The sequence below is a fragment of the Scomber japonicus genome, chromosome 11 (genome assembly GCF_027409825.1).
Source record: "Scomber japonicus isolate fScoJap1 chromosome 11, fScoJap1.pri, whole genome shotgun sequence".
Taxonomy (NCBI): domain Eukaryota; kingdom Metazoa; phylum Chordata; class Actinopteri; order Scombriformes; family Scombridae; genus Scomber; species Scomber japonicus.
Window position 1 is genome coordinate 12,299,178 of NC_070588.1, and position 288,358 is coordinate 12,587,535.

Sequence of the window (288,358 nt, forward strand, 5' to 3'; positions counted from 1 at the left end):
ACTAGGATGAAAACTGATGTAAGGAATGTTGGCATACGATCAAACACACATTAAGGTGCTCAGAAGGTTAAGGTGCTTAAAATCTTCATTTAAGTGTTGCTTTAGTCCGACGCACCTGCCACATATTCAGGTGTGCAGATAGTTTTTTAGTTTTTTTTGGGTAATAGCTTTTTTCTCTGCATTGAAAATAAAAAGTGGAATTATAATCAGCTCTCTAAACAGTGGAAGAAACAGCGTCAGAGGGTCTATGTGTGTGTGTGTGTGTGTGTGTGTGTGTGTGTGTGTGTGTGTGTCTGTGTGTGTATGTGTGTAACCTTGGTGTGCCAAGTGCTGACCCAGTTTCTCTGCTGTGGGTTGGCATCACCTGCGAGCAGCAACCGAGTGCACAGAGAGTCATTCACACCACTGCAAACACACTCAAACCAAAACCAACATGATTGTGTTTGAATCTGCACATCCATGAGAGTCAGCTACCATAGAAACCTGTTGTGAGCATTTTTGTGTGTGTGTGTTTGTGTGTTGACTCTGGCTGTCTGAAAGAGAGACTCGGAGATCTTTAAACCGTTTTGGATTATTTTGTGGCAGTCCTGGGTCGCCATGAAAAGGCCATTTTCCAGCCTGTTTATCCAAAACACACACACACATATAAAAATTCAATTTCTTGTGATTAAAAATAAGCAGAAATCGGTGCACTTTAGTCTTTGATGATGAGCAGTTTGACTCGCTCATGTATGTTTTCTGACACACATTTGCAAAAACACATGCAGTGAGAAATATGAGCTTTATTTGAACAAATGCGCACAAAGTCACTTAAAAGAAAAACATTGTTATTCCTAAATACACATTGTGTGTTTGTGCGTGTGTGTGTGTCTGCCAAGCTTTTGCATAGTCATTGTGGAATTCGTGGAGGAGGAATATTTAAATGGCGGAGGAAGATCAAGTAACAAAATATGTTTTTATTCAACACTGAAATGTAAAATCAAGCTTTCACAGAGGGCTCTAATCAGGGAGCAGATTTACATGAAAGAGAAATTTAATTTTCATTAATCAAGTGAAATATAATTAAATGTTTAGTTGCAGTAAAATCTGCTCAGTTTACACACTGCACAGTTGAACAGCAAACATCAAACCTATTAAACCTATTTCTGTCTATTCCTATTGAAGTCATCTTGTTTTCAAGCTTATGTGCAGCTACATAGCTTTTCCCTCCTACGAATGCCCTTTTTAGCTTTAAAAATGCATCAAATTAAATTGACATCAAATTAAATGACTCCCAGTATTTGAAGATATTGCTGCTACTACTGACAATCTCACTAAGATCCACGCAGCTTTCATTTCATTTCAGCTCAGTCAGTATGCATACAGTACGTCTCTGGTGGGCGCCCAATTGGCCCAGGTGTTAAGCTGCCAACTGTGAACTGGCATGTCGTCGGTTCAGATCAGCCAGAGGACTTTAGTTGCACCCTCTATCACCATGTCTCTCTCTCTTCGTCAGCTCTCTACTGTCGCCAAGAACCCCAACAATCCCAGCATGTATCTTTTTTAACATTTTTATTCATTTTTCTGAAGTGACAGCATCCTCAACATTTGTATCTGTGAGCTTTGGCAGTCAGAAGTCATTTGTTACTGTAACTGTCGAAGAAAGAAAGATGGCTAACACCAGCTACAGGAGCTCCACTGTGGCTCTCAGCAGGTGTTGAAACAACATGAATGTAAAGTAACATCTATCTGGAATGTGTGCTAACACAACACAGCAGCTTCCACTTTCTGAGTGAAATACCAACTTTACAGCGTGACGGGTCCTCCCAGATATTTAAAGTTAAAGCTGCAGACATCTTACATAGCTTACAGGTGTTATCCAACTCTATGTTACAACAAGTCTTTCTAATTGAATTGCCTCCAGATCCACAAATTACCACTTTGTTAAGGTTAGGGGGTCTTTGTCATCATGGTTACAATAGCCAAATTTGGGGAATGACTTTGGTCATAATTAAAAGAAACCAGTCGTGACTTTCAGTTTTAAGTCCTTTTCTCTGGAAGTACAAAAGTCATAATTCCCATGGCTGATGGAGGGTTTCTTCACTTTAATGTAAACTAATGTTTTCAGATGTTTGCTAAAACATCTGATGCTGTTATTTTTTGTAGGAGGATGAACTCCTACGTATATTAGACTTGTCTCCTTGTCTCTAAAATGTCAGCTGCTGCCATGAGAAACACCTACAAGGTGTTAAAAGCTTAAAGCTTAGACAATGTTTCCTGAAATATCTCCAAAAACTGTTTCATCCTCTTTTGAATAATGAAAAAAGAAAAGAAAAAAACCCTGCAGAATCATTATAGTTTATGGTATAGAAATGAAATTTTACTTTAAATTATTCACAGAAACTATAGGCCTTTAAAATTTAATATAAATCTATACATAATTTCAGGCTGTATTCCAGCATCATGAAGCCCGTCACTGTGAACACCTGAATGATGCTCACGTGCCTCAGAAACTGTGTGCACCTGAAGGGGGTGAACACCAAGACAAAATACACCCCTAACTTTCAGTTTGTGTGTCATGATAATTGTAGAGTGTAGAGAGAAAAAAGACAGTTAACAAAACTTAACGTGACATGACACAAAGATTATAAAGCAGAGAGACAAAACAGTAACAACAAGAAACAGGTGGATGGGAAATAATACAGGTAAAACCAGAAAAAGAGGAAAAGATGGACGGAAAGAAAGGTCATTAAAAAAAAAAGACTAAATACCGTGAGATTAACAAGGGATTGCCGCAGGCAGGAGAGAAGAGGAAGGAGAGATACTTTATCAGCGAGGAATGTTGTTGTTATGGAAAAGAAAGCTTGGCCTCGAGCCCTTCATCAAAGCAGTTTCTGCCTCACACACAAACACACACATTCATCTTATAATCCTGAGTGTTTTCACTGTCTGCATTCATTCACTAAACAATGTGCAGACAGAAATACACACACACAAACACACACACGCATTTCAGAAGAGTGGAAAGTGTGTTGCATGACTTTCTGTTTTGCTGATCTGAAACTGTGCATGTTTGCTGGCCTCTGCATGTACACTTGGGTTTGTCCCCACATGTCAGTTCATGTGCATGTGAGATGTATGTGTCTTTACCTTCACACACTACAGTAAGTATGTATATGTGCGTGTTTGCCCTTTGCCCCGTGTTCTTGTGTTCTCTCGGGTTTTCAGGCTTGTCGTCATTGTGCTTCTTTTGTCTGCAGCTGCTTTGTTCCCCTAATGGTTGTTCAGTAAAACAGCAGCAGGTTTTGTGTCTCAACACTGCTGGACAATATGAACCAGGCTAGAGCTACATAACCGTCAGAAGACCCAAACAAAGAAGTGCATGGAGCACTAATCGTCAGGACAAAGAGGGAGCATCACCCACTCAACCATAACCACTCTCACCAAAACCCGAACCCATCTCCCGGGCCTCTGCAGCCCCCAGCCCACCTGTTCTCCACACCTATTCAAAGGACACATCATTTACCCTTTATGATTATGATTATTATTAGTAGTATTAGTTTTATACTGTTATGCTGTTGGAAATGTATACTAAACATGGTCAAAGCTCCACATCTTGAGGTGAATGAAAAAATGCTCCCTGCAAGATAAAAGCTCTGGTTTCAACCTGCTCTGAACCATTTGTTTGCAGTGTTTTTTTCCTCTTTCCAGATGAGATGACATCACCCTGTGCATTTACATAAATAGCTGTCCGTTCTGTAACCTTTATTGCTGAGGTTGTCCATGATGTCCACTTACATCATTCGAATCAGGCTCAAACATGTACAGATGTAGTTTAGTAGTTGGCAGAACAGTTGGAGGTGATATCTCATAATAACTCTCTCACAGACCTTGTTTTAAAATTTGTCTTGGGTGATTGGATGAGCAGCCATACCGTATCTTTGTTTCGTGTCTTGGGCTGAAGAATCGTCTATTTGTAAATTGAGTAAAAGTTCATTCTTAACTCTGGAAACATTAGTTTAATAAAATAATCTTAACTCCAAATCCGCGCTGAGCTTTCAAACTTTGGTCACATGATAACAGGTGTTCACACGTGGGGAGAAAATGTAACCTCTGTTTCTGTCCATCACCATGACAACTAAAAGGACTCTGATGTAAGGTGTAGTTGAAAGCCCTGCGGAACAAGCTAGTCAATCCACATTGAGTTCAGATGAGGTAAGACTCTTTGGATGTGTGTCATGGTCAGGGTTCACAAACATCAGAGGTTTGTCTTCCTGTTGTCCGTCGTTAGGAGAATTTAGCACACACACATTTCTGCACCTTCAACGGATGAGCAGCTGTTGAAAGATTGATTAGTGAGACAAAGTGAGTTATCTCATTGGTTAGTTTATGTGTAATTTCACTGTGAGAGAAGATCGACATCTTTCAGAGCGAGCCAGCGATGTCAGATTGAAGTCGTGTTTATAAAGCCGAGTTCAAATCGAGGACACTGACGATTTGGTGGGTGGATGCAGAAGATGACTCTGCTCTCAGGCATGAGCAGGTCGGTCAGTGATCATCCATGTGAGGAGGGGTGTGGGTGTATGTTTGTATATCCGCCCAGTTTCAGATGATCCTTTTACACCAAAGGAACTTCCAGGAATTTGACTTTTTAGAAACTTAGAGTCTGGTTTCAGTTTCTGATGTCTCTGTGACATTTTCTTGCCATGTGGTTGTAGAACTCAGTTCAGATCCTTCACCTTTAAACATATTGCCTGTCTAGCATTTTCAGTTTCCTGTTTATCAGTCTAATTTGTCTAAAAATCATGGTAATTCAGACAGGTTGGAAAAGAAAACAGGAAAGGTTTTTTTTAGTTCCTGGAATTTTTTTTTTTTGGTTTAAAAAATAGGGAACAGATGGGATTCCCTTTTCTTTCTTTTTCTTGCCAGGATTTTACATTTGTAAACTGGAGCTTCCTATTATCTGACCCTTTGAGAACTTTCTTGGCAAAAGGGACGTTGGCATTTGCCCAAAATGGTTTACTGATATGTTGTTGTACCTGGAGTTTGATTTTGTACCACCTCATAAAGGATGCTGAAATGTAATACTTGTCTCCAAAAAGGGCGGAGGACAGTGGAAACAAAGCAGAGCCCAGGACAGCTGCTGTAAGTTAAGTTATGGGTTCTAGTAATGGAAAAAAACACAGCAAATGTCAGTTTTGAAGAACCAGTCTAACTTTTCAGGAAGTAAGATTGCTCATTTATTTCAAAAACCCACAGCTAGATGAAAAGATCCTCATTTCATGGACTGGCAACAGGGATGAACTGAAAAATCAACACACTCTAACAACTCTACAGCCGTCTTATTTCTACATTGTAAGTTAAAGTCGTACATGACAAAATCTAAAAGTCAGGTACGCTCTGTGCAGAGGTGAATTAAGTATGTTTTTGGCTAAGTATGTTTTTGTAGATTTATATCCTACCATTCAGCCACTAAACAACCATATCACTTCACCCAGCAGTTATTTGTCAGGGAAGAGTGTCATCTCCATCTTTTCTCATATTTAGAGCTCTTAACATTAGCCCCCACATGTTTTTTGAAACATTGGTTCAATTTTTGGTGATTTTGTCATTTGCTCTGTTTTTGTGGCGTGTGTGTCGGTATTGTCCACAGTTAAGGTTCCTTTTTAAATTATACATTCATTAACTGCAGGGGGTAGGGAGACTGCAGACACCCAAACACACTCACATATACATCTATAAGTGTATTTGAGTATGTTGATCCCTTTGTGGAGCGGAACCTTCACATTGACCTATTTTCATTTAATAAACTAGCGCTCTTTTCTATTTTGCTTCATATTTCCACCCCCTCTTCATGCTGTATGACTCACTGTTCAGTCTTCACTGCTTCCTCTGACACACCATAAAATTCTCCTTTTTAAGAGCCATATATTAATCGACTTTGTAATACATCAGGTGTGTCTACAAAATCCTGACAATCATTAACAGGTAATAAGTGACTCAGTTCACTAAAAGAACACCATGACCTTCATTTCACTGAATTAACCACTTCTCTGTTTGTCCTCAGCTCACTCTCTAGGGAGGAGGACGTTTTTATATCTCTTACTTATATAAAAGTATCATTATTTTTTCAGAATCGGATTGTGACAGGAAACTGTCAATTATTTTATGATTTTACTTTAAGATTGTATGATGATGAAGAGGAGGAGGAAAATTTGATCAAAAAGCACATTTTATGTATTGCAAAAAAGTAATGACGGAAAATGATGGACATGATTTTACAAATTATGATTAAAGATAATTTAAAATCTTGAAAATATGAAATTTTTGTTTTCTAATATGTTTATCTTATTGTCAACAAACCTTGTGTAGATCCAAACCAACAATGAATTGATAATGATATATTGTAGATCTCCGTTGTTGTCCAAAAACTATTTAAAACACATCAATTAGCCACACCTCTACACTGGGTGATACGTTCCTTCACCGCGAAGATTACGGTCATGTTAGTTTAATAACAATGATAGTTTCCAGAAGTGTAAGGCAGCTAGTAGTAGTAGTGGGCTAAGGTCTAGCATTACTCAACATATATATTCATAACATTGGCATATCTCTTAATACATGCAATTTACATTTTTATGCAGATGATACTCTTTTATACAGTTCAGTAAACTCTATTCAGTCACACTCATTTAATACCCTACAGCAGTAGTCACCAACCCTGCTCCTGCAGAGCTACTGCCCTGCATAGATATCTCCCCACTCTAACACACCTGATTGTAATAATTAACTTATTATCAAGCCCCCTTGACAAGCTGGGTTGGTGACCATTACCCTACAGTGTACCTTTTCTGACCTTAAACTTGTTTTAAATGCGTATAAAATAAATGATGATGTTTTTCTCAAGAGCTACGGAAGTTGACATTAGTCTTCAGATGATATGCCCCTTCATCACGAAGATTACAGCCCCATTTGTTTGTTTAATGGCTCCAAACACAGATAACAAAATCCACATTTTCCCCCAGAGAGTAACTCAGCGCACGAGCAGGAATGCAGACTGTTTACAGAGCGTTTCTACTTTGTTGTGTTGAAAAAAACAACCTTTTGAGTTTGTACTTGGCCATAAATCGTTCAAAACATAAAGTCAAGAGATTCTGATGAATGCTAAATAATGTCTAACTGGGTTTATTCAGTGTTTTTTCAGGTAATAAAATTATGCGTGTCAATCATCTTTATGTCACTCTTTATGTTATTTTAATGGTAAGTCTGTTTCTTATAATTAATGAGAGCTGCTGTGTGTTTTGGATCTCACAGTAGTTGCAGCTAATAGAAAATATATTCACTGGCCAGTTTCCTTCTTTGACTTCTTTGGGGATAGTCCCTCAAGCTGCACGTGTATTTGAAATAAATTTACAGCTGGAATGTTTTTGGCTTTCCGGTGCTCGTGTGGCAGGAAAGGTGTCGGTGTTATTCCTCCGTTCATAAGGACTCAGAGAGAGAGAGCAGCTCCTCTTAGGCTGACAGCAATGAGATTGAACATCACTGTTTGTTGACGTGAATAAGACTGACTATGACAGAGCTGCTAGTTTGGATAGATTATGCATGTAGAGGCTTGGACGTCTGAGAGTTACTGTATATGAAATCACAGATGAAGCTCTGTTTGGCCCCAGCAGCTACCGCAACATCAAGGCCAGCAGGGAGCGAGGCCAGCAAATGAGTTTGGCCATCAAAAGGAAAGAGGGGGGGCTTGTTTGGAGGGTAATGAGTTTCAACCCAGCGACCCACCTAGGCTATATGTTTTCATACAGAGCTTATTTTGTTCATGTCACACCCTCACATGCAGGCATCAAACATTTCCGCCCCCTGCCCCCCGCCCCATTCCTGCACCACTCCACCCATCGTCTTTCTTTACCTGAATTCATCTCTCACGTTTCAGGTTTATTTTGCTAGCTTTAACTGCTGTTTACCCTCCTCTCCTGCGGTGGTTGAAGTGCATGTTTCTGCTCTACAGGGAGCGTTTGGACTGTGATTAGGGGAGGAAGGTTTGAGGTAAACAAGCCAGAATTCAGGTCAAATATTCTCCAAGTTGCACTCTGAAAATAGATTCAAAACAGAGCTACAGTACTGTGGGTGGAGTTTTCTTACAATGAAGATGCTTTCATCTGACAGTCGACAATGAATAGCTTTGCACAACAGGAGTAGCTTCACTTTTCCTGCATGTCCATCTGTGTGTTTTTATATGCCCTGTGGGTATTTATGCATTTCATCTGTCATAATCTTTTAACGGGCTTTCCTCAGAATGAGATCTCAGGTATTTCCTCTGTAAAAGTCAGCTGCAGCTGCTGTGTCACACATGCACGTGCGTTGGTGTTAACATGTCTGCATGCCAGCCTGCAGACTTTTTTTTGCATAATTATCGCCTACAGGAGCTATAAACAGCCGCCACACGCCAGGTCTGCATTTTGTTTGGTCTAACAAACAGAATATGTAGGTCAGTCTGTACTTACATCAGTGTTATTACTCACACGTTCTGTTATCTTCAACTCTAAATGTAAAACACAGTATTTAAACAGGTGGATGATGTGAAAAATGCACTCTTGCACATCTGGTGTGTATATTTGACCTTCTGCAGACTAAAACACAGTGTTTTTCCTCACGTTCCTGTCATATTCTTGTTTTTGACTTATGACTTGTTTATGCATTTATTTATTTAAATGCTTTGCGTAATCTCCGTCCATTCTGTTTCTTTTCTTAACCAGTGTTTTTCTTGCAGTGGTGTGTCTGTTTGGCTGTTTTGACTGGGATGGGTCAAACAAAAGATGGATGTGAATACTGAGAGAAAAAAAGAAATTATAACCTTCCTCCTTTAAATCACTGTTTTTTAGCCCTGATGCAAAAACATCACAAGGTCAAGGAAAGTGGAAACGGATAAAAATGAAAACCAGAGTGCTCAGATCATTTACACTAAGAAACATGAAGATGTGATGATATATATTTAAATCTTTATTCATCAAGAATTGAATGGACTAAAACTATACAATAAATAATTTACAAACCTTTACTAAGCAGCCAGATATTTACCATAGATGTTAAAATAGCCTAAATAATTTAAATCAATGAATTAAAAAGGCCCAATAAAGCAGTACAGAACACAATCAATTCAATCATTCAAATACATGAAAACAAACAGTAGGGATCAATATTATGATGTTTATACAGTCATCTCAGTTTTTGGGGTTTTGATTCCTCATTCCTGTAAGAGTAATGCTTCTCTGAATGAAAAATGAAACTAATTACCAGTGTGCACTTACAAATGATTAAACATTTTACCCCTGATACCTGTCAGATTTAGTCGTTTTCAAGCAAATATGATAATACAAGTTTTTCCACTGATGGTTGATTGTAGAAATGGTCACCGAAGACAAAATCATGTATAGATAAGACAGAAATGATTGTTTCTCAAGAGATACAAGAAGTGGTATTTTGTGTCAGTTCTAGTCTCCCTCTCTCTTTCTCTCTCGTGCACACAGACAATGGAGACCCCAGGGACGGGAAAGGGAGAAGCTTGAAAACCAGGTCACTCGACGATGTTAACTTTGAACACACGAGGACATTTGATCTGCAGCCAGCACCTCTGTTTACTTCCTCACAGCACTACTACAGTGTCTGTCACACATAACTGTAAAAACTATTTGTGGTTTTAGGGAGAGGTGCATGCTGGGACTAAATCTTGGCGAACAATAGCTGTGTGCAGGCAATTGAGCTGTCTCGTCATTGCAGTGCGGTCGCTAAGTTTGGTATCCTCGTGCTTGTTCAGCGATTGTATCTGGCAAGCTGCACTAAGGCTGGAGACTGCACAGGAGTACTGGGTGGATAAACTGAACTTAATATTTTCTTAGTTTTAGGCTAATAACTTCATCTATGATTCTCTTTTTTCCAAGGTTAAATAAACTAGATTTAACTTGTTAATAAGGTTAATAACTAAGATTGTTTAACTTTGGACAGTCTAAGTCTAAGTGTCTTTATGTTAAACAAGGATAAACATGCCCTGAGTCTTATAATCTCACTCCTGAAATAAAGCAAATAAGCACATTCCCAAAATTCTTAACCTGTTTCTTGAATGAAGCAACAGCAGTAGCGATAATGTTAGAACTAATATTTGTTATAATTATCAGTTTCCTGCAGACCTGAGACTCATGAGCCAAATCACTTCACACCTACAGCAAAACAAACTGAATGTGTTGGAAGAATGAAAAGCAAGCGAGCATTAGAGAAAGAAAGAAAGTTTGGTCAACTCTGCAGAATCATAGACTTGGTATGTTTACTGGTTTCCAAGATGTGGCTATGGATTTTTTTGCTGGTAGAAAACAACATGTTTTTAATAGTGATTTTTGTGATGTGAGCCAAATAAATAAATTAAATGTTTTACGTGTTTTTTTTTTGTCCTTGACTGTAAAATTTGAAATCCACAACCTTTACATATTTTTCAAACATGTTTGTAACGGAGGTTTGGATACACACACAGCACTCCTAAGTAGATCGATCTATTGGTTTCACTCTGCATAAGAGATTTGTTGACAATAAGAAAAATATAGAAAATATTTTCTATATATATTTAGGTATTTGTCAACCAGCTGATTATCTAACAGCATGTGGGACATCAAACAAAATCATTAAAAGCAATGTAATACACTTAATTATGAGTCAGCTGCTTAGATGTACTTGGGTCGTGTCTTCTTTTTCTCTCCATTGTTTTTTGCTTCATGTGTCCCTCCCCAAGCAAACCCTTTGATGCAGTTGCTAGGCAACCTCTGCTCTCTCTCTCTCTCTCTGCCCTTTTTTCTCTCCAAGCAGCCAGCGAGCTCGTCTTGACAGACTGAGTGAATGATGTAAGTCTGCTGTAACAGATTCAGTAACATGTGAATGTTACACTCATGTAAAGCTGAGTTGTCATTCACGTTACGCTGGTGTAATATTTTATATCAAACCCACTTGTCTTCCTGTATCTCAGCCAGAGCTATTTGAAATAAATCTTATCACACTGACCTTAAAAGACCCTGTCAGCAGGTCGTTGGTGCCCCGGTGTTTGCATCGAATTGAAAGCTATGATTTAAGATGTTTTGGAAGCGGGAGTCTCTGATATTGTGTGCAGTGTAATGAGGAACCATTTCACTGGAAAGGCTGGAGTAATCCCTTCACATTTAATCCCATTCAAATTATTTGGTCTCATTTAAAAAATATTGCAGCAAGGCAGCAATTACCTACTAAGAAACTTCTCTGTGTGTTGTAAAATGTTTCCATAAAGAATGACATTCTTCTACCGATGCTGCAGAAGATTAAGTTTTAATTGTATATCCCCAAATCACAACAGATATTATCTCAAGGCACTTTTCACAGAGCAGGTCTACACTGTACTCTTTAATTTACAGAGACCCAACATTCCCCCATGAGCAAGTATTTGGCAACAGCGGCAAGGAAAAACTCCCCTTTAACGGGAAGAAACCTCAAGCAGACCCAGCCTGTAGGTGGGTGGTCATCTGCTTGACGAGTTGGGTTGAGAGAGAAAGATAAAACGAATTTCTCAGCCTGATGGCAAAACACATGACGGCAAATACCCTCAGTTACTGGTTTATCAGGTATACCTATCTAAAAATAAAGCAGGCCTAGTAAAAAATCCTATTTTAACAAAGGTTTTTGAGATGTGTTAATTCAAGTTGGTGCTGAATATTTTAACCTCTATGAAAATGGGATTTATGGGAGGTTTGTTGTATTAGACTGTATTATTTTAACTAGGAGCATCTGATAAACTACTAACACTAGCATCTATCATTTCTACTACAATGTTTTCATCTCTTTTGCTACTTTTTCTCAATCTCTCATTTGTTTATGGGTCATTTCTCATCCACCATATGTGAAGAGATGCATCAATAAAACACATCACACCCACACACAAATCTAAATGTCCATTCAAATCCAAACCAAATACCAGGAAGAGTGAATAAATAAACACAAAGGCAGCTGAAGCTCTCAAGTTTGAGACAAAAATAAGTGTGTGTAACATCTACAGCAGCCCACATTTTTACAAAGCTCCTGAATAATTCAACAGCACTCACATCCCCATGCAAATATCTTTCAAAAAGAAAAAGAGAGGAACTAACAGCAACAACAACATATAAATAAATAAACAACTGATCTAAATTATTATATTGTGAAAGGTAAGGTCTCAATTTGATCTCTTCACAGTCGGGAAAGTCGCCATTTTCTCACTGAAGTATTTTAGTTTTTACACATTTTATTGTATTTTATTGTTTGTTTGCAACCTGTGTTTTGTTCAATGTTTGTTTTTTATTAAATATATGTAAAGTACCTTGAGCTGCATATGAAAGGTGCTATAGAAATAAAGTTGATCATCATTATTAAAAAGTAGTTGCTCTTCTGGACTCATTCATATAAAGTTTATATTTTAAATTTTATTTTTTGAATGAAAAAATATCCTCATCTGCTTTTGTATATCATAGCTTTACACTGCTCAAATTTCCCACAGGGATCAATTCAGTATTATAAATATATAAATAGATAGATGGATGGATGGATAGATAGATAGATAGATAGATAGATAGATAGATAGATAGATAGATAGATGGATAGATAGATAGATAGATAGATAGATAGATAGATAGATAGATAGATTATTTTTAGTTATAAAGCACTTTGAACTGCATTTATTGTATGAACGGTGTGATACAAATTAAGTTATTATTATTATTATTATCATTATTATCATCCTGGAAGAGACCACTCCCATCAGGATAGAAATGTTTCATCATAGGATGAAGGTGATCATTCAGAACAACTTTGTATTGATTTGCATTGACTCTTCCCTCCAAGGGGGACAAGAGGACCCAAATTATACCAGCAAAATGCCAACCGGATCCACTCATTGTAGGGATCAAGCATTGGTTTTTCATTTAATATGTCACCTGTCTGTAGAGAGAGTACTTTATTAATCTCAAAGGGAAATGAAAGCATTACAGCAGTGACTTGAATCAAATTACAAAAACAGTGATGAAAGAGAGACGAATAAAAATGAATGCTAAATTATATTCAATAATTTAATAGACTGAAATAGAGAAAAAATATAGAATAGAAACTAGCGATATAACCATAACTATGATATGCTATACAAAAGATTTACTTAGTAAGACATGTCATAATAATAATCATCAGCACCATCATCTTCAATCAGCATCATCATACTACTACTAATACTAATAATAATCATTATTATTATTCTTATCGTCATAATAATAATAATAATCTAACTTTCGCCCCCAAATGAAATCAATTAAAATCAATAATCAATCGATGACCAGGCAAAGGGGAGCAGAGTAAAGTTTTAAGACATTAACCGAGTGACTTCCTGCGAAGACCTTCAGAATAAAGGCTTTGAGCAATACTCTATATTTAACTTTTGTCAGAAACGCGACAGAATAATTAAGAAAACAGAGACTTTGATTAAGAAATACAAATCGACCATATTTCCGTCCTCCTGACAGCACACAGCGTCTCACTCACGCCTTATGCTCTCACTCTGAAAGCGGTCTTGGCTTGTTTCCGGTTCATTTCCGGCGGAGCTCTGCGTGCTTGACGCGGGGGGGTGAGCTGCTGTTGTCAGCCTGCAGCATCAGGAAAAATAAAAAAAAAATAAGATAAACAACAGGCGAGGCAGACAGCTTGTAATCGCCGGGTAAGATGGTGGCTAAACAGAGGATCCGCATGGCCAACGAGAAACACAGCAAGAACATCACGCAGAGAGGAAACGTGGCCAAGACGCTGGTGAGCATCCTCAGTCCTGACAGCATGGCATTAACCACAGAGGTGACGTTCAGCATTATGATGATGATGATGGTGTGATGGTAATGACCGTTCAATGTGTCCCCGGTTATCTCACATGTGTGTGTCCCCCCCCCCCCTCCTCCTCCTCCTCCTCCAGCTGTGTTGGTGGGAGATCTGGGTGGATCTGGGTTTATGAGGCTCCTTCCAGCTGCTGCTTGAATTAAATGTGATTTATTCAGGCTCGTTACCGCCCTGCTCACAGTAACTCAACGTTACTCTGTTGGTCAAGGATGGTGACCATAAAGTTTTTTTAGACATTATATCATACACAGGAGTTGAAGTTCTCAGGTAGGCTACTATGTCTGATTTCAGGCTTAGAGCAGTTTTAATGTAACACTTAATTCAATGTACTGTGCATATTCCCAGCTGGACAACTTTTCAGGCTCACAAATCTTCCCTAGCTTTAATCCTTGTATAAAGATTGGAATACAGCGATGGAAAGTAATTAGTACATTTACTCCGGTACTGTGCCTAAGTACAATTTTGAGCCACTTTAATTTGAGTATTTCCATTTGATAGTGCTTACTTCCACTCCGCTACACTTCAGAGGGAAATATTGTTTCTTCTACTTCACTACATTTATTCAACTTTCAGATGAAAATTTGGCACAATTGATAATATAACAATCTTTTAAAATACAACACATTGCTGAAGATGAAACCAGTGGTTTCCAACCTTTTTGGCTTTTGACGTCTTATAAAAAGCAGTGTGTAGTCAGGGTCACATTTCAGATGTCTATGAGTTAACAGCTCCATCAAATAGTGATTTTTTCCTCTAAACTTCTCACATGGTTTAATTTCAATAAATGTTCAAATGATCCAATATTTCACCTAAAATCAAAGATTTGTTTATCAGAACTTTGTTTTTTCTTCTTTCCTTTCCCATTAATCATCTCATGACACTGATGACCTTTTGGAGGGGCCCAACCCCTAGGTTGGGAACCACTAGTTCAATGTAACTGTATATAAAGTAGTGTTAACTAGCTCCACCTCCAGCAGCTACAACAGAAACATGCTGCTCTAACACTGATGCTTTAGTGCTATTGATCTAATTATGTCACAAATAATAATATATCAGTCAAAAGGACAAAACCACTACTTTAATTTTAATACTTTAACTAATACTAATTTACTTTATCATGTAGGAGTTTTACTTGTAATGGAGTATTTTTACATTGCTGTATTGGTACCGTTACATAAGTATAAGTATAATATAACAGGTATCCAGGTATGTTCAGCTGTGTCTCTGAGGCGTAACACAATATTTGAATAAAACTTTTAATCTCAACATTTCAGATATTGTGGACAAGAAGTGAAAACTGTGGATTTGAACATATAAAACTACATAAATTCCAAAAGCTCCAACAGCGAATATTTTAATATTAAATCTTTTCAGTATGAGGAGGAATATGAGACGTTTTACTTCTGAATCTGTTCCGAATATTTGCCCTTTAAAGTTTTCCCAACTAATCCTCTGCTTTAATATTTCATCAGAGCAAAGAGAGAGTATCACGTACAACTTTTTTGTGCAGTGGACTCAGTCATTGAAGTGTACACACAAAATATTTTTTAAGCTTTGTACATCATCACACACGTCTATGTTGTTATACGATGTGAATATGACTCAAAATTAGCTTTTTTGTCTGCTTAGGTTTGAAAATTTAGTTCAGCTGAATTCTCCGCTCTTCTCTGATCATGTCCCAACACTCCCAGGTCAATTTCATAAATATCAGATCACTGCTAACTGAAGCCTCAGTTTGTGCCTCTCACACACAGCTGCTGGTAGCGTTAGTCTGATAAGAGTCAACAGAGAGGTGACGTCACACTCAGAGAGCCCAAAGATTTATTCCTTTTCTGTGGCAGTGAACACAACACATGGGCCTGCTGATAACTAACCGTGCTGCACTCAGAGTTAACCGAGATATTCAGGGCTGATGACGGCAACGTTAACCACGATAAACATCAGAGTTATAACGCAGGAACCAGACAGAAACTTGTTGTTGAAAGTCGTTACCGTCTGTTCCTCTGTTGCTTTTAGTCAATATGCTGGAGGGATGGAGCTCGCAGATTTTTTGTATTGTTGCTGCTACACATCACACTACATGTCTTCAGTATATTTAGACATACTCACCATCGTTACCAGATGTGGTCTCTACTGGAGAGTATTGATTGAGAGTGACTTTAAGAGTCTCAGACAACCCAATAATCCTCATTTGAGCAAATTACTAATCAATAATTGAAAAAAAAATCAACAGAGTTATTGATAATGAAAATAATCATTAGTTTCAGGTCTCAGCAGTGCCATGAAACAAATGAATGATAGAGTTTATATCTTATATACAATATAGTATATTTATTTGAATCTTTCTCTGACATGCTGTGTGCTTGTATGATTAATATACTATAAAGGAAAAGATTACAGTGTGAATGGGAGAGTATTTTTCTAACTTTTTTTTTTTATTGGCGATAAATCTGTCACTTATTTTCTCAATGAATTGATTAGTTGTTTGATCTTTAAAATGTCAGAAAATGGTGAAAAATGACGATCAATGTCTCCCAAATATTCACATTTGAGGAGCTGGAATCAGAGAGTTTGGACATTTTTGTCATAGAAAACGACTCCAAATGATGAATTTATTATCAAAATAGTTGGCGACTAATCAGTGCAACTCTAATGTGATTGAGATTTATGCCCACAGTATTCTTTTCTCTCATTTAATTAAGAATACTATTGTAAAGACTAATAACTACATTAAACCTAATTTTTCTGGTGACTCTTGAACTCTCTAATGGGAGTTAACATGATTGTGCCACATTATGTCACCACAAACACTACAATCACCATTTTTCTGATGTGGGTTGTGGTGTACAGTAACACTGCACTGCCCTCCTGCCACTAAATGCAGGTTAAATAGTAGCTTAAAGGTTCAATATCAAAGCTCCTCAGGTTACAGCTTAGAACACAGCGTGAAGAAAGCAGCCACACTCATCGACTGTGACAGCGTCACTCACCACGGGCAGACAAACATGTTTCTTCTCCAAGTAGATGATCTCATCCTGTGGAGCTGATGTGTGCTCCTTGGATTCTGGACTGACTTCTCATGCTGCACCACTCATCTTTTCCACATGACCCACAGAGTGAGAATCTGCTTACTCTGCACCCTTCGGTTTATAATTAGACACTCCTTGTTGTTCTTAAGTGGAACCACAGAGGTGTTATTGTGGACTTTTTTGATGAGCGTCACTTCGCCTCGTTATTTCTAAAGATAACTGGTGGTTTAAGGAGAAGAAGTGGCACAGCATAAAAACAGGAGCAATAACAACCTGAGCGTTGGTGGAAACTGGAAACTTCTTTGAAAAGCAACCCACGCTCAAGCAGTTTTACCTTTGCTTTGTAGCATCTGTCACTTTTCTATTACAGCTGTAATGCTAAAATACTGTGTGTGTGTGTGTGTTTCCTTTGCTTAGCGACCACAAGAGGAGAAGTATCCTGTGGGCCCCTGGCTGCTTGCCCTCTTTGTATTTGTTGTGTGTGGATCAGGTACGTTCCTCGTGTAGAGATCCCTCGAGAGTCTTTGAGTCGATGCTTAGAGATAAGAAAACTTCAACTACACACAGAACAATGTGTATCAATGTATCAGTGTATCACAAGTCACATATGATAAAAAAAAAAAGTGAGCCCAAGAATTTTCTGCTTTTCCAGCTCTTTGGGCCAAATCTCAAATGTCATTAATAAAAAAAGTTTTAGAGACTAACTAGGTATATTTATTCAAATACAATTTTTACTAGAGTATTTCCATTTGATGAGAGAGAAATATAGTATTTTCTACTCCACTATATTTATTTGATGATTAACTTCCGCCTGACACTTCCGGCAAGGATTGGATATATGGCGGCACTCTTGTCGGCCATCTTTACTGCAGCAAGGTACTCTTGAATACTTCACCTAAAATCAAATTTTAGGGAAAAAGTCTGAAAGCTGAAAACAGATTTGTGTACTTTCTTTCCTCTCCCATTAATAATCTCACCACCTCTCAGATTTATCTACTGACCCTTTGGAGGGGCCAAACCCCTAGGTTGGGAACCACTGGACTAAACTAGTTTACAGTATTATAAAGTAGTTGAAACTAGCTCCACCTCCAGCAGCAACAACAGTAACATGCTGCTTTAACAAAAATAGTTATTTTTACAGTTTGGGGTTTGTACAATTTAAACAAACAAGATATAATGTGTTAACAATGTAGTTTTCCCTCATTTTTGGGGATCTGTGCTAAGCAAGAAAGTGATATCGATCTTCTAATGTAACTCTACATTAGAAAGCAAATAAGGTTGTTTCCCAAATTATCTATCTATTGCTTTAAAGAACCAGTGTGTAGAATTTAGTGGCATCTAGCAGTGAATTTCAAGTGTGTAGAAACTTAAAAACATGAAAGTCCCCTCTCTAGAGCCAGTATTTGGTTTGTCCATTGTGGCCTACAATAGAAACATGGCAGTACAACAAGGCAGCCTCCATGGAAGGGGACCCACTCCTTCTGTAGATATAAAGGGCTCACTCTAAGGTAATGAAAACACAACAATTATGATTTTCAGGTGATTATACAATAATACTAAAATGTACTGGCAAATATTATATTCCATTTCTGCCAGGTCTGTTCTGCTACATGCCACTAACTTCTACGTACTGCACCTTTAATCACCATTACACTTTATGTTCCTCAGTTTTCATCACTCTGTTTTACATCCCAATGAGAATATTTACTGTTCTGTTTTGTTCAGACAGCTTTATTTCTGTATTTTTGCTGTGAAATTGGTCGTCTGTGTCCTCTCAGCTATATTTCAGATCATTCAGAGCATCCGTATGGGGATGTGATCCAGAACCAGCCTCTAGACTCCCGTTCCCCTCCTCATGCCCTCACTGAGCCTGGCTAACCCACGCCTGCACATCCCCCCCCCGATCCCACTCCAGAGGCCCAGAGACTGACACCAAAGCTTCAGATCCAGCAGACCTCGGAGGCAGAAGCCCCGCTTGCCCCGTCCCCTTGATCAGCGTTTACATGTGTCGCAGTCTGTGGTGCTGACAGCTTTTCTATGGACAGTCGAAAACCACACCGGCTGGAGAACATGTGTCTCTCATGAACCACTTGGCTCTGTGTATGTATGTGTGTATGTGTGTGTGCGTGCGTGAGTGTGTGCATGTGAGACTGTTAACATGACAGTGCGCGGCCAGTGATTCTTGCTGACAATGTGCCATACTGTACCTGCCTGTTTCAGTGTTCGTCTGCGTCGTGTGAGAAGAATCTTTTTTCAAATAAATGTTGAGCATTTAGGAAGCACCTCGTTTTAGACTTTGTTAATTCGTCACACACACATTAACACACACGTTAATCTTTATATCCTTGAGAGGACACTAATTGACATAATGCATAACCATAATAACCATCAAAATGAAATGCCCAAACCAAACTTTACCCTAAACTTAACTTAATTGAAACCAAGTCTTAACACTCAAATTGCCCTTTAAAGTTGTGAAGATTGGCCAGAAATCCTCACAACACAGAAATGTCCTCACAAAGCTGGTTTTTGCCTGAAATTGGTTCCCTTAAAGATAGGACACACACATTCTGCTGTTTTAAATCAAGGTGTTAAAAAAAGTGCAAACTGTTTGTTTTTATGTACTTGTGGGGACATTATTGGATAAAATGCATGCCCTAGCCCCTAATCCTATCTTAACCATCAAATTTAAATGCCCAAACTCAACACTAAACCCAGTTCTAACCTTAAGATGGGAAACCAAGTCTTAACCCTCAAATTGCCCTTTAAAGTTGTGAGGACCAGTCAAAAATGTCCTCACAACGCTGGTTTTTGCCTGACAAAACCAGGTTCTTTTAAAGATAGAAAGACACACACACACACACACACACTGCTGTTTTGATTGATGCTGTAGAAAAAGAAAAAGAAACCCTGAGTCGTGACTTGACTCTGAAAGCACATGAAGGGCAGATGTCTGTCACATGTGTGTCAGTATGTTAACCGCTCTGCAGCAACCACATATGCACAGAAAGTATCTGCAGGATCAGAAAAGCATTTCAGTTACACTTTGTGTCTGATGTAAAGTCTCCAGACATCATTCAGGGCCTTTACAAATTGAATTCCTACAAGTATCAGTTCCTTGATTGACAGTGTTTCGTTTCCTGCGGAGTTTCAGTGTAATATTAACTGACCGTAAATTAACTGATCTTACAAATAAGTTACAACATTTATAAGTAAACTGTGAGAAACTGAGCATCCAACACACTATAACTCTCCCACTATGTAGGGGGAAACACACCAGAGAAATTAAACCTTCCTGTTGTCCTCCAGGGTCAAAATTGACCCAAGGACAACAGGTGCTAGCTCAAAAATAAGGTATACTTTCATTTAAATGAGGCTTGTTGACAATCATTTACAAGAAATATGTGTAAAACCTGTTTTAATAAGTTTAAATGAAGTTGGTCTAACACTCTTAGTCTGTTTCATTCCTCCTGTAATGCTGCAGACTTTAACTTACTAAGATTGGACCGTTCACTGGTTTCCACTTTTGATATGGAGGTTTATATCAAAGCACAGCTGCTGAAAACAAATCCAGTATTGTCTAAGATTATTGCACTAAACAATATTTACAATAACAACCAGTTTCACCCTCTTTAAGGTGTAGCTTAGCCACCAAAAACAAGACCACTTCAGTCAGGGGGAGATCATGTGTCTGAAATACTGATCTGTGTGTCTACAAACGGTCTCAAATCATTTCTGGAGTTTTAGTTTACAGATCTGTTATTTCCTAAACATTTCTCTCAAGTTTCCTGGAGAGAAAAATGTGTTTTGGAATATAGTGAAAACAAAGACAAACTTATATATTATGTTATAACTGCGCATCCTTTAAAGTTGAATTTTCAAAGCAGTTTATGTCCAGAGGAATTTCCTTAAAAGGCCAACTTAATACTTATTCATCAAGTATTTATTATTGGAAACTTTACTCTTCATATATAATGTTGAATTGATACCATAAGACTTGGTTCTGTCCAGAAACCTTTGCTGAGAAGTTATCAGGAATTTAAAGATCTGTAAAATGAAGCCTTATCAATCTTTATTGGCTCAAGCAGGGCTATACTTTGGGCTCTATGTTTATCATCGGACCCTCCATCACTAACTACCTACTACTACTAACATTAATTCAGCACTTTATTGGGAACACCTATGCAACTTAATGCAATCCAATACACCTGTTCAAGCATTAATACTACTTTTATAAAGCCTGTCAGAAAGGTGATTATTTTACTTTGTTTTATTTTTGAGGTCGTAGTGGATGCTGGAGTGCATTATGTTGGAAGATATTCCTAATATTTTAAAAATCCACAATAGTCCTTCATTGCAAAAGTGTATTTGAAGCTAATATGAAGCTTGATTTGATTTTTGATTTGAATCTGTGAAAAAAAAAACGCTCATACTGAAAACAATACTTGCATATAAAAGTAAGCATAATGCAATGCAAGATTGTCAACCACATCTGAAAAGGAGTGGGAAGTAGTGAACACTTATTCAATCCCACCCCTTCTCCATAAATCAAATTATTGCTATTACAACAGCTTCCTCATATGAATCTCAAAAATAATCATTTCCTACACTTAATAATGTAATTACTAATTAATACCATCATAAAATATACACATTTCTTACTAATATATATTATATGCAATGTCACTATATACATCTATATGAACTGTGATCAATAAATAAATCATTGATATATTTGTCTGTCAAAAATAACTATAACATGCTTCAGTCGTCCAAATGAGTCAAATCAAGAAGATATCTTTCAATGTTAGTCTGTTTAGTATCAGAGTTCCTCTTTTTGTTACTATACTACCATCCCTGCAGCTGAACAGAGAAACACAAAGTGGGAATCTGATGTGGCCAATATCCACTTGATATGACTAACTCAGACCGCTGAAGTCTCAAATAAGCTTCAGATAAACCTTTAAAATGGCTGTTGGGATACACTGTGGATTTTGTCCCCTCTCATTGACACTGAAAGCACATTTGAAGGAGATCTTTTAATACCCAGTATAAACAGGAGGAACAATTACAGCAAGGAAAAACCTCTCTCACTGTTCAACATGAAACACTGGGAACTTGTCCTTTAAACTACAAGACAATCATTAACCTCAATCCAGCGACGCCCTGAAGCTAACGGGAACTCACACAGCTGCAATACGACTCCCAACGCCCCGTCAGTGTCGGGAAGCAATGAGAAGAAGAGAAGAAGGACGAGAGCAGTCAACGGGGGTTGGTTATTCTTCCTTAAGCATGTTTATTGAAAGTTGTGAAGTGCGGCTGTCAAGTGCAATTTTTTTGTGGTAATGTATGTTACAATTTTTCATCCGGTCTTTGCGGAAAAAACATGCACAGAACATGAGCATACAACTGATACACAGAATGTAAAAGAAAAAACATCTCCAGAGTTTGTATTTGTGTTGCTTTTTTGTTGGTTTTTTTTGTTTTGTTTTTTTTTAAAGGTTGAAGATATTGTTCATCCAGAAGTACTTCACTGTCAAAAAAAAAAAAAAGTTTGTAAAAGGTGCAATACGTCAGGAAAAAAAAAAAAAGTAAAGATAGCCAAGTGGAAATGGTTTTACAGTAAGAGTTAATGTAGCAGTAAGGGGGAATTGGACAACATTGTTGGCTTGTGTGTTGTCACTTAAATAACCTAAACTCCCATCGATCCACAATCCTTGAAAATACAGCATTAAAAATAGACGACACAGACCGAGCGAGACCGGCACGACGTCCCTCGCTTTACTTCAATCTGTGTGACCTAGATAGCATCTGTTTGTCTTTTTCTCCTCCTCCTCAATCACTATTATTTTACATGTTACTTACACTATACAGAAATATACATCATCTTCTGCCCATCAAACTTTTTAGGAAAAGAAAAAAAAAAAATGCAGCTTTAGCCCAAAAATGTCTCTCAACCCTGTCAAATAAAGGTTTAAATTACATGCCACCGCAGGGCTGAGAAAACGGCAACGATGAGCTTTTTGTCACGGGCAAAAAAAAAAAAAAAAAAAAAAAAAAAAAGAAAAAAAAAAAAAACAAATTGAGGAGCTTTGAAAGTGAAATACTGAAAATATAATATCATCATTTCCATAAGAAACCACGTTTTTTTTTTTCTTTTTTTTGTTCATCCCACCAACCCACAGTTGAAGTAACGTCATCAATGCTGCCAAGTGTTGTTCAAAATACCCTCCCACCCCCTCCCTCCCCTACACCCCCCCAAAAAGACTCCCCCATTCCAGATGGGGACTTTGTCATGATAATAATTGCTCACATTCTTCATTTGTCACTCTGAGAAGGCTTTTTCTCTCTTTCTTTCTCTCTCTCTCTCTCTCTCTCAAATCTCTCCGCCTGTAACTTTAGGATCTAGCCTCGAGAGAGAGAGAACCGCGTTTTTATTTACATTACATCATTCAGCAAGAAAAAAAAAAAAAAAAAAAAGGTAACAACCTCCGCCTCCGTCCTCCTACTCCACCGTCGCCGCCATCAGTAAAATCGACATCACTTAAAATCCAGACACAGGCACAGTGATTTATTTTTTTTAAATCTATAGTTAAGTATATTATCGCCACTGATAAGCTGTTTTGTTCCTTCTTAATATGACATTCTAGTTGATATGTCCAAGGGTTATTTGGCAAATGTTCGATGATTCCTCCTCCTCTGAAACCGACACCCCCCCGCCCACCCGCCCTGACCCCAGTACAGCGTCTCAAGATTGTCACCCTCCACTGCCCCCGCTCGTCCCGCTAGCTGCATCCTTCTGAGAGATAAATATGTGCAAATTCTTGTCTTAACAGCGAAAAAAAACCTCCTGCTGTAGAAGGCAAGGTTTGACTCTGCTGCCGTGGCAGAGCTCGAAAAACAGTCAAATCAGTCTTATTCGTCTGCGCGGGCCGGGCTACGCCGAGGGTCCGGAGCTGTGCGAGGCAGGCTGGGCGAGGGTGGCGGCGTTCGGGGGCCCCGGAGTGGCAGATGTAGGGGCGGCGGGTGGTGAGCCGGTCTGAACCTGAGCCTGGAACTGGGCCATCTGCTCCGGGCTGGCCAGCGTCTTCAACAGGGTGTTCTCCTGCTCCAGCTGCGAGTTGCGCTCGATCAGCTCCTTGATCTGCTCCTTCAGGACCTCCACCTCTTCGCGCACAGCGTACATGAGGTGACTCTTCACCAGGTCCTGAGACAACACAGAGAGAACGGTTTATGAATCCATCAAAATCAGCTACAGTTAACGTCAACCTGATCTTACATGTCCCAGACTAAACTTCATTAGATTAAACAGAAGAAACGGACCAAACTCCAGTAACGAAAAGCTACAAAATGTCCTGAACTGAACATCAAGTGACCGCAATAACCCAAAAGATTGTCTGTGCTTTAATGAAGTCGAGGCAAATGTTACTTAAAAATAATGAGAACATAAAGTGTGTCACTGAAGAGGAAACTAGTCATCATTTCATACAGCAGGGAAAGTGGAAAATATAAGAATTCAAACAATTTTATTTACAGGGAATCTGCAGGGTTCACAAAAAGCTTTGAAATAACTCAAAACTCAATTTAAGATCATAATAACAGCCAAAAAATAAGAAAATATGATCAGAACCCAGTGGTATAAGAAAAATTCTTCGTGATATAATTAATTAAATGAATGCAAAATTGACCTGGATAGCATAAAAAGATGGATTAACCTACAAAAAATTATGAAATGATTTAAGATTTTGTTGACATTGACACATTGTCCATTGAGTTTATAAGCTTCCTCGCTACTTCAGCTAGCAGTCGTGACAGTGTTTGCCACAGGCCTGATGGAGATGGCTGACACTGCACAAAAACAGATTAAACTACTTCCTGCATGCACAATCTATTGTTGAAACTATCCCACATTTTGTTTATATAAGTATAATGCCTCCAACCCTAACCCTGCTACAAAAACTAACTTTCATAACTAACATCACTGCTTACAGCAGGAAGGAGAAAATATTAAGGCTTCTGTAAGTGAAATTCAAGACTTATTTACACACTCTAAGGTCTGGATAAAGTATCTGGAGACCTGCAGATACCCTGATTTATTACATGAATGATGCTTACATCTATATTGGTTTGAATTTTGAATGAGATACAAAAGAAAAAGTTGCAATCTGGACAATCTAAATCTGTGAAAAGTAATTGTAAACCAGGTATATTACATACTGGAAGCACACACTGACTGACATCAGTGCAAATAGATTTTTTAAAGTGATGCTGTTGATATCAAATCATATATATTGATAATACAATAAACAGATTTTTTTTTTTAAAGGGAGAAACGTGGGTGAGTATATTCCCAGGGTGCTACGTCATTAACTCTGCCTACATTAAAGTGTCAGCCAATCCGAGGTCGAGATATTTATAACTGGCCGTGAGAGCCTTCCAGTTTGCCTAGCAACAGCAGCGCTGACAGAAACCACAACGGGAAAGAAACAGAAAACGAAACTTAGTGTTGTTTTCTGTGCGAAAAAAAATCCCCTAAATTGCGAAACTCTTTAATACTACACATAATATTAAATTTGGTTAGTTATTATTTTTTAATTTATCGTTTTATGTTTAAAAAAATCCTCTACAACACTTCATGTTGTTGTCTCAGTCCGCATACACAACGTTAGTAGTAACGGTTACACTGAGATGATATATTCACTTATTTACCATATTTAGTGCTACTTAACGCATTAGTACCTATGTATAATTAACTTTAACCAAACTAACACATAAAGGCCACTTTCTTTGTTTTGTTCCAGTGGATTTTAAACGTTAAATGAAAACAAAGAGCAATGTTAGCGGATAAGTTAATAAACTGCTTCATAACAAAAGGTTACCTAGGTTACACGGACGGTTACTACTCAATCCTAATCAATGCCACTCATTATATTGTCTCTTTGTAAATACATTTTTTTTAAAAGAAGAGAGAAAAACAACACACAAATAACTCACCATTGCTTGTTCAATCTTGTTGTCTATGGCCACAACGCTGGCTCCTGACGAACTGCAAAAGAGAAAGAGAAATTGATGAGGCATGCTCACAGCCAATCTGTGCAGTACAGTAAATAAATAATTAAATAAATAAAAAGACCAGCCAGAGCCCCGCGGAGAAGCAGACTCTATCTCTTTATAGTAATGTGGGATTGTTACAGAGGGGGAAGCTTCTGGAAATTTCTATAAAAATCAACGGGCTTTTTTCAATGTCCCTTTTTTCCTTCCCTGGAAAGCTTTTTTTTTTTTTTTTTTTTTTAAATGGCAGCGCAGTCACTAAAGCATCCATCACATTAACTGGGCAGTGCAGGTGAAAGGCAGCCGAGCCCTTTCATCAACACACGTACTAAAAAAGGACAGTAGTCTATCTGTATTCACCTGTGCGTGTGTTTTATTTAAATGACAGTATTTACCTATTGTCAAGCTTGACGTGCGAGCTCTCTGCGCTCAGCAACGACGACAGAAAGGATATGGAGAAATTTCTCAGCTGGCAGACGCCTAGATCCATAGCCACGGTGTAGCACGGCGTATTCATGCTGTTCATGTTTTTATAGTCCGTTTAGCAAAACAGCCACTGTGTCCCGACTCACTTCACCAGCTCCGCCAGACACATCCAACACCCAGCTGTATTGGTATTTTTTTTGTCCGGTAATGTTCGTGCACCGACAGCAGCGGTACAAATACAATCCAAGGTCAGCTCATCTCGTTGCTACACACACACACAAAAAAAAAAATTCTGCAGCTCAGGGACAAACCCGCATAATTTATCCAGTGACACGCCGAGGAGCTGGCCCCTGATTGGTCGAGACGGAACCTATTTGCATAATTTTTGCAGGAACGCCCCCACCTGCCGCTCAGCTGACACGATTTTACCATAAAATATTCCAAGAGCGGAAAGGAGGTGGATGGAACCGGGGAAAACCGGATGGGAAGGGGAAGAAGAAAGAGCTGTAATGCTGAAAAACAGGGTAGGGGAAGGGCAAGATTTAGGACTGTTGAAATACAGCGACGGTGTACATTAATCAGCCCCGTGTTTGAATGTGATGTGTCAGCTGCCAGTGCTGCCTTTTGGGCTTTATTACTACTGGAATTTACATCTGCCTCTTTAACCACACAGATGTAATCTTGTTTTTATCTCTTTAAGAAAGCAAAGCGTTTGTCTGCCATGGGGACTTTCAGGGAATCCCTATGCTACTATTTCATTATTTATTACTCATGGTCAGTTATCTTCTAACTCAGAAGTGAATATAAGCAAGCCAAATAAGTCATTTTATGCTCAATTTGTATGGGTGCCACAGTGTGCATAATTGCATATTTTTACAACATTTTTACATTCTGATGATAATGGGGAATTGGGAAACATTGTTTAAAATAATTTGTCTTGAAGCAGAGTATCCAGGGATGTCCAAAAACAGTATCCAATAAATCATGTCAGGATTCACCACTGACAACAAAACACCAACATATAATAATAATATCTATACAATCAACAATGAAAGCATTATATCAAGAGGATAGTTAAAGGTAATTTTCTGAACAGATAGAAACATGCCTTTTATCTAAGGCAGGTGATGAATCAAAAATGCTTTTGAAATCCAGGAGTTACCATCATGCATATGTGCATGTTGCCCCCATGTGGCCTTATGGAGTACTGCAGATCATAGTGGCAGAGACATGGTATTAACAAGGAGCCGAGAAGCTCTCATGGATAAGTTCACAACGATTCAAGTCTTTATAAAAACAATAGCCAGGCGCCCAGATGAACACTGGAATTTGTCTCACATCACTTGCATAGTAAATGCATTATGACAGATCAGTATGAACAAGAATCATGATTACAGCAAGAAAAACCTGTTTCATTGTTCATTGTGTTGGCACCAGACTGTTATTTTAAGACTTTAAAAATGTGAACTGTTCCTATAAACAATTATTAATGATCAAATAATTGATCTAGTAAAATAGATATTCAAGCTATCAACTATGAAGATAGACACTACAACTATTGTTGAGTACATATCCATCAATGCAAACAGTGACACCTTAAAAAACGTGCTACGTGCATTTTATCAGTATTGTCTCACTGGTAACCATTAATTTCTGTCTTTGCCGATCACCTGAATTGAGAGCTTTCATTCATATTTTTGAAAGAATGATACAAAGGCTCTTTTGCACCATCATACCCGAGGCCAATAATCCTGTTCACAAAATATGGTGTTGCTATTCTTAAGCAATTTTCCTCTCATGCCTCAGTCTTTCACTGATGTGATTAGAACTTCTCGCCGAGTCCTGATGAGATTTAAAACGCATGAGAACCAAGTTAGCAAGATATTATAAGACATTCAGATGATACAGGAGATCAAAGAGGTCAACCTAACAACATTACCACACTCCCAAAATTGCCTTCACAACACTTTACAAAGGGGAGTATCTTTGTGCTGAGTAGTCACGCAGACACACCTAAAAACAAACTCCTCCACACAGTAATTCCCACTTTTAAACAAAACACACACACACACACACACACACACACACACACACAACTCCTACGCACTCTGAAAAAGGCCACTCTCACACAGTCCTTGTACACCCAAAACCCTAAAAAATATGTGTACACACTCTTGACATTCCTGCCTCAGATCACACCCACACATTATACAGACCTCTGCATTCAAGACACACATAAAAATGTGTCTTTCCGCCTCTTTTTCCCCCACATTTATCAATAAAAAGAAGGTCCAACCAATTTAGAGTTTTGGTAATGCTTTAAAATAATGAGCACAAGCTAGTGGTTAAATTCCTGACATAAAATAAGAGCAGGTGTGTCATCACAAGAACATGAAGACCAAGTCACCGGTATGGAAAGGTCCACATAAAATACTGCAAGACATCCAAGATCAATGTTAGAGTACACTAAAGTCACCGGGAACAGATAAAACTTGCATTAATATGGCTAATGGTTTTCCAGTATTTTAGGAAGATATAATTAAATTGTGTTTGATGACATTTTCACTGAATGCTGTTTTCAATAGTGGGAGAGGTGGCAAATATATCACTAATACCAGGAGTAATTGTAAAGCACCTTCCAACTGATTTAAAAGTCAGTGATCCACTCTAAACTAAGGGATAAGACTTATTTGGGTATCACATCGCAGTCAGATTGCACTACACCTGAGTCTCAGTTGATTAAAGCACCGTTACCTTGAACAGAGCTCAAACTTAGCTCCTGAGAACGTGTCCTAATGTCAGTTTCTGCTTACTTCTGATCCCAGTCAAACACTCAGGAACTTCATGCAAAGTCAAACAGCTTAATGAGACACTCTAAGCCACACTTATCTTTTCCGGTGTTTTCTTTGAATGGAAGAGGGTTCAGCCAATTATCAAGACCAAAATAGCCTGTATGACTTGCAGCTCTTGTGGATTGAAACCTGCATCTGATGCGGTCTCTCTAGCACACAAAGGTTTGATTCAAGCTACACTGGCTGCAAGAGAGAAGTTAGATGTTCTAAAAAAAATAAAGCACTTTAATGAGCTGTCTGGTCAAAACAAGATTCCCATGCTTTCAGAAACAAATCCAGAGTTCAAGTGCCGAACACCACTGGAAAACAAGTGGATCTAAAGTGTTTGTTAAGATGAATGAGATTTAATTTCTCCCAGTGCAGTTTACCAATGACAGCATACCTGTGATATTTTGAGGGGATGCTAACATCACAAAAAAAGCTGTTTTCTTAGCACGCGTACTTGATTTAATAGAAAAACACTTGAGTGTTTATCAAATGCAGAGTGTTTTATGTAGGTCAGCCAACTGATGGCCTTGCTGATTTGCTGTATAACAAATCTAGCCCACTGACCTACTGATGCAACCCGAAAGAGAGAACTGACTCAAACTGTGTTCCCCCGAAAGCTTGAAGTCCTCATACAGAGGCCTGCCTGAATAGAAAGCCTTTTTCAGTACTAATTAGTAGTTTGCAGCATTTTAAACACACAAGTACACATCTGTTTCCAAGAACAAATATGCATCTGTACAATCTGTACAAAATATTCAATATTCATATAAATTTGTTTCTTGCTACATATAATCAAGAGATCCATTTAAATCAAACAAGCTTAAATAACAAAGGGGTTACATACCACATTTACATTGACCTCTAATAGTGTCAACAAAAACAAGCATTTCACAAAAAAATGCTCTGCTGCTACATGTGTAAAAACAAACTGGTACCAGTAAACCATATTTAAAAAGGTAACATTACCTACATTGTGAGAGCAGTAGAAATCAGTCAGAATAAAATTTTAAAAAAGCTTGACTGTGTGATTTATGTTTTGCTATACTGCTGTAGAACAGAGGGTGACTTCATGTGAGACCAGATGGACTAACATGATGGAAACTGAGCTGCTACAAAACAGCCAAATATGGCGAGAAAGGAAACATGCTGTGGGTTCAATTACTCACTGTGCCCTGGAGGTATTAGGGTAGGTGACAGATATGTATAGTATATCTGTGCCACTTCCTGTTATAACACTTGAATATACCTCCCAATTTACCAACTACAGATTTAAAAAGAACAAATGCTGATCAGTACCACTCAAACCAGTTTTTAGTACAGTGCCTGTTTAAGTTTATCTCAATTTTAACGCTACCCCTGAAGCCGTGAATGACTGAATAGGAAGTTCAGAGAGGGAGACAATACAGCCAAGCAGCCTTTTGTGTGCAGCTACAGTAGTGATTGGCCCAGGCAGCGCTACGGTGCACTGCCTCCCTGGGGGATTCCCTGTCTTTATTTTACCTTTTGAGATGCTGCTCCAGCTCCCAGAACAAAAGCTTCATTGCCATCTCGTCATGGCCCTGCACTCGTACTCCGCGCACTCTCATGGAGCCGTCCGTCAGGAGGAACATAAATACTCCACAAAGTGACAGAGCAGTGTGTCCCGAGCGTCTTTGTTTAGTGTAACTAACACTCGTTCCTTATAAAACCTGGTGGAGAGATCGGAGTCGGCCCACTATAGATGCATTAGTGAGAGCACCTGCACAGGCAATCAAAAGGTAGCATTAGCAGGTTGGGATGACTGTGTATGTGTGTGTGCTCATTTTTCCTCTGTCATCCATTTGTGTCTGAATGGCTGACTAGTGAGTGAATGACTGAGTAGAGACGGTAGCTGGGCGAGTGGTGACGTGTGATCATGTGACACTAGGAGTTACATAAACCATCAACAGAGATTAGCATGTGGCCCAGTGATTTCCCTGCTCCGACACCACAGGCCCTCTGTAGCCTGAGACTGGATTATACAAAAGAAGTTTGAGTCTCAACTCTTCAACATCACTTCATATTTTACTAGCCAATAAACAATTATGTGTCTCTTTATAATAATCTAGTTTTATAATCACTTCTGCTTCAAATGAGACAACAGGAGTGATGTAGATGTCTCAATAAATGTCTAAACGTGTGGTCTGTATGTGCACAGGCTCAGCCTCAAAGTCACGTACGACAGGGATTACCAACAGGACCACATATTTTTCTGGTTGGGATCACTGAGTGGTCAAAGCTGTCAGGGTCTTTTTTTGTCTTTTCATAAAAACAGCAAAAGGAGCTATGACAGTTTGACTTGTTGCTTTAGTGGGCAGTTTCCAACTGAATCAAGATTTTTTTGGACCCACCCTGTAGGCCTGTATGACTGCCCTGTGCGTGATAGTCAAGAGACCCTGTGCATCAGGGTCTTATCTTGTCATTTCTCATTGAAAGGCTGCCTTAAGATGGCTTAGAGCCTTAGCGGACAGAAAACATAACATACACTCACAGAGCCTCCGGCGGCTTAGAGGCGGCTGGCCAAGAAACAACAGGTAGAGGGGATGGGCACAATGTGGGGGATTTTACTTGTCCTAACAAACTTGGTGTGCTGGGGCGAATCAGCATTACGTGACCTCTCAATAGGCCATAAAAGTCCAACAGCACTTTACTTTTGCTGAGCAACCTTTGTCAGACTAACAGACCTCAAACTACTTGAAAACTTTTGTTGTTTATCAATAAAAAATATATATAAAAGGCTCAATGTTCTCTCTGTGATGTTCTATATGGTGTAACACTGTGAGTAGACATAATGGCCACTTTTATAACAGCTCATGTCATAATGACTTGTTGCAGCCAGTCATGGGCAGCTGATATCAATTTCATCATTTTTTCATGACGTTACTTTTCCAATGAGAATCTACGAAGGAAAGAAAAGAGACGTAAGAAGAAGAAAGAAGATAAAGGAATTCAATTATTTAATCAATTGAAAAAGGGGGAATAAGAAGGAAGTAAAGAGTAAATAAATTTGCCATGGACATCTTCATTGGGGGAAGGCTATGAGGGCTTTCTATGGTGTCAAGGTAGTCCAGTGCTACAAGTGATTAAACCTGTATGATACTGGCATTTCTGATATGTGCAATGCTTCATCCTTAGTTAAAAAGGTTTCAGAATAAAATAAACTTAAAGGTCATGAACTACAGTCACCACTGTTGCCTCTGGCAGGGGCGGCTATAAATCTAGAGTTCATCCATTTTTGGAAAGTGGCTTATTTTATAGCACTTCTCAGTCTTTTTGTTTTTGATTATGATGCAAGAGGCGCTATGTTTGTCTGTTTTGTTTTGTTTCTGGTTTAATTCCTCTGTATTTACTGCAAACTGTTTCTCACAGGAAGATGAATTGCTGTCACATCTGGCAGTCTACAGATAAATAGATGTTCGTAGGCGTGAAACTTTCCTCAATGTGAGTGAGTTACTAATTACACACTTGCAAATAACTGCATAATCTGATTACTTTTATCTACCCGACCTAAATGCTGGCTGACAGAACAGTTCACGTCAATGTCTGAGTGAAGGAATAAACTGTCAGGCACTGGAGTGAACAAAAACACCACTTACTGCACAATCACTGGTCTTTGCCTCTGGAAATATTGGATTTCTTCCCAACTAACGGTGAAGTCAGTTTCTAAATAGATCCGAGGTGAAAAACAGACCCTGCAGCATCAAAAAGTTGCAGCATCAACATCTTAGTTTTGTTGTTGAAAAAGTTGAAGGGCTTTACTCACTATCTTCTTCTTCTACTACCTTCTGGATAAGCACATATCTGACCAGTCTCCAGTGATGCTCAGCATGGACTTTTGAGACTTTAATCTTGTAGCAAAGCAAAAATTTGATAAAGCTACAAAAACTCAACTATTAATGCTACATGAATGCATGAAGTAGTGTATGCATCGATTAGCAGGCCCATCTAGTGGTGCATGTACTGTATTAAATAAAGATCTAGTGTGTACGAAAAGTCAAACAATCTACTTTTGCAAATACCAGCAAATTATTAAATCATACAAAGTCAAGCCAAATAAAGCAGATAAAAAAGGCTTTCAAGTTCAGGAGCTAAACGCATGACAGGAAGTTTTATTTCTCACCTTGTGTTGAACCATGTTTGAAATAATAACACTGCAATATAACAGCTTGGTCTATATAACACCATGCAGTCTTTTTCTTTTTGATTATGATGCTAGAATCGCTCTGTATGTCTCTATTTTTTGTTTCTGTTTTAATTCCTGTGTTTTTTGCTGCAAACCGTCTCTTTCTCACAGGAAGACGAATTGCTGCCACAATCTGCTGCGTTTCTGCGGAAATGCAATCTCTAAAGTTAATAAAAGAGGCCTGGCATGTCCCAGCGATGAAAAAAGAGGCCTATTGAATTGTTGAATTGTAAAGGCTTTTGGCTGAGCTGTAGTTTGATAGTGTAGAGTGCACACAGACTTTACCAGTAAGCCCTGGCAGTGGTTTTCCATAGTCACACCCTGACTATGGAGAATGACAGAGAGCTACTGAGTGAGTCAGTCAGAGAGGCAGGGAGGAATGATGAGTGGCCACTTTGGCCTCTAAGAGAGAGAGGTGCTATTGGAGCATTTGGGCTGACAGCAGCAAGTCCTTAGTCCTCGCTCTGTACTCAGCTCATGCACACTGGGGGAGAGCCAGAGGGAGAGAAGGAGGGAGAGAGTCAGCCAGAGACACAGAGCTGGAAAGGTCTAGATCCAACATTTCAGCATTCACGCTGTCTCAAAACGTCACAGGTGGAGCGCAGAGCAGACACAAGGACTGATAAATGTTCAGAAGGTGGTTTGATTGATGAGGATTTCTTGTTTTTGTTTAATATGCTCAGACAGCAAGCAAAGTCAAATTGATTCTTAAATTTGATGATAAGTCCAATTTGTCAGCACTATTTAAAGCTCATCAGGTCAAATGCATGTGTTCACACTGCAGTCACTGCTTTTCTCCTCTAGAAATGCAGAAACGTTCAAATGTATTGAATTAAACACTGACTGGTGGTGCTTTTTTTCTTTCTTGTTTTTTACAATACTCTGCTGGTAACATGAGCTCACCACAAACATTTCTGCATGTTAGTTATAAATCACACTTTATAAATTAACTTAGCATAAAGAGACACAGACGCAGCTGTCCTCGAACGTCCTTTAGCAGTGACTCGACTCTTAAAAGTTGAAACAATGACACCACATTTCTGGAGTAAACTTCAAACAGTGACTGCAGGTGGACTTTCTGCTGATAGCTGCGATCCGTAGTACATTCCTCAGCCAATAACCTCTGCGGTGTTCATTGAGACACTTAAGCACCTGCTGGCAGGGAAAGTAACTCGTTTCAGAAAAGGGTCTAGCGCACACACACACACACAATGATGAAGATCCAGATTACATAAGAGCGTGTGTGTGTCTTTGTGTCTGTGTGTGTGTGTGTGTGTGTGTGTGTGTGTGTGTGTGAGCAGCAGGTTTGAGTAATGTGGGGTGAAACTTGGCATTAACGGGATTAGCTGCCAAAGAAAACACAGCGCTCTGAGTGCAGACAAAACAGGACAGAATACTGCAGCGAGCAGTGATAAAGATGAGGCGAAAAGGCACATTTTGGAGTTGGAGGGTGAACGTAGCGATAAATATCTACTTATAGAAACATCAATACTGAATCAACAACTGGAAGCACCTACACAGGCATCAACAGTACATATGACTTCTCCTGTAGCTATGTCAGGTTGATGTGTCAACAGGTAAAAATACAAATAAGTGCACTCAAAATGTATATTCCCAACAGGAAACTCTTAAATAATAAAAACCTTACAGCTGTGTTTATTCAATGGTGTCAGTAATGAATTTTGAAAGTCTTGTGAAGCACTGTGGAATACATTTAAACCCACACTAAAAGTTTGCTCGTCTGTCTTTGCCTTCGGCTTTTCAGAGAAGCATTTATCAAATCAGCTGTGATCTCCTCTCAGCTTTGTGTCAACAAGCTCACTTTGTATGCAAGTATAGTAAATAAAGACTAATCCTCCAGCTCTTCCAGGTCAGGAGCCTGTGCTTTCATGGCTTTCAGTGCAGTTATTTTGGTTTGTTGATAGAGAAATATCGTAAAGGAGAAGCAGTTTAGATTTCATTACACAGAAATACATATTCAGGTATATTTTCAGTACTTTACTCTCTCTGTAATAAAAGTGATACGTGGCAACACACAACATGGCACAACTATGTTAATGATGCTAGCCATGCTAACTTGGAGCTAGCCACCATGCAGGATAGTAAAATGCATCGGTCACGTCTCTTTGTATCCGCAGGTTTGTGCTCCCCTCAGTAACAGAATCCGTGTGAGATGCGATATTATTTCGAGGCTACATTCACTCTCAGTCCCACAGAGTGCAGAACTTAGGCACCTACTGATCCAACATCAATCAGCACACAGTAGTACCAACATAATTAGGTCGGTACCCTTAAAGATACTTTAAAGAAGTTTGGTACTCAACCCTACCTCTACTGCATCTTATCTTTTGGGTGGAGTGTTAGTGTGTGGCAGGATTGATCTGTAGTTGATGATTCTTCTTTCATGGAAAATGTTAATGTCCATCTTAGTTTGTTTCAGCACTTTAAAGAATGTCTATCTCTGAATATTAAGAACATCTGTGCTGCCTAAAATCTATTTCATGAATCATCTGCGGCCACGAATATACCACCATACAAAAATAAGGGTCTTTAAATAACAATTTATAGATATAGATTTATAAAAAGATCAATTGATTGGGTAAAAAAATCAAAGCTAGATTGATTGATAAGAAAACATGATTACTCTCATCTTGTTTTTTTTTGGTCAATCTTCCATTAGCTGTTGAAGCAGGTCAGGAAGAGTTCATCAAATCAAATAAATGTGAAACAATCAGGCTACAGTCCCTGGCCCATTTTCTTTATACTGTGTGTGTGTGTGTGTGTGTGTTGGTGTGTACACTCATGCTAGATTACCAGTACAGGGAGGAGGACAGAGCAGTCAGTGGATTAAAATGATGTCGACTCTTCCGTCAGGGCCTAACTCTCTGACGACAGCAGAGCTATCATGAGCACAGCTTAGTCACTGACAAACCGTAGTTTCCTACACAGCTTTACGGTTGGGTCAGTACAGTCTCACCATCATGCGGCTTGCACTCAGATGATCCTGATCTGGAAACCTCTGCTGCTACATTTAACGCGCTAAAGATTTCTCATGTTAAACCCCAATAATACCTGGTAATGTATGTGGTTCAAGCCTTCATCTATCAATTATTCTCTTTATCAACTAACATACTGAACATTTTCACAATTATATCAATTAATCATTTTCTCCATAAAATATTCTTTAATGCTGAAAAATGCCCAATTAAATCATACAGCGTATTTTATTCAACCAAATGCCCCAACTGCAAAATTTCATAGAACTAATAATACACAATAGCATATGAAATGACATCAATAAAACCTAAATCCTCACTTTTTAATGTGCTGAAACAGGTATGGTTTGCTTGAAAAATGACAAAAACAATTAAATATCTTATCAGAGTAGTTGCAGATTAATTTTCTGCTTATCACAGCTCTCATCCTCACCTTCACAAACCACTGACACAGTCATTCAGGGCACTCTAATCATAATTTCCAGCCTATTTAACCCTTAAACAGGCAACTTGCAGGAAGGACATACACACTCTTTAACATCCTGTTGCATGATTAGTTCAATTGTATGTGCCTTGAATTGGTAGGACTAGATAGGTAGAATTGAAGCTTGTAGTCATTACTTTGATATAAATGATACAACTCAGTGATATTAGTGACCAGAGAAACCAAGAATGTATCACTTCTCTTTATCAAATAAAGCATTCAATTGTTCACCATTATGACCGTTTTTATACCTTAATAGGGACAATGTATCTTCAAGGAGATACTACTCATAAAAATCCAAAATATACTAAATATTTTAAAGATATATTTATGGAAATGTTTTATGTAAGTGCACATGAGAAAACTAGGATTTTATTTTTCACATCTCATTTTCCACTCTTGCCTGTTTAAAGATTAATATATGCGACTTAAAATTTGAATCTTCTGGTCACCGCTTTCTGAGCTGACCTAAAACAACCTCAATGTCAAACAGCTAAAGGGAGGAAAGGTTTGCTGCAACACGTCTAATTAAGATGCATCAAAATTAGAGTAAGAGCAGTCAGCGCTGCCATCTTCTGGTGATAAATCAGAATGAGTCAAAAGTTCACGTGACTGCTTTAAAAAAACAAAAAAAACACAGTACCTCTCTCTCTGACCTGCCTCACGTTAAATGAGTGACTGTAAAATGTGTGTTATGTAGTATCAGACCCGTTTAATACTAATTATTAGGGAGAGCAAAACAACTCCACACAGCCTCCTGTAATCTGGATTCAGCTTCACTTGCTGGATTATACTTTGGATCACAGTGAATACACAATTTAATAATTTAAAAAAGTAAAAGTCTTACCTGTTACAGCAAGAAGACGAGCCATGAGGAAACATGAAAGAAAGACAAAAGGAAAAAAAAGATTAATGACAATATTCTGGATAAGTGGGTCAGGATGTGCAGAGAAGATTTTTTTCTGCCGTCTGTCTCACAATAAGTGACTCAAATGTAAATCTGAAGAAAGCAGAGTTATAAAAATCTCAACACTGTGCCAGTTTAATTTGTATATGAAAAAAGACTATATGGCTTTGCAAATGAAAAATAAGGCAAATAAATAGTTAAACTTTTACCACAACATTACAGATAAACATACCATTACTTACACAGATGTATTTAGCTATTAAAAGACATTACCAGGTATTAGAAAAACATCTGTATTTGCATTGAATGTGTTTTACCAAATGAGTTAACAAAGCTTAGAAATATTCAGCCTGATGATTTTCACTCATGTAACACTGAAATTTTAAAGATTAGATCAATGTGGAAAGACTTCATGCACAAAACTGAATCACATGAATAAAACGGCTGACTCCATCGCAGATTAACACTGCGAGAGTTCCCAATACAGAGTTCGTATTAAACATTCAGAAAGCACACACTTCAGGCTTCAGGCTTCAAACGCACATCTTAGTGGCTGTCAGGAGATGCTCTGATACCTATGATGTATTAATTGGTGCACGGTGCCATCTGGTGGCAAATATCAGCTCTGACTACTGTCACAACAGGCCTGTGTAGACGACCTCGTGTCGGGCTTAATTCCAGTAAATTCTTTGTCACGAGGCATCAATCAAACCCAAAACACCCCCACACTATTCAGCCACTGAGCCTTGATGATCAGAGAAATGCCAGACATGCCACAAAATAATTAATACTTGACAAAATATGTTGAAAAAGTGAAGGTTGAGTCACTCATTACTTCTCTTTGAACACAAAGCCTCGAAGTCTGGAGGCTTTTCATCTTCTGTCTTGGTGCTCTCTGTGGCACACGGAGAATTAAAGAGCCTCAGTCAGGAGCGAGCTCAAAGAAGGAAAGCTAGTTTAAAAAGTGGCTTTCAAGCACAGTAACGACACAAAAGGAGTCACACTTTCATGTCGCAGTTGCACAATTTGTGCTTTAAGAGAAACTGATTTACCAATAGATACCACTAAATATTTTAAAAAGAAAGCTAAAAACGTACCTCTTCACTTCAGCCTTTGACTAGCTTTTCTATCAGCCGTCTTTACAATAATGCACTTGTTTTAAAATGTTTATTTTACTTGATTGTATATATTCTCTTTATTCTATGCTTTAGCTACTTTCACTATGCACTATTTTTACTATGTTTTACTATTTCTATTTTCCATCTTATATGATGATGATTATAATAAAAACAATTATAATCATGATGAATGTTATTTAAAGAGCACTTTTAAAAACTGCAAGTTACAAAATGCTTCACAAGGCAGCAAAATACACAAATCATAAACTTGTGTTATAAAAGAGAATAAATAAAAACAAATTGATGTGTAAAAACATTTAAATGTAGAAAAAAGCAAGAATATACATTTATTACATTAATGTTGTTTTTTTACCATTTTCTGTTTAGTTTTTTAAATTGTTATAATTGCTTTATGCCCGTTTAAGGCCCTTTGAATGTGAAGCACTTGGTGTTGTTGTGACGGACTTTGAGCTGCACTTATTGCATGAAAAGTTATTATTCATTAAGATGAGTGTCACAGTTTTGTTATAGCATGTATCTTATGATGTCTCGTGACTTAATGTAATTAAATCGCCTAAAAGGAGCCTTTTGATACTAATGATGCAGTATTTTGGCTTAATTTGTATTGAGGTAAAAGTATATTGTGTACTTAGAAATGCTGATTAGTTGTAAAACAAACTGAGGAGGCTTAAAATGAAGGTTTCTGCTGTGGGAAAGACTTTAAAATATGTCATGCAGGGTTCATTTTTAGCCACTAGAGGGAGCGTGGCACTTTGATGCTCCTCACAGAGACTTCAGACTAGATGCTTCCAATCATGTCTGAATTTGAAGTACTAACAGCTCTCAGTCCTGACCTCGATCCAGTCTGCACTAATTAACACGACGCCAAGAGAGGTTTAACCTGCAGCTGTAGGTTCGCTGTAACAACTGTAAAAAGTCTATTTAGAGTGCAGATATTCAAATTACATCAACATTTCAGCCCTGTCAGAGTGTATGGGTATAAATTCCTATTAAGCAGGTGAGTCTATGAAGGGCACATTGGCAAAAACAACTTTTCATTAGCACATAAAACGCCCTCGTTACCATCTTTAATGCTGTAAATCAACAAGGCAATAAAGATGTCCAATTACCAAGTATCAGTACTTTCTGTGCAGGTCATTTGAGGGTATAACATTTCACCACTCACTGTCCTGTCCACACCTTGGACAGGATTTAGGGGTCACAGCTGAGTCTCACTTTAAAGCTGCAATTGGATGCTGTACAGATTGCTCAAAAGGTATGGACCTCTGGGATAACCCACTCAGTCGCTTAAAGTGGCTAATTATTTCTTTCCCTGCTTTCTTTACATCCCAGGTACAGTTTGGTTTGAGATTCTTTTTACTTATTTTTTAACTCTTATTAACTACATCGACACTGTTTAAGAGCTCCTTTCATCCTAAACATCTCTATTTATGTGGCTTCAACAACTCTCATTGTGACTCATGAAACTCAAACACGACGGCTTCTCAAGTCTCAGATGTTGAAACCTTGCTGATTGAATAGTTATTCTGATTTGATCAACAGAACCCAGATGACCAATTAACTGTCATCCATTTCTGGTTCAAACTTTTTTTTTTTTACAATGTCGATTATGTTCTGAATTTACTGATTAGTTTTTTAGTCCATAAAATGTTTATCACTGTTTCCCAAAGCTCACAGTGACTCTTCAAATGTCCATAAGCCAAAGACATGCAGTTTACCATCACAGAAAACCAAAGAAACCAGAAAATATTCAAATTTAAATTCAAACCTTTACACAGTGCACTGTTTGGTCACAACTCAACTATTTTGGATACGTAAAGACAGAAGTTTGCAACATCATCATCCTCCCAGCATCAAGGTTACTGCTTCACAGCAGTAGCACTCTCCCCAAGATCATCTGACCAGTAACTTTAAGACAAACATGCTACTATTAAGCCTCCAAACAGCTTTCAGACCATCATGTCATAAACACACATACAGTACCAATCAAAAGTTTGGAAACAGACTCATTCAAGGGTTTTTCTTAATTTTTACTTTTTTCTACATAGTAGAACAATACTGAAGACATAAACACGATGAAACAACACGTATGAAATCATATGATAGACAAAAAAGTTGTTAACAAGGCAAAATATGTTACATATTTTAAGTTTCTTTACACTACTGGCAAGATCTTAACCAGCTAGTCAAAATTAAGAGGCGTGGCCAGAGTTATTTGAGCTATTTGACTAATGTAATAATCCATATTGTAGCCGCTACTAAGAACCACTCATCTAAGTAAAGAGAAAAGATAGTCCATCATCACTTTAAAGACGGGAAGAGCAGTCAATCCAGAAAGCTTTGAAAGTTTCTTCAAGTGTAGTCACAAAAACCTTAAAATCTTCAAACACTGCGATGAAACCGGCTCTCATGAAGACCGCATCATGATACGAAGACTAAGACTCATCTCTGCAGCAGAGGATAAGTTCATTAGAGTTAGAAATGACCAATTAACGGCACCTCAGATTAGAGCCGACATAAATGCTTCCCAGAGTTCAAGTAGAGGACGCATCTCAACAACATCAAGTGTTGGGATTAGACTGGGTGAATCACATCTTTAATGGTGGACAACGAAACTACTGCTGTGGGAGACCGCGTCGAAGAAGAGAACTGTTTGGATGGACATTAGACCAGCAGAAATCTGTACTTTGATCTGATGAGTCCATGTTTAAGGTTTTTGGTTCCAACTTCTGTATCTGTATATGGTATCTGCATGTGTTTTTCCCACCATGAAGCATGAAGAAAGAAAAGGAAAAGGAGGTGTGATGCTTTTCTGGTGACACTGTTGGTGATTTATTGGGAACTCAAGGGACACTAAGCCAACCACAATATTCTGCAGCAAGACGCCATCTCATCTAGTTTGTGCTTAGTGGAACCATCATTTATTTTCCAACAGGACAAATGGGACCAAAAACACACCGCTAGACTACGCAAAGGCTATTTGACGAAGAAGGAGACTGATGGAGTGCTGCATCAGACAACCCAGCCTCCACAATGAAATGACCTGAACCCAACAGAGATGGTTTCAGAGAAGTTGTTACTATATATTGCACTAGATTTACCCTCTACTATTATATTTGAGTGTCCGAATGCTGAGTGTTTAAATATCTCCACTGTATAGAGCCCTCATATATTCCACAACCGAACGAAAAAGTGGTGTACATAGCATAGCACTACTTTCTAACAAAACCACAATGCTCCACGTTTTAAATATGTGAAAACAATTACACTACAACTACTACAGCTGATGGTGATGAAACAAAATTATGGGGATAAGTTAGTGTACGTAAAGGCAAAAGTAAGTCTGTACATTGTAGCTCCCAATGCAGGTATGGGTATAGTTTAAGGGGATCTCAAGAATGACGTTTTGAGCCTCTTGCTCTTCTTCAGACTCTGAAATGTCACTCTTGATATCCCATTAAACTATACTTGCATTGGGAGCTACAATGTGCTGACTTTTTTTTCTGCCTTCACAGATTTAGTTCTTTGGTCCAGCACCTGTTTTTTGTTTTGTTTTGTTCCAGATGTGTGAGTCTACCACACAACTTTTTCAGATTAGCTAGTGTCTGAAATTTTGATTTTCTGCTATCTACTAAGTGAACTATTGATGGTTTATTATACAGTGATTGGGTGAATAAGGGTGTGATGTCTTTGTAGAAATGTAGAAAATAGTAAAAATAAAGAAAAACACCCTGACTGTGTTGGTGTGTCCAAACTTTTGAGTGTACATATAATGAGCCTGGTGTATATGGGTAGTTCACAGCTTGCTAACCAGCAGGGGGCGGTGCAGGACCATTTACAGAGCTTTTTAAAAAAGGGGGTTTTCAGGAAGACCACAACTGGCATTATAATGCTACAGTGACAGTGCTAAATAGCAACCCAAGGAAATGTACGGAGCAGGTTATGCTGGGAGCAACAAATTTAAACGTGCTAATCTGTAGTTTGAAGAGATTTTAAGTAGAGAGATGAATAGATGATGGTTTTCAAGTTCAGGATGTATTTTAGATCCTCGTGGAGGTGTGGAAGTCAGGGGGTTAGGGTTGGGCTGCAAATAGCACTGGAAAAAGACAGACTGCTGCTAAACTAATGTATTCAAAAGCTATTAACTGATTATATATCTACTCTGGTGTGCATCTTAATAAATAAATATCATATATGGGAAACTATGATTATAGTACATGGACATTAAACTACCAGACAGACATAAGCAGCAGCCAAAATGTCTCTGAGCTCTATTCATTACAATAAGAAAGCAGCTGACTAGACTACCGAGGGAGGGGGGAAAAAAAAGATAGAAAACTTCATCCCCTCCCTCCAGCAGCCTTCTTCATTTAGCAGCAGAGCATTGAGAAGGGGGATTAGCTCACACAAAGCGAGACTGAATGAATATCAAACCCTATGGGGAAAAGACACTCACTGGCCAGAGCTCTTACGTCACCGCAGCCGAACAGAAAGGCTGAAACTCAACCAGACTTCCATCAACCTGAGCAAAAGCCGCCACGTTACACTTACAAGACGATGAGATTCACGCTGACTGAGTTTTTAATATTTGAGCACAAAATCTCAATTTTAAAAAGGTGTATTTTTGAGCTTTGGATTGAGTTGCGTTAGCCATTTCCACCTGCTTACAGTATTTCACACCATCATCTCTGAAAGAAAACAAATAAAACATATTTCCCAAACTGTTCAACTATTCCTCAAAATGACTCAGCATGTTTTTCCTGAACAAAGATTTAATGAAATTCATTTTTGAAATGCTCAAGTTGAAATGTATTATTGCAATATTTGTCTTCAGCTGTCCTCTTGAGCTTCTTTACAGTGACCAGAGCAAACATCATATCATTAATATCAAGATTCATGTCAGTGTATTGTAGGGCTGGGCGATATGGCTTAAAAATAAAATCTCTATCTCTTTAATAGATTTTTTTTCCTTCTTAAAAACTCACTACAAATGACAAAGTTTTGCTTTTATTTTGTTTTGATTTTCCCTTCTGGGATTTCAACAAAATTTCCCCTCAGGGCTAAAGTGCAACAAAACTGAAGTCTTGAAACAAGCTTGTAAACAAGATGACAGGCCCTGCCATTGTAAACAGCAGCGAAAATGTAACTTTTCAGCAAGCTTTCTACTGGCTTCAAACAAGGTCCCAGATCCCAGTTGTTGATAAAATGTACAGTCAAACTCATGTAGGGCTGCATGGTTCGGCTGGACCATAGGCCTGTTGTTCCAAATTGCTGGCTTCCTTCTTTTTCTTTTGTGATAATAAACTGAAGATATCATATCTTAAGAAGTCATTTGGGGCACTGGAAGCATTTTCTTTTCACTATTTTCTGACACTTTATTGAACAATTAATGAAGAAAATACCTCATGATGAAGATAATATTACATTGCAGCCTTAGTTGATTTCTTGTCTTTTCTCATGTAGTTACAGCATCTATAGCGTGATAACAGTGAAGCTTTAAATCAAGTGAATAATGTCTAATCCTTACTGGAGGGACCTGCAGACTCGCCCACCTCTATCAGAAAAAAGCAGCTTTTTCTACAAATGATCTGTTTATTTCACACATTTTACTGTTTGAAATAGACATTTATCAATTATTTTGTGCTTATATCCACAAATGACCTTGGCATTGTTTATTCCCTTCGGGCTGAAAGAGACGAAACACAATGAACCGAACTGCCAGGATGAGGACACAGAGGAGGAGAAACAGGCAGGAACGCTTACGCCAACAGCTAAGTCATCCACTGCACTTTCTCTGTGTGTGCGTGTGTGTGTGTTTGTGTGTGTGTGTGCACTCCTGGAGCTGACTGGACAGTGTTCTGGCCACAGGAATGCCGGCCATGATTCAGCACATTGCCGGCATGTTTAGGGGAATGACAGTAGCAGCTCATTGAAGCCAAAAAATACCAACGTGTGGCTGATGATGACTTTATAGTGTCATAAATTTAGAGCTGCACGATTAATTAAAATACAAACACGATCTTTATTCAGGCGTGTACGCCGTCTCATTTATATGTGACAATGATTAGACTGTGTTTGGATTAACGGAGAGATTTATTGCATAGAAACAAATAATTTCTTCCTAAGGATCAAAAAAAGTGTGCATTATTCTAGATGACACAGCAGTCACAAGAAGGACACACAATAATTTAGGACAATGATGTTAATAAATCTCACATGTTTGAAAGACTGACGAGTAAAATGTGGTAAGAGAAAAAGCTTCTTTTTTTCCCCTTTTTCTTTAGTAGTTCAACTATACTATAAAAGTCTGTGTCTCAGGTATATTATCAATCTGACAACACCAATATTCCTCTTGTACATAATGTTACTAGTTATTTGTTTGTATTGCTTCTTTACTTACTTATTATTTATTCTTTTATTGAAGCTCTTTCTCCTCTCTCTATCCACTTTGCTGCTGTAACACTGTAAATTTACCCATCATGGGACTAATAGAGGATATCTTGTCTCATCTTATATGGAAGATGAACAAATAGAAGTACTCACCCCACAGTTCTAGGGCTGTTTATCGGTAGTCAATACCTTTAAAAAGGTATCGACTGAATTAGATCAATACCAAGTACTATCGACACATCTCCCATCAAACGATACCTGCAATCGATCCTTTTTGCACCCAGAACTAGAAAATTTGACTATTTCTGGAGGACCTGCTCACAGCCAATCATCACAAGACTTTCAAAATGCATTTGTGTAAAAGTCTAATCATTTAAGATGTGGAGGATTACTATTATCGGTTTATTATCATGGGTATCGAATGAAGTACTCAACTGGTATCGCTATCACTTGGATTGGATAATTTTTTCAACAATACCCACCCAGCCCTACCCAGATCTGATAAACATGCACAATGCTGCTAATGTGAAATCTTTGCAGTCTGTTGTGTGGAAGCGACAACGGTACAACTAAAAGTAAAACCTCACATTTTTACACCTACCTGAAACATCGCACACGTCCGACTACTTCTATCGACAGCATTATATATATTTCTATGATTCATCAGATTCCTGCAGATATGATACACCACCAACGCTCACTGATCAGTCAGTCCAGTCTAGAAACGCAGGAAATTACCCTTTTTTTTCAGCCACAGCACATTTATAGTCAAACTGATCTACTGAATCACACATGAGCCTCGACAGTTCATTTAAAAATAAATAAATAAATCACTAACGGCTCATCATGAGCAGACTGAGCCTACACACTGAGAGGACCCTCGAGGATCACACAGGCTCCTAATAACTGCTGAATAGTGGTCTCAAGTGGTTTCCCTTCATAACTGGACAAAACCTCCAAAACACATATAACACCTGACTACAGATGAGCTGCTTTGATCATCAACACATAAATAAGAGTAGACAATAGACTTAAGCTCCTTTTAAACATGCATTCTGACCCTGAAATGTTAAGGAACATTTGCAGCATGTGTGAACGGGGAGCATGGGTCGTTAATCAGGGAAATCTGCACCACCTCAAGACTTAGGACTGTGATGTGAATGAAAGCAGTGACATTACAGGAACAGGCACGCAAAGCACTGATCTCATCAAATTCAAATGTCCTCACAAGACCCACCTATTTAAATCTTTTATTGTTTGATTATTTTCTTTTATTTGTTTTGTTTTTCTATTTTTGTTTCTTTTTTCTCATCGCATTGCTTTTATTAATTGTGTTTTCAGTTATCCAGTATGCTTTTATCATTTTTATTTGTCTTTGATTCTGTAAAGCGTCTTTGAGTATTGTTGAACCAATCACAAGACATATTTGAATCCACGACTTTTAAAATTTACGGACAATACAAGTTATTCTGTTTGAAAACAAGCTTTTTCAAGACTGACTGGAAACTGGACAGATTCAGGAGTAACGGAGCTCCTATGAGTCCGTGCAGAGCATTTGGCATCCTAAAGTGTAACTGCATGTTTGAATAATAAAAATCACTAGCAGAGCCTGAAAGGTTATCCTAGTAATTTCCTGTAAACTTAGTGCGAAATGTGCTTTACTTGATTATTCTTTAAATGTAGCATTTCATGAAGTTACATATCAGCGTTCATATCATATCGGTTTTACAAAACAATTTCTAACCATATTGCCTGTACTATTTGCATAAAGACATAAAGAAGAGTGAAAATCACCATCATCAATAGCAGAGCCTGAAAGATTATTTTAGTAGTAGTTATCAAGTGTGAAACAGGCTTTAGTTTAGTTCATGGAGGTAGATATGAGCTTTTACAAAGTGACTCTGATCATAGTGCTTGTACTATATGCATAAAGATGGTTACTTAAATGGTGTTTAAAAAAAGAAAATACAAAGGTGCCTCTTACAATCATGGAAGAAAACCGTAATCTCAAATCCAAATTTAAAAATTCTGACTCATTTTGACACGTATCTTCTTGCATCTTGCACCCTTAGGATGAAATAAATATTTAGGATAAATGATACCAAACCAGCTTAAAGTTAATTAAATGGTGGTGACTTAAAGGATTCAATTGACTTATTTTGAACTACAGCCCATCTAAGTGAAAGGACAATTAATTCATTAAATAATTAAGCCTAATTTAGTTGAGGCAGTGATTTTACATCTTCTATCTATGATTTACACGTAAAAAAAAAAGTCACAAAAGCAGGAGATGCTTTTTGAACAAGGTTTGACTATTATGGCACTGCGTCTGTGTGTGTGTGTGTGTGTGTGTGTGTGTGTGTGTGTGTGTGTGTGTGTGTGCGGGGGTAGGCGGGCAATTTTCTCATAGATGAAAGGCAGTCTAAAAACACAATCCATTATCATCCATTACAAGCCATTAGTTTCCCCCCATCACACTCTAAGTGAAACAATCCTGTTTATTGATGGAAAAATAAACCAACAGAGAGAGAAGGAGGCACAGACACGTGAAATCAATGATCGGCTCAAAGCTGAGAAACAAGCGTAAGAGAGGCCAAAAAAGACATGGAGTGATTTAGAGAGAGATATGAATGTGAGTAGATAATCTCCATTTTAACAACACAGTAAAACTACTTGTAATCTCCTTGATCAGTTTCATTCATGCCATTCATGATTTCATCGCTCAGCCTTCAAAAAAAACACACGGTCTCTCTCTCCCTCTCTCTCTCTCAGCGTGTTGCTGCTCTGTTGTGTTCTGGTGCTCTCTGGCTTGCTCTATGTTGGTGGGAACTGGGGAGGCGTCAGCAGCATAACAAACAACAAATGCTGTTTACTTTTAGTGAATCACTTTTGGTGATGTGTGACTGCCGGCCAAAAAAAAACAAAAAACAGCTGAATACTGGTATACTTGATAACAAAAAATAAATAATAATAATAATAATAATAATAATAATAATACTAAACTGTGGCTGAGTGTCTGTTAAGTTATCAGTAAACTATTATCACTGCTTAAATGAGCAAGAAGATCACCTCTATCTAGATTAATCTGCTCATGTCAGAAAATGCTATAATTTAATGCTATAATTTCCCAGTCAAAGGTTATGTCTTTAAATGTCTTGTTTGTGTTGTGTTTTTTATTTTTAAAGAGATGCACTGATTCCAATTTTCTTTCTTTCTACGACTTGAATTATAATTGATACACATACGTTTTTTTCGTTTATGAAAAATTCAATTTTATGTTCCTAATAACATTGTTCACATAAAAACTGTATGAGGATCTTTTAAGAAGTCAACTCAAAGTAAAATACTGATAAGATCCTTTGCTTTAGTGTAATCAAAAAGCTCTTATATAGCAGATATCAACTCTTATGTCATTTTAATCATTTTCACTCTACTCTATTTATTTGGTCATCACATTGAGATAAATAATATTATCCACTGTATTAATTCAAATTACTATTTTATTTTTTCCTTCAGACTGAAACATGACCGGATGCATATCAGTGTGTCAGATAATGAGTCAGAGGTTAAATTAAATGTAAAATAAACAAAATCAGCAATTGTTTTAACAGCAGAGCCACACCTCAGTTGATTTCAATAAATATTAATGTGACTCTTAGTCACCTGGTTCAAAGGTAAACTGTGAGTAAACAGCTCAACACGTCCCGGCATGTAAACTGCTAATTAAACCGTCTGAGCCCTGATTATTGATGATCATGATGGATGACGGAGTGCGTCACGCTGCCGGTAAATAAAACGTTTCATTTCCTTTATAAACAAGTTCAAAACTGTAGCAGACGTGATGTAATGTTACCAGTCGATGGTGAGTCTCTGCTGCAGTTCCCATTATTGAGTTTTAGCGCGTGTGTGTGTGTATGTGTGATTGTGACATGAATTATCCAAGGCTGATTGGGGTCGGTCACTGCTCACAGTGGTTTCTGATCAAAGACCTGTGCATCTCTACTTATTTTGTCCAACAGTCCAAAACCTGAAAATATTGAGTTTACCGTCATGTATAACAAAGAAAAGCAATAATTGATCATTTCTGAGATAAAAGCAGCAAATTTAGCAAACTGAAACGTTTTTTGGATTGTAAAAACACAGTTGCTGATAAGCTTTTTGTGTATTGACTTATCAATTAAATCAGCTAATAGTGCTCTAAAAGTCTGCAGCTTAGCAGTCGAGCTCAAACAGGGTTGATAAAAAATGGATTTACAAAAAGTGTTGTTATCAGAGCCATAATTTACTCGACTGGCCTTTACAATCAGTAGAAATACTCCTTCAGTCATCATTAAGTGCTTATAATAATGTTTTCTGGGCAATTTATAGTCTTAATAATAATCAGGGGTCTTCATCCTCACACTATCTTAGTCCCATTGTAAGTCTGTGGGCTGAGATGATCTTAAGACTTAAGATTTGGTGATACAGACTTCAGGATAAACAATTTTAAAAGTACAGTGTAGTCACTGAATTTGGGCTGAACGATTATCTTCATAACCAAAATAATCTCAAATAATCACTTAGTCTGTGAATTGTTGAAAGAAAAGAAAAGAAGAATAAAGAGAGAAAAAATGCCATCCACTATTTCTCTAAGCCCACAGTGATGTCTTCAATTTTCTCAGCTTGATATTCAAATGAATGTCAGATGTGAAAGAAAAGCGGAAAAAACTTAAGTTAATTTAAGAAGCCAGACAGACAGAAAAATTTAAAAAAACTACATTTAGTATACGATTACGCGGATTTCATGATGGATTATAAGAAAAGCACTAATGATACATCACAATATCTAGGTAACCGAAGAGAAAAAGATGGATTAGGGTTCAGCATCGCCTCTAAACTCACACGAAGCCATTAAAGAACAAACCAAGATGTGTCCAGTACTTTAAATCTCTTTTTATCTAAGACAGACTGAAACAGCAGCAATTCCTGGAAATGTACAGTCTGGACCGTGTCAAAGGAATAACCTTCAACCTCCAACTCTCTACAAAGCCATCTACAGAGCAGACACTGATGAAGGAAATAGTGCAGCGACACAATGGCGGGATTTATCGGAGCTGGAACGGTGATGCACAACTCTATTCAGTCTGGTTCCATCTAGTCCAGTCTGCTGCGTCCTCAGTCGTGGTCTCTACCAGTTTCAGTCAGACCTGACAAAGTTGGGTTGGGTCAGGTTGGGTCACTTCCTCTATGTGTTGTGAATTTTGGGGATCACGTTGATCTCCACACAATGAGCAACCGGCCGAGCACACACTGGCTCCCTGCGCTGCCAGGGGAAAAGATTACATTCAAAACAGCCAGCAGCAGAGATAGCCATCACGCTGCCAGCCGGCCGGCCAGCCCACATTCCCCCCGAGCCTTCACACACACACACACACACACACAACACAACACAACACACACACACACACACACACACACACTTAGGCTGTGTTCAGACTAACAATAGCACTGTGCATTTAATTAAAAAAAAAAACAGCCTCCTCATTAATTTCAATAAGACCTTTACGTTGGCACAGAGAGGGGGACTTCAGCAAAAATTCAGCATTAACCCTTAAACAGGCAACGTGCACCTGGAGATACATACATACATACATTTCTTTATAACTCAATAAGGGGTATCGTAACGTATCCTGGTAGAGACTCATAAAATCCAAAATATTTAGGGAGGGAGGGAGAGAGGGACGGGTATCTGGCTTCAACTTTTGCCACAACGCAACATCATAGCTGGACACACATGTACAATGCAGGTGTGAATTCATGTTGGCTGAAGTAAAACGCTCCCACCAACGCAGCCAGGAAGTAAAAAATAAACATATGTTTGGCTCCAACGGTCAAATGTTTAAATGGTTACATTCTCAATCTGTAGTTATCTCCATCTATTTAATAAAAAACAGATTAACTGTCCATCTATTTGTCTCTTCATATCCAAGGAAGACTTAAAGGCAATACAATCAAATTAAAAAAATATGGTAAACTGTTGTGTTTTTAGTAGGTTTTATAAGCACTACTGCTAATCTGTGCATCTGAAATATTTGGTTTTTAATTTAGGTATTATCGTTTTACTTATTTATTACTATCTTTTCATTCTGTGTATGCAGATACTCAGCGAAATGACAATAAAGTGGATCTTAAATCTTTTTACCAACATAGCAGCAGCATTAGGACAACAACTAGAGCAAGAAATATTGCAGATTGAGATCTTTTTGCATGCTGATAGGAAGCATTAAAATTGGACCAAAAGCTCAAATCTGCAATGGCTGATCATTAAAAACACTATTTTCTTAGAAAGAACTGAAATAAAATCAACTTCAACTACATAACAAACAAAACTAATGATTAACTAGCTTTAGCATTATGTTTATAAAGTAGAATAGAAAATAAAACCATACACTTAACTAAATCCCAGCTCTCTAATCTCTATTTTACACCCTAGTTGAACCCAAGTAAGCTAATTTTGTGTTTTAACAAGCCTCTCTTCAGTCTGACGGTTTAAAATGACAACATCAAACACACACACACACACACACACACACACACACACACACACACACACACACACACACACACAGCTGCACAAAACCACATTATCAGATACAAGCACGTAAAAAAAATCATAATATACCTGCTCTAACATTTGGCCGCCGTTTCACCGTTAATGAACCACAAACCCCCAAAAAGCACACACACACACACACACACACACCTCTTAAACATACTCCATTAATGACTTGTCAGTGCAGATGGAGCACACGCACTGATGACACCCTCCCTCGTTCAAACACACTCGCTGTCACACACACACACTCTCTAAAAAGAGACCCTGGTGTTTTACAGCTGTGCCTTATGTGCCGATTTACGAGGACGGAGGTTATCCTGCACACATAAAAGCTTTAAAAATATGTTGACAGCAGAACACTGATCTGTCACCCCATCCACCCCTCACCCCCCTCAATCAGAACACGGCTGTAAATACACTAATACGAGGCCAAGAATAAATCAGGTTTTATGAGAGGGACCGGCCCCTCTGCAATTAGTAGACAAAGGAACAGGGTCCTGGATCTTAGTAAGGTCCCCAATAAAGTGACTCTAAAAAGGTGCAATCACTAATAATTTACTGCCCCTCTTTTTACACAAAATGACCGTCAATTTCAGCAGCAGCGGACTGAAAGTGTCGCTTAACAAGAGGGGTCGCTCCGCTGTAGTTGTTGCACGCAATTGCATACAAAGTTAATGGAAAGACGCCATTAGACACAAATTTTCCCCCCTAGGGCTGGCAGTAACTGATGAAAAGACTCTTCATAATAAAAAAGAAAAGATGAACTAAATCTGGTTCATGAGCACAGAAACAGAAGAAGAAGAAAAAAAAGAAAGTGGAGGAAAATGAGTTTTGATTTGAGTCACAGGCGAGTAAACACAAAGGGCGCTCTGGTTAAACTTGAGTAATAAAAATTTAATTAAAAGTGAGTGAGAAGAGATTTTTTACACAGACAAGAGACACCCTGACCTGCTACTTTTAATGGAAATGTCTGAATGTCCCAGGGCCCCTGAACTACTCACTGTACACTGGATTTGGTTTATTCTGAAGTCGTGAACATCAGAGACCTCAGAGCCTCAAAAATAGCCAAAAAAACTTCAACACCTCTCTAACAACCAATATTTTCATAGTAAATACATTTGGGATAGTTGTTTATAAATCATACATTAATTAATAGAGGAGTAGTGAGAAAAGGGCAGGAATTTATAAGTATATACTCTTTCCTACTCCTTTTCAAATACTGTTATTCTTGTTTTGTTTGTCTTCTTTTTCTGTTTTTATTCTCATATAAGAAACAACTTTATTTCAAAGCATGACAAACTTCACATTGGTAACATATGTAGCTAAATACATGTATTAAGTGTACAGTCTCACCCCATTTATCTTAAATCATGAATGTATTTCTCCAATCTGTCTCAATATACTTCTTCCTACTCATTTTTTTCTTGACTTCTTTATCTGTTTTTATGATCATGTTTCAACAACCTTAACAAACCTTAAAACATTAAAAACATTAAAAACTTCACAATGGTATTATATGTTGCTCATTTATCTTAAATCCTTCATTTATTTCCCCTTTCTGTCTCAAGAAGTTTCCTTGAAAACCAGTGTAAAATGAAGCCTGATGTACGAACGTTTTCTTATTTTTCTCTTCGTCAGCAGTAAGAGTAAAACCTAAGCCTGAACTTGTTGTAAGTCGCCTGTTTCCGCCTGATGAACACCAACTGTTTAAGAGATTGTTAACGTAATCTTCGCCACTCTAAAACTTCTGTACAAGGCTCCACGATCTGCTCCGTTTGCGGGCGAGTTTCAATTAGAAAACAAGTTCCCAAAGAACCAAAATGACAGAAACTTTAAGTCCTGCTTTTCTAAATCAAACGACAAACACATAACTAATGTAGGAGCGACAGCAGGAGACCCGAAACAATCAGAAAATATGAGTCCAGCTAACATTTTATCAACTTAGCTCTGCACTTTGACAGAAAGAGGGGATGACAGTTAGACGATAAAGTTAGACGCTAAAAAAACGTATTTTTAAAGCAGAGCCCTTCATGATGTGAGGCTGTCAAGGGATGAGACAGTCACAGAGATATTAGAGTAGAATATTATCTATAAGTCTACAGATGATTTTATACTTTTACTAAAATATAAGATGAAACTGGACAAAGAGCTTCACAGAAACACTGAGATGGACACTTATAAGTTCCCTAATGACTACTAATACGTTTTTGCACCAAATTCGATCATAAAAATCATAAAATCTACAAACCCTGGAAAATAAATTGGCCACCATGAAGACAAAAATCTGGTAAACAGAAAATGAAGCATGTTTTACTAATATTTTACATTTGTTGTGTTAATTTCGGTCTCATATTTAAATTCATTATTATAATTCAAACAAGTGTTTTTCCTCCAAGTGAGAAGAAAAGCAGAGATTATCTATTCCTCACACATACGAGGTGTTTGGATCACTCGATCACGATCACATACATCATTATGATTCAAAAACTGTTAAAGTCTGTGTAAAGTGAATTCAAACATTTTCTTCTAAACACATTAAATAGGTCATAAATGTATTTCTAAAAAAAAGGTGTAAAAAGCATTTCAACCATTTAGATTTGAATTGTGGAGCTAGATTTCTGTGTTGAGGATTTAGTGGGCGGGTCTGAAAATCAGTGATTGGCATAAACCCGCCCCTGCTGCTGTAGAGGTATAAATACATTCAGCACACACTACTACTACAGTCTACAGTTAGCCAGTTAGCTGAGTAAGCCGCCGAGCTAACCAACGAGCTAGCAGCTGAGTTAGCACCTGAGCTAGCGGCAGAAAGCTCTCAGACCTAGCGTCCATGTTTCTGGTAGAGGTGGTGACTTTGATTGACAGGTGACACTTGGTAGGGGGCGGGGACTAGCGAACTTGGCGGGCACTCCCACAGCGTTTGGGAGCAGAGAAAGAGACAGAGTTTTACACAACTTTGAAGCCTAATTTCATATATTTGACGATTTTTTTAATCATTCAAATTTGGCAGGGTGGTTAACAACACACTTTTCTGTGGTATGTCAAACTCAGAAAACATATTTATTCTTACTTTACGTATATATTAATGCATATGTTAACGCATACATACATCTGTAGGTTTCCCTGCACGCTAAATTGTTTTCTGTGTCATATTATAAGAGTAATGTGGGTCAGTGCTGCATCATCTCGTCCATCTCCAACCTCTACAATGGTTAATAATAATAAAGAAGCTCAATAATAGCTTTTAATTTATGTTTTTTCGATACAATTGCATCGAACAAGCAAACTGAGGACTATCACTTGTTGGCTTCACATAAAGTTGCCTACATACAGTATAAACCCTAAACACCTTAAGTATATGCCCCCATTTTGCCTTATTTTATGCATCACTCTCATATTTTATGCTCTTTTTTAGTTTAGCGTTTTGTTTTCTTTCTCTCTTTCCATTTATTGTTATTATAATTGGGTTCTTTTTGTAATTATTTTTTTTTAATTGTTGTTTTTATGCTACCAATACTTACTATTAAATCCTTATTGTTATGTAAAGCACACTGAGTTGCCCCTGTGTATGAAAATGTGCTATATAAATAGAGCTGCCTTGCCTTGCCAATTTCCCACATTGTACCTCATGTTTCACTCCTTTTAAATCAGTAAAATGAGCTGATGAGCTCATGCTGTCATGTTCCGAGTTCACGTCACGACCACCAATCAATAAAGGAGCCTTTAACCTTCATCCGGCTGTATGACTACAACCCTGACAGCAGGTAAACCATACAGTGAGTGAACCGTGAGCCTAATTCACAGAGACAATCTTTCTCATTTGTAACAAGGGCTTTTGCTTTGACCCAAATGCTGCTTATCATCAAAGACAATAATCCACCTGATCCCCATAGATTTCACATTCCTCAGAGTTAAACATCATGTGATAACAGTAGCCATCCTTCAGTATCCATTTAACCAGCCTATAAAGACGAGCGGACCTGACTGAAACAAAACTACAAGCATTACATACCTGAAGAGATGTTATCTTCTACATTCCCAGCAATGAAAACCATTTAAATGTCTAAAGACAAAGACAAAATAACTACTATTACTCTTCATTTCCACCTCTATACCTTCTTATTTTACTACTAAATATATTGTTAACCCTCACATACTGTTTATAATCTGACTCATAATTAAGTCTCTACACTAATTCACATTCATCAGTCATTAATAAATGTTTAATTATTCCTTAATTGAAAAGTGTATTCTAGATATTAATCAGTATTTTATGATCCAAGAGAAACTTTTTTTATATAGATTATGAAGACATGTTTGAATGCTGATTATTGAATACAAAGACAATAAATGTGTATAAGCTGCACAAACTGAACAAAATATGTATTTCATTCACATTAGGAAAATGTGTATAGGGTGTTTTTACAGCTCTTAAATGTAGAAAATGGGTCAAATCTGACCCCTGAACAGTATGTAAGGGTTAAGAGAGAAATGTGAGCAATTTCCAGCTGCTGAAAGGTGATTAAAATTCCTGTGTAAACTCAAAATGAGTCATTGAAACGTCTTATTGGAGGGACATGCCATGGGGTTTTTTTTTTTTTTTTTTTTTAAGCCATGGCATGAATCACTAGTGTAACAGTGGTGACAAAGAGAAAGAGAGAGAGGGAGACCAAAAGGAAGAGAGATGAGTGTAGAGAGAGAGAGAGAGAGAGAGAGATCTCTTAATGAAATCAATAAGCTTTTAGTGAAGGAAAAGGTTTACTGCGCTATGTTTCATGTCATCAAATCAACCTCAGTCTCCTAATGACTTCATAAAAACAAAAACAAAAAAAACAACAAAAAAGGTAGAAAGGGAAGTTTACTTTCTTGTTTTAAGGAGTTATGATTATGATCTTGGTTTTGAACTTTTACCTTAAGCTTTTATTATTCTTTTAACTCGAGGTGTGTTGTTGCTGTTTTGTTTTATTTGTTGGTTATCTTACATTTGTACTTTTGATTTGTTATTGTTAACATATTGTGCACCTGTGTTGGTATGGCATGAAAATATATACATATGAATAAAAAAAGAGGGGTAGAAAGGGATGTTTTCACCTTTCCCTAAATTAAATGTAGGCGGTAATGTTTTGTCATTTGTGGAATTTGCTCTATTTCGAGCACATCTGCAGCTATCCCCCTTATTTAATCAAATAAACCGTACAACCTCTGTGCTATGTCTCCTGTCTTTCAACTACAAAATGTGCTGAGTTGTACGGCCAGACTGTGCACCCGGCAGAAATTGTGCCCCGTAAGGCAGACAGTCTGGATTTTGAAGCAGGACAGCAGGCAAGCAGGGCCAGGCGAGGCGAGGCTAGGTAAAAATGTCGAATCACTGCGGCCACTTGATAAAGACAAGAGACATCACATCCAGCTGAGCCCTCTGCGCTGTGTCCCGCTGACAGAGGACAGACAGACCGTGGCAGCCCGGCCACTGTCTGTGAACTATCTGAGATAACAATAACACTCTTCTTCGCTCACAGCTGTGACAGCGACCAGTAAAAACCATCCCGCCTCTCTCACACACACACACACTCTCTCTGAATGCTGGTCTTGTCTACAAAATACCCGTTTAATGGCATCGCTCACTGATCCACTTTGATTTTGAAACTCCAGTGCAAATCTATTTCTTACCTGTGCCCGTGTTAAAAAACTGTAAATAAACGTAAAGTAAGGAAAATGATCTTACCCATCATCCTCTCCGTCTACGTTCTTGAGACCAGCTGATGCAGTTAAGGCACTGGCGGTGGCGGCGCTGCCCTCGGCTTCTTGACCCTGGCCAGTGTTAGATCCCGATCCGGCCTCTCCTCCGGACAGCTTTGTTATCCCCAGCAGAGCCTGGTGCTGGAGGAGCAGCCGCTGGGCGTCCTGCAGCTGAGTGGTGGTGAAGGTGGGCAGGCTAGCGTAGAGGGCGCTGGCCTGGGCGGCGTGAGCCAGGGCCTGGGCAGTGCTCTCCTGTGACAGGCTGATACACGACGGCTGGCTGTGGGGAACACCCTGCGGGGGCATCCGACCGCTATTTCCAGCGTTGTGGGCTTGCGGTTGGGCCTGGGGGTCACTTTGATGGTTGGGGGGAGGCACACTTGTTGCAGACACTTGGCTCTGGTGGATTGTAGTGGGCATCTGGGTGCCCAGACCCGGGTTTTGGATTTGTGTTGGGAGAGACTGTGGCTTCTGCTGCTGGCAATCCAGGTGGGCAGGGTGGCTCTGAGGCTGCTGGCCAAGACCTGCAACTCCAACATGAGAGGTGGTGGCCTGAAGGGAGGGGGGCTGCTGGGGCTGTGAGTGGAGGAGCGCCTGTGACTGTTGCGGGCCACCCATCATCTGACATGCTCCATTAGCTGGCCCGGTGGGAACCGATCCAGCTTGGTTCATCAGAGGTTGAGAGGCCGCAGTCGACTGGGGGATACCTTGGTGCTGCTGGCTGTACTCAGGTGGCCTCACCTGCACCGGGGCTCCTTGTGGGTTAGTGGGTTGCTGCTGTGGGAGGGAGGTATACCCTATCTTGTGCTGCTGCACACCAACTAGGCCCTGTGTGGAGCCTGTGGACTGATTGGCAACTGCCTGGGCATAGGTGAGCTGCTGCTGGGATACAGCAGAGAGGGTCTGGTGCCCTGGCATGGGTGTAGGCGGTTGAATGTTTGTGGGGGTCGAGGGGGCCCCAGTAGTCTTGACATGTGAATGGGTAAAATCCTGGGTGTGCATGTGGGGTTGGGTTTGCGACACACCCATGTTTAAGCCACTCGGGAGGATTGTTTGAAAGCCCTGAGGAGGGGAAGCGTAATCCTGGGCATGCTGGGGTACTGGGGGTCCCCCGGCCTCTCCGCTGCACACACTCTCAGTATAATGGCTCAATGTACTTATCGTGCTACTCACAGAGCTACCACTTGTGCTTTCCCTCTCTGAGCCCCCAGCAAAGCTCTCAGAGACAAACTGACGCATGCTGAGAGACCCAGCTTCAGATGTAGAGGAGCTGGAAGCCGAGGCTGGAGTGTCCTTGTCGTAAAATTCAGTGCAAGTCCATCGGCCCTTCTTGAAGGGCTCAGAGCTAGAGTCCAGCTTCACCACCCTGAAGCGAGAGCTGGTGGTAGCAATTGCAGGTGCTGGAGCTGAAGCAGATGGTACAGGCGGTGTAGCCACAGCTGTGACAGGGGCACTCGCGGGCTGCAGCACAGCGGATCCAACTCTGCCCTGCACCGCACCGGAGAGTCCCACTCCTCCAGAGGCACTGGCAGCAGCAGCAACAGTAGCAGCAGCTGGGGTTGTAGTAGTCATGGTGATGTTCGAGTTGATGTTTTGGTGTTGCTGAATCATGCCGACATTTGTGGTGGCCATGAGGTTACCCCCACCTGCAACAGCACCACCTGCACCTCCGCTCCCCCCACTGCTGCTTATCACATTGAGAGGAAAGCCACCACTGCTACTGCTAGCACTCGTGCTGATCCTCACAGGCACGTTGGCAGAGCTCAACATATTCACATTACTAACACTGCTGGTCTGGGGATTAACTATGCTAACTGTAGTGCCCGTAGCAGAGCTGTGCATTCCTGGGACAGATCCCGGGGCCACAACCCCCACAGGCTGCGCAACGCCACTTGGAGGGGCAGCCTGGGAAACATTCTCCCCCATGTTAGAAGGCATTTTCTGGGTGACACAAGGTAAAGCTCCAGACGTGAGGGCAGATGGGTTGCTCCCAGCCCCGGAGGACAGAGAGTAGGCCTGGACATGGTTAGGATGATGAGGGTGTTGGTGGTGATGGTGCACAGTCCCGTTCACCATGTTCAGGGTATGGGGGTGCGAAGGCTGGTTAGGGGAGACAGCTCCAGGGGTCTCCGCCTCATGGAAATTATTCAGCGTCTCCTCTGAGGAGCTCCTCTCGGCTCCGACAATGTCATTTGCACGGGAGAGAGACACATCCAGAATTTCAGAAGAAGACAGATCCTCCGTGTGGGACTCATCCAGGTCGTCATAACTCTCCGTGTCCTCTGCAATACTGTTGTTGGTACTCACAGATATCTGCGCAGGAGTCACACTCGTGATCTGGAAACCGCTCTTCTTTTTCATCTGAGCCCCGGCAGACTGCGCGGGCTGGGGCTGGGGATGTAGATTCAGGCTGTGGGGAGGAGGAGGAGGTGGTTGGTGATGGTGATGATGATGATGAAGGGGGGGACCCGGGGAGGATGAACCAGCAGGAGGTTGGCACTGAATCAACAGGGAGGGTTGATAATCATCGGCGGGGACGTGGCTGTTATTGACCACCGTGGTCGCCGGTGTTGACAGAGCCGAGCCGCCCGTGTTGCTACCCCTCCTGTGAAAGACAGCCGACATCTTTCTGACACTGCCAGAGTCTCCTGCGGGGTCCGGATGATGCATTTCGAGAGGATCCGGGGGGTAGTTGGTCTCTGACAGTAGGCTATAATAAGGGTGCAGTTCGTTAACGGCGCCGTTTTGACAAAACTACGGGCCAACAAAATATATATATAAATAAATAAATAAATATTCAAAAGCCAACCAACAACAACAACAACAAAAAAGGAAGGAAAAAGAAAGCGTCGTGGCAGGGGTGGCTTCTCTTAAAAAATATCAAGCAAAGTTGTGCCAGTATTTCCAGCCTCTCATACACGATCCGGTGATCCTCGATGATCTTCGGTGATCTCCGGTGACAGCTAGCGCGAGCCCGAACGATGTGTAACGTTAGCAACAGCAGGGCTAGCGACAGCCGGTATCCGTTTCTACGTCAATTAAACATAAACTAACATCTTGAAGGTTTTAATAATAAGTAGTTGCAGTGAACACAAAAAGGAGAATAGCTGCCAGCTCTGTGTGTATGTGTGTGTGTGTGTGTGTGTGTATGTATGTATGTATGTATGTATGTGTATGTGTGTGTGTGTGTGTGTGTGTGTGTATGGTGTGTTGATGCTAGCTAGCTGCCAGTCTCCATCACCGGCTAGCTAAACACAGACTACACTGACTCGTTTTTAGCTCAACGAGAAGAAAAAACAACGAAACAAAAGCGACCTTTTCATCCGGTGCACAGCGATGTAAAAAAAAACCCGATCACGATGGCTATAAACTGCGGCGTGTATAAAAGGTTTAATCCATTCCGCTGAATCCTCGGTTTTTTTCTCTTTTTTTTCTTTTTTTTTTTTTTTTTTTTTTTTTTTTTAGAGGGGGGCTGGTTTTGCTGTCTCACTGGTGCTTCTCTCTGTGTGTGTTGTCTCCTGCTCTGCTGCTGGGACGGGACTGACCGGAGGGGAGGGCTGCTCGGTAATATGGCGACCGCGCATGGTCTGTGCTGCTCCTGCTGCCAGACATAAAGCAGTCTGGGAGAGGAGAGGCGGGGACGAGCATGACGTCAGCTGACACGAAGTCTGACGGAAAGTGCCGAGGAGGGCGCGCCCTCTACAACCAGTTCTATATAGATAGATAGATAGATAGATAGATAGATAGATAGATAGATAGATAGATAGATAGCAGGGTTGGAAAGGTTATTTGGGAAATGTAATTTGGTACAGATTACTAGTTTCCCTATTTAAAAATGTAATAAGTAATGTAATTATTTCAATTACTTAATCAAAGTAATGTACATTTGATAGATTTTATATAGAATTTATATATATACACACACACATTTATATATACATATATTGATTTCAAATAATTAAAAACAGCAATATATGTATTCGTTAACATGTTAAATATTACAAAAAATGAGGACCCAATCCTCCTCCCGAGATGGACTGTGGGAGATGATTCAGAGGTCTGAAACCAGGCTCAGACATTAGTGGCTGAAAGTAGGCCTAACAAAGTGCATTTACTTTGGTACTGTAGTTTATGTACTTTACTTCAGTCTTTCCATTTGATGCTACTTAATTCCACTCTACTACATTTCAAATAGAAAAATTTCTAATTTCTAAGTAATTTCTACTTCTACATTATTTTACAGCTTCTGTTAATTTTCAGATGAAGATTTGACACAAGGGATAATATGACAAGCTTTTAAATACAACACACGATGAAACCAGTGGTTTCCAACCTTTTTGTCTTTTGACATCTTACAAAAAGCAGTATGTAGTCAGAGTCAGATTTCAGATGTCTTTGAGTTGTTAACAGCACCACCAAATAGTGATTTTCCCTCTAAACTTCTCACATGGTTTCATTTCAATAAATGTTCAAATGATCCAATATTTCACCAAAAATCAAAGATTAGAGAAAAGTTCAAAAAATGAAAACAGATTTGTGCACAAGAACTTTCTTCTTTCCTCTCCCATTAATCATCTCACAACCCCTCAGATTTATCTGTTGACCCTTTAGAGGGGTCCGATCCCTAGGTTTTACTTACCTTCACTATTAATAATCTAATCTTGTCATATATAGAAATATATCAGTCAGAGGGACAAAACACAATTTTTACTACAATACTTTAAGTATAATCTGCTGCTAATACTTCTGTACTTTTACTGAAGTAGAATTGTTCATGCAGGACTCTTGCTTGTAATGGGGTGTTTTAACATTGCTGTATTGATATTTTTGACTTTAACAAAGGATCTGTGTATGACCAAGTACATTTACCAATACAGTCCCCCACAACTCCACCCTGCTGTTTCCTACACCCATAACTCCTATTTACAGTCTTTTTAGCATCAAATTCCCTCTTTGTGTTTCCCTTTTGAGCTGTGGTAGAAGTATAAAACCAAAAAGAGTGACTTTGGCACTAAAATAACTGTAACATTGAAAGCAATCTACTTGATTTGACCCTTTAAGTGCAGGTTTAACTACCGAGTTACATAATAAACAGATTAATTAGCTCCATCTTGACCAAACTGCAACAGCAATTCAATGATATAACATACACAGTAATATAATTCTCTGTACCCATTCTTCACAATAAATACTTTTTACACTTTTTTAAACTATAGTCTGTACTTGACTGATTTGATTTTTACATTGTGATGTTTCTACTTTTACATAAGTGAATGCTTCTTCCACCTCTGCCACCTTACAGCAAGAGTGCTCAGTTACACTGTACCTCAGTAGTGTTTAATTGCTGCCCAATGAAAAGCCAAATCATATAGGCTGTAAATACACAATCAGGCTCCTGTTGTGGTTTGAGCAAAACATCAACATCACAACAGTGTCACTGAAACAAAGGTAGACAGAGAGGTGCTAGATCTCTCTGCAGACACAGGTGGTAACTACACTGAAGGATTATTCTACACACAGGTACTGTTTGGGGCCTCTCTCTCTCTCTCTCTCTCTCTCTCTCTCTCTCTCTCTCTCTCTCTCTCTCTCTCTCTCTCTCTCTCTCTCTCTCTCTCTCTCTCTCTCTCCTCTCTCTCTCTCTCTATCTCTCTGCTGTGTTTCTATGTACGATAGAGAGAGGTAGAGAGGCTGAGAGAGAATGTACACATTTGTTGGCCTGTAATGTTGCCCCACTGTGGGTCAATGAACTCCAGCATTAAAATAGCATCTCCATTTTATGTGTTCTGGTGTTTTCTGTTCATCTCTACTCTAATAACAATTATTTTCTCTTCTCTTCCGGTATGGAAAGGTATCCAGAGAGTTCAAGTTCAGACGAGAGAAAATATTCATAACAAAATAGTTTAGATATGTAAATAAATTCAACTAAATAGCCTCTCAGTAGCAGGAGGAATGACTGAACTCTATTGGTGCTTCAGACATGAGAAACCACAATGAAAATGTACAGTCAAGTCTAAAATGCATTGCTATAGGCCTTGTTTAGGGTTTTGTGGGTGCAGTATATATCCAGCAAGCTCATTAATATTTACAAATGTATAGTCATTGTTGTTTAAGGAAGTAAAAGCTCACAAGACTCATTCACATACTAATAGGTATTAGAGGAAATATGCAGATGCTTTAATGCACCTTGAGCTCTCTATGTTGTGTCTATTAGAGCTTTGCATATTTTATGACTGTATGTACCCAAGATTTATGTCTGTAAAGATGTTTTGTTCAGTTTTACCAACTGAGAAAAAACTGTAAATCATTTGATTATCTGTGAAAGTGTTGCACAGATGAGAGTCAGGGAAGGAAATGACTGAAACAGAGAGAGAGAGGAGGAGTTGAAGTTACTAATACAGAGAACAGCGGTTGGTGAAGGAGGCGGAGTAACAAGAAGAGAGAGAAGAGAGAGGTGGGGATGGACTGTCAGGCAAGCAGACAGGCTATATCCATCGATACAAATGATAGAGGACGAGAGACAGCAGGAGCCGAGTGCAGTGTAAGCGTCTGGTGCTGTCAGCAGCTTTAAATCACACTGGCACCCCGCAACAAAAAAACACACAGCACTATTGTGCCGCTGCCCTAACAATAATGCTCAATTTATACTCTGGACCCTGCATTCATTTTGTAAACACTCTGTTCTGTTCTGAGTGAAAGTGATAATCCACAATGTATTCATTAAAAAATAGTTTTATGCTCGCTGAAGCTGATTAAAAGCTGTGGGATGTGTCTTGTGTTGGTAGTTTATGATTTAATTCAAGAAACAACTTGGCAGTTTGGGTTGGCTGTAGCTCAAGTGGAGGAGGGCTGGCGGTTCAGTCACCAGCTCCTCCTGTCTACATGTCCTTGAGCAACACATTGACACCCAAATCTCTCATGAATGTAAGTCACTTTGGATAAAAGTGTAATGTAATATAATGTGGTTAGCATGGCTATGTAGATGAATACAAGAGAGTCACAAAAAATGTATCATTATATCATTACTGTCCTCACACTGTCTGTGGTTACAGTAGACAGTCTTTTTTTCTTGTGAATGAAAATAAAAGTTCCCATGAAAGTTGCCAAATAAAATAATTCCAGGTTTCCTGTTCACAAGCTTTGCAGCCAACAAAGAAACCTTCCTGTCATATGTCAAGACAAAAACTCACAAATCTTTTAAACTGCTCTATCCAAATATTTCCACTGATTTCCAAAGACATTTTTCTTTTGGAATAAGGTAGTTTATTCCAGAGGAGTTATCTTTTTCTGATTATGCTCTAATCAGATCAGTATGATATTTATTGCTCAAGTATGTCCACATATCCAAGGAGTTTTGACTCTGGATGTCAGCTGTATATCTCTCAGTGTACATTCATGCATCGCCACAACAAACCTGCCATTCAGATTAAAAACCTAATAAAGGGTTTCATGTAAACAACTGTTTGATTATCAAGTGATTTCTTGGTTCGTCAGCATGTCTGTTTCTACTGTATGTGGTGTGATATAAGATGATATCTCATACCTCATTCATCATGGCTAAGTAGAGGCACAACAGAAAGCCATAAAAAGTCTAATTTGATCATTATTGTCTTACTGATTACAGCTAATCTTTTTCTTTTAAGAAAGAAAGTACCTGTGAAAGTTGCCAAATAAAACAATTCCAGGTTTCCTGTTCACAAGCTTCTCAGTCAGTATAAAGAAATGTGCCAAGACAAACATTTAAATGTGTCTTTTACATGCATTTCCACTGAATTCAAAAGAGAATAATGCAGTTTATTTTAAAGGAGTTTTTTGTGATTTTGTTAGATCAGGATCAAGCAGCGGTACAGCTGTATACTTACATGCAGCGCTAAAACAAACATACAGAAAGAAACCAACTGACATACACATATTCTACTCAATCAAGATTAATAATGTAATAAAATTGTTTTATGTAAACACAGCAAATGTTTGATTAACAATTATCATGATCATTCAATGATCAAAGTATTCTAACTGTTGTTAGCATGCAGGTTTCTATTGTATGTGTGTTACAAGATGATATCTGCCTCAGTTGCCTTGTTTAGATTACAGCTACAATTACTGTGGCCTGCTGAAGGTCAGGTAGTTGTGAGCATAAAAAGACAGATCTGTCCGAGCAGCACGGTGATGACGATGGTGAAACCAACCTAAATTCTTGAAACAACAGACGCTTTGGTCGTAGAGTGCATTGGACCATGCACAGTGATGCGGGGCAGGGTGTCTGTGCCTCTGTCTGCGGCTTGTGTCCACTGAGCCTCCCTACGCTGAATGGTGTCCAAAATAGATGCTGGCTTTATTGTTATTGGACCGCCCTCCCAGCAGAAAATCACAGTGTGTGATTTACTAGATGTTTAAATACCCAGGCCAACCACATTCGTTCATTCATGAGTTTGTCTTCCCACACATACTGCAGTCAACCCAAAACCAGCGCAACTGTCTGACACTGTAACAAAGGAAGACGAAACATTATGAATTATAAAAGCTAGTGCAAGATCTGTTAGAACAGACTAGATGCTGCAGTTAGAAAATCCTACTTTATATGTTTAGTTTAACACATTTATACCTCCCAGGCAGAGCAAAAACATAATGCATCTACTTTCCAAGTTCATATTTGTAGTTTCAACATCCAATCACAGGCTTATTTATGAATAAATTCCTCACTACAGTTTAACAAGAACACTTCAACCAAAAAGCACTAGATATTTCAGCTGTGAAAAAAGCTGCGATGTTCATTTTCTTGCACACAAGAGGACATGTTTTTTTGAAAGTGCAACAAAATATGGATGCTACAATCAGTATTGTCATCAAGTAAGTCATACCAGCTGTTTTTCTTTCCAAATGTCAAATGGAAACCCACAGAGTCAGGAATGTATAGTCTTACACATAACCTTTCTGTGTTTGTTTTTGTCTTCAAGTTGAATGGGGGTGATGGACCCGAGGACATGTTCTCTCCTCATGTACAACGACATATTAGGATTTAGGCATACCTGTGACACTCAGTCCACTGCCTTGTTAATCTCTGACTGCCTCATCAGTGAAATTTGAACACTATCAAAACAAATCAATAGAGAGTTGGCACTAATGAAGTATGTTCACACCTTGACATAGTATAGAATAGTGTCTACTTGGAATGAGGATACACAGGGAGGTTTTACTGCAGTTTAGTAGGTATTTTGTGAGGTATTTACCAGAAATGACTGTGTACATCAAACTACAACTGATTCAATAAATACATTTAAATCATTAGGCACTTTAATGTTGATTTTTTTCAAAGCAAGAATCACAAAAACAGGAAATATTGCCTTCAAGATTAAAATGCTTCACAAATATAGCTTTAATGTTAAAAAGACACAGCATTAAAAAAAAAGGTTGTGTATTCATTATGGCATTAAGAGACATAGCAGACAGTCAACACAATGAATTAATCAAAACCGTAACCTTAGATCTGCTTGCCTGACTGATGAGTGAAAGGGAAACCTGAGTAATACTGTATTTAATAATGAAGGAGAGAATCTAAGATGGTTCAGACTTCCAGCATTAAGAGCTCATGTCCAAACCAACAGAACAAACCTTTTGTAAAAACTGGTTTAAACAACAAGACCACGTTGCCACGAGGGAAGGTGACACATCTACAAAAGGAGCACAATTATTTTAGTAATCTTAATGATTATGTACACAAACCTGATTTAAGTAAAAACTAAAAATAAGTGAAGAATTACATTATTCAGTACATTTTGCATGTAAGTCTTTCTCAACAGTTTGTAGCCCTGTAATCCCCACTCAGGCTCATACTGTCAAGTTAAAAAATAGAAATTTATGTTAAATATCTTCCGCAGTGCTGACTGCTTGTGAAGTGTCTTTAAGATGTAATCACTTTCTTTCCTCACCTCCTATAAAATTATATATTCATTTAAAGAAGACCTTTGATTATAGCACCCCCATCAGGTTGACCAGTGTTTGTGTCAAATATTGAGACAGTGTTAAAATGGATCCAGTTTCAGTCTGACACACACGCACGCACACACACACACACACACACACACACACACACACACACACAAAGGTGATGAGTAATCTCTAATCTCACATATGTTGAACAAAACAGCATCTGTCTACACTGTGCAGCTGGAAACAGATGGAAGATACTTCAAAGACGCAGCTTTAGTTTTTGAATGTAAACAACATATTCACTGAGTTTTCAGGGGGAGTCTCAGTATGGTGTACAATGTGATAAAACCAATTCAATGCTAAACTGTTTTTAAAGCTTTAAGACTCCAGCTCTGGCTATGACCCTGTGAGAGCTCATGGTTCAGCTCTGAGTTATTATAACGGTGCTGTAATGATGTATCACACTGCATTGCCTTTTTCAATAGTGCCAGAACTGTCTTCTTGGACACCAGTTTCCCCTAGCTGGCCTTTGTTCGCCTCTCAGGGTTTATACCTAAAATGTAATAACACAGAAGCATGTAAGAAATGAAGTGTGGTAAGTAAAGATTACTTGCACTTAATAAAGAGCACCATTGCATTCAGCAAATAAAAACTCTAAGATGTTTTCTCATAATAGTGACCTCTGAGAAAATATGATTAAAACAGACCAGTTGTTTCCATTGAGACAGTATCTGAGTCATCCTTATTTCAATGCATTAGGAGTGTTGGTATATTTTTACTTTGGAACAGAACAGGGTTAAGCAGATTTTTAGAACAAACTTCAAGATAAAAATAGCAATTATAATACTCTCCTTGATGATTTCAGTGTCTTAAATGTTAAATAAATATCACTATAATGAATATCTTCATGGTCTAATCCAGATCCGTAATCTCCAGTTGAGCTCCTGTTCTTATACCAGATAGATGCCTAAAATTGCAACTGCAGTTTATTGTCACAAGGTTACTCCCCTACAAGTAAATTACTTGTTATCAGATTACTCCACTGACTAGTGCACAGGAGACAGTCGTGAGGGTTGGACCGGCCCCTGGACACAGCCTGTGCAAACTTATCATTTATCATCAACAGGTTTCATCTAATAAAAGTGATGGTGTGACTGTGTCTGGGGGTGTTTTCTTGGTCCCCTCATTAGAAATATGAGCACCAGCGTGAGGCTTGCTCGCTCTGTTTTGATGGACACTTCCATCAGGATAATGTGCTACATCACAAAGCGCTCATCATCTCAGCAGGAACATGATGGACAGTCTGCAGATGTCAGCACAGTAAAGGCATGAAGTGAAACAGGAGCACTTTAAAGATGTACCTTTATCCACGAGTGACCTTTTCCTGAATATTAATGAATTCATACATTCAGAACAAGAAGGTAACCCTAGAATCATTTTGGTATAGATGACAACTTCACACAAACATAATGAATTAATAGTAAATGTGTTCTGGTTGTTACCAGAACTAAACAAAGAACTAAATACTATTTAGCAGAGTAATGATTTATAATATGAGCTGAAATGAAGGAGATTTGGGAATTAGGAATAAGACATTGTGATTATCTCCATGTCATCTACTTATTTCTCTTTCTCTTTATTGACAAAATCAAGGTGAATGAAAAGACTGGAAAAGCAGACTGCATTTTGCAACATTTGTAATGCAATGCATATCATAAGAATGACATCACTTAGCTGGTACATATATATTCATTCAGGAAACCTCAAACTACAGGTTTTAAATTCATTTTCTGTGAGGAAAAAATCTGTCAGATGTCATTTTCCTTTTTGGCTTCCTGCTTTAAAGTCTGTATCTGCCAAATGGGAGCTGCCATGGCAACAGCTCTTCAACTGACTGTGAGGGACTTGTACTGCAGAAATTATAACAAAGGTTTATACTATATTAATGCAAAAACATGCCAGGTACTGCATAAATGATCCACTCAGTGAGATAACAACTTGATTAGGCAATCAGAATAATGTAGAAATGTTTTTTGTCTATGAAGATTTGATTTTGTTGATGGACACAGTCTGTGTGCTGGAATTTAATGCTGGGGTAGGTACAGTATATCACCGTGGCCTGACCCTGAAACATACCCGGACTGTGGGCAAAAAAAAAGCCTACCTCAAAGGGACGATGACCTTGAGGGGAAAACCAAAACCCTCAGCCAGTCGCTGCCAAGTTCATTTTATCCCCGATGAAAAGGGATTTCTGAATCTTTCAACCAGCAGAGAGCTGATAAAGGAGTTTCACAGATTTGTATGGGTCAAAATTGGATAATAAGAGGAAGTTCAGTGTCACACACACACGAATGCACGCACGCACGCACGCACGCACGCACGCACGCACGCACGCACGCACGCACGCACGCACACAGGCACACAGGCACACACACACACACAATCAGACCCTGGTCATTTTAGGGGACATTACATGGACTTAACCTAACCTTAACATTATTGATATATTTTTTATTTTCCTTATCGTATTTGACTTTTAATAATGGAAGATTTTACTTTTTACTTACTCTGCCCTCTTGCCCCTCATAACATACAGAGTGCTGTGTTTGAACTTAAATCTAACCTCAACCACTGACCCAAATAACTTTTTCCCAATTGGGAACACAGCTTTTGTCCCTATATGGGCAAGTCATCCCCAATTAACTGGTCTTAAGTTTGAAATGTGTCCCCAAAAGTAGCCTATGACAAACCACACACACACACACACACACACACACACACACACACACACACACACACACACACACACACACACACACACACACTTTCAACACATTCCAATGATGCTGATAAACTGCAGCCAGCAGCTGGGACACTTTGGAGGCCATGTCTCAGTGCAGATGAGGGATTTTCTCTGTAAAGCCTTATGTGAATGTGCTGATGGCCGGTCAGCTGACAGCAGAGACTCAGATTTCTCTGAGAGAAAAAAACAGGTCACACACCTGAGAGATCCATTTGGAGCACAGGAAGTCATGTTACTCTGTAGACCAGTTCCACAACTCCCTGCTACCTATTGTTATCAAAAAATGCATCATAACTGTCACATCCGCCAAGAACAATACATGTACAGGATTTTTACATGAATGCAAAGTGTTCTCTTTCAACTTAAGTGTGCAGGTTTTAACTCAAGCAGAAACTAAACTAGCTGTACACTGTCTTTTTTATCTTTGTTATGAGATGCATGGGCGGTGGGACAAGTCCCATCCACGTTAAAATTATTAGTTAATACTTTTACCATGTTGATAATCAATCCATCCACTCAGCACTGTTTTCAGAGTGCTGTGTCAGGGCTTTATTATCAAACCCACTCTGCTTGCTTGAGAGAATTTGAGACATTTCGGAGAGACATTTTCACTGCTACCTTACACCCGGGTAGACTCATATGGATATCTCACATACAGCATACACACCATGAATATGTTTTGTTATGCTGCCAACTGAATCTTCAGTAGTGTTTCCCCCTCTGGCCTCACCCGCAAGTTCCTGCTTGGCCCATACACTTTACATTGTGATGACATCACTGATTTTAAAATCACTTTTCTCGGTTTGATGAAAGTTTTACACATATAACACCACCACAGATCAAAAAGTCATAATAGAAAGAGTCATAATTGACCTTGTCCTGCTGTTAGGTGTCCTGTCTCACATATATACACATGAGTGCTTGTTGATTATGCTCAGACGTCAGGTAGCTGAGTTAAGGTGGGTTACACAAAATCTTCACCGGAAAATAAGCTTGGTATTTAACTAAATGTTCATACTTTGTTTGATCAGCTGTTGCTCATAGTCCCGACACTGACTGACAGCAGCTTCACTGTTCACTTACCTAAGTGTTACTGTAGTAATATAGAGTTCCCTGTTAGCTGATTGGTTACAGTGCACATTCTAGAATTACAGTATAATGGAGCTGGGTTAGGGTTAGGGTTAGAGTTAGGGATCGGCTACTGTGCATGTAGAATTATCATATAGCTGGTTTGAACTTGGTATTTGACCTTTAGTGTGAACATAATCTTAAAAAGGAAGCACTAAGTGGCTCGATTTTATTTGATTGTTACTGTGGAATAGACTGGTCTATCTTTTGGCTGACAGTCTCTTGGTTTGATATCATTTTATCTCCCCCAGACAACATGGACTTAAGGAGGGTTTCTTTTTCTTCTTCAAATAATCTTACTTTCAGTTAACTAAAAGCTAAATCCCTTTTGGACAGGGGCTCTCCATTTTGACAAATAATTGACTGATTCTCTCCATGTTACTCATTGATTAGATATCATTAAAAAAATTGCAATTACATTCAAGCATAAAGAGAACCTCAAGTTTAAATAAACAATGATTGGTTATGATTAGAGATGGCTCAATTTCTGTACTTTCAGATTTTCAGTGTCTTCAGATGTGTGATATGAGGCTAAACATTTCCTCTAGATGTAATTACAAAATGTTCCCCACTATTTTTCTTGTGCTAATATAGCCAGATCAAAGTATTATAACCCAAAAAAGCACCAGAATACAGGAAATGGCATCTTCTTTGTTAAAAATGTCCTTGGGGAAACCCTCAGACACCCCCCATGTAAGGTTGTCCCATGGTTAAGAGTCTTAAATCTGCATAAATGACAGCCTCCAAGTTGTTTTAGCTGTTCTTATCGCCTTGCTGTTTAGTAGTGTGTTAAACAGGATGGTGCAGGAGGACAGATCATGAGGTCATTACAGGTTTAACACCATCGGGGCATGAATTAATGTTCTCAGGAAATTTCATGACCTTCTTTCTATTACACCATTATGTGTTGCATGTAAAACAGACATTTTGGCCTGATGGTGATGCTGTTAGATTTGGAAAAGAAAGAGATCAACTTCTGGGGAGCATTTAAGTACTTTTTACATTTCATGGCAGTTTATCCATTAATTCTGGTATTCCTTTTGTTAAGATTTGAATTTAATGTAACTCAGATGATGGCAGCAGAGCAAAGGCCAGTGTGTCTGAAAAGAAGTGGGATTCATCTGTTTGGTGCCTTAAACTGCTTCAACTATAGCATGGCTCCTTTGTCATTTGAGTAAAAAATGACTTGTGCAACCTGCAGAGATAATCAACCATATGCCCTGTGTGCAGGACTGCAACTTCTGTGTCCCATGTTTAATTTTCATGTGTACATCACCTCACAGGAAACACATCATACAGACAAGAAAAGCTACTGATACTTTGCACTGTGTAGACATATTTATATGCTGTCGTTTTATTCATTCATCCATTTATCCATCCATTCATTCATTCATTCATTCATTCATTCATTCACAATAACAGCTTCATGTCCAGTTCTAATAGTCATCCACAAGGTGGCAATACGTACATATATCAGCTGCAGAGTTGAAGGGCTTACATAGGTTCTTTCCTTTAAAACAGCTCTTCATTCAGACAGTAGTTTAGACAACGCTGCAGGATTCACTGAACCAGTAAAAATATATGCTTTTGCCCATTGCAGTATTATATTTATATAAACCAAATATTTCAGGAAGATGACATCCACATCCCAACCTCAAAAACATCACATTGGTTTGTAATGTTGTGTGTCTTTCAGGGTTTCAGCAGAGTGGTCAGGCCAGTTTATTTATAATACAGAAGATGTGACTTTCTGAAGTAGTAAAACTTCACTTGATCCCTATTTTCTGAGATGTTATACTTTTATTGTACTTGTTTCTAATAAGTATGGTGAGTGGTTACTTCATAGATCCAGATGTTTCCTGCAAATCAAACAATGAGTTGATAAAACGTGTTTATCCAGCAGTATAAGCAGTCAGACCCAGTACCAGTAAATGGACTCACTACAGCAACAAAATACTGTTTTTGATACTCTCTTCTCGTCAATACTACTTACCAGGACTTTGTTTTTTACTTAAATAAGTAAATGAGAGAGGTATGGTACCGCAATAATAAAGTAATCCATCATATGTGTTTCAATGTTTATTCAAGCAGAAAAATAACAGATTTGCATTGTTATTCAGAAAGCATTTTAAATGACTGCAGTCTTAGTTTTATGATTGTATATCAAACTGTGTCGAGATGATAAGAATGAATAATTTAATGGCAAATGACTCAGATTAGCTCAAATAATAACATTAAATCTTGATTTTCTTCATCTTACAAAAATGTTAATCAGTTGTGTTGAGTACAGATAGTACACAATAGATATTTACTTCCACTGAACTTTAAGTAATGGGGGAACAATGTGTTTGTTTATATACTCATTATTGTCCTAAATATTATTATTATCACAGATGCAGTGCAGTTTGCAAATTCACTAATTACATTTCAGGCACAATCTAATAATTCATGCTAACAAGGTTGAAAGCTAATCTAGATTTACCAAATATCTGATTTGTTTGGTGAGATAATGAGAGCAGAGCTGAGCTGGATCACATCTCCATACGATTAATAACAACAGCAACTTCAAGTCATAGTGAAACGGCTTCAGACATCAACAACTCTTTAGACATCATTTGTGAAATATAATTTTTAACATCAAAGCTGCAGAATTTATTAGCAGATTAAATAAAGTGGATGAATGATGTAAACAAAAAAATATATAAGTGTGTAAAGAATTGCACCTGTGTAAGTGTGACCTTTTAGTGGAGGAAGAAACATGTCAGTGTTGAGTGTGAAGCCTCTTGGTTTTCTTTAATATTTTTATCGATACAGGTCAGTAGGTCCATAGTTGTGATTATGATCAACTTGCTCCCAAAGTCATAGGAGTCATAAGAGTTTTATACTGGCTTGGTTTAAAAAGTATTTCTTCTTGTGGGACATCAGTGAAGAAATGATCACACAGCTGAACAATAGCTGTAAAGGTTTATTTGACTGGTGGTGATGGACACTCAGAGGACAAATGCTGCCCTCTTGTGGAGATAAAACGTGGTAGAACATGAAAATGAGAAATGAAGTGTTGAATCCATCATCACTGCCACTTTTTCAGGCTCAGACATTACAGACTGACTGCAGGTCTTTTTCAACATGTCAGTGAAGAAACAGATGCTGCTACGTATTACATATACTTTTTATACTGTGAACATTTGCACATTTCTTGTCAATATGAGTTCATTATGTTGTGCCCTCCACTTCTGCCTGCTATTTTGCAGTCTGTCTGTCTGTCTGTCTGTCTGTCTCTCTCTCCCTCTCCCTCGCTCTTTCTCTCCCCCCTGCAGGAGAGGAGACAGGTGTCAAGGAGTCAGGCCACCAGCTGCATCAATCATCATTAGTCCCGCATATATATAGGCCGACCTGGTTCTGCCTACATCTCATCACTGGATCGTAGACTCTGGTAACACAGTCAGTTATTTCTCTATCCTTTTTGAATCCTGTTTGCTTGATAGCTACATTTAGTTTAGTCCTGTTTCTCTGTGTTGGCAGTTTTGCCTCCACCTGACTCTGGCCCTCTCGGTCTTCCCCATTGACTCAGTACGTCTCCCCCCTCTGCCTGGCTTCCCTCAGCTTTCCCTCAGCTTTCCCCCTGCCCTGCATGATCCAGCTTCTCAGTCCTGGGTTCCAGCTCCTGCCCCAGTCTCCCAGCTACCTCCCTGCAATAAAACCTCTCTCAAAACCAGTCACAGCCTCCTGCCTCAGTGTTCTGTGCTTGGGTTCACTCGCCTAGCCCCTTAACACTTTATTTTTAAACTTAACAATGTGAAGAGGCAACAGGTCTCTTCTCTCTTCACACAACAAAAAATTATATTGAAAGAAAAAAAACTCTCTGTAACAAGAGTTCTACATTTGATTAAAGTATTTCCACCTTTCTTTCACTGATCAGGATTTGTCTTTTGCTGTCACTTTTTTCAGTTCTTAAAAGTTCTGCCTTCTGTCATTTTTATTTAGTTTTTTTTTGCTTTCAATTCATTATTATTCGCTTTTAATGTAATCTTTGGTTCTTGGGCACATTTAATCTCATATACCACTTTTTCAGTTGTATTTTTCTTTGATTATAATGCAGCACAGCACAAAGACAAACTACCTGTATGTGCAAACGTATTGGCAATAAATCTAATTCTGATTCATATTAGGACTGTTGACGGTATCGTTGTGAAAGACTGCAGGTTTTCTGTTGATCCACTTGGTGATGCTGCCAGTCTCTGTTAAAAATGACATGAGGGGACAACAGTTTAAATGCAATAATAAAAATAAATGGAATCAATAATTCTTAATAACATTCATGAATTAAAGAAAATGGACACGAGAAAACAAGCAACATGTCTTTTAATACTACTTCTGAAATATTGGTGTATTGTTGTGACATTTTCTTATTAATTAAGGGTTTCATGAAACTGTTGATGCTACAGTTCAGTAAATCGTAAAAGTAATTGGACTTGTTGATTTGTTGCCTCAGTTGAAGTCCACTCCTTTGTTTCCCACAGTATTTGCTCTGACCTCTTCTTGGGTATTTAATTTTTTAAAGATGTTTAGTGCTGCTGAGCTGATTTTTGATTATATATGAACATTTCAAAAGGACATTTTATCCATAATTTCAGTTCAGTATTTAATCTTCTATCCCAGTGATAAGAAAAGGTAATCATTTGCAGGCCTCAACTGAGTAGGACGGCAGGTAGTTGCGTGGTTTGGTGATAAAAAGAACTTAAAGCCACTTTCATGGACGTGTTATGTATTCATTACCATAACCGATCCTGGACTTTAGTAGCCTAATCATACTGAATTGCTTTTTCGTTCCACTTCACTGAATGAGATGAACTGTGGGCGATGATTCAGAGGTCTGAAACCAGGCTCAGAGGTTAGTGGCTGAAAATGATGGAAAGTAATGAGTACATTTACTCTGGTACTGTAGTGTATATACAATTTTGAGGTACTTGTACTTTACTTGAGTATTTCCATTTGATGAACTTCCACTCCAATTTCAGAGGGAAATATTGTATCCACTACATATATTTGACAGCATTATTTACTTTTCACATGAAGATTATATAAGATGATATTCAGGGTTAGGGTTAGGGATATAACCAATGGTTTCCAACTTTTTTGGCTTTTGACATCTTACAGTGTGTAGTCAGGGTCACATTTCAGATCTCTTTGAATTGTTAACAGCTCCACCAAATAATGATTTCTCCCTCTAAACTTCTCACACGGTTTCATTTCAATGATTGTTCAAATGATCCAACATTTCACCTAAAATCAAAGATTAGGGGAAAAAAGAACTTAGTTTTTTCTTCTTTCCTCTCCCATTAATCATCTCACAACTACTTACACTTTCTGGTGACCCTTTGGAGGGGCCCCATCCCTAGGTTGGGAGCCACTGGACTAAACTAGCTAACTGTATATAAAGTAGTTGAAACTAGCTCCACCTCCAGCAGCTACAACAGTAACATGCTGCTCTAACACTAATAATCTAATGAGGTCATAATAACATATCAGTTGGGCATAAAATTAGTACTTTTACTTTAATTTGTTAAGTGCATTTTGCTGCTAATACTTCTATTATTTTACTTAAGTAGAATTGTTCATGTAGTAAAGGATCTAAATAATTTGTCCATCACTGCAAGCTGGAAGTTGTTGCAATATCATATTAGTCCTTTTTAATCCAAATTATAATACAGGTATTTTATCAGCAATCAGCAGCAGCTACAGGTTGAGACACAATAACATGATTAATTTGCAGGTCATGGCTGGATGTACCTGTGAGGATGCCTCAGGATAAAAGTGCACAGCTGGTCCCTCATTAACATCCCATTCCTCCCCCGTCTTTGCATTGTGTTCTGCACTTCCCTGCTGGAATAATACATCCCTTGGTTTTCTGTGTCATTACTCCACTTAACACAGGCTAATTTAACTGTATACACCATATAGGCACAATAGCTGAGTCTTAAAATAGATTTTGACATAAGACCTACCTCAAGGCCTTAATCGTTATTATATAACATCACAATTAACACTTACATATTCTTCATTCTCTGAGGCTTCACAGTATCACCTCAGAATTCATCTCGATACCAAATTTCCGAACCATAAATCTATTTTTCATTTATAAATACTGCGTCAGTCATTAATAATTGGGAGATTGATGACTGGTCAAGTTTACAGAGAGCAAAGAGGGCATTTGTTAGGTTATCTTTTCATTTTGTTTTGTAATTTATTATGTAAAGCATGAGCATAAGAACATGGCAGCCATTATAGTTTGAATGACAATTATTGAATATGTAGAATGCAACATTTTTGAGTAGTGATTTTTGAATACATATGGGTCAAATTTACCTCTGAACATCCTCTGTGTGTGTAAAAAAAAAAAGAAAGAAAAGTGTGTCAGCTGACTTCCCAGGAAGAAGAAGAAGAAGGAGAAGAAGGAGGAGGAGGAGGAGGAGGTGGAGGAGAAGAAGGAGAAGAAGAAGAAGAAGAGGAAGAAGAAGAAGTAGAAGAAGAAGAAGAAGAAGACGACGACGAAGAAGAAGAAGTAGAAGAAGAAGAAGAAGAAGTAGTAGAAGAAGAAGAAGAAGAAGAAGATAAATTGTCTGGTCTGGTCCACACAAAAATAGACATACATAAATAAATAAAATAAGACATAAATAAAATTAACTTTCAGACATTACAAATATTTTGTGAACCTGTTCAAATATTTTTTTGTTTGTGTCGTGTATCAGTTTTGTTGTTCGGAGTTTTATTTTTGAAAGCCGTAACAGGAAGTTTTAACAGGAAGTAATTGCTTAATTGAAAACTCCTGTCTGAGCTAAGGTGTAAAAACCTTCCAGTCTTGTTTACCTGGCTCAGTGTCTCTGTGCTGTACTGACAGCTTTTTCTGTAACATGTCAGAGAAAATGGACGTTAATCTAACTGGAGTCAAACAAAGCAAAGGCGTGTGGCTCGTAAAGGTTTGTTTACTTTTCAGAGTGGTCGCCCCAGTGCTTAACCAGACTTCATTCACATTTTGCCTTATTTATTAGTGAATATTATTAGCTGACAGGTTGAGTTAAGCAGCTTAATCATGGTCTAAATTATAAAGTGGATCAAAATGTTAAAAGTTCAAGTTTGACACCCTTTGTTGAGTGCAATCTGAATTTGTCTCTTTATTAATGTTACTGGCTTTCTTAATAAAACACTTGAATTGAATATCTCTCACCAGGTTCCCAAGTATTTAGCTCAGCAATGGGACAAAGCCACAGAAAAGGGAGAAGTGGGGAAGATCACTATTGGAAAGTAGGTACCTCATCCTGGAAATGTCTGTTAATATATAGCTATGTTTATGCTTCTATCTCCATTTGATTGTCATTATCAGTGATGCACACTTTTTAAAAACTCTTTATTCATCTTCTCATCCACCTAACAGGAAGCATGGCAAAACAGAGGTGAGATTACTTTTAGAGCTGCAAAGATGAAATGGATTAATCTGTTGTTCTCACTTCTTCAATTTGAATATTTTCTATTTTTTTAGTCCTTTCATCACAATACATGGAATATATTTGGGTAGCAGTCTGTTGGTCAGGTTGCATGGTCACCTTTTTTCCCCTGACAGTTTGCAGTCCAGGTGATGACTTTTTATAATGCACATACATTGACCGTTTAGGCCTCTTCCACTAACTTGTTTTTTTGTAAACATTTTTCTTGAATTCAGCAAGTTGCTTTGATAGTTTTCACTCATTCATACTGCACATTTTTAGTATCATAACAAGGTCATATTTATTGTTTGACATATTTTTCTGCCTTTTTTTCTTTGTCGTGTATCATCACTGTCTGCATCTGCACTGCCACAAGTGTTCATCTTGTAATATTTGACCTTACTTGAAGAATCAAAGTAGTTGTTGCTGTTCAATGACCGCTCACATTGACTCCAGCTCTGTTTCCCAGGTACATTTCAGCCTGAGTGAGGAGCTGGCTGCTGTGGGGGAGAAGGATGCATCGCTGCAGGTGCCGAGGGATCATCCCTTCACCATGCACACAGTGGGCGGACAGACCTTAGCTGTCTTCAGCCAGAGTGACAAAGGTCAGTCTCCAACTCAGCTCGTCTTTTGTGCCGGTTGCTGTCATCTGAAATACATGTTTGATGGGTGGCTGGAGGGTTCAAACCGAAATAGATCTGACAGTGAATGTGAGTCCTGTGAGTGTGCACAGAGCAGAGTGTTGTTTTATAAGCTTAACAAAATTCTGTGTCCAAGATCTGAGACTCTTTATGCAGAGTGCAGATCAGGTGGTCTGAAAATGTGGTAAACAAGTTAAACCAATAAATAAATAAATAACTGAGGCTTCACACAAAATCGTTTTTTAAAGATTAATAAGAAAACAGTGTTTGCATATGCATTGATTCAGCGTGTGGATGCTGCAGATTCTCAGACAAAATCAAAACAGTTTGAATCTATTTTAGGATCAAAGTAGAATTTACAGTTTGGATGAATTTCTTTCCATTATTTTACATATTAAAGGGACGTATTAGGCACATTTCCAGGTCAGTTTTTTTTTTCTTGGTCTCTATTGGAATAACTTTGCATGATTTACAATTCAAAAGACTCTTTATTTATCTTGTTCTGGTTCTGTATGCAGCCTCTCAGTTCAGCCTCTGTCTGAAACAGGCTGTTTTAGCTCCTGTCTCTTAAAGGCCCCCCCTCCTCGTGAGGCCACTCTGTTGGGATTGGTTGTCTCCTAAAAGCTATCCCTCAGCAGACTTCAGAGGCTACATAAGCAAACAGAAGTAGTAAGATTTCACTTCTTTTTCCCATTCTCTACTCAGAATATTAACTTAACTCAAACATATGAACATTTTAAAGCCTGAATCTGATCCAAAATACTTCAGTGGACGATATAAAGAACCCGCTGAACAACATCAGCAACAAAGGTTATGAAACAGACGGCCGTTTGTTGGTACGTGCAAATAATCTGACATCATCATAAGGAGGAAGTGGAGGTAACATTTTCGGTGTTGAGAGGAGTTTGAAATCCTGGATATTGACTTGAAGGCAACATTCTTCATTTTACACATTCACTTCAAGTTTTGAAAGCTTTGACCATGTTCAACACAAACATCAGCCATCAACAGCATATAACTGAAAATCACAAAACCCCTTTTTAATGTCCCTTTTTAAGTATTATTACCTTTTTAGAAAAATTAGTTTTATGTTACTTTCTCTGATTGAGTTTTTAAATTGAGGTTCTCAAACTAGCAAAAACAGTTCCACAAAGTCTTGTTTAGAGTTTTCTGGTGCCTGAAGATAAGAATGTATTGATTAAACTTCAAGAGACAAACCATGGAGCTGCTCTGGTGACAATAAAACGAGGAAAATAATCAGAAACCTCTTTCACACTCACAGTGAATTTAGTCAGGATTGTGGCACACTACATCAGAAATGACCTTAGGTCTTTAGTTTCTTAGGGTTTCTTGCTTTGTAAGAAAGCCAGCGCTGATAAATTCTGCATCGATTACACTGTAAAATTTATGAGAATCCTCCAGAGAGGTTTCTGATTTATGGAGGACGCTGGCTGCCAGGTTTGATGTGTCACAATGTTTTCTGAGCCAGAGGGATTTTGCAGAAATTTGCATCAGACACGGAGCATAAAAATAGCTGTTACTGTATGCATGTAGTTTGGGGTCTATGTAAAAGTGACCAGAGCTGTACTGGAGATTAGTTTGATTTTAATGAGATAGTTCATGATCGCTTTCATATATCAGAGTAATTAAAGTAAGCACAGCTGCGATAATTAGTTTATTAATTGATTAGTTGCCAACTATATTGATATTTTTTTTATTATTATTATAAAAACTTTCAAATTCTCTGATTCCAGCTTCTTAAATGTGAGTATTTTCTGGTTTATTTGTGACTAATATTTTTCACCATTTTCGGGCATCTTACAAAACAATTAATCGATTTCATAAAGAAAATAATAATCAGATCAATCGATAATGAAAATGTTTGTTTGTAGCCCTAAATGTAAGTAATGGTAAGTTGACGCTTCAAGACAATGCAAAGAAAAAATTAAAAATCGAATAGAAAATGTGATTGTAATGGAAAGCATTAAAATGAAATATATCAAATAAATATATAATATAATATATCAAAAATTTTAAGAATCTCATAATTCACCAAAAACTTCAATTTTGTGATAAGGTAAATAAATAGCAGGGTGCAGTGTGTTCAAATTAGTAAAATTTCTGCATCTCTGCGGTGCCACTGCTCGATAACAATGAAATGAGTGATTACTCACAGTATTGTTCAAACACATACCGTTCAGAAGGGCGACTGTAATTGGATGTTATTGGCATAAAATCAAAAAGCTTGTTTTGAGCAGATTAAGCAAGATGAGACTGAAATAGTATGTGTTTGTCTTTCATTGTAAATGGGACAATAGAGTCAGAGATGAGAACCTGCTGATAAAGTGGATGAGTGTGGATGAATAGAGATGGGGACAGAGTGGATGAATTACGTCACTGAAAGATGTCATCAGCACAGAAAATAGGGACTAAGTAGACATTTCCGGCATGTTTTCAATTAGAATCTGTGAGAAATGTGATTATTTAACTGCTTTTGTGTTGTTTATCAATGGTGCATTTGGGTCACAGTGACTGTAGACTTTTTCCTCCCTGTCTCTTAAGTATTTTAAGCATCGATTTGGCCGCTGTATTTGACATGAAGGGGCTGCTGGAGCCAAGCCATAATGCCTATTGATGCCAAAGGATTTAGACATCTTTCCCCAAGGGTGCTCATGTGTTTGACGTCATTTCCATTGAGTTCACTCTGATTGGAGACATTTTGTTTTATCCAACTGTTTCTCATTCAAATCTTAAGTACAGATTTGCAACGATGAATTGATCAACAATAAATAACTCAGCTGTTTTGATGATTTGAATAATCATTTTAATTAGTTTTTCAAGAACCAAGTGCCAAACATTTGCTGGTTGCAGATTCTCAGTTGTAAGGACTTGAAGTGTCTGCATGATAGAAAACATTTGATGGCATCACCTTGGACTCTAAGAAGTTTTTATGAGCTTTTTATACAGTTTTTCAACCTTTTTAAAGACAAATCCACTAATGAAAAAAACAAAATCTGCAGATTAATCAATAGTTAGTTGCAGTCATACTTCAGTAGTTGATGCAGCCAGATGTTCAAGGGGGTCACGAAATCAAGTATGTAGCCCACTGTGTGAGTAGGCTTCAATTCAGTAGCAAATCACGGGTAAGAAACAAACTCGGTATGTGAACTTTGGAAAAGGTCAAAGAATGAAATGTCTGTCATGCATCTGTACGAGACTGTGTCACGACTCAATGAGCTCATTGATTGAAATGACGGGAAACAACCAACACAAACAGGAAAGCATTTAAATAATTTCCTCATTAAGCAGCTGAGCAGGCAGTAAAACATGGTGCAGGCAAGCTAAGGAGAACACAAATTAGATTGTTTCTGTAAGCAGCAGAGGAAGCAGCAAGACAAACACCATAACACACTTGGTAGTAAAGGAAATACACTCCAACACGTCTGTTATTTTCACTAAAGCTGAGTGCAGTACTTCTAGACTGATTTTACTATGGATGTAGAGGAAATTAAAAGAAAGAAATGCAAATGTAGAGAACTGAAAATTATATCAGGACAGTTGTTAAAATGTTTGTGAATTGTCCCTAAGCAGGGATGTATCGTGCTAACGAAATAATTAGGTTATGATATGTTGAACTTGTAAACAATTTACAGATCAGCAGTTATGGAGCAACATTATTATTTTTATTCATTTGGAGTCGTGTTTCTGTCCCCCTGGTCCAATATTCACTCTGCTATAGCTGTGTTTGATCTCTAAATATATGGCTCTTCAGACAGAGTACAGTGGGCTTTTAGAGGTTTTTGTCTGGAAACAGCTGCCTGCTGCAGCCAAAAGCAATGCTTTGAGAGAGGTGAGAGCAAACCAAAAATAAATAAATTATTGTATTAAATATGGTGTTGGACTCTTTTTCAGGAAGTACTATTAAATGGTCCCCACACTTTTCAATGTCCTTTCTCTTTGATGCAAATTATAATTTTTCATAGGTAGCAGACTTGACAACCCAAGAGCCAACCAGCATTAGTGTGAGCGCTCTATTTAAAGATGCGTGAAGTTTGTTGAATATTGGCGACATTCAGATGGAATTTGTGAACATTTATGTAATACTCAAATAATCTACAAAAAGAGCATCAATGAGAAAGTGTGTGTATGTGTTTTTCTTTATCATGTCCATTTCATGGACCTGTGAGATAATCCTTTTCTAAAATAGGTTGAACATGCACACTTAGTATACATGTGTCTCCTGTATGAAAAAGATTATTCAAGTTTCAATGATCATTTTACAACACAAGATAATGAGATGTAGCCTGTAGGCCAATAAATGCCACTCACAAAACCAGCAATTATATAAATAGATTTAATAAAGAAGTCATAAAAATATGTTTTATATTGGAGTGTGGAGGCGGAGGATTTTATTTAGTCTTTTGTTGCTCTGTTAATAATCGCAACCCACCTACTGTTAAAAAAAAAGAAAAGAAAATTTGAACGTCTCATCAGAAGCATCGCTGTCATTGTCAGTAATTTGTGCCTGGAAACTGTAACCGGAAAAAACTGAAATCAAGCTTTTTCTTCATCAGGATGCGTTTTACAGCCACAAGGTTTATTCTATCATCGCCCTCATGCACTTTAGATGCACCCACGCATTGCATGTGCATTATTACCTCCTACATGTGATGATGGATTTTTCTGTTTCTCTTTCATAAGATTTTTTTTCTTCTATTGCTTTGGTCTTTTTTCTACATCTCAAAATCTATCCACTATTTTTTCTAGCAAAAATAGTTTTTATCAATTGTAAAAAAAAAAAAAAAAGATTCATTCTCATTAAAGTAATAGCATATGTTTTCAGTGTCAAAGGGGGTTCTCAGTGTTATATATTTGTGTTTGTGAATGTGGAAGCATGGCATTCAGGAGGCGTAGGAGCCTCTTGATTTTTTTTCTTAAAGGTGGCCTGATGACTGGAAACACAAAGTGGGATAATGTCCTCGGAGATGTGGTGGTGTGTAGTCTGTTTACCTGACCAACGCTTGGCTCCACCCGCACTCGCCCACAGAAAGGTGTACTGTATGACACCGGTCTCTCTCTCTCACACACACACACACACACACACACACACATAGCAGCTCTCCAGCCCCACTGTACCTGCACATGCACACTAACACTGGTTTGATCTGTACTTGCACTCTCATTCTCACTTTTTTTTTTTTGCCACACACGCCATACACCTACTCATATTTTACTGATTCTTGACAGCTTGGACCAAGTGGGTGTACTTTAAAAAAAATAATAAAATAAAAAAATGAAAAGATATACATATGAGAAATCTAGACAAACATTTATTCAGCATCATCAGTCAGCATCCACATTCTTGTTACCTTAGGCTCATAAAATATATGTTTTTATGTCATCACTTTGTGTCTAAACAAAGCAGCAGCTGTTTTTTAAAGACATATTTTTGGACATTGTTTTTCTTTTAATGGACAGCTGACAGTAAATAAACAGACAGGAAACAAGGGAAGAGAGAGAAGCATGACATGCAACAAGTGTCCCTAGAGACATGTGCTGTAACCATTCAGTTCCCAGGGTGCTCCTAATGTTTATTTTTTAAACTATTTTCTCAACTAATCTTTTGCCTGGTCTATAAAATGGCAAAAAAGAGTATTTCGTGATTTCCAAAAGCTAAATATTTAAAAATGTAGTGTCATATATGACCAATAGAAGCGACAAATCCTTCAAGATGAAACCAGATAATAGTTGACTGAAACAATGGCTTAGTTATCAAAATAGTTTCCAATTAATTTTCTGTCAATCAACTCATTGATTAATTGATTAATCATTGCAGCTCATGTCTAAGTAACCAACTATAACACAAAGCAGAGGTTGGTGGACAACTCTGTGCAATTTCATTTTCAATAACTTATTTACCCATTGATATCCTATATTACCTGTAAAACTCCATCTTCATGATTAAATGTAGACATAAATGTAGGCGTGAAATATCATGATTTAATTAGTTTATATTATAATCCTATCAGACAAATAAAAGAGACAAAGACATTACAGTTTAAAACAGACTTTAAACAGCTTGTTGTTCTCATTGTGTCAAGTGGTATAATGTCCCACCACAATATCACCAACAATCAAAAATAAAGCACAACAAAACGACACAAGTGACACAATTCTCATATCACAGTGATTCGTTTAAAGGTGCAGTGTGTAAGATTTAGTGATCTCTAGTGGTGAGGTTTCAGATTGCAACTAAATGAAGCCTCCTCACCCTCCTCTTCCAAGCACTTACAGTGACCTACTGTGGCAGTGAAACTTGCAAAAAAAGAAAAGAAAGGCTGACTCTACAGTTAAGTGTTTGTTTTGTCTTTTCTGGGCTACTGTAGAAACATGGCACTGCAACATGTCCAGCTCCTTATGTAGTTTAAAGAAAAATTCAGCATGATCAGAACACAGTAGAAAAGCGGCTGCCAGAGTATTCATTACTGCAAAGTACTAAAAGACCTGTAATGGCAATAGTACTGACGAAGTACTTCAGCGGTACTGTATTCTGTCATGGTGAGTTAAATGTGTGATATCTTTTTGACTCAGACAGTTCAGACTCCCTGTATATAATAAATCTGTGTGAGCCATGTTCATCTATGAAACATCTGACCTCAAACTTCAAACACACGAGTCATTTACAGGAGAGGATCACAACGAGTATACTTCATGTGTAAGCTTCGGCAGATTGGAGCACGCCAACAGATATGCGGCTCTCTTCCCTCGTTCAGTTGTGGAGAGTATTCCAGTTTTCTGTTTCATTACTTAGTACTCCAACTGTCTGTAATTAATGAGAACAAGCGTAATAAGATTGTTAATATAAGATTTAGATTTCAGGTCAACAACAAGACAGCAGTCAAGATGAAGGTTCATGGTGACGCCTACTCGTGCTTGGGGATCCTTCATACCTTTCAGTGCAGTGTGTAGAATTTAGTGGCATCTAGCACAACGGACTTGGCAGAAAGATAGTATAATATTCTTAAGTATGTTTTAATCCCAATAAATTAATAACTGTTGTGCTCTCATTACTTTAGAATGAGCCCTTTTTAAGATACACTGTGAGTTAAAAACATGTCACTCTTTTTTTGTAGTTTTTGAATTGCAATGCAATTCTTGAGTTGAGTTTGAACAAAATGTGAGGTTTTGTCATTTTTGGGTGCGCTGATGGTGAGAGCTACATAATGTTGTTATACATAACACACGACAATTATTGTATGTATGTCTGTCCTGGAGGAACATGCTCATGTTAGCTTGCCTGATACTGTTCATTGTGTGGTTTGTTTTACTACAGCATATTTCTAATGACTCTAGTTTTGTGTTTGTCACATTAAAATATCAAAAGATAGAAAATTGAATGGCATACGGTACAGTTCAGACGTGTTTGGCCAAACCAAATGAGCTTTGTCTGTTTGTAAAGAAGTATATAATCCAGTCTGCCTCGTGGTGTCTAATTCCTATCAACCAAACATTTTAGACTGTGTCCTGAATTCCTCCACCCCTGTAATACATGCATTCAATAAGCCAACAATAGCAAGACGTTGCTAATGGTCACCGTCAGTGATTGATACATATACAAATGGTGTCTGACATGGCTTTTGTACAGTAAGGCTGATAGCTAAATGTTCCTTCATTACTTCCCCTCTCGTTTTTCTCCTTTGTTCTGGCAAGGACCAGGTATTGATTAAGAGGTTGCTAAGCAACAGGCTTAGTTGCCACAGAAGCGTGCAGAGGAGAACAGACGGCCAGATGTAATGTTCTGCTCTGCTACTGTAGGAGATGACTTTTCTGCATCTGCGTCTTCAGGAGCTTTCATAAAAACTTTGCAGTCCTTGAAACCTTCACGTCTCTGCAGATCACAGAACAGGATGTCTGTGTCCTTCTAGTCAATGTTAGAATGTCTATAGATTATAATAGTTGCTATGGGAAGTGTTGTAACTTTGAATAACCACTTGTTGAACATGGGTGTGTAGATTTTTTTTTGTCAACACTTTATCTTTGTTGCTGAAATGGCATTCTCATCACTATACTATATAACCATACTTAGCTACTACAACTCTGGATATTTATATCCGTGGATATGTTTTTGTACCAATGCTGAATTTTGGTTCATAAGTTTATGGAGATATTTTATTCTGACAACTATACAAAACATGGTGTTTACATGTTTTGTATAACTGAAACATAGACATATGTAAAAACAGCATAAATGTTGACTTTTCTACGATATTTTCTAAATCTACCTACAGTTTTATTTGACACCAAATTTAGAGCTAAGTTTAGCCAGTTAATCAGTTTCAATTGGTTGATAGAGAGAAAAATAAATGGCAACTGTTTTGATAATTGATTAATGGGTTTAGTCATTTTTTTAAGCAAATATGTCAAAGATTTGCTGGTTTGAACTTCTCAAATGTGATGATTTAATGCTTTTCTTTGTCAAATGTAACTGTAAACGGAGAATCTTTGGTTTTATGACTATTGATCAGGCAAAACAAGACATCTGAAGATATCAGCTTTCTATAGACCAAACGATTAATCGAGAAAGAAATTGACAGATTAATTAATGATGATAGCAGTCGTTAGTTGCATTCAGACTGTAATGACGGTGTTGTGTTTTTGTCTAAAACTGCAATGATGAAGGGTTTTGAATTTTTGAATTAGTGCTAAATGCTTTGCAAAATTCTCCAAAAAAGATTCATACATTAAGGATGGGTATAACTTTCCTTTTAATTCAGCCAGTTAAGATCCTCCTCTGATTGGCATCTTCTCCATAGCATTAGGAGTGGAGGCTCATGGGTAGTATTTATATCTATCCATGATGCCAAAATGACAGGAGCAAAGTAGTAATAATTAAAACTGATGGCTTTAACACATACATTAGTGCTGCTGCATAACCTGTGTTTCTGTGTTCAGTAACATTGAGAATTTCAGTAAAATAAAACTTCAAACAGGAGAATAATACGCCCACTTCCCACTTTGAAACTCTTCTGTATAATTTTAAACATGTCCTCATCTGTCTGCCTCTGACAGCTCTGACAGCCTGATTAAATCATGAGCTGATCATTTATTCCCTCTGACGTATATGCTCCAACCAGGAAAAAGCTATTCACAAAACATCAGATCTTTTGAATTGTTCATGAAATCAGAGATGTACCCAGTGATTCAGTGGATAAATATAAAAAATGGTCAATTAGTAATGTCAAGTTGAAATTTATTATAGCCCAATAACACAAAGTGTGCGGTGTACATACAGGGTGTCCATAACATCTCAATTTAATACATTTATTACAAAAGCGAATGAATAGACACATCTGTGGAAATTTAAAGTCTGTGTAAAGTCAATTCATTGATTTACTTCTAAACATATTATACATGTTGGAAAATGGTTACAGAAAACATGTGATAGGATAGGAAGACGATTCCAAAGAACAGGGGCTTGGTGATAAAAGGTCTCCCAACAACTACTGATGATTTATTCATTTTTGGAATAGTCAGAGACTGATGTTTTGAGACCATAGAGCCCTGGCAGATGTCAGGAGTGACAAGGGATAAAACGTAGGATGGTGCAAGTCCATGCAATATTTTATAAATTAGATCTAGCACAGGAGAACAGGCATGATTTGATCAAATTTTCTAGTTTTGCTTAATATCCTAACAGCAGTATTTTGTACAAAGTAGGTGTAGTTTTCTAATAATTGAATTAGGTAAACAAGATTAAAGTGCATCACAATAATCAAGATTAAATGGAAAGAATTTCACAAATCTTGGCAATATTGTAAGTGGAAATGTGTCACCTTTTGTAATATTGTTGAAATGTTCAAAGGAGAGATTAGGATCAAATAGGACACAGAGATTCTCTAATGTATGTTCAGAGTGAGTTCACAGAATGTATTATTTTCTTGGACCAAGGATGAGCATTTACGTTTTCTCAGCATTTAAAAGAAATAAGTTAGATGACATCCATTTTTTGATTTCTGATTTACATTATTCCAGTTTCACTTGCTGATGATAGGCGTCAGGCTTTAATAGAGATGTAAAGCTGAGTATCATCTGCATAGGAATGTGAACCTAATTTGTAACTATTAATTAAAGTACCAAGTGGTAACATGTAAATAGAGAAAAGAGTAGAATCCGAGCACAGATCCCTGTGGCACACCATAACTGACCACCTTGTGGTCCAATGAACAATGAAGTGTGATCTGTCAGATAAGTGTGATCTGAACCAGGAGAGAGCAGTAGTCAACGAGACCACTGTCATTTTTAGGCAATCTAATACAGTGTGGTGATCAATCGTATTGAAAGCTGTGATGAGGTTTATGAGCATCAACATTGAAACTGAGTCAGTCTGAAGCAAGCAGTGAATCATTTTCCACTTTTGTCAGAGCAGTTTCTGTGCTGTGGAATTTTCTCAAGCCAGATTCATGAGGTTCATACAAGTTAGTATTAATGTTTTGTGTAGTTTTTATGAAAGGGATGAATTACTGGGACAGATGCATTTCATATAGACTGTGTGTATGCATATGTGTTCTTTTCATCAGATTTATAAAGCTGTGCATGCTTTTGGTTCTCTTTCATAAGTGGATGCACACATGCCCACCAGTTTTCACACCTGTCAATGAAACAAAGAGGAAAGAAGTTGCGCATTCTCACCAATTGTTTTGCGTCAGAGAGGTTCTCCAGCAGTTCTCCCTGCCAGCTGTCATTATGTGCAACCATTACGCACGGCTATGTGACTTTTTATAGCATCCGTATCATTAAATGTAACTGTAAACCATCTTCTGAAGTGCTATCTCAGTCATGATTATTAAACATCAGAAATGCAATCAGTGATTCATTTGTAGCACTCATATTAAAGACTGACTTTACAGTGTGTGTCACAATCGAGGATAACATAAAATTAGTAAAAGGGAAATAAAACTACTCCTACACTATTTTATCTCTGCATGGTTTGATATCCTGACAGTAAGGTCAAAGGCAATGTTTACCCAACTTATACAGACAACTATGAAAATCATGGAAAACTGTCCATCTCCTCGTCTTTAGGTTATTTTTCAACAATCTATAATTAAACAGGCTCAAAGAAATCATCTCAAGCCCAACTCATGTCCTCCCCTCTATCAGCTCCTATACTCAGGTGCTGCAGGATTCCCCTAAGCAGGCACCACCACCTCAAACAGTCCCATGTCCCTCCGTCCATTAAATCCCTTTAACACCACCTAGACTGAAATATGTGTGTCTCAGCGCTGCGCTTCTTTCCGTTGATCAAAATTATATATAGTACTCTGTGTGCACTTTTCCTAATGTAAATGGACAAATGATTGATGAATGGATCTGTTGTTGTTTTTATTGTTGTTGCTGTGATTTTTTTATTGCAGACAGTGTAATGTCCAAGGCAAATTTCTCTCTCTGGAACAATCAATTCCATTGTATCATAATTTATCATATCCTACGATATGTTTAAGTTTAGACTTAACAACCTGCCATATAGACTGGATAACGCTATACAATGGTTAACAACCTAGACAATTACTCTATATTTTATTTAGCATTTGCATTAAATTTCACTCCATCTCCACCTCATATCACTTGTGGACCACTCTAGAAAAACACTAATACATCTGGTCTGAAGTATACAAGAGTGGAAAACATTCTCACTCCACATTATAGTTTTATAAGCACCCTGTGGGGAAATGGGGTATGAATTTTTGTGCATACAGTGTGTTTATATATGTGGCCCCTGCTGTGTGATGATTTGAAATCCCTGAAGCATTAAAAGCGTCAAGCAGAAAACCACTGGAACTGTGCAGGTTGTTGGATCCTGGGCAGACTGTAGTAGGTGTTTTTATTGAAGCATTGTGGTCGGCTTTTGCTTTGTATGTTTATTTCTGAAGTGTGGCTCATGAATTGTTGGAGGGTTTAAAGAGGAAAATCTCTTGACTGGTACCTCCTTGAAAAAGGATGACTTTGTAGTCAGACGACACTAACAACGCTTTCAGGATTATGTTGGACTTCATTCACAGGAGTCCAGCAGGTCCACAATATGAATCGTTGGCATTCATATTCATTTCCAGGAGCTCCTATTGCGGCCCTGAAAATTGTATACTAATAGTTGTATGGCCTGACTGTTTCCATGGCTAATATCAAGCAGCAGTCTTGGTATTTTGTGAGCAGAGGCTGTGTAGAGGCTGCAGGGTTTGTGCTGTGGGAGAGCTCGAATCTCTTGGGCATATTCCCCGTCGGAGCTGGTTGTTGTCAGCTCTCCCCTATTGGGCTGCTCATCAGGAAAAAAACAAAACAAAAAACATCCTTGAAATATAAGCATCACAGGTATTGTTGAAATGAGTTTCTAGCCACTGTGACATTTGCTCTGCAGCATTTATTTATCCATTGATATTCACTTGAGATCCCTGATATTTTACAGCAATTCTCCTCATCTCATTTACAGTTTTCACACATTCACATGGCAGCTGCTCACTGAGGTGTAAAAATAGATTTTATCTTATTGTCTGTATTATGTGGGGATGAAAATCTTGTCTTGAACATATTTATTGAAATTGCTCACAAGTTTAGAAGTAATGGAAGCAACAGGGTTTCATCATGCACTCATAGCCCTTTTCCACCAAAGCAGTTCTAGTGCTGGTGCTGGTTCACACTGGTTCAACTGTGAACCAGTTGAGAACCAATTTTTGCTTTTCCACGGCTCGAGGTGGTTAGAGAGATTCATAGATTATGTCACTGTATACGTCAGTTATGTCGCTGCTTTCCCATAAAGACTGGCGCCAACTTCAAAGCAACAATAATACAAAGAAGAAGAAGAAGCAACAACGATGGCAGACTACGCGTTTGTACAGCTGTTGCTCTTGACTCGCATCTAAACACGGCAGATACAACATATTTGTGCTGCTCAACAGGATTGAGATGGTTGTTAGCCTTTGTTGTGAGCTAACGTTAGGCGGCAGAGCACAGCTAACTCACAACACAAATGTGTATGAATTTCACCACCAGTCAAATGTTCAAGGGATAATTCACTCCTTATCTATTCACCACTATGCAGTCTTGTTTGTTGTGGTTGGTCTCAATAACCCCGCCCCCTGCCCCTAACGTAAGCGTTTTTTTCTTCTAGTACAGCAAAGAACTGGTGCCACCCTGGAACCAGTTTTTCTGGACGGGAGCCGGTTCTTTGTCGGTCGAAACAGGAAAACCAGTTCCAAATTAAGAGAGTGGAACCTGGTAGAACTAAAGCGTCAGTGAGGGACAGAACCTGTGCAGGTCACCTCCATGACAGCAGGTGGCAGTCGCGTCCGTGGGCGATACAAAAACTGTGATTATATTAGGATTAGAACTAGAGGAAGTGACTGGCTGAATCAATCGCAGGGTGGTCGTCATGGATATCGAGATAGGAGAGGCACAGGCACCTCCTACACCCCTACCACCCACACACACACCTCACTCCACCCACACACACACACCTCACTCCACTCAGAGACACACACACTTGTATTAAGTTTCATGTTTGTTATGTGCTCATAAACAATGAAATATAAAATGAAATATCCCTTATTTTCAAAGCTCAAAGTTGACAGGTATGCACCAAACCAATGCAAAATGTTGAAAAAACCCTACCTTCAAGAAGGTTGTAATATTTAGTTTTTGTTGAAATTGTTTAAAAAAGATGGTGCTTTAACTTCATGGTCATTTTGGAGGCTGCAGTTGTAGCTTTGTGTGGTGCTTTTATGTTATTTCTGTTGTACTGAGAGGCAAATAATTTTCCTCAAAGATGTTTTCTGTCATTTCAGGTAGTAGTTTGTTCAAGTTTTAATTTTTCTGATACATTTTTTAAAATGAGTTATTTTTTACAATATAAAAAGGGATGTGACGTCATGGTTGACAGCTATGATTGGCAGCCACCCTCAAAACTACGTCAGACGAGCTGAGCGACCGCAGCAGTTTCTGATGGAGGACGCTTATGTACGTTCTCTGTTGTGATTCATTACCAGCCTTAGCTAATCACTACCGACTCTACTGCACAGAATCTGGTTACAAATTACGTGACACAAGCAAGATGGCAGCTCCCAGAAACTAGATATTTTGAGTTCACGTTTGGATAGTAGCAGGAAGTAAAGATGTGTCATCCTTTTTATATTTATAGTCTATGATTGTAACCATGACGTTATACTGTTCGAACAAAGTACTTATTTTAACTCGAACCATGACAAAACCTAAATTCAACCAGACCATAATCACAGTGATGGCACATTATGAAACATGATTATTCTTCAACAGTGATTTGTAACAGTTTTTGGAAGGCACGGACAAATGATGTCGTGCTACTGATTACTGCCAACAGGGGGCGGAAAACTAGAGTCTTTTACTATGTGTTAATGTAAAGAATCTTTCTCAAGGACACTTTGGTTAAAGCTGAGTAAGGGTTTATGTAGTTACTAATGTTAGCAGTATGTTGTTTTCATGTGCGATGAAAGTGTCACCTGTTGCTCAAATCTGGGAATATGCTTGCAGGGCTTTTAACTGTCTGTTTAATGAGGCAGATTCTTTTCTCTGTTTATAAACCTCCAACAAACATAAAGTCCCAGTAATTTACCAGACCAAACAGTCTAAACTTGTGCATTACTGTATGAATGCAGATCTCACATTTTTGCTCTCTATTATGTGAAGAAGAGGGCTGAGCTCACTGCGATTGAAGGCCTGCTATTCTTCTCAGAGATGAACCGTGATTGTTGTTATTGTTGTCGCCATCCAAGGTCAAAATACGAGAGTGAGCCAACAATTGTTTAGCCAGAGAAATGTCATCTACATTCTCTTTTCTGTTTTGCTTTCTGGAACAATAGTTTGTCCAACCCCTGCTGTGCTCCCACACAAGAGACATGTGACATCCAGAATAATGACACGGGGATAAAACGTGACGCTCTGTCGGCAGTAGATCTTTGCAGGTGGATACAAAGCAAGTAGGCTGAAAAAGGTTATAGTAAAGCACATTGTAAGAAAATGCGATTGAAGTAACCTCTTGTGTTGTTTTCTATAAAATATTGAGGTGCTTTCTCTCTCCTGACCCTTCTTCCTCTGTCTACAGAGCCCATTATGATAATGGTAATGTCAGGTCTCCAAGCTGCACACACAGCAGATTGAAGTTTTCACTCAAGGCTTTTCTCCAAGTTTACAGTTAATGTAATTTTGTCAGCTTGTTGAAGTATGTTTCGGGTCTTGTGGGTCCTTTACGGTCACAATGACTCAAAATGCACTCAAAGTAAATACGGTGCAGCTGGTGAACTGTTGTGGGCTTACATTTTCTTATAATTTCATCTGTAGCTTTTCACTATTTGACTAAACCTTTAAAAGCTTTTGTAATTTCAGGCAACATTAGTTTTACAGCTACTCATCTCAACTATCCACCTTTTCTGTCAGAGGGTCTGAGAGCTTGTGTTGAGTTTTATTTTCCTACCTGCATCGATTGTTTTTAGAGGCAGTTCAGAGTCGGCTGTTGAATTTCTGGGGAATTACGATCACTGACGCAGGGGGAAAAAAGCACATTATTATTAGACTGTATCTTTATTAAAATGTAATAATATCCACTCAGCGTTGTCCACTGATATGATGGAGGTTCCTCCACACTCGGGTCACATCGCCCATATGTTTGTATTACTTTTGTTTGAGATGTCTGAGCAGGAAAAATCATTTTGTGTTTTGTGTGTGTGTGTGTGTGTGGGAGGATTTCACTCAACACTAACAAAACATGGCTCACTCAGCCTTAATAGCTGCTCACCCACCATTAGTCTGGCTTTCAATGGAGAGTTTCTCTGTTTGTCCCATGACGCTTCAGATCAGGCCTGAGCCGAGCACGTTGTTCGCAGATCCAGCTCAGCTCAGCTCAGAACCAACACTTCCAAATGGAGCTGTGAAGTCTTGAAGCTAAAAAAGGGAGGCTGTATGAATAATGCTGCATAATGTAAGAGAGGAAAAACAACGTGATCAGATGTTTATGCAACTGCCCCAAAATTATATTTTACGTTTAAGTGACAGAAGCCCTCCAGTGGCCGTCAAAATTATGACTACAGCAAAGGAGGAAATCGGAAAAAACACACAAAAGCCACATTAATAAACTGTATTCTCTCTTAATCTTATTTTACTTTGTTTCATTCATGCATTCTTTCATTTTCTTTAATAAAGGCAAGGCAAGGCAGCTTTAATTATATAGTGCATTTCATTCAGGGGCAACTCAATGTGCTTCACATAAAAACAAACATTTAACAGTAAGATTTGGAAGCATAAAAACATACAATTTAAAAAAATAAAACCCAATTATAACAAAAATAAAACAAAGTACAGAAAAATGGAGAGGGAGAAAGAAAACAAAAAGCTAGACTGTTATAAGATGAATATGATATATTTTTGTTTTTACATGATAACTACACCATAATGATTTGTGAGTGAACTCTGAATAAAGTTTTCAAACATCATAAACAGATCGGTATGGATGCATGAGGCAAAAATAACCATTAACACAGCTTAATGCTGCGCAGTGTGTGTGAGAGAGAGATTTAATGTGAGATTAACAGCAGCTTCCAATTAGTCATAGTTCAGGTTTGAAAGGTGGGCGGCTTGTCTTCAAATGAAATGTAGCATTTTCCTACATATTTAAATGTAAGTCATGACAGTGAAAATACCCTCTTATCTAGATGTTTTATAGTATGTGTGCTAATGAATAGTTACTAAATCTTGTAGTATGTAAATATACAGTATAATTATATAATATACAGGCATTTATTTATTTGTTGGTTTATTTAACAAGGATAGTGCACATTAATAAACACTGCTGGAAATTCAGTAGATGGATGGACGTTGCTGAGTCAAGAATAATTGTGTCATTTCTTTCATACCTAAGCAGTGAATTTCTCTTCAATTTCTTGATATTTTTCTTGCTTCTGTTAATGCTTAAAAATGCTAAAGATTAATTTCAACAGCATCTGTACTATGGTCAGATCTGACAAATATTCCCCTTTTTTCTGAACCAGACCTTTTGCAGCTAATTGTCTTCATTTGTATTATCAGTGTTGTGTCAGAGTCCTTTGCACCCTACAAAATGGAAATTATGGATTCAAAACACGTATCAATAACAACATGGCTCTGAAGATGCTGCTATTGGCATTGATTTCTAATTGCTTAATTCACACAGGCACCCATAAGGCACACACATCTGTGTGTTGCACCTCTTACTGTCATGTTGTGTCAGAGTGTGTTGATTACCACTTTCACACATACAGTAGGAAGGTGCAGGACAGGTTGGCTCTGATTTCCTCCACCTCGTTCTGTCTTTCTGCCTCTGCTCTGCTGGAGATCTTCCCTGCGTCTTTTTCTCTCTCTGATCCTTCCTCTGTAAATCTTCTATCATCATTTTTTCCCTGTCTACTACCATTTCTTTATCTCACTTTTTATTAACTTTCTTTATCACACCACCCCTGAGACCTCAATGCACTGCAGCTTATAAAAAGACAAATAGACAGAGACAATACCAATGAAGAAAACATCTTCACCAATTTGACAGCATGGACAGTAAAGAACATCCAGAAGAAAATACTTCAAAGAAATTAAACGGGAGAAACTTGAGAAACACATTTACCTGTTGGACAGCACACATTCAGCATAACACAGCATGCTGCAAATACAGGAAGCAACCAAATATAGAAGTTACATTCCTGCAGAACAGAAAATGCAACAAAACACAGAAAAGTGCTGCAAAATAAAAAAAACACAACTATATACAGAAAAGCGCTGCAAAAACAAACCATTTAATCAAATACAGAAGCGCTGCAAGCAAACACAGAGGAACTGAGTTACAACACCACAAATTTCCAGGGGACTCTAGAAAGTGTTGAACAAGCTTAGACACACTTGCAGTTATTGCGGTGGGCTGTACCAAAATCATAAATCATGCATTCGAGTGTAGTGCTTTCAAACATTTCCAAAAATGGTGCTCGGCCATGCTAACGACCCCACAATGCCACTGTTTAGATACTAAAATTGTGATCTCAATTGCACGTCAGAGTAAACTATGGAGTCTCTTTTAGTCAGGGAGTGAGAGTGATTTTCTGTTTTCTTTATTTGCAGCATGTTTTGTATGTGATGTGTTTGTTGAAGCTGTTTTCTTCATTAGCTTGTGTCTTTTTTTCAATGTAATTTACTACTTTATTCACTCTTTCATGATCCCAATCAGGACAGTGTGATAATGTAATGAACTGATAACCTTTTAAATTGTATGATTTACATTAACATCATGCAACACTTTTAACAGATTAGAGTTGCTGTGAGATTACGCAATAATCATGTGTAATGTCTTTGATACAAGGGAACATGTGGAGTTATCTCTCTTCACTCACAGAATGGGTTCTGGAGGGTTCAATGTGAGGAGAAATAGCTCCCAGCACACAAGTTTTTTTTTTTTGTTTAAGTGTGAATGCTGTTTCAGAGGCTTTTATGCCATCAGGAGAAAAAAAATTACAGCTCATGGTGAGAGGCTCGGTTTTTTTCCCCGCCAACATTTAGTATGAAAGTGGTCAGATTTAAAAACATCTAAATATAATGCATAAATGTATCTCTGCTGTTTCATTGTGTCCCCCCCGCCGCTCTGCATGTGTTTGTCATCTCCTTTTTGTGACTATATAATGGTTACGGCTGTCTCTTTTGTCTGAGCGGAGAGTAGAAGGGGCCTGACCTTCCCTCCTCCTCCACTTCATCACTTTGTCTGCCCCCCCCCCACTCCCAACACTCCCCACCCCCCTCTTCTGCCATTGCTTCTGTTTCTGTTTTAGTAAAATTAAAATCTGAGGTATGTTAGTCATTTTCTGGCTGAGCGGCAACACACGCCTGAGGCATGATGATAGAGGTGTGTGTGTGTGTGTGTGTGTGTGTGTGTGTGTGTGTGTGTGTGTGTGTGTGTGTGTGTGTGTGTGTGTGTGTGTGTGTGTGTGTGTGTGTGTGTGTGTGTGTGTGTGTGTGTGTGTGAGTGAGAGAGGGAGAGCAGCATGTGAGCATATGATGAAGGAATTGAGTTTGCCTGGCAACAGGTGAAAAGACGGCCATTACCTCCTGCCTCCCTCATCATCCTAATCTGCCTTTTGATGAGGTGTGGATCACTCTGACCGAGCGACTAATAAGTATAGCAAGTCACTGTCATAAAATATGCATGGAGCTGATCTGCAATTCAAAAGGTTTGATGTTGTTGATAGTTAAGTGTCAGGTTTTTGACGACATCGCCTACCATGGCAAATGGTTTCAGTTGCCATGGAGGGGGGACAGAACGATGAGAGAGGCTGTTCTTTCAAAGGTGATTGCTGCTCTCCATATGGGCACACTCGGAAACTAAAAGGTGCACATTAACTTTGCATATTAATAATTCCCATGAGTCTTGAAAGACACTTTAAAAAGCAGCTTGTTTTACAGATGTTCTCCACTCTGAGAAGATTTAGCCTTGGAGGGAACGAATGTTTTTAAATGTCTGAAATGTAAGTATTTCCACTCCCACATGGCTTCCATAAATGGGTTTTGACTCATCCCTGTTTCACATTGTTTGTTTGGACATAAACCAGGCTAGACTTGTTTTGCTTTTGCACCAGCAAATCGTCAAAGTGCCAAAGCAGCTTCTGTGTTATTTAATGCAACCTCTACACACCAGTATCAGGCCTCTTTTGTGACTCAGTATAATCAACCTATTGATTTATATTTAAATGATAGACCAAATTCAGTGCACTTCTCCTACATAGCTACTACATCATGTTTTTTATTCATGCAAAGATTAAAGGAGGAGTAAAGGTAGTAGGATGATGTATTATGTATGTATTTGTAAAAGTTATCGAACATTGATGAGACTAAGACTTCAGTTGTGTCCACACACTGTGTCTGGAATAATTATTAAATCACAATGTTTTGGTCTGTCTGATATCAACCTTTTAAAGTTAGATTTTGATTGTGTATTCATTTAATTCAGTGTTATGGTTCAAGATATTCATTATTTTATAAGATGTTTCATCAAATATTTGCTTTTTTCACTGTCATATGAGTTTGCTGTTGGCACATCTTCTAGGTTTCAATTCTCATCCTTTTACTGGATAAAATCAGCTGCATGTGAAGTGATCTTGTTCACTGTTTGTTCACAATTTCACATCCAAGTGGTGGGAAAACTTTGTTCCCATTTCTTTGCTACCTGAACTAGTTCACTGAGGCTTGCAGCATTTCTGCATCACCTTATTACAATCAAAACAAATCAAGAGAGGACAATAATGTGTTTTAGTACTTTAACACATGTCAAGAGGAGGAATAATTAAAGTAATAACTTTTTTGTCAGTTATAGTACCACTGAAATTAGAATTGCGCTGCTCGTTATTAGGAAACATTGTATATTGCCACTTGATAATGGCACAGAGCCAGCAATGCAGATGGATAAAAAAGAGGTCCTCCTTGAGGGAAGAGGATGACTGGCCTACTTTTAAAATATCAGATATCTTTACTGGAACTAGGAAGGTTTGAAAAGGCTCCCTAAAGACTTCATCAGCAGTGAGCCAGTATAACTTTCTGTGTCAGTCACAGCTTTACAGCAGGTAGGATGCAGGTGAGAATGGAGCTGAGCATGTTTTAATTAAACAGTTCATTTACAGTCTGCGATAATCGTGGCATGGCAATGGGGTTTAATGGCCATTATCATAAAAAAATCTATCCATAAATATTAGCCAACTTTCACATAACACTGTCCTGCTTGTAAGTTACTTTATTAAGCCGGAAGAGATGGTCGGTCCTGCAGGATCCCTGGAAAGCAGTGGGACTACTTAAAAGCATTTTGAAGTCAAACCAAACCCTAGAAAGTGGAGTGTATGCCACATTTGTTTCAGCTTCATGTAAGAGTATATGTGTAAGATGTGTATATGAGCCAGATCAGTAGAAGTTTCATGCATCAACATCATGATTGATCAATATAATCAATATATGACAGTGTGTAATGTCAGAGGCGTTGCTCTGGTAATGAACCTATACGGAGAATTGTCACTGGACCTTTTTATAGCGAGTTTCAGCTCAATGTTTAGCTGCACAGATGCAACTTTACTGTTTTGATTTACTCTCACCACTCTCATAGCACTGTTTTTGGCAGCAGGAAGCTACCTGCTGAGCCCCACGTGGCAAGCAGACACTGTTCGTGACCAACTGGTGAATCATTTAGCAGCTAAAGAGCCACATTTTCCCTTTAGAAGTTAATGGAAACCAAAAACAGAGAACACTTACGCTGGTATGAAATTGGTGTTTAACATTTGGAAACTTTGATTTTTGTGTTTATGTTTCCTCAAGTTAAAGTCATTGGGAGAAACAATTATTTTTTCTCTGCAACCCAAAATATAGTCAGACAGGAGCGTTTCCTGGACTGTTAACCATCAGGGGTTCTTCTCCATCAAGAAACTTTTAAAACCATATTTCTAAATAAACTGTTTTCAAGCAACTTTTTTGCATGTGAGGGCTACACATGGCTTAAAATGGTACAAATTAGAGAAGGAAGGGTTTGGATTTGATTTACCATTAATCTGCAAATGAATATTCCAGCCACTCGAGTGTCTCAAACCAAAATGAGCAGAGAAACACAGAGAGAGTGTTGCACTCCATAGAGAATCTTGACTATGTTGGAATATTATAATATTGTTACATATTTTATATTTATATTCTGAAACTCTGTCAAAGCCACCAAAAATATTACCTTTAATACTTAGGATACTACCATTGGTGGATGCCTAAATTCGAAATGTTACAGAAATTGAATTCTGATAGGCTTAACCAATTTGGGGCACTTAAATGACACTACATGATATTTTGTGAAATCATAATGATGAGATGAAAAAATGCTGAAGCAGCTTTAAAGGTGAGATTCATTTTATGAAGAGGGCTGTTCATTTTGAGAGGTTTCTGCAGTTGCAAAAGCTTTTAGTGACCTCAGCCAGCTAAGGGCACTATCACAATTAGTGGTTCAAAGTGGGATTTGAACTGTAACCTTCATTCAGGCAGCAGAAACTCAGTAGCATTAAAACCTCCACTGTTCTGACAACGAATATGTGTAACATCAAACAGTATATTGTACATGGTGTTATTTCTGTCCCTTCAATTCTTGTTAGTTTTACACACCTACTACTTTGTTCCAGACAATGACAAAATTGTGTTTTTAACACATGCAGTAAAGTGTAAAATCTGACAGTGAGAGTCAGTTCAGTGTGTCTCTTACACTTAATTTATCTGAAGATTCTTTAAACTTAACAGTAATAATGCTCCTGCCTGGTTAGGTGCTTAAAAGGTACACGGTGTACAGACTGCAATTTCAGGTGGGTCAGGATTGAATAATTATTGGGTTATTATTTGGTCTGTGATGCAGAATTGGGGCTTAATTCTATCTGATGGGAGCAAGAAAGCCTTATCAGGAGTTAATGAGGCTTACTGATGATATATGTCATAGGGCTGCAGTCACTGATTATTTTCTCAGGTAATGATATATGAAAGTCTAGGAAATGTTAAACTATTGTGGAAAAATGTCATTCAGTTTCTCAGAGGCTACTTCAATGTCTTTTAATTTGCCTCTGTCTAACAGCCTAAAATATTAAGATATTCAGTTTACTGTCACATTAAAAGAAAAGAAAACAAATCATATTTGAAAAGCTGGGAAAGTGACTGAACCAATGAATAGATTATCCAAATAACTTCCGGGTAATTCTCTGTTGTATAATTTACTTATTGTTGAAGCTTTACATTCATGCAAAGTAACATAACTGTCAACATTATTACTAGATGCATTTAACAGTTACACAGACTTTTGCAGACACACGGGACACTGTAATTGAGGGTTTCAGTGTCATTTTTATTTGTAAAATATTCACACTGTTAAAGTAATAGGCATTGTTGTTGCACTGACTTCACAGAGGCTCACAGCACCAACAAACACACTGTTTATTTAGTGCACACATGCATCATGCTGGATTTAAAAGCCCTTACAATAATCACGGTCATTTGCAACTCAATGGCATGATGAGAGAGAAAGTTTGTGTTTGTCCAATTTGGACGTCAGTTCATCAATCGGTCCAAAACAACTTTAATGCGCTGTGGTTTCCCCTTCAGGCTCCAGAGAAGCTAATAAACTAAACACAAGCTATTAAACCAACTAAACATAGCACACAGTGTATAACTACACACACATACACACACGCACACACACAGACTGTAGTAAAAGCTGAGTGGCACAACAGTGCACATCACGGCTGGTTTTGGAGGCTTTGCAGCCATTGACAAAGCAGCAGAAGCAGTTCTTGTGCCGAGATAAATCCACTAATAAAGCTGCTGAATTTCACTTTGATCACGTGGCCTTCAAGTCACTTTTTTCTTCTCTTTCATATTACAAAGTGGTACTTTTTGTTTCATGCACAAAATCATGAATCAAATCTAATTAAGATATTGTAATTGCTAAGTTGGTTCACATCATTCTGAATACTGTATATACTAGTTTACAAAGCAGTGCACAGGCCAAAATGCCATTCTGCAGATAATGGTTGTAGAATCAAATTGCCCCCAACTTATCAAGTCATGCGATTTTGAGCCAACATTGTGCATTAAAGATAAAACACACCCAACCCACCTGTTCTCCTTCTCCCACCCATGACACATTACAGCTGAACACGTTACAAGACCTTCAAGTCAATACCTTACATTAGCAGGGTGGATATAGATTCAGGCACTACTCTTTTTCCCTCTCTGCCTCCCCCTCTCCTCCTCTCTCTTTCCACTGTCTCCTTTCGTCCTACTTGATAAAATGCAGTGCTTCAGCTGCCACCACGGAGCCTTTGCTGCTGTCGAGGCTGGTGGCCAGCTTGAAGCCTGATCTCAGCGCTAGCATCACCGTCTCTAGTTTCAGACAGTCAAGTGTGCACAAGAATGTGCTGTCCTCCTTCAGGACGAGCCGCGAGCCGGGCTCCGACTTGATGAAGTGTCGAAACTGGATCACATTGGACGACACCACAAATTCTTCTGGAAAGCCGTCCAGACGACTCTTGGAGATCTGCACCAGCCGCGCTTTGACTTTATCGATGAAGATGGCATCACTGCAGTACACTTTGAGACCCTGCGACCTCTCGTGGCTATCTGTCACCTCCAAAAATGCGACTTCCCGCTGGGCTGCCCTCTGACTTTCCCACTCAACTATGGCTTCTACCAGTTCACTCAGACGGTAAAAATCGGCTTCCTTTCGGAGGAGCCCTGCCTCCCGGAAGTCGTCAGGTAGCTGGAGCTCTCCAGTTCGGAGGTAGTTCAGCACATGGCGAAAAACTGGACCATCTCTGTCAATGAATGGGTTGCCCATGGAGTCGGTGTGCTGAACCGGCTTCTTACCGTTAGCAAGCTCTTCCAGAAAGGAACCCTGGTGCTTGGCAAGGGTGGTCCGGTGGGCAGTGTACAGAAAGCCCCCTACATTGAGGGTGATGGTGCCTGAAGAAGGCTTCTTGAAGCTCTTGCTGGGCACCAGGTCCGGGTTGATGTGCCTCAGTTCACTTTCCATCCTTCTGAGGTTCCATTCCATTCTCCAGTCACCGTCTCCTGCTTCTTCGACCCAGCCTCCTCGGAGCTGGTGTGTCTCGCGTGTGTGTGTAGAACAAATCAAGTCTGTTCAGTTCGTCTCTTTTGGATCAGTCCCTGTGCCGCCGAGCAAATGAAGAGGTGTTGTCAGCTGTTTGTATAGTGAGAGTGTGTGATAGTGGATGGTGAGTGCTGTCTAACAGAGGAGCTATAGTGAACTGGGAGCTCAAAACAGTCTCTGTGCTTCTCTCTCTCTCTATCGCTCTCTCTCTCTCTCTCTCTGTCTCTCTCTCTCTCTCTACCCCTTTAGGAGTGGGTGGGCAGGTGACGTCACATGCAGGGAGGAGAGAAAGGGAATATGAGAGCAAACAACAGACGAGTACGAACTCCAGGAGCTCCGTCTTTCTGCCTTGCTCTCTTTCCCTAATTATCTTTTATAAAGAGGTGCAGAGCTGAGCTCTAGCAATTAGCGCGTGCACACACACACACACACACACACACAACCTCCTGTCACCAGATGGAGGAGGGGGGTTGCCGGCATAATTTTCTGTCTCAGTTTGTGTAAGTCTGAGTATGAAACTCCTTTTATAGCCAAATCCATCTGTTTATCACAAAGTGTTACATGTGATCTGTTTGTAAAGGAATCCAGTTTATTTATTGGCTCGTTGTTTCTGTCTCATCTCTGGTTAAGACAGAGTGAAGTCGTCTGCTTGCCTCACTTATGTAAATGAAAGTAACAGTGAATGCATCAATGTAAATCAATGTTTTTTCTTTCTTCAAGGTAACAAGCAGATAGATAGCCTTTATTGTCCCATGGCGAAATTCGTTTTCACAATCTGTCAGAAACACCAGCAGTTCCCAGTCTTTGTGAATCTTGCGTGTGTGTGTGTGTGTGTGTGTGTGTGTGTGTGTGTGTGTGTGTGACAGAGAGAGAGAGAGAGAGAGAGAGAGAGAGAGAGAGTGAGATTATTTTTATGTGCCTGTGGAGGAAATTAACTAATTAGTCAATAGTTGATTATGAATTGGTTAATGCGTTGGCCTGTTTCTTCCCTCTGGAGAACAGCACTACTGGTGATTTGGTATGAATGCACACGTGTGTGTGTGTGTGTGTCAGTCACATTATTTTATCCCTGACAGTTCAACTGCAGTTCATACCAGACATGAAAACAGAACATGTAACTGTCATGTGTTTTATTATGATGTATTCGGTTTCTGACTGGTCGCAGTATGTGTGTGTGTGTGTGTGTGTGTGTGTGTTTGTGAGGCAGCTGGATTCGTCAGATCATGACGAGATTTCAAGGTGAAAATCCATCTTGTCAGGCTTCAAGTTATGCACCTGTGCCAGCGTCACGAATCCAGCTGCCTTGCAAGGTGAGGCGGTCATTGGTGGTGATAGATAAATGGTTCGGCCAAGTATTTTTGGAAAGTTCCCTCCCTTTTCCAAACAGTTTTCATGGACGATGTCTCAGATCGTTCTGTGTAACAAACCATTTGGTGTGTCTGGTTATAATAAAAACATAAAATCTTTAATATACTTTGATGATGATCTGATACTTCAGGTTACACTATGTGATAAAAACATAAAAATCTTTACGTACCCTGTGATTTGATCTGTTACTCGATGCTAACACTTTGTACACTTGACACCATCCTGTGTGACAGCAGATGATCTCAAAACTGTGAAAGTTATAATTTTGGGAAGGTAGTGATTAAATGGTTTATAATATTAAATGATATGTGGAATAGCTGTGTGTTAGATGCATCTTAAGTGTCCATTGGAAGAGTTGTGCTCAGTCATTAGAGGTTTAACAGCTAAAAATCACTGCGATAGGGAATAGTCTACGTGGTCTGCCTGCTTAAGCTACCACATGGTGAGTTAACGATTTTTTTTCTCCACATTTTAAAATCAATTTTTAGAAAGACTCGTATTCATCAATGTCCTCCTACCTCACTCTTGACTACATCCAGCTGTGCTGCAAGATGGAAATTCAGTCTCTCTGTGATAAATATTTAATATTCTGTAACCAATCTCAATCAGCTGTTAAGGATTTGTTGTTGATAAATATTCAGTTGAGGGTATGAAAGTCCTATGAGATGACATTTAAGGATTCATTAGAAACGACACTGTTTCCAATGCTCAGCTAAAGCAGTTAAAAACTCATGAAACTACTTTTTCATCTAACTTGTCAGCAGTAATGTACTTTTCCACTGATAAAGAGCATCAGTAGTTATTGGTTAAACTGGTTACACTGAACTGATAGCCTTTTTTCAACCCCACTTTCCTGTTTCTTTGCACTTTTAACTGTCAAAGGCAGAAACATGCTTAAAGAAAATGATAAAAAAAAATAACAGAATTTCTTATTCATAGAGTCAGACATGCCTGACTGTATTGCAATTTTACCATTGATCCTGAGAACTTATATTTCTATTTCTACATAGGTCTTATTGTTGATAATTCATCATATGTAAGAAGTGAGTTTGGTTTTCAGGTATTATGTCAGCAGAACAGTGATAATCTGTTGATTTCTGGGGAGCTTTTCCTTATCTGAAATGAGGGTTTATTGATAGAGGCTTATTGATAGCTGGGTGTTGTACACTGTGCAGATTGTAAAAATCCTTTCAAGCAAATGTGTTTTGTTCTTCTGTCTATCAAACAATATCAGAATACTTAAATATCATACTGTATTTCATACTGTATTAAACCCATTGGGAAATCTGAAAGGGTATGGATTTTTTGGGGGGCATTGGGGGTCATAAGTCTCAGTCCAATTTAATCTTTATTGTGATTACACAGTGCCAACCTTGTTCAGGGAAGGAAATACATTATATATATCTGATATTAACAGCCTAATCCAGACAAACATTGTATGCAGAACAACAATATATTAAATGTATATAGGGTGTCTAGCTGAAGCTAATTTTCAGCCCTCATCCCTGGTTAGACTTTAAAATTCAGGTTCAAACAGCCAAACAGGTGACGTTGATTAAACAAAATTATGTTTAAATATAACTAGGCAGATAGAACCGACATGTATGTGTCTGTGTGTGTATGTGTTGTATATGACTGTGAATATTTTTGTGTGTGTATGACTGTAAATGTGTATATGTAAGCAGAGATTTGATGAGCAAACTAATCAGTCTGATTATGATTATTTTAATTAATTTGTTCTGTTTATTTCTCTCTAATCTCATGTAACTATGGCACATGAAATAATCCCATGTCTGCACCCGAAAGAAAAACCATCCAATAAAAGTTTGGTCACCAAAAAAAGTAAAAAGTAGTAATTAGTAGAACACAAATGCCACACAAACACCTGCGGATTGCACACCAGATTTAAGTCAGTCTGATTCTGACCAAAACAACATTTCTGCTGCAGAAATATTTTAGACGCTGTGTAGCCTTCTTTAGATGTTTTGTTTTTTTACCTGGGAGGCCATGTCAGTCAATGTGCATAATTTATCCGTGCTTTCACAGCAGTCTGGCAATGATAAAATACCTGCATGGTGGCCGTATTTGTCACCGCAGGACAGCAGAGACAAAGGGTTTGCTTTGCAGGGATGCCTATATTTCAAACTAGTCAGCAGCAAAATATCGTTCATGCATTGACTTTAGTAGGAGAATAATGGTGGCTGTACTCTACACCACAAATGAGAGAAGCAAAGTCCTGGGATGATAGATTAGATCAGACGAGAACTGAATGTCAGTGGTGAAATTTGGCTGTGAGAAATGATATACAGCAAAAATGGTTTATTAAAAACACACAATGGTGAGGTTGTGTACATAAAGTCCAAAATTCAAACACTTAAAGTAGAACTGTGGAAAACAAAAGTCTGGACTCTAGCACGCACCAAGATGCAGAAAGTAATCTGTTGTACATCATAAAAAGCTCGAAAGCTGAGAAAAGAAAATGACTGTCCCTCGATCAGTACCTCGATGAACCACCTCTGACCCTGAAAACGGTTTCCAAATGTCATGACAGTGACTCAACATACCCTGCTGTTAATTCTGATCCTGCACACAGTGGAGATTTGCCTAGCTGCCAAATACTGATGGTACTGGCATCACTTTCACAGTGATGCAGAGTTTTCCCTAAATTGACTCTTTTTTTTCCCTGTTTTGTATTATTATGTTAGCCTAACCCTAGTTTCACGATACCAGACAATCGGATATCTATAAATACAAGAAAGTTGCTTGAATGGTGGAGAGGACAGCCACTAACAAACCTACACCCCTCACATTTTGTCGAGGTCACGTCATACTGGAGATGATGCTCTCTCTCCCCCCATTCAACTGTGTAGTAAGCTAAAGGCTGTGGTTTGGTTCTGCAATGCAGGTTTTTTAAGGTCACTAATTGTTTCCCAGGCTTTGTTTTTAAAACTGTGTTTTTAGTTTCTGTGAGTGAAGTATTAAGAGACTGACCTGTGAGTCTAGGTTAACCCATTGTTGTTAATTTCAGGGTCAACCCCCTTCACTTCTTTTTGAGCTGTTGGGCAAAGAGACAAGACTTTTCTTGGTCTCAAGAGCAAGAGCAGCACACTGTGGTCTGTACTGTAAATTCACCACCAGATTGACAACTTGCTGCCAAAACTTTCCTCTGCTCTGCTCAAACTCGCTCAACCACACACTTTCTATGCATACACATTACGCACTGCCCTATTCCTTAAAGGAAGCTATGATAACAGTTTCCCAGGCAACAACACACAGAGATTGATTCACGTTTTGGAGCAGCACTGCACAGAGAGGCCCCCAAACACTGTTGATTTCCAAATGAATATTTGGCCTTATTTTTGGCTTGGCAGGGGTTCTTGTTGGCCTGGCGGCCCGCCAGGCAGGTGTGAATATAGGGGGATCATTGGTGATACAACCAAGTTCATTCACAGCTCAGTAACTATTCTACCACGGTCGATTTCTTGTTATTGTATCTGTCTCATGACGCCCAGCAACACCCACATTCATCTACCAGGGGTCAGCTTCCCCTCAGAGGAGCAAACAGTTGGATTCGTTGTGTTCTGGTCCACAAATAGAGAAAAGCAACTGTACAGTCTTGGTGATGCTCAGACCCAGCCTCACATTTCTGGTGCTCTCTCAGCAGTCCGTTCATATGCAAAGTAGGTGTGGAAATAAAGGTGCTGTTGCATGCGACAGTTTCTCTGGGTTAACATTTATGAAACTTTTAAAATTACACTTAAGAATGCTCCAAAGAGCCAACTTAGAAGTGTGAAAGACCCCTGGACCTCTAGTAATATACTTTATATACATAGTGACATAAAAAATACATCTTCCTAGCTGTAATCCTGCCTCTGTGTTAAGTATTCAGTTATTTCTCATGTGTCATTTTTTGAGTGGTTTGTCTTCCCGTGTACCATTGACATATGTTTCATGACTCATCTTGAACTCAGGGGTGTATCTAGAAATGTATCCAACAGTGGATGCGGATCCAGTTTTGTGCAACAGGATAACAGCATTCATAAAAACCTGCACTTGACCACTTCTGGGTCATAGTAGCTAGCAGAGCAATATCATAGGAAGAGGTGTTTGTTTTGGATATCTGTGGACAAAAATGTTTCCATTTCCAAAAAAATGTGGCCGAGGTCTAATTTATTCCTTCCTCCTCCTCCTCCTCATATACCATCACTGGTAAGGGAGGCAAGTGTTGAGGCCAGCAGTCCTCGACAGCTCAGCTTCTCTCTACGGCTTTTGTATCGTGATGTATTTGCATCGCAGTGCATCAGGATTTGATTTACTCCTTCAGATTTATTCTGTTTTAGTAGGAAATATGTCATAGTGCAGAAGATAAAGACGCTCTAACTCCTGTTCCTCTGTGACTTCACGGTGTCTGGAGCATTTTTCAGTGAAAATTATTTTACAGCTTTTATTCTTTAGTTTGCAAGCAGGAGTGAAAGTGAATGATTTTTTACTTTTAGCACTCACTTGACAACAAAATTTCACTTTTGGCAGGTGAATGTGTCATGTATGCATGTAATGTATGAAAAGTACAATCCTGGAAGTCATCGTGGCTCTTTTCCCCTCAGCTACAAACTAACTAGAAATAAAGAAAACACTCATGTCTTTTTTTGTGCAACAGGTTATCAACTAGTTACACTTCAAAGCTGTGATTGAAAGTTCATTACATAGAGAATTATTCAAGCTTAATTTTCACTGAAACACTCAAACACTGTGACTGCAGGGCTAATTAATGTGGGTTTCTTGAATGCTGCATTTATTTCTGTGTGTGTGTTTGTGCATGATTGTGTGTGTTTATTCAGTAGCAGATCCTGGAGTGACGGCAATCTCTTTCTCTGCGCTGATTTTTTAAATCATAAGTGATTAGTGATATCATATTCAACAACACTCAACTAGAATTGCAAACGAGGCCAAGATGCAGCAGAGAGGATTGTGGGAGGTTTGACCTGCTTTCTGCCTCCTCTCTTGTTGATTACAACCGGCTCATCGAGGACGATCATTATGTTCAAAGTCAGTGAGAATCTGTTTGCTACAGCTGTTGTGTTTCTTCATTAAACTGTAAGCGAGCGCGGTTGAATTTAATTTCCCAAAATACTGTTAGCAAAGAGTCTCTTTCCCTGTTAAACATGGTGAATTATTCATGGAGCTGCTCTAAGAGCTTGTGGTGAAACATGGAGTTACTGACTGCTGTGAAGCTGGCATGGCAACCACTTAAAATAGGGCCTTGTATGAACTCAGAGCTGTCAATCTTTTTATTCATTATGGAAACCTTTAGTCTGCATGTGTGCTGGTGCTAACATGTATCTGATAGATTGGACTGATCAGATTTATGCATCATCTGGATTTTGATGGAGCTTATCAATGTCAAATGTTCTCACTGTTTTATGGACTGCTTTTTAAGAGTGACATTTTAATATGAATCTCTAATGTTATATAGAAATATCAGCAGTCAGTAGATTTAGTACAGTAATGAAATTTAAAGTCGCTCCAATTAGATTTTATTCTTGATTCTTCTGTGTTGCATTTGAAGGCACAATCACAGAGACACACTCTTTATATGCTGCATACTGGACTCATAAAACAGATTATTCATGCCTGCTTGAAGAGTGTCAGACTATTCCTCTTCTTCTGACTCTGTGGATTTGTGAGTAAACCTTCAACTCGAGATGGATGAAACATTGGTATTTTTCAACATGGATCTAATTTTCCCATTATTTTGGGTCTAAGTGACTGGTGGGGACAACAACTTTTTGAAATTGGCTCAGTATTGAGTGAAAGTGCTGCAGCCAGAAGCCATTAACAGCAGGCTGCTATATAATCTTTCGGGGCAATAGCACTGTGTCAATGTACGTCCACTAAAAGTGCTTGTTTTTGCCACTGACAGACTATGATTTTTACTATAATTTCGTTTGATCCAGTCTGTTTATTAACAGACTATTAACAATTAACGGAGTCTTTCTCTGAAATGTTGAGAGATGAGTGGTTGTTGAAATCAGCTAAATATTCAGCCATGGCAGATTTTGAAAAGAGGAGGGCCATGGGGAGTTTGTTGTGTAGCTTACTGTTATTTTAAAGATTTTCAAGGTCATGGCTGAATGTTAATCTGCTTAACAACTTAACTCTCACAAGATTTCAGAGCGAGACTTCTAATTAAGCGAGATTTGGTTAGACACACTAACAAACAGACTGGATCAAGGGTAAAGAAAGGTAAAGAAAAAAGTTTTATTTCTCTGTTTGGTTGTTTCTTTAATGTTGTCACAGACTTACACTGTCAGTGGCAAAAAACAAGCACTGTTAGCAGCCACTTTAGCAGCCTATTTCATGGCTGCTGGCTGAAGTGCTCTCGCTCAAAAATGGACCATTTAAGAAAAAAAGTTTAAAAAAAAAAGTTGTCACTTAGACACAAAACGATGGAAAAATAAGACCCACGTTGAAAACACTGAAGTTTCTCTTTAAGAAATGGAAAACCAAAAGATGCAACCAAGTAGCTCAAAGTGAAATGATAGAAATTGTACAATTTTTACAAAACATTACAATACCTTAGGGGCAGTTTCTCTCCCTTTGAACTCCGACTGAGTTCATCCCTCCAGGATTTTATTATATGCAATACAAAATTATATACAATACAACTATGGAATAAAAGAACAGTTGGTATATACTCTAGTTCACTGTATTTTTGCAATAATAGCTACCTATATTATACACTGCCTGGCCAAAAAAAAGTTGCCACCAAAAATAATTTTTCGTTGGACCGCCTTTAGCTTTCATTACGGCAGGCATTCTCTGTGGCATTGTTTCAATAAGCTTCTGCAATGTCACAAGATTTATTTCCGTCCAGTGCTGCATTCATTTGTATTGATGAATGGAGAGATGATGAGAGAGTCGGACCACTGGGCAAAGCCTTCTCCAGCACATCCCAAAGATTCTCAATGGGGTGAAGGTCTGGATTCTGTGGTGGCCAATGTGTGAAAATGATGTCTCATGCTCCCTGATCCACTCTTTCACAATTTAAGCCTGATGAATCCTGGCATTGTCATCTTGTAATATGCCCGTGCATGCCCGTATTTAACATAAATCTTGTGACATTGCAGAAGCTTATCGAAACAATGCTACAGTGAATGCGTCAAAGCTAAAGGCAGTCCAATCTTTTTTTTTCGTGGCAACTTAGTTTTTTTGGCCAGGCAGTGTATATTCTCTATTGCAGTGCTACTTTAGTTATGGGGATCTGGTGGGCATGAGTTCCTCAAACTCTACAAAGGTGGTCTTTGAAATACCCAGGCACTCTTCTATATGAATATTATGTGCCACACTGACTTGTAGTCCACCCACATCAAACATGCAAACATTTCTTCTCCTCTACCTTTTTAATTTAAAACCCATGTTGCACCCATTTTGAATAACTTTCAAACAACCAATGAGTTTTTAAAGCTGAAAAAATAAACTGTCCAGTCTGCTAGTAATCAAATTTTCCACAAGTTAATAAGTAGCGCTTTGAAGGTTATTTACTGCTTAAAATAGATGGTGGTAATCCATGTTAAAAATCATGAGTGGGCGGAATACAGATTCAGACCGAAAATCACTTCAAAGTTAATGAATGGAATCAGTAAATTTCCTTAATGAAGCAGCCTCTAGGCTTTGGAGAGATGAGCTTTAATGGAAAATTATATTTGGAGATCCAATCAGTGAGTTTGCCCCCCCCCCCCACACACACACACACTTATTGCCTTTTTGTTGTCATCATTAATACTCAAGGCACTGTGTCTGTGTTTCTGTGTGAAAAGGAGAAAGAAAGAGTTTCTGCTGTGTTTGTATACCTGATGACCTTGAGATGTGAGCGTCCACGACTAGATGCATCATTCTTTGTAGGTTCATAACGTGGATTTCACTCTGATCGTGTTTGATTTGCTTAAAACGAACTGTAGTGCGTTATCCTGTTTAATGCATTCTGTCAGGCTGGTGTGAAAGCCGTCAGTGGCACTGGGACTAAACAGCTTCCAAGGGTTTTATTTATGGTGTGAAAGCAAACGGGTCGACCACAGGATTTTATGATAGAATATATGTGATTTTAGCATAAACAGAAATAACTAATCTATCCTACAGTACTTAATCAGTATAAGCAATGTATTTATGTTAACACATTTGCCTTTGATCCAGTGAGTTTGTGTTGTGCTAGCATCATATAACGTACTTAGGTTCATTAAATCCATGAACGACCTTCCACAGTGATCTCTCCATATTACTTTGATATAAGACACCGTTTTCTTGTCCCATCTTTACCTGTTTCCCTGATTCTCGCTTGCTTAGCTGACAGATAGATGTAGATATACTTTGTTTACATATCAATACTTGTGTCAGCTCTGCCAGTCTTGACACCTGTCGATGAAAAAAAAACAGCAAAGAATTAACACAATTACAGCGATTTGCATCGACCAAGGCCGGAGCAGCTGTCACTATGTGTGACCATGGCTTTTTATAGCACCTGTATCATTAACTCATCACATGTACCTGCAAACTAAACTGTCCAGACAGAAGAAGTGGCTTCATAAAAACACCAGGAAATAAGACAATGCCTTCAGTCTTTCCAATGGATTTGCAAGAAAAACCCAGTTGATGTGATTGTTTACCAGGCTTTAATTGAATCTCATTGAAGATCTGATAGAGCGAGCTAGGGTCCTTTTTAGAGAGAGTGTGGCAATGAAATAATCCAAAAGTTTTATTGGAGAGTGATCTCAAACAACAACACAGGGTCGCCTGAAGAGCCTGAGGCGCAGTAACAGGCAGCTTTTATGCAATGGGTCATACCTCATGTTTGGAAAAAAGAAAGTTATTTTTGCAGACTCTGAATGGAGCTTTAGGTCAGTAAACCTTAAAAAGAGAAAAGGAAGAACTGTTATGAAGCTGAATACTGAAGAGCATCGTCTGCGTAGCAGGCTGCTGGAGGTCCTTGACTGACCTGTTTGTATTCATTGGACCAACTGTATTGTGTGTCGGCTCTGTCGCTTGTATATGTTGAAACACAGCTGAGGAGGGATGGTTACAGAGTTATAGAGACAGCGATGGTGGATGGAGACTTGGTGGGCGGCGAACTGTTTGTTGTGTTTAACATTAGGAAGGTCAGAGCTTTGAGGAAAGGGCCTCAAAGCAAATGGAGGTAAGAGATGAGCGTGAGGGGGCGGATGAGTGACCTCCTCACCCTCGCATCTGTCTCTCTCTTCCTCTGTCGTCTTAACTTGGCCCTTTTTCGAATTCTCTGCTCTTGCCGAAACATCAAAATGTAACACTTATAAATGTGTTTTAAATAAATGCATAAATGTATTTTTCCGCTGACCTTCTCCTTATTCTGCCTATCAGTAGTTTCTGAAGAGTACATTCATGCTGATTTAAACTGGTAAAGCCATTTATTGGGTTTTATTCAGTCTTTCCCTGATTTCATTGTACTGCACTGTTGGTTTATTTTATATCAAGAGGTGTTTCATTATAGAGGAACAATAGAGCAGTTTATTACAAAGAATTATTGCCAGAATTGCCATGAAATCACATTATTATCTCATAAAAGAGCAGATATTACAGTGTGTTGCTCTGAAAATGAAATTGAATGAAAATCCTGCTCATGACAAATATTTAGCTTGAACAAATTCTTCATAATCTTCAGTCAGACTCTTGATTAGTTTTTCAGGAGCATCATCACCTCTTTTTGTCTTGAGAAGATGTGTTTTGACGGGTGCACCGCTTTAGCCCAGACTGAAATATCTCAACAACTACTTGATGCACTGGAATTTAATTTTGAATAGACATTCGTTGTTTCCAGGAGATGAACACTACAGACTTGACTTTACTCTTGACTTTTGTGCCAGCAGCAGGTTTTCACTTTCCCTGAATATATGTCAAAGTCTACCAGATGAACTGCCATAAAAGTTTGTAGAGACATTAACCGTTAATAGAGGATGACTCTACAACAATTACTGTATCACATGGATTACTGTGAAGTTTGGTAGACATATTGATGTCCCCTTAAGATCAACTTTGTTGATCCCTTAACCTTTCACCTAGTGCCACCATCAGGTCAAAATTGTAATTTGTCCAATACTTTGATTCATGAGCATATACCTGTAAAAGCAATGACATTCCCATCAGCTGAGGCTGTACTCCGCTGTATTGCTAATTAGCAAATGTTAGCACACTAACATGTTAAACTAAGCTAACCACAGATTAAACACTAAACACCAACTCAAATAATGTTCATATAAATTTCCAGTTGAAGCACAAAAGAGAGAAAAACAAATAGAGATAAAGTTTGATAAGTATAGACAGTGCAGGTCATGTAGAGAGTCCTGTGTCATATTCAGAGTGTTTTCACGAGTTGAACTCATTGAACAGTTATGAGTGTTTTTAATATTGTGGATCATGACTCAGTAGCATCGACACTCAACACTCAGTCTGCACTCGCCTGCTATTGTTTTGACATTATTTGTGTTAAATTTAAGCCGCTGTAATTTAGAGTATGACATGATGGGTAGGCAGAGAGCAAATGTGTGTGTGCTTGTTACACAACTATGTGGGAGAAGAGTGATTACAGCTTAAAGACATACTATGCAGGGTTTGTAGGTTTTGTTTGTAAACACAACATTTAAAGTTGGACCCTCCTCCTTGCCTCAACATCAGAGAGTGTATGTTTCGTGTCTTCATGTTAAGACTTCATTGAGTTATGACATGGAAGAGTACAATTTTTGACTCAAATTCACCTCATGCAGTATCTTTGGCTCACCCTCAGCTCTCCTCTTTAATGTTCATATATCCTATAATTCTCCCATCCAGAAACTTTACTAAGGATGTTGTGGAAAATGTAACCTTGACTATCATTCTTAGAAAATATTTGAAGGCTATGTAATCAGTATGTGTGAGAATTTTATCATACATATATATGATATTTTATATATATTTGTGCGAATGCATAAAAGCCATTCCTTTGAATATTCTGCTCCAAACAGGACCCTGAACTGATCGACCTCGAAAGACACTAAGCGCAACTCCTCCAGAGGCTCATGGTCCTGAGGCTATATACAGTCCATAATTATTGTGAAAGGTGGTGTTGGTGTTATTGGACTGTGAACTTCTCCCCCTGTAATGTTTATCCTACCCAGATTGGGCTAAATAGTATTTTCTCTCTTTTCTTTGCATGACGATTTGTAAATTTCATTCCTACTTGAGAGAAAATTCTGGATGCCAGAAAATCTTAAATCCTTTTTACAAGCCACCTAAAATCTGTTTGTATGAGTGTTTACGAGGCCCATCATTTGTGCAGCACACATATTCTGCTATCATAAATGAAAGCAGAATCAGCTCAATAACTGCATTATAATGAAAACCGTAAATCCCAGCCTCCGCTCTTCTTCATCTGATGGAGGATAATACATACTTATGCAGCTCTGAATGATAGATGTGTAGGAAAATTAGGATATTGAATGTCTGCTGAATGTGTGGACCAACACATTGATCCAGCACTAAGGAGTCAAGCCAGCATGCAGGATTCTTCTATTTATTTTCCTCCTCCGCATAGAAGCCTTGAACCACACATTGCTGTGGTCAGTCCACATCCCAGGCTCGTCCTCTCGCTCTCGATCTTCAGTATTTATGTCTCTCCATGTTTAGAAAGACTTTTCTCTCCTACATACAGTCCCTCTGGATCCTGAAGAGAGGAAGCAGGAAAAGAAGAGGTCCTCATCTCCTCGTGGCCTTGACCCTGTTGGTCTGTATTGAACGCTCAACAGGGATGTTGGGGTAGCATGTTCAGTAGTCGTGCGTTATGTGCACATGTTTCTCGTGTGGGTGTGTTTTTAGACATGTTGCTGGCACAATCTCTGGCACTCACCAGCTGATAATTGCACATAATTGCATCCATTTGTGGAAAAAGCACAGATGAACATCCAAGCCATGTGACACGTGCTGACATGTAAGTGTTCGTTGCCTCAAGATTTAACAAAACGGACTCTTGTGATCGGTTGATGGAATGTTGCGTGACACGTGATGTCAGGTGGCGTGTGTTTGTTACTGTGGTAACCACGGATGTTGCATCGGCATTGTTTCAGCTTTAAGTAACACTAAATGAATCAAGGCTGTTTTTTTTAATTGAATAACAAGACTGGCAACATATAATCTTCTCTTTGTCAGCAAATCCCATTAAAGACCAAAAAGTGTCGTCTGTTTCTGAAGCTATAAAGCTCCACTGTTGCTCAACTTAAGCTAAAAACACAGAAAACTGAGCCGCACTGTTGCACTGGCTCACATGTTCCTTCATTATCATGAACATGAGTCATAGTAATTTTGAGTCCATCCCACATACCCCATTGCTGCTGTAAATACTCACTAAAGAACCAAATGTGTAATAATCAGGGGCTGAAAATAGTCTCCAACAAATGCATTTTTTATTCCTGTTTGAGTAAGATTACTTATATTACATATATTTATGTTTTTACAGATTTATGTCTGCAGAGGGAAGCAATGGGTTTTTGGTCTGAGAATCAGAAGGTTTTTTTGGTTCTGGTTTTATGTGATTTGTTCACAAAAAAATAAAAAATAAAAAGAATATCTCCAGGCCTCTCCATTTTAGTTGGGAAGGGGTAGTCAAAAGTTTACACACTCTCATTGAAGTGAATGGGAAGGTGTGTTCATCTGATTGGTACCGTTAAATAGATACAAATAGTGGATGAATAGAAACATGCTTTGGTGCCAGTAGAAATGGCTCATTTGTAATCCAAATATACTTAAAAATATAATTATGGATTGAGCTGTACATGGGATGAAAAGATGTTTGTTGTGCATGTGTGGATGCTTTTAAGGGACGACATGCAGAGACAAATTCTTTTTTTTTTTTTTGTATTAATTTTGTCATGTGGGAGGACATCAATAAAAGAGGAGCAGCAGGAGCGGTGGTGACACGCTCCCTCATTATTCTTATCTGGACTATACATCACATTATTGGTGAAAACACAAAGAGAGCAGCACCACAGAGCAGCGGCAGTGTGGAAGCCTGACTGACTGGAGATCCTGCTGTGCCACCGTCACCAGCATCTGACGTCGCTTCAGATGACGCCTGAGAGGGAAGGCACAAAGTATTTCACGGTTTTATTTTCCTTTCACACCTCTCCCATGCGTTCCAAGGGAAAAAGGAAAAGATGCGATTGAGGGAAACATGGAGATGAGGAAGGAAACTGGCATGAATCCCTGGAGGAGTTACTAATTCTGATTTTACAGGATGATACATCCGAGGATCCCCAACTGTTTGTGGCATTTGAAGAACAGCAGCCTCTCTCGCCTCTCTTGCTCCTCCGCAGGTCATGTGGACCTGTCAGTCTACTTGTTACCAGTTTACCTATCTGTTGACCTCTGCAGCTTTTTGTGGACGTCCCCTCTGTGCTTGCCCTTTAAGCTTCTATCTCTGCTGCTTTTGTGAACTGATTGCCAGTAAATGTAGTGTCTCCTCAGACCTTTTATATATGTTCAAATATAACATCGATGCCAAATCATACAACAATGCACACCAAACTGGTGCCAATTTAACACCAACGCTCACCAGCTGAACTCCACCATTTCCCTGGACAGCTGATTCATGATCATGATTACAGAGGAACAGAGGAGATATGAAATGGTTCACGTGGGTTGGACAGTTGAATAGTTGGCTAAAGCACTTCATGAAAGAGCAGCTTGAAAAATAAACCCACCAATAAGGGAAAAAAAATTCAGAGCTGAAAATATGTTATGTTAAAGTTGCAGTTTGTCTTTAAATATAAACTTAAAATATAAACACAAATTTAACATTTTTAGTCCCAACAGTCTTAATGTTTCTCCACAGATGTTCGGTCCTTGGTTTTTTCTTCTTCTTCACAGCTACTTGATTTAGTGTTTAGATTAGTCTGATGTCAGTTTTTGTGCATGTTCGCCATATTCAGGGCTTTCCCAAATCAGTTAGTGAGTAGATGAAGAAGTGGATGACTGTACAAGTGAGAAATGTGCAACTGTAATATCCCTAAACTAAGATCATATGATAGAAAGGAGCAGAAATATTGAAGATATTTGATGTTAAAATCAGCTTTATAGTCTGACCAGTAGGCTACTGGATTTTTGAGGGTGATATTTGGAAGTAAAAACAAAACTAATCCCACAACAATATTTTATTTGGGGTTTTTTTCCATAAGATTTTTGGTCAGTATCCCTTAAATTTGTTTTTATTTAAGATGTGTGAACACAATTGGTACTGTATAGGACATTTTAGCTTGATGTGATGGAGACACTGTTCCTAAATTACCTAAAAATAATCAAACCGTATATTTGGCATTTCTGTGCTGCAATTTGATTGTTACTTATCGACCAACGTTTACACCAATACCAATTTATCTGCAATAAGCAAACATTAGCTGAGCAGTCTAATCATATTAAGACAGAATACTTAATAAATCTTAGATTAAATGCTTGCCTGCTGTACTGGTTTGTGTTAGATTTAGCTAATAAACTGGCAGCACATTGTAATACTCTACTAACCCATATTCTCCAGCATAAGTTTCTGATTTAGAGGATTTTTTTTCATTTGCTTTGAAATTTCGCACAATATGATACAACACCTGTGTGGCCTGAGCGTAATCCCACAGTTTACCTGGTTATTTATACCCTCCCAGTAAGTACAGAGAGCCTCCACTGCTGAGAGTGTGACTTCATGTGGAGTGACACTCTGGTTCCTCCGCAGCAGTCCATCATGACAGTTTGGTAAATGGCCTCGAAGCTGCGACCGTCCTTCTGGCACTTAGTCCCATCTCTGCTGAGCTCTGTTAGTGATTGCTGGGCTCTCGGTCTCTTCCATGATTATCTTCGGCTCAACTTCCAGGACCACCAAGAGTCATGCTGATAAATACTCATACACTTCTCTGGATTTATTTTCAGCACAATTCTGAGTTGAGATCTGAGGAAAATGCCTGGTTAGAAATACCAGGCATTGACAACATAACACTAAAATCATTAAAGGTGCAGGGTTAGAATAGAATAGACTTTATTGTCATTTCACAAAAAGTACAACAAAATATGCTTTGCCGTGCCTGAATATAAAAAATAGAAAATACACTAATAAATACACAAACACTCACACACACACACACACACACACACATACATACACACATACACAATCATCCCAAATCAATAATATATTTAAAAAAAGCATTCAAAAGCAGCTCGAAAGCAGTATTGCACAAGTTGTCCTATTCTTGCACATTTGAGTTAGGTTGTAATAAAATTATTCTCAATACAGTTCATGACACAGTGTTTGGTTTTGTTCAGATCAATGATGGCTCTTGGATAAAAGCTGTCTTTCAGTCTGGAGGTGCAAGCTTTGAGTTTTCTGTAGCGCCTCCCAGAGGGTAACAGAGAGAACATGTAATGACAGGGGTGGGTCGCATCTTTCAGGATGTTGTTAGTCCTGCGGAGGTAGCGTGTTCTGAAGATGTCCTCCTGAGTGGGCATGGTGAGTCCAATGACTTTTTCTGTTCTTATGACTCACTGGAGACTTTTCCAGTCTGCCTCTGTACAGCTCACATACCAAGCTGTTAGACAGTATGTTTGAACACTACACAGTCTAGTGGTGATGTTGGGCTACTGTAGAAACATGGCAGTGAAACATGGTGGGCACCATGGAAGAGAACCCGCTCCCTCCATAGATATATAGGACTCATTCTAAGGCAATGAAAACACAAGGATTATTATTTTCAGGTTATTATACACAAATTAAAACATACTCTGCCAATAGATCCCGCCTAAATCTTACACACTGGTCCTTTAAATGTGTTTTTAATTACCTTAGAACAAAAGTAAAATGGACAACATTTCGATCCACATCTTGGGACCAGGTCAACATTTCACATTTTGAATGTTTTCATTGGTGCTGTTTTAGTAACTGTGTATGTGATGTGCGTATAATTGCACCCTTTCATACTTACTTTTCTTTAAGATTTTACTTTTGCTAAAGTAATGCTATATTTGTTTGCCTTCTAGTAATAATTATGACTTGGATGTCAACATGAATGATGATTTACTAGACATTTGATTTATCAATCAATCAATCTTTATTTATGTGGCACCAAATCACAACAAAAGTTATCTCAGGGCACTTTTCAGGTCTAGACTGTACTCTCTAATTTAATTCAAAGAGACCCAACATTCTCACATGAGCAGCACTTAGCGACAGCGGCAAGGGAAAAAAAACACTTTAACAGGATGAAACCTCAAGCAGAACCAGGCTCCGGGTGGCCATCTGCCTTGACCGGTTGAGGTTGAGGGAGAGAGAGGGAGTAAGGGAGAAGAGGGAGAGAAGTTTATGATGTTATTATGATTGTGCTCAATATAGTCAAACTAAGTGTTAGAGATTTTAATTATACAGCCCATACGTCAATGGAGAGAGTAGACAGGAGTCCAGGATGTCTTGCATTGAAAAGGTTTATTTCTCCTTGGTGGAGAAATGAATGAATGATCTGTACACGTTATGTTCTGATGCTCCCTTCAGTTCTGAAGTTTCTGTCCTCCAAGGATTGACTTTAAACCACACAGATAATGCCACAGGTTTGAGCCATGCCCAAATATGGGCAGATCCAACACATCTGCAATATACAGAATTTAGTCTACTGGTCTATAGACAAAACATCGCTTAGACCTTTGTCCTCCATCCAACACTATATCACACCTTTGACTCCAGTTATCTTTACCCCGTTCAGGGAAAACAGTCAAACACATATCTGACCTTGGCTGCTATAGCAATGCTATCAGAATGCCTCCTGTTTTCCCCAAAAGGAGCACACTCACTGCTCAAGGGGAGACAATGTCTAAACCCAACATTTGGTGTGGCCCAAATGGCCGCAAAGCCTAGTTTGACCCAGTGCATATTAATGATAGAAAATACCTTAACAATAATAGTTACATTAACTACCTTATGATACAAATGTGGCATAAATTACACCCACCCATTTACATCTGGTGAGCTCCAGCAGGTTTTTGGGATATCAGGTGGAACAGACGACATTTCAGATCAACTTGTTGTGAAACAATAAAACAGTCTAAACAATTATAAATTGGATACATCTACTTTTATATTGTATTTTTCTACTCAAAATTATATTGCTTTTACTTTGTCCTTTAACCAAACACACTATGAAGGTTCAGCAAACAGCTGTATATAACTATACATCAACATCAGACCACAAGCTGAACCCCTACCCTCCATCCAATCATCTAAAAACAGTTCATTGTTAATGAAAACAAGGGAAACATTGTTATATATTCAAATAAGTATAATACTACCAAATGATTCTCAATGCATAGTTAAGGTGCCAATACTGTTGTACATACTTATGAAAAACCACTCAGTGGAGTTCACATCAGTATATGTTGCTAATATAAAGAGCTTGACTCCCACAAATGCAGCACGTCTGTTTGTCTGAATCATGATTGAGGTGCTGAGTCACTGTCTTTGTTGTAGATGAAATCAGTCTGGAGGGGATGGTGGTGCACAGAGCTGAATGCAGACCAGTCGTCAATGACAACTACATGAAGCTGAAGAAGTGAGTGAACTTTGAACACTGCCACAGTTTGGAGAGACTGAGCGCTCTAAACGTGCTTCAGAGTTATGTCAGAGTAATGTAAATGTCACACTGCCTCACAGTTCACTGGGTTAGAAAGATGGGATAGAGCTAACAAAAATATGATTTAGTGGAAATATATGAATGAAAATATAGGTTAAAAAAATAAAAGCACTGAAAAACGACATAAGATTTGTGCAGTAATGTTGGTCTTTAATAGTTTTCCATTCAACTTATAAAGCTCCTCCATTAAGTTAAATAGCTGACATTTTAGATTTACACTCGATGATGATGATCTGCCATGTGTAATATTTCAGTGTTGCAAAATATGTCACAGTGTCTCCTCTACAGCGAGGGAGCAGACCTAACTACTGATTAATTATTCATACAATTGTGGTAATCATACTCACAAATGCACTTTAAATGGTTACAGCAGCAATTGATTTTTTCCAAAAATGTGCCATTGAATTAGCTTGACGAGACAAAATCTGTTTCAGTGTGGTGAATTAATTTCAACAGGAGACGTGATTATGTTTAACTGTCTGTTTGTGTACATACTGTAAACCCTTCAATCCACTCATTTGTTTTTTTTAATGCTTTTTGACATCCTCTTCTCTTCACTGGAATCCGTTATTCCAGTCAGAGTTAGTGGATGGTATTGCTATAGCAACTGCATCACTGGCAAATGCTCTTCTACAATAAAACCCAAGGCAAACACACAAACAGTTTCCTTTTAGTATGTGAGACCACTTCTGTGTCAGCCATTTAAACCAACAGAACACATCACAGGAACACACTTTTAAAGGATTTAGCTGGTGAATTTCTATCATCTATTATCTATCTAACAAATCTCATGTGCAGAGCAGAACCAACAATAAGCTCATCCTACTTAAAAGTATTGTGTCTGTATACAAAGCCTGATATATTGTATTTGTCTGTGCTGCAGAGCTCTGTTGTTGGCCTTACGTAATTTAATAACAAAATAAATGTAATTGTAATCCGTTAGTTACTGAGAAAAAATGTGTAGTTAAATTAATTACCTACTCATTTTTTAATATTGAACATGTTAGTGAATATATATATATTGCTGTTTTTAACAATATTCTATAGATTTGGTAAATAAATCATGATGTGGGCTTATTTGAAACACACATGGGCTTAAATTATGTCAAATTACTAATTAAACCCGTGCCAGACTTTTGACTTTTTTCATAAAATATTGTTATTTTATATTCCAAAATCTACATGAACTAATGGGTACATTTTCAAATGAGAGATAAATCTTGCTTTATAAGAAATGATCTCCCTTACAAATCATGTCAATCATCAATCCACAAGTAATCAAATAAGTTACATTACTTATTACATTTTAAACAGGATAACTAGTGATCTGTAACCTCTTCCATTTCCAAAGTAACCTTAGCAACCCTGGTTATTATCCCAAACTATTAAAAGCACACCACTGCTGCACTGGGTGTCATGTTTCTTCATCCATGAAGTCAGTGGTTACTGTAACTTGTTTAGAAATGGATCTTAAAAGCAAAGAATCCTTCCTAGCTTGTTGTGGTACGTGTCACAGCCTCTCGACTTTGAACTGAAGTTAACCCTAACCCTATAATATAGTACAACATCACATTTGTACAACATTTGTTGGCAATAAGAAAAAATATAGAGATTCAGCAGCCAAATCCTTTAAAGGGGGGATGGTTCATGTTCTTGGTCATCAAACTATCTTTTTCAGGTTTGTGTGCTGACCAGTGTTGTGATTCTTAGAGGTTGCAGATGGTGATATTTGAGTAAAGTACACACTGAGCTTGCATTTGTCCAATTGTATTTAATATAACACTTGACAAAGTCTTCTCTTTTCACTCCTATTTTGTAATCTCCCATTTGGATGGCAGCTGACAACTGTCCCTTCATCATGGCAGGCTACAGGACATTATGTTGTCATGGTGGCATCTGTGTGTGTTTGTTTGTGTGTGTGTGTGTGTGTGTGTGTGTGTGTGTGTGTGTGTGTGTGTCCTTGTGAGCATGATCCAAGAACAGTTTTGGTAGAAACTTCACCACAGATGCCCATAAAGTGATTTTATGTAGCACTTTACCACATTATGATGCATTTTAAAGGGTAAAAATATATTTAGAAATCACTTTAAAGGGGACATATTATGCTTTTTGTGGTTTTCTTTTTCTCTCATTTATATTCTGCCATAATCCTGCTATCTATACTAAACACGGTGAACGTTCAAAAAAAGAAATTAGTAGTGAAATCCTACTATTATAGTTTGTTGCATGATTGTTGACGTAGCCGGCCTAAAGCTAACCAAAGCAGAGCAGAGTAGGGTCATCAGGAGGGGGAGGGGGGCTTAAAGAGACAGGAGCTGAAACAGCCTGTTGTAGACAGAGGCTGAACTGAGGAGCTGCATAAAGAGTCAATATAAGGAAGTTTTTAAAAACCGTAAATCATGCAAATCTTCCAGTGGAGCCCCAGAATATAAAGACCTGGAAATGTGCATGATATGTCCTCTTTTAAGATACATAATTAAAATCATAATTATGTGTGTTTTCTTTATTGATTTGTCACTGTATTCTGTGGTATTTATTTATGATGCTATCTGTATTTATTTTATATTTATTAACATAAGTAGGATGAAATATGACTCATCTACAAATAAATGAGACAAAAAAAGAAGTATGTAGACATAGAAACCATTCAACCATTGATAGAAAACTATCAAGTTTTACGTAACTGTTTATGGTCATCAGTCATTATGAATATATTATGGCAATCATGACAGGCAGCTGCAGTGTGTTGTATTTAATGTGTCTTCCAGGCCTATAATCTTTGCTGTATTCAGCCATCAATCTTAATAAAATGTGTTCAATGACGTGTAAAGTCACGATGAATGAAAGTCAACAAAAAATAAATAGAAAGCAGAATATCTTTGAACAGAGCAGCTGCCATTACATATTTGGTTAGTTTAACCTCAAGGTGCTGACAGTTGCCTTCATGCTAACAGGCACATCTGTCAGTGGAGATCAAGTTAGATCACAGAAAACAATAAAGCAAGTTTGGAGCAGAGAGAGGCTGGGTTTAAACTGTCTGTGTGTGTGTGTGTTTTAAGGCTGCACATGCAAGAGTCTACCAAGCCTCAGCGTTTGTCTCAGCAGCTGGAGAGAGCCATCACTACTGTCTTCAAGCCTGTGGCCAACCACGATTTCAATGTGAGAACAGTTTCATTAAAAAACAGTATCGCCCATTTAATGAGGTAATATTTCTACAAAATAATTAATAGACACTAAAACACAGTAGTTGCACTGAGGTAATGTGGGTCACTGCAGGTCTGACCTGCACAATGTGCCTATAAAAAGTAATCATTAGGTCACCAAGCAGCCTCAAACACAAACTGTATATTAGAAAGTTGTAAATGACAACCATACGGTGTGTTGATTGTATTTATTTTACTATATATTATTACACTAGTGGCATGTAAGGTATTTAAAGCAGCTATAATTGATTTCTGATTTTCAAATGACTCCTAGTCATGAACCAGAAGCGACACTGCAGTTACCCTCGGCCTCACAGAGCTTTATCACGATTGTTTAACTGTCTGGCTGCAACTTTACGGTTTTGGATCACTTTCATCGTGCTCAGTGTTGTTTTCAGCCCCAGCAGCAGGCAGCTATTTTCAGAGAAAAAGGCTTTAAAAATCCATTGTGCACTACCTGCTCAGCACCAAACAGCAAACAGACAGTTAACGACTTGCTGGAAATCACAGTGGAGCTAAAGAGCCAGATATTTCCCTCAGGACTTGGTAGAGATCAAAAACAGGGGTAAAGGAGAGTGAATATTGGACCAGGTGGACTCTAAATGAATTTTAATGCTGCTCCATGTAAATGGATGCATTGTCTGTGTCTAAAACCACACCCTTGTTCACTCATTCTCTCGCCCCAATATAACAAACACTCAGTAGTTTAGTTTATACTGAGCAGCAAATGGAGATTTGGATATCGTCATTTTGCATCATCATGTGATAAAATTCAAATAGTTTAAAAAAAGATGAACATTTTAGCTTGCAGTTGATACGCCACTTCTTTCCACAGTTTTGGTTAAATGTTATAATAAAAAATAGGTTAAATGAGGCACAAAAACCACTTTGATCATTATGGTAAAATACAAAAACAAAAAAGGTCATGTAACTTTAGAACATGTAACTTTAGAAAAGTACAAATGAACATATTATCTATAGTATATACTTTAATTATGATTTAAAAAATGTAGTAGTAGTAGTAGCAGTATCTGTAGTAATAGTAGTAGCAGTAATATTCATTATCATTCTATAGGTGGAGTATGAGAAGAAGAAGAAGTCAGAGGGGAAGATGGTGCGAGCTGAGCGGCAGGTGGTGTTGGACATGCTTTTCTCTGCTTTCGAGAAACACCAGTACTACAACATTAAGGACCTGGTGGACATCACCAAGCAACCTGTGGTGAGCAACACACACACACACACACACACACACACACACACACACACACACATATATACACGCACACACACACATATATACACGCACACACACACACACACACACACACACACACACACACACACCAATATAACGGGAAGGACAAAAAAAAAAAACAATACACCTGCCCACTATCCACCTTGATTTGTTAAATTTGAACAAATCGCCCACAGCATGACGTTCATGCCTGTTCACACTTCTGTTGTGGCTGAAATTTGGGCCAACACGCACACATGCGTGCGCGCACACACACACACCCACACACACACATACACACATGCACATGCACACACACACACACACACATACACACACAAGATGAATCGATACAGCACAGTGGATTCGTTCCAGCTAGCAGAGAACAGCAATGTGTAGGTGCTGATGAGACCTGGAGGTCCTCCTCTCCCTCTGATTGCATCTGATTGCATAACCATCGGCTGAGTAGGAGTCAAATGCCGCAATACACTCCATCATTTCTCTCCTAAAGCACTTGGCTAACACTCAAATTAAATGAACTGAAGTAACCGAAATGCCCATTATGAAAAGTCTTCACACTTCGCTGTTATTCATCAGGTACAGTGATCACATCTCTACAAGCCTAACAGAGACACCCAGTGGTCGTCGGAGAATTGGCTCTTTCACACTGAATGGTCTGCTGCTCTTGTAATGACAGATTGTCTTCTAGGCTCCTGTCCAGTATTAGAAATTAGGTTTGTGTTGGATTTGTGCCTCTTCAGTTTTACCTGTTCAGATGAAAGTGTGAAGTGAAGTTGCGTGTGCGTATACGAGCAGTGCCACAGGGAACCCAGCTTTTGAATGAGTCACAAATTGGCCGTTCAGACATCTTATTCTGTGTTTTCCTGCATTCTGAAACAAGTGTTCAGATCCTTTTATTTAAGACAAAGTGCCAAGACAGCAATGTAAAAATACTCCATTACAAGAGCATGAAAAACCCTACTTCAGTAAAAGAACACAAGTATAGCAGAATGTACTTAGAGTAATAAAGTAAAAATACTGTATTGTCCCTCTGACTGATATATTATTATATCATTAGATTATTAATACTGTGTTAGAGCAGCATGTTTCTGTTGTAGCTGCTGGAGGTGGAGCTAGTTTCCACTACTTTATATACAGTTAGCTAGTTTAGTCTAGCGGTTCCCAACCTAGGGGTCAGGCCCCTTCAAAGAGTCACCAGGTGTCATAGTGATTAATGGGAGAGGAAAGAAGAAAAAACAAAGGTCTGATAACGCAAATCGGTTTTAAGTTTTGGACTTTTTCTCTAATATTTGATTTTTGGTGAAATATTGGATCATTTGAACATTTATTGAAATTAAACCATGTGAGAAGTTTGGAGGGAAAAATCACTATTTGATGGAGCTGTTAACAACTCATAGACATCTGAAATGTGACACTATACACACTGCTTTTTATAAGACGTCAAAAGCCAAAAAATGTTGATAACCACTGATTTCATCTTTAACAATGTGTTGTATTTTAGAAGCTTGTTATATATCCATTGTGTCAAACCTTCAACTGAAAAGTAACTAAAGCTGTCAACCAAATTTTCAAAATAAATCTAGTTGTCTGTAAATTTGACCCTGTCCTCTGTCTGGTTCAGACCTACCTGAAGGAGATCATGAAGGAAATCGGTTCGTACAACAGCAAGGGAGCTCACAAAAGCACCTGGGAACTGAGACCTGAGTACAGACACTACCAGTCTGGTGAGGAAGAGGAGGAGATGCAGACCACCTAGTTCCAACGAAGGACAGAGCAGAGATCCAACCTGATGATGATGATGATGATGATGATGATGTTACTTGTAAGGGATTTAATTTTTTCTGTGGCTTCCCGAATATAGATGTCAAACAGGAAAAAAGCCCCAATATGGTTTAACACACATGCAGACAGTATGTGACGTGTTGTTTTTGGTTGACATTATGATTGGGTGTGCAGTTTAATTTAAAATAAAGTCTGTGTAAAAATGACAAACGAGAAAAATGCTGTTATTGATTGAAATATTATCAGCAGTAATTTGTTGTGAAATATAATAAATCAGCATTCAACAACTAAACCATCATCATCATCAATCATAAGAAATCATTAATCATTACTGATCAATCCACACATTATTTTCTCAATTCATCGATTAATAGTTAATTAATTGTTGTAAAAAGTGACTGGAACCAATTACTTATTTGTAAAGTAACTCATTTTCTTTTGATTGACTAATTGTAAAATCGACTGTCATTCAGCTGCTCATATTTCAGTCAGTTGTTTTTTTTCATTTAACAAGTCAAACAAAAAGCTCAATTAAATTAAATTTAAAACATCAGGCCTGTTTATTTTTGTCAAAGTTTAATTTATCTATTTGTTTATTTTTTTTTATATTTCATGCCTGAAATGTTTGAAAGATAAATTATAGGTCTTAAATAAATCTAAAAAAAACCCTACTTTATTTAAAAAAAAAAAAAAAGTATGTGTTTATTAGTTAACAGCTAGAAGATGGTCTGGTTTGGTTTTTGTGTATTAAGGAAATAATGACGTCCTCCCCCAACATAAAGCAGCCAGTTAGTTTCAACAGCGGTAATGAATCGCATTTCCACTCATTGTGTACCTTTCTGGTCCTGTAACCATGGCAACTGTGGACAGCCTTGAACCATATTTTTTTCAGTAGATCTCACAGAAACCTGCTTCTGCTGTTTTTTTTTCTTTTCTTTCTAATTTTAAAGTATGTTGAAGGTCTGCACACACCCTCTGTTAAAGGGCAAAAATTAATTATGTGATTTAACCTCAGAGTTAACTTTTAAATGAAAGAGCTGCTGCTGGGTACAGTTGTCACTGAGCTCAAGACCACTTAAAGTACGGGTTCACAATATTTCAGGTCGTGCAGGTTTTTTGCTCGATGTAATCATTCCTCCTTATCAAACTGACCTTTTTAGAAGATCGCCTCCAAATGCCCTTTCAATGGAAGTGATGGGGGACAACATCTGCAGTCCTCATTTGGAGCAAAAAAATGCATTTAAAGGTTGATGTGAAGCTTCTATGTGGATATCTGCCACATCTAAAGTCTTTTGGTATTTTTGGTTTTTGTGATCAGTGATTGGCCGTTTTCTTGCTGAAATGCATCTTGAGTCATTAACTTCTACCCTCGCAATTTCATATCCACAAACCTGTACCTTTCAGTTTGTTTTTTAATTAGATTTAATGACAGTAAATGGAACTCTGCTCCATCTGTTGTGACTCTTTGGTTTGACATGACACAGTTAACAGTCTCTTTAATGAATACACATCTTTCCTGCAGTGAATACGGCCATACACAAGATAATAGTGAATAACTAGATTGTTTTAAATACACCAACTTAGACCAAAAAAAAAGGATCAATCACCGATTAATTCTGCCCTCATTTTGCAAGCTTTTCTATCAGTGTTTCTGCAGGCTTCACCAAGTTAAAAGTAAGACATAGACATTTTAAATACCATAAAAAAAGGTAATTTAATACCTGATTCAAAGTTTGAAAGGTAAATTCAAAGTGTGATGAGGCCTAGAATTATTTACATTTGTCATTAATTCCAAGCCATATAATTTCTAATTAAAGTAATTGACTAATAGAACTAATTTCTAATTTTCAGAGTGTGATTACTGTGTTCAGACTTGCTCAAAAGAATCACACCAAGGGAAGAAGAAACCAGTTCAATTCAACTGGATCAAAATAAATATTGTACACACCTGAAGACTCAAAATTAAACCCAAAAATTTGATTTCAAATTGGAATTGAAATTTTCCCAGAAACACAGCAAAACTCAAAGTGGTGGTGCTAGATTTTATTTTCAAATTAAAACTACAAGTCTTTTTCGAGGAAGATGGAATTTTATTTAATGCAACCAAAAAACCCAAACAGAGGTCTGAGGTGGTCCACCTGTCTATGGATCATTGCTAAAACACAGGCAGACGACCACTCTCACCGCCCTGCCTTCTTTTTTTTTTTTCACTTTTCAAATTACAAAAACTGGGCTAATCCTGGGACACAAATCAAACACTGCCAAACAAGCCAAAAGAAAAGAGTTTAAAAACTGTATTCAGTGACTAATCATGTTTGATTCACCCAGCCTCTGGATTGGTGCGGTGGGCCACGATGTGAATTTACAAGAATGTTTCTGTTCAGGCATGATGTAAAATAGTGCTCCTGCTGTCTGGTCTTACAGGGTGGGGAGGGGGCAGGGGGTGTTTGGGTGGGGGCAATCAGGAAGCAGCAGCCAGTTGAAAAGCAGATGTTGTTCCAGGTAGTTACTAGAAGAAAAAGAAAAGAAGGACACATCAATACTTCATCTAACATAAAAGCAGTTAGACCACTTTCACTCTGGTTTCATCATGATCTCTGATTTAATTCAGCCATACAAGTGCAACACTAGTAGCTGGCCAGCAGATGTCGCCATTTTAATTGAATCAAATGCTTCAAAACAGAACCATTTTCAAACACTTTTTTTTTTTTTTTTTTTTTTTAAATCTGTAACCACACCTGATAAACTCTTCATTTATGGTTGATGGAAAGAACTGTTGCTGCAACTACACTATTAATGGTAGTTTGCCTGTCTGGAATTGTTTAGAGCAAAAAGGGGCAAAAGTTGTTGAATTCAAACTTTTTGGTGGGGGGGGGGTATTTATGCTGGAGGATTTGGCCTGTGGGCTGCTGTACATTAAACAAGGCTCCTGGTTTTCTACAACAGCTTCATTTAAGAAAAAAAACCAAAACACTCTAGTGATGTCTTTACCCATGCAGACTCTGACAGTACTTACACATTTCTCAACCTCCAGACCATCTTTGAAGAAAAGCATGAATGGTGTGATGCCATCTTCACGGTAGTCCAGCAGTCCAACCAGGCCATCTGGGTTCATGGACTCCCCTGTGAAAAACTGCAGAGAGAAATGATGATGTGTCAGATAACAAAACAAAACAGTGCAAGTTCAGTTTCTAAAGAGATACTAGTTGCATAAACAAACTATGAAAAAAAAAGGAGGCTGGTTTTACAGTTGGGCTTGTAACCATTTCTCATCACTTAATTAGTTGGTCTCTTAAAAAATAAATAAATGAGTTTGATTAATTACGACTGGGACTGGACTGTGTCTAAGAATTTAAAAATAAGTGTTTATTCACACAGGTCAGGAACTTACTGATATAAACTGTCCTGCATATTACATATTAGCACATTATGAACACATTTAATATTTCCTATCTTAAGACTGACATGCCATTACTTTACCAAGATCCTCTGACCTCAGCTACTTTTAGATGGAATATGTGTAGTGAATGAAGTGTGGCCCTGCATAGTTACCTGGTAGTTTGCGATGTTTCCGATGATCTTCTTAACTTCTGTCTGGGCCTCTTGCATAAATGGCTTCACTCTATCTGGGGAGGACTCCTCGAGCTTACCCTTGATGCTGGACATGCAAAAAAAAAAAGTACATAAATGTAAGAAATTACAAATCTGTACAGCTACAGTTAGAGATGTGTCAATCCAACTTTGTACTGCCCCGAGTTGAAGCGTGTTACAACATGTATCTGATGTAACCATGAAATGGAAAGCTCAGTGCTGTTATCCAGTCCTAAATGTTAGACTTCTTTAACCAGTTGAGATTGCATCAACTTAACATTTCTACCACATCTGGTCTCAGGGCAGACATGATGTGCAGCAAAGCCCCGTACACATGACACGTTGCATTTTAGGATTATTGATGCTGTGTACAGATACACTGCAGTGACTGGCTTATCAACTTGCCACTGGTTATGCTGGGCTCTAGTACTGGGCTCTAGTGCTGAAACATTCCTTGGAAGCTGTTCACAGGATTTTTATTAGATCCATTATATTTTTAAGAACTCCCCGAAACATATTCAGACTTTGAAAATCTAAACATTTATTACCTGGAAACGTCAATCTGTTGCAGTATTACAGGAATTAATTACTGATATTTACACAAAAGATTATGAGTGCTGACCAGAACGTCTTACACGTCTCTACAAAGAAACATCAGCTGCACTGGGTCACAAGACCTTGTTGTGTTTTTTCTTTTTACAGATGTGAGAAGAAACCTGTGATTTCCACTTCCACCCATCACTGATACTCACGTCTTCATGTATTCCTTGATGTAGACCATGTACTGCTTCTTGTCGAAGCCTGTCTCCTGCAGTTTGTGGTTAAGGACAATGTCGACGCCTGAGACGGAGCTAGACTCATTACCCTCTACCGCTTCCTCAGCAGAGGCGTTGGCGCCTATTAAAGCATCGTCAAACCCTTCTGTCCTGGTGACGGTCTAGACACACAAATGACAAAAATATTTCAATTTCAAAAAGGTCACACTGGGAAGAGAATTGTTGTTAATAAGGATGATGTGGGTGAAGATGGATGGACGCCGGAAGTAAGTTCATTGTAGTGTACATGTTCGCTTGAATATGTGAGAACTAACTTCACTGTATCTGTCTAAATCAAGTTTGGCTTTCACAAAAACCTCTGAATAGTTAACCAAATTCAAAAGTAACACTGACATTTGGAGAGAAAAAAAGGCACAATCTATAATCTAAATGTGCAAAAATTAGATCTTTTCAAATAGAGACAGTGCAAGAGGAATATATTTTATTATATTATCACATTTTAATGCATTCTAGAAATAGTGCTCTTGAACTGAACTCAAAAAGACCCTGTTGGAACACAGTCTCCATCACAATTTTGTACATTATATTGGAAACATTCATATAGTATGTTTGTGGTCAAAGTCTGATAGGAGCTTTAAAAAAAAAAGGATATAAAAACAGCTCATGGTGAAGTCACGTAATGACACCCTCTACGTCACAAAAGGAGTGCTCATCACATGACTCAGATCTCATCTCTGATGAAACAAGTTGAGCAATGAGAACATTTGGATGATGATGATTACACCACCAACACACAACTTCTGTACAACTTGTAGGCAAAATGCTTTAGAAACAAACAACTGTACTAAACTCAGGCTGCTTGTTAGTTGAGTGGCATCTTTTGATATACTTTTATTAATTTCTCTCTTGCTCGGGTTGACTCTTCGAGGACAAGTCTGCAAGTCAAGTCTTTAATACATTTTGGCACAGGAGGACTGTGGACCTTGTCCCCAAGTACTTACATTTAAAGAGTATTATGAATTGAGCTCCTAAAAAGGTCAGTTTGAACAGGAGGAATGATTACAACAAGAAAAACCTGTTTCAAATGTTCATTTCGACACTTTTAGAGACGGACTTGAACAATTGGGAACTGTAAACTGTTTGTAGGGGGATTTAAATGTGGTGTGTTAAATGAACATGTAAGCTTTATTTAAGCTTTTGTTTTGTGGTTTATGATCACATCTGTGTGTCCGTATGAGAAAGGAAAGACATGAACCTGACAGCACATCCCTGAATGTAAAAAAACAAGCTGCTTGATGAGTTAAATGTTTAAACAATTGATTAAATCTATTCTTGTAAATGCAGTGCTGGAGTTCAAGTTGTGTTATTGTTTTATTTGAGTTCATAATAAGTTTATAGTCATTACTGTAAAAGCTGCAATAAACAGATTAACATGCTTCATAGTCTGTATGGGTCCACTGTGCTTCTGGTTTATTTTCAGTTCCTCACAGTAATTTAAGACTGATGCTGTCCTTACTGTGTAAATACCATGAACATTGCACACACGTATATAATCTCAGGAACATCTGCATATTGCACATTTAATAAATAAATATATAAATAAAAGGCTTATTTACACAGACTGCTTACTCTAAACTGCTGCGTCAATTTAAATGTATCCCAAAGGGGATCAATAAAGATATTCTTATCTTATAACTGAACCCACCCCTCCATTTCCCCCCCCCCATACATCTCACCCTATATGTGTGTTAGTAATCAAATACCACATTATTTGTGATCCAATACTTCAATATTGCAGGGATATCTATTGGTGCTTTCATAAAATATTTACATAATGAGTTAATAATGATCAATAATGTGGATATAATGACCGGGTGAGTTAAAGAGCAATAAGTTAAATAGGCTGGTAAGTTTAAAAAATGTCATAAAAGCAACCTTTAAATCCAGGCAAAAAACATATATGCCATATCATGTTATAACAATGTTCAATATTTAAAATCTAGTCTCATAACATGATATAACAATGTTCAATATCTAAGATCTAGTCTCATAACATGATATTACAATGTTCAATATCTAAGATCTAGTCTCATACATCAGAATACTGATGTTATACTGATATATTTCCCAGGCCTAGTTCGTGTTAATTTGTCCAGCCATCCTCTGACTCACCTTTCCTTCAACTTCATAGAAGATGCCGCTCTCGGATACTTTGACTTTGTAGATGTCCGAGAACATCTCATCACCTGAGGAAAGAAGACATTTTAAGCATTATTATCACAGTTATCAAATCATTTAAAAAAAAAAAGAAAAGAGAAGCCACAAAGCGTTTCCTGTGCTTGGTGCTATAAATCACAGGAAACAAAACATCCTGAGCAGCTGCCAAGTTAGGAAACAAACCAAACATCTCGATGTAAAATAACGAGTTGTACAAATAGAGAAGCTGCTTTGTGCCACGTTATCTGGTTAATGCTAATGCTAACAAGTAAGGGGAGAGAAAAAGAGAAAGAGCCGGTCAGACATTACTGCTTGATTTAAACAGCAGCGATGGTTTCATGATGCCCACAGGCCGCACTGCGATACAATATCATGACGAACATTTATACCGTCCACCACCATTATCTTTACCGCCCTACTGACTGCTGCGCACTTTAAATCAACTTGCCGGTAGTTAAACCTCGGACACAGCAACCACCCTACCCGGCCTGTAGCTCACCGACAGGGAGGCTAACTCTCTGCTAACACGAGTTAGCATTAGCCAACTCTTCACTAACATGTTTATAACACCTCAACAGTTACCCCGTAACTACAGAAACCCCATCAACACGAGAGAGGGAACGAAACGGGAATACTTACCGCTGATGAGACACCTGTAGATATGCATTTTTTAGCGGCTTCGGTGTTAAATCTTCCAGAGACTGAGAAGAGGATGGCCGCCCCAACAGCGCGGAGGAGGGAAAAGAGCGATCAGGCCTCAGAGCCGAGTATTTACATCCTACTGACGTCACCGGCCGCCCTCTGCTGCCACCCTGAGGTTAGTGGCCATGATCAGTACTACACAAAACCAACAAACCCACTCCCCACACTAAAGTCTGGCGCGTGGCTACCTAAAAATATGATTACAGCAGGAAAAACCTGTTTCAAAGTTAATTTAGACATCTGACTATTGTTTTAAGACAGACTTTAAAAAATGTGAAGCAGTCGTGGTATGATAGAGAGATAGACAGATGTGCAGTTTAGTTTATTTATTCAAACATGTTAAAGTAGAATATTTATTGAAATACATTTGATTCAACCTGTTTTGTTTGGCATTATAAACATATCACAAAAAGTAATGACATTTGTGTTACCGTTGGAAAGCCTATTTATTGTAAGGAACATGCATTTGTGGGATGAGAAGCAGAGCTGTGGGTTGCACCCATGAAAAAATTGTCAAATCTTGTGGGATAAGCTTGGTTGTGCTGTTCGTGCAAGAGTGACCAATCTACCAAACACAAATTTCCTTACTTTTTGTGCTGTTTATAATGCCAAACAAAACAGGTTGAATCAAATTTATTTCAATAAATATTCTATTTTAACATGTTCGAATAAATAAACTATACTGCACATCTGTCTATCTCTCTATTTCTCTATCATACCACGACTGCTTCAAAAGTATCAAGTAGCATCCTGTGGCAGATTTAGATAGGCAACATGGGCAGCCGTCCAGGGCAGCATCATGCCAGGGGCAGCGCGGGGCACCTTAATGTCACTGTGTGGGTCAATTTACCTTGTTACAGTGGATACCCTCGTTCCAGTTTGTGAACTAGCACCCATGATTGTATATAATTTCAGTATTTCTGGTTGTTATGTTTATGTGTGTGTGTATATGTATATATATATATATATACATATATAAATAAATATAATGTGTACACACACATACATTCCACCACTGTTAACAGAGTGGTACTGTACAACATTTCCAGTTCCTGTTTTCCTCAAATGATTTCTAGACAGGAAAAAATAATTTTGGATGTTTAAAAATCTCATTTATTCATTTAGCTTTGTAGTTATATTGTCTATAAAATATAGTTCCCCAACACAAAAGTCTAAATGCTGTGGCAAAGTCTTGTTCAGGAGGAATAAAGTCCTGATGGGGACATAATGAGTCCTTTTATCGTTTATATAAAAAGGTGCAGTGTGTAGGATTTAGTGGCATTTAGCTGAACAGACTTGGACTATAATATTCAAAAGTATGTTTTAATTAGTATATAATCACCTTAGAATGAGCCCTTTAACATCTAACAACCTCACCACTAGATGCCACTAAATCCTACACAATGGTCCTTTAATGGCTTAAAATGAGTCAAGATTAAATATAGTGTGGTAAAAATAATGCCACCCATCTGTAACTCAGATTCCTAAAAAAACCTTCAAAATGAACGATTGCAAAAGGAATTACCCTCATAACATCTTCACATACTATGACCTGTGGTGTGGGCCCAACTCGACATTTTGACTGCAAATCAACACAACAAAACAGCATGTTTCTATTATAGTCTGAAGTACTAAGCAAAGATAAACATTAGACATTCAAATAACCTCTCAATCAGCAGACATCCATTAATTGTAAAGCAACTTTATTTGTCCTTTATCAGCATATTATTTTGGTACAACACGCACCATTTCAACTTCAATTGTGATAATCTCAAACTATAATGGATCGTCTATGTAAAACCTGAAACAGATTAATGTGTCACCATCAACCCACCCTTCATCCACTGAGCAACACAGTGAGATGACATAAGTGTACGTGGGAAAAGTATGAAGTCCAATTATCTGCACATTGTGAAATTCATTTACACACACACACACAAAAAAAATAAATCAGTGGGGGACACCTACAGTAAAAAGTACACAGAGGCAGCATTTGGAGAGAAGGCAGGAGCACAGTTACAAAACAATAGTGCTTTCAAATAACCTATTTTTTCCCCCATTACTATTTAAGACTTCCTCAAGGAAAGGGAAAAACAATCCCCGAGTGGAGCAGATGAAGAGGACCAGCATGTTCAAACTGAGCACATGCAACACAAAAGAACAAAAAAAACAGACATTAAAAAAGTAGTCCATGTACAATTATACAGACAAAATAAACTTATGAGAATTTATTGACAATGATTTAGATACAAGTGCAACAGAGCAAACGTAAACTAGATTTGCTCCAAATGCCTCCTCCGACATGTTTCCCATTTGAGACTATACATTAGGATAGAGGAATAATTTCTCATCCCAGGCTGCTGGAGTCAAGTGTCTGTGATGGAAGGTCTTGACCAGCAGTCCGATGATCAGTGTTAAATTCTCAGATGCCTAATGACTATGGATTCAGCTTCACCAGGAGGGGATGCACTGCACAAGGAACACCTCATTATCCAAAGTCTTATATGTTATGACCTAAACCAAGTTGTGAATCTTTACATTTCAATGGTCTAGAGCTGTCCACAGTCTGTGATGACAAGCTTCTTCGAGGGGGCGCCTCCCTTTGTGCCCAGCGCTCCCATCTGCTGTACCACATCCATGCCATCCCGCACCCAGCCGAAAGCCACATGTTTGAAGTCCAGGTGTTCAGCCTTCTTCAGGGTGATGAAGAACTGCGAGTTGTTGGTGTCACGCCCTCGATTGGCCATGGAAAGTATGCCCGGGCCTGTGTGCCGAACGTCGAAGTTCTCATCTTCAAACTGGCTGCCGTAGATGGACTTGCCTCCTGTGCCGTCGCTTTTGGTAATGTCACCACCCTGCAGGACCAAAGGGGAAGTTAGTTAGTTAGTGGTGTTACATGCAAACCCCCCCCCCCCCCCACCACCACCACAAAAGATACAGTAGATACAGATAATTGTTTATTTAATTTGTTCAATTATTATATTTAGACCATCTATAATCAATATCATCAAGCTCTAGAGAAAAAGTTTCTTTCACCACAACTTCACACTTTTCTTTCTTTTGTTTTGTTTGAATGGGGGCAGTTCATTAAAGCAGGGTGGTTCCAATACATTTTCAGCCTTTAAATGCATTAATATGTAGATCCAACTCCACTTCCTGGGTGGTACTTAATTGTCTATGGTACATTAAACAATACGCCCCCCACCAATGCAGCCCACTGCATTGTTTTAACGCAGGGTTGATTTGGGTGTGAATATAGCTTTAAGCTGCTTAACAGGTCAGCAAAACTACCCCTGAACCAGATTAAACTCTGGCATCCTTTCTTCTACTGTTGTCCAGTGTGATCCCCAGTCCTCAGTTTGGCTGTCAGATCCACACCGCATTAGGATTTTATTACTGAGCCATGATTAGAATGTAAACTTTAATTTCTACCTGACTGAATAGGTACAACCTTTTTTCTTCTGTACTTGACTTTTTGTGTTTAGTGTAGACAAAGTACCGTAGACACAAATGCACTAAAGTTATAAACACAAACATACATGAGCAAGTGAGAGAGACTAGTTTTTAGCACCGAGCAACACTATAGTTAACAAGAAATGAAGCTCACGTGTAACTTTTTAATTATTAGTGTAAGTGAAATCTTAACAGTCTCCTAACCTGACACATAAAGTCCGGTATGACCCTGTGGAAGATGGAGTCCCGCAGCCCGAAGCCTTTCTCTCCAGTGCAGAGAACCTTGAAGTTCTCCGCTGTCTTGGGAACAATATGGGAGAAAAGCTCAATGGTGATGGTGCCCAGTAGCTCTGCATCTGCTGTCACTGTGAGGAACACTTTTGGGTTAGAGTCTCTGGAGTGCTCTTGAATTCTCGACATCTGCGGTGGGAAGACACTCGAGAGATCATCACTACTTTGGCCCATGCTGCTCTGACACTTGCAGAAAGTCTTCTTGAAGGATTCGGCTATCTCAGGGGTTTTGAACTTCGCTGCCAGTTGCTCCACAGCGCCATCACCATCTGGGAAACGGAGAAAGACGAGACCATCAGCAAGAGGACGGCTTAAAAAGCATCAACACATGTTAGCACAAAGTCATGTATTTTGGTATAAATGGCTAACAGGCTGAAAAGTGACTAAAACTGGCATGAGGAACCAAACCATCTAATTTCAGTCATACCAATATGTTTGATAAATTCAATCCTTCATAACCAAATGTGTCTAGTGAAGAAAAAATTACTACAAAAAAGGGAAATGCAACTAGAGGTGGGTGTAGAAAAATGTTTTGTCAGTCATATGGAGGCACTAACTTTATTTTGTCCTGTTGAATGACGTAAAACATAAATATAACTGGAAAACTGCAGCTTCTTTGGGAGTGTGTGATGTGAGTGTGCGGGAGAGAAAGAGAGATGGCAGGTGAGCTGGATGTCAATGCACAGTCAGGTTAGCAGTAAACTGTAAATTTAACAGTAAATGTTCAGTATAAACTAAAGTTTGTCAGAAAATAAATGCCTCAGCTCTTCATTAATCAAGTTGATTTCACTATTTTTTGTTTTCATTTTGAATATGGTGATGGGGTTAACCCTGACACGTGATCTGCAATTTAGTCATAAATCTATAAAACGGTCTCTCTGCGCATCCTGATCAAAATGGTAAGGCTGCAGCTTATTTCATGTTGTTCATCAAAATATTATTCAAATCTGTTTATTATTACCTATTGACATTTTCAAACCACGCCCTGTTTAACTTTGAATTTCCTGTTTTCAGAAAATAGCCTGATGTATTAAGATATCTGATTAATTGTTACTGAGGTAAATGTGATAATCAATTGTGATATTCAGTTGATATCGTCAAGCCCTACCAGCTGATGTTCTCCTTCAAAAAGATATCTGTTGAATTCACAGAAAATCCATTCCTGCTTTTTGTAATATTTATACAACAGTATTCATAAAGGTAAGTTATTTAAAAAAAAAAAGCAGTTATGCTTATCTTTAATTATAACAATTTGAATCACTATTTTAGACACAAATTGAGGATTGCATCTCTCTGACAACAATTGGTGCTCCGAACATGGAAATCAAAGCTGTGTAGTAACAAAAAGATTCTTCTACATCGATAGCAAGTTAATTACCATTAGACTGAAACTGAGAGCAGACAAATACACTGTGTGACAATGTACCTGAGTAGTCAGTGGCTGTCCAAAGCAGTGCGTTTGCTGAGGCGTTCATGGGTTTGAGTTCCATCGCCTCTGTGATCGTGTGGTTAGCACAAACTCTCAGCACCTGCTCTCTTCTCATCAGGATTCGGTAGAAACGCTTGGCTGGGTGGAAGAGGATCTTGAGGTCACCGATGCCACGCTCCTTCCACTGGCCAAGGTCCCGGTCCCATCGGTACAGCTTGGCACGCTCCTTGAACAGGATTTCCTCATCTTCCTCTCCAGACTTTGTCTCCACCTGAGAGAATTCAAATGCACGATGAGGAGGAGTGATCCTTTGCCCCATTCACTAAACTGTTCTGTGGGTCTTTTTGCCCCTTATTGTACCATGGTGCCATTTTTTCAATCTACAAAAAAATCATATTGAGATGATTTATCCAAACACACAAAAGACTGCATAAAATCTAGATAATAGAAAAAAAAAAGAGAAAAAGATGTGACAAGAGAGGCGAAGAAGCCACAAGGTTATACAACTCCCCTCAATTTGAAGAGGAATAGATAGATATTTGACACTATTTGCGAAGCAGATGAGTTTTAAATCTTACACAGGAATTTCTTTCACTTGGCTTGATGACGATCTGTAGTTGTTTGAAACGTCTCAAATAAAGGTAAAGGGAGCTCAGATTCAGTGTGTGGATACTCCATGTATCGTAGTTTAATTGTTTTCTGTGTGTGCAGCACCTATCTCTCTGACGCCTGTGTTCTTACTTCATTTTCAGCACACTTCTAACATGTCATCAAGGTTTAAAAATATATATATAAAATTTAAAAAAAGTGCAACACTTTTGTCTCAGCGTGTGGTGATTGGGGTCTTAAAAAGGGATCAAAATGTTGGAGCACAGCTTGATATTTGCCAGTTGTGTGTCAGCTTTAAACATAATCACACATGTAGAATGACAAAAATCAACACAGCACCTTCCAAAAGCACTGTGTCCAAAAAAGCCAATGCATCATAGACAGTTTGATCTGTATGATAACCCTGTGTGAATGACGTACCTCTGGCAGTGACACGATTGGCTCAAAGTGAATGTCTACATTATTAGGACCTTCCTCTTCATCGCTCCCCTCTACATCTCCGTCATTTTTGGGTGGCGCAGGACCTGCAAATACTGTAGCTCCTGCGTTTGCCCAAGAGAAGTTGGAGTCTACACAAGAAAGAAAACAGTAGATATGTATGAAAAAAAATAATTTTGTCATGTTTGAGAAACAGTTGTCAAAAAGAGAAAAGAAATGTCAGTGCTAAAACCTACCGTTTGCTCCAAAGGCAAATCCGTCTGTTTTATTGGCCAAGTCAGCAAAAGAAAAGCCTCCCAATGAGTTGAAACCGAAGCCAGAGGAGTCTGTGGTGGGAGACAGAAAGTTCATCATCATCAAATAATGAAAGTAAATTTCGTCTTTTATACCTCTCATTTTTATAAATAGGATTCCAGCACACAGCAGGTTGGATACAACAACATGAACACTGTACAATATAACCTGGAGGAACAGACACAAGGTGAAGCTTTAGATGAAGTCTTTTGTTAGCTTATCCACCTACTGGGTTCATAGAAACATCTAAATGAAAATGGAATCAGCCCTCAATCATACTTACTAGTGTTTAATCATATTTCATAAATCACAGACACTAAAGCATCACTAAAGTTCATTTTAAAATAGTGGAGCCAATTTGAAGCACATGTGTAAGTCTGGTTGTGGCACATTCAAGACTGGTAATGTGAAACTTATACAACAGATGAGATGAATTTAATTTAGCAGTGTTGTAAAAATTGAACCGGAGAGACATTAAAGTAGAATATACACCTTCTTCAAATAAAATAGACTATGTAAAGTAGTCCAAGTAATGTTAACTTTCAAACAGACACCTGCCCCTAATTCAACTGTGGGAAATGTTGAATTAGTTGCATCACCCTACAAACTTTGCATTTTTGACAGTATGACCATCAAACTTATCTGAGTTAGTTAATTATAATGTTAATTTTCCATGTCTTTCCTGGTCACAGTGTAGCATTCAGACAAAATACTAATTACTAATTAATAATTACTATAATAAGCAGGAGAACAGACCAAAACCCCACTCTTCCCTTGGCAAATGATTGTACTGTTTCGTAACCCACAGAGGTACATTTATCAGCTAGTGCTCTCCTGAAGATGGTGGTAAACTATCATAAAGTTGGCAAGAACTTTTGAACAGAAGGGCTGCATTTCAACTCTGAAGTACCAGCACTGACCCCTCAAACATCAGGTAGACTGTCAGAAGTCATAATTCTGCAGTAAAGAACAGGAAATGGTCTATACCTTGACTTGTTGTCGTAGCAGTTGTAGCTGCGGAAGTCTCTGTGTTAGGCTCTGGCTCTTGGCTCTTCTTAGTTGACAAGTCAATGGGAGAGCTGCTTCTAGGAGCTTCGCTCTGCGTGTCTGCTGGCTGGTCAGAGGTCTGGTCCTCTGGTGTAGATGTGCTGACTGTAGCCTCCACGCTGCTAGATGATGGGTCTGATGATGGGTCTGATGTTGTCTCTTCTGCAGGGCTGCTTGAGACCATGTCAGGTTTGTTGAACTCGGCCTCCTGAAACAATTCATGAATAAAATCCATAAATGATAATCGGTAGTTGCAGCCCTAAATACAAGGAATGCTTTTTTTGTTTTTGTTTGAGTGACTTGCTTAAATGCATTGAAAGAGGGATTCATCTTCACTCAGCTCTATTATATTTACATAAAGAACTGTCTGGTCAGTGCAAAAATCAGATCGTTTGCAAATAAGTAATTTGGACAAATGTTAGTAAGATTGCAGGATGGCTTTCTATTATAGATTTTAATTATTACATTAAATTAATTGCCTAATTCAAACGAGAATCTGCAAGAGTGATTTTAAAGTGTTGCGTCTCTTTACTAATCTGCTTACCAGGTCTTGTTGTGCCCTGCGTACTTCTGTCTCAAAGTCTTCAGACTTGTCGTGATCCGGGTCACTGTCTGTGGTGCTCAGGCCACAGAAGAAGGTGGGTGGAAGCTGAAGGCTTTTGGCCTTCTCTTCCTCCTCTGGTGTCGGTTTCTTCTCCCAGATCACCTGGCAGTCTGACTCTATATGGAGTACACACAAGAGAATGACTGGTAAGTGAGGTGAGCACAACTTTTAATAAGGTCCACATACTTTTGGTACTGTCATGTACTGTCTACAGCGTTGTCAGTGAAATTAATCTAAGCAAAATGGCGACTGACAAGTGATAAAAATCAGGTTGAGGTATTTAACATAATGTATGACAGGACATGACATACTTACCATCGCCACATGCTGCTGCCTTTCTCTCTGGAGGATCAGGATAGAGCTTTCCATTCAAGGCTTTCACTGCTGACTCATAGTCCTCATCTGATTCAAATTCAACACAAATTCAACATGTCACTTAAATTAAATTTCATCTTGCGCAAATAAGCTGTGTTTGTTCCTGTTTCCACTGGAGCCTGACTGAAAACAGATCTTTGTCAATACCGGTGAGTATCAATTTAAGACAATGTTCTATTTGTCTGCATTTCTGATTGAAGTATTCAAATTCGCTCCACAACTGCCAGCTTTACAGAGATCCACAAATATTGTTCACTGTGAGACACTTTGATACCTCATGTTTAAAAACAATACAATTTCATTGAATTATACATTTAATAGTATTGAAAGTACACAAGCTGTAAAGACAAAAAACCCAAAAACATCTAGAATCAGATTTTCAACCCAAGGCTGCACAGATGAAACGGAGTATAAAATGAACTGGTCTTCAACTTGTGGCTGTTACAGCACTCTCCAGCATAAACCCACCATGTGATTAGTGGGTCATGTGGCGCTAACTCTAGCAAGCTTGCCATGGCAAATTTCATTTAAAAAAAAAAAAAGAACAAACATCCTATTGTATGTGCCGAGGGCTTTCTTTTCTATTTGTCATGGTATCAAAAGAAGTATTGAATACTGTTTTTTTAGTACTAGTATTGTTCAAAGTTTAAAATTCTGGTATTGTGACAACCTTGGGTGAGACTCAATAGCAACTCCATATGCAAATGACACAAGGGACTTTTTCTTAGATTTGTTAAATATTGATTAACTCTACATTTGAATATAGATTTTTTGTCCATGTTATTTCAAATAAAATGTAATTTTCTCATTTGTAATGAAACCTCACTAATAAGCAAACTGTTAAGAACTGTTTTACTTAGATCTCACCATCAGTTTGATCGTCGCTGGTGTAGCCTGGTTCATTCTGGTAGCAGAAGAAGGTGAGAGGCAGCAGGAGTTTCTTGGCTAAAGCAGCCTGTTCAGCGGTGGGTTCCCTGATGTACACAATCTCCACCTCATCATCATCATCATCAGACCTAGCACCGGCTTGGCCTACAACAGACATATAAAGTAGAACAACACAGTCAGAGGGGCACAAAACTGTTTAGAAAAAGGCACAAATTAAGCGGTTTTATTCCTTTTATTACCACAGGTGTTAGTTCCACACGCAAAAAAACATGCACAGCAAAAACGAATGGCATGCATTCAATTTACCGATGTGTGAGACAAGTTAAGAGAACATGTATGTATGCATGTCTCTGTGTTTTCATTTTTATTTGATAGACACCACTTACTGTTGGAAACATGGCCCTGTAACACTGACTAGCATACATACCTGAGCATTAACTCAAATTAGCCTTTGCTGAAGTGCACATCACTGGCAGAAGCCAGACTAGACAGGGAATTGCATTTCATGCTGTTGCTACACATCCTGCACTAAAAATGGCGTGTGTGACGTTTGCATAGTGCATTCCTCTTGGAGGGAACGCTCTCTGTGGAATCTTCTCAGCTCACCTTTCAAAAGACGGAGAGCATTCACTAACCTGCTTCCTGTAGTTGTGCAACATGTTTTATTCTGTCACCATAGATTAGTAAAAGTTTTAAAATGATATTTACTCTACCTCATCCCCATGCTCATTCCAATTTCTCTTTTTCTTATGCATGTAGCATTTCTAGTTCATATACTGTAAACCCCTTTGATCTTCTGATTGTGGTGCCATCTAAAGTAAAGACTTAGACGACAGAACAAATGTCCAATTAAACATAACTGGACTTTTGGTGTTTGTTAGGAGTGGGAAATGCTGTTTGAAAAAAAAATAAGTTTGTGTTTTCACTAGGGGTGTGACGAGATCTCGTAACAGGGCGCACCAAAAAACAGAAGAAAGAAAGACAATCGGTTTTCTATCACTCATTTGCACGTCAGGTCTTCTTTTTGTAATGTCACGTGTGGATCATTAACCTTGTTACAGCTTCTACCTGCTGAGATCTCAGTCAGAAGTAGGAGATGAGGAGAGGAGCAGTGGTAGGTTGACCTCAGGTCTCTACACTGAGACTGTGGTAGGAGGAGCGGAGGAATCTAGCTGAGCTGTGGAAGGCTAATGATGTAAAAAGACAATTTATATGTTGTTCTACTTGTGTATTTCTGTGATACAGGATTTGTGCAATTTACTTTTATTTCTGTGTTTTTTTAATTAGCAATATTTTTTGATAATTGGATTCTTTATTTAATTTATACTTATATATTAGAATTTTTTTCTAGTCTTACTTTTTTGTATTTGTATTTATGGTTGTTATTTCCATAAATACCAACATTATCCATCTATAAAATATCTATATGGGGAAACCCTTTACAGTGCTGCATACTGCATGATAATTATATATTGAGAAAGTAGACCTGAAGTGATTCATTACAAGATGATTATTTAAACCTTTCAATTCAATTTAGATTTTGTGAATTTCAAATAAAAGAATAGTCATGTATTTGTGAGCTGAGTGTATCGTCACACCCCTAGTTTTCACTATAACTTTTAATTTAGACATGAAATCTGTGAACCACAACAGAATATAACACTCATGATGTAATTATAGGCAAAGATGATTAATTATACTAATATGATGCAATATCATCAAAAAGGGCTTGTTATTGGTTATTTTTAACTATACATTTCAAACGGATGAAGGATTTTAGTCATCAGTAAAGTGGCTCCCAATAAAAACACTGAAGGAATTCAAACTGGGAGAAACTGACTGCAATGACAGCAATGGTGGTTGTTAAACAATGAAGACAACTCCTCCCTACAATCCCACTCTACTTCACAACATTGCCAAACTCCTTTTGTTATTGTTTTGATTGAGAGAGTGTCGGAAAATGACATTGTGTGTTTAAAGTATGATTATAATTGCTAAAAATCTTTGTACAGTAAAAACTGCACCTCCACACACACACACACACACACACATATATATTATATATATATACACACACACACACACACACACACACACACACACACACACAGGACATGCAACACATTAGCTTCACTGTTTTTCCACTCCGTGCATCCAGGTTATTTCTGTCTAATAGTAAGGGCCAGCCAGGTGACAGCTGAGAAGTGTTAACACACACTGCAGTGATTAGAGTACCTGGGGATTCAAATTGGGTGGTTGATGTGCTGGTCCAAAAGGCCATTGGGTTATCTTTGAAAAGCCTAAAATCCAGGCCTAAAGGATGATGGGTTGTTGGGTGAAGAGAAACTAATTGTGAGGCTGGTATCATAATCAGAAAACAAGGCCAAAATTGTTAAAATGAAAATATAAATCAATTATCAAAATGTTTTGCAAATAATGTTATGAGACAAGCTCTGAGGGTATGCAACGTGTGTAGCATGTTCACTAAAACCTACTGTAGATAATTTATTGTATAAATGTAGTTAGATAATAACTTAGGTATACTGAAATAACATATGAAGTGGCTGCATGGGGAGAAGATGGAAAATAAGTGATTTTAAAAACGTAAATGTCCAAAAACTATCCTAGAAGAACTTGAAGGGTACTGGCTGGGTCAACTAAGAAGATGATGGAGCAATGAGATGCAGATGGAACAAGACAATGGAGTAAAAATCAATAAACAAAAACAGTCATGATACCCATTCAAAAAATAGAAAATCAAACAAATATTCCATAAAAATTAAGAGATTTTTACCTTTCTCTGGGATTTTGAATGCAGGTTGTGCAGGTGGCACCTTGGTAGGACGTCCAGAATCTTTGGGCTTCAAACTGCATTCACCGTCGTCAGATTTTGGACTGCCAAAAATCTTCTGAAGGCTTTGAGTCCCAAACACAAATTTAGGGGGCGACACCACTCCCTTGGAGGGGTTGCCTGGACTCTGAGACCCAGCTGTGCATGGTTGACTGTCGGTGGAAAGATCTGTACGTTCCTTTGTGGTCTCTTCCAGAACAGCAATAGCTGCTTTCCCACACACAGGTGTAGCACCCTTTTCTGATGTTGTGGGTCCACTGTCTTGAGGTGTGGCGACTCTGGGAGTCACAGGGGTCATAAGTTCCCCTTTTTCTTGTGCAACCTTGGCCTCTTCAAAGACCTGTTTAAATGCGTTTGCAGTCTCCAGCAGTTTGAATCTCACAGCCAGCTGCTCAATATTACTTTCTCCGGCTTCAGCAAAGTCCAAGGCACTCCAGACCCAGGCCTTCTCAGCGCCCTTCATGGGTTCCAGCTTCATGGCAGCTGTGATCCAGTGATTGGCACAGATCTTGAGTACCTGGTCCCTCCTCATTATCAACCTCACTCGTTTGGTGTTATAATTCTGCAAGATCTTGAGGTCTCCAATACCCCTCTCCTTCCACTGACTCAGTCCCTTGTCGTACCGATACAGTTTGGCCCTGTGACTGAAGACTATTAGTTCATCTTCTTCCCCTGTAGAAATTTCCACCAAATCAGGCAAGGGGACCACAGGTTCAAAGTACTGGCCATCTCTCTCCTCATCCTGGGTTACATCCTGCTCATCATCAGTGCCCACTGAGGCTCTACTCTGGTTTAACTTAGCAGGAGATTTGGAGGGGCTAATGCCAGGCTGGAAGCTGAAGTTGAACCCAGCAGTGGATTCTCCAAACCGGAAAAGGTTCTTTCTCAGGGGACTGCTTGCAAGAGGAGAGGCATAGACTGATGAGTCAGCAGTAGTATCTAACGCTTCGTCTCTAAGGTCATAGTTGTCCCATTCTAGGGTGGGGCCAGTGGTTTCACCGTGAGACTTCATTACAAGGCTTGAAGGCTCTTGCTGGCTTTCGTCATCTTTGATCTTTGTTTTCTCATCTGTCAGGAAGAATTTTAGGTCTTTCAAACCAGACTTCATTTCCTCTGCTTTTTGAATGAGATGGGCTGTTCTACCTGTGTCAACAAGCTTGTGCGGGGTTTGTAGAGGGATGTCTAAGAGAAGTCTCTGACACTCTTCAAACTTTTCTTTAAATTCTTCAGCGAGCTCTGGGGTTTTAAATTTGGCAGCCAACTGCTCTGGTTTAGCATCCCCGTCAGAGAAGTCATTGGCCATCCAAATCCATGCCCTGTCTGAGCCTGCCAGAGGCTTAAGATTCATGGTGGTGTTGATCCAGTGGTTGGCACAAACCTTCAGAACTTGCTCTCTTCTCATCAGCACCCTTAGCCTGCCATTACTGGTGTTTTTTAGGAATTTAAGGACTCCTACACCGCGCTCTTTCCACTGACTGGTGTTAGAGTCAAATCTGAACAATTTGAGACGCTGAGAGTAAAGAACCACCTCATCTTCCTCCCCTGTGACCAGGTCCACCTTGTCAGGCATCTGGACCACTGGTTCAAACTGGATATCATCATTTTCTTCTGTTTTATACATGCCATCTTCCTCCAGATCATTTGTGGCATCTGTCTTGGTGGGTGTTGCAGGGAAGGCCGAAAACAACTGCTCACCAGCCCCAGAGAAACCTTGGAAATCTGGGTCTGTCTGGCCAAACTGGTAGTCTCCTCCAGTGGTTTGTGCCAGGTCTGCAAAACTGAACGTATCGGTTTTTCCTGAAATTAATGGATTTTGATCTTTCCCTGTTTGATCTATTAAGGGTGTAGATACATCTTCTTTCTCCTTGTGTTTGTCAGCTATGCTTTTAAGAAAACTAGAAGCTGATGGGGCTGTCTCATTATCAGTTGAGGACGTTTCTTTTGTAGCTTCCTGAATGCCAAACTTAAAGCCATCAGATGGAATGGGCATTGAGAAAGAGAAGCCCGAAGAACTTGTGGTAGTAGATCCAGATTGAGGAACCTCAAACTTGAAAGAAGCAGCTGAGCTGGTATCTTTGTTCTGACCAAACTGAAAAGTGCTACTTGTTGCAAAAGGCATTGTAAATCCAGTACTAGCTGGCTGGCTTGATGAACTCTTGTCTCCAAAGGTAAACTTAAAGTTGGAAGCTGAGGGAGCAGCACTGGTGACACTTTTAGCATTGGGATTTGGTGTCTGACAAGCAGCACACTTATTGGCAGAGGCATCATTTCTCACCAGACACATGTCACAGTCCCATTCTCCATCCTTCTTGGCAAACATTTCTTCTAAAGAACGAGGGGTGTGGCAAGAAACACATTCAGTAGCTGATGCATCATTTCTGACCAGGCAGGAATTGCAGTCCCACTGTCCATCCTTTTTTGCAAAATCAGCTCCAAATCCTGGCATAACTAATGCTGTTGACAGGGAGGATGCAACTGGAGCACCCTCTTTTGATTTAGCAGTAGGGTTGGGAGTGTTACAGGCAACACATTTGTCAGCTGAAGCTTCATTTCTTACTTCGCATACGTCACAGTCCCACTGCCCTGGCTTCTTGCCAAACTGGGCAGCAAACCCAGTGTCAACCATATCTGAGGGTTTAACTACAGGTGCTGTTGCAGCTGGTGCCACTTGTTCTGTGGCAGTTGTTTTAGGTGACACTTTCAGAGCTTTACAAGAAACACAACTGTCTGCAGAGGCCTCATTTGCTGCAGAACATGTGCCACAATCCCACTGCCCTGGCTTCTTGCCAAACTGAACCCCAAAGCCAGAACCAAATGCACTGGTTACTGTGTCAGCAGGTTTTGAGGTGCTTGTGCCAAATGTAAATGCAGAGGATACGGAAGATCCAAAACCACCAAACCCAGTAAATGGAGAGCCAGAACTAGTGGGCTTTGATGAGTCAGTTCCAAACTTGAAAGTAAATGGACTGGCTTTGGTTTCATTTGCAGCCTGAATGTCTGGCTTTGATGAAGATGAAGAATTCGGATTGGCAGTTTGACAAGCAGCACACTTCATATCTTGGGGTTTATTTCTAACACAGCACACGTCACAGTCCCATTCCCCTTCTTTAAGTGCAAACTGTGCTGCCAATGTTGATGATGGATTGGAAGCTGGTAAGCTCTCTTTCTTCTCCTGTTGATTTTGCTTTTCTGATGATCTTAACACAATTTTCTGAGCTTCCTCAAACTTGGCTTTGAAAAGAGATGCCTCATCTACGGTTTTGAAGCGGATGGCTAGCTGCTCAGGCTTGGGCTCTTCGTCTGCATAATCAATGGCATTCCAGACCCAGGATTTGTCCGAGCCAGCATTCGGTTTCAGTAACATATCAGCATTGATATAATGATTGGCACAGATCTTAAGGACCTGTTCCCTCCTCATTAAGAGGCGAACCTTCCCTTTAGTGCTGTGTTTTAGGATTTTAACGTTTCCAATGCCCCGCTCCTTCCACTCTTTTGTCTCTGTGTCAAATCGATACAGCTTTGCCCTACTGCAAAACATCTCCTCCTCTTCTTCCTCACCCGTTTTCACATCTACTTTGTCTGGAAGGGGTACAATGGGTTCAAAGTGAGGACCATCCTCATCTTCCTCAGCATGTGTGCTGTCATTGTCGCTGTCCGCTGCCCTTTCCTCTTCTGCTGCAGACGTGGCCAGACCGAACACTGGCTTGGGGTCCCCAAATTTAAATGGATGGTCCACGTTTCCAAACCCACTTCCAGTATTTGTACTCTGTGCTGCATCAGCAAAGGAGAAGCCATTAGAATTTGCATTGCCAAAGGTGAAGATGCCCGTTTGGCTGGAGGGCTGCTCTTGACCTGTGAGCTTCTCTGGAAGAGTATCTGTTTTAGTGGGAATGTCTGACGTAAGAAGACCAAGCAAACTTTCACTATGCTTGGCCTGAGAAGCAGAGAAAGTGAAATCTCCATCGTTGGATTTAAAGTTGGAGTTAAATTTAAACGCAGCTGAGGGTGTTGACTGGGCAATTGCGCTTGATCCAAAACTAGGCACTTTGGGAACTTCAGCAGGTGCCTGCTGGCTGAAGGAGAGCTTCCCAAAATTCATAGGTTTCCCCACAATGCTCTTTTGTGGCTGAACAGGGACGACAGACGGTTTGGTGAAGTAACCAGGTTCAGGTAATGGAGGGTTTGTGGTTTGTTGGGGTACACTCTGGCCGTAATATTCTTCACTATATGGTGATAGAAGGCTAGTGGCTGGTGATTCAAATCGAAGAGGGGCACCAAAGACCTGTTCTTGAGGAGGGTAAATGCAGGCTGGGGCTGTCTGCAGTGGAGGTGTATGTGTGGGCTGCTGGTAGGCATACATATGCTGCTGAGGTGGCATACGGTTCATACCATACATTGGACCCTGTGTAAACAAAAATAAATCAAATCAAACATCATTTAATATACCCTGAAAAAGGTAATTACTGTAAACTTTATTAAACAGTGACATAATTACCTTGGTGGGGGTTACATTTGCTGCCGTGCGCAGGAGATACTGTGAGTTATATGCCGGAGATTGATTGTAGTACACAGAAGGGCCTGTGGTGGCAACTTTAAAAAAAAGATGTAAAGATTTTGTTAATTCTATATACTATTTACTCTGTTCATCAAAGCATTGACCGAAAATAATATGGAACTATACATTAAGACATGCTTTTGTTCTATGCAGTATACTGACCCGTTAGGGGGGCCCCATGGTAGGACTGGACTGGGGTGAAAGGCTCCTGTAGGCCCTCAGCTCCATAACTCTCTCCATACATCTTGTGATGAGGAGAACTTGCACTCACTGAAGAGTTGTGTCTCAGATCATGAACCTCATTCTGCAAAACAAGTAGCTTAATGAGAATTGAACAGAACATTAAACCTACACTAAAAGTAACACACAATGGTGATTAAGCCATTTAATGTAGAATAACAGTATGTACCATGCCATGTTTAAAACCATAAAACTGCCAAATGGTGGCTAGAACTAAGACAGGCAGGACGTTTGATCACATTTTACAAAGCAGCATCTGTTTTCTGATGTGCTGCCGTTTTACTTCATGTGGCTGAAAACTCAACATAAGCTCTGTTCTGTTCTCATTCATTTACTTAAAAAAAAAAAATGGCAGGTACAATCCAAGCCACAGATCAAAGAGAAGCCTTTGAGAATGAAACCACCTGACATATATGAAGCAACACATTAGGCATAGTAAATTTGGAAGAGGTAGGTCTTTAATCAAATTTGAAGACATATGTATTGTGCTGATCCAAATCAAGTTTACTCATGCCACTACCAAGAAACCACACAGGAGATGAATTTGGATTGAGTTATTCACAGTGATGGCAGGACTCGTCAATGTTCATTTGCAGATTATACTAAACAAAAAAGTGCACATTTACCATTAATGAGGAATATGTACTAAAGGGAGGTAGAATGGAAGTGACTGGAGAAGGGAAGGTTGCAGAGAAATGATTTTCATTGGATTCTTTAAATAATTTCTTACTGGTGGAATTTGTGTGAAATTAAATGAAAATGTGCTCAGTCCTTAATCCTAACCTTGAGAGCCTCAACTTGCTGACACAGCATCTGAAGGAGACTTTTCTGGTCCTCCACCCAATGAGGTGGGGTCTTCGGAGAAATCTATACAACAAGAAAAATAAATTATGTAAGTAATGTCCAACTTTTAGCAATATGTCACACACACACACACACACACACACACACACACACACACAGATTTTTAATAACCATATATAAATCTCAAATGGTCTTCTAAATGATAAAAAATAATCTGAACCTACCAGGTGTCTTTTGGAAGGAGAGACAATGCTTTTATTTGGGGAGGGAGTGGAAAATTTGACGTGGGATATGGTGGCACTGGTTTCTATGGGATGAGCAGGGCTGGAATGGGCTGGTCCTCTTCCAACCTTGTCCTCTTCCTCTCCTTCATCCATGTCCTCCCCATTCTCCCCCAGTTGTTGGTTCACATCATTCAGAAGGTCATAAACTTCCTCCATGGACACAGGCAACTGTGGACACAAAATGTAGAGAACAGTTTTATTTCAATATAATTCTAACATTTAATAGTAGTATAAGGATACTAAGATACACCATATTTCATCATTCATTGCTTTTGTTTTAAAAGTTCAGCCACAAAAAATGGATATACCTTGTCAAAGTCATCTACATTGGCATTATAGATCTTGGCCAAGTAGGTCCTGAACTTCCTCAGAAAAGTGATGCACCTGTCTTGTGTCTCCTCAACCCCATTGCTGGCCTCCTCTGACAGCCGCTGGTAGATCTGCCAAAGAAACAGCACATCATAGAAAACAAATACAAAGACAAGATAGCACAGGCTTCAGAAAGACTAACATTAAGCATCCATATGTGAATTTTGTGTATGTGTGGTATCAGAATTGGTGCCGATAGAGCTCCACAGATCTATAAAAAAAGCTTATCAATTGGCCATAGTCTTGTAAAATGTTTATTATCTATTCTAATTGAAATATACATTAATCATTATTGGCAATGAACTATTCATGCAATGAATGTAAGATGAACCTGAAACTAGTTCTTTATCTGTAAAGAAAATACATCTTTTGGTACAGGTCTATCAAAAGGCATGATTATAAATCGACAGCCATTGTTAAAGTCAGAAGGTAAAAAAGAGGAAGCCATCCCAGTAAATTACTTACCTGAGCCAGATGCCAGGCGGACGACATGTTATTGATGATTTCCAAGGCAGCGATGGCCTCCTCTGTCTTGCCTTCAATGTCAAGGAGAACTGCATATGTGATTTGGGCTTCCTCTTCATATCCCTTCACAGATGAGATCTGAGCAGGGACACGGACATGCACACACAGAAATACACATTAATTGTAAGCCATGATACAACTTAGATCTGTCAACAGGTGAATACAGGTTCTTGGATATTTGCTGTAATGGTCCCAGTAGGGATCAAACAGCTTCTCCTAGGCTTTACAATGCTCTATCATCTTACCTACAGAACTACTTCACTGCTTGAAAATGTGGAAAAATCTGTGTGGGCCATTAACAACTACTTAAGTTCTACTTAACTAAAATCAAACATCATATTCATAAACCATCTACAACCTAATAAAAGCAATATACTACAAAATACAGCGATAACTGTAAACACAGAAGGATAAAACTAATCAATGGTTGCATACCACTACTAGATTTATAAGAAAATGAAATCATGACAGCATACTACTAACCTGAATATCTTTGGAGCGAAAGTGTATGAAGAGTGGTTCGAGGGGTTCGGGTATACTGTGTCTGTTTTTGATCCTGTCCAACAGTGGAAGGACGACTTTCCAGTAGTGGACACTGCGGCTGATGTACTCCTTCTGGTCATAGTATGACTTCAGTCCATCAACCTGGGTTGTTAAACATACAAAAATACAGATGGATATCAAGGAAAGAAGATGAGCCTGTCACATGAGCTAAAAGCAGAGCTCACACACAGTACACTATTGACAAAAGTCTTCAGTTGTTACACATGGTACTATTGAAACAAGCTGACAGTGTCAGAGAAGCACAAACACGTGTGATGCACATGTGGTTGTCCAAACAAGCACGTGTGCATCGCATTTAACAGTTGTAAAGTGTGACAGAAAGGAGCAGGTGTATAGGCAAGCAAGTGCAATTTATCTGGCAGTGCTGCATGTGCACGACTACTACCCACGTAACAGACCCCTTTTTTAGCTGACTACCTTCTCATTTTAATTGAACATATAGCTTTTAAAAGTCAACTTTAAGACTACAGAGAAGGAGGAGGAGAAGGCCATGGCCAAGGGGTTAAAACACTGCAGCTTCCCCTGTTCAAGTCCATCTGGGGACCTTTGTTGTGTGTTGTTACTCATCTCATTCATTTCTTGCAATCTTTCTACTATCTATATCTAATACAGGCATAAAATACCAATAATTAACAACACAAATTACTTTAAATAGATTTTTAAAGCAATTTATTTATCCGGTATATCTAAATCAGAAATTTCCTGCAGCTTTGTCTGCATGTCAAGCAACCCCACATATGAGGTCATGACCTTAAGATCACCTTTGTTTTTCTTTCTGAGCTTGCAGAGAACAGTGTCTGTGTTTTTTTGTGTGTGTACATACCGTCTGGCTGAGACATTGAGCCCAGTGAATAGCCAGTGCTGGTTGGAGCCCATTTTTTTCTCCAGCCCTCAGAGTTTTCAGTCCATGTTGCACAGTCATTCGCAATTTTGCTGACATGCCAGGACTAAAAGGAGACACACGACAAACTCACTGAGTATTACACACACACACACAACGGTTACGCTTGTTTTGGTCTGTTCATCTCAATAATGTGAGGACAAACGGTGAAGTAGGCTGGCTGGCAAGCAGCCAGCTGTGGAAACTTTATGTTTGTACCCACTCCTGCTCACCTGAGCTGTCCTTAAATGACTAAACAGGAGTTTCAATGTGAGTTTAATACCGTCGTCAACAGTAGAAAGAGTTCAATCTAGCTTCCTGTTTTCTGTGATGAAATTTAAAATTGTTTACACTCACTGACATACTGACACGTTTTGGGGAAAATGCTAGGACAAGAGTGGGTATATCCTTAAATAACTTTGATTGGGGATTATTTGAGACATGACCTGACAGCCATACAGCTTATATTTTTGAAAATATGCATCGTGGAGTAACCGTAATTTGGCTCAAGTTTCCTCAATGACTATGTTTAGATGTACACTTATATTCAACTATTATTCTTAATATGACAATAATCTAATATGACAATAATCTGAATAGGTTATAACATATCCCGTTCGGATACTTCAAAGTAGGGCTTCTTCCAAATGTAGCATTTTTCAATTAAGACAGGTGGGATATGCTGGTCCACTTTAGTCATGTAAACAGCTTAGTAGGAATATTGCCTTTTTCAGAATAGAAACAAACAGTATTTTGTGCATGTAAACATATTCACGACCGTCTCCTGAGTGTCATATGCTGTCTAGATCCCTTCGGTTCAGATACTCACGCAGCTTGTTTGTGAATGAGGCTGTAGATGGCATCCCACCACTCCCTCTGTCTGTCGGTGGTCAGGAGGCGAAGAAGAGGAAGGGGGAGGCAGCGTGGCTCGTAGAGCTGCTGTTGCTGCTGCTGGTTCACTGCACTGCTGATCTTTGCCGTCTCCTGAAGCTGACAATGGCTACAGAACACCACACCATATATAAACACCTGGATGGAGGAAACAAGAAGAGAGACAGAGGTTCACATTTTCAAAGAAACGCAAAAAAAAAAAAGAAAAGAAAAATTCAGAACCATTAAGATCAATGAGTTGCAAGTGTGTGTTAAAGTTAAGCTTTTCTTTGTATACAGACTGTTTAATATGGGAAAATTGTGAAACATTATCTGGAGACTTCTCTTTTCTCTCCATCCTCTTTTTATACGGACCCAACATAACAACCCACACATTGGCACCCACCTCAAAGTCCAGCAGGCAGATGGACTCTGGTGCATTCGTGTCCAGTTTGGAGGTTTCCAGGGTAAGCCTCGGAAAGAGCTGCTGCAGCCAATCCCGCAGTTCTGGTCTCTGACCCAGAAGGGTCCACTGCAACCCCAACCAGCTCAAATGTTGCAAATCACCGGCGTGGAGCAGGATGGAGCCTACAGAGAAGGCACCAAGTCATTACAATATATGGGTGCTTATAATGTGCTTAAAATGGGTTTCATTAATGTTTATTTTTGTTTGAGAAGTCTGTTTCTTTGAGTTTACTAGTTTGTATTCATTTCTTTTGCCCACTCTGAAGTTAAATCAAGTCTAGTGTTAATTAACTTTTCAAAAACTAAATAAAATGTTTTGCAAATTTACAATAAAAATAAATTAATAAATAATTAAGTTAAAATAAACTTGTCAGTCTAATAATTTTGTCTTCATTGTCCCCTGTACATTTTTGGATTTTCAAGATTAATACTATTATTTATCACATCAGGGTCATCCACAAAATATAATTATCACTTATAATGATCAGCCTTTCTAGTTTCGTACCAGCATCCCACCCGGCTAGCTGAGAGATCTGTGGAGTCATTGCCTTTATGGAACGAATGTCATCATTGGCAATAAAGGAAGATGCAGAAGAGGCCTGCTGTCCAAAGAGGAGTTCAAACAGAGAGTCCTGACCGCAACGGTTCCCAAACGCCTCCACCACCTGTGTCCACACACAGAAAATCAGTTTCTAAACTTAAAAATAATTAAACATCTGTTAATTGGTGCTGTCAACATGTGATGGCTGTGATGCAGAAAATAAATGCTAGCAAGACAAAGAAAAAGTGAAGATATTTTCAGCTGTTGCAGAAAATCTCAGCTCCATGTGTTATACTTAATTAATCAAATCTCTTCATCACACAGACCTACAACAAAACTTTTTTGATTCCAGGCTCCAAGTGCTATAAACTTGAATCAAACTGATACAGAATGCACGGACAGACCTCTCTGATCAAGGTGGACGCGTCAGTGCTCAGATTGAGCAGCATGTGGCCAGCCTGACTCAGTCGGTCGTTTGCCAGCAGCTCCAGAAGCTGAGGCCCTGACTGGTCTCTTTTGGTCACTTTACTCTTTGGTCTGGGGACCTGGTCGAAGGAAAAACAGAACAAACTTTAACCAGAAACACGTCTAAGTTCAAATGTTCCTGGCCTTGGCTCCCTTATTCAATCTGTGTATGGAAACTTAGTAAATTTAACTATTATGAAAGTAAAACTTATCCTGTAAGCCTAAAAACAAAAATAAATAAATAAAAACAGTAAGTGAGAAGTTCAGCTTTCTTATGTGTATCAATGCCACAGAATTTGGCACTTGTTGATACTCATTTGGAAAACACACATGAGCCATGAGGTTTCTCCTGTATGTACAACGTAAATTAACTCTAGTAAACACAATGTAAATCACCATAAAACTGTCTATCTTAGCAGTAATATATCAAGGCTACAAACATAACAACCTTTGACTGTTCAAATAAATAAATCACAAATGAATCATGAAATGAGGGACTAATAAAGTTACATATTATAATAGGACTGGACTGGACATTATAATAGGACTGGACATATAGTGGTTATATTTGTGTTGGTACCTGGTATGCCAGCAGATAGCACAGTGCAGCCAGGTCAATGACGGCCCTCCACGTCTTTTGCTGATCCTGAGCCAGCTTCAGGACTAATGTGGCAACATGCAAATAGAGGTGACCTCGCATCTCCACAAACACCTCACAAAGATAGTCTGCATGGCGGCCTGCGATGCTACTCAGGGTCTGCATAGCTTGGTCAAAACTACACAAATAAATACAAACATATACACACATTAATTTTAATGCAAAAACATGGGTGTTGTAGGGCTAAGAAGATCAGCTTCTTTGAGTGATTGGAATTATTTTGATAAGCCATTAATAATTTTTCAAGCAGTTTTTCACTATTTTCTGTCACTATAGACCAAATAACTAATTGACTAATCAAGAAAATGAACTGCAGATTCATTAATTATGAAAATAATTATTAGTTGCAGACCTAGAAAGTCTTTTACAGGCATAGACATAGTACAGTACCAGGAAGTGTGATAACAACATGAAAATATAAAGAAATGTAGTCTTGAGTAGAATTTGCATTTGGTTTCAGAGTTGCATGTTATCCATAGAGGATGTGTGTAGACAAACACTTACTCTCTGAGTGCATCAATGCTGGGCTGCACACTGCTCCCAGACAGTGTGATTCTCAGCAGGCTGCAGTGAGCCAATAGCAGCTCTCTCTGGAGACAGCGACACATCTTCTCATCACTGGCGATGCTGGGCTGAGCCAGATACTCCTGAAGCAAAAGGTCATCCATTTATTAGAATTATTTTAAATTTAAAACACAGATTTTAACATAATACAAAATATACACCAGGCAAGTCTTTATAAATGCACACTACTCCTGTTGTACATTACTGCCCTTCTACATTAAAGTCCCTACTGACCTGCAGTGTGTGCACCACCACGGTGTACCAGTCCAGGCTGTGGCGAAGCATGCCCCTTCTCTCAACAGCCAGGCAATGCTTTACGGCCTCATCCAGCCGACCGTCCTGACAGAACAGCTGAACCAGCTTCACGTTGACATGTGTGTCAGCCGGCCGCGCTGCCAGCTCGGCCTGGAGGAGGTCAGAGAGTTGGTTCCAACCCTGCTGACCTTGACGATTCAACAGACGCTCCTGCATAGAGGGGAACAGGTTAACCAAAAAGAGTCGGTATGGGATCCTTTAAACCTTTAATTGATATGTACCTCCTTCCTGGATTGTATCTAGATATGAAAATTCCTGTTCATAAATAGTTATGACATAAAATGAAGACAGAAAGGGGACGATAGTAGGCTGGGAACTAAGCAGTAGTTTGTAAATTATGAACGTAAAGAGTGATATGAGATGACTTCAAGACACCGATAGTCACACAGACTTCTTACTGGACATTCAAAAGAAAAGGAGCCTCACCTTCAGGTTAAAGACAGCAGGGTTTCCTGGCAGCAGCTTGGCAGCCTTCTCCACCCAGAAGTCTGCCTTGCTGTCACATTCCTCCTTGTTGACCAGTAACTCTGCCACCTTCAGCACCAGGTCTTTCTGGGCCGGGTTCAAGTCCACCGATCGCTACATACAGACAAAAAGTGCAGACATACTGGCGTCAGTTTTTACAGAAGCTTGCAGACATCAGATCTGTCCAAAAAGGGAAAAACTCTGTCAAAGAAACAATAAGTGATATGTGAGAGAGGCGGGAAAGAAATATAATTTAGTTTATTTAAATTATATCTCGATGAAGTCACATATCAGAGGAGGAGGGAGCAGTCAAATGAATTACTGAATAAATAAGATAAATGTGATACGTGATGAGTGTTCAAAAATCACAACATTTGTAGCAATGTTAATACAAGTGACTTCAATGGGATTTCATCATTATTTCTTTATTTGCTTATGAAATTTGGTAATGTGTACTATGTGCTCCATTTAATGTTTACTCTCCCTGCTTTGTGTTTACAGAGAATAAAAATGTGACAGTGGACTAATCATCATACACACTTTTAACAGCACAATGGGGTCTCTTAACAGCTTATGTGCCCCGCTGGAGTGCCATGAGTTGCTGTAAAACAACTTAATCATATTATAATCATATAATATAATGAAGTTGTTAACAAGCCAAACAATTTAGAAAGGACATTTAATGGATCATCTACTGGATATCAAACCAAGTTTTAATTGTTTCACATTGTGCTTACATTAACCATAAATTGACTACACAGAATACTAGGTTAATAGGAGAGGAAAGCATACACAGTTCATGTAGACTGCTTCTAAAGAACTTACTCATCAATGAATTAACCTACATTCAGAGAGTATGTATGTATGAGAGTAATTACCACTCCCTGTGCAGGTATTAACTCCATCATCAAATACCAGTTTGTCTGGATCAACAGATAATTGCAGTGTATTCAAAACAGATACCTTGGGTGCTGTTTTAATCGCCCAACAACAAGCTTGAAGTGGCAGGTATGATGTATGTTCAGCAACATAAACTGTAAGTCACACTCCTAAAAATCAGCTGTGCCACTATCACAATAGTATAGACAACCTGCTGACAAGCTGATATGATCACATTAATCCACCATTTCACTCATGATTCAAATGTATCTAATGTTCTTAATAGTCAAATTATATATTAAACTGTGATTCATTCAGCAGCATTTGCACCATAATACTTTCAAGAATAAAACTTGAAATGTGACTGTTCTGACAAAATGAGAAGTTTCAGATTTATCAACTTATCTGTCCTGCTAACTTTAGATAGCTGCAGGGATGTAATGAACTGAAGGAGAAGCTTTTCATAGATTATAAAGCAGCTTAAGAGGCCCTATTAGATAAATACAGACTGCTTTACCTGCTTTTTTGTTCCTGCTTTAACCACATTAAAACATTAACTTTTTGACGCTGATTTAAAACAAAGACACTGATTGAAACAGTTAAAGCTGTTTCACATTTCAAACATTTTGTTGTTGCCGTTTGTTCTTGTGGATAAAAATCACTAGAATGATGTTACACCAGAAACAGACATGGTTCAGAGACATCTATTCTCAGGATGTATGAGTCGCTCTTTGGCCAAAATATCAAGAACTGACTTTGCGCCGCCTCATTTGAATGAATCTCGCACCTGAGTTTGCGACCTCCATGTAACTTTTACGTTGTGTGGCTAACAGTGTGTAGACTGAGGTGTTAATTATAAACAAGCTCATGTAAATTTGGCTCTGGATAAAATAATATCCTGAGTTTAATTATAAACTAAGTTGCTCGTAAAGTGTACCATTCATGAATTGCTCATCTAGATGAATCTCACACTGATTAAATCAAGTGTGTGTAAATGAATTGATTTAACATTTCTCATTGACATGTTCATATTTCTAAAGCTTAACGTTTGCGCTTCATCATACTTTTAGATCCTTTGTGTTGGATAGAGCTCAACTGATATATCGGTCAGCCGATACTCTCACAATATCCTGATATATTGGTATTGGTGAATATGTTGTCTGATATGTTCTGATATATAAAATAAATAAATAAATAAATAAATAAAAGTTATATAGGCAGCACTTTATGTATATTTTGTCATTTTTCTTAATTCAAGTTCAATATATGTCTGCGTTTCATAGCCAATTATAATGATTAAATCCCCAGCAGCTCTTCTACTGTTTCAGAGCGCTGATGTCATTTCATACAATAAAGTTTATTGTTAGACAGTAAAATATCATATCTTTGCCACAAGTGTTTGATAACTAGATTTTAGGGAACATTACAAAAAAAAAACTGTGTAAATGTATATATTCTGTACTTATAACATCATCAACCAATATATCGATATCGGAATGTTTTTGCTTCCTAATATCGGTATCGGCATCAGCCCCTAAAATCCAGTATCGTTCGGGCCCTAGTGTTGGAGTCCAGAACCAAGACAACCAAAAATTGAGTCACTATAGTATAAATGGAGAGATTTATGAAGTGACAGAAAACTGAGAAAACACTTATATGATACACTGCCTGGGCATTAATTAAGGCTATCCTCATCCTGATTTGACCACTTTCAATAAAATGGAAAATTGACTGCATTTTTTAAACCTGAATGCCTTTCATACACATGTCTGATCATCACAAATAATTTGGGGTCACTTGCATACACGGACAAGAGAAACCAGACACTAAAACTACCAAAGCACAGCAACACCATGTCAGGAAAAGTATCTTTGTTTTGCACTTTTTCCCACATTCCTTTTACCTTGTAACATCCTACTGCCTTGTTGATTTCTCCTTCTCTCTCGAAGAGCTGTCCGAGGAACTTGTGTGCTTTGGGGTCCCTCTCCTGGACTTTGAGATACTCTGATACATGTCTAGGAATATAAAAAAGAAAAAGAGCAGTGTTAAGATAATTTCGCTAGAGGGGCGATAACATTCAGTCAACCACAGGAAAAGGTCATGTGCCTACCTTTTTGCAAGTTCATACTCCTTTGCTTCAAAGTAGAGTTTTGCAAATAAAAATCCTTTGACTGGCTTCTGTGAAGAAGAAAAAAACATTGATACTGAAGATTAGTGAATTTTAATCATTGATTTCAGAGTGGCTGTGTTCACTATTACAGCTAATTGGCAAAGTTTATTGTGAAATAGTGAAATATCAAGCCTTCATTATATAGCTTGGTCAAGTGTTTTTAAGTGACCATATAAAATTATCAAAAAATTTAAATTATTATATTGATATTGTAATTTTTTTACTCCTTAAGTTAATATTGGTATCGGCCACAAAAATCCAGTATCAGTCGAGCCTTCCTCAGCAGTCAGTGATTATTGTACAACTACAACTCAGTGGGGTGAATACTACGTTTAAAGACGGAGCCCACGAGCTGCAGCTGAAAGGACTCATGTCCACTAGACCAGGATCTGTGCTCTCTTGAAGAGGTTTAATAACATGGACGCCTGTTTGTTCAGGTTCAGAGATGCTGTGAACTGGAATAAGTTACTTTTGGACGTTAAAACAATAAGACACCAGTAATTTCAATATATGAATTACATATTATCTGGCATTGTCAATTCATCATCCAAAGATGATGCAGGTACTTTTTTGTAGTATGATGCCACCTACACACCTGGACTCCTACATCTATACTTTAACATGAAGCTGCTTTTGTATCTGTATGTGATCCATTACCCTCCTTCTAAAAAAGTAAAATAAACTTGAAACTATGAAATTATTATTCAGGCTATATCTGCTCCTCTTCTTGTCAGTACCATAAACGTCTTTGATGCATAAAATGTTTAATGCAACAGGTGACGTACAAACGAAGCAACTCAAATCAATACCATTAGATTTCTGAATGAGCATTTGGGAGTGTGTAAACGACAAGTATTTTGCTCCAGATGAGTTAAAAAGGATAGGTTCACAATATTTAAAGTCTGTATTAGTCTGTATTAAAAACAACCTTCAGGTGTCAGTATGTACATAACAGAGGTTTCCCACATTGTAATTGTAATCACTCCTCCTGTTCATACTGGCTATTAAAAGATCCCCTTCAGATGCACTTTCAATGAAAGAAGTGGTGTCCACATAGATTTTCTGCAAAACTACAATTAAAAGTTGATGTGAAGCTTATATGAGGCTTCTTCAGACTGACTTCATCATATTAAGTGGATATCTGCCACATTTACATTTACTTTTTTAGCTTCAACTTCTCTCTTTGTCTTTCCCTAAGTACAGTAACAAATAAAGGACTTTATTGGCACTATAAATCACAATAGCAAACATCTTTATTGGCCAAGTATGTTCACAATATTAAGGACTTTGACTCCAGTTTAGTGGCCGTCAATGTGCTTACATATAAAAACACATCAATCTCCAGAAAAGACTTAAAGAAAAGCCTGAAACTTTGAAAGATATCTAATTTATTTGATTAATTTGGACAGCTGGAGCTTTATATTAGCTTCAGATAAACTTTTAAATACAGTTAGCACAGAAAGACGGATTTGACCCCAAGTACTTTAACTATAAGAGCATTATGAAGGGGTCTTCTAACCTTGATGGTGTGTATGAACGAGAAGGGATGATTACAGCACAGGGTTCCCACATTTTTATCAATGAATTTTCAAAACTTTCCCATAACTATTCCATAATATTTTACCCTATTTCCATGATTTAATTTAAGTAATTTAACAAAGGTAGTCAGGAAGATGCAATTACTTCCAGAGGAAGCGTTTGGCCCCAGATCACATACTGGAAGATATTAAAAAGCTAAATTGGTGGTATAGAGTCTACTGATTTTTGACATGGTAAAAGTGGGGGGTCCATGTTCCTGCCTTATATCCATTATCTTTCATATCAGAGCAAGTAATCCCTAATTCAAAACTTTTCCAAAACATTCACCTAATTCAAACCCATTCCCAGGCCTGGAAAACAGTTTTTCTAATTTCAGAACTTTTCCAGGAATTTCATGACCGTGGGAACCCTGACAGCAACAAAACCACGCTTCAGTGTTAATTTGGACTCTTGTTATTTTTTCATAAAGAGTTGTAAAATTGTGAACTCGTCCATTGAAATCGTTAGGAGTAATCATGAGCTGTGTGTGTGGTAGCTAAGTTGACTAGCTCGGCTGAAACAAGCCCATGCCGCGCGTTTTCAGACATGACGAGGCGTCATCGTGTCTGTTAGCGCCGCTTAGCCTTTGGATACAAACCCTCCCGGCCATTGACATATGTCACACTTAACACAAAACTAACACAGTTCAAATCTGTTCACATAAAGCTGCCACTAGTGCACGTTTTGGTGGTGCTGCCCGGGCCTGTGTCCTCACGCCGGGTTGGCTGTAAAATGATGGCAACGGGACGCTAGCGTTAGCCGCCGGTTGAACTTACCTCTTTGAGGGAGGGAGAGGAGCTCTGTACGGAGGAAACGTACCGGTCCACTTCTGTCTTACTCCGCCGCATTGCTCCCAGATAATAATAATAAAAAACACAAACTACTTACGCAGTCAAATGTGGTACATGTAATACGAGAAATTCACAAAAAATATAATAAAAAGCTGTCACAACAGTTACTCCGTAAGCGTTAACTCCCCATGATGACAATATTGCGCAGTCTCATAACGTCAAATGGCAGCGGAGAGGGGTCACGTGGGTAGTGTGCTTACTTGAATCCGGCTCCTGTCCAATGAGAGTTGAGTATTCAGTGTGACGCACGCTGACGCACATTAGTAACCCTAGATATGCGATATCGCGAGAGTAATATATTTAACTCAAACTATGATCTTTTTCCTAACAATTTATTTTTATTACCCACATTTCCCAGACCTTAGCTACAGGTCTGTAACACGAAATTATTTTGTACATTGACAGTACCCACAATACAGAAATATAAGTAAATCTCGCGAGAGTTTCTCAGAACTAGGGTTAGCTGGACCATACAGTAACTTATGTAGTCTTTGATCTTTGGGAAAGCATGTTTATAAATTATTATGCGGAGTAAAGGGAATTACTATAATCGCTCTTTTCATTATTGCTTTGCAATTAGCTTCCGCATACGTTTTAATTATTATTTTTAAACAATTATTACTTTCTTTTTATTATTGGACTACTATGATCATTGTTATGTATTTTTCTTATCACTTAAAAGTTATTGATATTGGATTTATATATGATGTTTATGTTATGGTGTTTTCTTTCTCTTGTTTTATTTATACTATGTGATGAAATTAGTTTGCATCATGGAGAACAAAGTAGGCCTACATGCATGGACGAAATGTCAAATAAAAATAAAGAACAACCATAAATTTATACTAATATAATTATTCCATATTACACTAAACAAATACCAATGATGGTATTAATTAAGAATATAAAAGTTGCAAGCAATACTTAATAATATTTTAGTATGTATTTTGGTAATATTTTCAGATTTCTTTTTCTTTAATAAATCCATGAATGTTGCCTTCATCAAGGTTTTTTTTTAAGCAGTTAAACCTTTTTTAAGGACTGTCAGTGTGTGTTAAGTGATATAAGTACAGACATTACTCCTTTATCAGTGTGATATAAGTACAGACATTACTCCTTTATCAGTGTTATATGTGTTTTGTGCCCTGTAAGAAGAGGTACAGCAGTATACTCATTTAACCCATGTTACTTTGCCAAGGAATTGCCTTTTAGCCCAAATAACTCTTGAGTATGTTACTTTCAAGTAGGCCAATCAAACAAAAGCAGCAAGAAAGCCATCTGAAAATACTAATTATGCATTAACATATATTAAATCTAGTTATTCTAGCCTAACTTTAAGTTTAATAAAATGTTCCCTTTGATTCCTATACATGCTTATGATGTCATATTACCATGTGAGAGATGCGAGAAAGTAAAAACCAGAAACATTACTACATACACAGTGATAGCATTGACATACTATACATGTTTATTCAGGTGGGTTGACAGACTTATCTTTGATATTATGATCAATAGCTTTCCATTCAAGTCTAAAACATGCACTTTGGTGTGTTTACATGAATAAATACTGTATTTTGACAAGCATTGTGAGGTTAAAATACATATCTGTGTATATCTGTGTAGAGTCACCTCAGTCACTCTAGTTGTAAGATATACAGCTTTATACTGCACTATTTTTAGTGGTGCTGAAGTTCTGCTTCACAACAGTCCAGTAGGTAGTTGCACCTCTACATGACCTGTGAGAAATGGTTTGGCATAAGTAATGAAATTCAGGACAGAAACATGTGGTTTGTGTTTCTGTGAAATTGTGGAATGTGTCTTTCTATTAAACTGCTATATAAAAGACAAGCTTTCTATGGTAAAATACTGCTCAAGCAAAACATTTTTTGAATGGGAATTATTATTTTTTTTTTACCATTTAACAATTGGCTTTCTTTCCTAAGTGGGTCTGAGCCTTGAGGAAGTCTGTATACCTCACTAAGAGGATCACTTTCCTTGGATTACAAAGAGTGGAGACTCATGTTCTAACATCTAACATTGCTCTCACATCCGGTCTCTGCACATGCCACAAGCCATCAAGTTGTAACACACAAGAGTTTCCAATTGCCCTGCAATAAATCCTGCCACAGTGAAGCTTATTATGTTCAGTATTTGTTGACACGGTGTATGAGGTGTTGATTCTGCTATAAGGTCATTTCTGACGCTGTATGAGCAGTAGTTGGTGGTGGTGTTGCACAGGATTGCTGTATTTTTATTATACTAGATTGTACAAGTGAACCTAATAAACTGGTAACAAGGTGTAAATACCAGTTTGCATAGATATCGCTCCACATATACAATTCATAGCACATAACAAGATTATCCAGCAAACTTCAGGGATGGTTGAATCCATTTCTGAAGCATTGGGGAGGATACAGTATACTGATGCAAGAAAAAAAACAACAACTTTATAATGCTAAACTTATTTTGTACAATATCAAAGAAAATAAGCATTTATAATAAATGAAATAATACATATTGGTGGAAAACAGTAAATATTAGAGACATTAAACATTCAACAAAACTGAATTCTTTTCCTCAACTTTCTTTGGGTTTTACTCTACTATTATAAGAGTATCAGTAACATAGGTCAAACAGAAATTGGCAAACAGCTTAACAATCTGTCAACAGAGGTTTTATTATTCCCATGTTTCTAAGTTTATTCTGTACATCATCATAAAATAGCGGACCCTCATCATATGTGTTTGGGTATAACATATATCTAGCAGTGAAAAAAGGCAAGCATGTGAATATATATACAGTACAGTACTGTATTTGAGCCAAAAGGCACTGAACGGGTTAAAGTTAAACCTTCTGACTGACGGCCTGTCGAACCATCTGTCAGTTTCAGACTCATGAAATGACCCTAAATGTTTTGCAGCTGTAACTAAAGCCACTAAAATAACGGATCCAAAATTTAACATACCACTGATGTGAAACACACAAATGCTATCTTAACCATGATTGTCGATTGTGTAGATGTGACTTCTCCCTCGCAAGGCCACATTAGGGTCTCATCTACCTCTCCCTCCCTCCTGGCTGCTCGACTGCGTGTTTACTTCCGTGCAACGGTTTCAGACAGCTTCTTCAGCCTCTTCTTCAGCTCCAGAGGGAATTTCTCATAGCACTTCTTACACACTGGCTTCATGTCAAACTCCACAAACTTGTTCCTGTAGAGGAGAGACAAATGGTAAATTAGGTGTTGAGGTCTGTCTAAGTTATGTTTGTAGCTCCACTGGTTATAGAAAAATCATACATCATACTGCACAGCATGTTTTCTCTTTATTTTATACTTACTAGGAAATTACCTCTTTTTAGATTACTTACATATTATTTTTGGAGTATTTTCTGATTTACTTAATTGCATTTTTTATTACAAAATCAGTACTACTGCTCAACCCACGTGACCCCCATGCTCATCATTTTTCAACTTACCTAAGACCTTGTAGCACAGCAAAATTGTATTGTAATTGCTCCTGAGTTAGATTTTTAGTCAGTTAGTTAGTTATGTAACCTCTAAACCTTTCACTTTTTTTATACTTTTTGGCCTTGTAAGCTTAACTGACTGCAGACAATACATGGGAGAGGAGGAGGGGGCCGGGGTACAAGTAAAGATCCCCTGGCAGAAAATCAGGGACATTACAATAATACAGTATGCGTCTTAACCACTGGATTAAATGGTAACCCATCCCAAAACTTGCAAGTACAAATATATATGTAATTTTTTTTTCTACATTCTTACATTTTTTTAATTAACTACTGCGCTTGCTTGAAAGAAAACATGATTGTCTATCACTACGTGTGTGATGTAGATCCACAAGCAAAAAAAAACCTCTAAACATTTGCTATGATTACATTTTGATAATTGTAAAGCCCTGAAAGTTCAATGGTCTTTAAGGTTGCTTTATAGTTGTTTTCTGTATCAAATGCCTTTAATTCCACTAACACTGGTCAGCTCTGTAAACCTCCAGCTGCCCCTGGACGGCATTTCCTCTCAAAGCAGATAATCGCTGGCAGGACTGGGGCACGTGTCAAACCTGGTGGGACCTGGGCACTACAGCCGAGGCCAGAAAGCTGCCGGAAGTGATTAAGGCTTTACCCTTTAGGCCCAGACAGACCGAGAGACCCAAGAAACAAAGCCGTCCCTTCAGCATGTGACTGATCTGATTTTCCTGTTTGCATAGGAGAGGTTACCAAAGTACCAGCCTAATCTCTACTGGCTGAGAAGTGATCATGTACCGAAACACTTCCAGTGTTAGGTCACTCAGATGTGTTTACCTAAATCTGCTTTCATCATCAACATGGCTAAATACAATAACAATAGTAAGAGGAATGAAAGTGACATGGAGCGTGTTTGAAATATGATGAAGACGAAACAGAAAAAGTTAAGCAACAGGCAGGAAGAAAGATGTAAACTGACCAAAGGAAGAAGAGTGGAAGTGTGGAGAAAGGAGAAAGATAGCATCACAGACACATGGGTATCAAAGTTTTCTTCTTCTTCTCTTTTGAGTCACGTTCACGCTTGGCCAACCGGCGTTTCATGTCGTCTGGCAGGCGTTCATAGCAGCGCTTACACATCGGCTTCAAATCCACTTCCACAAACTTATCCCTGACGGAGCAGGGAGGGAAGAGAGAAGATTGTAGGAGGGGAAAGAGAAGAGGAAGGGAAGGTGGATCAGAAGGAAAAGAGACAAAGGAAGCAAGGATAGAGGGAAGAAAGAGCAGCGAGACATGAAAGAGGAAAAGTAGGAGGAGAAGAGGTGAGTGTTAGAGAAAGGGCAAGGGAAAAGGAAAGCAAGAGAATGAAACATGAGGACGAAAATAGGGATGATAAAGGGTAAGAGAGGTGGAGAGAGAAGACCACAGAGACACAAGGTTATAAGAGAAAGGTGATAAAGTCAGGAATGAACAGGACTGAAAATCAGGCAGTTCACAGCAGATATGAAAACAGTCCCAGATGCAGCACAGTTGTGAAAGAGAAAAATTAGAAAGTCAACAGAGAGAGAGAGAGTGACCAATTCACACCTGAATTCCACCAAGTATAACTAATACAGAATGAGCACATTACCCAGGTTGAAATGTGACTCCACAGTGACACTATTTATGTTGAAGTGTGTGTCTTGGACTCGTGTGTTACTTACTTGAGGGTGAGCTTGGTGTTGCAAGTAGAGCAGGCGAAACAGTTGACACACCACGCCTTGTTGAGGGCAGACACCACTGAAAAAATAGCAGAAAGACACACCAGAGAGTCACATGAGATACAGTCCCAGATCACCATCACATGAGCTGAAGGGGTTTATTCTTGAATTCAGAATCTAATTTTCAAAGGGCTCCAGTCGACATCATAGAAAAGAAAAGCAAAAAAAGTTAAAACGGCACTTATGAGTTTGGACGCTAACAGAGCTGCACAATGAATGATATAACAACCTCTGTAACAGTTTTAACATTCATATACATATTTTTAATCAGGAAAAGCTATCTCACCATCTCCCTCAATGACACGGTTGCAGTGGTAGCAAACATCTCCAAACAGCTGAGCATGACGAGGGAAGAGAAACAGAGAGGGTTAGCAACGTAGAGTCCCATCTTATGAGTTATAAAATTATGTAACACAACGCAGCAGTCTTTGTCTTTGTCATGGTTCAAACTGAACACTTTGCGTTCAGATGTCATGCAAACAAGCACGGGCTACAAGGGTATCCCTAAAAGCAGAAGTACTGTGCTGAAAAAAACCACTAGGTGGAGACATTACATTGACTGATGGAGGTCTTTCTGACCCAGGACAGTTTTAGATTGAGAGTTCAGACTCCTCCATCAAAACTAATACAGTGCACAGCAAAACCTTTCATTTATTATTATTTTTTATAATTGAATTAAGAAAACTTTTCCTTAAGACAAGTAATGATAACTAAATATCCAGAATAAAGTGTCATTATGTAGATACAATTGTATGTTGTCTTATATCTATAAAATAATATGAATGCCTGGAAATTTCAAAAATCAAGGAAAACTGCCTTAGACACAGGTAGAATATCAAAAATTCAATTAATTTCTTTCTTATTATGACTTTTCATCCAACTGTTTTCAAGTTGTTGTGATTCAAAGTGAGGACTGACTCTAAAATTGGTCAAAATGGTGTGATAATGTGCTGTCATACTGAAAAATGACTTCTTTAATTACTAGATTAGCTTAACAAATGCATGGCTTTTTTTTGCAGCCAACTCTAAAACTTCAGATATGTTAAACTTTCCCTCAGGACCAGGACCAATTTTTAATCCTTTCATCGTCACTTCATAATTTAGCATCACTGGAGTCAAATGTGGCCACTGTTGGCTGCTAATCTTGACTTTGGTACTTGAGAGTTGGGCTCTTTTTATGAATTGCAGGCTACAAATGGATCCAGAGGAGGAGATATTTCATGACAGACAAAACAAAGCTGTGTGCTTGAGTCACTATTTCTGTGTTCAATGCGAATGTTCTGATAATTCAGTCGAGTGTTACCTGGTTGTAGTGTGTTTCGCAGTAGGCCAGGCCCTTGCGTTCGTAGTGACGGTGTCCAAGGAAGGGTTTCTCACACTTAGCACACACAAAATGCTGCAAACAAACCCATAGCCATGCACACATGGTTAGCACAGCAATCAGCCAGTTCAATAACACTTTCAAACTGTGCCGCAGAAAGCAGCACAGTCTGGTTTAGACATTATCAGGTCAGGTCAACAGCACATCAGTTCAGTCCAGCTGTTCTGTTACTGCGTCCAAACTGAACACAAAGAGAAGAGAGGATGGAGCTTCAGAGGTTTTAATCCTCCAAACAGACACGTGAGGAATTAATGGTAGGTTTTGACATAAATTCAAGTGAAATGTCCAATATTTCTGATAAAGTGCAGTCTAAGTCCTCACAAGTGATTGTACAAGGACCCCTCGTGTCTGTGAGCAAGGACAGCATGGATGAGTCACAGGGTTACACTAATATGGATTTTTAAAAGCCAAAAACAAAGTTGATTTTGATGAATGAATGTAAAAAGTCCCCTGAAAGAACATGAGATATGAGCAGATAAATAAAACCCCAGAAGCCATTATCAACTCATTTAATCCCAAATTGTTCTTGGCTATGTCAATTCATGGCTCTAACCTCCAAAGTCAACACATAGCACACATTTTATGGCTTTTGTTTTCTATTTTCAGTGACTATGGGAAACTGCAAAGTCAAAATTTGGAAAGTGTATTATTTGGATAACTAACTTGTTTGAAGTAAGTGGATTGAACAATATACAGTAATTTATATAATGGCATCAAGACAAAAGTTTGAGACAATATGGCCAGCAGTTTTCAAAATCTCATGCTCTGAACCAAAGTGATGGTCAGACAGAGAGTTAAAAAAAAGACCAATAATTAACTTCTGTATTAGTGTAACCCTTGTATAGAGTCCAGGCGGGGAGAAGCGAGACACAGGGCAGCAGTCAGCTTCACGCCAATCCTAAATTATCTCACCATATCAAAGTGTCTCTCACAATAGGCACGACCACCTCGCTCATAAAACGGGTGGCCCTGAAATGGGCGCTCACACACAGTGCATACGTGATGCTACATATGGAAAAGGCAAGATGGGAAAATGGCCATAAAATGTGAAAAGACAGATGAGAAGTGGAATGACACCAGACAGAAAAGAATAAAGAGACAGATTGCAGGTAATGGAGGAATGATGTAGGAGTGGAGATGACTGAACACAACTGTGGAGATAAAACTGGTAAAAGTATGAGTCACACACAAGACTGTGTTGAAAAGCTCTCACTGGTATGAAATGAACAGAAAATAAAGCAGAAAACAACAATTTCTATAAAAACTCTTGAATATATAACTACTTTCAGCCACTCACATACTGTATGTCTAACTCAAAGTAAAATGAGTAGGAATAAATTAAACATTGTTATAAATATTGAGATCAAATAGAACATAGACACTGTAAATACATCTGAAAGTGATCTGACAGTCAGGACGTTTTGACATTTAGTCAGTGTCTTAAATTTAAGCTGTATTAATCTCAAGGTAACTGAAGTGGTTTTCAAAAAGGTGTACAGTTTAACATCGCACCTCCACATGCCACTGCTTGCCCATGGCGTTAACCACACGGCCCTCGATGGGTCTTCTGCAGGCACCACAGATGGGGACACCCATCTTGTCATGGCAGGGCAGACAGTAGAGCTCTCCCTTCAGCTCTCGGGCATCCGCAGTCAGCTCCTTGCTGCAGAGATGGAGGGAAATTACACTTGATAAAGCTTTAATCAGGTAAGGCAAACTGATGGGTTTACAAGGCATTTCAACACATTTAAATTATGCAAATGACAAAAAAGCATTTTCACAAAAGAAGAAGAAAATAATGCAGATTTTGAACGTAAATGTAAACTCATTAGGCAGTTTATTAGGAACACCTCTGCAACCTAATGCAATCTATAGCAAAAAAAGGCTTTAATTTCCATCGAGATAAAGAAAAAAGTATTTATCTATCCATCTATCTATCTATCTGGCAAAAAAATTAAATATATGAGCTTTGTGAAAGTAGATTTGCACAGGTGTACCTAATGAAGTATTTGATGAATGTATTCATATTTAAAATAGGAATATTTGAAAAAGACACAACATCTGGTAATAATATGATGTCAGCAATGGAAAATCACCCCCAAACTTTAACTGATGGAGAAATTCTAGATTGTTTATAAATCTCATAAGAATACTGGTGCTGGCCATTTGGCCATTGATCGTGCGGCTCTTCTGGGCTTTCCAAATGTTTAACCAAATGGATCAAATTCTGATAGTGAAACAAGTCATTTCACGGGGGTTGTGTGAACTATTTATTCACCATTTTACAGCCGCAACAGTAGATTACATACTTGGACAAATCCTGGTGGGCCATTAAAAATGTTTTCGGGCCAGTGGACTCCCAAAATATATCAGTTTTTCCAGCCTTCTCTGTGTGCCAGTCATTCAGTGTGTGCATGAAAGCGTGCTGCATGCATGTATCAGGCAATGACTGAGCGCTCCCCTTTACTCTCACTGCCACAAGGGGGAGACAAAAGTTCCACACTCCAGCTTTAAGCTAGCACAAATATATGAATGATTAATGTTAAACTCAATCATATCATATTTTATCAATATCGTTAAATTGAGAATGGAGCTGAATTTATAGCTTTTTGATAATGTTTCTGCTTCTTCTGAATTAATTTTTCTAAAGCATGGGATAGAGGAGAAGAGTAAAATACGACAGATAGATTCCTCAGACTGTATTCTGTATTGATTGCAGATGATTGGTTTATGAACTGGATCAAATATACAGTGTTTGACACTAATGGATGCATTTAAGGATGTTGTATTGTTTGGATTTGTGTATTGTGATTTTTGCTTATGGGGCTGTGTTTGTATGTTTCTTATATTTCCATCTTTGGATATCCCCTGGAGCATAATTTATGTGTGGTTTATGTTTATACTTGGATTTTGATGAAAAATGCACTGTGCAGAGTTATATTACAGTACAATTACAGACCTTACCCTTCTCATACAAGAGGTGTTGCAACACTTTAGCTGAGTCAGATCACTGTAAGTGTATGACTGTGCTGTATGTAGGAGTGTGCGACCCACCCATACAGGCTTCCTGGCTGCAATATTCGTAATTTGCGTATAACAACTATGTTTTTTATTAGAGTACACCCTTTGGAGTTATTCAAAAACAGTGTTGCTATTACACACTTTATCCACCAGAGAGCACTGATAAGTCCATCATTTTGGAAGTGCTGCCTGTGCTGCATTTGATCTAATTTTTCAGACTGTGATATATTTGTAAGATCTGAGAAGTGTTTTTTTTTAAATAAAAACATTTAATCAGTGAATCAAAGTTGCAACATATACTTATAATAATAAGCCTGATAATCAGTGTGTTTCATGATTTCAGGGTTTTTATATTTGAGCATGAAAGTGTGCAACTTGGCAGCAATATGACTTCATAACACCTGAAGTGTGATCCTGATGTAGAATTAAAAGACTTCCACCTGTGAACACATAGTTTATTCAGGACTATTCACAACCTGACACAGCTTGCTTCCCCTACATATCACCCTTCCCTCCCACCTGCTCTGAATGATTTGTGAAACTTGGCACAGCTGGCCAAGTTTGTGTCTGTGCATGTTTACCCGCAGTTGTTGCAGTTGAAGTGATCAGGATGGTAGGGGTCATTCTTGAACAGAAGAGGCTGCTCGTCAATAATGGCGTGGCACTTCTGACAGATGTACTTGCCAAGGCCACGAGCTTTCTCTCGGTTATGGCACGGACGGCACAGGTGCCTGATGGGAGAGAGAGTTAGAGAGAGAGAGATAGGGACAGATGAGGGAAGGAAATGATTTTAAAAAAAACTCTCAAAGGCCAAAACGTACTTGATTTGAAACTACTGATCTTCTAAGTTGGATCAGTAAGGTATCTAACGTGTTGCATAGTGATTCAACTGAGGAATCTCCCCTGGAGCTGGAAGAGATTTGACAGGTAATGGTTGTATTTTTTCTGTGTGATACAATGAATCCACAGAGCCAGAGGGTGTATGAAACAGCAGAAAGAGAATCCACCGCAAGTCCTCGTCTCAAGTTTCACGACTTATACAAACTGCAATTCTTTACAAACAAAGTAATATAAATACTGAAGTAGTGTGACATAGAAAAAAAGCCTTTAATTAATGTGATAACTATCTCTAAAACTGACCTTCCAGCATTCTTGACAAATCCAACATCGGCGAGCACAGCCTGGCAGATATCACAGCAGAAACACTCAGGGTGCCAACTGTTGTTCATGGCCTTGATCACACGGCCGATGATGAACTCACCTGAGAGAAGAGCAGATGATTACGTGGAACTCGTTAATGAGAAAACATCTGGATATTTACTGTCCGAAAGGCATTAACTCTTTTCATTTACTGCAGTTTGTACACTTACCACACTGGTGGCAGCAGGGAGCAAACAGCATCTGGAAGTCATGCTCACAGTATTTCCTGCCTTCAAACTGTAACACAATAATACAGTTTGTACACTATTTATCACAACTGTACATTTGATTACTATAATTACAATTAAATTAATAAACATTATATTCCTAAAAGAATATACAGTGCACAATAAACCTCTTTTTCTAACATAAGACGATGGGGTGTTGATCAGAAATGGCAGCAACAATACATCTGTTATCAACACAAATACATCTCAAAGCAGAATCGGTGCATGTGGCGGCTCTATTATGTTGAGATTTGACAGATTTAGTGCAGGAAATGTTGAGAAATATGTTGGATAGGATAGTTGATACAGTTTAACGACAACAGCTGCAAAACATCTTCAGCAACAACAACTTTCAAACAGTGTTCAGTGCATCATTAATTCACTGTTCATGTACTGAGGACATCCAAAACTGTCTTTTAACAATCTCTGCATAGCAAAAAAAAAGTACATAATTATTGGTGTGCATTTTAATTGTATGTAAATACTTTATAGGCTATAGCTTTATTTATGGATTAATCCTTTTACATTGATAGTCAATGTTTCGTAATAATCATTTCAGAACCATTCTAATAGGGGTGTGACGAGACTAAAACGTGACGATATTTCGTCAAAGTGAATGTTGTCGCAAAGCTATAATTAAGGGGCGCACCAAAAAAAAAAGGAAAGACGATCGGGTTTCTATCGATCATCTGCTCGTCATGTCTTCTTTTTGTAATGTCAAGTGTGGATCATTAACCTTGTTACAGCTTCTACCTGCTGAGATCTCAGTCAATAGTAGGAGATGAGGAGAGGAGCAGTGGTAAGTTAGCCTCAGGTCTCTACACTGAGCCTGTGGTAGGAGGCGCGGAGGAATCTAGCTGAGCTATGGAAGCCTAATGATGCCAAAAAATAAAATGAGTCACACTACCAACTTGTGTATTTATGTGATACAGAATTTGTGCAATTTACTTTTATTTCTGTGTTTTTTTTTATTAGGAATAAGTTATAATTTGTGATAATTGGATTCTTTATTTAATTTATATTCATATATTAGATTTGTTTCTACTCTTTATCATTTACTTTTTGGTATTTTAGATTGTATCTAACTTTTGTATTTATGGTTGTTATTTCCATTAATACCAAAATGATCCATCTATAAAATATCTATATGGGGAAACCTTTTACAGTGCTGCATACTGCATGATAATTATATATTTAGAAAGTAGAACTAAAGTGATTCATTACAAGATGATTAGTTAAAACATTTCAAAATGCATCTGCATTATTTCCATTTTGTGAAGTTCAAATAAAAGAACAGTCATATATTTCCTCATTGAAGTTTTCTTAAAAATATAGCTAAAGTCTCGTCTCGTCTCGATCTCGTGAACCCAATATCATGTCTTGTCTCGCGAACTGAGTGTATCGTCACACCCCTACATTCTAATGTAGCTGATTTTAGTGTATAGTATTTTCAAAAGCCTCAATATTTAAAAAATTAACCAATGATCATCACCAGCATCACACATAAAACAATTAATTTACCTATAAGGCCCTATAAGCCCTATTTATTTTCCTCATGTGTTTGCGGGCTATTAGGGCTCAAACACACAGAGGGAGCAGTGATATCCTGCTGACTGACGTTTATTTATGGCAGGTAGAATTATTTACAGGGAGTCAAAGGTTAATGCACACTAACACCCTTGGCTTATATTGATCGCAGCTTTAGAGACACTTTGTCTTTGACAGACTGACAAACAGAAGAGCATCAGGTTCTCTGGGGCCGGCCGGAGAGACATCTGGCCTTGAGTCAGGGCTGGTGAGCAAACAGCTTCCTGGCAGAGGGCTCCTAATAATTCAATACTGCAATAAGGTCGTGCTCACCGTGCTTTATTTACCTCAACACGTCCAAGAGATGTGCAGGAACAAGAAACCCCCATTTACACTACACTGTGGTTAAAATGTATTTCAGGGAAGAGATCCACACACGACTCTGAATGTACCGATCTGTCTACACAGGTTTTAACTGTGTATTTGGATCAGAGTGTAAATTTAACTTTACTGCAGGGCCTGCAGCAAGTGTATATGAACAAGTGCAGATAGCAGCTGCATGCTTCAGTGTTTTCCTCTAAGGCATGTCTAAACCATTCAAAGCAATTTGTATTTTTTTATGTATGCACATAATGACTATATAAAGTCCAGATCATTTGCAATACCATAAATCATGTCCTCTGGCTGTGCTTAAATCTGTCAGTGAATGCATCATCTTTTCACTGCTGGATGATGAGAGATGAGACGTACATTAAAAAAGCAGCAGTGAGGACAAAGGTGTTACCTCATAGAAGAGTCCTTCTGGGAACTGCTGGAAACATTGGGCGCACACGAAGCACTGCTCGTGGTAAAGTTCCCCGTTACTGTTCACGATCTTCTCTGCTGGGGCAAAACCACTCTTGCAGCGCTCACACATGGCATTGGCCAGCGCGTTGGCCATGTTGCTAGGAAGAAAAAAATATCACAATCAGGATCGGTGTGGACAAAACATCTCATGAAGTATACTGTAAGAGGTTTTATGAGTAGGAATCTGACTGCTAATTTATTTAATATCCATTAATATCACAATATATTTGTATCCTTATTATTTGCTGTTAATTTAGAAACTGTTCCATGAACTTATATTACAGTGTGTGCAGCTATATGCACTGACAAGGATATTTAACTGAGAACCAAAGTTAAACTTGAGATGTTTTATGGCTTTGAAAATATATATATAACTGTAAATTCATAACATAAGACAAGATATGCTGCTATATTATAGCTTTATAATTTACTATATTTCTTAAAAGTTCATTTTATCATAAAGTATGGGATTGGATGTGACCGCACATTGGTTGTACATGTTGAAGGAATTTGTGTCATATTTCTTAAAATGATTATAATGGACTGTGAAATCCTCTGGGTCAAGCCTGGACACACCTAACACTAACACTTTAACATCTATCACATGTCTCTCCTGTTATGAAAACAGCTGGAAGATGTACTCTGCACCGGGAGAAAGGAGAGCAGAGTGGGGAAAATGTAATGCAAGAGTTTATCGACCCAGTGCACGCAGACACGCAGACACGCACGTGCGCACACACACACACACACACACACACACACACACACACACACACACACACACACACACACACACAAACAATATCTTGGTTCAGCGCTTATTTTGGCTGTACTCATAGGGGCATGGGGATAAATGATATGAGAAACCTGTATGGTTTCTTTGGAGGGTGAAGTTACCAAATGTCCATCTGCACTGAAGTCTGTATTAGCAGTGTATCTGTAATGTGTGTGCGTGTATGTGTGTGTGTGTGTGTGTGTGTGTGTACAGATGTGGGTTAATATGCTGTGACAATCTGCCAAAAACACCAGTCTGACTTATTACGCTGACTGTTTAAAGTACAAACCCTGATAACGAGATGTAGACTTCGTGTGACAGATGAATCACATATAATTATAATCAATATTGTTACTTCATCTTTGCACAAAATTACTGTAATATATCAACTGGGCTAGGCCACAGACACACACTGGTGCCAGATACTGCAACACATAATGTGACACACCCTAAAAACCTGCCACCGTGCTTCATAAAAAGATATTTATTGTCTTTCTTGTCTTTTTTCTGCTCATCATCACAACACAACAACAAAAATCTGATTCACATTACACAGACCTTCACAAACCCACCATACAAACAATTCACACCACAGGAACACATCTGTCATCTGTGTTTGCTCTTGATTGTCAGACTGACAAACATAGTAAATGATCTGGAAACTGAAAATGATCTGTGACATGCAGTTGTCAAAAACGTCAGCTTATATTTACAGCATCTAGTTTTTATAGCTGTTGACTATGTGGGAAGTCACGTCTTCTTCCTAACACTGCTCACAGCTGGCTGATTGGCATGTTTCGGACCGGCCTGAAAATAATGATCAAATAAATGTTTTTTAGACTTTGATCTCATAGGAAACTTGAGCAGTAGAGAGTTACTTCTTCTTCTATTAAAATTATGGATGTTATAAATGTAGTACATCACATCATCTCATGACATACGTTGATATCTCACCAAACCCTATTTCTATTACAAATTTATGCTTAGGCTGAACCTTGGACTAAATCCACGATGATCCTAACCTGAAAACAAAATGATCAAACTGCTCCAACCCGAGCATGAGCAGCCAGTGTACAAAACTACAGCATACTAACTAATCAATGGCAAATGTAACTAGCGGATGGACACAATTAACAACTTCATACCTGAGGCAGACTGGAAGTAAACATGTTCTACACAAAGAGAAAAAAGATGGTGGACCCATCCTGGCTTATCTGCTTTGTTTAAAAGGTCAGAATACCAAAGTGTTTCTAGGCAACACACACACACACGCGCGCACGCATACACACACCATGTAAGATTTTTATGGAGTGATGCCATCTGTTCATATTAACTTAATTGGATCAACTCAGGAATTAACAAGAATTCCAAAAACTCCCAGACACACTGCTCACCACCTCTTATTTCTTTGTCATTTTAAAAACGCACCTCTCAGTTCTGCCAAATGTCTTAGAGAATCTGTGCTATAAAAACAGGTAGCTGGCACACCCTTTTCAAATTTACCCACTACACTGAAACACAATGTAGACATAAGCACAGCTTCCTTCTCCTTCCTGCTCTTCTCAAACTTTTCAAATACAAATTGTTCGATATACATAGTCTGACCCGATATCACACACACTGACAGCCCTGCCCTGTCCAAAGGGTTTGTGGGAGGAAGTGATACATCTCTTAGGCATTTCCACCCTCCTATCTGCCTCTAGCACACTGCAAAACAAGAAACAAGCCAATAAGCAGTTGTAGGAGTAAAACAAAACAGGTTTCTTTTCTTGTCCTGAGGAGGTTGCAGATGAAGTGTAGACAGACTAATTAGTCTGGAGGAGTCTTTAGTGTTGTAACAATGGCATCAGCCTCATCAGATTTCCACCAGCTAATGATTGTGGTAAGACAGAAGTAATGCTATCAGGGTGGCAAAGTGTGTTTTTTCCCCTGCATCCAGTCATCCAGTCATCCGGGCTTCCCCAACAATGTGCTGCCATAACTAATTTTTCTATTGGTGCCTTTTGTTAAAAAGCTGAGCTGGTTTAAAAATCTTCACAGAAACTACCTTTTTTAAGTAAAATCTATTTAAAAGTAAAAAGGTAATTTGTTTTTTATTTTTTTTTATTTTTTATTTTTACTTAAAATTAAATCTATTCAAATTTTATTTTTATTTTATCTGCAGTGACAAAGAGTAGAAAAAGATAACAGTGCAAATGTAGGTCAAAAGTTTGGACACCCTTTCTCATTCAAGTGACAAGGTGTGTCTAATCGTATTACTGGTGCTGTAATAAAGGTAAAACAATAAGCACAGACCATAAAAAAACACACACACACTCAAAATTGCTTTTGTGTAAGCAATTTTGAGGACTGTTATGTACCACAGACCCTTCATTTGGGAGTGCATGATTTATGTTTACATTTTGTGTTTATGTTTATGTACTTTGTATGAAATATCCAACTTCAGATATTACTCTCCTTCCACCATGATAACCAAACCACATTGGTCTGTGACTATAAATGGAGGCTGGTTGTCAGTAAAGCGAAATGATCCAGACTATCTCTTCTGTTATGAATACAATCTGTTCCCTCCTCCCTCTCTCCCTCCCTCCCTCCCTTCCTCCTCTGGTCTCCTCTTGTCTTCTGTTCTTTCCTCAATGTTCTGTACACGCCTGTGGTCACTAACAATATAGGCAGCTAAATAATCCATCAATAACAATGACTTTCTCTACATATTTGTTTTAATTATTATTTTTCAACACTTACGGCAGTATTGTGGAAAACAGAGACTTGGATGTTACTAACAGCTGAGTCAGTGTCCTAGTCTAATTAACTACTTAAACCAGCTCAGCCACCTTAGAGTTTAGGCATAAAACAGTTATTAGCACTTACAACATTATTGTATATTTGTGTTTTTTAGTCCACAGGGCCCAAATTTGTACTGACCTAAGACATATGGAACAGTCTATAGATATATAACATACCAAATACTAAATATTGTACAATTTCAGAGTCTTGTGTAGAGTGTGTGTTGTCTGCCCCTGTCTTTCTTATATTAGCACTAGGAGACCCTAAATAACTAATTGTAATAATGTAGTCATGGCTGCCGCTTGCTTGTACCACCTGAGTTTTACACCCCTTCACCAAAATGTGGGATTTTCTGTCTCCAGCACCAGAAAAACTTCCCACCACTTCAAAACTTCCCTTCACAAACCTGTTGGTGACCCTACGTCTACGATGAAGCCAGATCAGTCAGAAATAAAGCATGTATATTTAGCCTTCCTGTCTGTCATGCGAACATACTTGGAATACCGGCTGACATATTCTACTTTGCATAACAACTCCCCCTTTAGGCACAAAAATAGCCCCCTTCCTGTGTGCTCAGAGCTATCCCTGTACAAACATGGCACCTAAGGCTGCTTAAGCAAATCAAACTACGCTGTTAAGACCCAGCTGCTGGAATATCGGAATACTTCACATTCAGTAACACCACAGTAAGCTCAGAGCATACAGACCTAGCACCGTGTCAGCATATGAGCAGACCAAATCCCTTAACACACACCTTTGCTGCCTCAAACCACTTCACCTGCGCTGTCATTAGTGTCGGTTACCAGAAATGTAGTTAATTTGTGATGGTAATTTAATGAAATCACCAAAATCACTAAACCAAGCCTGGGAATAAACTGAAAAACCTCTGTCCTGGTCTTAAGATGCGTGGTACTCTGAGTACAGAGATTCTGCCATTAGGTTTTTGTAGGATGGTGATGATTGGAAGTGGAGGTAAGAATCACCTGAAACCTAAACCATCATCTTATTATACATCTATAAATCTAAAGCCATACTAACCCTATACTTAGCAGTTCATTTAAAGAGGATGCGGCAGGTTCAACTCCAGATTTTAGTAAAGTCAAATCTTTTACATGCCATACTGGTAGGATTTTAGTTGAGACATCTCATAAATATAAAATAAAAGTACTTTTAAAGGGTTAATGAGCAACTTCTTATAATCAGACTTTTTTGCTTTTGGAGGTCTCATCATCATCATCAACTAAACACAGTGCTCCTCTAAACTGTAGACTTACAAGCGAGCATAAAAATCACAAAACTCCTTATAGACTTTGACATCACTCTTCCGCCTCTGGGACTTGGAAACCGGGAGCTCGGCCTCTCCCCCATCACCACCCTGAAGCCTCTGGTGGTAACCATTCATCCCACCCTGAGGGAAGTGGTCTGGGGCTTCCCCATCCTCAGGTATTGATGGTGGCAGAGCACGACCGTTCATCGTCTCGCTCATCTACAACAGGCCGAATGAAATGCAAAAGTCCACCTAAGACCCGTGTAAAAGTCAAAAATGCAAAATAAAAATCCTCTGTGCTGGTTTAATGTTAGTTTCCAGTGATGAGAATCCAGTAAGGAGTGGGAGCTGTAATCCAGATAGCAAGAGAGAGACCGAAACACTGATCAGACTGCACTGGGAGTACTCTCCCTCTCCTCTCTCTCGTTTTCTCTTACACATGCAAACACACACACACACCCTCTCTCTGGGATACACTCCCTCTTTCTTTTCTCATTCTCACATCCCCTCTTTCTCTTTTTTCTCTCACACACATACATGTACACACACTCTGTCTCCCCTCCTGTCACACTTGCTGTCTATTCTTGGGTACGTTACTGAAATTAAAGAGCCCACCCTGACGCCTGTCCGGGCAGAGGTCAATGTGCCATCGCATTGACACACACACACACACACCACACACACCACACACACACACACACACACACACACACACACACACACACACACACACACACACACAGATACAAACAACTTTTTAAGATTCCTTATATCAAAAGCCAACAGCAGACATTAGTTTGCGTAAGTGTGTTTGTGTTGAACAGCTGGAGCTCTCGGCTCTCTGGGAGATACAACAATGTGCTTCCAACACAGTATTGTGCAAAGTGGGAAAGTCACAAAAAGCTGAGATTTTAAACAGAGATACAAATAAAACAGGAACCGAACAGATAACAAATTACTGTTGTTTTCTCCTCGTGTTTGACATTGTGGGACAAACACACTGGAGCTAGAGGACAAGCAGCAGCTGGGTTAAGACCAGTATGTAGGGACAGATATCAGATGGATATAAAGCTGTACGTTGGATTCAACACTTACATTACTGCTTTCAATTGGCAGCATTAAGTCTCTTTTCTTTGATATGTTAGAGGGTCTTGCACCTAGGCCAGTATTTTACTCATAGACTTACACAAAATGACAAAACAAGCTAATACGGAGATTTGGCTTTCCTTAACGCAGTGTGCAGATGCTGGATAGCTGAATTAAAATCTTTGACGTTCACAATTCCCACATACATGTCCGAGCCCCCCCCCCCCCCCCCCCCCCGCCCCCCAACTGGTAAACAATTTCATCAGATTGTTTGCGGGTTGTTTATTTCTGATCGCGGCAGGAACAGAAACATGGTATGAATCCAACTGAGTCAATAGGACACCCTGAGTATCGGTTTAAAACGTCTATTTAAAGCAATGTGGAGCAACAACTATAAAATATGTTAATCGTCCTGAGAAATCTCATACTGGTCTGAGCATAGGCGTTCCTATATACCCATTTGTGGTTGCTTTTGGTAAATGACAGACTTTTTTTTAATGTGCTTTCAACTCAACTGGCATCTCAAATTAATGACCGCTTTCCAAACCAACAAAAACAACATTAAGTCAGATCTGGAAATAAACTCAAGTGAGCAGACAAACATGTTTGACGCTCTATTTGAGACCAGCAGCTGTGTTAATCTTGCACATCGAAGTAGAAGAACAATGATCATGTACATCTATGAGGTGTCAGCGGGCCACAATGTTTTAGTCCTGTATGTGTGCCAGCTGAAACACGTCTCCGAGTCCTTCAGTAAAACAGTCCTCTACATGACTCCATCATTCTACAAATAGACACCCAATGGAGCCTCAACTCCAAACTTGGTGCTGGCAGCTGCTGTTTTGTGAGTTTGTATACATAGTAGGGGCCACCTCTACCTACTCTGAGAGGGGCTTCCAAATTACACATAATCATTTTCACTTTGCTTCATTCAATGTGTACATTCAGATTGGTTTGAACACATACTGTCAGTTTGAAAGCAATTCTTTGGTTTTCAAAAGGATTTTCTTCTAATACATATTCACATGTTTTGTTTGTTTCCAGACAGCAGGACTGTGTAAACTGAACTATTTGGACTCCATCAATGGAGCGTCTGACTCCTGAAATGACATAATGAGCCAAACATTTCACCAGGCACCATCGAAACCTTACAGAGCTTTTTCCAAAACAGAACAATGACTCCAGAAAAAGTCACCTGTCCTTAGCTGGAGCTCTGCAGGGAATCTTATCTACTGGGAACCAGTGGTGAATGACTGGGGCACAATGGACAGAGGGTGGGTGTTAAACAGGAAACACATGCAATCCTTACTCCTGATTACAGTCTTGCCATGTTGTGGCGTGTCCCACCCTAAAAAATGATGGAATGTGCATTGTGCATGTTTAATACAGGCATCAATAAACTCTTGTCAAATTAATTAAGTTAACGTTTTACACACATACAGGTTATTTTAAATTAGAATATAAGTTTAGGCATAATAATCCACATCTAATACTTCAACAGTCAACTCCCTTGTGATAGCTAAGTAGCTTCCTGTCTGCAGTATTGTTGTGCCAGTGTTGGACAATCTCACAGTAACTTGACCTCAACTGGGAATTTTCTCACCACAGTGCCAACCATGGCAAAGAGAGGGTAAGATATCACATCATTTAAAAATACTGCACTGAAAACCCAGGGCTACATGACTGCGCTGGACTCTCCTCTGCTTCTGAACATTTAGCAGTCTCATCACTCAAAAGGGAGTCATGGTTTTTGGGTTGTGGCTCTACAGTGGTGACATGAACTCTGCTCCACTGAGATCAGGATGTCAGAGTTACTGCCCATCCACTGTGTCGCTGACTAGAAACACACTTTTTAAGACTTCAACTCAACCACCCTTGAAAGCACTTACTTATTTCTTTAAAAAATCTAAACACTTGTGTAGCACAGCACTGAACAAGGGATCAGATATACACAGATATGTGTATTTAACAATGGTCACACATCATATTGAAGGCAGGAGGGCCTCAATCCTATTTGTCTTTGATATTTTTAAGGTGGCCCTGTCTGTACAAATAAGCTTGTGAAACTTCTTTGTTGTTGAGTTTTATCATTTAAATATTTAGATAAAGTAATATTTAGATATTTTAGCTAAAAGAGTTGAGGTTTTCAGTGCCTAAGAGAGAGAGAGAGTGGGAGAGAGAGAGAGAGGCAGAGCGAGAATGTGAGAGCTGATATGAATGTCAACCTGAGCTTAAAAATGGCTACAGCAACTGTCCGCAGCCGACACGGTGTCTCCGGTGTGTTCCCTCTGCATGTTATGATTTTGAGTCTTCCTTGTAGGGTCATTAAAGGTCACCGGAGAGGTCATAGGTCAGGGCACCCATGCCGAAGACTTGGAGAAAGGGGTAAGAAATACAAATTGACCTCTGTTGCTATTATGCAGCCATTACTTTTCTAACAGAGGGTGATTTGTGTATTTAATCTAGTGCAGTTATCCACCACAGTCCATGTGGGCTTGGCAACCACAGTCAGAAATATTTCACCCAGTAACACACAGATATTTGTCTTTCACATAGAGAAAGACATTAGCTGTCATATCTGTTTTAGATCTAAATCAGATGCAAAATTTATGGTTTGGTTCATCCATGTTATTATTTTATAATTGAATTAAATTGAAAACATTCATTTTCTAATTGTTTTGTTTTTTCTGCATTTTTAAAATAACTTGAATGTCTTCCACCAACTCAATGCTGTGTAACATACTGTCTGACATTGTGCCAAATTGAGCCAATCTATTGTTGTTGTGGCCAAAATGATCATAGTATAAACACAACATCATTTTGATAGATATTCTGCTTAATATTTCATTTTAAGAAATGTATACCACAAAACCACTTCTTTTAAAACATGTTTTAAGATGAGCAGAATGAATGTGTGAGATGACATTGTCCAGACTCAAGAAACAGTCCAGACTGTCAGCCGGACTGGTAAAAAAATATCACACACCCTGCACACACACACCCATACGCACAAACACACAGTGTCAACAGCAGCCGTGGCAACACAGACATCAGGGTTGCTTGGGCCATTTTTTCTTTGGCAGGGCATCGGGTGCACACACAGTGACAGCAAATACACACACACACACACACACACACACACACACACACACAAACACACCACACACACACACACACACACACACACACACAAACACACACACACACACAAACACACCACACACACACACACACACACACCACACACACACACACACACGTAACACTCTGTGGCACACACTTCAGTGACTGTGCAAACATAATTCATGACTAACATTTCCTTTGTTTTGCACTTTTTGTTCCCGGTGTACATTCTGACCTGCAGTATCACAGATCCACTTAAGTCTGCAGGACAGCCTGGAACACTCAGAGCCTGAAGGATCACAGTAGGACATTATGTACTTTTTCATTACTCTCAAGAAGTATTTTGATCAGTGTGCTTTGTCAAGTTCTGACAGTAGATATATTAGTGGGGAAAAAGAGAAACCGCACTTAACGTATCCCTACAATGTTGAAAAGTAAATGCTGTGTGAAGCTACTTTTGTTTAGGTGGGAGTTTAAACTTGTATTGATAGCTTTGTCATTAGTGTAATTTGTACTGACATTTCACCCTGCGGTGGTACACCTATCCCAGAAGCCTGCACACAAAAGCATGTGCTTCTGGCTGTTATGGATGTGCCAAACCTAAAATGGTTCCAAGCAAGAGAAAATTGATTTTTGTTTTGGTACTTTTTTTTCCTTCCAATTTATAGTGACTTACTCTTACCAGCACTGGTGAAGCTTTTTTGATTCTGACTCATTTTCTTCTGGTAGTTTGTGACAATACATTTAAATATGAGACTGCACTTAGACAGCACCACTCAAGTCTTTCACCTGCTCAAAGCACTTTTACACTGCAAGTTACATTTACCCATTCATATGCTGATGGAGGGGTTCAGTGTCTCGCCCAAGAACACGTCGACATATGAATTGAAGGAACCAGGAATCACACAGCCAATCTTCCAATTGACAGATAATCTGTTCTACCACCTGAGCCACAACCGCCCTTAAACTTGTTCAAGCACCTCATTGAGTCTGCACAGTAAGATACGATCGCCTCTCTAAATGCTTTATTGTTACTGAATAATGCAAATTCTGTGCTTAGGACAGGTGCTGACAAGTTTTAAATCAACTGAATGTTCTGACCTACACAATGAACTTATTTGACAACAAACTGTTTTTTTGTTTGTTTTTGTTTGTTTTTGTTTAGGGGATAATAGAGGAGGCTACAAAAAATGTTCTGTTTGACTGGGGACACCTCTGAAGAGAGAGCTCCCTCTTTCTGCCCGCATTCCTCACATTACTACATTCCTCTAATCATTCACACACACAGACACACAGACACTCACACACACACACACACACACACACACACACACACACACACACACACACACACACAGGGAGAGAGAGAAACAGAGAAACAGAGAGACAGAGAGAAAGAGAGAGAGGGGGGTTGTGAAAGATGCAAAAAGAACATCCAAAACTGACTAATGTCAATGAATTGTGAAACCACTCTTGCAACAGTCTGCACACACTATACATGTTCAGCTGGTCATACAACAGGAATTCGACCATCAGCTGCAGTATTTACTGACCAAATAGCCCACCAAATCTCACCTTATCTATCCCTGTCAAAACACTCCACACAGACAAGTACTTCTCTTCAGAGGTTTTTCTGTAATGAGGCTGAGGCAAACAAACCTACTCCAATTTGTTACACAATAAACGACAATTTTGATAAGCCCCAAAATAACGTTAGCAGATAAGCAGATAAAAAGCCATAACAAAAGTTTGAGCCCACTTTGAACAGTCGGCCAAACCTAACCACAAAACAAACAAAAAAACAAACAAAAAAAAAGATTACTGTAAAAACTTATCATGAAAAACATTGACTGTGGAAAATGTGATGCAGATAAATAACCTGCAGTACTTCAAAGGTCATCAGAAGACTTTAGACACTGCATTTTAGCGAGGATCCAACAAAAGTGACCAAATTTTCATAGAAAGCAAACAGGGACGCTGGACAATTAGACAGATATGAAGAATTGGCCAATTTTATGATCTCAAGATGGTCAATATAAAATACATCATTCTACACTGGTTCCTTATTGCACCTTGAAGTTTCTATGTACTGTTTAGATGAGCTGCTACAGAAAACTACAAGAGGTTGCTTCTGTGCAAAACTGCATAGAGCACATTCAAAAAGTTAAAAAGCGCATACTGCCGGCTACAAATTGAGAATGATTTATGCAGAGATGGTGGGCGGAACAACACCAACGTGACAAATATATGCGGGTGATAAAGCAACAGAAATAACAGTCGTCATAAAGTTGAATCAGCACTTCCTAAATGCATCTTCATAGAAGGTTAAAAGCTTCACATAGACTCACCTGAGGCTGTCCCTGGCCAGGCTGCCATAGCTGTCTGGTCTCTCCTGTCTTCGTCTGTACAAGTCTGAGTTTGACAACTCTTTCAGCCTCAAAGAGTTCATCTCCCCTCACTTCTCTCCCTCCCTCTCTTCCTTCCTTCCTTCCTTCCTTCCTACTCCTTGCCTGCCTGAAGAACCTTCAGTCCGCAGAAGTAGGAATACTCCAAAGAAAGTGTGCGCGTTAATGTTTGATTCAAATAAAACTGATTAAAGTCTTGGGTCACCCATCTCTCTCTCTCTCTCTCACTCTCTCTCTCTCTCTCTCTCTCTCTCTCGGTTTCTTTAACACACCTCCAGGGCACACACGGTTGAGGAAGGACATCTAACAGAGGTGTGGTTTCACAGCCAGCACACCTATCAACTACTTCTTACTCCTCCCCCCCTCCTGCAGCAGGTAGAGGGGGAATACCTCGGTGTGAAAGGAGAGGGAGAGGAAGAAGGCGAGAGAGGCATTGCCCTTTCTGGCCTTTGCCTCCGCCGTCTCTATTTGCCTCCCACTTCTCAATAGCTCATTCCTTTTTCTGTTTGGAGGGAAAAACAACCCAAAGACAGACAGTAGACAGAATACAAGAAGTGAGAAAGAGGAAGAGAAGAAGAAAGGTCTTTCCACACAAAGATCGACAGTACATTTACAATATAGACTGTTTTTACCTAGTAAGTTGTTATGTAAGAAATGAACAGAGATGCAGCGCTCACTCCAAAAAGGCGACTGAGGTTAGTATTCATGAATGGTACAGGCTGGAAACAACAATAAAAAACCCTGACAATACTACTTCGGAGAATAAATCATCTTTTTTTTTTTTTGCTTATTAAACTATTGTGACAAAGATAGTACTTGGGAAGGGTATATACCCAACAGTTACCCAGTAAACTTCATACTCAATGACAGAAACAGTAAATATGTACTAAGAAATAGTGAATTCACTGACAACAAACATACACCAAACATTTATTGAGTTAAATATACTTAAAAATGCCATTTATAAAACATTTATGTGCTGTAGTTTCTTTTTGCATGTCTGTAATCCCATGTACCATTACTGATATATCTGTGATAAGCTTATATTGGCTAAAATCACCCTGCTGAAAGTGTTGTTTGTAGCAGCATTGTATAACACACGATCAGATCCAGGTCAGGAACAGTGACCAGTGTTTAGTACACAGTAAATAAGCAACGCTGCAGGTTTTTACGCTACGTGTACATGGATGAAATCAACATTTCAATCTGAACAGCTGCTTGATTACAGGTCTGGGAAAGAACAGGCTGAGTTATATGAAACAAAGTCACCTATTATTGAATAATGTGTCACTGCTGTTCAATTTGACTCATCTATGATAAACTGAGAGATTATTTCCCAGCTGAAACAACACAAGCTATTGAGAAAAAGGAAAATGTCAATCTATGAATAATTCATTACAATGTTACGTGGGAACAAGAGATCCTCTCCAACACAACAGATGCACATTTTCAGACAGGGCTGAAAGTTTGCCTCTCAGAAAAGAAAGTTTAACGAAAAACAAGAGGCTGTGACATCATCAAAGTGCTGGACGGGATGGGTCACAGGACGTGGAACCGAACAGGCAAAGAGAAAAGCAAAACAGATATAAACAGAGCTTGAGCTATAGCGCATTAAAACAGATGATAACCGAAAGCCGAGCAGACTGTAGCTGAGTGTAAAGCTATTTTGATTAATGTGATATTAATGTGGACAGACTATAGAGTGAAAAGTAGCAGCTCCCCACTACTGTTTGACTACATTTACATTAAACACTTTAAATTACTGCTAACCATTTGCAACTATCACTATAACCATATGAGTGCTACAATTCTTTCATCTTCCGTGTATCATTCAGTCTGTGCCTGACATTATAGATATTTTATACATATTTTAAAAGATATGGAAGTTTGCTGATGTTAAGTAGCTGACAGGAATCATGTCTATCCGCTACAGACCAGTAGATTTCCTGTGATCCACGTGGATTCACTTCCAGCAGCCTGCCGTGACCTGCTCAGCATTCCACATGGGTCTGACACACACATACGCACACACACACACACACACACACACACACCCACACAAGCACAGGCTGACGTGTCAGATTATGCATATTCAAATTAGTTTAGTTTTAGTTCGTCACAGTTTAATGTAAGAATTTATCACGCAATTCAAATCTATATTTGTGTGGTTCATAAAAGTAACATCTCAGTATATACATTTGACTGCAATCTTATATTTAATGCTCTATTCTATCATTTTATTTCTCTCTTTCTATTTTTCTGTACTTTGTTTTTATTATTAGTGTGGGGGGTTAATTGTATGTTTTAATGTTTCTCAAATTACATGTTTTTCTGTTTTATGTAAAGCACATTGAGTTGCCATTGTGTATGAAATGCGCTATATAAATAAAACTGCCTTGCCTTGCCTTGAGTGATGACAGGACCATGAAATAAAAAATGCTGTTTCAGACTAAAGTTATATTGAGCGAAGGTTTTGTACTGGACTAAATATGCTGAGATAATGATTTGGTTATAAGCACTCACACTAATGCATCCTCACCATCATACTCCTGTCCCGCTGAGGGGGATTCCTTATGAGCCCTAAAGACCCCGAAACAACATCTTTACCACGTGTACACACTGCCACTGTGTGGACAACAGCGGTATGACAGCTACTTTAGGATCTGTGACATCATTGAGTTAAACTTTCTTTGCCAAAGTTTAACAGTGTTATATCTAAAATATTTGTGATATTATGTTCTGTTGACTGTGGAAATTAATATTTATTGGACACCTGAAATCAGCAACTTCACTTGAATTTTCAAAATAGTCATAACAAAGTAAAGTAAGTTAAAAAGTATGTTTTATCTACTGATGTATCTTATAACTGTTGCTCTGCTGTAGTGACCCTAGTACAAAATGTAAAGGGTATATTCAACACTGTTGCAGGTCCTTGTAAAGAAATCTCGCAATCATTCACACGTACAAGAGGAAGTACACAAATAAGTATCAAACAGTCCTAATGTTGAACCACAGGAGAAAAAAAGTGCACAAAAACATCACTGACTACTAGACTCGTAGAGGAAATACAGAATAAAATATACTTTATATAATATATAAAGTACAGTGGAGTGTTCACGTACAGCTCTGTAAACCACATAATAATGTAGCTTGTACCGGAATGAAGTGAGTAACAGGGCGTAGGTGTTAATGCTACTGTGATTACAATGCTGTTAATGATAATATTAACGCTGCTTACCGATGAGTTGAGTCCAACTACTGTGAGAATATTTTGGGTGCTGCTGAAGTCGCTTTGCTGTCACTGCAAACACTCTTACTGCCGTTATCTCAGGCTGTATGGCCACATTACTTCCTGCTTGCTGTGGTGTATGTGTGTATGTGTGTGTGTGTGCGTGTGTGTATGGGTGTGAATGTTTGCGTCTACTTGTGTCTACGTGCTAATATGTGTTTGTGAGACAACCGTATGTGTGGTTTAAGTTATTAGCTGCCAGACTGTTGGGTTAGGGAAGACGGAGGGTGAGAGGATGAGAAGGGGAGGTTGATGAAGATAAAAAAGATGGTGTTTGTGGTGTGAGGAGGTGCAGGGAGCCTTCAGACTGAATGCATAATCAAGTAGTTATTCAAAAAAAAAAAAAAACTCCATTAAACTGATAAAAGGCCACTGACAACTCTGACATGTTATATTGATCAATTATAATAATGTGTGAACCTTAAAATATACAGTACAAATAAACTTTTCTGAACGGTGTTGTCTTACTTTAACAACTTATTTTAAACACTGAAATGAAGAGTGTGTATAGGTGGAGATCACGGCATTAAGAATATGGGCTAAACCAGTATTAACAAAAATATCTGCAGTATAGAAAGATTTCCTATTAATAAAAGTACATGTTGGCTTGCAAGTAAACAAATACATGTACATTAAAACTCTTCACTGTTAACTGGAAGGGTTAAGCAATGTTTGAGTAATGTTGAGTAAAATCCTCCCACAACACTACAGACACACCTCACCAGTCAAAAGCTTAGAAACTTTTCCTATTCACTTCAATGAGAAAGTGTGTTTGACTGGTCATACATCTGGATGGAAAATAATAGTAATGTTAATATGAATAGCCTTGACATATTTTATACGCACACACATGCACACACACAATTATGGAGCAACTGCTGTAAGTAAGCGCTTGGGGACCATATTGCACATCCGCTTCTTCCATACTTCCTCCTGCAGGCAGTTATCTTTAGTTAGTGTACAACACATATTAAATTATATGCCAAAAAAAAAGACAAACTCAGTGAGTATTTCTTACAGCCATCATACAAACAACACTACAAAACCTCTTTCTAGAAATAGAAACCATAATACCGATCACAGTAGTGTGGACCAGGACGAAGCGTTATTAGCTGTTTTCATCAGTTTACTGACATGAAGCTAAAGGTCTACTGTAAATTATTTTTCTGCAATAAACAGGTTATAAAATTATCTCTGACCACAATTGATACTGTAGAATAAACTATACATCAAGAGTTCAACACATACAAACTTTTCTACTAATGTTCGACACAGCAGGTCCATATTATCACTCAGTACTTCATAATTATGACCAGGTTAATTTAAACTCAGTCAAGTATTTTTAAATGATGTCTTAGTTTTTTAGAATGACTAAGAAGTAACTCTATATGAATCTATGTTTGTAGTTTTGTGATACGAAACCTATGACAGTGCTTCCTTGTGCTTAATATTGCCTGATTTTATCATTACTGTCAGCATCCTCAGTCCTATCTGCTCTACATTTGCTGCAGTGAGCTCACATTGAAACAGACTACTGATTTTATATCTGACATGCTGTGTTTGCTTTATAATAAATGTGTCTTAATGCAAAGACAGTGGTAATTCTTTAATCTGAGGACAAACAATAAAGTCCGCCTCCACCCTGTTCTTTCAAGATGGATGTTTGAGCTTCACTGTAACAGAGTTTGATACCAGAAAGCAGTTTTCACATTCTTCTGCTGAAAGTGGAAAGTTTCTCTGAGCTCAACTTAAATCTGAGTTAAGATGTGTACGTACGAGCAAGATTATAAATAGGATGGCTCCACAACTCTTTTGAAGCCAATCATGGTGGAATAGACAACTTTTACAAGTGTATTGTGGAGCTTGAAGCTTCCAGTGGTTAAACTTAGGATAATAACAATGTTCACATATTCAAAGATTATGGATTTTTCAATGAGGGAGAAGGGGGAGAGATTTTCTAAGGATTCTAATGAGGTGATTGAAGTTTTTCTGTCGAATCAAAATATCAAATAATTATAAAAGTTAAATTATAAAATTTTTTACATATCTTAACATGTGTCTGGAGGGGATCTTTAACTAAACTTTAAAAAGTTCATCTAAAGATGGATTGAGACCTTTTTAGTGGGGCTGTCATTTTTGGCAATTTTTTAAATCACATGTCTAAAATTCTATTATTTTGCATTAAACAACAGTTTTTAAGTCCACATTGACAAAATAAAGCAGTGAATCAATATCAATAATTCAATAGTACTTTTTAATAAGCGACAGTATGCATGAGTTACAATAAACATTTCACACTCCCTCACTCCACATGAATCCAGCTTGTACACGCAGAGTCGTAAACCTACATCACACAAGTTCACCACTCTTCCAAACAAGGACAAGTTCACACTGGAGACTGACGCATTCATCTGAGCTCAAGTTGTATCAACACACCGTGGAATCAGATAAAACTGTAATGCGCCGGGAATGCAGAAATCCTCAGGCCTTCGGAGCGTTTCATATAAAAGCCAGATTCATCTCCTCAGGCCATAATTAAGTCAGGAAGTGAACAGCAGTAACTTTCACACTAGTAGAAAAATATAATAAAAAAAAAATACAGCTCTGAATAGCAGTCTCAGGGGAACGGATGGTCAGGAAGTGGTCTGGGAAGCAATAACTACTGTCCAGTGTAGTTTGTGTGGACATTCCTGTGCAGGGAGGAGGTTAATCTGTAGAAAACATCCTCCTTCTTTATTTTAGATTTCTGCCCCACTGTCAACTATTTCAAGCTTTAACACAAACACACAAAGTAGTCTTCATTGATATAATAAAATGCTCCAGTATGAGTATTTGTTATATGTCAGATGTGTGGGAGGATTTTAAGCATCAGTCTCAGGTAAAATTAAACCAACTACACGACCATCTAAAGGAAAAATTAACATTGGAGGAAGTGGTCAAAGTGTGTGCACTGTTTAAGTTAAAGAAAGGTTTTTAGACTGAAGAGGCATCCTGATATTAAACCTACATCTGCATTGGGAGCTACAGACTACAAACTTCCTTCTGTCTTTTACAAGTAAAGTAAAAGAAAGGAAATATCAGCGGTAAAGATGTGAGTATTGGTTCTAAAACAATGTAGTTTTACCATCATTATAATACAACATAGGAGACAAGTAATAGAGAAGAGAAGTAGATTTATTAATGATCTGTCAGTTAACTAAAAACACTTGTATAAACATCTATTGACACAATTTATTTAAGGCAGATTTTATTTAATCCAATTTCATAATTTTATCAGAGCTGAATGTAAGACTCAGGTCTCCACACTTCTAAATTGAGCATTTATTTGAGTGATATTGTGTTGTCTGACTAATCAGACTAACTAATGAGCTCAAAAGCAACTCAAAGACATACAAACAAACACAGGAGGAAGTAGATGTGGGAAAGGGAACATCAACTAAAAAACAGCTTTAGATTTTGAGATTGAACACATCTCAACTGACTTCCATAAATAAAGGGGAATTCCAATCCAATTCAAACCACTTTATTTATATAGCACAATTTTAACAAACACAAGGTTTCCAAAGTGCTGCACAAAAAGATAAAACAGAATAAATAGATAATAGAAGCACAATAAATGAATTATACTTAATTACACAATAGAGTCTCTATTGCTCCCTAGAGATAATTCATCTGATCATTTTTGACTTTTGGAAACAACCACCTACTCTCTGAAATGTCATGTAAATGAGAAAAATCACTTCTTCAGGTGACTGATTGATGGACATCTGGCAGAAACACAAAATCTTTAGCGGTAATGTCTGAATACTAGATCCAGATCACTAATACAATAATTCAATCCCAAATCCAACTTTAACAACTTGACAGTATTAGGTCCAACTTTAACTTAAACTTAAAGTTAATCAAACTTAGAAACGGATCTACAATAGCTGCATTTCGACTGTAGGGACTGATTTGCAACTTGTGTGCGCTTCATTCATTAAACAAGGAAGTACTCTCTTATTGATTAGGGGGGAACAAAACCTATAAATAAGAGAAATTAAATGTGATTTTCTCACTGGTTTACATGAGTTATGCTCTAAAGCAGAAGTAAATGACCACCAAACGCTCAACAGTTATACTGTGGAGACAGATGTTCTCAGTTTCGTTTTCACTTTCCACCGCAGCATCTCTCCTTTCCATTCATTCATTACGTCCAACTCATGTGGCACTAAATAAACAGAACAGCACAATAAATCTGTGTTGTTGTTGTTTCCTCACACGATAACACCACATCTCTAAATGCTGCCATCATTTTTAAACTTCCTCATGGGTCTAATTTGAATAATCTACCTGGTTCCTCTGATGCAGTGGACACAGAAAAAAAGGACTGCACGACAGGGACTTTAAAGTTTCAAGTTCAGTCTCCGTGATGAGTCCCTCTGGGTCTTAAGTACCTGGAACTTTTGGTGGTAATGAGATGGCTGTTTGCAAAGTTTAAACACAGCATGGACACAGCAGGACAGCAGTTTGGTCTCTGGACCTCACAGTTAGCTGTCATTTGCATCATCATCACTGTGGAAACTTGCTTCTGCTGCCTTTTTGAATTAACCTGACCACTTAGCCCATACTTTGAGAGGTGTTGATGCTTTTTAAGCTCTGATAATAACACTTACAGTATAGGACAGTGGTGGAAAAGTAACATTAACTCAAGTACTATTTTAAAGTCATGGAACTGCAGTAGTTAGTTCACCAGTTGACGGTAGAGGGCAGTAGAGAGCAGTTTGAGTGACCAGATAGAGATTTTAGCCAGAGAGAAATTAAATGTTAAAGCCAACTAATTCATTTATAATGTAGGCTATGTGCCCTTAATGATGTAAAGTATTTTTTTGGATGCACCCAAGCTAGGTTCTAATATATATTAAAGGGAAAGCTAAACTGGAAGAGTTTTAAAGAGTTTGTTTTAAGGGTTGAACAGCTAAATGACTGTTTCCAGCTCATGAGACAGTGGAACAAACTGGTGTTACACCGTATTTGGTAAACCATCAGATTGCGTGGCCTGATCCTTTACAATAGTAGCAGCATCAATGACACAATTTAAAAACACTTCATAACAAGTAAGGTTACTGCTTTTTAAACTCGACGTAACCAATTTTACATTGTGGTATTGATACTTTTAGAATGTGAGGACTTCTTCAAACACTGCAGGTCACACTATCTGACGGGTCACCAAATAAGGTGTAACACCGGAGCAACGTTGTTTCTTTTTTTCTTCCAGCGACAAATTGTCAACTCCCGAAGTTTTCGGGCAAATGTTACGTTTAGGAAAACCCTTTTAAAAACTTCTGACTTACCCATTTGTCATTTCCGTAACGGCGAGCATGGCTCCGCTCTCCCTTTGGACCAGACTTGTGTGTTTTTTCCCCCGTACTCAGTTGCAGATGTCCAGATGTGGAGACAATCTCAGATGTAGCTTGTTGCAGTTATGGCGTAGACGGGCCTCGCCTCTGTCAGTACGAGCGCAAAGGGCCATAACACTTCCGCCCATGACTTTCAAAGTGAAACTACTTTGTTGAATTAATTCATTGTTCTAGTTTACGTTGTGCTCATGTGACGTAAAGGTCTGTTTTTAAAACAACTGTACACAGAAAATGAAGGACATGATAGTAGCCTATTACCTCTTTTAATAGTACCCTATTACCTCTTTAAATTGACCTTTCTTTTCACTTTAAATTGTTTTAGTGATTGTTTTTCTCTTGTATGTCCTCCGTTTGCCTGCGTTTTTTGCTTTTATATTTTTATGGTCTTTCATTTTTTTATTTAGTTTTTATTGCTTTATTGCCCTTTAAAAATGTTTGCATGTTTTTATGTTGTCCTTTTGTATTCTGTGAAGCACTATGTGAATTTTAGTTCTGTCAGAGGTGCTATACTAAATCAAGTTATTATTATTATTATTATTATTATTATTATTAAAGTAGTAGTAGTAGTAGTAGTAGTAGTAGAGGACTACTAAGGCTGCAACTTTCAGGCCTACTTTCCTTATCAACAGGTCTGACCATTTTCTGATTGCTCAGTGTATAAAATGTCAGAAAACATTTAAAAATGCACACATTTTTTATGAAGCCCAAGTTAACATTTGATATGTTAATGCAGGGGGTTTCAAAGTCTGACATTGTTGGCCTCCCCTCAGACAAAGCTTGGAAACATTTGAGTGACTATGTAGCCTACTTCAGACTACACTGAATACATAAAAAGTATCCAAGCAGTGTCAGGGTCAGAGGGTTTTTTTGTGTGTATTTGATGTAGTCTTCAGTATGTCAAACAGCAATGTCAGGCTATCTTGGCTCAACAATTGAGTGTTTATGGGATCATATGAATATATTCATGATCCGAAAGGTAAACTAAGGGGGGTTATTGGGTCACTTTTTTCCGAGCTTTGTGTGAGGGGAGCCCTACAGTCTCTGATCAATTAAAACCCCTGATCTAATTTATGATGTCTGATTCTGTCAGGCATCATGAATTAGATCTGAGGTCATTGGGTCCCAGTGTTGTGCATGCTGGCTCACTGTCATAGCTCAACAGGACACTTGAATATAATGCAGTCATTTTTCATACTAAAGTAGTAAAAATCAAATGTTCTTATTAGTTGTCTGCTTTAAAAAATAAAACTTATATGCAGCTCTGAACGTGTTGTTCTCATGTCTGACAGATGTTGATGCTTTTATTTTGAAGGTCAGAGCGACCATTTAATGTTATTCTGTGTATCTGTGACAACTTTCCACCACTGCACAGTTAAAATATAGGCGTTAGTGCCAAAAACAGACAGACCCGCCCTGCAAACTTTGAGCAAGATGAGTCTTTTTATCAACAGACTAAACAGGGATTTATTATTAGATTGGTTTGGGCTTCAGCTTCTGCATCCTCCTCACTGGTCTTCATGTGGAGCATCACTTCAGGATCTAAATGGAAAGTCTGAGGTTTCATTTTTCTGGCCACTGGAGACTACATTAGTTCATCATGGCGGGTGGGTGCTGTAAAGAAATCTGTCACAATCCACAAACTTGCTTTTCTTAACTGATTGTAATAGTTTTTAGTGAGCAGTGGCTCCTGTGTCCACACTGTGACCATTCACTCTTTCACTTGTGATGCTGAGATTTTTTTTTTTTTAAGTTAAGTAAAGTAAAGTTAATAAGACACATTTTCTCTACTATAATCTGCACCTTAACAATATAAAAAGGGAAAAATATCCAGCAAACTTATCAGAAAACATTAGGAAGAAATGCATCACATAACACCAGAGTGTTCATTATATTTTCCTCCTCCTCTGGGAAGTACGAGGATAATAGCATGTTTACGTTTCCTTCCAGAGGCAGACACAGAAGCTATTATTTGTTGTTTCCTCCCCTGACTGCGTCATGGTACTAGAAACCACATTTATTTCCTTAAAAGGAAAGCCCCTACAGCCCCTTCCCTCCCAAAGGAGGGATGAAGACTTCCACAGCAAGAAAAGACATTCATGGCAAGAAAGAAACTATGGATGATTAAGCACATGAGTTCATACTACAGAGAGACTGAGACCACATGTCCAGGAATAAAAATGAAGGAGGGGGGACATATGAACACTGCTTTGCTTTGATGTTTATCTTGCAACCCCTATGTTGAGTTTTAAAAAAAAATCCTGATTCAGCTTGTCATGATAAAAATCTGTGAAATTTGTATGCTTCATGTGCTTTGGCAACATACCTAAATTCTTATCCTAGAAATAAAGTTCTGCCTGGTGGCACCAATTGTGATCTGTGGGTGCAAAGTTTAATATCAAAATGCACTCTAATGACTGAATATGCCAGGTTGAATGGAAAGTAATTGGAAGTATTATCATTTATATTGAATTCATTAGTTTGTAGTTGAAAATAATCTAGAAAAAAAACAAGAATTAAGTTGTTACCTCATGATTTTTAAAAAAAGCTTTAAGTTTCACTTTACAAAAGTCAAACATGGAAGCAACTTGAATTTGTATGTTGTTATTGCTAATCCATTCTTATACAGGTAAGATTTCATAGATACCAGCAGGGCACAAAATTAGCACAAGCCACTGGTCAAAAGCTGTTAAAATATGTAAGTGGTTGTTTGATTCACTCATTAGCAAATAAAACAATGGCTTTCTATTGAGTGACTGGTAAGATTTCAACATTTAGCTGGTGGACAAAAAAGTTAAATTCATACCCTGGTTACCGTAATCGCTTATAGCTTCTGCTTATATTAACAATCATAAATATAAATCTTTTCTTTCCCCCCACCAACCTCCATAGAGAGGTCAGAGGTCACGGTCAGACACTAAAAAGCTGCATCCATTGGTCTGTTTCAATGACACTTTATCAGAGTGGATGTAGTAGCTGTCATTGGGATCGACCTTCAACAAGAAACCTGTGCAGATGAAGCAGAAACAACAACTGACAAAAAAAGTATTCCCAAAACAGATGTAGAATCAATTAAAACAATAACTTGATATTAAATAATAACAACCACAGCAAAACAGTAACAACAAATTACACAGTAACCAGAACAGAAAGAACAAATCACAAAACATTCATCTCTAGAGGATATGATAGATTACAACTCAATGAATGAAAACTGTATAACTGCTAATGATTTCAGCATGTTGAGGCATTAAAGACACTACCAAGATCAGTCAGGAAGTGTAGAAACACTCTAATATGATAATGTCCTGTCAGTCATGTTGGTCAGGTGAGTCTGAGAATGTTAGATATGAACTCCTTTGTATTTCAAGTGGAATTATGATAAGACAGACTGGACTGTACCAGTGCTTTAGTCTGTTTAAGCTGAATAACTAAATCACACATACGTGATACCACTGCTGATCTCTCTCAAAAGCATGTCGATTATTATGGATGTAATTTTTTTCTATCTTCTGGACAGCAACTGCCAAAAGAAATTAAGGCAGAAATGAGGTTTATTGTGATGTATGTTGATATCATAATGTGTAAGGGAAGCAACAGCTGCCTCTTGGGTAGTAACACCACAACCAAAAAATGAAGACATTACAGTACAGCTTTGAAACTAGTTGAAAGAAATGTAAGTATGTAAGACTTCTTTTACCAAAAGAGCTAAAACACCTGTAAAGTCTTTTAAGTGTACTGTGCTACACAGTATAAAAGCCCATTAGAAGTGCAAGAAAATGCCACTTGCAATGTAATCAAACATCGGAAAATTATATTCAAGTTAATATCATACCATTAACTACTCAGTTACCCTTTAGTTGATTCCTGCTCCCATAATTTGTGCACATTGTATATCTGATTATAACATTATATGATATGATATATATGCTCCCACAATGTTTTCAGTGTGCTAATGTCTTACAATGCCCTTGGAGGAAGTTAAACCTCATGTCCAGTAAATCTTGTTATATTATCAATACATGCGTCAATATTAAGGAAGACAGAAATGTGTAACCATTAACATTCATTGGTAAGAGACGTATGTATCTATTGCACTGCAAATTCAAATCAATGAACCTGTCAAACGTTTTGGTTTTCATTATCTCTCTCAAACACTTCCTAATTTTTCATTTATACATTCCTTGGTCCCTTCTGGTGTGCCCCTCCCCTCAATATATTAAGAATGCCCCGAGTTAATCTACAAGTTATTTGTTGGCGTATCACTGCTCAGTACAGGTTTTCACAGAAATTGGCCCAGTAACTTCATAGCACTATACTCCAAGTCTTTTTGCGCAGTTGGTTGGTCATCAAGTCTATCTGATCCCAGACCAGCTGTGGAGATAAGAGGTCCAGCCCGAGCCCCGAGACCCGGCTGCTTCTTCTTCACCTGCACAAAGTAGAGAGAAGAGAACCTGGTAAGAAACTCTGGATAAAGTATAACATCCTGTTTTCACTAGAGGACAAACCAAAATGAATAAATATCTTTTATATTTTAATGAAACAAGAGATGTGTGTGTATCATTGCAAATCATTTTACAAATCAGTCCAGCTAATGCGTAGTGTACCTTGTGCAATGGCAGCCAGTTTGCTTTTCTCCTCTGGACTGAGCTGTAGCATGGTGTGAATGACAGGAAGAAGCGCCTGCCTTTCGCTGCCAGATTGCAGAAAGATGAACTGCAGCAAGACGTTCTTCAGGTACTCCAGGTTGGCCACACTCTTTTCCCTCTCCTGGTTTCGCTCTAAACGACGTATTTCACTCTTCAACAACTAGCAGGTGAAAAGATATCGACAGCGTTAAATCACAAAATCCTAAGCTTTGCCAACTCCTTGAGTCTAAAGATTGTTACCTTGAAATATCTGCTCACTGATCCACTCAATAAATGTTTTACTCTTTCCTAAAGTTTCTAATTTTTAAAAGAGGGAATAAAAAACTGGAATAATTTCTATTGTAGTTTTTACTCCACTATAATTACTCCAAATTTGTTTGAAGATTAGGATTTTATATACAAAGGATATAATGAATTTATACAACATGATGCTTTACCATCAGTATACAAAAGGGTGGAATGAACATAAGTTCCAATATTGATTTAAATTGCAGCAAAATAACCCAATTACATATTACTGACAGTAAACATTCTGCTGCATGATGAGAACTGTTCAGCTGCCCTTTCTGTAATCTTACACCCTTCATTAGCTCACACATAACAGTAATGATCTTGATTAAATTGTTGTGTCTTTTCGGCAAACATATTCACAAAGCCACATTTCTTCAGTTTCTTCCACACAAAAACTTAATTGTTTTATGTTGAACTTCAGTCACTCTGTGATTCTGTCTGCAGGGTACCTTAAAACAAATAGCTTTAAAGACATTGCATATCTTTGGAAACACTGTGGACAACATTGCCAAATTATTGAATTTGGTTTGCAATATTACCTATTTTAAAGTTATATTTGTTTATTTTTCTTTCTGAATTTCTGTATTGTTTTTTTTTTACATTGTATAATTTTATTTCTACTTGTGTCTTTTTCACACTGTTTTTCCTGCACTGCTATTTTTGTTTCTTTTGTTTTGAGGTTTTGTTTTTTTTTTGTTTACTTTTTTTACTTATTTAGTTATCTTGTATAGTTCTGACCAAACCACACTCCAGTCCAGTAGGTGGCGGTAAATGCACCAAAAAGTTGGTTGCCAATAAAAACCAATAAAAGAAGAAGTTGTTGGAAGACAGAAAAAGCACCACCCATAATAAATATGGCGGCGCCCGCGGTCATGACATAGTTACGTGTGATGCGTTTAAACGACGTGACTGATAACGCATATTGTAGTATTAATCATTAAAATCAGATACTAAAGCCGCCCCCATTCATACACCATGGGGTTGAATCGCCTGTGCGGACAGTTTCGTCTCCTTTTGCAGCAAAGACTCTTCCATAATAGGTCCACGTCGGTGTATGTGTCACCGAGCAGCCCCGGTGTGTCCAGCGGGGGTCACCAGGTGTGTTTACCCGGGCTGTTCAGCAGGATATTTCTGCAGAAGGGAAGCCGCCTCGGTGCCGCTCATAGCCAGCTAGCAGCCCGTCGCAGCCTCTGCACCTCCACGCAGCCCTCCAGAGATGTGATCCTGTACGAGCACGACGGGACCCGCTTCACCCGCCTCCTCGCCGGTTTCTGCGGCGGACAGTTCCTCTTCTGGACATACCTGAGTCACTTCGCCTTCACCGGGCTCAGAGACGCGGGGGCCGCCTTGGAGAAAGCAAAGAGCAAAGCATCCACCACCACCACCGGGCTGGCTGGGATGTGGAGTTTCGAAATGAACCTGAGCTCCAGCGCCTGGAGGTACGGCTTCACCCTGGGGTGCCTGGCTATAGGAGGGGGGATAGGAGGGATGGGGCTTTTGTTCTGCAGGCGCTCTGTGAGCCAGGTGGTTTTACACCAAGGTGGGAGGATGGTGACAGTTTGCACACAGTCACTCATGGGACCTGGACGAGGCAGGAAAATAAAACTCCCTCTGTCCCAGGTGGCCTGTCACGCTCACAGACAGGAGACCCCCTCATTCATCCCTCTCAGGGTCAAAGGTCACAAGTTCTACTATCTTCTGGACAAAGGGGGGACAGTGACCAACGCTAAACTGTTTGATGTAACTGTTGGGGCATACCGATCACTCTGAGTGATTGAAACACTTGTCAAATAGTTTTAACAAATTTTGGAAAGGATGGGTCGAGTTTGTCAAACCGTGTAACACCTCTGATTCTCTGCTAAAATCATGAATAAGGTGACATAATTGAGTGTAAGAAGTTGGACTTTTTTCATGTCATTTGCGCCATCTCTTTTGTTAAGGATTAAATATTTACAAAAAAAAGTGTGAGGCCTTATATTTGTTGGTTCTCTACTCCTAAATAAAAAGAGGAATATCCAAATGAAAAACACTTGTCTACAGATGTGATTTTACAGTGCTTCCAAATAAATACATTTTCTTCTTTTTATTTTTTCTTCTCGCTGAAATAAAATCTACAAGATCAAATATGGACTGCTGTAAATTAATTTATGCCTACTATCAAACATGATGTTAACTCTGTCTACAGTCGAGGTGATACACTCATTCACACAAGATTAATCCAAACACCCCCCCCACCCAGCTGTGTAGTTTTGACGTGTCCTGCATACTTACAGTGATCTGCTCCATGAGAACGGCGTTGGTGGCCTCAGTTTCATGCAGGAGGGTGTTCATGTGCTCCATACTGCGTGTGGCTGTGTTGAGCTTTTGACTCAGCTCTTCCTTGGTGGGCTCCAACGTCCACACAAACGGCTCTGAAAACCAAAGTCACACAAATGAAAGATCAAAGTTGTAACTGTTTAATGCCAGTTTTTGCCTGTGTAATATATCAATATTATATCAATACTGTGATATAAGACTAGATGGTTTTAAAGGCTACATTACAGTAAAGTAATTCAATGACTGTTCCTGCTGTTGTGTTACTTGTATGTACCCACTTAATCATTACATCCACATTTTAAATGATTTATTGCAAAAACTCACTGTGTAAATATGTTGTGAAAATACCAATATTTATTCCTAAAATACTTTTTTTTTTACTCTTTCCACCTTTTAAGTGTGTGGTACTTTTATAAACTAAATAACACACCTTGTTTGGGGTCTGGGGATGTGAGAAGCTGCTCCAGAGAGGGTAAAGGTGTAAGTGCAGGGGAGGGGCTCTCGTTCTCAGTGGTCTCCATGCCCTCACCCTCCTCCCTGGCCATAGACTGGAGGTCACTGAGGTTCATTAGTCCCAGACCTGCCTGATCTGTATTTCTCCGCTGAAGGTCTGACAAGGACTTCCGGCTGGACTGGACCATGGCTGAGTCTGAAAGAGAGTAAGGTTGATGGAGGAACATCATTTTTTTACATGAATGTTAAAAACAAACAGATAACAACAGAAAATGACATGCCAAGATCAAAATTACATTCAGCTAAGAGTTGGTTACATGTTAAAATTGAATAAAATACTAGTTTATTTTACTATTTGAATGCACAAAACCTTAAACCAAAACAATATTTATTTGAACCATTTAAATCTACATTATTAACACACTGTTATGTGTTAAAACTCATTTGGTCATTTGTTGTCAGTGATCAATTTTCATCCATTATATTGGTTACAGTGCACGTTATCTTTGGTTTTATATCTATTATTTGTTCTAAATAAATGTTACCTGTAATTTTAAACTATGTAACATGTTGAATTTTTAATAGAAATCTGATGCTGTAATTTAAAACAATGATTAACTTAAACTTAGGTTTCAAAAAAGACTAATGTCATTCTTTTTCATTAAATACTGTTTCTGGCTTCATAATGTTTTTACTGTTTTTATAATCAGGCTAGATGTGCAAAAAGAAATGTCAAGGCAACTGAATCTGTTTGTGCAGTTTAAAAAGACAAGAGCTTCAGTAGAGAATATACTTGACATGATTTTATATCCATTTTGTGAAAGAACGCATCTACCACACTAACACAATTTCATTCCCACTTAATAATAAAGTTGTAAGTCAATGTCCTACTTCATTATGGCATGAGGGGGCACCAACACACTCCAGTCTCTATCAGTTTAGCTGGCATCAACAGTGACAACAAGTGTGAGGAGGCTGAGGTGTTTGAGAGGGTGGGCGGACAAAAGAGAAGATTGTAATTAATGAACCTGAACCTCAGACACCAAACCACGTCCCTGACCTCTCCACCTCCAGTCTGGCCCTCTGCTCCTTCTCCTCACGCAGCTGAGCGAGAAGAGCAAGATGAAGACATCATGCTACATGCATGTGTCAATGTTTTGTGCATGTGTGAAGGAATTAGAGCACAGCCAGCTTTGGTAGTCTGGTCAGGATTCAGCAGATATGCTTTAATGATGGCCCCGGACTGCTAGAAAGCCTCTATGGGACTTTAACTTGAAAGAGCACTGTGCCAATCTCACCAGCACTGAAACATCAACAACATATTAACCTGTAATATGTAACAGCACTGCCTCATCCTGTTCCTGATACAACACTCTTGTTATGCAGAGCTTTATGATGCACACAGATCAATGACATCTTGTTGATAATTACCACTGTGAGTCAAGATACAACAAACTGCAGAGGTGAAAGAAAGCTAGGACAAGAAAAGGACCCTGATTCATGACTTTCTGGGCATTATATGAAGACAAATACTGAGCACAGTCTCATCACAGCTATAGCATGTGTTGACCATAGCACTAAGATTAATGTACGGATTATTTCCTGATTAATTGAGGAATAATTTTATCTATAAAATGTCATACAATTGTGGAAAATACCTACTATAACTTATTTAAGCCCATGGCGATGTCTTTAAATGTCTTGTTTGGCTGAGTTTACTGTCATGTATGACACAGAATAAGTTTGAAATCCTCACATTTGAAAAGCTGTAAACATTTTCATTTTAAAAAATGAGTAAAACAATTATTTAAATTTAAAAACAGTTGCAGATTAATTTTCCACTAATCGCTCTACAGCAGAGAAATCTACTTCCTCCACCAATTTCTAACTTTCTAACCCTAACCCTTCTTTTGGAATGAACAGTTTGCATTTATACACTGATAATTGCTTGTTGGACAAATGACATATAACCAGATGAATTTTACTATTTGATTAAAAACAATATGAGGCCAGTAGAAATTGTCCAGTGGCCAGTACTTTCATTGGCCACCTGCTAAACAGAGCCAGTAAAATGTATTGATGTTGAGCCCATTTGCATCTCAACTGCCTATGAATCCAAATATAGAGGTAAAGGGGCTCAAGTATGACTCAGTAAAGGCTAATACTGGCACTGTAGGCACTGTATCGGGTTGATCCTGGCGTGCATGTGTAAACCACTAATGATGAGTCTCTCCAGATGCCACAGTGAGCTGTTTGCCACACTGACAGGCGGGAACAGAGCTGAGGAGCCTCGCCAACACCTGGGCATTAGTGACAGAGGAGAAACACACATACACACAAACACACACCCACAAACACACACTATTTGCTGTCTGACTCCACAGGGCAGCTGTGTGGGAGGTGATGAATGTGCTGCTCGATACACCAACAACCGCCCTTCCTCTCTTTGCTCTTACATCATCCTTTCATGGAAGAGTTAACAAAACTTATAGCTTATATGTTATCATTCACTTACTGCTGCATATTTCAGCTATTTCAGTTCCTGTTTTGATTGTTCTATTTAGTTATACGTGTGTCACCTCATCTATTTCAAATGTTACTTGATGTACATGTCACTTATTGGCTAATAAATTATAGTGGATCAAGTTTGTAATTCGCCCATTTCTTACTGTTCTGGCTCTGCAGGTTGAACAGCTGTTCTTCGACGCGGGTCAGCTGGCCCTGCAAGGTCTCTACAGTGGCTCGGTGCTCGTCCTGCAGCTTCCTCAGCTGCTCCCTGTAGGTCTGACGCTGGGTCTCGATCTGGGAGGACAGGTCAGTCTGAGCCTGAGACAGGTCTGACCGCAGAGTCACGTTCTCCGACTGCACTGATAACAGCCTGGTGGTGGAGACAGAGAGAGAGAGAGGAATTTGAAGGAAGGGGTTAGAGGCGTGCCAGAGAAGGGATGGCACATAACAGAAAAGTGAACAGAAGATGGAAAACTATTTGCCAATCAGGTGTTTCTAAAACCTTAAGCCAGGTCAGCTCACCTCTCGCGGAGCTCGGCCTCCTTGCTAACATTTTCCTGGAGGATCTTGTTGTGTCTTTCTAGCAGAGTGTCGTGTTCATTCTGGAGCTGCTGCAGCTCTGCTATGCTGCTCTGGAGGCTCTGCTGACTCTCTACCAGCCGAGACCTCAGCTGATCTAGCTCAGAGGTCAACTGCTCCCTGTCAAAAAAAACACACACACAGAAATTTATACTCATTCTAATATGAAGCACTGAGTTGCTGCCTTTGTGTTTGTGATTTAATTAGATCACAATTATAATTATTTCTCATATGATATTTGCTGTATTTTGCCCAACATTTGTATCAGTCAGAGATAATCAACTCAAATGGCTTTTGCTTCTTGTGTTTTGGTTAAAATACTATTAAACAGATTTTTAAAAATTAATAATGTTTTACAATGTCTGTACACTGCTAGCCATCAATCTACTTATTTTAGTGTTATTCCACCCCCTAGTGGCCAAAAATATATATTTTTGCAGCTTTAAGGGTGTCAGAGGAGTAGGAAGAGTAGTCCTACTTCTTCATGTGCATTGTCCTCACCTCTCTAGTTTACTGGAGTCTCCTTCACTCTGGGTGCTGGTTTTGTTCTTTTGCTGTTTGAGCACATTGTGAACCCGTACCTTGTAACTCTCAAACTCCTCTGTAGTTGCTGTAAGCTCAGCCTAGAAACAACACAAATAGACAACAACTATAAACATGTTGTTGTGGGACTCTGATTCATGCTAACTGCACTATAAACCTCCATTGCAGATATTCAGGGAAATGAGAATGCCCTTTCTCTGTTTTCTCAGAGTGGTCTTTATCAGTGCATGTACTTCTCTCTGGACAAATACCATTACTGTTAACATAACGACAGTCTCACTAATGCGCATGTTTCAGCTTATGTGCACAAACGCATTTATTATTAAAGCTGCCGATGTTCGCTCTTTAATATGGTTGAAGACCCAGTTATAATTTTTCATCTTTCCATCCATCTTTTCCACGTAGTGATTATCTACACGTACTTCCCCTTGCCAACGGCAGTCGGTTTGAGCCATCTAGCATGACTGCACATTCACATACTGGTTGAAAAACCATATAAATATCTCAGACAGTAGTTTTGAGCTGCTTGTAACAAGGGGATGAGAGAGAGGACAGGAAGGAGATGAGAGAAAAGTGAAAAATTGCAAAGCCAGCATAACGTAGCCTAGAGGTTAGTAACAGTAAGGCTTGTGATGACAAAAAGGAGGGTGGAAAAATAGTGGCCTTCACTCTGAGTAGCAGTAGAAATAGTAGAAGAAGAAAATAGCACTGGCTGACTTGCCTATTATTACTAATCTTGGATGTTAGTGAATAGTGAAAATTAAATCTAAACACATATAGACTATACAGCTCTTAGACTCAAAGCCTAACTGTATGGTGCAGTTTTCTCATTAAGTGGAATCCAGTTAGATAGTACTTTACGAATTGCAGTACATCAAATATTCAATCTTATTTCTCCAACCTCGATGCCCAGCAGCCAACAATGCCAGTCACATCACATTAGTGCTGAAACAATTAGTTGATTAATTGTTTGGCAGAAATTTCATCGTCAAACACAATTTCAATAACAAATTGTTCAAGTCTTTGCCAAACGAATATTGACTCGTAACAGCTTCTCAAATGTGAGGTTGTTCTGCTTTGTCTTGATAGATATCACCATAAATCAAATACCTGTGGATGCTGGATGTTGGTAGAATATTCAATTAGAGGTTGTCAGTCACCTTGAACAATTTGTATTTGAGACAAGCATTTTTTTTAGAGATCCAAACTGCAAATAGTAATTAGTTGCAGCCCTACATCACATTGCTCTCCTTTAGTGCTGAGCTTGAGCTGCAGTATCTCAGAAACTACTACTGATGTGTCCTTGAGCAATTCACTTTAACCTTTTCTCCTTCTGGTGGAGCCATTCAGTGGTCAGTTATGTACTCATATGTACAGTACATGGAGGACAATCAGTTTAAGTTAAAAAAAAAAAAAAGGAGTTGAATGTGTGTATACCTTAGCATCATCTCTCTCCTGCTGCAGGCTGTTAATGCGTTGCTGCAGAGAGTTGCTGCTTCTTTGTTGTTGTTCCAACGTAGACCTCAGCTGCTCCTGCAGACGATGGCGCTCGCCTGTCAGCTCACACACCTCAATCTCAAAACATAAAAACACATATACTTTAGGATGTCATTTTTGAAGGCAAAATGTTGATTTGCGAAATTTTATATTTTCAAAAGGAAGAGCAAGGAGAGGTTGTGCTGGGAATCACTGAGTTTCTTACCTTGGAGCTTTCTAGCTGCTGTTGATTAGCCTCCAGCTCTCCTCTCAAAGAGGCCTGCAGCACCATTAGGGAGCTCTCCTGCATACACACACACACACACACACACACGAATGAAAATTGAAATAAATACTCTCATTTTAACAAATACTGCAACACACACAAATGATTAACTACTCCCAATATCTTCAAGGCCTCCCTGAAAATCATGCCCACACATGGTTGCACAACACTATTTGCATTAATCAGGCAGAAATGTTACATGCAATAGGAAATCCTATGGGGCACACGCACACGCACACACACACACACACCCACACGCCCACACACACACACACACACACCTGTTTCTTGGCATCAGCCAAGTCCTTCTTGGTCTTCACCAGCAGCTGTTTGATCTTGGAGGTCTTGTCCTCCCCCTGGTCCAGCTGGGACTTCAAAGCCTCTGTACACAGACACAGAGACATGCACACGCACACACAAATAAAAATGGCTCAGGTGAAAGACATAATGTTTTTTTTTGTATTTTCCTTGCATTAAACAGCTAGGAAAAGGATGTTTACTGTAAGTGAATGCAGCATGGTAACCCTAAGACTGAACTAAAAGTGGACCTACAGAATATATGACTGTTCAATATATGGGACCTAAAGTACATCGTCCTATTACTAAAACTGATGTATGAGCCTGTTGGGGTCAACTGCGACATAATTGTCCTCATGCAGTTGGTTTGAACACATATACCAACAAATAAAGTATTACTCGTTCTTTAATTGTTAAGTACAAAAGAAAATAAATTATATCAATCTGTGTATTAAAGAGAAACTGTGACTGTACCGATTTCCTGTTTCAGCGTTTCCTCCTTCTGGCTCAGTGTGTTTATCTGAGACTTCAACTCCTCAGCACACTCGTCTCTCTCTGAGAGTTTAGTGTTGAGTTCTTTAACCAGACGTTCGTAGTCGGCCATCTCCATGTCTAGCAGGGAGCTCTGCTGCGCCTCCTACAGGTACAGCCAACATACAAGATTATTACAGGGAAGAAATCTATAACATTATCTTTGATTGTGTGACTGACTGGTCAAAACATTGCAAGGCTTCAGGAGGTTGTATGTACGAGTTTACATGAGAATGTTTGAACATGACCATAAAAGCAATCATTTCTTGAAATGTAAATTAATTACAAATGTAGACACGCAATGAAATATTATGTTTTATGGTAGGAAACTAGGACCAAGGCAATATTTTTACATAATTTGACCATTATTCATGGCTTCATTCAAGATTGTTACATTTTGGTTATTCAATTTCTGTGGAGGGTATGCCTAGAAATTACTAATTTCTTATACTTAGTAACACATTTTGAGGTATGCTTGCAAAAAATAACGGTTTGTGTTCGAAAATTATATAAAAAAAACACTAGCTGGAATCTGCATTGTTATTTGTTTTTCACTCTAAAATATTATTTTAAAAGTCATTATGGGCCTCAAATTCCAGTAACTGTCGGTCTCTACTAACAACATGAACATATGACAAAGTCAGGCCTTCTCACAGGTTACATGAACACTGCTGCACTGGTTAGATCTGCTAATGGAAAACCAACAGCAGTTCCTGTGCTGTGGGCTAGAATTACTCTCTTACTCTCTGAGATGTGCTGCTGTAGCTGCAGGCCGGCCATCACAGTCCAGTCGCTTGACTGGACAAGCCCTCAGAGACACTAGTACCTGAAAAGCTGTTTGTGTGAGTGAATGTGTGTACCTTGCGTAGCTGCTCTAGCTCCTGGGCAGTCTGCTGAGACTGCTGCTGCTGCTTGCGGAGCTGGGCTGTCAGCTCTTCTACCTCTGTCGTGGCAGATGACAACTCCTGAAGAAGCACACGCACAAAGACAAGTAGACAAAATGCAGACATGAAGATATTTGTAAAATATTTGGAATTTGATTTGTCTGATAAAAAGGTAAAAATCTGTCTATTCTATTATTATTAAATTAGCTAAAATGAGGACTTGGGAGCAGAGGCTGGCATTACCTCCAATTAGTACACAACAATAAAACAGAGGGTTCATCTGTTTTTATTTCTACCTTCATCTTCTGTTCTTTCATAGCTCTCTCAGCCAGCAGGTCTCTGTCCAGACTTGCTGACCGTTTTTGCAACTCCTGGTTATGGGCTTCAAGCTGCTTCAGTGTGCTGCGTGTGGTCTCCATACCGGCCAGCAGGTCCTCCTTCTCACTGGTCAGCAGCTCCGTCTGTAAAAGCATAAATGCTCCAGATTACGGTCACTGCTAGATGATAAACATCTCAGAAACAGGGTGTTTACTAATACAGAGCATGTGAACTAATGATCATTTGTGACATGAACAAGTCAAAATCCATGCAGAATCCATGCAGTGTAAGATGTTAAAGTAGAATGTTTTTTTTATATTTAGCCTCGTGGTGATTTTTATGTTTCTGTATGATTCTTTTAAATCCTACTGGAAAAGGTGGATATCACATTGAGAAAAAGGCTGTTTTACAATACCCTTATAACATTAGTATTTTTCAACGTCAAAGATTTCAGCTTGAAATTGTAAATGTAGGCAAGAACACCAAACCTGCAGAAACACGTGACACATTTGAAAGTCATTCATGCAAGTCTGACAGCAGCAGGCTCTGTGGGCTTTCTCTTTAAGTAACACCGAAAGAGGCAGCAGCAGCCACCTCCCCTCATCTGTCAATCAAACACTAAAACTATGATTGGTAAACAGAGATGTCCAGACGTGCTGAGAGATCCATGACTAGCTTCCAGTCTGCGTGCTCCCCCTGAGACCCATAAGAATAAACCTGCGTCTCAGAAAATGGTGTTGCACTCGCACAGAGCAGATGGAAGCTATACTCCGCTCCATTTACCTGCCTGTTGTTCCCTCATTGGAAAGAGACAGTTATGAGCTTGGGGAGGGGAGTACATATAAAAACAATTTCTCCCTAGCTCACCCAGTCACATCTTATGGGCTATTTGTGGGTGCTGGGCTGTCAAGCATGGCTGGCTAAAATGACTTGCTGTAAATCAGATGGAAACTGAGTTATGCGAGATGTATTGCTGGACAAAGCGGCACTTCTTAGATTTACTGGAGAGTGTGAGTGGTTTGTGTGTTTGTTAGTGGTAATGCGTGTGTGTGTGTGTGTTTGAGCGATTGAGTGTGTACTTGCGTTACCTGTGTGACAGCACTGCTGAGTCGTTTGGTCAGCTCAGCAATCTGTCTCTCTGCCGCCTCCACCTTCTCTCTCTCCTTATCCAGTTGCTCTGTTTGCCTGTCGTAATCTATCTGCAGGTTCTACGCACACACACACACACAGGCACACACACACACACACACACACACACACACACACACACACACACATACATTACTGGGAGCCGGGTTAAACAGCTCAGTGAAGGTAAACACTATGCATCTCAGATATTTACATTTGAGTAATTGACAAAACTCTCATTAGACACAACAGAGTGATTTCTTTTCTAATGGAGTCACAGTCATAAAGCAGAGTGCAGTCTGGATGGTGTTTATGGAAACCGCTGGGAGTGAGGTTCTTTCGAGGTGAGCACATTTCTGCTCGCCAATTAGCAACATATTAGGACTGTATACAATTATCCACAATCTAAAACTGCCAATCAGGGTCCAGCTCTCTAAGCTTCATGCTTATTATTACTGGATCTTTAATGGTGGTTTATTTTGGAATTTATGATAAAGATTATCAGTTTGTTTTGCAGTTCATCATTTGGTACATTCATCAAAATAACTACTTACAATAAATTATGGTTGCCTCCCTACTACAATTACTAGGCTCAGTTTTTGGTCAGCTGATATATAGCCTGTGCTACATCGCCACAGCAACCACCAAATTATTTAATTGTAAATGAACAAAACCAGTGTTGTTGCATGTTTTCATTTAAGTCCATTTTGAAAAGTTTTACGTTTGCAGCAGCTTTTACCTCGAAACCTGGACTATATTTTAACCTCACATACAGTACTAATTGTAATTTTATTTACAATTCATTTTAAAATCTCTCTTTGACTAGTCTATTTTTGAATTTTCCTATTTCTTGAATCTGTCTTTTTATGACTTGTTTTCTTTCTTTCATGTTTTGTAAAGATCATTGTATTGAATCTTTTGGTAAGAAATACGATAGAGTCACAAAGTGTAAATATCATCTACCACCTTTCATTTTTTTTTGTTTAAACCAGTCAATATGTCAACATAATACAATTTATATTGTATGGAGAAACACATGGATGAAAAACTGACATCAGTCTAAATATACAGACTGTGTGTTGAAGAAGATGTTGTCAGTGTGTTTGATCTGTCCATCAGCTGAGGATTATAACATTGCAGAGCCACAGACTCTTATTCTTTTATAGGCAGTCCTACCTTGTAGCCTTCAGCACCATGGATGATATCTTTCATTGAGCTGCTCACTTTCTCTCTCTGTGCTTTCAGTGATGCTATTTCCTCCTTGAGGGTTACAACCTGCAAAAAAAGGAAATAGGACAAAATGTTAGTATATTTACCTTCTTTCATGACAGAACTGACATGAACAGCTTTCTCATATTATAAGACTAAACATAGAGCCTGATTTGTTTTTGATTTTATTTTTGTTTTTTGAAAAATAAATTCAAATGAGGTCACCTCGGTTAATAAAGAAGTAAAACAACAAACATAGTTTAGAAATGTTAAGCCTCACTTTACCTCTTTCTTACTGTTGTCCAGCTCTTTCTTCGCTTTGACTGCAACTGCCTTGATTTTGTTCATCTTCTCATCCTTTTCTTTGATTTCTTTCTCCAGGAGACCTGGGGGGCAACAGTTACAAATATCTGAATTTTTTATCTATAATTTATAGCAGCAGGTGAATAAATCTGGTATTTGAAGGATTGTTCATTAAAAAAAACAACTTGAAGGTTGAAATTTGTTTATTTTATTCATTAAAATGGACATGTGACTGTACCTATTTTGTTTGCAATTTCCATGGCTACAGTATCCTCAGAGGAAGCAGACTGGGCAGCAGAGTCCTGACAGAGAGAATAAGAAAGAGTGAGAAAAAGAAAACAGCAGATTATGAAAAAAAAGAGATAACTAAATATTATTCTTTCACATTCTTGTTAAGCCTATCCCATTTTCCTGAGACACAAAACTATTTATAGAGCTGCAAGAAAAATAAAATCCCTCTTTTATTGATCTAGTGATTGTTTTGTCAGTTGTACAAGACGGGAGTTTGGGCTATGAAATCTGAAAAATAATGTCACTCTGAAGTTGCCAGAGCCCAAAGGGACATCTTGAAATGCTTTTTTTCTGACAGTCATAAAGAAAAACAAACATATACAGATATTTAGCAAGTATTATGATCAATACAACCATATCTGTCAAATATTCTAGTGGAGTAAAATGAATCTTAGAGCAGTGTTTCCCACACATAGACTAATTCGTGGCGGTGCGCCACAGATTCAACACCGGCCGCCACATATTGCGTTTCGTTATTATTATTATTTTTTTACGCTAATTAAAAAATACGCATCGTATTCGTTAAACTGCATTTCCTTTTTCCTTTCTCTGCTATCCCTGCGTCTCTCTGTCACTCACGCGTCTCTCACATAGCTCACACACACAGCCCCCCCCCGTCGGCCGGTTTACCGAAACCAACCCCCCCCCCCCCGTCGGTCGCCGGACTACCACCACACATTGCCTTCAGATCTGTGGGAAACACTGTAGAGGAACCATAAACATTAAAAGAAAACCAAACTGACCTGGAGAGCAGCCATCTCGCTCCTCAACTGAGATATGAGCGTGTCCTTCTCCATCAGCTGCTCTTTAAGTTCTTGCCTTTCTTTTTCCATATTGTCCATTTCCCCTTTCTCCTCCTCTTCTTTCTCTTGAGACACAAGTGAAATTTGGGCCTGTAAATTCTGGTTCTCACTACTAATCTTCTCATTGACTGACTTCATATCCTCCAGGTCTTTCTGTAGCCCTTCAGTATCCCTCACCACCTCCTCCAGGTTGTTTCTCAACATGTTCCTCTCCTGTTCCAGGTCCTTGATACGAGCCTGGAGCTCATTTTGCACTTCTTCTAATCTTACTTCTCCTTGAGCTTCTTCAAGGCTACTCCTCAACAGGTTCCTCTCCTTTTCCAGCTCATCTACGCGTATACGGAGCTCCTCCACCTCTTCCTTTGTGTTTTTTAGCTCTTCAGACTTATTTTCCTCCAGTGAGCTAATAGTGTTGCGGGCCTCCTCTGCCTCCTCTGTCAGTGAATTCAACTTTGCCTCTAGGTGCTGCTTCTCAGATGTCTCCTGCTCTATACGAGCCTCCAGTGCCGCCAGCTTGGAGCCCAAAAGCTGCCTCTCTTCCTTGGCTTGGGAAAGCCCTGAGTGTGTCTCTTCCAACTTTTGATTAAGTTCAACCTTTTCTGCAGAGATGTCTTTGATAGTCTGCTCTAAAGTGGAAACTGTCACCTGCATTCTTCCCACTTCCTCTTTGAGGCTTGCCTCTATTTTTTCTCTCTCCTCTCTTAAATGTCGCACTTCATCCTCCCTCTCTATTTTCAATCTTTCCAACTCCATGTCTTTCTCCTCTCTCAGTAAATGTGCCTCTTTCTCTTCCTGCAGCCTCTCGGTTTCCTGTGCTCTCTCATTGTTAAGCTTCTGCACTTCCTCTTCTCGAAGTTGAAGCAGGGATTGTATTTTGTCTCGCTCTTCAGTCAGCATATTAACCATCTCTCTCAGGTCTTGAGCCAAGTTTTCCTTCGCCTGCAGCTGGGAGAGGATCTCCTCATTCTGCCTGGTTAGTTCTTCCACAGACTGCTTCAGCTCACGTGCTAAAACTGTTTGCTCTTCCACACTGGCCTGGAGTTTCTGGTCCTCACCTGCGGAACCTTCAAACTTCGTCTTTAGGTCTTGCACCTCCTCCATCAGAGTGTTTTTCTCCTCTGTAATCTCTTTGACCCTCGCCAACAGTCCATCCCGCTCCTGACTAAGTTGTTCAAGCTTGTCTTGGAGGTCCTGTAAAGTATTAGCCCCCTGCTCTTTCATGGCTTTGTACTGAAGAACAAAATCTTTAGTCTTCTGACCCAATTCTGTCTCAAAACTTTGCAGTATGTCCCTCGTGTGCTGGCAATCAGCTAAGGCAGAGTCTCTCTCTTTTGTCAAGGCCTCACACTGGGCCTTCAGCTCCTGGTTCAGCTTCTGTTGCTCCTCTGGATTCAAGAGGTTTTGGTCTTGGACAGGAGTGACTGCTGACTCTTTGGATGGGACAGCATCCTCTCCATATTTGTGTGCTTCACCATCTTGTTGGAATTCTCCTTGGATCTCTTGTTGGTCAGGGTCAGTGTTCATGTGATTTTGGATTACTGTCGGGTCAGAGGAGACAATTTCCCGATTCATCTGCAACTCATTGATTTTGAACTCCATCTCCTCTCTCTCCATCTGGAACTCCTCCTTGGCCCTCTCTAGATCTGCTTCAAGCTCAATCTTCACATTACTGAGCAGGGTGAGTTCATCCTGTAACATTGTGTTCTGGGCTTGGAGATCTTCCATGGCTGCTCTCACTTTTCCAGTCTCTGTCTCTTCTCCGTCACCCTGGCTGGAGTCACCCTGACTGCATGCAGACAGCTCCAGCATTCTGGCGATCCCTGAACCACGGCCTGGTTCCTCGTCTTCCTCTTGCACATCCTGCAGGTAGCTGTCTGGAAAAATAAGTGGAAAGCAAAAGTAATTTTTTATGAATCAAATCAATTAACTCATTTACGTATTTATATCATGGACAGAGGTATGAACATACAATGTTCGTGTCAAACAGCCTAAATTACTGCTGCCACTAAGCCAGATTCTACTTAACATGACTTTAACTCCGTTTCTGTAAAGTTGTGTTCTCAAAGGAATAGTTCAAGATTTTGAAGAATTTTCTTTTTGGTGGAGAGTAAGATGATCAATACCACAACACTACTCTTAACTTCAAGTTTATAGGTTAGATTATAGATTATATATGTGTGTTTGTGGTTTGCTTGCTCTCTGCTGCATTGTGTACATTACTTACATCATTGCTGTAACAAGTGGTAAACAAAGACTGCTTAGTTTCTTTAAATTAAGCGCTGTTGTACCTTTGAGAGCGAGCTGCTCCGTCAGCTCCTCGTGCAGCAACAGGAGACGCTCCCTCTCAATCTCACAGTCCTCCTCCAGAGCCCTCATCTCCTCCTCATGCTGCAGGCCCTTCTGAGCCAGCTCCTCCTTCAGGTTCTCCACCTCCTGCTGGGCTTTGGTCAACTCCCTCTGGTGGCTCTCCTGCAGCTCAGCAGTCTCCTGAGATTTTGTTTCTTGGATCGTTTCAAGTTCAGCTCGAAGATTTTCAAGCTGAGCTTCCAAGCTATGCTGGATCCCTTCTGCACTCTCTTTGGCACTTGCATGTAGACGCTCCCTTTCTCTTTCACTCTCCCTCTCCCTGTCAATCTCCTCTCGCTCTTTCAATAGTTTCTGAAAATACACCACTTCTTCTTGATGTTTTTTGTTGGATTCCTCGATGCTGCTCTCGAGTGTCTCCATCTTTCTTTGGTGGTCTTCTTTAACACGATCAAGCTCTCCTTGCAGCACTACCACATCATCCTGTACAAAACAAGAGTTATGTACAATAGTTTAACAAACATACATGCTTCAATGAGTAGACCTTACAGAAATATACAATATACAAAAATGTAATATAGTGATATAGTGAACCATGTAGATATTGTCACCTTGGCTTGCTGCTTAGTCTTCTCTAAATCCTTACGACATAATGCAAGGCTTTGCTGAGTTTCTGCCTTTTCCAGGAGTAATGCATCCATCCTCTCAGTAAGCTCCTGTTACACACACACCCAATATAAACAAATCACGTGACGCAGTATGAAAAATAAATATTTTAACAAAGGGCTATTTATAACAGATAAAAATGTGAGATGCTGATACTAACCTGTATCAGCGTGGAGTCATCTGAACTGCTGTTACTGTTTTTGGAGTGCTGTTTAATGGATTCGACCTCTTTCTCTAAATCTGAAAAAAAGGATGAAAAAAGGATGAACATTACACTGTAGGTCCACACAGTAACATAATAAGTGAGCATTTAGTTACCTGTACATCTGCTCTTCATCTTTTGCAAAGCTGCCATTTGCTTCTTGGAAAACTTGATAAGGTCATCTTTGGACAGTGTGTCCAGCTGAGAATTGAGGACAAAGACATCAGAAAACCATGAATCTATACACATATGTTACAGTGAATTATATTACATAAGTTGACATACACAAATGATTTCAACTGTGTTTCTAGGAGAGGTTATGTAATACCTTAGACTTAGGTGTGCCAGCTGGTGATGGAGCTGCTGACTCTCCTTTTGTACCCCCAGGATCCTGTCGCAATGAATGGAAAAAGAAGAAATGAAACAGGTGCAGGTTGCAATTAAGCTGGAGAGATGTCAACTATATCAGGTGTGCTGTATTACAAACAAACATGTCTGACAACACCAACATGATTTATAACAAAAGTCTGAAATCTAAAAGTTTGGAAGAGATTTGGATTTTACAAGAAGAACAGGACACTAGTTAAAACCGTTGCAATACATAAGGAGTGTCAAACAGCACTAAAGTACGACGGTAGAACGACTAATCTCAACACCCACTAAGTGAGACAACATGGGGAAACAGGCTTACTGTTACTGTTGCCTTGCTGATGTAGAGAAATACTGCGGGGTACTGGAGCTCTAAACTTCTTCTTCTTCTTCTTCTGTGGTTATTTGTTTGTTGCTTTATTTATTGTGTTAGCTCAAGCACTTATGACATGGCAAAATGAGATCAAGGATATCTTTTGAAATCGTGGTATAATTATAATTTTCAACTTCAGTAGCATGCTTATTGTTCTCTTATCTGAGCCTACACAGACTACACAACTCTCTCCTGATGTTTTATTTCTCTCACCTCCTGTACTAGTTTCTTTGGCTCTAATTTGTGCCACTGGTGAAGGTTGAACATTAAGTTTGTTTTCATTGTCAGAGGGGATTTGCAAAGTTCTCACAGTGCAATGTATTACAGTATTAAACATAACATTATGGTTTTGAACTGATACATGTAAGCAATGCCACATTTATAGGATTGACTTATGTTAATTTATAATGTTAAATGAATGTCTACTTTAAACAAGGAGCTATATCAGACTGCACGATATTGAATCAAATCATACTGAATCGAATCAAACCGAATCATTTCATATTAAAATGTATCTCACTCCATGTGTCTAGATAGGTATTGAATGTCTTATATTGGAGAGATGCACAATCCTAGTCTCCACAGAACTTAAATTATAAATTTAATGTTACTCTGTTTGTCTGAAAAAAATACATTACTGAGAATACAATCAGTACAATATGTTCTGTATCTGTAGAATCCAGTTTTTAATTAATATAAATCAAGTTAAGAACTCTAATTAAAATTTCTGCCAGACTTTTTACACCATGTACCCAAATCCAACATTACGGAAAGGTGACTCTTTAGTGTAAAATAAGGATAGAAATAAATGCCTGTTGAGCCAAAATCATATTTTATGTTAGATCTTCCAGGTAGATGTAATACATTAATCCATATTAATACATGAATCTATATTTATCGCATTTACACATCAAAGAGTGCTCCACAAATGCAGCTCAATAGCATGAGTAACCTGCTGTAAATAGTTTCTTTATTTAAATACGTTACGGTCGCTTACATAACTACACACAGAAATGTATGTATATATTTGTGTGGTATACTTGTTAATTTAGGTTACATTACTGAGTTTTGAGAGACTGGCTAAAGCTAATCCCTCCATACATGGACATTTACCTCCATTTTAGTCGGTTAGCTGTTTTATCTTCCTCTCAGTCGTCTGACAAGCACAGGCAGACAGCAGGTAAATCCACCAGACACGGTCAAGGCACTACCGGAGTTAAATATCCGACTTCTTTTGAGGATTTGAGACGAAAACAAACCTCTGTTTTGGTTTTGAGCTAACAGGCTAAAGCGACGACGCGCTTCCGCAGTCGTCAGCCGTGTGACGTCGGTGCGATTTACGTCACGCAGCCAACAGGATTTTTAAACGTGGATCATAATCATCATCATCATGTTAAAAAAAGTGAGTATGAAAATGTCATTACCTGGGTTGGGAAGGTTACTTTGGAAATGTAATAGGTTACAGATTAGTAGTTACTCTATTTAAAATGTAATGTAATTATTTAGTTGTTGTTTTATGTTTCTTTTTTTTAAAATCTACACTCACTTTTGTATTAGTTTTGAAAAATGTATTGTTTGGATAGACCGAAGATGACAATATGACTCTGCTCACAGTTAATTAATTTGCTTGCTATTATGACCAGATATAAATTCATAAATCCAAATTCCATATCAAACAATACATTTCTTCAATGTCCGAATATAAAAACAAAAATGCTGTTGAAACATTTTGCTACTGCAAGTCTTACAAGATATTCATTCAGCTTTTTTAAAAATTGTTTTTATTACAACCTTTAGTCCCTCTGGCATGTTTCTGATTGTAGACTCAAGCTGTATACATAAGGTGCTGTAAACTTCTTGTAAACTTGTTTCAATAAAGCTGTTAAAAACATGAAAAGAGTTGTGCTGAGAAGTTGAAGTATTCAAATGATAGAAAAGTAATCATCCTCCCCTTACAACATTATTAAGATAAAGAAATGTATATAATAATAGTGTGATGGAACCACAAATGTGAACCTCATTGTGGCACTAGGGGAAAATCGGGGATTACAAAAATCATTACAATTCATCAACTTGGAAACATGAATATCTGTTGTATCAATCCATCTAGATTTTGAGATATTTCAAAAGATAGGTTTAAAAAGTCCTTTGATCAGTTGATAATGCTACAGAAAATCTCAGGGGATATCAAAGTCAGTAGTATTCATCCTCTGAGGGCCATCAATGTCTGCACAACATTTCATGGCAATCCATTAAATAGTTGTTGCCATATTTACGTCTGGACCAAAGTAGTGGACCAACCACAGAGGCATGTTGCTAGCATAGCTGAAAACCTCAAGACAGCACGTACTGTAGCTGAGAACCAAACACTAAGTGTTCTGTTATTTTACTCTGTATGCAAAAACATAGGGGACAGAAAATCATCCCGAAGCTGTCTGATGCTACCATGCTGTTGTTTTTGGGACAGCTACTGTATATAAAGGGGTGGGGGTATCTGCCCTGATGCTGACATCAGGCCTGTCACAAACTCTGCGGATGGCCTAGCTGCGCTTCTGTATTCCCATCACATAAGGTCCAGTTTTATCTGTTGAATATGGAGGGTGACTGTTTTGACACAAGTGATAGAAGCACTGACGGAGGCAGCTTAGCGAGATGCCTCTCATCCTGACAAGACTGGGATGCTCCGGGCAGAGGGGCAGAAGCTCCGCCGACTCCCTGTCTCCTGTGGAAGAGACCCAGCTTTGCCTTCCAGTCCGCCTGGGTCAAATGCACCCATCCATCACAGCCCCTCCCTTGTTTTCTCCGAGGGTATCCAGCAGTATTTTGCTGCCATTTTTCTCCCCCCACTCGTGGCCGTCAGTCAGGGATGGCTTTGCTGTAATATAACTGACACCGGCTGGTGTTCAGGGAGTAATGAATAGCCTAGCTGGGTCTATCAGGAGGAGCAAGAGACACTCTTTTGCTTCTCTCTTTTACTTTTGTTTCCTCTCTTCATTTCCATCTTTTTCTCAATTTTTCCCGCTTCTTATTTCTCAATAGTTGTCACATTTCAAATTGGAAAGAAAGACAAATTCATCTGTTTCTGTTTCTGTCTTTCATCCCATCTCATCTCTACATGTGGCAGGCAAATGTATTTTGTGCTCTTGACTGTGCCTGCATGAATGTTGCAAACCTTGTGGTAAATAAAACATCAAACTGCTAATATAATCAAACATTTATCAAAACATTAATTTATCTTCTTCCCCTGTAAAATATCTTCAGAGAGGCTGGATTTTTTTTTGCTTTTCATCAATTTATGTTATAAAGATTAATGTCAGTCTATGAAAATACATAAACTGGGTCTGCAGAGCCACTCTCTGCTGCACCCCTTAGTGTTATAAATGGCTTTTCCCTGAAAGTGAAGAGAATCTATAGCTGTGAGTTTGGGTTTGTAGTTGTTTTATCTGGTCAAAGTGACATTTTTGTGTGAAAAACAGTCTTGTATGAATGGCCCCAAAAAAAGTTGAATGCACGTTTGTCACCCTGTTTCGTGGCTTTTTGTGCTGAAGTGGTGCACAGGATGTAAAAAACAGACAACTCAACAATAAAGTAATTGCCATCTTCAGCAGTTCAGTGGTACATTTCCCCTCATTGGGTTGTGACCAGCAGCTAAAGTCCCAAACATCTTAAAAGCTTAAGACACATCAACTTTATAAGCTTGACCTCATCAGCATTAGCATACAAAAAATATACAATTTCATAGAAACAGTTACTAGAGTCTTAAACATCAGATAATAAAGCTTTAAAATCTCCCAGAGGAATGAAAGAATCTAGCTGTCAGGGAAGTGTGCAGGAATAAAAGATGCATACCTGAAACAAGTTTTGCCAGGATTAGTGTGTACAAAACAGGATCTACTGGATAATATACTGTAGTTTCCCAATTTAAATTAAGCTTTAACAGTAAATCTTTATTAATAAATAGAAATAATTCTTCTTTTTCTTGTCAGTAAAGTACTCCATCAAACCTTGTGATAAAGAGAGAAATGATGTCATCTGTACTATGATAAACAGGGCTTAGCTGCTAAAATGACAAAATATCTCCATAATGAAGTGTAGACGGAAGATGACGGAAAAAAGATATACAATTTAAAAGAGAGACAGCTATTAATCCCGTACAGGAAGTCTGGTTTGTTTATTTTCTCTTATCTGCATATAAAAACAGTCTAGTCTACGATTATGACATGATAATTGGAAATCATCAAAGGCAGAATGAAGACACATCAGAAGTGGAGATCAGAGTATATAAACTTGTCTTTATATGAAAAGTTAACTGTATAATATAATGTTTATTACCAGTAATACATGGCCAACATCAATAAGTTTTCAATTTTATGATCAGAATCAACACAAGTACAAGTATTAGAACATCCTTCATTGTATTTTATTATTTTGCAAAATTACACTGTCATCCTCTCCAGACAGACATTCCCCCCTTTCTTCCTCCTTTTGCTCCTCCACTCCACTGCACTCAACCTCCTACCCAATCAGTGAAAGGTGACTTTGGGGGTGGGTGCTGGGATGCTGTGGTTATGTCACTGACCCCCCTACAGTGTGATTGAAGTCTCTCAGTGGGACCCTCAGCGCCAATAACGATGAAATTGTTGATTATCGTCTGAATAAACAACAATTTGTCTGCAAAGACACACATTTTTATTCTAGCTCACATCTGCGTAATTATTGCGGATTATTCAATTTCAGCGTTGGTAGTATTTGCATGTGTATGAATGCGTTTCAGATAAGATTGTTACCTACAGTTTACTCAGCATTTATACATCCAGCCAGTCCTATCGGTTTTTTGTTCACTGCCTCCTGCATTTATTTTCTTCCTGACATTTTACCTCCGCAGACTGGCAGTACCATTAATAGGTCTGACATTTTAACATATAGCTTTGACATTTTAATGTATTATTGTGGGAACTGAACCTCTCTGATTGTTTTTTTCCAGCGTACACCCTGAGAGAATTTTTTTTATTTTTTTTTATAAATAACCAAAGCTTATACTCTCCAAAGATGACAGATTATATCATTATGTTCTGAGTGGCTGTTAATAATGTTGACTTTTTACATAATAGGTTAATAGTTAATAAAGTCTGTGTGTCATAATCCGCAGAGAAGGTAATCTGTCAGGGTTGGATATCATTAATCAAACAAAGATGCCGTAAATGAGAAATAAAGCCATTTTTATGCTTTTAAAGAGAATTCGTAGAGGAGTCATGTTGGTTGAAATTCTATTGTATAAATGTATAACATATGGTTGCGCCATTGTTTGCTTAAAATTAAATGAAGCATTGAAATTAGACATTATTCAGTGGTGGACAGCTGCTGAACAAGGGTCATTTTGGCCCATGTAGGCAAGAAAATGGGTCTTATTTTATCTGAGACTGGAAAAAATTGCATTGCAACAGCATTTGTGCTATAGTCAGCTTTGCGACAGCATAAAAATCATGACAAAGGTGACATATCTGTCTAGGTGTGTGTGCATGTGGAGCAGAAGCAGTGAAGGCCCCTTCCTGATGCCAATCTATTATTGATGATGGTGTTGCACCTTGTCAGCTGGGCCTCTGATCTGATGAATCCAAACTGCATAGTTGACCTTTGATCTCCATGATGATCTGTCTCTCAGGTTGATCAGACTTTTTAGAGGCTGAAGCTGAAGCTGACAGGTCCATGACAGAAAGTCTGTGATAAGAGACAATCCTTAGACGTCTTTAGACTACACACCACTGCTTCTCTTTTGTTGATGAATTATGCTGGATGTATTTAGTGTACGGTAAATATATGCTCTTGTTTCAATCTGCCAATGTGTAAGTGGGGGACAGAGGTGAGGGATAGTGAAGAAAGAACAGTAAGTGTAGCAGTTTTCTCTTCCTTGCCCATAGGCCATCAGTGTGTTGTGTATAAATAGTTTGGCGGCTCAGCAGGAGAGCAGCACTTCATCAAGAACCACGGGCACAACCTGCATCCGTCTGCAGTAGCACTCAGCCTTGATTACAACAGTCTTCCTCTGATACTCCTCTTCCTCATCCTCCCCACTCAGTTCCTTCTTTTGCCTTTTGCTTCTACATGCTTACAGCAAATTTTGCACATCCTTTACAGTTTTTGTTGACTCACATTTCCTCCAACAAAAGAGGTGGAAACAGGATTGTGTTGACACCTTAGATAACAAAAGATAACAAAAGAACTTGTGAGACAGATAATTCATGGCTCAAACACTTCTATCTGGATGTCAACCTGGCAACCATTCTCCGTGCTCCTCGGGTGACAGTGGAGTTGTGCCAAAAATCCCTACTACTCCCCATTTCTGACATATTGGACTGCAGAGTTGATAGCTGGACATCCTCTTTCAAAACTGTTGGAAAATCAAACCAAGGCAATGTGATAAATACGCATAACCTGTTCACCGATAATCAGACTGCATTTTGTTTCATTCATTCACTCAGCCTGAAATTGTGTTCATGTTAGCTAATTTGAATGCTTTTGAATGGGGGATAATTGTGTTGTTATGCCCTAACCAAACACTGGCCAGTGGGGCTGTAACTTTTTTTCCCAAAAATTAAGTTTGAATGAATTACATAGTTGTAATTAATTGGAACGCAACCCACGTAGTCTATAATACAAAGCTATTTTGTAGAAGTGATGTTCTGTTTATTCGCAGTGACTCTGCTGCAAGCTAACAGGTGATGTGAGAATTGTTGTTGTGGTAATATTACTGTACAGCTACAGCAACATTACCTTCATCCACAGTTTTTCTGTTTATTGTCAGATTACTTGTTGCCATGAAGTTCTGTTCAGTGTGACCTTTTGCGTTTATCAAAAAGAACAATACTCTAGTTTACTGATCATCACAGCAACATGGCAGCTGTACAACGAAGAACTCATACACTGTGAATTTTGAGTATGGAAGTTCATTCTTGACTGTGAGATGCTGTTAAAATTCCGAAAAAGATAGTAAGGGGACCTTTGAGCAGAGAAAATGTTGTCAAAAATGAATTATACTTACCGGTCCGTTTCATCATTGAAGCTGCAGGTAGGTTTGGTAGGACTGATAATGGTACTCATACTTGTAGGTGAGGTCTGTTTTTAAGTCTTTATCAAACTATGACCATGCACAAAAACATTAATCTCAAATTGAGAAGAGATGAGTAATACCAGATCAGTTTAGCTAATTTCCATCTGTAGTTCCTGGGCAGGTACACATAGAACAATCACCAGATACTAAAAAAATGAATTTACATACAACACCACTACATTGTCTCTATCACACTAACACACACATCAGCATATAAAAAACAGCACATTCATCGAGTACGGCTATAGAATATCAGTTTATTATGATTTAAAATACTAAAGAGAAGACATCAGTTATAATGTTAATGTTAAGGCAGCAGGAGCCACAAATGCTGATTGCTGATATTTTCTTGCCACTTTTTTAACTGGTTATCCTACCATAATATTGTCATTATAGGACTATTATGATTACTACTGATAATTCATAAATATTTAGTATTGGCCTCTAACCCTTTTTTATAAGACCATCAGTGAGTCGGATATTTTTCAGTGTCAGTGTGTTGTGTGCACATGACTCTGTTGTGCAGTCACCATGGATGCTAATGTACACATTCACTCAGCCTAGTGAAGCAGCCCTGAAGTGACAGCCCTCTTTAATACATGGTCTTTTTAAAACACACCACACACACATGCATGCACACACACAAACACAGCAGGCCAGTGTTGATTTCATTTGCAGTGGTGGAGACACAACACAGTAGCTGATGTCTGAGAGAGCGATGAGGCATTTGGATTCACCAGTGACAGCCGTTTGCTGAAATAGAAGTGTGACTGAAATACTGCCTCCTTCCTCCTTCGCTCTCTCTTTCTCATGTTTCTTTTCTCTCCATCTTTCCGCTGTCTCTCCTGCTTCTTGTTATTCATCATCAGTCTGGTGGAGCTGTGGCCTGTAACCACTGGCTTGTAGCTTGTAACTGTGTGTGTGTGTGTGTGTGTGTGTGTGTGTGTGAGTGTGCGCATGCGTTCGTGTGCGAAGAAGAGCCCTACCTTGAATGTATTTCATCTGCGCTGCCTCATTTTCAATCAGAGCTAATGGATCTGCTGGCCAAGGCTCAGTTGTGCTCTTCACCACACTCACACTCACAACCACAGCACTGCATGCACTGTATGAGAAGACAAACTCAGCATTCACAGTAAACTTACTTCCTTTACTGCCTTTCTTCTAAAAATCCCACTCAGCAAAGATGGTGATTTTCTCATCGTAGCATCTGGGTATGACTACGCTTGGACAACATTTACATTTGTGTCAAGGGACCATGAAAGCTGTAGAAGTGCTCCATTTTTCATACTTTGACAAAATTATTTGTGTTTGGAACATTTTGTCCATACAGATGGATATTATGCTGTCAGAGTTGTCGGAACGGTTTTAGGTGTGATTTGTCTGTAATATGAAAAAAGCATATGTGAAAGGAATATAAACAAATTCAGAAACTGTTTTTTGGTAGACAACAGATGATGTCTTTTTAAATGGCATTCCCAGACTCGTCTTGACTTAAGGAAAGCAGAAAATTGGATTAATGTTGCACTTAAGCTCTTTTTGTTCTGTACAGAGGGCCTGGTCTGATCTGTCCTGTGATTAGTCTGATCAGCATGATGGTGACGTTAGCTGAGCTGACACATCACATAACAAGACAAAGTTACAAAGAAAATTCTACATTTCTAACCAGTTAAATAGCCTTTTCATACTCTGTTATTCACTAACCAGTTACAATTGACACAAGCATCGTGTCTAAATGCAAGTTACTTCAACTGCTTACTGGTCTGGCCTGGTGGGTTGGTCACATGGCTGTGGGTGGGTGTTGGGTGGATGGCCTGTCAATTCATCTAACTTGATTGATGGGCTTTCATGAATGGGGAAAGTGGAGGTTATGAAATCATGTTTTTGTGAAAGTGCGGCTGTTGCAACACTCATAAGCCTCTCAATTGTGACTCGCCTAGTTGAGGGTGTGTTGTGCACTGGCTGGAGGCAGGGAGAGGACTCTGCACCACTATCTAAATCTACTGTTTAATCACACCTCATATTATGAATTTCAAAGCTATAAAAGCTGTCTTCTTGTCCCTATTTTGAATACACATGCATGTTTCTCCCAATTACTGACATGCAGACAAATTGATTGTTGCAGTTAATATCTTTATTGTTTGTATTTCATCATAGATACCTGTACACTACTGTCTGACTAAAAATGACAAAATTCAGGTTTGTATATAACCATATTACTGTATTTTTGTGTGTGTTGCTTAGTATATATTATTGTGGTTAAATCACACGTCATTCATTTCATTCAGTTGTTTTACTGAATATACTGGATACATATTGTATTGATGTACTTTAATGTTGTAGAATTAAATTGTTTTCTAAATGTACCTAGTTCCAAAGTGTGTAGCTATGCGATATAATGGTCTCTCATTTGGTTCATGAGATCTGGAAAGGCCTGCTTCAGCATAAATGTGCAAACCTATCATTTAATATTATTCCCTTGTGACACCTAACGGGATGTGCTTAAGTGTAACATGTCTGGGTATCATGATGAGAGCGCCTGCTTCTCTCTTTGACTACAGTTATGCTTAGCAAAAGCTGGCTCTATTTCTTCCAGCAATTAAGCAGCATCAGTCACTGTCTGGAAACAGTAACAGTGGTAAGCACTCCATTAGTGGAATTACAGCGGCCTCAGAGTGCTGCAAAAAGAGACGAGGAAAGCCAATGAATTCCATCCAGTAATCCTTCATTTTATGCCTCTTGCAAGAAAAACTCACTTTGTGCTCAGAAGCCGATTGTAAAAATGACTCATCCTAAAAACAAAACTTAAGACTGCAGTCTCCAATAAAGTGTACGTAATGAATTATTACCATATTCAGGTTGATAAGGGCAGAAACAGAAATTATAGACACTTGTATGGCTGAATATTTCATATGAAACGCTGACTGAGGAAAGACAGTTCCTGCTCAACAACAGTATGGTGCCTGCTTAAATTACAAATAGATATAAAGTATGGGTTCATACATGGATTTGGCAATTAAGCCTGCATTTTTTTTTTTTTACAATTGAAATTTGATATTGAGACAATGCTCAAATCCTATCTTCTACCAACAGTTAACATCAGTTTATTTTAGCCATGAAAGCGATGTTTCTCTAACATTAACCAATTACCTTTCTTTCTCTAAAGTTAACTAGACTGTAACCATAGAGATGGCTAATTAGAAAACACTCATACTCACTGTTACACTGACAAATGTCATTTTATGTTGGGGTAAGAGCACTTTCTTCAAAAATGCTCCTTAAAGTAATACATTTAAAAATCTTGGTTCTACATCATTGTGTGGATGTGTAAAATTGAGCACTTTAGTATTTGATTGTCAACCTTTCAAATGCACGTTCAAGCACTTACAGTTTAGAGAATTTATACTATTTTCAGTCAACTGTTCAAGAATAAAGTAGGAATTCAATCGAGGATCTCAATACAGCAGTCCAAGAATTCCAGTTAGCTTTACCCCCTAATACTTTGGATTTGAACCAACATGCTTGCTTGAGTGCTAATATAGAAGGTGAGGTGACTGACTAACTAATTCTTATTTTTTCCATTTACTTCTGTGCTGTTCAAAACATCCCTGATGATGCACGTGTGGTGATTGAGGTGGGAAAGTAACAGAAAGTCCTTCATATGCAGCATCCAGTTAGCAGGTTAGTGAGGTCAAAGTCGAGTGACTGGTAAGTGATAAATATCTCAGCTCAGCCTAAGGCCCTGGATAATCATTCTTACTGAACTCCATAGTCTGTACATCTTAAATCAAACACAGTAAGAAGCTGTGGTGGCTTTTTGCAATCACTCTCTGTAACCTCCTTCATTACTCACTCACATCAACACGTAATACCTTTCTGTTTTCGGCACTGTATGAGCATCATATACCCATGTCCAGGGGAATTCTTGTATTCCTCCTTTGGTGAATCTCCCTTGTGCGCGCTGATCAAGATGAACTGCTGTGTACAGCCCAAATCCAATCCAGCAAGACCCAGACATCAATAATATATTAAAGGAGCAGTTAGCAGCCTAAAGATATCAGTATTGATCTCCTACTTAGATTCAGCTTGTTTGGACTAGGAGACAAATAGCCTCTCCGCCTCTCTCAAGGAACCCATTTAATTTTACAGAAAGAGTCCCTTGCTCTGTTACAGCATCTGTGCTGATGTTCTTCACATCATCTACTGTATATAGGAGAGACATTAACAATGATTGAAAATGGGACAAGAATTATTTTTCATTAACCTCCATTCATGCCATTAATATGTATTCATTCATTATCATTTCTATCACGTGGACTGACTTGACAGGCTGAAGTGACGACTCGGAGGTGCTCGTGTTCAGACCTGTTTATAGGTGTCAAAATGTCATGATAGGAATTTTCTGTCAGATTGATGGAAAACAGTTTCTCCAGATCTATGAGAATGGCTTCTTTCCCATTTTAAGAACATGTCAATCCATGCTCTTCCATTGTATTCTTTTAACCTGCTCTTTGTCAAAAGAATCAATGCAGGAGGACATTTTAATGGACTGAAAGGGTGGAGAGCCTGCACACCCTGCTGGATCAAGGTTGCATGCTAATTGTGGCATTTATTACACATTCTGTCTGTGAATCATGTTTCCAAACTCCTACTTTCATATTGTGCAAAAACAAACAATGACACATTCTTGCAACAGTTTTGTATTGTGGCTATTCTTGGTTGTGTAGGTAATCCTCTGTCCACATTCTCTCTATGAATGACAAAAAGTCCATATTAAATATTAGCTGGCACCATGCAGATGTTTTATTAGAAGATCTAGAAGCTGTTCCACAAACATTTTCCAATTTGTTCTTTGTAGAGGATAAGGTGTTTGTGTTTATATACGATATGTCTCTATGTTGAAATAATGCGATTTCAACCCCATTTACAAAGCAACCAATGTGTTTCATCAGTTTTTCCATCAGTAATAAAATTCTGCCCAAATTTAGATCCAGGCTGAGGATTTTGTCTTAGAAAAGTCCAGCATTTTGAGGCTCCCACTTTAACAGGGAGCTTTGCCATCTTCTCAGAACAGTGTCAGCACAGCAGCAGACCATCTTGGCAGTCACATCTGAGGGTGTGTCACGAAACCTATCTAATCCAACGTACTTCGTCAGACCTAGATTTAGTCTCGAGCTAGTTGTTCACATCCCAGAAAGTCAAAATTGAAAAGTGCGATTAGTGGCTGGGTCAGAATGAGTTTGAATCATGTTCCCAGTGCAAATGAGTTGCTTTGGGGGTGGACTGAGACCATGTCCAATGGATCTCCATGTGGTTGTTTTGGTTGGCCTGAATACAATTACCTGGCCAAACGGATTTCACCAAGTGGGAAAATGAACCAGTCTGATTCATGTGCCACTGCGCCAACATCCATTTTGGGTCAGCTTTTGTATCCAGAGCAGACAGTCCTTTAGAAACTGCTCGGTTGTGTCTCAGTCACTCAGACATTTGCTGTCTATATTGTTTTTCCAGCTTTCTCACAGTCTTCAGGGCTTTTATCCATTTAGCTTTCTACTCTCACTGCCCCCAAACCAAAACCCACTTCTATAGTGACATAGATGATGCACTTTAGTTACTTAAGAAGGTCAGCATACTTCCAGAAATATGCAGAGAAAGAAGAGCTCTTCTGTGATTTGCTGGTGCAGTAAAAAACAAACAAAAAAAACTCCTGAAAACTGAAAATAATGACAGAAACAACCATCAGTGGACATAAAATGGAAATATATATATTGTTTTCCCACTTGAAAACATAAAATATAACCATCTAAATTAAAGTTTAGTTTAGGGGGACTTTACCTCCACTTCATCTCTACATAAAACTATGAATATGAACATAAGTGTAAACACAATTGTAACTCAACAATTATAGAAAAGGGGGAATAAGAATGTAATATCCATTTATTGATCTCAATGTAAAGGCCATTCCTCTGCATTTGGAAAGGGTGTTCCAACCCGGGAAATAAATTGGTAAGTGGGTTAGCTCATGTTAGATTTAATTATATTTCCCCGTTCAGAATAGGTAATCCGATTATCCTTTTGCTGCTTCCTGTATGGAGTGGAGGAAGACATGAATCGAAACTGCAAGTACAAAACTGTTGCTGTATGTGTCTGAGCTTTCCCTTTTCTTACTTTTTTCTTTTTTCTTTCAATGTCAAGGAGATTGTGGGGTTGCTCTGTCTATCATTTCAATTTAGCTCAATTCACTAGCTAGCTCAGTACACTCACTGCAGAACAATAAATAAAAATAGACCACCTCAGATTTCTAAGAGATAATTCTACATCAAAAACTGCAGCTCATTTAATTTATACATGACAACCATCCATAAATTGTGCAGCTGAAGATTCAAACTGACTCTCTTTTCTCCACATAAATAAGGATATTGTTTCCTGTTTCCTGATAGATATCTGGAGCTATTACATTACAGGAGGCATCACTTAAAGAACACATAAATATTTCCCTTTTCATTGCACCTTCTAAGGCTGAGACAATGGTGAATCAATAGTAATACATCAAATGGGAAATGGAAACTTATGTAATATACACATTCAGATGCAAAGTGAAAGGATTTTAAACAATGTGCTCAACTGTTTGACTCCTTGACAACAGTGGATGGGGATGGGGCTGAACAGTCTAATAGCTACAGGTTGTTTGATTTGATATAGATTTGTGAGACTCTTAAATGTTTTTTGAGTTAATATTACGGCCATTAATTACAGTTCAACAAAATTCAATTCAGTCAAACTGCCACGAGTCATGATTCAAACCTCTGAGTTCTTCCAACAGGTTTTAAAAAATAAAAGTTAAGCTCTAATTAGGTTGTGACATGCAGTTCACTACCGAGGAGAAAAGGGTGGGGGGTATCATTTCTGGTAAGGCAAAATGTAAGAGGCGTAGGTTTGTTCTACGCTAAGGCTGTTCTTTTAAGCAACTACTGTGCATTTAGAAATCCTCAGTATGCAGGGATCTCCGATTGATTCGCTAGACTACATGACAGGGGACAGTGTCTCCTCATGTTTTGTGGGTCTGTAGATCACATTAATCACTCAAGAAGGAAACAGGGGTGTGCCCAAAAAACAAAATTTTGATCCGTTGTTTTTTGCCAGATTTAATGAAATAATTGAATGAACAGATGACACACTGACCCCCTCTGTGCCCGTGTCACCATATAAGATGTTATAAATGTAGCAGCACAGAAAAATCCCTGTACTCAGTGCGTGACATATTTACAGCCTGAAGCTACACTCACAACAATATCAGTAAAAGGAAGAAGAAAAACATGCTTTTACTATTCATCTATACATTGATGAAAATTGTTTACTCTGTCTCTGCTGTGTGCCATAATTAGCTTCTGCTGTTTCACTGGGCTCACTTTCTCTTGTTAATAATCAATTATTAATTGATTGGTTAATAAGTAATGTGTCTGTTTAATTAGTGATCACTTATGGGACCACAAAAATTACCCAGGCTCAACATGCTGTATTCTGTTGCACTTGTGTTGTAGTCATTATGTTGCTGGTTTCCCTCAAACGCATGCACACACAAACACATGTACACACACACACACGCACACGCACGCACACACACACATAAACACACACACAGAGGAAAGATGGCCAGTATCTGGAGTCACCCGCAACCATCTCTCTTGATTCATGAGAGACGTAAAAGCGGCAAAAATAATCAAATAAATAACCAAGACTACACACCAACACACACAAACAAACACACACACACACACACACACACACAAACATGCACACACACACACGCACACACACACACACAAACACACACACACACACACACACACACACACAGAGCAGCTGCTCATCCATCTCTGCCACTTGGTCCATCTAGGGTTGCCTCCTCAGCAGCTGTGCGTGTGTGTGTGCGCATGTGTGTGTGCGTGTGTGTTTGACGAAGGGGGATATTGGCAAGCTAAATCCCGCTCCTATCATACGTCATCTTTAAATGACAGTGCCGTAAAGCATTACGGAGAGCAGAGTGGAGGAGAGGGGACCTGCCAGGGCTTTGTTAACCAGATAAATGTCTCTGCCCTGTTAGCCTGTTAGCCAGCAGTCGGTATCACTTCTACTCAGAAACACATCCTGACTGCTGCAACAGGTGCCTCGCAACTGGGGGGGGGGGGGGGGTACGGCTTTAACCAATACCAAAACTGATCATTCTGTCTCTCAGTTTCTGTTGTATTATATTGTTACATTATGCTGTATATCCCCCCAAAATATATTTGTACCTTTTTATAGAGCCACAAAGTCTGGGTGAGTGTCTGGGGGGGAAATAAGGCATGTTAAACACATTGTAGTGAATAATTATAGTGTATATAGAGTATATTATAGAATTATCCACTGAGTCAATGTAGTAAAAATCATGATAATATATTTGCTGCGATTTTAAAGGTAGAATATGTAGAATGAGCAGAACAACGCCATCTAATGTCTCGAGATCGTAGTCGCAACAACCAAAAAGTAATTCCAGCAGTCGGGTTGCCAGGTCCGGTGCTGGATTTTATTTTAGCTCTAACTCTGTAAATATACCACTTTATCCACATGTCTAACCTTTTTAGGTGAGAAAGTAGCCCTTTAGATCCACAATGTGACGCTAATTTGTCCAAATAACATCTGCTTAAAGTTTTGTTCTTGCGAATTCGGAGCCACTCAAGTTAGCCGTAGCGAGTAACGCACTTCCGGTCATTTTCACAAAATAAAACACCCGTTGCCTTTTATTATTAAGAAAACCATAACGATAGAGTTGGTGCTTTTATTTTGAAAACAGGAAGCGAACATACCCTCGGTGTAACCAGAACTGACTTGAAACCACCGAGGTACATTACATTGTAACGCCAGTGGGAGTGACACACAGCAATGTCTCTGCATGTACTGCCTAATCCTAAACACCGATTGGCTTGTGTGTGGTGTCGTCAGAAGCAGAAGAGGCTCACGGTCGTAAACATCTAGTCACGTGTAGTCTGAGATGGACGCGCAGGTCAGGAAATTACGTAAACGGACCGTATATGATTTGTTATTTGTGTTATTACATTACGTGTTGGACTAAATACATGGACATATTGAGGAAAATATTCCGGTTTTATGAAAACGGATTTCATATTTCACAAGAATGGATACTTGGCGAGCTGTACAGAAAGTCCTGAGTCATAAGATGATCGTTGTGGATAAAGGGAAGACTTTGAAGGTATGTAGGCATTATAGCTTTTCTCACTTAGCTGAGTGGCTAGCCGAGCTAATCGGTAATACTATTACGGCTGTGAGCAACCATATAAGTCGTGAGTGGTCTTGAATGAATCAGAACAATCTAAGCTTTCCAACAATGTACGGCATGAGTATATATGTTTAAGGGTTGGTGTTTAAAACATTCAGAAGACCGTGTGGCTACCTCCTAACATCCGTCCCGTCCCGTGAACGGAACAGCGTGCGTTAAGAGGTTAATGATCAAATATCAAAATCCGAATAGCGTCAGAAAGTCAACCCACTGTCCACATTTCCATTGCTACCGTTTTGATACTTCATGGTACACAAACAAATAGCATCTCATATGAAAGCTAAGACCCTGGCGAGTTCAACAGTACCACTATTATTGCGTTAAAAACTCAGTGAACCAGCAGCATACAAAGGTAAACAACCACTTATTTACAGTGACTAACAGATATTCTGTCTTACCTTCGAAGTTTTGTGATGAAAAGTTGTACTTGAGAGCAAAAAACGCTGGTTTTAGTGAGTCCAACACGGCCGTGTTTGTTTACAACTTCATTTCACCCAGTGCCAGCCTACAGTAGCTGCACCGGAACAACAGACAACCCTGGCAACCCGCAATTCCGGCCGTTAATCGGCTGGTACAATGTACACAGAACGTGTCAGAACGTCATTGTCGAACCCGTCAAAAAAATTTAAAAATATTAACTCAGACTAAATTTTTTTTTTTATGGAAAAGCAATACTTTCATTCTGTACCCCTCAAAACGCCCCGTGGCTGTATTATTTTAAAAAAATATAGCTTTTAATAAATATTCTACATATTCAACCTTTCAAGTTCTTTATTATGTTATCTGTCCTGATGAACTTAAATGTTTTCATGAATACAGAGAAACTTACTTTTCTTTCTAAAATGGCACAACCAGACATTTTGTTTTTGTTCCAAACTGGTGGAACATTTCATCTGTGCCAAGTGAATGTGCTATTAAATTATAATTGACGACTTCAATTAGAAATAAAAATGCCTTTCATATTAATGTATGAACAGTGGCATCAGTTCACTTGCCAGATTTCATCTTTTATCTCCTTCTTGGATGTTTTTTATTTATTTATTTATTTCATTTCTAGTGAAACGAGCATCTTAACTCGCTTGTTAACTGCTGCTTGAGGAAACCAGATGTGCAGCAGCACTGACGCAGAAATAAGATCTGACACACAAACACACACACACAGCCTTGTTCAGAGCAAGATACTGTATGTGGCTTCAAAGCTGTACCTCCCTCCCCCCAGTCAACATTCATCGTGAGTCCGGGCATTAACTAAATCACTCTGAAGGAGCCACTACCTCCCCATCCCCAAACTGTGGTGTAATATAATTTGCGCATCGAAGGTTGTGTGGGTTCAGCTGATTACGTTAGCTTTGCTGTGACGAGAGTCAGCTCCTGTCGGCTCTTCAACAGGGAAGAAAAGTGAGCTTTAGGCAGCTGGGGATGGAGGTATAAATTGGCTTGGATGCTGTTCGTTAGTGATGGAGGGAGACATACAGGGAACACTGGTTAATTATTGTCAATTCTGCATTAAAACTGACACTACAAACAGATAGACAGTCTTTACTACTATACCAAGGATACATTTCTTTTCGACTTTAAGATGTAATAATTGGCTGTCCGAACAGGACAGTTCAGGTAATTTCTTCCCTCTTCACTCAATATAATGATTTATTGTCAATGTAAAACCAAAAGAATTGCAGGTTAAATTGTGTCTTTTGTTGAACTTGATTCTGTTAAGATTGGCAGATGTTCCTGCTTACAGGCAATATATTGCTTCACATTTCATACAGTTTGATATAGTTACCATCTCTTCTCCCTCAGGCATATTAAGGCTTAATTGGAGCCAAGCTACTTACCACTGATGGGATCAATGGGAGAACCAACATTGGACACTCACCATTTTCATTACTTACCACAGTTCAATACATATGCAGCCACTGCAGCAATCAGTGAGTGCAGCAGTAATCTGTCAGAAGACAGAAGCTCTTTTGCAAAATGACAGCATGCTAGAGCTGAATTATATTCCATAATGTCAATTGGTGATGGTAATTTTCTTTAAGTGAACTCAATAACTAAAAATTACATTTTACTTAAAGTGCACTGCAATACATTGAAATCGATGGTAATAAATGGTAAGTGCAGATGCATGAAAGTCGTAGCACAAATGGAAAATAAAGACTTAAAAAGAGAAGATATTTGAGGTGTTTTGTTTATGAAATGTACATGAAGTGCATACCAGTAGAAATGTGTGGGTACGTACAGTACACCTTCACACACCTTCATGCACACACATACTGTAGAGGAATAAACTGCAGCTTTACGCCGGATAGGAAATCAATCAGTGTGGTGTATCTCTCAAAAATTAAACAGAAGACTGCCAATCACATCAAATGAAAAAATATGCCACTTCAGTCTTCTAACAAAACTCTGCTTCAGTGCATTTGGGTTCATTTTTTTGGTTACAATCAGAAGACAAAAAAAAAGACACATTGAAGAAAAAAAGAATAGCTTCATAAATGAAAACACCAGTGGATTGTCTGGTTGCTTTACTGAAATGACAATTTATGGAGCATATATTAAAGGAATATTTTGTTCTTTAAACAAGATTACGAAAAGAAGATTTTATTTTTAAGCTACATTATTCTTTCTGGTGTTTCACCATTATTAGGCATTTTGATGAGCAAAGGTTGTAAATGAAATGTGTCCCAGTGTGTCTGACAGCTGAAGCCTTGATGAGTAGCAGGAGGAGGAATAAGAGCAGCAACATGAACCAGGCAGCTCAGTCAATACAACTCAAATACAGTATGATAAATGACACTGCACGTTAGTATAACTGGAATTAACTCAATTTAGCTGTGTGATATTCTCCATGGCTCATTATCCAACCATACCTGTCCAAAGGTATTGTTGAGTGAGTACATCCAGACCACAGGCCAAAAGGCATAATTACATTACACTGTCGGAAAAAAACCTTTAGCCAGAGGTATATTAGATATTATCAACCATGGTAATGATGCACAGCCTAACAAAATATTTACAAATGTCCTGACATGACTGAATCTTTGAAGTTGGAGAAAATAAGATAATTTGTTAGAAAGCATCTTTAATTTTATGAGTTAATTTTATTTTTTCCTTGTGCTCGCCCAATATCAGGAAGGTAATTACCTTCCTGATATTGGGCGAGCACAAGGAATAGTGTTTAACTGTGTGTGTGTGTATGTGAATTTGCTGTGGCTAACTGTCTAAGTATAAGACCCACTTGAGACTGAGAGCAGACTGCTAATGACACAGATCTAAGCTGCTTTGAAACACAAAGAAAAAAAATGGAAATGATTTTTTTTCAATGTAGCGTCGTCTTTCACAGTCCAGGTATAATGAAAATCTAATTTGGCCATTGTGAAAACAAGGTCTACAGCAAGGAAGGAAAATGAACAGTAATATGGATAATGAGTGGAGGTCAGCACCTGCCCAGCTGTCTCACAAAGCAGGATTACTTAATCATCTGGATAATGTTAGTAAGGAAATGTGTTAAGGAATTAGTTTGACATTTTAGAAAATACACATATTTGCTTTCTGTAGTTAGGAGTATGTCTTAAACAAGATGTATTGTGTTATTTAGTAAACTTTAGAGGTCCCTGTTTTTGTCTTCATTTGAAAGGTGGCATAGAGGCTGGCAGGAAGCAGAGAGAGAGATAGAGATTGAGAGAGAGAGAGAGAGAGAGAGCGAGAGAGACAGAGACGATGTAACCACTCAGCAACCAAAGTGCTCTGACCACATATGTTTTTGACCACGACCCCCAGAACAACACATTGGAGCTGTCTCTAATCTGGTAATCCACTAACAGCAGTAACGAGCAGGACAACATCATTTATCTGTGCTTTCTAAAGCTGTTACAAATCACTGAAACTAATAATGTTTTAAGGACTGGTTAGGTTTAGGGAAAGATCATGGTCTGGGTTAAAATGATGACTTTGGTGTGGGTTAAAGTTACCAGTCCCTTAAAGTTAGGCAACCTTCGTCGTCATGGGTACAGTAATAACCATATGTTTAACGTTAGGGGACGATTGGAGTTACAATTTTTAAAAAGCTGCCCTGACTTGCTGTTAGAAACAGGAAATTAGGAAAACCCACAGTGGCAAGATCCACTGTGGTTTGATGCCTCACACCACTGCTCCTGCTCCAAATGAGGAAACCCTAACCTTAACCCTTTATGTTAAGCTTGGCTAACTGACTGCTGGTCTCATTTAACTCTAAGAAAGTGAATAAGTGTGTTTCTCAAAATGTCAAAAATCTCTTTAAGTAATCAATATCAGTACATCAAAGACAAAGATCATCACAAAGATCAACCTGTTGCATTCTTAGAGCTTGTGTCTGTTGCCATTTTATGCATGAAGCAGGAATCTTTCAGTGATAAATTACTTATAGAAATGATTTAAAATATGAACTGAATGATCAGTTCAATGAATGCATTTGAAGTCTGCATACGTAACAACAGTACAGTGGTGAATGTCTGTTTTTCCAGTTGCTGTTTGTTATGGAGATCTAATATTCTACCCATAACTCATGCTGCAATAAATTCTCCCTTAATTTATGTTCCTGTCCACAGTGTTGCCAGCATTAATAAAATGTGCTCTGGGGACTGGGAGGCAATTTGTGTGTGTGTGTTTGTGTTTGTGTTTGTGTGTGTGTGTGTGTGTGTGTGTGTCTGTGTATGTGTGTGCATATGAGGTGTGCACTACCTTATGATTACTACATATCTGTGTATATTATGAGAAATATAAATTGAACAACACAAAAAAACAGTTACATAAGAAAAGAAACATTCACTATACTGTTGTCTGGAGGGTGTTCAATCTTGAAAATTGAACAATCTCAACCTGTTTACTGGTGAGCAAAATTGACAGGAGAGCTGGTCAACTTGAGTTAGCCTTTAGCTTAGCTTGGAAGCTGGCTCGCTTGCTGAGTTTCCACTTTCTCACATATCAATTTCACCGTTCCCCTGGACGATCGTTCTCATGGGGCGATGCTAAGGTCTTGCAGCCTGGTACCTGACGCAATCCAAGGCAATGCAGATTCTCCAACGTATCACGTAGCCACTTCTATTGCTACTTTATTACTGTACATCACATTAGACCACCATATATGATGGTTGTGGTTGAAATTTTTAAAAAATATGACACAATTGGCAGAACGTGACTGCAGTATTGCAGTAATATGATTATCGCCACAATGAATCAATAAGCAAAATAAAAATCAATAACATAACAATGTGAGGCATAATGTTGGATTGCCAAGTCATCTGTGGGTACAAAACAAAACCTTATTTTGATGTTAAATTATAATTATTATAGCCTGATCATTTTTGATGGCTAAGAAATCCTGATTGTATTTGTTTCTCACAAGATCAGCTCTTAAATGGCAAAGGACAGCAGAAGGACAGAAGCTGGTGGGTAGAGACTCTCAGTCCGGCCCATCCCTCATATGAGCTAAGGGTGCCACAGTAAATGTCTGGCCTTCCCATTCATTTCTGTCTCTTTCCTTTTTTCTCCCTCTGTCATGAGAATTGGAGCACTTAGTCTTAAGTGAATAATGACGATGACTGTTTTCCAGGCTAGCCCTGATCCGCTGCCCTTATTGAAAAAGCAATAAATGGGCCAGGATTTATTGCTATAAATTACATCATCCTGCTCTTCTCTTTAGCTAGCCTTTGTTCTTCTTTTAATTGAATGTCTTATTATTCTTTTTTTTTTTGCTCACTTTCTTTTTCTAGTCTCCTATTTCTGTGTCTCAGACAAATTCACTTCATTCTGCTTCATGGGCAAAAACATTAGATTTAGATGTGTTGAATACAGCCAACACATATAATGATAATGATACAAACACATGATTCACATGTGCTACCAGGATGTGCTGTAAATGATTTCCCAAAATATCTCTTATTAATCAAGAACATTATAAATCTGTACTCAGCTTTCAGTCAGTTTCAAAATAACTTAATTATTTCTTCTTCACTCCCTTTCAACTATGCATCTTGGCTTATCGTCCTCCCAAAGGTGCCCCAAATAACATACTGTATATTACAGTCATGACAGAAGCAACAGAGGAAATTAGGTTATAATGTAGCAACGAAGTCCACGTATTGAGGAGGTTGGAGAGGATGGATGGTTAACAAAACACCAAACTTTAACATGGGACCATGATCATCCCCTGTTGTGTTATTGAATTTTGAGACTTCTACTTCTTTCATTTCAGCTTAAAATATAAGAGGCCATACTGTCTCTTGGCTCACACCACCCCATAAAAAATAACCGATATCATAAAAAATGTACTCTGCTCTCTTCCCCATATTGGAGCCAAACAAGTCAGAGTGGTGTTTATTAACCCGGGAAGCTGCTCCTGTAGCTTCATACTGCTAGCTCAGGATACTGATGCAACATCAAAGTACAACCTTTGTGCCTCACCAGCATCAGTGTTCCATTGGTCAAAGTGCAAGCTTCACATGAATTTGGGAACCATCCGTCTCCATACATCATATTCTTCCTTAATTCAGACCAAACAGTTAGTGTTTCCATACACACTACCAATCAAATGTTTGGTAACACCTTCCCATTCACTGGAATGGCTAAGTGTGTCCAAACTTTTGACTGGTACTGTTTATCACCCAAGAAGACATAGAACATACAGTAATTTGGCATTAATCATTGTAGTTGTTATAACTAGTTATTATAAGCTCAGACCTTTCAAAATGTAGAACAATACATAACCAATAAAAACTAAATAAGATTTAAGGCTTGTCCAAGACTATATATAATCTTTGTATTCATCAGCACTTCCAACTGCCCTCCTGACTTTTTGTCATTTTAGAGAGAATAAGGCATGAGTAGTGCTGCAGGGCTGTGTGTGTGTGTGTGTGTGTGTGTGTGTGTGTGTGTGTGTGTGTTTGCTTCTGTGTACATGTGTGTGAAGTACATGCGACCAATGACGTTAAGGGAATTCTCTGTTGTGTTAAACACAGAGGAAGCTTCAGAGAGGACAAAAATTGAGTCTTGAAGCCTGCGGCTTGGCTTTGGGCTTGAGAGAGATACACGGAGAGAGTGGAAATATTTCAAACACAAAAGGTTTCATTGGACCAGCGGGGAGTTCAATCAGAGGATTGTGATGATAAACACATGACGAACATACTGTGACTCTTCAGATGTTGTGTGTTTTCTGGAGGATTATGTAGGGGGCCATGATACATTAAACATAAAAAGCTCCACTCGAGAAATATAAGACCCATGATTTGTTTATTTGAACCTGAAAATTGTCAGTGGGGTATTAACATTATCATACAAAAACAATGTTTTGTGCCACACAGTGTTTTACTTTTCAGCACACTGTGCAGCTAAGCCTTAATGCTGGCTGTGACTGAATTATCAAAGTGTTAACTGAGTGGAGTATTATGACTGACAGGACATAAAAACGCTAAATCCAACAAAAAAGGTTAATAATGGATAAAGTGTGTGCAGTGATTAAGATTTTGTTGAATGTCAAGATCTTGAGATTGCTAAAATGAACACAACACTCTTTAACTGACTGGAAAAACCTACTCACCCTCTATCCACCAGTTTCCCAGTAACCAGTTAATTAATTTAGCTAATCCACCTGCTGCTTTTTGGATTAACGTGAATGTTGTTGACTCTGTAGATCAATGCAGTAAAGTGTATTGCTGTTTCAAGAGTTGTTATACTGTATAAATTAACAATACATGTATGTGTCTCTCACCATCTGCAGATACAACATATCTGAATAAATCTCTGCTCTGTAGCGTTATTACTCTGTACAAAGACGAAATGATTATAGATATTATATTTTTGTGAGGAGTGTTTTTGTGACAGATTATAACACACTTAACCTGCTTCAGCTTTTGTAGTTTTGATAACATTAGACCAATCTCATGTCTGTCACCTGCAGGCAAATCATCTGACACCGGCAGGTTTTGTTGACAGTTACACTAATAACCATTATATCTGCACCCATGCCTCACTCTCTATCTACACATAGAGTAATAGCTTTCTGTTAGCTCTTGGTCTGGAGGTGTGGAAGGTGCATACATGATTCCTACAAAATTAAACTCTGACATTAAAAGGTTTAACGTCTACAGTTATTTCTGAGACGTCTCTTTTCATCTTAGACTTAGACTTAACAGTGACTCTTAGTGGCTCTGCATGGATCTTTAATGATTAATTTTACCTAAATGTTAGTTAATGAGGAAAAAAGGTGAATCTTGTAATAACCTAGCATGAAACAGAGATTCTTTTATGTATCTTTGTGGATACAGACATCCTCATTAAAAGGCGAGAAAGGGGTGTTAATAAGGAAGGGGAAAAAAATAGATTGTACTCATGTAAGAAATAATATCTTTTGGAAAAAAATGCTGATACTTACTATGTAATACCCTAAAATTACATTAAATTAATTAGTTGAACGGAGGGTTGCTATTATAAATCCTGTTCTACAAGAGGTAAAGCAAAACAGAAAAGGCTTTTATATGAAACTTGAAACTCCCTCCTTATGCTGCAATTGTTGTGCAAATGGCCGCATTGTTAGTCTTTCATAGGCACTAGATATGAGTGATATACTATTTTACACTCCATCCCATTTACTTAACATAGTACTATGTGACCTCAAACTATTACCATTGAATGAGGATTCTTCATCTTTATTGTATTTACATATCTTTTTGTAATGCCTTATGTGTTGTCTCTGTGGTCAATAATGATAAATTTAGTTGTCAGTAAAATACCTCTACTTGGGAGGTCTGAGTGTAATATTAGAAGGAAAAACACAATTTGAAGGTTTCTTCCATTACCCAGGGGTCAGATTGATGTAGTCATGCTTGTATCTAGGAAGTATATGTGTGTGTGTGTTTCCACGTGTGTGTGCAGGGTGTAGACTGACTAGCGGAGGGTTTAATCTAGGGGTTGCTGCCTGTTTGGCTGCATCAATCAAAATGCCACCTCAGAATCTTATAACTGTCAAAACTGTCAAGGCTGTCAATCTACCATCCTCCTTCTGTCTCTCTCTGTCTCCGTCTGTCTGTCTCTCGCACACACACACACACGCACACACACACACACACACACACACACACACACACACACACACACACACACACACATATACAGAGAGAGAGAGGGTTTTATCCATCTTTACATACCTTATTAAAAAGGTAACATACCCTTTTTACAAAAAGACTTGGGAAGGTCCTGATAATTGGTCGATTGATGATAAGAACTTCTGAATAACCCTATATTGAGCTATTAGATAGTGATGAGTATCAAGAAGACAGACTTGGAGATAATACTGAATCAGTACGTAATGATTAGTTCATGGATAAATCTGTGAATTGACACACTGACCATTTTTCTTCATGAGCTGCTCCTGATTAACACTGAACCAGCTGCTCTATTGAACAAAACAGTATTTTTTGTATATAGCGCTAAATCATACCACAAGTTATCTTAGGATCTTAGCACTTTTCACATAAAGCAGGTTTAGACAGTACTCTTTAATTTACAGAAACCCAACATTCCCCTATGAGCCAGTACTGGTGACAACTCCCCTTTAACAGGAAGAAACCTCAAGCAGAAACAGGCTCTCAGTGGGCGGTCGTCTTCCTTAATGACTCATTAATTAGTAAGTTAGTTAGGAACTTTATTGTTCACGCTGTGGAAAATGATCCATGACTCATTAATTACTTGAACATTAGTTAAAGCTCTTTTTGCGCCTCTCAAATAAAACGATACATCATACTTTGTGATGCCTTACCTATACCAACCCTTCGTGTACCTCATCAAGTTAAGTGGTTCATTATACTGAGAAGTGTGATGCATCAACTTAAGAGGGAGAAATGCGTCTCACTGTTTCTCAAATCAACAATTTCTGTTAATGCCAGGTGCTCTACAGTGTGCTGTAACCATGGAAACAGCTTCTGTATATTACTAATATCCCTACCAGTACAACAGTATTTTCTAAGGCTATAGCAACATATTAAAATATATCTCCTAGAAATATTGAAAGACAAAATAACATAACTGCTAACGTTTAATCAGTTCAATTATTGAGATACATGAGACAATGTTGTCATGTGTAAAACAGAATCTATGTCATCTGAAAAGCATAAAACAAGTAATACTGTGAGTATGTGCATATATAGAGAGAAAACCAAATTGTGAGTCTGCCAAATAATATAATTTATTCAACTGACCTCACATATGTTTACAACTATACTCTTATAGACACTGCATGGATAAATAAATATCTGTTATTTCACAATTTTGTCAACAAACATTTTCAATGCTGCATTTAAAAGTAGACTCATTTGTGTCTGGATTTGTTTTGTTTTTTGTTTTTTTGGTGTACAGTAAACATTTATCACACAAAAATACAGCAGCATTGCAATTTACGACATAGAGCCACAAATGTGTCAGTCCAACACCTGACAATGATTCTTTTCTGCGTGTGTTCAGGTTTGTGAACGAGCCTAATCTACAACACTCTCATTAAGAGGCCTATCAGTTGAGGAAGAGAGTTTACATTCACATTTAAGTCCAACGAGATTGCCTGACACTTTGCATAGCATCAGGCAGACAACCCATTCAGTTTGAAGCTGATGTCATCTTTGTGGCGTACCATCAATCCAATTATTACTACGCTATTATTTATGTTTTACAGAATGGAAAACACCAGGACTGGAACAGTTTGGGGTTTAGTGTGTCTTGCTGTACCTCAGCAGATATGGCCAAATAGGGGATCCATCAACCCCCCTTTACTTTCCAACTGTGGCACTGACTACATCCTATCACCCTGACTGATGATGATTTTTGATAAATGTTGTAATTTACACATTTGTGATTGTTTCTAACCCAGACATCTTCCACCGCTGACTTATTAATTAAGGCGAGTCCATAGATTGAAAAAGACACAGACAACCAATGACAATGCTGACAGGAGATAAACACATAGAAGTCAACTGGACCATCGTAACACAGGCCTAAAATCAATGCATAATCAAACACAACCTTTACTTGACCCTCTCCATATAGAGCAGCAGTGCACCTGGTAGTCTGTAAGAGCTAAATCAGGGGAAATAGAAGGACTGTCATTGGGTTATTTATGTATTATGTAATGCTTAAGCAGTAATGACATTTCAACTTTCATCACACACCATAAAACTAACTTGTCTAAATGCTAGTTTCTAACCATTTTGCAGCATTAATCAAATGTCCTGAGGGCTAATCGACTGGGGATTGGATCAATAATGGCCGGTGCTAGTGACATGATCCTAAGAGGAACAATCATTTCCTGTCTCCACTAACCTGCTGTGGCTGTCCAGTCAATAACGCTATCTTGATATACACACACACACACACACACACACACACACACACACACACATTTCAAAATAGCTTCTGGGAGATCATTTTAAAGGACCATATCTATCCTTTTAAGTATACTTCAATTAAGTATACTATCCATCAGTGGTTCCCAACCTTGGGGTCAGGACTCCTTACAAAGGATTTCAGGATAATTCTGAGGCATTAAGGAAAATAAAAATAATACATTTCTGCTTTGTTATGTATACTTTATAGTGTATTTTTATCCTTTAAGACTTTCCTGTCTTTACATAGATACAATGTTTATGCAATTAGTATCGATTGGGAACCACTACTTTACATTAATGCCTTAATCATTTTAAAAACTTGCTGTTTTAGATGTCTGAATTGCATCTATATTATCCAGGCAGTCATTGGGTTGAATTTATTTAATAAACAGTATGAAAATCAACCTGCCAAATATTTAACATCACATCTGCTTTTGTTGATATAAATGTTTCTGTTGTGCTGTAATGCAATTGTAAATACATATACTTTAGAAATGTTTGCACTACAGTACTATGAAATCAGAGCACAGGTTTGGTAAAAAATAAAATGATTTTCATAGTGTATAAAAAATTAGTGGAAGCCAACAGCTGCCTGGAGGGTATGAAACAAAAAAATCTACAGAAAAAAAGTGGAACAGTTTATATGATGTCCAATCTCATACAAACAGCAATGACTTTTTATGTTCAATTATGACCATTATCTTTTGTTAAAGCTGCTCTTGTCAATACTTTTTACATGAACAATGGATCAAATGATTGTGAAAGGGGTTGCTTGTGATGAAGGGAAATATCACCCGACTCTGCAGTTCCCCGTAAGCTTTACAGAGCTTTTTAGCTTCTTTCAGCTCATTGTTTTGGTTTTACGTAAATGTTTGGTTCAGCCTCACTGCTCTCATCAACCTGTTTTCATCAAAATATATTGATTGCTAACATATATGCTATTCTCGCAGCACTAAACAGCAGAAAGACAAAGTTAGAAACTAGCTAGTGAAGCATTTAGTGGAGAATTTAGCAGCTAAAGAGCCAGATATGTCCCTCAGAAGATGGTGGAGGGAAAAACAGAAATAAAAGAGTGAATACTGAAAATTACATTCATCAGGTCGTCCAAATGAATGCTAATGTTGCACTGTGTCTGCTGGATGTGTAAATAAGCTACAGTTTGAGAACTTACTCGCCATTAATTATTAATTATGAGGTCAGTGTTGTGTTTGCAGTCTGTTGTGCTGCCCCCAAATGGCCAAAAATCAATTACAACAGGAGTGCGGGACTTTTGTCTCCCTCTTGTGGCAGTAAGAGTAAAGTGGGCCGATCGGATGTGATTGCTGACGTAGGCATGCAGCACACTCTCTTTTACATCCTGAATGACACAAGATTGGACCAGAAAAACAGATATGATTTAACGGTCCATCAGCTAAAAAATATATGTTTTTGACAGTCCACTGGCTCACTGGGATTTGTCCCAGTATGCCTAATGCCCAGTACACCACTGGTCGTAACCTGCTATTTTGGCTGTTAGACAGTGTCACACAAGCCCCAGTGAAATGACTCATTTCACAACCAGAATTTGGTCCATTCATGTGCTCCAATAACATTTGGAAAGTGTAGAAGAGCCACACAATTAATGAACAAACACCCAGCATGGGAATGTTGCACCCGACATGAAATTTACAGTGAGATTTAACTGATGGTAATCAGCATTGTGTCAACCTGTTAACAAGGGCTTGAATGTAATGGATGTTTATTTTTTAAAAGGTCCGCACTGCAGATTTAGTTATTTCCATAACCATACTGTACATACAACATTTGGATATTGTAGGAGCTAACATGCACTGAATGTAATTTTGGGTTTTTGCTGAAACAGCCAATGTCAACTCTGCTTGGCAAGTCAGAGTTTGTTTTTTAATTAGATATTTGCTTTCTAGACACATACAGTGTCTGGAATTACTAAAGTACGATAGGAGGAGTAAGAGCATGGTGAACACATAACATAACGTCAGCCAAAAAATACTTTTCGGTAAGTTATAAACAATGACTGTGAATTGTTTCAATCTCAGTGCGATGTAGACACCATAGATCTTAAAAATATTATTGCTCTAGTTATAATTTACTCTACGCGAACAAAAACTCAAAAATCAGGTAAAGTTTCTGGAGCATTCACTTGACGCCTCTTTGTCAGCATGTACACATATATGCATGTACATGAACACACATAGACACAATTTCTTGGTTAGATATTGCACTATTCTCATCACCCACAGGTAGATTTCCTCACACACTGTACACCTCTTGCAGTATCTCATTGATTCCCCTTGTAAGTCCTTCTGATCACTGTAACAGCACTTTACCAAAAGAAACCGGTTTGGGTGGGATTTTACCTTTACAAAGAGATTCACAGAGTCATGATAAAAAAACAAAAAAAAGTATGAAAAAATATGAGACAGAGTATGGTATGCTTGACACAGCTGATTGACAGTCAACTTCCTGGTTCTAAGCGAGGAACTCAAAAAAGAAGGAGGCATCATGTCATTAGCATAAAACAAACTTGTGGAATCACTCGGCAGCCAAATTTCTGTTGATTTGGCTTCCAGTGCGGCAGTAGCAAGTTTCCTGAAGAATGTCGATGCCTCTTTGACTATTCCTTCTTCTTCAAATTCCTTTGTTCTAGTTTTCTTTGTGCCTTTTTTGCCTAGTTTTCATTGGGAAAAGCCTCAGGACTAGACTCCTCATTATCACTGAGGACTTCTGTGTTGATGAAGGTCCCTGCAAGTGATGCACCCAGGCCCTGTTTGACAGGCGCCATCTCTGAAAGAATGATGTTATCATGGTTGTTCACCAGCGTGGCCTTGTCCATGATCTCCTTGCTGTGCTTGGACACCACGGCATCAAAGAAGTCATACTTGTGTGACAGCGTTCCGCTTTCAAATAGGTACTTTGTCAGGTAAGAAAAGGCTACATTTGCCAGGAAGGATGCCAGCATGGACACAGTTTTAAATGGGAACCTCTGCTGGACAAAGTACTCTACATCCCCTGTGAGATGATGGATCTTCTCCTGGTTCACCCACCCAGGGTAGTAGATGAAGGGAGGGAGTTTGAGGTAGGGTTCCCCTCCACCAATTCGCAACAAAAGACCAAAGATGTAGGCAGCCACAGAGCCATAGGTATTAGTACCCTTGACAAAGAGTACACTGAGAAGTTGAGGAAAAATGATGACATATACCAGGTCAGAGCTCAGGTACCACAGGCCATACACTGATCCTGTTAACAATGCCATCGCAGTGGCGAGAGCTCCAAATACAAAGATGGTGAAGCGCATCACCCAAACAATCTCACGATCTGAGGCCTAGAGGAAAGAAGAAAGGGATAGCAAAGTGAAAAAGGAGGCATAAAAATGTATAGAAGACAAGAGAGGTCAAATTAGAATAAGACATGCTAGAAGCTCTTTATTGTTACACTAAGATACTTTGGTCCTTGCTAACATGTTTGCTAACATGTTTGCTAACATCAACATGCTAACATGAGTGATATTTGTTTTGCAGGTATTTGCTCATAAACGAAAGTATAACTCACACATCTCATATCTATCATTCATTTGATTGGTGTATAGAGTTTTGGGGTTTGGTCTTGTACTGTATGATGATTGTGTATATTGACCAAGTACAATAAGTGTAGATTCAATTTGTGCTGTTGTTTTTTTGCTTTTTCTCAAGAAAATAACTGAACACATTTGAAAACCACTGAGATGAAACTAAAATAGATTTATTGATTGGGTGACTGATGCTTGCAACCACTGGCTAAAACTGTGTTAAAACTGTTTGCATTCTTACCGACTGCCGAAAGGCGAGGTTATAGATGTTCCTCGCAAACATGGAACTGGCTGAGAGAATTGATGAGTCTGCTGATGACATGACGGCAGCTGACACCGCCCCCAGACCAAAAAAGGAGATGTAGGGCGGACAGAGGTGCTGAAGCACTATGGGAAGGATCATGTCTGATTCATCCCTATCCTTCGGAGGGCGGGACCCATAAGTAGTCTGGTTCCAGTCTGAAAAAGGAAATGAGAAACACAGTTACAAAGTATCTTTATCGTTTTTAAAAATGGAAATGTGGAATTATTTTTGTATCTGTATTCATCACATGATTGTAGAGTAATTTACTTTCTTTAACTCGCTTTTACTGCAAACACATCAGAGTACACATCAGGTTTGTTATCAAAAGCAGAGCCACTACATTGTACAAATCAGAGACTTCCAAGGCTTATTCTCCCTTTATAAACTGATCAGTACTAGTCTTCATGTACAACTACATCTACCAGTATTTGTCTGAATTTTGACTGATGTGAAGCAATGTCATAACATAACCACAGCTGAACTGGCTGTGCGTTTTTATTCATAATGAGGCTTGGCACATGTTCCTATGTTGAGATTAATAAAAGCATGTTCCTGGTCAACCTTTTAAGTGGACTGATAACTACATTACAATTTTCCCACTGACCCTTCGGCTTTTCAGACAAAAGATTATGACTTTGACACCTTATTAAAATGGCCCCTATGAATACAGCTGTTTTAGTTGCTGAGAAACAAAAAGGGTGTCACATGTCTGTGTGTTGAAATATAACACGAGCAACAGTAATGATAAGAGGAATAATTGAAAGTATGCCATCTATGTAATATTAGCTATGGTTAATACACTGCCTCTGGTCCAACAAAGCATAAAATATGAATCAGTGTTGAAGAATGGATTATGTAAACTTATTGCATTTTAATTGTAAATCTGATTAATAATCATTTCATTAATAATGATTAATGTCTGTAGGAAGCCAGTGATTCTAGTGAGACATTCTGAGCTGATTAAATAGATGTGGGCACTGATGTGGCCTTTTTATTCTTCAGAGGGAAACACTTCAGGGATTAAAAAAAGCTAAATTTTAAAAAATAAATAAAGATTAAAATGCTGGCAAGTGTTTTATCCAATAATCCATGCATATTAATATATGCATATTATTAATTATTGGCTGCTGATTTCACGTATTTTGGTGCTCAAAGAGAACAGTTAGATCACAGAAACTAGCAGGTTTAACTCCATAGCGAAGGTGTTCAGTCAGTTGGTCTACGAGTCTCCCAGCTGAATTGTGAATCTGCACTTTCCTTCATTCTCCACTCCATTCCTGTCACCACCTTCCCATTCAGTGGGACACCGCTATGCCCCCATCTCTTTTTTCATCTTAAACCCCCTGACATCCCCCTTTTTTTCTTCCATTTCTTCATCCTCCAGGGGTAGAAAATCTGTGTTTCTCTCCCACTTCCCCTGGATATTCACAAGCAGCAGTTGATTAGTGTTGGTTATACATGAAACAGCTTCAGACGGACCAGATTAATTAGCTCCCCTTCAGATGTAATATTCACTAAATCTGCATGGTCTGATGGCTCTCTCCTTTGCTTGTCGTGACAGGATCCGTCTGCTGTTGTTTACCCTCCAGACACTCTATTGCATCTGCATTTACACATTTGAAAAAAGGCTACTGTGGTGTAAACAACCAAGTGAGTCATCGTCTTCCCTTTGATCACACTATCCTGTTTAAATAAAGGATCAAATTCCTGGATGTTTCGATTGTTTTATGTTTCATTAACTGCATTTATCTTAAAGCTTAGAATAACATACTGAAGAATCTTAATTTGAATAGCATGGAGTTGTATTAGAGACTGTTAGTATGTGCAACAATATTTCATTAAATAATCAAATCTGAAGTGACAGACTTGAGTTTCTGTACTTTTCAAAAATGCCCATGCAAAGCTGATTTGGTGAATTCACCAATATACAGTAAACTTAAGTCCAATGATGGCCCAGAAAATATGAGTGTGTGTTTATTTACCTGTGGAGGCCCCTATAGCTCCTATGAGGACAGAAGGGACAGCCATGACCAAGCAGCCGAAGGCGGCGATGAAGGAAAGGACCTGGGCATAGGTAGCTGAAGAGGCAGAAAGAACCCGTTGAAAATAGACCTGCCAGGGAATCCCCCCCAACATCTAGAAACAGAAACACCATAGTAAATACAGACACCAAACCAGTGCATAACAGTCAGCTAGACCACCTCTAACACAGCACTGAGAGCCTTATTCTTACAACAAATGTGATAAATGTGTTCCGAAACATTTAGAGGAAACCTGCACCTCGAAAAAAAAGGAAAGAAAAACGACAAAGAAAAATGCCCTTTGCTCTAGCCACACCATAAATGTTTCACATAAATGCCCAGCCTGCAACATTGGACAGATTAACTGGCTTTGATGTAAAATAAAAATGCGTATCCAATTTAATTAACTTTAATATACTGTCTTGTGATGAATACTCTGGTGAAAGGTCTGGCTTACCAGCAAACAGAAGTTGTCCGCCCAGAGCCATTTGTCTTCAGGTACAATCTTCCCCAGCCAGGGTGACTGGTAGATTGCCTCTTTGGCTGAGACACTGATGTCCGCCACGGCAGGATTGGACAAGGCAAAAGGCACGCTGATCCACTGATGGTGAGAAGGGCATCAGAATACAAATATTACTATATACACATTTAGTCACATTAATATGTTTCCACTCTTAAAGTTGTTGACTCATTGGATCCACGTTTGGTGCAATGTTTGTTTGATATCATTTTGATTCAATACAATAGACTACAAATCAGATAGTGCATGTTCTCTCTAATCTGGCCCACCTCTGATATGATGCATGATTATAATTAATGCATTTTAACCACCATACATTTTAATCAGATTCTCCTAGGAACCTAGGTTTTAGGTGGACCTGTGAACACCTCTTCTTGGAAGCTGCCCCTCAGCAGACTTCCACCAGCTTTCGGGGCTATGTCAATAAAAACAATTCAGGCAATGAACTATAATAGCAGGATTTTACATCTACAAGCCAAAATCCGATTGGAAATGTGAGAGTGGAGAACAACAACAGCAACAAAGGCCATGGTACAGAGAATAGTCTATAGGCAGGATAAGCTGACATCAGCTTGTCCCCAAGGGTAAGAAAAATGTCACAAATGAAACATTCACAGCTTGTTGAAGCCTGAACTTTTGACTTGCATTTCTACATAGTTTAACCTCATGTTTTGGAACTTTAACCATGTTTAGGATAGATATCCAACAAGAGGTTGTGAAAAATAGCACAACAAGCTAGTAAAGCTCCAACATGTGCAGTGATGTCTGCCCTACAAGGAACTACTCTGTGGAGACTGAAAATGTGATTGCAGTTATTAGTCTTTAAAGCCATCTCTAAACAAACTACCACGACCAAAACTCTTAATGAGGAAGTAACGTGTCACCAGGTGCAGGGATGTGGATTATTTTTATATTTTTAACAGTTTTTGGGCAACAATGATGGAGGAATAAGATATATCAGGCCTTGGATACACACACAATACTTGTAAGTGTGATTAACTCATTGTTGGTTCAGCTCTGTGCATGAGATTTGTTGACAATAACAAAAATATAGAAATTTCCCAGCCATATCCTTTAATTATTCTGCATTCATGATCAAGGTAGGTGTTGATCCCACAGTGAAACTCACCAAGCCCAAAAATATGCAGAAGAGTTGAACCACATCTGTGTATGCAACAGAGTAGAGACCTCCCACAAGAGTGTAGAAGATAGCTATCAGAGCTGAGATCACCACTGACATGTTGATGTCGATGTCCACGATCACGCTCAAAGTGGCACCTTTGGGCCAACACATTAAATTCAGTAAATACAATCAGAGTGAAGTGGAAGCATTTACTTGAACATAAAATTCTGTTAAATAATCACCTACCCAAGGCAGATAAAATGGCTGCAGACCAGAATATTTCTCCCATGAGTGCAGGGATGAAGAGCAGACCCCCCATCCTTTTTCCGTACAGCTGCTGGAAGGGATCCAGCATGGTAACATATCCACGTGAACGCATGGGTTTGGCAAAGAAAAGGCCACCTGGATGATATCAGATATTATATATCAAGACAGAGAGATGGTGTGAGAGATCATTTTGGGACGTGTAGTTTACAACCTGGATCAGTAAAATTGGATAACTTGAAGTGTGTCTCTGGTACTGAAGTTCTGAGTTTATAATGATCTCACAGAATTTTTTTCATTTCATTGTCTTATGCAAAACAATACCGACTTGAAATGGGCTTCAGTTGAGTAATCTAACACAATGATTATAAATTGGTCAAAGTAATGTTATCATTGAGTAGTATGACAGCTATTGCAGATGTATTAGAAAGGTCTTCACTGCATTGCAACACAACAATCGTGTAACAGTGGCAAACATGAGCAAATGTTTTAGGTGACTGATATTCCTCGCCATACCTGAAATACTACCATAAAATGAATGGCAATCAATAACTGAAGTAAAAAAGGAAATGCATATTCAGGTATAAGAAATGATTTGTAGCAAATGTAAAACATACCTACTGGTATGGTCTGCAACCACTGTATTCTTATAAAGGTATTTATAGCACTACACTATAAATGTCTATGCAGAAACTGTTAGGCATGACAAAATAATTATTGATGTTTTCATATTACCATAAAGACATTGGTTCTTACCTACTACCAGACTCAGAGCGTAGCCAAAGGGTGCCTGTGCCCAAGCCAAGCCGTAGTCCGGCAGGTAGACATACTCTGCTGTCCCATTGATGTAGCCCCCACCCACCCAAGTGGCTGAAAACCAAGAAAAGAACAGCAAGTAATGTTTATAAAAAAGGACATACTTTTTTTTGCATTTTTTTATTTTAGCTAGTCATGATTAATACATTGATTCTATTCATAAGAACCACAAGTGTCTATTTGGGATGCTTCACCGTTGTGAAAAACCAAACTGCATCGGGGAGTCACCCTAAACCGACAACAGGTTGCTTTGATGTAGTTAGGTGATAACGCATAATTTTAAACATCTAATCATTAGTTAATGCTTCATCAGCTGCAATTTAATCGCACGCGTGTAATGTAATGAAAGTTGTGGCAGAAAATTATATTTGTCGTGCTGCTCTTGTTTAAAAGACTGATTTATAGAGTTGCCAGTATTTTTCTGACTTCATATAACATTTAAAGGTGACAGAATAACTCTACCAACAATGAACACTTCCCAGAAAACAGTAGTTAAAGGGTGAGACTACTCGTGGTTGACCAACTCAACTTACCGGTCATTGTGAATCCACCCACAAACAACCCGATGTCTCTTCCTCCAACCATGATGCTCTCGCTCCGGTCTCCGCCATCACTAACACCAGCGTTCTTGTTTTTCCACGCAGCCCAAATCCCAACGAAAAGAATCAGCAAGTAAAAGACCACGATAGCTACGAGACCCTCGGCGTGGATGGTCATCTTCCTTTCGTCCGCGTCCTCACGCCGAGATCAGGTGCTGTTGCGCGTAGAGCACTGGAAACTCATGGAGAGAACTGAATGAAGATAATTAAACAAATACATTTCTATCTTTTTGTCTGTGATCTCAACATCAATCATTTTACAGAGGTCTTAATTGTGCCACACTACTTTCATCGGTCCAATTAACCTCAGAGACAGTAATTACATAAAACATAACTATTAATCCCATCATCAACTTTAACAGTGACCCAAGCATTTCATTTTAGGGTACCAGATTCTGAAAAGGTACAAAATAATTAAATTTGTACTCATTTGACGGTAGTGAGTAGCCACATCATTTACAGAATGCAAAGTAATACAATTTTTCCAATCGTCTAATGCAAACTAAAGCAGTAATGTCAAATTGTGACAATTATAATATCCCCAGTAATACCAACAGATACGGACACAAAGGTTTGCCGAAGTCAAGCCGATGCCTTCCCGGATTCAACTTTCAAAGGAGGAATCACTAAAATAGAAAATGTAATTAATCGATTCCAGTGTCCTTATAATTTAAGAAAACACCCATAGTATTGCATTTTAGTACACATTTCCAGTTGAAAGCCTGTTTTTCATTCTAACTTTTGATAGCAACCTCTTAGAGGTGAAATTAAAGGTGTGATGAAGTTCCTGCCACCTGATTAGTGACAAGATAATAACACAACATATAAAACTGTCTGGTGGTAGTAACATTTACTCAAAGCCAAAAGAATACACTATTGGACAAACGATCAGGTGGGGCTGAGATTTTAAAAACGCCAACTCAAAAACACGTTGGTATTTTGGATCTACTCTCAATACTACAACGACAAAAGATGAACTGGACTCATTTTTAAAAAGCTATAGCTTTACCTCAACATATCCAACTGACGCACAGCAGAGGAAGAGAAATAATCGGCACTCCATAATGCTGCATCAAATCAAAAGATATGAAGTGTGAAAATATAAAATAAGAGCTGGTGATGTAGATGAGAAGAGTTCATAATTAATTAATCTTGCCTTTGTTGTTCAACTTTAAAGAAAAGGCTGTTTTACGCGCACCTTACTGGCTGACTCTCGTTACTCACTCATAACGACGGTGCAAGTTTGCGCGCGTAAAGTCTGCCAATTTACTACATATTCTAAAAAAAAGTGTCCAGACTGCTGTGTAGCCAAATATGATTTAAAAATCTGGACCAATGGGCTTTTGTTTCCTGTAATGCCGCCGTGCGTAAAGGTCATTCAATGCTTTCAAAATGTGACTCACCGTAAAAGAAACTGCGAGGCATTAACCAAAAGAGACTTTAAAAAGATGCATAAGGGTTTTGTGTCCGATGTGCTGCATCACTAGAATCAAACCGAGGGGTTTCAGCTGCATGTTACGCTGACACCATAGTTCCAGGAGGCCGGTATTGAATTATTGATCTCTCTTTAAATCAACATCTGCCACTACGGTCAAATGCAGTTACATTTGGTCAACACATATGAGTTAATAAAAATAATATTAAAATAACTGACACTATCTTACCTTTCCTTTGGAGAAGCAGGTCCTACTAGATCACAGGAGCAGGGCCTCCAAAGAAGATTAAAAACAGTGTCAAAGATGATTTCTGGTGGTTAGATGTTAGGGGTATCACACTGTAATTCTCTTGAATGTCCAGCCACAATTCTCTTATGTTGTTTTTTAAGTCACCAATGCTCGTCGGAAAGGGAGAGAGAAAGAGTGAGAGAGAGCGAGGGAGAGAGAGACAGAGGGAGGGAGGGAGGGAGCCAGAGAGGAAGGGGAAGCGGGTGGAAGGGAGTGAAGGGGTGGAGATGAATGGGAGTGGTGGGTTTATTGGGTGCTGTCAGGGTGGGTAGATGGTGGATGAATGTCTTCCAGGGCAGGACGAAAATAGCACCTAATAGAGAGTGGCATGACGCACAACCTCTCCGGGAAAGCTTTCCAATATCATAATATCATATTGGCAATGGATGGAACCTTTACTTTGCCAGGTTACATTTCAGGCCTGATTTACGATGTTGCGCAGGCCCCGCTTGCTCCACGATTAAAGCATCGCTTTTATTCCGCAAACACTGGCTCTACGATGGTAATGTTGAGGATTGTAAGCCCTGCTTTCGATTACATTTTCATTTTATGACCCACCTTTTCGTTTAAGAGCATCAATCCATTCCCAAGTCCCTCAAATTTAAACATCACAACTGTCATATCAACTCGTATAAACAGAAGTAGTTACGTTTCAGGAACAAGCAATGACTTGTGCCATACTGGACCGTTTTGTTTGATACACTGGTAACACTTTTAGTCATAGGTTAACAAATACATATTCATTTAAATGCATCGGATGTTTGATCTCAGTTTTACAATACAATAGCAGTTTTTATTATAAAGTTAATTACAGTGATACAATCTGTAACTTCTTGAGCTACAGTATGTAAGTGTTACACCCTGAGTGACTTACATTTACCTGTACATGTATCTGTACATGTATTGTCTGTTCACAGGCTGCCTTAAACCATAGCTGGAACCAATAATGATGAAAATGCAATCTCTACAACCACCGCAGCAGAAACTGTAATCATCAAGTGTTACTTCAAATACTACGTTGATCTAGTAGATGTTTCTTTAGAGTGACCGCGTCGCTGTCCATGGTGCTGAAATGTACTTGAAGCGACAGAAACCCACAATACAAACCTTTTCTTGTCAGGGCATCATCGTTTTCATTCAGTTCCTGCATTTAGACTACAACAATTGGATCTGTGGTCCTCAATACATAGTTAAACTAAATCATAATTTGGCATTTACACTCACAGGCCACTTCATGAGGGACACCTGTGTAATCTAATGCAATACAACAGCTCTGCCATAAATTCTACGTTCACGAAGCTTAAACATTTTCATTGTTTGGGGTGTACTGGGGTGCATTATATTGAATGATGCTAGTAATATATTGTCCACTTCATTAACGTAGATGAGGGGGGCAAAATATTAAGAACACTTTTCAATATAATGCACTCAATATAACACCACCTCAATTATAAACATAAAGTAGAATCATAACCTTTCTGACAATGTAAGCAAAACCTGAAACTGTATAAGCTTCGTAAAAGTAGAATTTGTGCAGAGTTGTTGTTTTGGAGTACATTCAATTGCAGAGGTGTACCTAATAAAGCTGCTGCTTAGTGTATCTTGGCATGATACCATTTCTGTCTCATTATATCTGAAGGAACTCCACTTTGATCTGATAAAAATGTATTTAAACACTTTACTAGAAGAGTTTTACGCCTTAAGTTAGGACTTTTCTTAATTTCATATGACATGAAATGTATTGTTCTGTAGACCATTATTATGCAGTTCCTTCCTTGGTGCAAATTAGGATGTTGATATGTTATAGTGTGACGGCTGGAAATAAGATACCTGTTTGTTGTACCTGTGTAGCTGACAGGCTGCCAGACAGAGGGCACCTCTAATTGGGAGGTTTTCTACCAAGTAAACCCCAGAAATACATTTCACAATCTTACAGGTAGTTATGAGGAGGCAGCCCAGCGAGGAATGTCTCACAGGAGTCACAATAATTTTAATGATTTAGACTCTAGGTAAGTGCAGTTTATAAAAGGTAGCAGTTTCTAATATACAGTGTCCACTAAATTATGGTCTAAATGGATGAGAGAAAGCTCCAACATGGGTCTTTGGGCTGCCTACTGAAAAGAGTTTTGTCGCCACCTAGTGGTTTTCTCAAACTTTACTAACGTCTCTGTGTAAGATTTAAAAAATAAATCAGTAACAAGACATATTCTAAATAATGCTCCACTGGAAAGTCAGGTGCTCCTAAAGAACAGCTGAGTTTCCTCAAAACAATTCATTATTGATTTCAGTCAACAATAACTGTTACTTATTACCTTTTTATACTGCGAATGAATAGGACCTTTTCACAGTGGATATTTTGACTTGTTATAGTGGGAAAAAGCACATGTTAATGTTGCAAATGTCAGACCAATGAGTAAACATGAACAATACAAACTGTAATGTAGCCATCAATTAGTGTTTTTCCTACTATGAGCTGTCATACGGAGAAATGTACCTATAAAACAAATTTATAAAGATATTCAAAAAGTATTTTTATATTATTATTTGTGTATAAATTATTGGTAACTGATTTCATTTTCTTTGGGGTAAAATGTATTTAAAGACTGAAAACTGGCACAAAATATCATCATTTATTTGAAAGTGTTGATATATTTACATTGGTTGGTTTTCAGAAAGAGTTAATCTCAATAAGAAAGTTAAACTACCACAAGGAAGTGACAGGACAATAGGTAATGCATTAACATGACACAGAAACACAGAATATGGGTTGAGACGAATGTAATCTCTGGTTATTTGCTGTGGTGTGTTGCCATCTTCTGGTCTTTCAGTCACATGGCAGCAGGTCAACAAGTCGTTTTTACACAGTGTAGTTCATCATTTCTCCTTTTACTGCTTGTTTTGTGAGTATGAAAAACATTCAAATATATTAAGAACATGTGGGAGAAGCATTCGGCTTGGTGTTTTTGGTATCTTTTTGATTCATGCACAGCGCTTATGAGTTTGCTGTTATTTTGTTAGTACTTTGATGAGTTTTAGACATAGTTGTTGAGTCTGTAGCCACTGCTGGATAAGGAGCAAAGTGAGGGAGCATGATTGCCCTTCAAGGCCTCATGGGGCCTGTAGTGGGGAGCAGAGGGGTACATATTGTCAAAGGCAGGGGGAGGTGAGGACGGTTGATTCCTCTGCCTTTGGTGGGAGCTCTGTGACCTCTCACCACTGCTGCTCCAGCACAACACCAGTCCTCCGGTCAGACTGAGGCAGGCTGAGGCGTAACCAAGATAAACAGCTAGGCCAATCTCGTACTTCATCCCGCTGGGAACGAAGGGATCATAGAAATCCACGACGACATCGTTGGTGGTCCATGACACGGTGACTAAGCAGAGAATGCCAGCACACAGAAAACAAATCCCCCCACTGAGCACCAAGGGAGACTTGATGAATGACCCACGGGCGAAACGGGTACACTTCATCCCCATCACAGAAACTATAAATGCCATGACTGAGGTGACACAAGAGAGCACCATGAGTGCACGGGCAGCCTAAAGTGGAACAGAAAAAACAAACATTTTAAACAGGGGTCTGACTTACTAGTAATTTCATCTCTACTCATGATGACGTACAGTACTTTGAATAAAATGTGTAGTACCTGCAGATCACGTGGCAGTGCCAGAAGAGATCTGTATATCTCACACTGGTAAATGCCTGTGCTGTGCCATGCACACTCCATCCACAGGCCTTTCATGTAGGCGGTGGCTATGATGATGTTAGAGCCAACATAGGCTGTGCTGCGCCAGTGGGGGAGCACAGTTGCAATGACAGTCCCCGAAAATCCCAACAGCCCTAAGAAAAAGCCAAGGAGCTGAACTGCCACGCTGGCCATTATTGGCTCACTTGGACACTCGGACAGATGCACAAACTGCAAAGTACAAAGGTACACAAACATGTAAGCAGACAATATAAAGTATATTCAGGTCTGTGTGGATCTGATCTGGTAAAATGGAACCATCAACACAGTAATAATGTAGAAGATTTAACATGAGATAAAAGGAAAATAAATACACGGGAATAACTCAAAGCAACTACAAACCACCTCATGAAAAAGTTACACTTTCAGAAAAAAACACTACAGTCCTTCATGCTGATGATGTAGCTGGATTTTTCCAGTTATCTGCATGGTCCCCAGTAGTACAGTAAATTCCACTGAGCTTACATCCAGTCACAGATTGTGAGTCATTCCTCCGTGTGTCTCTGGAGTGCAGGCAGAAAATAAGCTGCGGAAACTTTCAGTATTCCGGCATCAGTCTCTGGTGAGTGGCAGGTGACTGCATCTGTAACTAATGAGAGCAGTGTTCAGCTTCACCTGTTTGACGCTCTCCTCTGGAGGGCAAACCACAGCAGTCTATTTGTTAGGCTCCCTGCCAGCCCTCAGGAAAACAGAGAGAGAGAGGTAGGAAATTAAACATTTACAGAAACCACCCAAGCTGAGAGTACTGTTATAAACCACTAACTTTGAAAATGTTCACAGTACTGCAGGGTATTACAGAGAGAGGGACTGAATGACTTTGACGACACAGTTCTTGTGGCTGGTCCACAGACTGTGACAATAAGAAACCGCAATGACCGATGTAATAGTTCGCTAAATTATATAATGTCTGATTTAATCTTAGACATTAGTTTTATATGTGCTATACAGTGACAAAAATCCTCCACTGTCTAGGCCACAACTTAAGATCACCTTCCCCCATGGAGAACAAGTGGGTAGTTAAGCATTTACTTTTGTCCACTTCTCTTTCCTTCTTAATGTTTTGAACAAAATGTTCTAGGAGAGAAAAATCCTGACACATGAGCTGCCAATTTAATAAAAATGACAAACCAAGTCTCACTCAATATATTTTTTCAATTAAATGACAAATAATTCCCCTAAAATGCAGAATATCTTTTGGTGGCCACAAGAATGAAAGACAGTCACTTTAAATTTCAAAGCAAAGAAACCAAACTGTGCTTATATAGACGTATATTTGAGACTTCCTCTGAGAACAGATCCTGTTTGTAAAGCTTGATTATTGTTCAGTGTTAGACCTGGCACTGTTGGGGCCTCTTAAAATATCAGAGATACAAGCCTCATTGTGCTCACTTAATGATTGACTACAATGAAAGCAAGACAACAGGAACCAGAGAATGGCTGTGACAAGCAGCTTATTTCACTTTTGTTTGCCTCCAAATTAGCCCACCAAAGAGCAAAGTCACTCTGTAACTTTCATAACTTTGTTTCCACTTGGACACTGCAATAGCAACACTATGAAATATCGTAGGTGCAATGCTATCAATAATAACATTTCATTTTGTAAATACACTCCACATTTGAATACTCACAAATGAGGTTTAGATTCCAGGTTTAGAGAGTGATGGTTACAGGTGTCCAGACATAACAGAAGTTTGAGATAAACGGGGCCATTGGCAGTGATGCTGCACTGACCGGCACCTTCTGTCTCTGATTCTGCCTCAGCTGACAAGACGTGACCGGCCAGTGTTAGATATCTTCCTTCATCTGCCACAGCATTATCCCTGTTTGCATCAGGAGCATCATCATGTCAGCTATGACATGAGTGACAGTCCCATGATGGCTTGTTGATCCAGAAAGATAAACAGGTCTGATGTTGACTGTGGAGCCGGAGGCAGAGCACTGTTACAAAGGAGAGACGGACAGAAGAGATATTGTCCTCACTGGTTGTGTTTTTTTCCCCTTTTTTTTCTCTCAATACTACAAATCAGTGCATCTCCGGATGTGTTGGTGAATAAATGTGGACTGTAAAATGAAAAGAGTGCCTATACTGTACGACAGCCTTATAATATTAAAACCAACAGGTAGAAAAACATGAATATTTAACTGCAATTAGTATTTAATCAGTGAAAAATAATGCAACACTAAATCAACAATGCAACGCTGAAAGTCAAACTGTACTTGATGTTAAGTTGACATTTTGAGTATGTGTGTATGATTGTGTGTGGTACATACTGTACGGAAAGCCAGGTGAGGTCATTCACAACTGCAAGTTTATCTCTTGACTCTTCTTAGGACCATCTTCCTCCTCCGCAGTTCTCTTCTCTCTCCCTCTGTGGCCCAAGTGTAACCTACCGTGACATCCTGTTGGTATACAAGGGCATTTTCCCAGTCCTTCCCCAGGGTCCCTCATGGAGTATTCAGCTCTCTGTAAGAGCTCTGTGGTGAGAGGGATGATCCTCTCCAAGGTCTGCCTGTGGGAGACGCCATTTGAATGTGGAACACTTAATAGTCTTAGTTAAACTGAATAATCCTGTGATTAGCAGCTGAGCATAGCTGGTCTGTTGTGCACAGTGCAGGAGGATAACACAACCATGATGGTGTGTGTAGCATACTGGCTGTCATTTTTGTGTGTGCTTTTGAGACTAGTCAAGTGAATGGAAAAGTGGTCTCTACTACAATTTAGCAGATCTTAAAAGGTCCTAAACACCCAAACAAGTGTTTTGGTCATTATGGCTGATTGAGGTCAGTTGGGGCAATGATTGGAGTTATGTGAGGTCAACTAACTTAGTGAGGACACAGGTGAGCGCTGCCCCCAGCCTAAGGTGGAACAACACCAGCGGCGGACCTAGGGGGTGGCTTCCGGGGCTGTAGCCCTGAATGTTTTCTCAAAACCCTGAATCTGTTAAAAAAATTTAAATAAAAACATTTAAAAAATGGTCACTTTTTATGAACAGTGAACCAGACTGAATCTGAGTGAGTTTATAACATTTATTAAGAGTGAAACTTCTGAAGACATTTCAATTGAAGCAGTGTTAACAAGTGAAATTAAAAATGTTGAATGTAAAAATATTTTGGGTTTTCCTTTTGATCTAATAAAAAGTTATTTATTTATTAAAAAAAACTTGGATCTTGTCAAGGTAAGGTAACTTTATTTGTAACCGATGGCAGTGTCAACTCCATAATCTGCCCATAGGAGAAAGAACTACAGGTCAATCAAGAACAGTCTGTGCATGCCCACACATGGAGTTGAGGGTACTAAGTAGTAGTAATACTCAGTACTTATTTTTACTCATAATATAGATATTATACATATCTTTCTTCAAAACACAGGGTAAGGAAGATCGATGCTCCTATCATCCGACACTCCCCACTTTAGTCTCTTAGGTGTAAACAAATATAAGTAATATCTGAATAAATTATCAGCTCCACCCAAATGTCTCCACCTGCATCTCTCTTGTTGCGCGCCATAGGTTCACACAGATGGTGACCGGCGCGTTCATGGACAATCCGTAAAAACGGTCTTAACCATGTCACGCACACCCTTAAAAAACTACTTTTTCTTTGCTTAAAAATCATTCCACACTTCCACAAAAAAAAAAAAAAAAGTTACTCTGAGAAAAGGCATTTGAGACGTGAGATATGTGTCATCTGCGTGAGTCTCACAGTCAAAGGAGAGACTTGGCAACTCAGTTACATAACCAAAAATGTGAGCAGAAAAATCAGAAATTTAATATTTTTCATAGTGAATAATTTTAGTATACTTTTGCTTCATTTTGTTTGCTACTTACCTTTTATCCAATGCTAATACTTTCTTACTTTTAGTGAAATATTAATGATTTTTTACACATGGCCACTTCTGACCATTATTTTCCGTGGAGACTCAAACACAGCACTCTAGTATTTAATGATTTCGCGCCTTCTTCATCAAAGACCCCCGAACTATCTCTGCTCACTGATAGCACCAGTTTAAATAAGTCATTACAATACTGGTAAGATAATCTTTTATTGTAACAGTAGCCCGTATTCCTTTCGTCTATACATCTGTAGTTAGATAAATGTATAAGTTTCGAAACACATTCTTTAGTTTACTGTCATTTTTGTTGCTAATGAAGTTCGTGGCTAACTAGCTTGTTTGGTTAAGCTAGGTTAGTTTTTAAAGTGAATCTCTCTCTCTCTCTCTCTCTCTCTCTCTCTCTCTCTCTCTCTCTCTCTCTCTCTTTAATACAGTTAATTCAGAGGTGATGGTGATGGGGAGAGCAGCCTCCACTAAAGTAGAGAGGTACACATTGACACACAAGTCTCAGCGCTATAAGAGGACTCTCCATCGGCCGGTGGGAACCATCATGACCCGCAGCAGGTTGAGGTGCTGCGGAGACTTCTTCCACAAAATCCCCTCAGAGGTGTTTCACATGATCCTGGACAAACTGTCCGGTAAGTGTAGGCTGGCCTGCCTTATTAAATAAACTCTCGTAAATAAGCTCTTAAAATGTGCCTTATTTCAACACATTCATTTTAGACCCTTTTTATGGGTGCTCAAGCACCCCTAAATTTGATCTCAGCACCCCTAAAAATAAATACATTATTATTGTTTTATACAACTTTAATTATTTTGCCAGCATGTCTGTTAGAGATGGGACAAACAATTATGCTACATGTTCAAATGGTTTAATTGTACTTTGGATAGTTCTTCCATTAATATATCAGAGAGTCCTCACTTTAGAAAGCTGTGATTGTTTGAACCATTTTTATTAATTTACATTATCCAGTGAAATTAGTCATTTAGCAGAGGGGTTTGAAACACTTGCAGGACATTGTATGTCAAATTCTCATTAGGAGCTGAGCCCCAAAAGGTCTGTTCCTAGAATTGCCCCTGTCTGTTAGCTATATATAGATAAAACATAGACATAACTTGCCCCCATGAAAAGTAGCTGTAACATTTACAGACAGCTTTGGGAAGATATTGAAATAGGTAAATGTCAAATAGTCATGATTAAAATCCCCTGCAGATGATTTATATTTAAATGACACATCTTTTGTTAAAAACATTGTGTGACTTGCTGACTGAATCCCACATTACATAGAATACAAGATCCCACGATGCACTCTAACAAGTATAGTTTTGTCCCGACCAGCAGTCCACAACCAAAATGTGCCTGTAATTATATTTAAATAAAACTGCCTAAAACTTGCCCCCATGAAAGGTACTGAGCTGTGACATTTACAGGCAGCTCTGTGAACCCGTAGAAAATATTTGAAAAGGTAAAAGTCAAATAGTCAAGAATGAAATCCCCTGCAGACAGATTTAAATAACACATCAAAAACATTTTGTGAAGAGTTTTGCAGACTGAATCTCATTAAACTACATTACATAGAATAAGAAAAATACCCCAGGATTTTAAAATTAAGGCTGAAGCTAATTTTTTATTTTCATCATTAATTAATCTACAGGTGATTCTAAATGATGACACATTTCTTTTGGTGTTTCCTAAAGATCCCAAGATGCAACCTAACAAGTCTTGTTTTGTCCCAAGCAGCAGTCCACAACAAAAAAGATATTCAGTTTACTGTCACAGATTGAAGACTTAAAACATCAGAAGATATTCTTATTTAAGAAGCTGAAGAATTTGTTTCCTGATAAAAGACTCAAAATAATTAATCAATTATCAAAAATGGTTATTCATTAATTTTCTGCAGATCAAGTAATCATTGCAGCTCTTGTTCTCTTGTGCTCTCTCCTGAAACTCATACTTTGTTGAGCATTTATGAGCACACACTAGATGAAATTTCCATACAATAATTTTTACAATTGAAGTAATTTCACATCAGTCATGGTATTAAGATTTGCACAGCATAAACAGCTTATACCAAATCAAAAGTTTTGCACGTGTGTACCAAAAATGATATCCATCTCTTCAGTTTAAAATCTACTTTTAAGACATTTTCTGCAATTGTTCCCTCAGCCTTGCTTTTCAAGTCCTAATTACTGCTAAAATATGAATAATAAATAAATATGAATTGAAATACATTTTAAGTTCAGATCTTGAGGTTCATTCATATACTTTTGTAGTTAATGACAATGTGTTTGTGTGTGCTAGTGAAGGAGATCAGTGTGTTCAGCATGGTGTCAAAGGAAATCACCAGTTGTGTCGTGGACTATGTTAACACATTGTCGTGGAAGAATAAAATGATCATCCGAAGCTTTCATCAGTCCACGTGCCGTGAGCAGACAACCACTATTGAACACTACAGAGACCTGGGTGAGCAGAAATGTATATTCTAATCAATATTTTGTTCTTCTCAGTATTTATGGGGAATTTACAACTGAGGGGATAGAAAGTCTGTGAAGAGGAAAGTTTTTTAAACATTTTTGGTGATGTGCTTTTGTGTTCAATGTCTCAGGTTTGTTGTTCAAGAGATGTACCCTGTTGCTACCAACAAAGGACAGGTTAAAGTTTATCTTCAGCAAGTTTTCACAGGTAAGAAAAGGACAGGTGAGAAGACCAACAATAGTGTGGTGCATTTAATGTTTTAAAGGAAAGATAAATACTGATTTTGGATTAAGTTAATCATGCATATCTTATTTTTGTCTTTATTTTGGATAGGGAGGCAGAATTGCAGAGCATAGAATTAAATAAAATTAGGATCATGCCATTTACAACTTAATTATAAACAGTATAGCAAAAATGTTGATATTTTGTATTTTATTATTCTTAAAAAGTTGCCTAACTGTACATGCACAACGTTTAGCTTCTGTTGATCCAACTAGACAGAAAGCCAAATAGTACCTTTATTAAAAAAACAAACATCCTCATCAGATTAAAATAGAGCATAAAATATGAGAGTGCAGCATAAAATAATGATTTACAGCCACAATTACAGCAGGCTAAATAGTTTGTTTTAATCATATCAACCAGTATGTTTGTCTTTAGATTGGTAATAAATAGAAATATGTGCTGGCTTTATTATTTTTACTAAGCAGAAACACATTTCGATAGTGTATTGGTGTATTTAATTTGCCTAATTATATGACATACAGTACATTAGAAATATGACTGTTCTGTATATGCACATTGTGCTGTGGTTGCTGTAACAATATGTTATTAAATCCTAATATCTATTAACCTTGACAATTGTCCATTGATCTCTTTCAGATCCCCTGCTTCATGTTAGAGCAGTGCTCAGCACCAGACTGCATTGGCTTCTCCAGCTATGGAGTCTTCCTTCAGGTGAAAGCCCTCATACAAAGACTGAAAATAACATAAGAAACTGAAATCACACATTGGTTACAGCTAAGGATAGATAAACACAATGACTGCTTGTGGATTCCACAAGTTAATGGAGTTCAAACTTCATTTCTTTCTTGAAAAGATAATCTTAGTTTTAGTCTAGTAAAATTGTATGTTGAAGATCATCAGCACTGATGGAGACTGTAGAAAATAACTTTTTAATATATTTTAATGACAGATGAGTTTGCTTCAGACTGTCTCATGATGCAAGCCACATTTACCACAGGGGACAATTAATACAGAACTACTTTTCTTGCAGCTTATCTTTTATCTGAATTCTAGCTGCGTAACACTGCATGCATACTCAATCACACCTTCATAATATGTATTCACATAAAACACCTGCTGTATGCAGCAAAATATGATCCTGAATCACTTAATTAGTGATAACATAATTTCAGGTGGTAGCAATACAGCTATTGTCCAAGTTTGAGAGGTCCTTTTACATTTTCATTTTAGAAGTACTCCTTTTATGATTGTTCTGCCTCATCTCTGTGCCTAAAAACATTTTAGCCTGGAAATATGAATGTATTCTGTTATTGAAAACTTTAACATATGTTCTGTTGATTAATCTACAGACACTAATCGCAGGTTGGGATGAGCTTGAGTGCCACAGAGTGTTCATTTTCCTGTGTGATCTCACAAACCTGCAGCAAATAACTGAGTCAGTCATCACTGGAAAACCAGGTGATTATTGTGAATATTTTCCCCTCTACATCTGCAGTAACTATGTGTAGTTGAGCTCATAGGACTTGTTGTTACTTACAATAATCAGCACTCCCTTCATTTCTTGAGTGACAATAGTGGGTAATCACTTCATTGTGGTAGGCAACCTCCTTCTCTGGTGTTCGTTGATAAGCTTACCACTTACCACTGAGCCTCTAGCAGGGCTCAGTGGTGACTCCCCCTCTTCTTTTACCTCTTTTTCTAATAGTTACAAAACCTACCACAAAGAAGAGAGTGAGAAAAAACGTGAGCTTTTGCTGTGCAGCAGGGTGGGAGTGGGAGTGACTATCTAGACAGCCTCTTACTGAGGGTCTTTTACTGTAAAGCCTTGTAAAGGCACAATACAAAAAACATGTTTGTCTCTGTCTGTCCTCAGGGGCGAGGTGGTACCAGGAGCTGCAGCTCCGTCTTTTCTGCCGTCAGGTTCTTTTGGACCCCTGGCCAAATCGTCCAGAATGTCAGTTCTGGTTAATGCAGCTCTTGAAGCCTTGGGCGATGGTCAGCCAGGCACGCTTACTGTTCATCCTGTATGGACCCCTACTGCCTGAGGGTAGGATAACTTTTAGACATACAATTAATTAAACAATCACTTGATTATTTGATAATTCATTTGAAATTTGATTTAATTGTACAATGTAAGGCTCTTACAAGTAAAGTATTTAGAAGCAAACCATAGAAACTAGTTGTGTCATAAGGACAAAATAAACCACTTATAGTGATGTTGGCTTAAATTTCCAGGTATTCAGTTTGTTTGTTTTTTGATAGAAAAGAGGTGAAGTGTGACACAGTAAGTGAGTGAGGCTCTCTCCTCCATGCAGGCACCATCGGTTGGCAGGATCTAGTGGACAGGGGGCTTCCTCACAGTGCTCTATGGGACCTGGCCAGAGCCATGCTTCTGCTGTTCAGCAAAGTAGAAGTCAAAGGCTGGACCGCTGACTCGTTGCTGGCAATCTTGGAGGAGCTCATTGGTATCATTGTTCAAATGTTTTCATGTCACAAACACAACTGATAGACATATAGAGAGATTACAGATGCCTATTTTGTGTGGAAAAAAGACTGGAATACAATATATTGTGTTGTCTAGCATGCCTCGAGCTAACCTGTGAAACTTAAATTGCAGGATTTATAGACTCAGCTAATGTCATTATGTCACAGATAAACCCATTTTAACATTTCAATATATTAAATTAATGTGATAATGTTGTGGATTAACTGAGCTGATTTGGTTGTTGTCTTCTTCTTCCTCCTCCTCTTCCTCCTCCTCAGTTATTCCTGAGCCCTGGCATGTGGAGAATGTGGCTCGTCTCTTGGTGCTGTGTGGCAGCAGTCTCTGCTACTCTGTTCTGGCCAGCAAGGCCCTGAACGGTCGAATCCTTGAGATTTCAAGACTCATCGTCAACATCATACTGGTGAAACTTCTATTTATTTTATTTTATTATCAGTTTAATAGAGTAATGGAAGCCTCATTATGGTTTGGTATATTGGGCCATTATAGGCTTTTATTTGAGAATAAGAAACATAGATTGAGGAAAAGTGTGCATCCTTGCTTGAGGCAGGGAATAAAATGAGTCATCTCTTGTTTTGCCCTGAAAATTGTGATTCCTTTTTCCATGTCTCCTTATTCCTGTGAAGTGTCACGGGACTGAAACCTTTCCCAGAATGCATAAGGCAGAGGGCAGCATTTTTTATTACTGTTATCATCGATGATCCACTACTAAAAACCTTGTAATCATTCTTGTTATTGTTGACATTTTGAGTGGATGTGAGGAGCCACTTGCACTGTCCATGGTGCTGATTGTGATTCAATATTTATTTAATAATAATTCAATAGTTATTTAATTAAAAATGTTAGCCTCCAAAAAGTGATTTATTTAAACATGGAGAGTTTTTTTCCTTTCTATTAAGAATGTGTACAATTGTTTCTCCCAACTGGATTTAATTAAATGCTAGAGATTATTTCATATTGTGTGTTTCTTGACCCAAGGGCCTTGTTCTTATACTTGTTCATAGCAGGAAAAGCAGTCACAGTAAGTCAGGCTAGTTATCCACTGTACAATAGCAAGGCCTAGTAGGAACTGACACACCTCGAAGAATTATTGTTAACTTCAAATGTTATTAGTTAAAGCTATGCCAACATCTGTGAATTCCTCATTCAGGTGTGTGAGAAGGACGGCTATCACATGAGCTGGGCGGTGAAGTTAGTGCAGCAGATCTGTAAGGTCTTCAACACGGCTCCTGAAAAGTTCTGCTTCATCCAGCATCTGGAGAGCATGTTTTCCGAGGTCACCAGGGAGTTCTTTGAGATTATTGTTGCAGGTAAGTTTGAGCAACTTTATGGAGTATACATTTTATTTCATAAACTTTTTTTTTTGTCTTGTTTTGACATCATAAAGAAGCATCTTTACACAGGCTGGAACATGAATCTATTGGGAAAATTGGTCTTTGCATCAACTAATATAATACAGTTCAATATTGTGATATTGCAATAATAAAAGTATGAAGAAACAATAAGTACAGAATTTAGATGGTAAACTATCTTGGCACTGATCAAAACAGCTCTCTGCCTGCCTCCAGGGTGCCTCTGAATCAATTTTAGTGTGAAATAAAAAGCCATAAATATACCATTGTGTCTCCCCAGGAAACCATTTTGAAGACAGGGAGACTTTCCAGACTTTGTGTATCCTCCTGGACTCCAGCGCTCGCTTCCACACTAAATTCCTCTACATGTTCCTCAAGTAGGAATGATGCAGATTACAAGTGTCATACATGTGGAAGACAAAATGTAGATATTTGGGGAAGAAATAAAATGTCAATAATGAACTGGGTACTGGTAAAGAAGTGAATGAAAGAGAGTGATGGACCTTTGCAAGGAGAATAGGATTAAACAGGAGGACAGAAGTGGTAGCCTCGGAAGTTCAGAGAAATCTGAGGATGAATGTGGTTCATTACATGCTATAAATATCTCTTTGTTTGTTGGTTGAAAATAGAGCTGTTTAATTGCTATACTTGGGCTACACAGCATGGTTATTTATACACATTTTATACAGTATTTTTCTCAAAAGTTTTAAAAATCTTGTTCTCCTTAAACCATTTTGGGTGTAATTTTTTATAAACCGTATTTAATATTTATCAATTAACAGCAACGATATCCATTATTTATTATTTATTCACATTGATGAATCTATGTAAATATAGTTGTGATATAATATATTTGTTTTTGTATGATTGATTAAAGTGATATTTTGAATTTGAAACATTTTTTTTTGCTGACCTCTAACAAAAACACACAAACACATTGCATGCATTCAGCAAATACCAAGCTTTTATTATCCTCCAGGTATTACAACATTCAGCATTGGCAGCACTTCCCCCATCAAATGAATGAATATAGCATGTGTCATACAGTGGAATAAAAAAGAAGCAGGTTTAAATAAAAATGTTACTGTGCACAAAACAGTGTTAAGGATATGTTCAGGTTACAGTAGGCTGCATATTATGGAGCCATCAAAGTCTCAAAAATGTTCATAATAATATATAACATAGATAGCTGTTACTGCAAGCTTCTCTTTACAAAGTAGTCGTATACAAATATACTATTAGCAGGATTTAGTTTTAAAGAAACACTGTCAAAGTCGTAGCATGCACAGGAAGGACTAGGCTATTTGACATAAGAGTTTTAAGGCCTACAACATCATGTGTGATGAACACGAGTAGCCCCATCCCTCTGTCCATCGTCACAGGCGTTTCAGTCATTCATGTGGTCATTGTTTTGATGTGATCTGGTAGAAGAAAAAAACAAAGAAGTAAGAGATGATTTTATCTGTGCTTACCTTATAAACAGCAACACACACACATGCAAGACTTTTCAATAAAGTCAGAGTGGGTTACATGTGTAGTAAAATCTTAAATAGGACAAGGAAAGATTGAAATAAGTGAAAGATCTACAATATATGGAACACAAGACTCTCTTTGGACAGCTTATTTATATAGGTGAGGTTGAGATGAAGATTTTAATGTTACACACTTTATGGTAAGGTCATGAGTACACACGTATGATTTTTATCTAGACCAACTGTTTTAAGTGTCATCCAGAAAGACATGGAAGCTTTGTCCCCTATAGTACACACAAGGGGGTATCGGGTATGTGTAAAAATGACAAATACTCAAAACAGTTGGTATACGTTCTTAAAAGCCATTCGATTCGATCCCCGCTAGTATGAAATTTATATAGAGTTGATTTCTTGTGTACTAACTTCAAAAAACTTGAACAATTAGTACATAGTATACACTGTAAACAATTAGTGTCTAACATGTAACCGGGACACAGGTTAAGACACAATCTACCACCACAGTCACGTCACATGATGATATGATGATACTCACTGTGCAATTTGTTCTATGGGTATAAAAAAAACAAAAAAAACAGGATGCAGACAGTCACTGATATTGAAATTCTAAGCACAATGACACATGGCCTGTTATTCCTTTTGGCACAGTATGACAGTTTTATTAAAATATATTAAACAAACAGATTTACCGTGAAGCCAGTCCAGCCCCTCCTGCAGGCCCTCTCCTTTGATAGCATTGCTGGCACTGAGAAATAAATAGGACATGTCGAGAAGTTAATCTTCACGTGGCCCACATTTACTTTCTCATGACTTTTCTCGGATCCTTGGATGTTTAAACCTGTCTATCTCTTAATCCATCTGCCCTTCCATCTGTCTAATGAGAAAACAAGGTGAAAACAACAACAACTGTATATACGAGATATTTAAAACTAACTGTGTGTTGCTGTGCCTCCCAATAAAGTTTAACCTATGAACCATGGTAAAGGACAAATAAGCACACATAGGAAACAGATGAGGAGGTAACCAATGATACATGGTCACTTTAGTGCCTTTGTTTAAGACTTTAAACTGTAACTCAGTACAATCCAAATTCATTTTTCAATTCAATAGGTTTTATTGTCATGGAAGTTAGTGAATAATAGAACCATTAACAAAGCATTAATATTGCAATTATACTGTATATATTTATATAGTACATTCTGTGCATGTGGGCTTGGCTTAGTTTGGTCATTTTAATTGAAGTACATTTCCTTGAATGATTCCTGTAGCACAGAAATGTACAATGCCCCAGGAAGCGGAAGACTTTCTCTACTTTAACCTAGATACACTACATCAGGTGGTCCTATGCATATGATGGCATCAATGCAGAGCACTGGAAAAGATGAACATAAATAGCATGAAGAAAGGGAACAGTGTGCAGTCAGTTTAGAGACATTTGACAGATATATTACCAGATGTGCCAGGGTTTGTCTTTGATGTTGTCCAAACACAACATCTGTGAGACCTTGACAGAAGACATGGCGTCCTGTAGATCCATCTTGTTAGCAAAGAACAAAACTGGGATCTTTTTACTGCTGATATCTGAACAGTAAGACATACACAGGGATCAGTGAATCATCAACCAACAATATCATAACAATTTGGACTAAAGTATCATCATATGGTTAGCTTATGTAGATATTTAGTATCTTTAAATGCCATTATCATTGTAAAATAATACATAAATTAACAACATGCCATGATGAAAGATTAAACCTTGCATTTGATATTTACTGACTTCAATAATTTTTTTCATTATTTTAGCTTGAACGTATGCTAATGTAGTCTTTCACTAGACAAAACACACACTATTGGCCTGCCATGGTACATAGTGTAACATTCCTGATTTAGACAGTGGGACTGACAACAAGATTACAATTTCTATCATTTTACAGATCCACAATATGACCCTGAATACTGATACTGTATATTGTAAAAAAGCCATATGTCACAATGTCATATGATATTGTTTTACATGAATTAGAAGACATTGTATTTACGATGAGTGTGACAGTATTGCAGGGATTTTGGATACCTTCATGTTTGAGAAGAGTATCTAACTCCTCTTTGGCAACAACCATTCTCAGTTTGTCACCGCTGTCAATGACAAATATGATGGCATGGCTTTCTCTGAGGAGGTAAAGAGAAGTTTTAATTCAGTATGTGTTAACAAGTTTAAATATTTGAGAATGATGGATGAGTTGTTTGTGTACAGTAAATGTGTGTGTGTGTCATACTTGTAATAATGCTCCCATAGGTTTCTGTATCTGCTCTGCCCAGACATATCAAAGACTGTGAAGGACAGGCTGCATGCAGAGAGAAAGGAAGAATAGTTTAGAATGATACATGCTGATACATGAACCATTTGAATTTTATAACTATTAACTAGTCAAAAAATAATAAATACTTATTATAAATATCTATAAAATTCTACCTTGAACTCTTGAACTTTTCAATGTTGAAACCAATTGTTGGGACTATTTCTTGTGCCTGTGTCTGCATTCACCCACACACAAAGACACACAAAGACAAGCATGCACACACAAACACACAAAAACAGACAAGTAGCGGCAAAAGTACGTCAAAAAGGAAATAGTGTAAGCAAAGTATAATATGGGCTTTACCTGACTAACATGTTTCCACTCCTGTGCCAATGGGCCTAAATGATTCGAATTCTGAAAACAAGCAATCAGTGAATGATTGCATCCCAAATCCCCAAATTTCATGGAACAAGAACATTTCTGCCAACTGTGTAAAAAGTTTGTATACCCACATGGCAGCACTACATATACAAATCCATCTTAATTTAACAGTAATCTTTTAAACAAAATATCAAGAAGAACCCACAAGATCAGTCCTGTGTACTTACATTTGACGGTTTCAGTTGGTTGATGATGGTAGTTTTGCCGCTGTTGTCCAGTCCCAAACATAAAACATTTACCTCTTTCTTCCTCAGGCCAAGCCAGCTCGTCAGTTTATCTAGCAGTCCCATTAGGCCTAATTCACGCTACACCATTTAAATACTTAACACATCACCCCATAGATGGTCTGATTGCTGGAAATTAAATGTAATAGATTTGAAAAATCTCATGAAAGCAAAGAATAAAGATAAACATAGCTGTGAATAGTGTGTCCACAGTAATTGCAGTGAATAGTGCCGCCTGGGCATCCCAGCTTGTGACAGGTAATCCTATTAGGGAGAATTAAGCTCTGTGAACCACCCGGTGACCTGATCATGGAGTATGGAGCTTCCCAGGCCCCCCATCCTGATGCATTTGATTTATTACTCTAACACCATAGCTCTCTGAAGGGCCCCCCCTCTTTGGGCTCCTTGAGGGTACAGATGCACATAAACACACACAGCAGCTGCAGCAGCAGCTTATCCTCTATGCATCTTCTGCTCCTAAAATAATTGGAGCCTCTGTCTCAATCCTCTGTACAGACTAATTCAACCCATCTGTGACAGTGTTTCTGCAAGTCTTCAATAAGTTGGAAATAAAAAGACAAACATAAACAAACGTCACAGAAAAATAAGGAAGAGGTCGTGGTCACTGTAAACTCATACACCAACCTGTGGTTAGCTTTGGAGATTGAGCTATAATGGGGAAACAATGGAGTTGAGGCAATTGTCTTTGATTTTTGTTTTTGCTGCCTCAGGTCAAATTTGCATAACAGGTATGGGAATTAATTGTGATCTTCTTACTTGGCAGCTCAGGAGATGGTCAATAGTCCAACAGCTCCATCTTTTGGTTGTTAGTCATGTGTACAATCTTATAACAATAAGTTCAAGTTCATATAGATAAAAGAGAAGCATTGACTCTCTACGATGAGAGAAGACTCTGATCCAGTGATGCAAATAAAATGCAATGTTGATGAATTTTAATATTCACAACACCATTTCACAACCTGAAAAAGAAAGATGGTCTTACTTTGAATCATCTTTAATTCACTTTACTGTTCCCAAGTTAAAAAAAAATTAAATCAAGTGAAATGAGCAGTCAACCACCAGAACTGTTCATCTTTATTTGCAAATAAATATTTGCTGTAACTGCCTCTTACAGTGTGCAAGATCTACAACATCTCTTTGGAAATTATAGAAAAATAAAATTAATAAGAATAAGAATTATAAGTATACTTGTACTTTGTACAAAAGAACGTTCTAACATTGCTCAGCAGTAGAACATGCTAAACAAACAGCATCTGATATTCTCCATATTCTGTAGAGGGGTGGTGACCGTGAGTGAGTGTGTGCAAACACACGCATGTATGTGTGCTTGGATTTTTCTGCGTGCACCTTTTCAACTCAGAGAGGCCTGGATGCAAAACTACGCTGTGACCGAAAGGCACAGATCTCTAGGTCCAGTTTACCTCCAACATTTATCGTTGAGCCCCAGTTTGTAATAAAAACACAGCTGTAGTGGGCGGCCGTTCTCTTGAATATGGAATACAACTTAATCTAATGGATAGGTCCTGTGATTCCACTGAAACTCATGAAGTACTCTACCGGGTTTCAGCATTGCCTGGTTAATGGTCTGTAAGGCATTCTGTGTGTGTGTATGTCTGCATGTGTGTGTGTTACTATTGATGTTAGAGTGACGCATGATGAGTTATGATGCTGCTGTTCATGTTCACTTTCACTCTGCTGCCCTTTAACTTCTCATGCCTGAAGGCTCTGTCCTAAACACACAAGACTACTACCTTTCTCGCCGGTTTCCCTCAACCGGGTCTTAGCTACTTCTGCTGCCTCATCTAACTAGTTATATCCTGCAGCACTGCCTATTCACCATTGACTTAGAGAATGAAGAAAAATATCGATTTCAATGGCAAAGGTCTGGTGACATGACATCAACTACTGCAGATCCAACAGTTTTCATTTCAGACTACATTTATGTACACTTGATTCCACAACCTTTACATGATCACACTGTCAAATCCTCTCAGTTGCTTTGCATCTGGGATGGACTGTCCTGCTCTGACATCCTGGATGAGCTGAGAGGTCCCAGAAGATCAAACCGCCGCTTGCATTTGTGTGTGTGCAGCCAAAGAAACAATGAATGCATATGAAAGGATTTCAGCTAATTCTGAAGAACCATATAAGTCCATGTTACATTTTCAGACAATTTCAAACATCTCCTATTTATATGTTATTTCTGTGAACATTCATATGTTAAGACAGTGGAGGCTGTGTACTGTCAGGCAACCTATAACATTCACTATCCAAATAATTCTTATTATACATCTGTGAAAACACACTAGCTGTTAAAAACTGTCAGAATAGACTTGTATGGTTATTCATCTGAAGGCAACGGATCCGGTTCTACAAGCTTAGCATGTGACAGTAAAAAACAGGTGAATGGTGTTGTGTAAGCCTCATGTCAATCATTGCACAATTCTTCATCTCTCTCTGAGATACTGAGGTGACTGCATAATACTGTATTGCTGATTTGGATAAAAATCTTAAATAAATAAAATATTTTAAATAAGTTCCAGATTTACTAGGGCTTTCACAAACAGGACTGCACATATATAGATATTAGATTATGATAATAATTATTGATTAATTGTCTATACACTTAAACATTCAAGAAATCTCCATAACTTGCTTCACACTTCTGTCTTCAAGTATTAGTGTACCAGATTCTCTGGAGAGAACTAAAGCAATGCAAATAATACCTTTGTAATAAATTATTAAACTCCAAAATAAAAAATAGTGAGGATATCTTTTAAAAGGACAAAACTTTTCGATTGCACACCCAATAGCAGCTACATGAGCACATGACTCAGAGCGAGAAAAGAACAAAGAAAGGAATCAAAAGATTCAGTAAATTACATTTGCAAATCTACATCTCTAGATATTTTTGCTCCACACACAAAGTACTGCTGCTGCAACAAGGCATTACATTCCCCTAAGTGAGGGCCTGGGCCAGTCTTCTATCAGGCTGTCTTGTAATAGTCTGGGAGAACCAGGTATACTGGGTAAGGGGTGTATAGTAGAAAAAAAGTCTGTTACTACTTTATGTGAGGGAGACCAAGGGGCAGTCTGCTGTGAGAGTCTGTCCAATGACCTCCTTAAACAGACTGGCTGTATGACGGGTTGAGACTCAGGCACAGGCTGTAGACTGTCTGTACTACAGTCTAGACTTCGCTTCCGTCTTGTCCATCAATCTGTCCATGCCAGGTTGTGTTAAAGGACGTCCTCATACATGGAAGCCCTTCTCCTGTTCGTGCAGTAGCTGAAGGCGAAGGGTCTGTACACTGCTGATTATCCGCCTCTGGTGGCCGATCAGCTCCACCCCGATACGCCTCACATCTCTAGGCCGAGAGGGGAAACACAAACATACACACACAAGAGACACTATAACTGCTATAACTCATTGACTACATTAACTCAAAAACTCTTTTCAGAGTTCACAGAGTCACGTAATGAGTCACTCATTAAGCGGCTGAGTGAGGTCGATCAAAATTAGATAATTGAATCACTTCCCTCATTATGTAAGAACATGTGAAAGAAAAGGTTGGGAATTCAACCTTTTCACACACTGTCACTGAGTTAATTGGACACAATTTTTCAGTCATGAGCCTTCACATCTTTATACAGGCTATATGAACCAATCAACTAGGGGAGGGTAAATGGATTTACCTTGTAAGGCAGCTAGATTTGTGAGATCATGCTTCAAGTAATGTCCAATTGTGATCAATCAGTGTCTTATGAAGATTCTTGTGTAATCGTGTGATCTTGCGAATCCAGCTGCCTTGCAGGGTAAAACAATGATAGACATATGGTTCATCCAATCACCTGCCAAAGTATTTTTAGAAGGTGCCTGCCCTTTTCCAAACAGTTTCAAAGGAGGACTTTTCAGATGGTTCTGTGTCACAAACCATCTGGTGTGTCAGGTTATAAATGAACAATGGCAAAAAATAGATGTTTTTTTTTATATACACATCTACCTACCAGGTGCACATTAGACTGTTTGTGTATAAGAATATTCAACATATCATTTCATTCATTTCCAGGTCTATGTTATTGAGCTGGGGCTCTACTGGAATATCTTTGAATAATTTCCAGCTCAAAAACTCTCTCTTATCTTCAGACAGCCTCTGTCTGAAACAATCTGTTTGTTTCTTCATCTTCAAGTCCTTCCTCCTGATGGGCCCACTTTTTCACATACTCTACTTCAAGATGGGTCAAACACTAAAAAACTCCTACACTCACCATAATGCAACATGATGGTGTATTTCATTTCATTTCATCTTCAGACGTTCCCTGCCTGATAAACAACCACATCTGGTGTGTAAATGGAGTGGTATAGAAACACAGTCTCAAGCCAAAACTGATGACATCATATGGGTTATCTTTTAGGAAGCTCTCTCCAGAGTCACACATGATATTCACAGGCTGAAGAATACTTCTAAGTAAAATTGTTGGAATACATTTTTATATCGCTACTGGTCCTAAAAATATATGTCCTGTTTGCTTTCATGCCATTTCATTATGGTTATGTTTTGGCGTCTCTACTCACTCAATACTCATCCTCGCCACAGCATCCAACGTGTTATAGCTTGCTGCCATGAAGTTGCTCTTATACTGACTCATCTTGATGGAGTCCAGCCAGTCGCCAATTGAGATGAACATTGGGTAGTCCATTTCCTCCCCCGGAGACTCTGGTAGACTGATGGAATCAGAAACCCAGTAAATGTCAGATATGTCAGCATCTCAGAGTTAGAAAACTGACAAAACTGATATATAGCTCTTAAATTGATACATATTTGGTCCTGCTTTATGGCGTAGGAGTAGAAGTCTTCATCATCTTTCTTAACCTAGAGAAGTCATCCTATCTTCTCCTGGGTTTAGGAGAGCTAAATAGCATTATTATGTATCAGTGTTTAATGTTACTCAAATAGCTCAAATGACTATGGTATAAGTGGCCTCCAAATACCTAATACTGTAAGTCCTACTATGAATCAAGAGTACAGGTTAATTTTGTCACATCCTGAGATGCTTGACAAATGGTAGTTTCAGCTCACATGAACTCACAGTGCATCTATATTTCATCCATTAATTCATATAAGCAACTCCTGAATACTGTACCTCTGAAGGTCCTCTACCAGTGGCAGCAGGCTGCTGGGGTTGCGGATCAGTTTATCCAAGAAAGAGACAACATCTGTGAATTTGGGCCGATGACTCCTCTCCTTCTGCCAGCAATGCAGCATCAGTTGGTGCAGGGCGATGGGGCAGCCCATTGGCGCAGGTAGCCGGTAGCCTTCCTCGATGGACAGAATCACCTGGCGATACAATGTGTTGAATGTGATGAAGGACAGCTGCTGTTTTAATTCTCTTGGAAATTCATTTTTGCTTAGAAAGCTGGTTAGAGACCTGCATCGTGCATCATAACGCATTTACCCATGATTCAAAACCACTTTCAGCAACTTTATTTATACCATTTTACATACAAACATGAGCTACAGTCACATGATTTGTCACACTGCCAAAGTGCTGTTTCTCGATGATTTTGCAGACTACAGCAGACCAAAACGAGATGTGCAGACCAAGCAAACCAAATAAACCCACTGAATAACAGCTTTGTTTAGCATTACAGGGATTTGCATGTAAAATCTGAGTATCAGGCAGCACTCACAAAGCTTGGTCCCGCTTTCAAATGCTGAACAAATTCTCAGTTTCATGATATTTTCTATGAATGTTTCACACAAAATAAATGTTAAATTGTAGCACAAAGCATCACAATGTGGTAAATGCCGAGCTTGAACACTCAGTTTTGAAAAATGAAACCAAATTACAACAATTAATTGTACACGTTATACTATAATTTATTGTATATTGTCTACATTTCACATACATCTGCTAACTAGGGTAGATTTGCACGGTTCTATGCAGTCACAAACTGGAGAGTAGTGTCACCTTGGGAATATTGAGGATACATAAAATGCCTTTCTAACAAGCCTGCGGCATAGAGATGGATTGCTAACTTAACGCTGCACTGTGAAACACAGAAATAATTGATGAAGAGAAGAAATCAATAAGCCTCATCTTATTTAAGGCTTTCTATAGGCTTCTATTATTCCCCAAAACTTCCTCCTTGGATGTTTTATTTCCTGTGTTTTACAAATCAATAGGTATCAGGGAATTCCTAAACATCCAAACCTGAGCTGACACTAAGTATTAACCTCCATACAGTAGATCCCTTTATCATATCTATGTGTCTGTGGAAAAGCAGAGAACCATGTATCTTTGTAGGGAGCTGTGATAAGTGGCTGACCAGGATAAGGTAGTTCTAGGCTGGTTGAGGCTGCAGCTTGTCTGGCCTTTTGCCTTGGAAAGCACTTCTAAGCAATTCCCAAACAACACAAATCCTCCCCAAACCCTAGGACCTTAGTGAATATGTGTGTGTGGGTGCATGTGAGTATGTGTGTGTGTGTGTGTGTGTAAGGGGTTGAAGGGATTACTGTGGAGCTTTCACACTCAGCAGAGAGAGGGATGGATCAGCTTCCTTCATGGCCCTTCCAATCCCTGACCACAGCCCAGGGATCAGCAGGTTGCTCAGCCACACTGAATCTCCAGCTTTAAACTCCCCTCTACTGGATCAAAGTCCCCTGAACCTCTGACCTTTACTGCTCTTTTCCTTTCCCTCGCACTCATCATTTTCATCCTTCTGGTGAATCCTACCAGCATTTCTGTTCCTATTGCATCTCTCTCTCTGAGGTCGTGTTTTGATGTGACAAGTGACAAAACAGCCAGGGAGGAGGTTAAAGATTTTAACAGATCTAATGGAATATAAAAGCAGAAGTCAATACTGAAGCCTGTTGTAATGTTAAGGTAAGAGGATCAGATTTCTTACTGCGACATTTTTGGATGCATCCTCTAAAAATGATCACTGAGATACAGTACCTTTGAACATTTCACTTAAAGTAATAGCTCATGAAAATAAAATAAAGAAATTACTTTTCTTTGTTAGTTTAAACACTATCAATGTTTAAATGTTGGAATTGCTTCTCTAAATGTTTGAAAAATGACAATAAAACATGACCATGGATCTAAATGAAGTCCATCAGTTGTTTGAGTCAGTATATCCTATTTTTTTCTCACTGAAAAAATATATTTAGTGCTCTACCAGTGATCCCACTAGAGTATAATGATAAATGGTTGCTGCCCTCAATTGTCTATAAAATAATTATAATTACAGGTAGGCTGTGTATAAAGAAAAAAAAGGGAATATTAATTGGAT

At 38.6% G+C, this 288,358-nt stretch overlaps 14 protein-coding genes across 22 annotated transcripts in view; 4 read left to right on the forward strand and 10 right to left on the reverse strand.

Moving 5' to 3' along the window:
- Nucleotides 1–13,731: 13,731 nt before the first annotated feature.
- On the forward strand, nt 13,732–18,744 carry serp2 (stress-associated endoplasmic reticulum protein family member 2). Its single transcript, XM_053328873.1, has 3 exons — nt 13,732–13,815; nt 17,343–17,415; nt 18,704–18,744. Exons 1-3 carry the CDS (start codon nt 13,732–13,734, stop codon nt 18,742–18,744), a joined length of 198 nt encoding a protein of 65 aa, XP_053184848.1.
- Nucleotides 18,745–23,239: 4,495 nt separating this feature from the next.
- On the reverse strand, nt 23,240–61,094 carry LOC128367838 (TSC22 domain family protein 1-like). Of its 2 annotated transcripts, none has more exons than XM_053328496.1 (3): nt 57,674–61,094; nt 25,920–25,971; nt 23,240–24,132 (listed from the first exon to the last, which is right to left on the reverse strand). In XM_053328496.1, the coding sequence occupies exons 1-3, from the start codon at nt 60,355–60,357 to the stop codon at nt 23,863–23,865; spliced, it is 3,006 nt and encodes a 1,001-aa protein (XP_053184471.1). In that variant the 5' UTR covers nt 60,358–61,094; the 3' UTR covers nt 23,240–23,862. The 2 variants fall into 2 exon arrangements, with proteins under 2 accessions (XP_053184471.1, XP_053184472.1); XM_053328497.1 differs by lacking the exon at nt 57,674–61,094 and adding an exon at nt 26,372–26,645.
- A 17,362-nt stretch (nt 61,095–78,456) lies between these two features.
- Nucleotides 78,457–129,654, forward strand: LOC128368082 (general transcription factor IIF subunit 2-like). The gene is made up of 8 exons (XM_053328819.1): nt 78,457–78,522; nt 78,774–78,847; nt 78,978–78,996; nt 79,496–79,631; nt 123,278–123,359; nt 126,500–126,599; nt 127,719–127,862; nt 129,520–129,654. The coding sequence occupies exons 1-8, from the start codon at nt 78,457–78,459 to the stop codon at nt 129,652–129,654; spliced, it is 756 nt and encodes a 251-aa protein (XP_053184794.1).
- Nucleotides 103,531–104,304, reverse strand: kctd4 (potassium channel tetramerization domain containing 4). The gene has a single exon (XM_053328818.1). It carries the CDS (start codon nt 104,302–104,304, stop codon nt 103,531–103,533), a length of 774 nt encoding a protein of 257 aa, XP_053184793.1.
- Nucleotides 129,655–131,708: 2,054 nt separating the features above from the next.
- On the reverse strand, nt 131,709–137,032 carry tpt1 (tumor protein, translationally-controlled 1). The gene is made up of 6 exons (XM_053328766.1): nt 136,904–137,032; nt 136,220–136,293; nt 134,024–134,208; nt 133,233–133,338; nt 132,697–132,813; nt 131,709–132,189 (listed from the first exon to the last, which is right to left on the reverse strand). The coding sequence occupies exons 1-6, from the start codon at nt 136,929–136,931 to the stop codon at nt 132,187–132,189; spliced, it is 513 nt and encodes a 170-aa protein (XP_053184741.1). The 5' UTR covers nt 136,932–137,032; the 3' UTR covers nt 131,709–132,186.
- Nucleotides 137,033–138,658: 1,626 nt separating this feature from the next.
- ranbp2 (RAN binding protein 2) lies at nt 138,659–167,304 on the reverse strand. Its single transcript, XM_053329241.1, has 29 exons — nt 167,213–167,304; nt 164,799–164,866; nt 164,592–164,703; nt 161,771–161,923; nt 161,264–161,494; nt 160,970–161,112; nt 160,388–160,583; nt 159,747–159,887; nt 159,307–159,466; nt 158,743–158,924; nt 158,296–158,495; nt 157,410–157,533; nt 156,506–156,667; nt 155,963–156,100; nt 155,437–155,568; nt 155,069–155,296; nt 154,824–154,907; nt 153,963–154,104; nt 153,741–153,835; nt 149,189–153,647; nt 146,374–146,538; nt 145,447–145,533; nt 145,072–145,247; nt 144,468–144,735; nt 143,423–143,512; nt 143,169–143,317; nt 142,137–142,410; nt 140,624–140,979; nt 138,659–139,821 (listed from the first exon to the last, which is right to left on the reverse strand). Exons 1-29 carry the CDS (start codon nt 167,282–167,284, stop codon nt 139,516–139,518), a joined length of 9,093 nt encoding a protein of 3,030 aa, XP_053185216.1. The 5' UTR covers nt 167,285–167,304; the 3' UTR covers nt 138,659–139,515.
- Nucleotides 167,305–168,779: 1,475 nt separating this feature from the next.
- LOC128368431 (LIM and senescent cell antigen-like-containing domain protein 1) lies at nt 168,780–200,928 on the reverse strand. Of its 6 annotated transcripts, XM_053329248.1 has the most exons (11): nt 185,563–185,779; nt 180,665–180,824; nt 178,297–178,363; nt 178,067–178,187; nt 177,508–177,657; nt 175,418–175,568; nt 173,828–173,920; nt 172,811–172,859; nt 172,468–172,543; nt 171,801–171,935; nt 168,780–170,496 (listed from the first exon to the last, which is right to left on the reverse strand). In XM_053329248.1, the coding sequence occupies exons 1-11, from the start codon at nt 185,772–185,774 to the stop codon at nt 170,382–170,384; spliced, it is 1,329 nt and encodes a 442-aa protein (XP_053185223.1). In that variant the 5' UTR covers nt 185,775–185,779; the 3' UTR covers nt 168,780–170,381. The 6 variants fall into 6 exon arrangements, with proteins under 6 accessions (XP_053185223.1, XP_053185219.1, XP_053185220.1 ...); XM_053329244.1 differs by lacking the exons at nt 171,801–171,935; nt 185,563–185,779 and adding an exon at nt 200,792–200,928; XM_053329245.1 differs by lacking the exons at nt 171,801–171,935; nt 185,563–185,779 and adding an exon at nt 195,408–195,503.
- A 2,309-nt stretch (nt 200,929–203,237) lies between these two features.
- LOC128367899 (GRIP and coiled-coil domain-containing protein 2) lies at nt 203,238–224,918 on the reverse strand. Of its 3 annotated transcripts, XR_008321942.1 has the most exons (25): nt 224,747–224,918; nt 223,220–223,282; nt 223,008–223,092; nt 222,850–222,929; nt 222,635–222,739; nt 222,008–222,506; nt 219,660–221,593; nt 218,864–218,927; nt 218,608–218,708; nt 218,290–218,388; nt 217,074–217,193; nt 215,964–216,128; nt 215,644–215,748; nt 214,727–214,889; nt 214,237–214,337; nt 213,896–213,973; nt 213,631–213,768; nt 212,152–212,273; nt 211,594–211,770; nt 211,233–211,441; nt 208,541–208,759; nt 208,066–208,205; nt 205,462–205,663; nt 204,301–205,283; nt 203,238–203,861 (listed from the first exon to the last, which is right to left on the reverse strand). XR_008321942.1 is itself a non-coding variant. In XM_053328584.1 (24 exons), the coding sequence occupies exons 1-24, from the start codon at nt 224,750–224,752 to the stop codon at nt 205,210–205,212; spliced, it is 5,034 nt and encodes a 1,677-aa protein (XP_053184559.1). In that variant the 5' UTR covers nt 224,753–224,918; the 3' UTR covers nt 203,238–205,209. The 3 variants fall into 3 exon arrangements, 2 of the variants coding, with proteins under 2 accessions (XP_053184559.1, XP_053184558.1); XM_053328584.1 differs by having other exon boundaries at nt 203,238–205,283; nt 218,864–218,912; XM_053328583.1 differs by having other exon boundaries at nt 203,238–205,283.
- On the forward strand, nt 206,649–207,941 carry tmem223 (transmembrane protein 223). Its single transcript, XM_053328585.1, has one exon. It carries the CDS (start codon nt 206,770–206,772, stop codon nt 207,562–207,564), a length of 795 nt encoding a protein of 264 aa, XP_053184560.1. The 5' UTR covers nt 206,649–206,769; the 3' UTR covers nt 207,565–207,941.
- Nucleotides 224,919–254,166: 29,248 nt separating the features above from the next.
- On the reverse strand, nt 254,167–260,828 carry LOC128367911 (high-affinity choline transporter 1-like). The gene is made up of 8 exons (XM_053328597.1): nt 260,645–260,828; nt 260,052–260,165; nt 259,278–259,433; nt 259,038–259,186; nt 257,846–257,989; nt 257,350–257,503; nt 255,305–255,522; nt 254,167–254,820 (listed from the first exon to the last, which is right to left on the reverse strand). The coding sequence occupies exons 1-8, from the start codon at nt 260,826–260,828 to the stop codon at nt 254,167–254,169; spliced, it is 1,773 nt and encodes a 590-aa protein (XP_053184572.1).
- On the forward strand, nt 257,008–276,969 carry LOC128367912 (F-box only protein 47-like). The gene is made up of 12 exons (XM_053328599.1): nt 257,008–257,017; nt 257,835–257,995; nt 270,446–270,649; nt 272,314–272,475; nt 272,618–272,694; nt 273,370–273,444; nt 274,083–274,191; nt 274,607–274,780; nt 275,049–275,198; nt 275,497–275,639; nt 276,387–276,546; nt 276,869–276,969. Exons 3-12 carry the CDS (start codon nt 270,460–270,462, stop codon nt 276,967–276,969), a joined length of 1,341 nt encoding a protein of 446 aa, XP_053184574.1. The 5' UTR covers nt 257,008–257,017; nt 257,835–257,995; nt 270,446–270,459.
- Nucleotides 265,467–266,314, reverse strand: LOC128367913 (claudin-14-like). The gene is made up of 2 exons (XM_053328600.1): nt 266,081–266,314; nt 265,467–265,973 (listed from the first exon to the last, which is right to left on the reverse strand). Exons 1-2 carry the CDS (start codon nt 266,312–266,314, stop codon nt 265,467–265,469), a joined length of 741 nt encoding a protein of 246 aa, XP_053184575.1.
- Nucleotides 276,970–277,983: 1,014 nt separating the features above from the next.
- Nucleotides 277,984–281,109, reverse strand: LOC128368353 (ADP-ribosylation factor-like protein 6). Its single transcript, XM_053329145.1, has 7 exons — nt 280,987–281,109; nt 280,552–280,613; nt 280,355–280,423; nt 280,153–280,247; nt 279,530–279,659; nt 278,768–278,823; nt 277,984–278,009 (listed from the first exon to the last, which is right to left on the reverse strand). Exons 1-7 carry the CDS (start codon nt 281,107–281,109, stop codon nt 277,984–277,986), a joined length of 561 nt encoding a protein of 186 aa, XP_053185120.1.
- A 3,205-nt stretch (nt 281,110–284,314) lies between these two features.
- The window catches only part of LOC128367597 (ephrin type-A receptor 6-like), a 161,585-nt gene continuing 157,541 nt past the window's right edge, over nt 284,315–288,358 (reverse strand). Inside the window, exons 14-16 of the mRNA XM_053328205.1 lie at nt 286,207–286,400; nt 285,638–285,787; nt 284,315–284,429 (exon numbers count right to left, since the gene is read on the reverse strand). Coding sequence (XP_053184180.1) covers nt 284,315–284,429; nt 285,638–285,787; nt 286,207–286,400 — 459 coding nt within the window. The remainder of the gene's footprint in view (nt 284,430–285,637; nt 285,788–286,206; nt 286,401–288,358) is intronic.

Excerpts from the sequence above, each read along its gene's own strand:
- serp2 (XM_053328873.1), top strand. The coding sequence starts at position 13,732 with ATGGTGGCTAAACAGAGGATCCGCATGGCCAACGAGAAACACAGCAAG. Across the intron at positions 13,816-17,342 it reads GAAACGTGGCCAAGACGCTG|CGACCACAAGAGGAGAAGTA; the intron begins GTGAGCATCCTC and ends TCCTTTGCTTAG. Across the intron at positions 17,416-18,703 it reads ATTTGTTGTGTGTGGATCAG|CTATATTTCAGATCATTCAG; the intron begins GTACGTTCCTCG and ends GTGTCCTCTCAG.
- LOC128367838 (XM_053328496.1), bottom strand. The coding sequence starts at position 60,357 with ATGCATCATCCGGACCCCGCAGGAGACTCTGGCAGTGTCAGAAAGATG. Across the intron at positions 25,972-57,673 it reads GTAGACGGAGAGGATGATGG|TTCGTCAGGAGCCAGCGTTG; the intron begins GTAAGATCATTT and ends TCTCTTTTGCAG. Across the intron at positions 24,133-25,919 it reads ACAAGATTGAACAAGCAATG|GACCTGGTGAAGAGTCACCT; the intron begins GTGAGTTATTTG and ends GTGTTGTCTCAG.
- LOC128368082 (XM_053328819.1), top strand. The coding sequence starts at position 78,457 with ATGTCAGAGAAAATGGACGTTAATCTAACTGGAGTCAAACAAAGCAAA. Across the intron at positions 123,360-126,499 it reads AACTACATGAAGCTGAAGAA|GCTGCACATGCAAGAGTCTA; the intron begins GTGAGTGAACTT and ends GTGTGTTTTAAG. Across the intron at positions 127,863-129,519 it reads ACATCACCAAGCAACCTGTG|ACCTACCTGAAGGAGATCAT; the intron begins GTGAGCAACACA and ends TGTCTGGTTCAG.
- kctd4 (XM_053328818.1), bottom strand. The coding sequence starts at position 104,304 with ATGGAATGGAACCTCAGAAGGATGGAAAGTGAACTGAGGCACATCAAC.
- tpt1 (XM_053328766.1), bottom strand. The coding sequence starts at position 136,931 with ATGCATATCTACAGGTGTCTCATCAGCG. Across the intron at positions 136,294-136,903 it reads CTACAGGTGTCTCATCAGCG|GTGATGAGATGTTCTCGGAC; the intron begins GTAAGTATTCCC and ends TTCTTTCCTCAG. Across the intron at positions 133,339-134,023 it reads ATCAAGGAATACATGAAGAC|CATCAAGGGTAAGCTCGAGG; the intron begins GTGAGTATCAGT and ends TTGCATGTCCAG.
- ranbp2 (XM_053329241.1), bottom strand. The coding sequence starts at position 167,284 with ATGCGGCGGAGTAAGACAGAAGTGGACCGGTACGTTTCCTCCGTACAG. Across the intron at positions 155,569-155,962 it reads CCGCCTGGCATCTGGCTCAG|ATCTACCAGCGGCTGTCAGA; the intron begins GTAAGTAATTTA and ends TTTCTTTGGCAG. Across the intron at positions 140,980-142,136 it reads GACAGCCACTGACTACTCAG|ATGGTGATGGCGCTGTGGAG; the intron begins GTACATTGTCAC and ends TCCGTTTCCCAG.
- LOC128368431 (XM_053329248.1), bottom strand. The coding sequence starts at position 185,774 with ATGAGCGAGACGATGAACGGTCGTGCTCTGCCACCATCAATACCTGAG. Across the intron at positions 172,544-172,810 it reads CCGTGTCATTGAGGGAGATG|TGGTGTCTGCCCTCAACAAG; the intron begins GTGAGATAGCTT and ends CTATTTTTTCAG. Across the intron at positions 170,497-171,800 it reads AAGAAAACTTTGATACCCAT|GAACAAGTTTGTGGAGTTTG; the intron begins GTGTCTGTGATG and ends TCTCCTCTACAG.
- tmem223 (XM_053328585.1), top strand. The coding sequence starts at position 206,770 with ATGGGGTTGAATCGCCTGTGCGGACAGTTTCGTCTCCTTTTGCAGCAA.
- LOC128367899 (XM_053328583.1), bottom strand. Across the intron at positions 222,930-223,007 it reads GATGAAGAGCAGATGTACAG|ATTTAGAGAAAGAGGTCGAA; the intron begins GTAACTAAATGC and ends CCTTTTTTTCAG. Across the intron at positions 218,928-219,659 it reads GCGAGATGGCTGCTCTCCAG|GACTCTGCTGCCCAGTCTGC; the intron begins GTCAGTTTGGTT and ends TCTCTCTGTCAG.
- LOC128367911 (XM_053328597.1), bottom strand. The coding sequence starts at position 260,828 with ATGACCATCCACGCCGAGGGTCTCGTAGCTATCGTGGTCTTTTACTTG. Across the intron at positions 260,166-260,644 it reads GGGTGGATTCACAATGACCG|CCACTTGGGTGGGTGGGGGC; the intron begins GTAAGTTGAGTT and ends CTTGGTTTTCAG. Across the intron at positions 259,187-259,277 it reads AGCCATTTTATCTGCCTTGG|GTGCCACTTTGAGCGTGATC; the intron begins GTAGGTGATTAT and ends GTTGGCCCAAAG.
- LOC128367913 (XM_053328600.1), bottom strand. The coding sequence starts at position 266,314 with ATGGCCAGCGTGGCAGTTCAGCTCCTTGGCTTTTTCTTAGGGCTGTTG. Across the intron at positions 265,974-266,080 it reads CACTGCCACGTGATCTGCAG|GCTGCCCGTGCACTCATGGT; the intron begins GTACTACACATT and ends GTTCCACTTTAG.
- LOC128367912 (XM_053328599.1), top strand. The coding sequence starts at position 270,460 with ATGGTGATGGGGAGAGCAGCCTCCACTAAAGTAGAGAGGTACACATTG. Across the intron at positions 272,476-272,617 it reads TGAACACTACAGAGACCTGG|GTTTGTTGTTCAAGAGATGT; the intron begins GTGAGCAGAAAT and ends TCAATGTCTCAG. Across the intron at positions 274,192-274,606 it reads AGTCATCACTGGAAAACCAG|GGGCGAGGTGGTACCAGGAG; the intron begins GTGATTATTGTG and ends GTCTGTCCTCAG.
- LOC128368353 (XM_053329145.1), bottom strand. The coding sequence starts at position 281,109 with ATGGGACTGCTAGATAAACTGACGAGCTGGCTTGGCCTGAGGAAGAAA. Across the intron at positions 280,614-280,986 it reads ACCAACTGAAACCGTCAAAT|ACACAGGCACAAGAAATAGT; the intron begins GTAAGTACACAG and ends GGGTGAATGCAG. Across the intron at positions 278,824-279,529 it reads GACAAACCCTGGCACATCTG|TGCCAGCAATGCTATCAAAG; the intron begins GTAATATATCTG and ends TTTATTTCTCAG.